Below are 243,564 nucleotides of genomic sequence, written 5' to 3'. Positions count from 1 at the left end.
ATTAATCAACAAGGCACAAGCCCTATTGAGGAGTGTGCCAATATCTTAAAACTTGTCTAGTTAGAAAAGTTAAAATGTTTTATAATTCACTCTTGCTCAGCGTGACCTCCTTTCTTCTGACACATTTATATGTCTTAGAAAAGTGGCCTAGGGGCCTCATATATATAGCATTCATAAATCATAAATCTCATCTAATGCTACACAAATGCTCAGGTCGGTATATTTTATACCATAATTAAAGTGGTTGTCTAGATGGATAAAATTGATGGCCTATCCTCAGGATAGGCCATTAATATCTAATCTGTGCGGACTCTCATCACCCCTGCCGGTTAGCTGTTTTAAAGTGCGAGCACTGCTACCCCTTCAGTGCTTAAGCTGCTAAATACTGTAAAATGCAGTCACACGTGTAGCGGCGGTTCACAGTATTGCAGCCTTCTCCCATTTACTTGCCAGGTCGGATCCACACAAATTAAATATTAATGGCCTATTTTGAGGATAGGCCATTTATTTTATCTTAACGGACAAGCCCTATAAGTTATGTGTTTTTGTGAAACAAAAAAGTTGTTATATTTGAGATTATGGATTCTTATTTATTGCATTTATTACCATTTATTTATCTTATTCTCATATATTTATCTTAAAATAGGTCACAACTTAAAGAATAATTTGTTGATATCTATTAACATAGATTTGTAACTTGTTGAACGAATAAGTGAATGAATGAATTAATTAATGAATGAGCAAATTAATTAATTAATTTCCTGATCTAGAGACTACAAAAGTGCATGACATTTTTGAAGAAAACAAAAAACAAAATTGTGTAAGTGACAATTTTCTATGAGACATTTAGTGAAGTATAATCTCATGGTACCAGCAATACTGAGAAAGAACTTCCTTACACTTGATTTTGATTTTGAGGGTGTAAATATTTATTACACAGAAGTTATAATTTTGGCATCTAAATATTCTTCCATTCTACATACAGTAATTAACAGAAAATAATACTTTTTTGCCACATGTTTTTGTAGTTGATGATGATTATAATCCTTCTTGATATATCTATTAGGCCCGTGAAAATTTATGGGGTAAGAGAAGCTGGCATATAGGCTAGAGCTTTGAGAAAAGGGAGAGGGGAGACAGAACATGTTTCATAGGGAATGCCCACTGAGGGCAAAGCTTGCAGCTTAAAATAGAGAAAACAGGTTGCTGAAACATATCCAACAATCCTTTTTTCCATTACAAGTTTCTTTAGGAAAAAAATACTGCATTAATATAAAATAAAAATCATATGTGGTGTCAATAATGGGAGGTCTATAATCAAAAAAAGTTGATAGACCTTAATAAGCATAGGGGTGCAGTGTGCCAATGAGACGCTTTGCGTAATCTCAAATAGGACCCCCGAAACATCGCACCAGGTTTAATCTAACGCCGACTGATCCTCCACATGGGTCTCTGCAGAACTCTCTCAGATTCCAAATCCAGATTAAATGATGTCTTACCAGCTCGTCTGAAACAAAGGACTTCAGCATATTGGGTGATACTTTTCTACACTTGCACACTATTGTCATAGTGTTTTGTATATCACAATATTTATAAAAATATTATATTTTTTCAACTTTAAAAGTATTTGTCTCTCATTTATATATGTGCCTGAAACTCTATACCCGTCAATAATGGGAAGGACATGACTATGCTTTGGGGTTTGATGTTTATTCATGGTTTTAATAAATATCTCAATGTGTGTAATACATGTTCTTGCTTTCCTACAGTTCATTTCAATTGCTTTTTTAATACTATAAAATATTGCCATATGATACAGTCATGGGATCTGTATATATGCCTTTAAATGTGTTTTTCTTTCTCGTGGTAGAAAATGTTATTTGTTATATGGCTTGTGTGCTTTATAAACAAAACATGTCATAATTCATAGATAAAATTGTAATTTATTTATAATTGTATAAGATTAGAATGATGTGCAGGAAGAATGGATGTTAATATTGATAGCTTAAACCAAATAAAAAGTAGCTAAAAGTTATTTATCATTAATAATTTAAAACAAGAATAAAAAGAAGGTTATATATATAAAATGGTGTAAATTTAGCTTTTCAATCATACTCATATCATAAATTTTTTTTGAATACCGTCCCCTTTTCTAAAAACCTTGAAAGCTTTGAAATCCATACTTAAAAGAAAGTTAACACATTTCCCTTCCTTAGTACAGGTTTATTATTTTTTAGAGAGGATTTTTCAATTTAAACTATTAACTGTACAAAAACACATATCCATACCATTCCATAATAGTGGCCAGGTTTAGGGGTATCCACCCTGTACAGTCACAAAGGTAGAATTAGCCTTTCCCTGCTGAAGGGGCACCATAGGTGGCATGGCATCAAAGGATTGTGGCCATCATATATTTTTAATAGCAGAATTATTTAGATTTTGTATAGCACTGACATTAGATTGTTTCATGTATGGAGCACTGTATGATAGCATTGTGTGCACTAATGCTTAGGCCCTTTACAGTATATAATATCTGCAGTATATGGTGATGTCAGGAGCTACAATGATGGATTCCCCAGCGCTAGAGCATGGGAAGCCCTCTGGCCTAGGACTAAGACCTTGGGGAAGCTCCTGGTATCACTATTCACATATGGACAGTGAAGTCGGGAGCTTACCGATGTATACATTTAACGTATACCTGTGATGGATGCCATACAGAGATACTCATGTTATTTAAAATTATACCGTGTAGTATACATTTTTTCAGGATCCCTCAGGATGGAATAATGTAGTTTACTACGCTATTCTATTCTTCAAAAAAAGGGTATACTGACATATACCAGCTCAAGAGATCAAAAAGGACGCTTTTGGTCTCCTTTGGGCTAAAGGAGCCCTATAGACATGTTTATTATGGGCATCAAGTGCATTCCCGATGTACACAGTAAACATAGGTTAAATATGCATGGTTAAATTCATAGACTGTATTTCATATAATAAATTCAAGTAAAAATAACAGAAGTGTATGAAATACTTTCTAATGAATTATATTGAAATATAAAAAATATTAAATAATAAAAAGATTCACTTACGTTTTCATTTAGTTAAAAGGTTGCAATATGGAAATCAGACACTTGATGACACTACACACCAAGTTATGCCATCAAGAAGAAGAATAAAGGCAATACTCCATTGCTATCATGTGGACGTCTTGCTGCAGAAATATCGGCCATCACAGAATTTTTTTTCCGTGTATCTGAGCCTCCTTCAGTTTATGTGCCTTATTCATTGGAGAAATTATTATCATCATCCTCAAAGTAATTAAGAAATGCTCAATCAAAATCAGCATCATCAAGGAACAAGCAGATTGGTCTATTTCTTGTTGCTACAAATGTCCTGGGATGTGGTCCTGAGTCAGCTGCATTACACTATGCCGGAGGAATCCAAGCATGGCACCTTTATTGGAAGAATTGCTCAGGATCTTGGACTGGATATAGGTGAGATTAATTCCAGAATGTTACATATTGTCTCTAGAGATGAGAAGGAATATTTCCAGGTTAATCTGCAGAATGGAATCTTGTTTGTTAAAGAGACAATAGACAGAGAGTCCTTATGTACAGATACACCCTTCTGTATCATTCCTCTGCAGGTTATTGTAGATAAACCTGTGCAGATGTATCGTGTAAATGTAGAAATAGAAGATATAAATGACAATAGTCCAGTATTCTCCTCCAGTATAACTAATCTTATTATATCAGAGCTCAGACCTGCAGGATCTCGTTTCCCACTATTGGGAGCCATAGATCCAGATCTTGGAACAAATTCTATTGTGAATTATGAGCTCAGTGCAAGTGATTATTTTGCATTAGATTTTCAAAAATATATGAATGAAATCAGATCATTGGAACTAGTGCTTAAGAAAACTCTAGATAGAGAGAAACAGTCTGTTCACAATCTGACACTTATAGCTTATGATGGAGGAAAACCAAGATTAAGTGGCACAACACAGATTGCCATCACTGTAGAAGATGTTAATGACAATGCTCCTTCTTTTGATCAACCATTCTACCAGTGCAGTGTGATTGAAAATGCTGGTGAAGGGACTTTAGTATTTAAATTAAATGCTACAGACTTGGATCTGGGGAAAAATGGAGAAATATCATATAAGTTTAGCAATATGGAAATGGAGAAAGTGAGCAGAATATTCATTTTAGATAAACAAACTGGAGAAATTAGAGTGAAAGGAGAAATTGATTTTGAAAAAACTAAAATGTATGAAATTCGCATTGATGCTACTGACAATGGAGATCACCCAATGGTTGGACACTGTAAAGTTCTAGTAACTGTTGTAGATGTCAATGACAATCCTCCTGAGATGACGGTGACATCATTATCAGTTCCTGTTCCAGAGAATTCTCCAAAGGGAACAACAGTCGCCATCATCAGTGTCCATGACAAGGATTCAGGGTCAAATGGTAAAGTGAATTGCTATATATCTGAGCAAATACCATTCAAGATAAACCCAGCATTTATGGATGATTTTTCATTGACCGTGAATGGGCCTCTAGATCGGGAAATAAAGGATAATTATGAAGTTGTCATAATTGCAAGAGATGAAGGTTTTCCATCACTGTCTGTTTCAAAAGCTCTAAAAATCAATATAAGTGATGTAAATGACAATGCTCCTCGATTTTTGCAGTTGGTTGATACAATCTTTATTAAGGAAAATAACCCACCAGGCTCTCATGTCTACACAGCCTCAGCTTCTGACCCAGACATTAGTCAGAATTCATTCATTACATACTCAATCAGTGACAGTTCTATTGATGGAATCCCTATATCTTCCTATATGTCAGTTAATCCAGAGAACGGAAAGGTATTTGCTTTAGTTTCCTTTGACCATGAACATGTAACCTTTTTCCAGTGTCATATAAGAGCCACAGATGCCGGTCTACCGCCACTCAGCTCTAACCTCACTCTAAATATCTTCATCAATGACATCAATGACAATGCTCCAACATTTTCCCCACTTTACTCAGCTCTAACCATAAAAACGTCAAAGCTGGCACAACCTGGACACCTTGTAACTAAAGTGAGTGCGACCGATTTGGATTCTGGATACAATGCTTTGATGTCTTATCATTTTAAGGATTTGACAGGAAAAGCACCATTTGTTATTTCTCAGCAAACTGGAGAGATCAGTTTAAAACGTCAAATTATAGAATCAGATAATGATGAGTACAGATTAGTGGTAGTGGCACGGGACCACGGAGAGCCAGTCATGACGGCAATAACACAAGTTTATGTTTCCTTGGTGGAAGCCGGAGAGGAGATCAATTTTGATCATCAGGATTACAAAAAGGATGCTGATGATTTTTCTGATGCAAATGTTTATCTGGTAGTAGCCATCTGTGTTATCTCAAGTATATTTCTCATTACCTTAATCGTCTTCACTGTTTTAAGATGGCAAAAATACAGAGATGAGGTGAATGAACTGAAGGAAAATTACAAGATCTGCTCCAACACTGGAGGTAGCTGGATGTATTCTCAACAAACGCAATATAGAGTATGTTCCAACTCAATGCAAGGCAGGAATGACTTAATAGTTTTCACTCCAAATAACTCTCAAACAGCAGGCAATGAAGAAAATGCAGCACAACATGGTCTTATACATAATTCTTCATACCAGGTAAGGTAACATGGAATAATGTTTAGAGCAATTCTTCATAGCATATGCATTTCTAAAGTACCAAATACACTTTTATTTCATCAATTTTATTTTACAATTTTATTTCACTTTTATTTCCCCCCTTGTAGATAGTGCCTTTTTAAATGCCCCCCCCTGTAGAGAACGCCATACAGCCCCCCTGTAGATAACGCCATACAGCCCCCTGTAGATAACGCCATACAGCGCCCTCTGTAGATAGCGCCATACATCCCCCTGTAGAGGACGCTATACAGCCCCCTGTAGATAACGCCATACAGCCCCCCTGTAGAGAACGCCATACAGACCCCCTGTAGATAACGCCATACAGAGTCCCCCCTGTAGATAACGCCATACAGCCCCCTTTGTAGATATCTACAGAGGGGGCTGTATGGCGCTAGCTACAGAGGGGGCTGTATGGGGTTATCTACAGAGGGGGCTGTATGGCGCTATCTACAGAGGGGGCAGTATGGAGTTATCTACAGAGGGGGCTGTATGGCGTTTTCTACAGTGGGGGCTGTATGGCGTTCCCTACAGTGGGGGCTGTATGGCGTTCTCTACAGTGGGGGCTGTATGGCGTTATCTACAGAGGGGGCTGTATGGCGCTATCTACAGAGGGGGCTGTATGGAGTTATCTACAGAGGGGGATGTATGGCGTTATCTACAGGGGGCCTGTATGGCGTTATCTACAGATGGGGCTGTATGACGTTCTCTACAGTGGGGGCTGTATGGCGTTTTCTACAGAGGGGGCTGTATGGCGCTAACGCCATATAGCCCCCACTGTAGAGAACGCCATACAGACCCCACTGTAGAGAACGCCATACAGCCCCCCCTGTAGAGAACGCCATACATCCCCCCTGTAGGTAATGCCATACAGCCCCCCTGTAGGTAACGCTATACAGCCCCCTGTAGGTAACGCTATGCAGCCCCCCTGTAGGTAACGCCATACAGCCCCAACCCCCCAAAAAAATGCAACCTACAGTGTGTCCTACAAAAGACATGTATCCCCTTTCCACAGGATAGGGGATACATGTGTGATCGTTGGCAGCGATAGGGAGAACGGGGGACCGAAAGTCCCTCGAAATTCTCCATGACTAACCTCTGACTTCCGGCATCTGCGCAGCTCAATTAAAATGAAAGGAGCGCTGGTCACGCACAAGCGCAACCGGCGCTCCATTCATTTCTATGAAGCTGCCGACACAGACCCCGGAAGTCCGAGGTTTGTGATGGAGAACTTAAGGGGACTTTCAGTCCCCCATTCTCCCTATCACTGCCAGCGATCACACATGTATCCCCTATCCTGTGGATAGGGGATACATGTCTTTTGTTTAATGGCAGAGCGGGGAGATACCTCCCTGCTCTGCCATAGTGTTCAGTGGCGTCGCGCTGTAGTAGCCATAGCGGCTGCTAGCAGAGCCTCCGGCCATGGTGGGGGCCCGTGCCGGCGGGCGACACGGGCCCCCTCATGCCGCGGGCCCAGTAGCAGCCGCGGGCCCAGTAGCAGCCGCCACTGCTTCCACTCCTCCCATTCTGGCCTGAGTGATTTTGATTAGTTTAATGCTTGTTCCTACCATCCCCAGATATATGTAGGCTTAGTCCCAGTTCTGCGTGTATGTGCAGAGTAGGCCCCCACCTATGGAGGACGCCTTGTCGTGGCAGGTGGACAAACACAATTTGATCAAAATGTGCACTAAGAACCTCCCTATTGTAAGTAGACTCAGCAGTAATGCATATTTATTTATATTTAGTGGCTTATGTGACATTGGTGTTCGCAGTGTGCGTTGCTATTTTTTATGTATGCTAGATAGATTGATATATAACTATCTATAGCTAAATATATATGAATGAATAGAGCTGTCATCATATATAACGCGCTACCATTCCCTATACATACATATACGCTACCATACATATACGCGCTGTGCTCAGCTATCTCTGGCAGTCCCAAAGACAATAGAGGGGGTTTTACACTGGGCGATTATCGAGCAGAGAAGTGTTCATAGAACGCTCAATGCCGATAATTGCCCTGTGTAAACAGGGCAGCGATAAGCAGATGGACGCTCATTCATCTGCTGATTGTATCGTTTTAAAAAAGTAAAATATTATCGTTGTCGGTGGAACATCTCCCTGTGTAAACAAGGAGACACGCTGCCGACATAGTAATAATGTATGGGGATGAGCGATTGGAGTAACGACCGCTCGTCCCCATACATAGATCCTTGTGACAGGAGCAAATGAGCGCTAATCAATGATGTCTCATTGATTGGTGCTCGCTGCATGTACCAAAATTGGCTGATGTAATAGGGCCTTAAATGTAGCCACAGTGGTGGGATAACCCCATGTCAGTTTTACCCTTTTTTATCTTATTTAGTAGTAATGCACCTTCTCTTCCAAAATGCATGACCTTACAGTGTTAAAACCTTATTTTCCACCTCTCTGCCCAAGCCTCCAACTTATCCAGATTCATTTGTAACACAATACTGTCCTCCTTTGTGTTAATATTTTTACACTCTTTATTATCATCTGCAAACATTCTAGTTTTTACTGGCAGGCACTTATTCAGAGGTATTTAAATACATTAGTTGTTAAAAGTAAAACTTCATAAGTAAAAGTCCTCTAGCAGAAAAATAAAAAAGTTAATTTGATAAAGTTAGTTTAATAAAGTTGTTTTAAAAAAAAGACAAGCAAAGAAAAAAAATAATAAATTATTTGTCTTTAATAAAAATAGCAAAAAGTGATCAAACATACAAAAAACCCTATACATATTTTGTATCCTCGTAACTGTAACAACCCGCAAGATAACGTTAACATAATATTAATGTTGCACTGGAAATTACATTTAAAAAACGAAATAAAGGGCGTAATTGATTTTTTTTTTTGCGTCACCCTCGAAAACATTGGTTTTGAAAGTTAAACACTATGGTATTTGTACCCCAAAATGGTGCTATTAAGTAACATAACTCAGACTACAAAAAACAAGCCCTTATATATGTATTTTAATAAAAAAATAAAATAGTAATGGCTGTCGGAACGCAGTGAGGCAAAACAAAACAAAATCCCTGCATTCTCAAGGCCAAACCTAGCTGCTTCCTTAAGGAGCTAATAATAAGTAAAGCAATATACAAATTGGTGTTCTAATATTTAACAAAAATTATTGACACCAGTAAATGTTCATTATTATTCCATATTATAATACACATTTTTTATAACAATAATTCATAAGTTATATTTGCTTATGAAAATCATCTAAAATGTAAACATACTCGAGTCACATTATTACGATCACCTCGAGAAAGGTCCTACTGGACTGAAACTTTGCATTGGGTGAATAAAGCTCCTATGTGTATTTTGGAAGTGCTGCCTTGCTCTTTTCTTTTTGCCTACTCCAAGGGACATTGGATCAAGTCCTATTGAGGCGTGCACCCATATATCCAGTGCTATGATATTTTGCCTTTTGGTACACCTCCTACTTTCAACGTCGGCAGCGCATAACCCATGAAGGAAGTGATGCATCGTGGGCTGGCTTGGTGGGTATATAAGGTGTGCGATAGGCTGTCTGAATACATATCATTCATTGTTGCCATGGGTAAAAGGGGTGATTTATCAGAGTTGCAAAAATGACTGATTATTGGCTTTCGGGTCAAGGGTGGCAGCATTTCTCAAACAGCGCAGTTTGTGAACTGTTCGGGTGCTGCTGTGGTGAAAGTGTATCGTGAGTGGACAAATGGCACCATTGGGAATAACCAATCTGGAAACTGCGGAGCACTATGTGCCATTGATGTGAGAGGTGAATGTCGGTTACGACGGTGCGTGAGGGTAAAACAACACGCTACAGTGGAACATCTCACCATGAAAATCAACCACGGGACTACCAGTCATGTGTCTAAAAACAACAGTTTAGCAAAGCCTACTGCGTATGGGGTTCCGAAGAAGACGTATAGTCACTGCTCTTATGCTAACAAAGGTGCATTGGAAAAACAAGGGTTCAATTTGCATAGTAGTATTGAAATTGGGCCACCGATGATTGGCAAAGGGTTGCCTTGTCCAATGAGTCACATTTCTGCTTAATCAAACAAATACCCTGCAACCACTGCTGGAAGAACACAAGCTGGAGCTGGCAGCGTTATGGTCTGGGGAATTTTTACATGGCATTCTCTAGGCCCACTCATCCATGTGAAAGGCACTCTGAACCGATTTGCATATGAATCCATCGTTGCACATCACGTCCACCCATACATTCTGTTTGTCTTCCCTAGGGCAGATGGAACTTTCCAGCAAGACAATGCGACATGTCACTAGGCTAGAAATGTCAGACAGTGGTTGGAAGTGCACAACCAAGACTTCCAAGTACTTCCCTGGCCCCCTAATTTGCCAGACTTGAAACTAATTGAACTTCTGTGGGACCACCTTGATCGCCTTGTTCACTCTATGTATACTCCCCCATGCACCCTCCAGCAAATGTGGGATGCACTGCAGTCAGCATGGCTCCAGATACCTGAGACAACCTACCAGCACCTTATTGAGTCACTCCCAGCCCGTCTAGCTGTTGTCCTTGCTGCACACGGTGGCTAATCTGGGTATTAGCTAGTGGTCATAATAATGTGACTCGACACTGTATAAAAAAATAATACATATTAGTGAAAGTTATCATGAGAAGTTGCCATGTTTTCAGTTATAAGTTAACCTGACAATTACCCACAGACTTTGGTCCAGATTTACTAAAATTGGCGTTTCATATGCCAGTCTTAAAGAGAAGCTTGCTGTAGTAAGATGCTCTAAATTAATGAATTCATTTGTTGCATTTTGGTGTGTCCGTGTGTAACTGAAATCTACGTCAGCATTTTTCCGCAAAAAAACTGTCAGAAATGGCATAATAAATCTTTCACTGTGCATTTTATTGGAAGTTTCCCTCTCATATTCTATTTCTATCTAATCTGCACTATTTATCAATTTCCTTTGTTATTTTTTAACCACAGCCTACGGCCCTGAGGTGCAGTCATTAAATTAGATCACTGGAGTTCAAGGGGAATTGATCCTATTGTAATGTGCTGGTTAGCCCTGCAGAACTTTATACAGATCATTGGAAGAAGAGGCTAAATAACTACTAACACGTAACTTTTTTGTTACCACCAGATAAGAAATGTGGTAAACAGGGCATATAATATAAGAACTAGAGGCTTGCATGCCTTAGATTGCAATCTAAGTGCACTTATCAGGCTGTCTCTCATAAAACAAGTGGACGTGTTGTCCTGAAAAGGACGTCCCCACAATGCAATCGTGCCTATCTCTTGATTGCATCCTATCAGACCCAGTCAGTTTTTGTAATTTAATTTTTAACAATAGTAATAAGGGTTACATTTTAGCGGTTATGTAGTTCCTTTTTTTCTGTGATCAACAATTAAATCATTAAACAGAAGAAGAGATATTGGGAGGAATTATGATACACATTCCTAAACTAATGTATTTAACTTACACAGACTCAAACAAACAAGTTAAAAACATATTTGAATACAAAAAAATTTAACAAGAATACACAGAAAAATAACTTAATACGTTATATACCTCTAGGACAAGCAGCCGACATGTGCCTAACATATAAATATATTAATGGATTAAATTACAGATTTGGGAATTTAGGGGATATTTGTAGCCACTTCGTAGACTCCTTTCTATATTTATTAGTCTTTTGTTAAGTATATTCTACAGTTATTTCTCTCCAATTACATTTGGGGTATCCAATCCATTAACTGTATGTGTGGTAGTAATGCACAAGTAGTTAATTTTTATTCATAGGATCCCTAGTATTCATCTTACAAAGATGAATAACTCTATTAGTTATATAAATTTTTTTAATAACTTGAAAGTAAAAATTCTTATACATTTATGTATTGTGATATGTTGGTTCTTATTTATTAAGGTCATTTGTTTTTAATCATATTGGTCATTAATTTATGTGATGTATATACATTTTGGTGTTATATAGCTAACATTTGCTTTAGTGAGTTGCCGCTAAGAGAAGTCATAAAATGTTCCAAATATATTATTGACGTGCCATTTTATGCCATAACATATTGGTGAACATGTATGCCAGCAGTGAGGTTTTATAAGTAAATATGTTGAACATGTTTAGCAAGTTGCACCAAGTATATTATGCCACCTGGGCCAATTTGTTAAATTTGACTCAGTTTGCGCCTTTTTATAGACTCTTACAAAATTATAAATTTTAAGACACTATTAATAAACCTCCATGATTATGTCTTAAAGGACATTTATACAGTTATAATTAATAGAGTTAGCACTGTATTTATTTATAACTTTAAGAAGTCAATTACATTTATTCCTAACTTTCATACAATTCAAAATAGTCATATGCACAAACTCCTTTAATTTATAATTTTAGGACCATTTTTTATTTCCTGTTTCTCTGCCTGTCAATTAGTCTACTCTCATATATTGCAGCGGTCTATATAAACAATTTGAAATCAACGCATAAAAATTCAGAATAAAGAAACCCATTTCCAACCTTACTTGAGATTTTTGAAAAATAATGCTTCACCTTGTCAGATTAATAATGTTATTAATATAACAATGCCAGAGCAAAAGCCTCATGTCTCGACAACTGGGGTTGATTACTAATACTGTCTTAAATTTAGACATCTTAGAAGTAGACTAGATTGTCCAAATTTATCACAATGGCTCATTCTGGATAATAAATGTGCGCATATTTATACATTTCTGTCTAACTTTATACCACCTCTTGGTTAGCTTACTCTAGACAACTTTTTTGCACCAAAATATTGCTGCAATTTGTTGCATCCTAATCCACGCCTCGCTTCTACTAAGCCACGCCCTATTGCTGAATAAGTCACATAAAGTGTCTACAACACGTTATAATTGTGGTGCACAGAATTTGCACCATAATTCTAGCTCAATTTAAGCTAGAATACTGTCACATTTAAATTAGTAAATCTGCCCCACTTTTCCCATTAGCCTATATATTTGCTTCAATAACTGGGAGCAAACCTTATGCCCATTGATGTGCCCTAAAAGGGAAAAAAAGGCAATGATCCAATAAAATATTATTTTTTCAAAATGTGTAGATCTTGAAATATAAAAATTAGGAAATGAAAGTAAAGGGAAACATTTATAATAGCCCATCTAAACATGTATTATCTTTCTTTAAACAGCTTTTATGTCATTTATATTTCTTTAAAAACAATCATCCAAAAAAAAAATGTCTACAGCTCTCAATAACTGAGAGCAAATCTTGTGCCCATTTCTATCTGCCAAAGCTTGAAATAAAAGGCATTGATCCAATAATTTAAACTTCCTATTTAATTAAACTTTTCTATTTAAACGTTTAAAAGAATTTAAATAAAAAATAAACTAAAGGAACAAATTAGGAAATGTTTTAATATAAATTAATAAGACAAAAGAATGTTACATTTACTATAGACATTTGATTAATTTCTTAGATTTTAGAAAGTTTTATAGAAGAGGGATGAATATTTGATAAGGAACAACTTGAAACTAAGAGAAAAACTTTACTGTATATTGTGGCTATCTCCCTTGGATAAATAATATATTTACGGGTCAATTTAAGAAGATAATAACATGTTAAAGTAAAGAGCCATGATTTTATAAAAAGAAAGTAGAATCGGCCCCTTAAAGATGTGCTAAATTAAGGGGTGTGAGGAATAAATAAAAACACACACACAGGCACAATCTGAGGATTGTAAAGCATATAGTGAAAATCGTGCATATCTTATTGGGAAGGTATCATCAGAAAATTACATATAATTTAAATCAGGTTTTTATATTTAATATATATATTTATATATAAAAATGTTTTTTTTTTCAATTATTTATTTAACCATCCACAAAAAATTATGAAATATTGTAATTATCATATTGGCCACTAGAGCAGTCACAATAAGCTCATATTTCCTGTTCTCTGATGTTCACTTCTAAGCTTTGCTGTGCTTACAGGCAAAACATGAGGAAAATCATCTCATTATCATTAAATTTCTATGAGATTTCTCTGTCAATTAAATCCCATTAATTTCAGCTGCCATAAAGCGCACACACCATGCTATACTTATTGTACAGGATGATCAGGAAGGATGAGTGTGTCTCCATTATGGTGCCTCATGACAGACAACTCTTATATGGGTTTTAATAACTGGGAACAAACCTTGTGCCTATTGCTGTGCCTCACAGATAGAATTAAAAGACATTGTTCCAATTATCTAAACTTTCTATTATTCCAAAACATATAGATCTTTAAATTAAAATAAGACTAGAGGAACACAATTATAACAATAATCGGGATTTGGAAACACACAACATGCTTGTGTACTTTAGAACCACTCATAATTGTTCACCTAGAGTTTGAGGTTATAGGGATAGACATTGTTAGAATCATGAAGGAATTCAAACTACATAAGCAGACTGAATGGATTTATAAATTAGGCACTTTGTCACTAGGTGGGCTCAGTGTATCTATATATAGAATTAAATGACTATGTACTTCTAAGACACCGTTCACATTTGCTTTGGAGGCTCATTTAGAAGCAGTCATTTTTGCAAGACAAAATAGAGTAGCATGCGATGCTATTTTGTCTGGCAAAATGGCATAAACCATGAAGTAAGCCCGACGGAGCCCATAAAAGTCAATGGATTTAGTTGGGTGCCGTTGGTTTCCATCATGTGACTGATTCGGTGCTTCAGGTATTCTCATTGTTTTGCTCCTTTGAAAGAGCAAAACAACAGGACCCGGAATTTTGATGTGTGGCCCAAATACCCCTGAGGACGCAAAACATGTCAGGGGGGTGCTTAGTAATACTAGATAGAGTTGTGATTCTTTATGCAACAGAGTTTCTGTTTATACTACAGTTTCGCAGTAATATTTTTACATATATGTGGTGTGTGTTAGTCTAAATTTAATTCAAATTGACATCTTAAATCAATTAAAGCAGCTGGGAAATCTAGGGTCTTTTTTTTTTCTTAGGCAAGCTGGTGGCAGTGCTAATTGTTCCTCATGTACACACATATAAGAGTTTATTATGAAAGTTTACCTGAAAAGTTAGGTACACTTTCATTTGAAACCTAAATTCTGCAACAGATTAGCACTAAGTGATTAAATTGTTGTGTCCCTGGTTGGTTAATAAGGTTATTGATCTTTTGGTAAACAAAAAAAAAAAATCACAATCCCAAGAGCCTTTGTTAACAGAAAGTCAAATTCCTTCCTGGTTATGAGACTTATTTCACTTGCTTCCAAAATTGAGTCATCTGTGTACACACAAAAAGGAATAATTGGTAAATAAGAACCATTGCTGCCTTCTCAACTAGGTGCTTGGCTGTATCTGACAGTCAGGCACCAAATCTGTGGCTCCACAATTCCCTGTGCAATCGCTCTTTTGCAGCGTCATGTTTTTATAACGCTGCAGAATAAAGACTTTTAACGACAGCCATAAAAAACAAATCGGCGGTTGTTAAAATTTCAAAAAGTGTTTTATATATATATATATATATATATATATATATATATATATATATATATATACTACCGTTCAAAAGTTTAGGGTCACTTGGAGATTTCCTTATTTTTGAAAGATAAGCACAGTTTTTTTCAATGAAGATAACATTAAATTAATCAGAAATACACTCTATACATTGTTAATGTGCTAAATGACTATTCTAGCTACAAACGTCTGGTTTTTAATGCAATATCTACATAGGTGTATAGAGGCCCATTTCCAGCAACCATCACTCCAGTGTTCTAATGGTACATTGTGTTTGCTAACTGTGTTAGAAGGCTAATGGATGATTAGAAAACACTTGAAAACCCTTGTGCAATTATGTAAGCACCGCTGTAAACAGTTTTGCTGTTTAGAGGAGCTATAAAACTGACCTTCCTTTGAGCTAGTTGAGAATCTGGAGCATTACATTTGTGGGTTCGATTAAACTCTCAAAATGGCTAGAAAAAGAGAGCTTTCATGTAAAACTCGACAGTCTATTCTTGTTCTTAGAAATGAAGGCTATTCCATGCGAGAAATTGCCAAGAAACTGAAGATTTCCTACAACGGTGTGTACTACTTCCTTCAGAGGAAAGCACAAACAGGCTCTAACCAGAGTAGAAAGAGAAGTGGGAGGCCCCGCTGCACAACTGAACAACAAGACAAGTACATTAGAGTCTCTAGTTTGAGAAATAGACGCCTCACAGGTCCTCAACTGGCAGCTTCATTAAATAGTACCCGCAAAAACGCCAGTATCAACGTCTACAGTGAAGAGGCGACTCGGGGATACTGGCCTTCAGGGCAGAGTGGCAAAGAAAAAGACATATATGAGACTGGCTAATAAAAGGAAAACATTAATATGGGCAAAAGCACACAGACATTGGACAGAGGAAGATTGGAAAAAAAGTGTTATGGACAGACGAATCGAAGTTTGAGGTGTTTGGATCACACAGAATAACATTTGTGAGACGAAGAACAACTGAAAAGATGCTGGAAGAGTGCCTGACGCCATCTGTCAAGCATGGTGGAGGTAATGTGATGGTCTGGGGTTGCTTTGGTGTTGGTAAAGTGGGAGATTTGTACAAGGTAAAAGGGATTTTGAATAAGGAAGGCTATCACTCCATTTTGCAACGCCATGCCATACCCTGTGGACAGCGCTTGATTGGAGCCAATTTCATCCTACAACAGGACAATGACCAAAAATACACCTCCAAATTATGCAAGAACTATATAGGGAAGAAGTAGGCAGCTTGTATTCTATTTGTAATGTAGTGGCCAGCGCAGTCACCAGATCTCAACCCCATAGAGCTGTTGTGGGAGCAGCTTGACCGTATGGTACGCAAGAAGTGCCCATCAAGCCAATCCAACTTGTGGGAGGGCCTTCTGGAAGCATGGGGTGAAATTTCTCCCGATTACCTCAGCAAATTAACAGCTAGAATGCCAAAGGTCTGCAATGCTGTAATTGCTGCAAATGGAGCATTCTTTAACGAAAGCAAAGTTTGAAGGAGAAAATTATTATTTAAAATAAAAATCATTATTTCTAACCTTGTCAATGTCTTGACTATATTTTCTAGTCATTTTGCAACTCATTTGATACATATAAGTGTGAGTTTTCATGGAAAACACGAAATTGTCTGGGTGACCCCAAACTTTTGAACGGTAGTGTATATATATATATATATATATATATATATATATATATATATATATATATATATATATATATATATTTACTTTTATTTTTATTTGAATTTTTATTTAATAAGCTATTAGTCATAAGATAACTGCTTAGGTCTTTCCTGATATTTTCTTTTTTGTTTTGTCATTACTGCCACCTTTAGTAATAAATTCTGTAGTTTAACCAGGCAAATCATTTTTTCCTATATTGTTGAAAATACTACCTTTCCCTAATGCACAACTGATATCTCTTGTTCCTTTATACCGTTAATGAAATGTAAAGTTTATAATTCAGTCTATAAATAGATCCTGAATATATTTATACATATTGATTAGAATATCTCTAAGAATATATACAGAATATTTTTTTAGATTGTCAATCATTCATTACTTTACTTGTCTACCTACAGTTTGAAGCCTCTCCAACAATTCTTTGTATAGTATGATGCCTAAAGCTATATTCCATAAGATTTGGCCTTACAAGTGATAAATATAGGCAATATGTTTTTCTATTATATTCTTTCATCACTTTTTTTTATACACCGAAGGATTTAGCTTGCCTTTAGCTGGCCATTAAGTTGCTTTCTAAACATGATGAACCCATCAAATTAAAATATAGTCTATGACAATAATATAAAACACTGAGCTAAGTATGTCCACCTTTGTAAGCAATATATGTTTGGTATTATAATGTATTAAAAAAATTAAATAAAGCATCATGACAGATAGTCTTGATTTAACAGGGTTATCCAAGAATTAAGAAAATAAATAAAACTAGCAACAGAAAATGTTATAAAATAAAAAAAAACAGTACTTACCTTCGACCGACAGTACTCTGGTGCTCCCCTGCTAGTATTTCTATAAAACTGTTTTATTTCACACAATCCGTTGTCACTGAATTTAGAAGAAAATAGAGTCTGAGAGTCTAAGGTTTACATTCAAAATATTAAGAAACAGATTGTCTCATAAGTCGTCAAACATCAGCACATATCATATATTGATAAATCAATGTTAAAAGATTTGCATGATTATATGTGCAAAGGTTAAAATGTGAAAAAAACAATGATATGTGTAAAAAAAACAAACAACAAAGCATAAAATGTAAATAATTCCTACTTGTTACAATAAATAATATTGTATATTTCCAATGTAGCAAATTGCAATATTGCTATCAGACACTAGATGGCACCACATACCAACATATAGCATACTATTTATATATTTTTCTATGATTACCTCCGACGGAAAATCTTACAGCAGAAATTTCGGCCATGATAGAATTTGTCCTCCTTGTGGATTTTTATTCTGAGGAAGTGCCTTATTTATTGGTGAAATTTATCCTTTGTTAATTCAAGAAATGCTTAGACAAAATAAGGATTATCAGCTAAAGAGCAGACTGGTCCATTTCTTATTGATTCAAATGTCCTGGGATGTGGTCCTGAGTCAGCTGCATTATATTATCCCGGAGGAATCCAAGCATGGCACCTTTATTGGAAGAATTGCTCAGGATCTTGGACTGGATATAGGTGAGATTAATTCCAGAATGTTACATATTGTCTCTAGAGATGAGAAGGAATATTTCCAGGTTAATCTGCAGAATGGAATCTTGTTTGTTAAAGAGACAATAGACAGAGAGTCCTTATGTACAGATACACCCTTCTGTATCATTCCTCTGCAGGTTATTGTAGATAAGCCTGTGCAGATGTATCGTGTAGATATAGAAATAGAGGATATAAATGACAATAGTCCAGTATTCTCCTCCAGTGTGACTAATCTTATTATATCAGAGCTCAGACCTGCAGGATCTCGTTTCCCACTGAAGGTAGCTGATGATACAGATCTTGGAACAAATTCTATTGTGAATTATGAGCTCAGTGCAAGTGATTTTTTTGCTTTGGATTTTCAAAAATATATGAATGAAATCAGATCTTTGGAACTTGTGCTTAAGAAATCTCTAGATAGAGAGAAACAGTCTGTTCACAATCTGACACTTATAGCTTATGATGGAGGAAAACCAAGATTAAGTGGCACAACACAGATTGCCATCACTGTAGAAGATCTTAATGACAATGCTCCTTTTTTTGATCAACCATTTTACCACTGCAGTGTGATTGAAAATGCTGGTAAAGGGACATTAGTATTTAAACTGAATGCTACAGACTTGGATCTTGGAAGAAATGGAGAAATATCATATGAATTAAGTAATACAATAAGGGAGGAAGTGAGCAGAGTTTTCAGTCTAGATCAACACTCTGGGGAAATTAGAGTGAAAGGCGAAATTGATTTTGAAAAAACTAAAATGTATGAAATTCATGTTGATGCTGCAGACAATGGAGATCACCCAATGGTTGGACACTGTAAAGTTCTAGTGACTGTTGTAGATGTCAACGACAATCCTCCTGAGATGACGGTGACATCATTATCAGTTCCTGTTTCAGAGAATTCTCCAAAGGGAACAACAGTCGCCATCATCAGTGTCCACGACAAGGATTCAGGGTCAAATGGAAAAGTAAGCTGCCACATTTCTGCCAATAATTTGCCATTTAATATAAACCCAGCATTTATGGGTGATTTTTCATTGACCATGAATGGGCCTCTAGATCGGGAAATAAAGGATAATTATGAAGTTGTCATAATTGCAAGAGATGAAGGTTTTCCATCACTGTCTGTTTCGAAAACTCTAAAAATCAATATAAGTGATGTAAATGACAATGCTCCTCATTTTTTGCAGTTGGTTGATACAATCTTAATTAAGGAAAATAACCCACCAGGTTCTCATGTCTACACAGCCTCAGCTTCTGACTCAGACATTAGTCAGAATTCATTCATTACATACTCAATTAGTGACAGTTCTATTGATGGAATCCCTATATCTTCCTATATGTCAGTTAATCCAGAGAACGGAAAGGTATTTGCTTTAGTTTCCTTTGACCATGAACAAGTAACCTTTTTCCAGTGTCATATAAGAGCCACAGATGCCGGTCTACCGCCACTTAGCTCTAACCTCACTCTAAATATCTTCATCAATGACATCAATGACAATGCTCCCACATTTTCCCCACATTACTCAGCTCTAACCATAAAAACGTCAAAGCTGGCACAACCTGGACACCTTGTAACTAAAGTGAGTGCGATAGATTTGGATTCTGGATACAATGCTTTGATGTCTTATCATTTTAAGGATTTGACAGGAAAAGTACCATTTGTTATTTCTCAGCAAACTGGAGAGATCAGTTTAAAACGTCAAATTATAGAATCAGATAATGATGAGTACAGATTAGTGGTAGTGGCACGGGACCACGGAGAGCCAGTCATGACGGCAATAACACAAGTTTATGTTTCCTTGGTGGAAGCCGGAGAGGAGATCAATTTCGATCATCAGGATTACAAAAAGGATGCTGATGAATTTTCTGATGCAAATGTTTATCTGGTAGTAGCCATCTGTGTTATCTCAAGTATATTTCTCATTACCTTAATCGTCTTCACTGTTTTAAAATGGCAAAAATACAGAGATGAGGTGAATGAACTGAAGGAAAATTACAAGATCTGCTCCAACACTGGAGGTAGCTGGATGTATTCTCAACAAACGCAATATAGAGTATGTTCCAACTCAATGCAAGGCAGGAATGACTTAATAGTACTCACTCCAAATAGTTCTCAATCTGTAAGCAACGAGGGTCATGGAGCTCAACAATGGTATCAGGTTAGTGATTTTCTACTTTTTTTAGGTATTCCATTCTTTCTGATACAAACTCTCCCATAAAATAAGGTAGAAAACGTTCTCATTGTTTTGCAGAAAGAGATTTTTTAGGATATTTCAATGTGACGTTTTCAGTTGTCAATTTTTTTTTAAAATGTTCCATAAGTAGCTTAATTTTTCGAGCATTATTATTAAACTTTTATTGTACTCATACCTGGTTTTCAAAAAACAATCAACATTCCAATGAGATGGCTGTACTTTTATATAAATGGGTATTCTTAAAGTATTTTAAAGTTGGCAATCTGGTTGCAATGGTCACCTTAACTGAATAAAAGAACCCTTTGACAGCACATATATGTGATGATAATAAAGTTAAATGGGGGAATCAGGCAACCGTGCCTAAGTAAATTCTATAAGCGTGGAGAGTAAATACCATATGGGGGATAGTATAACCATATTCCATATCTTATTGAATTTAGAAAGACATCCCCTATTTTTACAGACAATACGTTCATATTGAGTGTTAATATTAACCATATTGCACCAATGTTCTACTGTAGGAAGTAACCTATCCATTAGTCTTACTGACGCCTATATAAGCTGGCAGCATAGACAAAAACACGGCAGATTAATTTTAATGTTGATAAATGTAGAGTAACGCACCTAGGCCGCAATAATAGTATTAATGCCTTATACATTAAATGGAATAAAGCTGTGGATAACAAGAAAAGGACTTGGATTTTTTTGTTACAATAAGCTAAGCAGCAAGTACTCCATGCCACATAGCAGCTGCAAAAGCAAATAGCATTTTAGGGTGTATAAAAAGAGAACTAAAACAATTCAAAAGTAATATTACCTCTCTATAAATCCCTTGTAAGGCCACGTCTTGAATTTGGAATTCTGTTTTGGGCTCCATATTTTAAAAAGGATATTGGAGAGCAGGAGAGGGTTCAAGACGGGCATCTAGATTATTAAATGGGATGGGAGGTGTCTCTTACAATGAAAGGCTAGAAAAATTGGGCTTATTCAGCTTTGAAACAAGATGCTTTACATAACATATCGTGTTACTGGAACGGCCCGTGGCAGCAGCATACTTTCTGAATTTCTAAATCCTTGCTTACATCAGTGTTGTGTCTGAACTAAGACAACTAATACAGGTGAGCACATTACTGTTGCTACCTTTGCACCCTTCTCTCTGGTTTATCTGCCCTATGTGGTGCCGTGCATTTCTCTTTTTTTTTTCCTTATAGATAGCGAGGTAGTAATGGCAGATGCAATCTCAGCATTTAAAAAATGGCTAGATGTTTATTTACTGATAAATGGCATTGAGGTTTATAACTCTTCTAGCAATTAAAGATGTGTAATTGATTGACAACGGTTGAACTGGATGGAACTGTGTATTTTTTATCCTATGTAACTATGTAACCATTTTAAGGCCTAAAAGTATGGTTTCTCAAAATAGAATCCTATCACAATGCAATCATTCTTCTTCATGCAGGAAAACTACTGCATATTAATTTATTATTGAGTTTAATGTAAAACTAGTATGCAGTAAGCTTCTACTCTCCCCCTAGTGGTGGCGGCAGACAGAATTTTATAATTTAACTCTATGCAGAGCAGTTAAAGTTCTGTATCAGGGTAAGCATTCATTTTTTTGTGCCTTTTTTAGAATTGGAGGTTTTATTGGACAAAATTATCATCTTGAAAGCATAGTAATTGTCTTTATTACTGAAATTTTTTCATGATTTTACCATGGCTAGCATATAACTCAGTGGTATAAATGTATATATAACAATATGCCAAATACATATACGTGAAATTATTTTATAGTGTTATACAGAATACATCTGATGGTATTGCTATAAAAATGATGCTGAATCCAACACTCAATGCTTAAAAACTCAAAGACCACAACTGCACTTCTGCTTTAAAGAGTACCTATTGTTACAAAAATATAATCACTATCACTCCTTTCCAGCTGTAGATGTATACAACATATATTGCCGACAGAAATGTTGCATGTAACCTGTATGTTTTGGGTTTTTCTTTCCCTCTGCCCCGCTACTTTGTTATAAATGTATATTTTCTCTGTCCATGCTTGCTGAGTGCGTGGGCTCTTCCTGGTATGATGTCATAGCTGTGCTTTATGGTTTTAGCCAATCAGATATCTCTCCCCGATCCACCTCTTTTTCTCACACAACACCCTACCCAACACTGAGAGGGGAGATACTTCAGCTTCATCCCTGTTTAAAATGTACTGTTTATCTCTTGAAATCCTTTTTTTGGGAATAAGGAGGAATTAAAATATTTAGCCTGCTGGCAGGTAAAAGTGATCTTTTGACTGATGGAAGTTAATAATAAAGATAAATGCAAGAAAAAGTTATAAAGATAGGTACGCTTTACTTTTTTTTTAAAGATAATTTAATAAAATGCTTCCAATTTATTGATTGGTTATTTTACTTAATTAGGTTCATTTTAATTTGTTGCATGTCTTAATCTAATAACCTTAAATCTAATTTAAATGGATTAGTAAAATGGTAATAATGTGGTGCATTGAGATTATACATAGAAGAACATCTTATAAAAAGGAAAAAGTTTGCGACACCAATAAAATGGGCTATTTACTATTTCTGATATACACTGAATACTAAATGTTATTTGTTATATTGTGATTTATAAAATACTCTGATTGGTCTCTTTAGCATATTTACATAAAAAAACAACTCCACGAAAAACTGGTACAATTTTTATACCTAGTGCATCATTTAGGAATTCAAATAACACCCAAAAGAAAAGTAATGTACTTTACCCTCAGGCCTTCTTACTAGGCATATCAAAGTGTGCCAGTTTTTTCAGGAGTGTTACTTTAAGTGGCATAAACTTTTCATTGATTTCAAGCTTTTCTAGCGCTTACTATACTAAAAGAAAATCTGTGGTAAGCAATCATTTTCTTTTGACTACCTATGTTAAGATCTTTCATTTCTGTTGATACATTGCAGGGTCAGGGGAAGGGCTAAGTGGTTAAGGTTGCCGTTAATAGGGGAGAAGGGTGTTTGACAATTTTTGGATTTAAAAAACAACAAAACAATGCTCTACCCTTGAGATTATTTGAACAACCAATTGAAAACTGTGGCCAAGGTGCTGATAATACTGAAATTGTTGAGGTATGATGTGTACTTTCCTTTACTATGACAAGGTGCAGGTTAATGACTGTCAATCTAACCGCCATCATGCTGAGCTACAGTGATCAATCTGGGGGGGGGGGGGAAACTATATCCTAAAACTCTGCCTTAGGTACCAATAGTACTTGTTTTGCCTCTGGTGCAAATGTAAAGCAAAAATAAAATAAAACTGTTAGTCTAGAAATTGTTCTTTATTGAAAATATTTAAGAAAATATAACATTAAAAAGGAGCCTATAAAATATACTATAACTGTATGGTTGTTTCATGAAACTAACCAAAATAGGTTGCATATAAATAAAGTATGATAGGGAATTTTTATATAGTTTCTGAACAAAAAATAAATGTTAAACTTAATTAAATAATCTTTTTAGTATATTTATACTAATATTTTAATTTGCTGAATTAACAGTAGTGCTAAAAATAAGAAACAATACAATTTCTACATTAGCAAGATTGTAATGAAATAACTTCCAGCTCCTTTATAAAACACCCAAAAATTGCAGAATTAAAAAATTGTAAGAGATTAAAATAAATAAATTTACTTACACAGTACAACAGATGCAGTATTGAAACAAAGCACTAGATGTCACTCCATACCAATTTATAGAAGAACGTTGCAGAAGGAGCCTTGTTTATCCATTCTTCCCAGCCCAATGTTTTACCGTACGGAACATCGGCCATTATAGAATTTTCTTTCGCAGCCTGGATCTCCATTTAATGTGGATGCCTTATTTATTAGAAACAAATATCTTTATCTGCTGGGATTTTAAACAATGATCAATCTAAGTAAATATTTTCAAAGGAAGAGCAGGTTGGTCCATTTCTTAATGATACAAATGTCACTGGATGTGGTCCTGAGTCAGCTACATTATATCATCCCTGAGGAATCAAAGCATGGCACCTTTATTGGAAGAATTGCTCAGGATCTTGGACTGGATATAGGTGAGATTAATTCCAGAATGTTACATATTGTCTCTAAAGATGAGAAGGAATATTTCCAGGTTAATCTGCAGAATGGAATCTTGTTTGTTAAAGAGACAATAGACAGAGAAGGGTTGTGTCCAAATATACCATATTGTATTATTCCTCTTCAGGTTATTGTAGATAAACCTGTAAAAATATATCACATAGATGTAGAAATAGAAGATATAAATGACAATAGCCCAGTATTCTCTTCTAGAGAATTTAGTCTTGTGATATCAGAGCTCAGACCTGCAGGATCTCATTTTCCACTAAAAGGAGCTGTTGATCCAGATATTGGTGCGAATTCTATTGTGAATTATGAGCTCAGTGCAAGTGATTATTTTACATTGGACTTTCAGAAATATATGAATCAAGTCAGATCATTGGAACTTGTGCTTAAGAAAACTCTAGATAGAGAGAACCAGTCTGTTCATAATCTGACACTTACAGTTTATGATGGAGGAAAACCAAGATTAAGTGGAACAACTCAAATATCAATTAATGTTGAAGATGCAAATGATAATGCTCCAACTTTTGATCAACCATTTTACCATTGCAGTGTTATTGAAAATGCTCCTCAAAGAACTTTAATTTTCAAGTTAAATGCTACAGATATAGATCAAGGGAAGAATGGTGAAATAGTTTATAAATTTAACAACATGAGTATGGATGGAGCAAATAACATTTTCAGCCTTGACAAATGGACAGGTGAAATTAGAGTGAAAGGGAAAGTGGATTTTGAACAAACAAATATGTATGAAATTCAGGTTGATGCTATTGACAATGGAGATAATCCAATGGTTGGACATTGTAAAGTCCTAGTGACTGTGATAGATGTCAATGACAACCCTCCTGCGATGATAGTGACATCAGTATCAGTTCCTGTTTCAGAAGATTCACCACAAGGAACAACAGTTGCAATAATTAGGGTGCATGACAAAGATTCCGGATTAAATGGAAAAGTAAGTTGTTATGTATCTGAACAAATCCCATTTAAAATAGTCCCAGCTTTTATGGGTGTTTTTGCTTTGACTGTCGTTGCGCCCCTGGATAGAGAAATGAAAGATGAATATGAAGTTGTTATAACTGCAAGAGATGAAGGTTCTCCTACTCTGTTAGCTTCAAAAAATCTTAAAGTCGATGTAAGTGATGTAAATGACAATGCTCCAAAATTCTCACATCCAGTTGACACAATTTTTATCAAGGAAAACAATCCACCAGGATCTCATATATATACAACCTCAGCTTCTGATCCAGATATCGGTCAAAATTCATTCATTACATACTCAATAAGTGACAGTTCTATTGATGGAATCCCTATATCTTCCTATATCTCAATAAATCCAGAAAACGGGAAGGTATTTGCTTTAGTTTCCTTTGACCATGAACAGGTGACCTTTTTCCAGTGTCATATAAAAGCCACAGATGCCGGTCTACCACCGCTCAGCTCTAACCTCACTCTAAATATCTTCATCAATGACATCAATGACAATGCCCCAGTATTTTCACCACTATATTCAGAACTGACCATTAAAACTCCAAAGTTGGCCCAACCAGGACATCTGGTAACCAAAGTAAGTGCTGTAGATCTGGATTCTGGATATAATGCTTTAATGTCTTATCATTTTAAGGATCTTGGAGGATCTGTAAAATCACCCTTTATAATTTCTCGACAAACTGGTAAAATCAATCTGAAACGTTCATTTACAGATACAGATAATGAGGAGTATGCATTGAAAGTAGTGGCTCAGGATCATGGAGAACCAGTCATGAGTGCAGTAACACAAATTATCATCTTAATTGTGGAATTAGGAGAAGAGATTGCTTTTGAACATAATGAATTAAAAAGGGATACTAATATTTTTTCTGACACAAATGTGTATCTGGTAGTGGCTATCTGCATTATATCAAGTATATTTCTCATTACTATAATTGTATTCACTGTTTTGAGATGGCAAAAATACAGGGATGAGGTCAATGAACTAAAAGAAAATTACAAGATCTGCTCCAACACTGGAGGGAGCTGGATGTATTCTCAACAAATGCAATATAGAGTATGTTCCAATTCAATGCAAGCCAAGAATGACTTAATCGTCTTCACCCCAAATAGTTTTCAAACTGCAGGCAATGAAGACCAGGCAATCCAACAAATAATGCAACCAAATTCTTCCTATCAGGTAAGTCTAAAATAATTAGAAGTCTTCTATTAAGTATGGACAAAACTTTTAAAGAGTTTATATATAAACAAAGATAACAATATTATTACTAATTATATACTTTTAACTCATTTATATTGCATTAAAATAAATAATAAAATAAATATGAACAAATGTACCGGACATATAATTTTTACAGTATGTCAGAAGTCCTTTTTATGAATAAGATGTGCTTTTTTTTCTGATGCCATATTAAAAATACAGGTTTTGACAATTTTTATCTGATAGATTCTGAGCATTTAGCCTGCGGTAAGTGTACCCTAGAGGATAGATGCCATGTCTTGGGGGTACTCAATATGTTCTCATGCATTGTTTTTAATAGGCAGCACAGTGTATAATCATTGCCTTGGAGGTATATTGGTGCAGTTTGTAAGAGTAAGAGGTATTGTACTTGACTTTGAATGAGTTGGGCTTTCCATAATTTCATAGTGATAGTAATTCTTTCTGGTGATTAGAACTGTGAAAAAATACTGTAGGCTTGATCTGGTCAAAAGTTCACTCTGGGTCGGACTGGCCCACCAGAGTAAAAGGAGCCTCCAGAGGGCTGTGACAACATAATGGTCTCCAAGTATCCAGCAGAAGACAACCCTATTGGAGCTTGCTTTGGAGTTAATCACTTGCCACTAGGTGGTGTTTCTTAAGGGTTAATTCACAAATAACCTATATCACCTTATTGATCATATATAATGATAACCACAAAGATTATAAGGCAACTAAAACCGTACATGAAAACGTTCTGTATGAATGGAGGGTGGACCTTCTTAATTAAATTATTCCAGTTTGACACTGGATCCACTTAAATGTTTTCCTTCTCATAAAAGGTATTCTCACAATATTTACAGGTGTAGTTTAGAGATATCAAAAGTTTTGAGTGCGATTTCTTTATTGTTTAATTTTCATATCCATACCGAGCCAAAGAAAATATTATTGCTCTGCCAATCTTGATCTTTCTTTTTATAGAAACATCATTTCATCTTAAAAGCTTTTCTAGATATTTCTCCTTGCTAAACCAAGTGCTAATTTCCTAGTTCTTGACTTCTAGATCCTCTGTTAAACACTATCCTCTGTAAACACTACAAGGCATACATCTTTCCTGATAAACCTCTGCTGTCTTTTGTGTTATAATATTTTTTATTTCTTTATACTGTATTTAAAGGAAGTCCTTGATTTGTTAACCTTTCTTATAAGGGTCTTCAAGTCTTCTTGGCTTTCTCTGCTTCAAACATATATATTTATGGTAAATATAATTGGTGATAGTATGCATAAGAGCTACTTCTTTTTTGGAGTTTTTTTTAATAGGTATTGAAATTATAAATTGTGCTTATTACTCTGTTGTAAAGCTAGTAACACATATTTGAGTCATTTTTGTTCACAGCCTGAAAGTTTATGGAATTAAAAAATTGTATAATAGTTTAGAAAAGAGCATCAAATATGTAAACAAGATGTAATTAAAGAAAAACACTTTATGTCATAATTAAAAGGATTATGGGATATTTTCATACTTTAGGTTGCAACTTTAAATTAATTACAGCATAAGTATTTATAGCAAAATTTATAGATATTCAATAATTATGGGCTACCTATCATATTCACATAACATTACTCTTTAACTAATAATAAGTAGAAATTTTCAGAGCTCAAACACTCAATAAAAAAAATTATAAGCATTGATTAAAGTATGAAAATAAAATAGGTAAAATATGCCACAATGGCAATGGTTAGTACGGATCAAACTTCCATTTAATTAATAAGAGATAAAGAGGGTAACTCCTAATACAAATGCCAAAAACATAAACACTATAATATATAGATTATATAAAGACCTCTACAAGAATGATAAAAGGGATAAAATGAAGAAAATTTTCAAAAAAAATTATTTACCTCCATTATATAACGAGCAGTTGGATACTATAAATGTAACTCCAACAATTGGAGAAATTAAAGAAGTAATAAGGTCTCTCAAAGTTGGGAAAGCACCAGGCCCAGATGTCTAATCATTTTAAAATTGAAAATCTAAAATTTTACAAGAAGAAGTGACAACAATATTGGCTCGGTAAATGCAGGTATATTAAAAATGAGAACATTGATACCACCTTGGAATACATGGTATATAAAGATTCTCCCAAAACCGGGGAAAGATGCCTCTCTGTCCAGCTCCTACACTGATAATTAGAGATCTTACAATTTTGTTTAGGATATTACCAGAGAGACTATCTGTATATCTTCCCAAAATTGTAGGGAACCACTAGGCAGGCTTTATCAGATGTCTAATATTTGGAAAATTCTGATGGTGATTGATATGGTCAAAAAATACTCTGCTCACAAAGGCATTTGATAATGTCAGTTGGCCATAGTTAAATATGATATTGGATAAACTTGGTATAAAGAGCCCACCTCATAATTATGTACGATCAATTTGTGCTAATCCAAAAGCTAAGATATATACTCCTGTGCTCCTATCCCAAGAATTAAATATAGAAAAAGGGACAAGGCAGGGGTATCGCCTCTTTTCTTCAGTTTAGCGCTGGAGCCAATAATATGAAGGTATCCAAATAATATGAAGGTATCAAAATAAAAGAAAAAATAAATTAAATTAACATCTTTTGCTTGTGATATGTTAATATTTATTACATACATTAACAAATATTAATTTCTGATCCTATATGAATTCCAAAAGATAGGAGATATCTCATGATTTAAAATAAATGCTCAAAAAAGCCAACATCTTGTTTTTAAGAATAGAGGATAAATACATATATATATATATATATATATATATATATATATATATATATATATATATATATATATATAGATATATATATTTATATATATATATATATATATATATATATAGATATATATATAGATATATATATCTATATGAAGGATGTCAGATATTATTTATAAAGACGGATGTCAGATATTATTTGAAGGATGTCAGATATTATTTATAAAGAAGATGGCAGACGATCTAAAGAGATAGGCAAATTTGCTGTTATTCTTAATTGGCAAATGGCATCTGATAAAAATGTGTGGCTTTACAAATATATGATATCCACTTTAAACTATTCATATGATTTTGAATCATAAAGATATTAACATCATAAATAATGTTTATAAGGAATTTTTATGGGCCAAATAGAAAAGGAAATCAAGTAGCTCCCTGGAGAGATTGATGTTCCCAAAATAGTTGGTATTCATTTTCCTCTAATAACATTGTAAAACATAGTTAGTCTATGCGTATCCGTGACTAGACCAATGAAACTTCTTTCTTATCAAATTTAGATCTAGAGACGGCATATTCTAAACCATGGGACCTTAAAAATCTTTTGCATATTCCCCTTAGACAACTGCCTCTTGTAAGAAAGGTATTGTTTTGAGCGATACAATTCCAGCCTGGTAAATAATCTGGAAAGTTCTGTCTAAGGATATAATTAACTTTGAAAAATGGACTGTCTTAACTATTGAGAAATATTTCAGGTATATAATCTTTCAACAACACATTTTTTAATATTATAAGCAAAGTGAACAATTTCTTTTTTCAATTGGATCATTCACCCGGACCGGTAAAAACAGTTGTTATACTTAACGATAATTATTTTTATATATTTTTTTTATTTTTCACGTTAATTTATTGTGCTGTTAACTGTATTTTCAATTTTAGGGTATGAACTCTAAAATTTAGGAAAGAAAATAAATAAAATGTATTAAAAAAAAAGTCTCTTCTAAAAAAACTCAATAAATTAATAATTTTAATATTTTCTCACAACTAAAATTCTCTAAGTCCCTTATTAGTTTTATTGTTTTACTTCTTACTTTTTCAATCTCCTTAGCATTCTTCCTATGTACAGATGTAGCCATCATTATGTTTAGACGAAAACGTATGAATTCACACTATGATGCTCAGAGTTGCGAATTTATCATATCCTTACTTGATCTTATTTTGACATCCAACTACTTCACCTTCGATGATAAATATTATATTCATCTTAAAGGCACAGCGATGGGGTCTAATAGGGCCTCTACCTATGCCAATATTTTTATGGACATGATTGAAGAGATGTTCATCTATGTGTCCCACCACTTCACTCATGTTTTGGGGTGGTGGCGATACATAGACGACATCTTCATCATCTGGACAGATACAGAGGATTCTTTGAAGTGCTTTTATCGGTTCCCTAATACAATTGATGAGAATATACAGTTCACTATGTCCTTTTCAAAACACAATATCCAATTTCTTGACGTTAGTGTGAAGTTGGTTGGTAATTCTTTGACTACAGGGTTGTACACTAAAGATACTGACCGGAATACACTCTTAAGATTTGAGAGTAGCCATCCTAAGAATATGCTACGATCGCTACCATCCAGTCAGATGGTAAGAATCAAGGGTATAGTTGATGATCCTATTGAACTTGATTCATCCCTGGATATGATGATTACTATTTTTTTACAGAGAGGCTACCCTAAACAGTTGTTGCTAACACATAGGAATAAGATTGATAGCACGCCTAGAGAAAAATTAGTGAAAACTTGTAAACGCGCAGGTAAAAAACGGATTCCTTTTATCTCTATCTTTAACTATCTTAGTGGAGGTATTTCAAAAATTCTAAATAAGCATTGGCCAATCATCAGTAATAGTTATGATCAGATTGGTGAACTTAAGAGTCCGCCACTGATGTCCTATAGACGACCACATAGTTTACGTGATAAACTGGTCAAGTCAAGGATGGAGCAAGCCATCATCCAGTGGTAAACAAACTTTACTCAGATTACTGAAGCCAGGTAATTTTCCTTGCTATAAATGTATAAATTGTCCACTTATGCACAGGGGTAATACATTTAATCATCCTTTTACACACAGACAATACAATATTAGGCAACATTTTACCTGTGTCTCAGATTGGGTAATTTATGTCCTCTGGTGTTCTTGTCACCTATTATATGTGGGTGAAACTACTTTTAAAACCAGATTAAATAACCATCGATATTCCATTAGAAAGAAGAAACGGGATTTGCCTGTAGCGAAACATTTTTTGGAACAAGGTCATACTGAGAAAGATTTAAAATTTATGATTTTGGAACATATTCCACCACCTCATAGTGGTGGCAACAGACATATATTTTGCTACACAAATGCGAATTGAAGTTGATTTTTCTACTTGATGCATTGAGACCTAAGGGTCTCAATGTTGAGTTTAATGTGGCTAGAGCTACTCTTTGACTTTGTCCTTTTAAACTTTATTCATTCTTCTAGCAATGTCCTTCTCTCCTTATATCTATGTGTCATGTGATACGTCCATATTTGCATAAATTATATGATATATTTATTTTTTCTTCAGATCATAATGTGAGTGCAAGACCACCACAGACAATTTACGATCAATTCGACCCTTATGAAGTAGAAGATGGAAGCTATACTTATTTCATTCACTATGTCCTGTGACGAGTATTTTTGCATTTATCTTTGAGATTGTATTGTTTATTGAATGCGATTGAGCTGCAGTAAAATTCCAATACCGTTGTGTAGCCCTTATGTCTATATACTGCTGTGGAATTACCCATTGGGGTTCGATACACAATTGCTAGTTGCAGTGGGCGACGGTACACACGGGAGTGCGATATGGTCGTTCCACCAACCTTGGTGTTGGGTGTCATTGGTCATATAACAGTGACCTTGAATCCTCCCACTCATGTGAACTCCTATTTTTATGTCCACCTATATATCATTATGATACTAACTTTAAAATAAAAATAAACTTTCTGTCCCTTGTTGAAAGACTGACAAGGATATAACGAACCTGATTGTACTTAGATAGTAGTTCTGACCGGTCTTTTACTGCTTCTCTCTTGTATATGCATTCATATCCATAGGTTTATTTACCTTTCTCTGATACTGATCCAGGACATTCTCGAATATACATATATATATTATACATACCCAAATTTGGGTTTCCTTATTTCGTCCTTCTATCTAACATGGGCTTAATTAGATTGTTTTAGTTCATATTTGTACTTATGTAAAAATCTTGTATAGTTACTTGTTACCTGTAACCTGGCAGCGGCCTGTGAACGCTGCTTCTGGTCCTCGTCTGCTCAACGCATTCGCGTCGAATGTCGGCGAAAATTTTGTACCAGCAATATGTATCCCAGCAACTAGTTACATGCGTCACTTCCGGTCTCCACCAGTCGGATGCATGCATGTTTGAAGTTGATGGATGCCGTGAGCGGTGATCATTAATTAAATATTTAATATATGAACTTTACATCATGGACTTGAATGGTGAGTGGTCATACATCCCTAATTTGCAACACAGCTTCTTGAATATTCAGTAATCATATAATTATGTCTGTATTACGTCTCTTTTGTCACATTTATTATTCTTTTATTTTTTTTTGTATGTCACTTTTCACTTTTGTATCAATGTTTTAATGTTTTGATACCTTAAACATGATTTTACACTTAGCTGTATGCTTTATACCTTTTTAATTATTTAAATTATTCTAATGAGATTGATTGCTTTGCTTTTGAAACATGCTTTATAAACCTTGACTTGTGTATGTATCACTATGCTTGAAAAAATTCCTAATGTTGGACTGAAACATCGCACCTTTGCTATGTTGGCTTGAATAACACCACACAATTTTTTCACCTCATTGGAGTGCTGCAAGATTTATTTTTTTATATATATATATATATATATATATATATATATATATATATATATACATATATATATAGATATATATTTATATATATATATATATATATATATATATATATATATATATATATATATATATATATACAGTGAAGGAAATAAGTATTTGATCCCTTGCTGATTTTGTAGGTTTGCCCACTGTCAAAGTCATGAACAGTCTAGAATTTTTAGGCTAGGTTAATTTTACCAGTGAGATATAGATTTTATATATATATATATAAAAAAAAAGAAAATCACATAGTCAAAATTATATATATATATTTGCATTGTGCATAGAGAAATAAGTATTTGATCCCCTACCAACCATTAAGATTTCAGCCTCCTCCAGGCCAGTTACACGCTCCAAATCAATTTGGTGCCTGCATTAAAGACAGCTGTCTTAAATGGTCACCTGTATAAAAGACTCCTGTCCACAGACTCAATTAATCAGTCTGACTCTAACTTCTACAACATGGGCAAGACCAAAGAGCTTTCTAAGGATGTCAGGGACAAGATCATAGACCTGCACAAGGCTGGAATGGGCTACAAAACCATAAGTAAGACGCTGGGTGAGAAGGAGACAACTGTTGGTGCAATAGTAAGAAAATGGAAGACATACAAAATGACTGTCAATCGACATCGATCTGGGGCTCCATGCAAAATCTCACCTCGTGGGGTATCCTTGATCCTGAGGAAGGTGAGAGCTCAGCCGAAAACTACACGGGGGGAACTTGTTAATGATCTCAAGGCAGCTGGGACCACAGTCACCAATCAAAACAATTGGTAACACATTACGCCGTAATGGATAAAAATCCTGCAGTGCCCGCAAGGTCCCCCTGCTCAAGAAGGCACATGTACAGGCCCGTCTGAAGTTTGCAAATGAACATCTGGATGATTCTGAGAGTGATTGGGAGAAGGTGCTGTGATCAGATGAGACTAAAATTGAGCTCTTTGGCATTAACTCAACTCGCCGTGTTTGGAGGAAGAGAAATGCTGCCTATGACCCAAAGAACACCGTCCCCACTGTCAAGCATGGAGGTGGAAACATTATGTTTTGGGAGTGTTTCTCTGCTAAGGGCACAGGACTACTTCACCGCATCAATGGGAGAATGGATGGAGCCATGTACTGTCAAATCCTGAGTGACAACCTCCTTCCCTCCACCAGGACATTAAAAATGGCTCGTGGCTGGGTCTTCCAGCACGACAATGACCCAAAACATACAGCCAAGGCAACAAAGGAGTGTCTCAAAAAGAAGCACATTAAGGTCATGGAGTGGCCTAGCCAGTCTCCAGACCTTAATCCCATCGAAAACTTATGGAGGGAGCTGAAGATCCGGGTTGCCAAGTGACAGCCTCGAAATCTTAATGATTTACAGATGATCTGCAAAGAGGAGTGTGCCAAAATTCCATGTAACATGTGTGCAAACCTCATCATCAACTACAAAAAACGTCTGACTGCTGTGCTTGCCAACAAGGGTTTTGCCACCAAGTATTAAGTCTTGTTTGCCAAAGGGATCAAATACTTATTTCTCTGTGCACAATGCAAATAAATATATAGAATTTTGACAATGTGATTTTTTTTTTTTATATATATATAAAATCTATCTCTCACTGGTAAAATTAACCTAGCCTAAAAATTCTAGACTGTTCATGTCTTTGACAGTGGGCAAACTTACAAAATCAGCAAGGGATCAAATACTTATTTCCTTCACTGTATATATATATATATATATATATATATATATAGATATTTATCTATATATAGCTATATACATATATATATATATATATATATATATATATATAAGATGTATTTATATAACTGGCAGAGATGTCAAAAGATCAGCTGGGGTAAAAATTTGTAGGATGTCAGATATTATTTTTAAAGAAGATGGCAGACGATCTAAAGAGATTGGCAAATTTGCTTGTATTTTTAATTGGCAAATGCCATTTGATAAAAATATGTAGCTTTACAAATATATGATATCCACTTTAAACTATTCATGTGATTTTGAATCATAAAGAGATTAACATAAATAATATTTATAAGGAATTTTTATGGGGCAAATAGAAAAGGAAATTAAGCAGCTCCCTTTAGAGATTGATGTTCCCAAAAGAGTTAGTGGTATTCATTTTCCTCTAATAACATTGTAAAACATAGCTAGTCTATTCGTATCCGTGACTAGACCAATGAAACTTCTTTCTTATCAAATTTAGATCTAGAGACGGCATATTCTAAGCCATGGGACCTTAAAAATCTTTTGCATATTCCCCTTAGACAACTGCCTCTTATAAGAAAGGTATTGTTTTCAATTCCAGCCTGGTAAATAATCTGGAAAGTTCTGTCTAAGGATATAATTGATATAATTAAATTTGAAAAATGGACTGTCTTAAGAAATATTTCAGGTATATAATATTTCAACAACACATTTTTTAAATATTATAAGCAAAGTGAACAATTTCTTTATTCAATTGGATCATTCACTTGAATCGGTAAAACCAGTTGTTATACCAAACGATAATTATTTTTATATTTTTCACATTAATTTATTGTCCTGTTAACTGTATCTTCATTTTTAGGGTATGAACTCTAGAATTTAGGAAAGAAAATAAATAAAATGTATTAAAAAATAAGTCTCTTCTCAAAACTAAATAAATTAAAAATTTTAATACTTTCTTACAACTAAAATTGTCTAAGTCCCTTATTAGTTTTATTGTTTTACTTCTTACTTTTTCAAACTCCTTAGCATCCTTCCTATGTACAGATGTAGCCATCTTTATTTTGACTTTTAAAACATTAAATACACAGTGACAAGAAACTTTATCTTGACTTTTTTTATGGGTTTTTTTGTGTGATATCACGCTGCAGCAGTGGAAAAGTATGGAATATATACTGGAAAGCTGCACTTATATACAAATGAGTTTGCACAGTGAAACGTCTTTGAGATGATCACCAATACTTGAAGTGAAAAATGTTCTTCTTGAGTAGTGGTCATCTCAAAGAAAAGGACAATATATATAGGATATGAAATATGTAAAATATGGTCTAGATCAAAGAACGTCTTCTTAATGAGGTGGCCTCCTGGGGAGGTTTAACTGTATCTTAAAATTGTACAACTGTAAATTTATTTGGCTAAATTGGGCCTCTTGTTAATAATATTTGGTGTACACAGAATTATTCAGTTGCATGGACAAATGTTACCATTGAAATTACTTTTGTTTTAACCATATTACTTAGTGTTACTGTATTACTTAACACCTTAAATAAACCTTCCATGGTAATAACCACAAACTAACCTGAAATGAAGCTCTAATGAAATTAATACTACTCCTACTACTACTACTACTACTACTACTACTACTACTACTACTACTACTACTACTTCTACTACTACTACTACTACTACTACTACTACTACTACTACTACTACTACTACTTCTACTACTACTGCTACTACTACTACTACTACTACTACTACTACTACTACTTCTACTACTACTACTACTACTACTACTACTACTACTACTACTACTACTACTACTACTACTTCTACTACTACTACTACTACTACTACTACTACTACTACTTCTACTACTACTACTACTACTACTACTACTTCTACTACTACTGCTACTACTACTACTACTACTACTACTACTGCTATTAGCATTAAATAAGGTACACAAAGTAAAATTATTTATGTATTTAAGACTATTATTAACTTTGATAGATCATTGTGTATTTAATCTCTAATAAAAAAGCAATTACAACAAGGCTGGAAGGTATAATAGAATGCTTCACTTTGGTTTTAGTATGAAAATTACAATGTTACAAAATATTTTTTAATACAATATGTAATATGATAAAACTAATCTTTTAACTTTAAATAATAAAATAGAATGCATAAATAAGAAAAATACACAGATAGATACCTGACATGCAAACTAGAAATTCATCACTAGATGGCACTCCACACCAACTAATAGCAGCATCTTGAAAATAAATTCTTGCTGTGGGAAGCCATGATAGATTTTTTTCCCCATTTTCCTCGTTCTTCCATCAGCGTGAGTGCCTTTACTACAGGACAAATCGTCACCTTTACCTTCAGTGATTTTAAGAAATGCAAAATCTGAGACAGGATTATCAAGCAAGGAGCAGGCTGGTCCATTTATTTTTGTTACAAATGTCCTGGGATGTGGTCCTGAGTCAGCTGCATTATATAATCCCGGAGGAATCCAAGCATGGCACCTTTATTGGAAGAATTGCTCAGGATCTTGGACTGGATATAGGTGAGATTAATTCCAGAATGTTACATATTGTCTCTAGAGATGAGAAGGAATATTTCCAGGTTAATCTGCAGAATGGAATCTTGTTTGTTAAAGAGACAATAGACAGAGAGTCCTTATGTACAGATACACCCTTCTGTATCATTCCTCTGCAGGTTATTGTAGATAAGCCTGTGCAGATGTATCGTGTAGATGTAGAAATAGAAGATATAAATGACAATAGTCCGGTATTTTCCTCCACTGTGACTAATCTTATTATATCAGAAATGAAACCTGCAGGATCTCGGTTCCCACTAAAGGTAGCTATAGATCCAGATCTTGGAACAAATTCTATAACAAACTATGAGCTCAGTGCAAGTGATTATTTTGCATTAGATTTCCAAAAATATATAAATCAAATCAAGTCATTAGAACTTGTGCTGAAAAAAAATTTAGACAGAGAAAAGCAATCTCTTCACAATCTCTCCCTAACTGCTTATGATGGAGGCAAACCAAGACGAAGTGGCACCACACATATTATTGTTAACGTTGAAGATTTTAATGACAATGCTCCTGTGTTTGATCAGCCATTCTACCAGTGCAGTGTGACTGAAAATGCTCTGAAAGGGACTTTGGTGTTCAAGCTAAATGCCACTGATCTTGATGAAGGAAAAAATGGAGAAATTCTATATCAATTTAGCAATATGGTATCAGGGGAGGCGAAGGAAGCTTTTATCTTAGACAAATATACTGGAGAAATAAGATTAATAGGCAAATTGGATTTTGAAACTGTTAAAATGTATGAAATTCAGGTTGAAGCTATTGATCATGGAGATCTTCAGCTTGTTGGACATTGTAAAGTTCTAGTGACTGTTGTAGATATCAATGACAATCCTCCTGAGATGACGGTGACATCATTGTCAGTTCCTGTTCCAGAAAATTCCCCACAAGGAACAACAGTCGCAATTATCAGTGTTGATGACAAAGATTCAGGATCAAATGGAAAAGTCAATTGCTACATTTCTGAGCCTTCTCCATTTAAAGTAAATCCAGCCTTCATGAGTGATTTTTCTCTGACTGTAAATGGACCTTTGGATCGAGAAGTGAAAGATCAATATGAAGTTACAATTACTGCGAGAGATGAAGGTTCCCCATCCCTGTCTACTTCAAAAACTCTGAAGATTGATATAAGTGACATCAATGACAACGCTCCAAGATTTCTCCAGCCCGTAGACACAATATTCATTAAAGAGAACAACCCACCGGGGACTCATATATATACAGCATCGGCCTTTGACCCAGATATCGGGCAGAATTCTTTCATTACTTACTCAATTAGGGACCGTACAATTGATGGGATTCCTATATCTTCTTACATTTCCATTAATCCAGAGAATGGGAAGGTCTTTGCTTTAGTTTCATTTGACCATGAACAAATTGCCTATTTCCAATGTCACATAAAAGCCAGTGATGCCGGTCTACAAGCACTCAGCTCGAACCTTACTCTAAACATATTCATTGAGGATATTAACGATAATGCTCCTACATTCACCCCACTTCATTCTGCAATAACAATAAAAACGTCAAAGTCAGCACAACCTGGACACCTAATAACTAAAGTGAAGGCCGTAGATCTAGATTCTGGATACAATGCATGGACGTTTTATAAATTAAAGGACTTTGGAGGATCTGCAAAGTCACCCTTTGCTATTGCACATCAAACTGGAGAAATTACTTTAAAACGGTCATTTACAGATTCAGATAGTGATGAGTACAGATTGCACATAGTAGTTCAAGATCATGGAGAACCAGTCATGACGGCAGAGACACAAATTGTTATATTTGTTGTGGAGTCTGGAGAAGAATTAAAGTTTGATAATCAGGAGACCAAGGGGAATGGTGATGAATTTTCTGATGGAAACGTTTACTTGGTAATTGCTATCTGTGTCATATCAAGTATTTTTCTCATTACTTTAATTGTGTTCACAGTTTTAAGATGGCAAAAATATAGGGATGAGGTCAACGAATTGAAAGAAAATTACAAAATCTGCTCCAACACTGGAGGGAGCTGGATGTATTCCCAACAGACACAGTATAGAATAAGTTCCAATTCATTTAGACCTAAAAGTGACTTAATTGTCTTCACTCCAAATAACGCTCAGACACCAGGAACTGAAGAGCAAGTCTATCAACAAGGGGTCATATTAAACTCTGCATATAAGGTAAGAATAATGTATAAAGTATATATTTTTGTGATTTAAAACCAAAAATAAATTATGTAAAAAAACAAACAAACCAAAATACTAAATATAGAAAAAAATAAGTAAAGGCATACAAATCAGCACCTTTTTTTACTATAGTGCATTGGCTTCTGTTTTTTTAACTGAAGTCATGACCCTATGACGGTTTAGTTTTTTTACTGATCCAAATAGACACCGAAGAACCATATTAGAAGTTTGGTTCTGTCTAGAATTTTGAAGGCAAGGATGCTTATGCAGACCGGGCTAATTTTGTAGTAAAAATACCAGAAAGGTTAATGGAAACCCCGTAACCCCTGAAAAGAAATGGAAGGAAAGCTTAAAGCCACCCATATTTGCAGTATGGCTATTATCTAGTAAAACCGATGTAGATTCAGCCCTTATGCATAACGTATGTTAAAGTCGCTATCGTTCTTTACTGAGGAGCCATAGGCATCCAATGTGCTGCTGTATTGTGCCTCGGCAAATCTCAATACTATTGAGGCATTCTTTCACAGAATATAGAGAATGGGTAAACTCCCTGCCTGAATGCACAAGGGAGGCAAAGAAGACATCTTTTTTGATAGTAAAATTGCTATTTCCCAGGAGGAAGAGAGCCTTAGCTGCAAAATTTATTAGAACCCTCAAAAACCTAAAAAATTATTTGCTGAAGGCCTTGGTTTGATTTACCAATCAAATGAACAAGATATAAAAGCTGCTACTCATTCCATTACCATCTTGATAAACATCATAACTACAGTAGAAAAGCCATTGGGAAGTTCTCCAAACAAAAGGAGAGAAGACAGAGGCTTTTTTTGCACAAAAATAAGCCAAACAGGTTATCTAAAGGATAGTTTAAAATTTTGGGGTATTTATTTCACCTTTATATAGACTGCCAACAAGTTTTACTAGTATGGCATTTCCTAAATCTACTGCAAGATTTTCTGGGACAATTTGTGGAAGATCCAGCTACAAATGGTACTCTTTTATATCATATGGTAAAAAAATATTACGCATCTTATTTCAAATGTGGCAGTCAATAAAAGTCAGAATGTAATATATTTTTTTTTACTTTTTTAATTAAAAAAAGAGGAGCATGTAAGATAAAAACATTATAATTTAAATGTGTAACCATTTAGAAAAAAAATCATGCATAGATAGACTAAAAAGTTTATTCCTGTGTGCAAAAATATGTATATCTGAGCATAAAATAAAGGTAAAAAGAGAAGTTAATATATATAAAGCATATACAAATATAAAACTACTTTCATGGTTTACATTATATTTTGCCCCTGTGGCAATTTCTACCTTGGCAAAACTATACATTGTGTCTATGTGAGATTTAGATAGCATCGCCGATCGTTATAGGAGAGGGCTCCCCACAACTTATTGAACATGTCAGAAAAAGCCATGTGGCGAATGCAGATGTTTTATTTTTTGCATAGATTGAGAGAGTTGAGAGGCTATGAGTAGGTGGTGATCGCCATAAGATACTTTTGAGGAAAGGGGAGTGATGGGTAATCAAAACGAATGCTCTGGGTAATGATTTAATGATCGTAATGATCTAAGTGTGTTTTTCACTGTTTTTTGACACTTTGTTAGTATAATTGTTTGTGTATTGTTGTCTTGACAATAATGCTAGACATGCTTTAAAAAGTGCGTTCTGATGTCATGACATTGTTGAAAGCTGGAGAAAGCATGTAGCAACGCAAAACTGCTGTTGCCGGTGTAACTCATTGTCCATACCCACTATTATGTTTCCTATTTGAAAAATAAAAAGGAACAAAATGTTTGTGCCATAAACTATACAAAAGATAATTTGGTTACAGATGAGATTGAGAAAGCAGGGTTATTGAATAATTTTTTTCTGATACTGTTAAAAGCCTTAATAATTATATATCATTTGTCTTGGCAGAATTAAAAAATGATACAAAAAAGGGTTAGAAGTGACCATGCGAAGAAAGCTCCTAGATCTTATGTTTTTCATCCTTGTGTTGTTAGAGTACTTAGCTTAGTAGTTACCAAACCATTATTTTTTATGTTTAAGGACTACCTACAGATTTCGTACCAATGGCCTGGTAAAATGATTGTCCTTCCTATTTTTAAAAAAGGTTCACTGGCTGTGCTTGATAACTATAGGCTATTAAGTTTAACATTTATAGTTGTAAAGTTACTTGGTAGTTTGATATGAAAGAATTTAACAACAAGTTTTAGAAAATGTTATAATTACCAGCAGACACCATGGCTTCATGAAAAGGAAATCTTGGAAAATAAATTTACTTGCTTTTACTGAAGTAGCGAGCACTATTGCTGGCAGCAGATTTAGCATTTTGGGACTTTTCTAAAGCATTTCACACAGTTTTTGATATACAGTTATTGCACACGCTCAGATCCATTTGTCTGAATAGCACTATTTGTTATAAATTACAATGTTGGCTAAGAAATTGTCTAAAAAGCTGAATTGCTGATATTCAGACAAGAAACATATAATGCGTTCTGTACACCATAAATATGTACTGGGTTCATAATTGTTTAACCTAATTATAAATGATGCAGAAATTAATACTTTATCTGTATAGACACAAAGCTCTGTAGTGTTATATATACTGTATACAATGTTTTATGCTCATAGGAGAGTCTGGTTATACTGGCTCAATGGGTAGCTGAATGGTAGATGAAATTCAATGTTGATATATGTAAGCTTATACATTTTGGGACAAAGAATATTCAGAGCATTGATACCCCGAATGTACGTTCAAAAGTTTAGGGTCACTCAGCAATTTCCTGATTTTTGAAAGAAAAGCATAGTTTTTTTCAATGAAGATAACATTAAATTACTCAGAAATACACTCTATACATTGTTAATGTGCTAAATGACTATTCTAGCTGCAAACATCTGGTTTTTAATGCAATATCTACATAGGTGTATAGAGGCCGATTTTTCAGCAACCATCACTCCAGTGTTGTAATGGTACATTGTGTTTGCTAGCTGTGTTAGAAGGCTAATGGATGATTAGAAAACACTTGAAAACCCTTGTGCAATTATGTTAGCACTTCTGTAAACAGTTTTGCTGTTTAGAGGAGATATAAAACTGACCTTCCTTTGAGCTAGTTGAGAATCTGGAGCATTACATTTATGGGTTCGATTAAACTCTCCAAATGGCTAGAAAAGAGAGCTTTCATGTGAAACTCGACAGTCTTTTCTTGTTCTTAGAAATGAAGGCTATTCCATGCGAGAAATTGCCAAGAAACTGAAGATTTCCTACAACGGTGTGTACTACTCCCTTCAGAGGACAGCACACATAGACTCTAACCAGAGTAGAAAGAGAAGTGGGAGGCCCCGCTGCACAACTGAGCAACAAGACAAGTACATTAGAGTCTCTAGTTTGAGAAATAGATGCCTCACAGGTTCTCAGCTGGCAGCTTCATTAAATAGTACCCGCAAAACGCCAGTGTCAACATCTACAGTGAAGAGGCGACTCCGGGATGCTGGCCTTCAGGGCAGAGTGGCAAAGAAAAAGCCATATCTGAGACTGGCTAATAAAAGGAAAAGATTAATATGGGCAAAAGCACACAGACATTGGACAGAGGAAGATTGGAAAAAAGTGTTATGGACAGACGAATCGAAGTTTGAGGTGTTTGCATCACACAGAAGAACATTTGTGATACGCAGAACAACTGAAAAGATGCTGGAAGAGTGCCTGACGCCATCTGTCAAGCATGGTGGAGGTAATGTGATGGTCTGGGGTTGCTTTGGTGCTGGTAAAGTGGGAGATTTGTACAAGGTGAAAGGGATTTTGAATAAGGAAGACTATTTTGCAACGCCATGCCATACCCTGTGGACAGCGCTTGATTGGAGCCAATTTCATCCTACAACAGGACAATGACCCAAAGCACACCTCCAAATTATGCAAGAACTATTATGCAAGAACTGTATGTCTGTATCTGAGAAATGATATGAAGGCGAGTGTGAAAGAGACAATAGTGGGTGAATACTGTGAGGAGGTTGAAACCTTGTGGGTGGAACTAGAAAGGGAGGTAAACACTGAAAAAATTACTTTTGGTGTAATCTATAGACCCCCCAATATAACTGAGGAGATGGAAGTTCAGCTATATAAACAGACGGAGCGGGCTGCACAGGCGGGTACTGTAGTGATAATGGGAGATTTTAATTTCCGGGATATTAATTGGTGTCATGGTTCGGCTTCAACTGCAAAGGGGAGACATTTCCTCAACCTATTGCAGGAAAATGTTATGGGCCAGTTTGTGGAAGACCCGACTAGAGGTGAAGCTCTGTTGGATCTGGTCATTTCTAATAATGCAGATCTTGTTGGGAATGTCAATGTTCGTGAAAACCTCGGTAACAGTGATCATAATATAGTTACATTTTACCTATACTGTAAAAAACAAACGCAGGCTGGGAGGGCAAAAACATTTAATTTTAAGAAAGCCAATTTCCCCAGGATGAGGGCTGCTATTCTGGATATAGACTGGGAAGAACTAATGTCAAATAATGGAACAAATGATAAATGGGAGATTTTCAAATCTACTTTGAGTTATTATAGTGCAAAATTTATTCCTATAGGTAACAAGTATAAACGACTCAAATTAAACCCCACATGGCTTACACCTTCTGTGAAAGGGGCAATACACGACAAAAAAAGGGCATTTAAAAAATACAAATCTGAGGGTACATCTGCAGCCTTTGTAAAATATAAAGAGCTTAATAAAATCTGTAAAAAGGTAATAAAATTAGCAAAAATACAAAATGAAAGGCAGGTGGCCAAGGATTGTAAAACAAATCCCAAAAAATTCTTCAAGTATATAAATGCTAAAAAGCCAAGGTCTGAACATGTAGGAGCCCTAGATAATGGTAATGGGGAGTGGATCACAGGGGATCAAGAGAAGGCAGTGTTACTAAATGGGTTCTTTAGCTCTGTATATACAACAGAAGAAAGAGCAGCTGATGTAGCCGGTGCCAGTGCTGTTAATATATCAGTTGATATACTGAATTGGATGAATGTAGATATGGTCCAAGCTAAATTAAATAAAATAAATGTGCACAAGGCCCCGGGACCAGATGGGTTACACCCTAGAATTCTTAAAGAGCTTAGTTCAGTTATTTCTGTCCCCCTTTTCATAATATTCAGAGAATCTCTAGTGACTGGTATAGTGCCAAGGGACTGGCGCAGCGCAAATGTGGTGCCTATTTTCAAAAAGGGCTCTAGGTCTTCCCCGGGTAATTATAGACCAGTAAGCTTAACATCCATCGTGGGGAAAATGTTTGAGGGGCTATTGAGGGACTATATACAGGATTATGTGACAATAAATAGCATTATAAGTGACAGCCAGCACGGTTTTACTAAGGACAGAAGTTGTCAAACTAACCTAATCTGTTTTTATGAAGAGGTGAGCAGAAGTCTAGACAGAGGGGCCGCTGTGGATTTAGTGTTTTTGGACTTTGCAAAGGCATTTGACACTGTCCCCCATAGACGCCTAATGGGTAAATTAATGACTATAGGTTTAGAAAATATAGTTTGTAATTGGATTGAGAATTGGCTCAAGGACCGTATCCAGAGGGTTGTGGTCAATGATTCCTACTCTGAATGGTCCCCAGTTATAAGTGGTGTACCCCAGGGTTCAGTGCTGGGACCACTATTATTCAACTTATTTATTAATGATATAGAGGATGGGATTAATAGCACTATTTCTATTTTTGCAGATGACACCAAGCTATGTAATATAGTTCAGTCTATGGAAGATGTTCATGAATTGCAGGCAGATTTAAACAAACTAAGTATTTGGGCGTCCACTTGGCAGATGAAGTTTAATGTAGATAAATGTAAAGTTATGCATCTGGGTACCAACAACTTGCATGCTTCATATGTCCTAGGGGGAGCTACACTGGCGGATTCACTTGTTGAGAAGGATCTGGGTGTACTTGTAAATCATAAACTCAATAACAGCATGCAGTGTCAATCATCTGCTTCAAAGGCCAGCAGGATATTGTCGTGTATTAAAAGATGCATGGACTCACGGGACAGGGATGTAATATTACCACTTTACAAAGCATTAGTGAGGCCTCATCTAGAATATGCAGTTCAGTTCTGAGGCTCCAGTTCATAGAAAGGATGCCCAGGAGTTGGAAAAAATACAAAGAAGAGCAACGAAGCTAATTAGGGGCATGGAGAATTTAAGTTATGAGGAAAGATTGAAAGAATTAAACCTATTTAGCCTTGAAAAAAGACGACTAAGGGGGGACATGATTAACTTATATAAATATATTAATGGCACATACAAAAAATATGGTGAAATCCTGTTCCTTGTAAAACCCCCTCAAAAAAACAAGGGGGCACTCCCTCCGTCTGGAGAAAAAAAGGTTCAAGCTGCAGAGGCAGGCCTTCTTTACCGTGAGAACTGTGAATCTATGGAATAGCCTACCGCAGGAGCTGGTCACAGCAGGGACAGTAGATGGCTTTAAAAAAGGGTTAGATAATTTCCTAGAACAAAAAAATATTAGCTCCTTCCCTTTTCCCGTCCCTTGGTTGAACTTGATGGACATGTGTCTTTTTTCAACCGTACTAACTATGTAACTATGTAACTATGTAACTATTTAGGGAAGAAGCAGGCAGCTGGTATTCTATCTGTAATGGAGTGGCCAGCGCAGTCACCAGATCTCAACCCCATAGAGCTGTTGGGGGAGCAGCTTGACCGTATGGTACGCAAGAAGTGCCCATCAAGCCAATCTAACGTGTGGGAGGGGCTTCTGGAAGCATGGGGTGACATTTTTCTAGATTACCTCAGCAAATTAACAGCTAGAATGCCAAAGGTCTGCAATGCTGTAATTTCTGCAAATGGAGCATTCTTTGACGAAAGCAAAGTTTGAAGGAGAAAATTATTATTTCAAATAAAAATCATTATTTCTAACCTTGTCAATGTCTTGACTATATTTTCTAGTCATTTTGCAACTCATCTGATAAATATAAGTGTGAGTTTTCATGGAAAACACAAAATTGTCTGGGTGACCACAAACTTTTGAACGGTAGTGTATCTTTATTGAATGAGTCTACAATGGAGTAGGATTTAGGTATAACCATTGATAAAAATAAAAGCACATTTTTCATTATAATGTACTATGCTGCCCTATTAAAGCACTCTCCTCATGTATACAGTGGACTAAGAACCATGAGTCCACTGTATTCTTTGCTGGCTACTTTTAGCCAATACTATGCTGCTTTGTCTAAATCTAACAAGATATTGTCAGACATTAGAAGGGGCTTTTTCAAGAAGGCTTTATTTTATAACTTTATAAAGCAGTGGTGAGGCCAAATGTTTAATATGTAATTTTGTTTTGTCAATAAAAATTATATTATAGAGAGGGAGAAAAAAGCAGAACAGTTATATTAATAAGAGGTATGGTAGATTTCAAATATGACAAAAGGTTGTCAAAATTAAACATATTCACTTTAGAGGAGAAAGGGATAAGAGGGTATAATATTTCTGCTAATACATATGTAGAACATTTTTGTGATAAAATGTTTACTAGCATTACCAATGTAGAAAATGGGGGCTTTTGCCTTCCTCTTGGGTTTATAAGAGTAAAAGATGTCAATGTATGTATGTATGTATGTATGTATGTATGTGTGTGTGTGTATGTATGTATGTATGTATGTATGTATGTAGAACTATGATGGTTAAGCAGCTAGGCACTTGGGAGCACAAACGTAGTATTGTTTTAATGACTATTATGTAGGATTTTGAATGTTGTATATCTTCTATATTATTGTTGTTTACAGCCCAATATAAGATAAAATAAGAAAGACTTTATTGATCTCAAAAGGGAAATTAATAATAGTCAAATGGTTTGCCACATAGAAAGACATTAACAATACATACAAGTAGATTTATACTAAAATGAATACCTAAAATCACATTAATTAAGTAGTTTCAATAAAGAATTAAAAAAATGTAAAAAACAACAACAATAACAGTCAATAAATACAATCAATTTAGATCTCTCTATTAACCCCTTCCCCCTGCTGGCATTCTGGGCCCTAATGTCCAAGCCATTTTTTAGATTTTTCCATTGTCACATTCGAAGAGCTGTAACTTTTTTATTTTTGCGTCGGCATAGCTGTATAAGGTCTTGTTTTTTGCGGGACGACTTGCAGTTTTTATTGGTACCATTTGAGAGTAGATGCGACTTTTTGATCACTTTCTATCACATTTTTTTTAAGTCAGGATTAACAGAAAACAGCAATTTTTCCATTGTTTTTTATTTTATTTTTTACGGCGTTCACAGTGCGGGTTAAATAATGTAACAGCTTTATAGTCGGGGTCGTTATGGACGCGGCGATACCAAATATGTGTAACTTTTTTGCTTTATTGTAGTTTTTTTAATAGTAAAGCATTTTGTAAGGGGAAAAGCTGGGTTTTTCATTTTTTTTTTTTCACTTTTTTTTTAAATTAACTTTATTAAACTTTTTTAACTTTTTTACTAGTCCCACTAGGGGACTTCCCTATCATCCGATCGCTATTATAATACACTGCAATACTTTTGTATTGCAGTGTATTACTGCCTGTCCGTTTAAAACGGACAGGCATCTGCTAGGTCATGCCTGCGGCATGATCTAGCAGGCACTCGCTGCAGGCAGACCCGGGGGTCTTTATTAGACCCCCGGCTGCCATAGAAGACACAGACACTCGGCGATTTTATCGCCGGGTGTCAGTGAGATGAGAGGGAGCTCCCTCCCTCTCTCCAAAACCATTCAGATGCGGTGCTCGCTATTGTGCACCGCATCTGAAGGGTTAAACAGGTGAGATCGATACTAATATCGATCTCACCCGGCAGAGCAGGGACGCTCCCAGCCCTCAGCTGCTTCTGGCAGCTGAGAGCAGGGAGATTTCACGGCTCCCTGCTCTGTTTACTTTATTCTAATGCAGCGACGTAGTTTGGCGGCGCTCTAGAATAAAGCCCACTAATGACCGCCGTAAAAAGACGTATCGGCGGTCATTAAGGGGTTAAATAAAGAAATAGCAGTAGGTAAAAATTACCTCATATGTCTGTCTTTAGTGCACTTTAATTGCAGATAGCTTTGACTAAATGAATTCCTTTGAAATATAACATAGATATATAGCGGATGTTGCGGGAAAGCAACAATCGTCTCAAATTTCCGCAGGACCCTTTTTGTTTGTCACCGCCCTAAACGGCTCAATTGCACCTCCAATAATACTGCTCGCCTTCTTGATAATCTTATTTAGTCTATTAATGTCTATGACCCTTGCATTACCATACCAACAAATCACAGAAAAGAAAATTGCACTCCATACCACCGAATTATAAAACATCTGTAACATTTCCGAGCACACATTAAAAGACCTCAGTTGGCGTAGAAAGTACAAATGAATCGTGCCCTTCCTATAAAACATATCGCAATTTCGCTTCCAGTCCAATTTATTGTCAATAAATACTCCAAAATTCTTATAGTTCTCCACAATTGACACCTTCTGTCCATTGATACTCAACTATTTGTTTAGTCTGACAAAGGCAGTTGCGCCGAAACGCGCGTTGGGGCAGACATCTCGCTGTGCACTTACCTGGACCCTCAATGGGTATGTTTAACTGCTATCATCTTTTGATAATATTTCTTATATATTAGCATTGCTCATTTTTTTGCGGCACTGTCTTTATGCTTCTGAGTACTCTTTCTTAGACCATTCTATTTGGCTTATACTTCTATTTACTAGTACTCACTAAGACAATACACAGTTTGCCGATGAATTTAGTACCAGGTCACGCCATTTGGCTTTTATTATCCTTGTCTATTCAGACGTTATCTACCTTGTATACTGCATGGCTTGTATGTCTTTTTTAACCTGTTGGTTTATGGATTCTTTTTTATTCATTGTGTATTAATGTGTCATTTTCAATAAAGTATTTTTCTATATTTTCTAGTCTTGTGGCATCTTTTTCTTTAGGTTATATATATTCATGCTTTGGATGCTTTATGGGTATACACACTAGGATCTGGTTCACACTTGAACACATGCTTGCTGACAGCTACATTTTACTCCATCTGAGCCATTCTAGATCCATGCTGTGTTTTTCGGTCATATTAAATCCTTTGTCATTGTTGTCATTTAACTCCCATAACTATATCCCCAATATTTGTACATTCTTGATAATTTTACATTAAATTTTAGCTTAATTTTACCAGATGCCAGACCATTTTAAATTCCTTACTACCATTTTACAGTTTATAGATTTGCTATTTGTAGGAAATAGTTCAGTAAATGTGTATGAAACCTTATAAAACAATTTGAATGAACCTGGTAGGGGAAGGAACACATGAAGATTGTTTAGCAATATAATGAGTTGATCAGGACATGGTGAGTTTATTTTGCTTTGTTGGAAGACTGGAGAGTTATGAAATAATTTATGCATGTGGTTTAATCTTGACGGAAATACTGGAAGATTCCACTTTGATGTAACATATAACACTAGGACACATTTGGCACTATCTCTATGTCTTGAAATTGTTAAAAGATAAGCCTAATTTTGGCAGACATTGGAGCATTTTGACGCATTTAATTTCAGACTAGTTAGGAAATAAATGTTTGCACATCGCTAGACAATTTAAATGGTGCCTAGAAAGGGTGTGTGGCTAAGAGGGAAGAGGCTTAAATTGCACCAAAATATGTGAATGTGCGACAAATAAAACTAAGCCAAGAGGTAGTATAAAAAAAAAGCGTCTAGCATGTCTAGCAAGATGCAACAACTGTATCATACAGTCTGCACCACTGTGATAAACTCATGCTGTCTAAACCTTAGTCAGCTTAGTAAATCTGCTCCAATGAGTATCATTAAAGGGCAGTGAAACCTCTCTGAGAGGAAATTGCAGTGCAAAATTACTCCTAGAGGGTGGTCCTCTCAAAGACTTCTTCTAATATCAATAAAATATGTCATATAATCCTCAATAGATCAGTGGTGGTCTTTTCAATGAGGTTAACTGTTGGAGAGGTTTCATAGTTAATAAGGTTTAAAAAAAAGACACAAGTTCATCAAGTCCGACCTAAAATCCTACCAGGTTGATCCAGAGGAAGGTAAAAACTTGCATAAGACGGAGGCCAATTGCCTCCTTAGAGGAAAAAATCAGACAACTCCAAATATGACAAACATAATAAATCCCTGGATCAACTTTCCATCTCCAGAATCTAATACTCATAACCTCTAATATTATATTTTTCAAGAAAGGCACCAAGGCTGTCCTTAAACTTGCTCAATAAACCATCAAAAAATCTTGTGGCAGAGAGTTACAAAGTCTCATTGCCCTTACAGTTAAGAATCCAGAGCTTACATAATCCCATCTATGATTATGGTGTAATCTTGGATGCCCCCTTGTCTTAGTTACATTTTATATTAGAGATATCTAATAAAATTTTTGAGCTCTTCTTAATTCAATTATGATGTACACAGAATTAGTCAACTGTATGGACAGAGTTAATATTGACTTGTTCTAAAAGCTATCTTTTTTTGTGTGACAATGTTTTGCCTAAATCTTCCAATAAACCTCCCCTGTTAGATTCACAAACTAATCTGAAAAGAAGTTCAAATAAAATGAATGTCAAAAATGAGAAACTGTTAAACTTTTTTAAACCTCTTTTTAGCTATAACTACTATTATTATAAACAAGTTAAACAAAGTAAAATTACTAATTCTTCAAAACATAATATTAATTTTGATTGTTCGTTATACATATTCTATATAAGGAAAATCATTAAAACAAGTCAGAGAGGTTGATTAATATACTTAATTTTTTTGTGTGTTTCTTTTACTTATAAACCAGCAACAATAATACTGTATAATATTATTATTATATTATTATTATTATTATTATTATTATTATTATTAATATCACGTTACACAAAATATAATGACTCTCTAATGAGTCTCTAAATCGTAATATTAGTTTTGATAGATCAATATGCATATGACACGACAATAGGAATATATTTAAAACAAAGCTAATGCCAGGTATAATAAAATGCTCCTTTAATATAAAGAATAAAATATTACAAACCATTTTTATTTGCAATATGTTAATTGATAAACCTAGATTGTGAATTTTACATTTTAAACATTCAAGTTACTCTTAAAATAATAAAAAAACAAAGATACATACCTGACATGCATCCTAGAATTTGAGCACTAGATGGCAATCCAGACCAACTAATAGCAACAAGGCAAGAGGAAATGCATATCTTCATCGTTAAATGAAATTCTTGCTGTAAGGATTCCGGCCATGATAGATTTTTTTTCCATTTTCTTCGTTCTTCCATCAGCGTGAGTGCCTTTATTAGTGGACAAATCATCACCTCTGCCTTTTTTGGTTTTAAGAAATGGTCAGAGATCGGAGACAGGATCAAGCAAGGAGCAGGTTGGTCCATTTATTTTTGTTACAAATGTCCTGGGATGTGGTCCTGAGTCAGCTGCATTATATTATCCCGGAGGAATCCAAGCATGGCACCTTTATTGGAAGAATTGCTCAGGACCTTGGACTGGATATAGGTGAGATTAATTCCAGAATGTTACATATTGTCTCTAGAGATGAGAAGGAATATTTCCAGGTTAATCTGCAGAATGGAATCTTGTTTGTTAAAGAGACAATAGATAGAGAAGTGCTGTGTCCAAATACACCCTTCTGTATCATTCCTCTGCAGGTTATTGTAGATGAGCCTGTGCAGATGTATCGTGTAGATGTAGAAATGGAAGATATAAATGACAATAGTCCAGTATTTTCCTCCACTGTGACTAATCTTATTATATCAGAAATAAAACCTGCAGGATCTCGGTTCCCACTAAAGGTAGCTATAGATCCAGATCTTGGAACAAATTCTATAACAAACTATGAGCTCAGTGCAAGTGATTATTTTGCATTAGATTTCCAAAAATATATAAATCAAATCAAGTCATTAGAACTTGTGCTAAAAAAAAATTTAGACAGAGAAAAGCAATCTCTTCACAATCTCTCCCTAACTGCTTATGATGGAGGCAAACCAAGACGAAGTGGCACCACACATATTATTGTTAACGTTGAAGATTTTAATGACAATGCTCCTGTATTTGATCAGCCATTCTACCAGTGCAGTGTGACTGAAAATGCTCTTAAAGGGACTTTGGTGTTCAAGCTAAATGCCACTGATCTTGATGAAGGAAAAAATGGAGAAATTCTATATCAATTTAGCAATATGGTGTCAGGGGAGGCGAAGGAAGCTTTTATCTTAGACAAATATACTGGAGAAATAAGAGTAATAGGCAAATTGGATTTTGAAACTGTTAAAATGTATGAAATTCAGGTTGAAGCTATTGATCATGGAGATCTTCAGCTTGTTGGACATTGTAAAGTTCTAGTGACTGTTGTAGATATCAATGACAATCCTCCTGAGATGACGGTGACATCATTGTCAGTTCCTGTTCCAGAAAATTCCCCACAAGGAACAACAGTCGCCATCATCAGTGTCGATGACAAAGATTCAGGATCAAATGGAAAAGTCAATTGCTACATTTCTGAGCCTTCACCATTTAAAGTAAATCCAGCTTTCATGAGTGATTTTTCTCTGACTGTAAATGGACCTTTGGATCGAGAAGTGAAAGATCAATATGAAGTTACAATTACTGCGAGAGATGAAGGTTCTCCATCCCTGTCTACTTCAAAAACTCTGAAGATTGATATAAGGGATGTCAATGACAACGCTCCAAGATTTCTCCAGCCCGTAGATACAATATTCATTAAAGAGAACAACCCACCGGGGACTCATATATATACAGCATCGGCCTTTGACCCAGATATCGGGCAGAATTCATTCATTACTTACTCAATTAGGGACCGTACAATTGAAGGGATTCCTATATCTTCTTACATTTCCATTAATCCAGAGAATGGGAAGGTCTTTGCTTTAGTATCATTTGACCATGAACAAATTGCCTATTTCCAATGTCACATAAAAGCCAGTGATGCCGGTCTACAAGCACTCAGCTCGAACCTTACTTTAAACATATTCATTGAGGATATTAATGATAATGCTCCTACGTTCACCCCACTTCATTCTGCAATAACAATAAAAACGTCAAAGTCAGCACAACCTGGACACCTGATAACTAAAGTGAAGGCCGTAGATCTAGATTCTGGATACAATGCATGGACGTTTTATAAACTAAAGGACTATGGAGGATCTGCAAAGTCACCATTTGCTATTGCACATCAAACTGGAGAAATTACTTTAAAACGGTCATTTACAGATTCAGATAGTGATGAGTACAGATTGCACGTAGTAGTTCAGGATCATGGAGAACCAGTCATGACGGCAGAGACACAAATTGTCATATCTGTGGTGGAGTCTGGAGAAGAATTAAAGTTTGATAATCAGGAGACCAAGGGGAATGGTGATGAATTTTCTGATGGAAACGTTTACTTGGTAATTGCTATCTGCGTCATATCAAGCATTTTTCTCATTACTTTAATTGTGTTCACTGTTTTAAGATGGCAAAAATATAGGGATGAGGTCAATGAACTGAAAGAAAATTACAAAATCTGCTCCAACACTGGAGGGAGCTGGATGTATTCCCAACAGACTCAGTATAGAATAAGTTCCAATTCATTTCGACCTAAAAGTGACTTAATTGTCTTCACTCCAAATAATGCTCAGACACCAGGAACTGAAGAGCAAGTCTATCAACAAGGGGTCATATTAAACTCCTCATATAAGGTAAGACTAAAGTATAAAATATTTTATGACTTTAAAAAAAACCAAGATGTATCTTTGTATTTTAGTACCCAAAATGAATTATGTAAAAAAACTAATAAAAAAACCCCAACAAATTATAGAAAATAAATTGTAAAACCTATATCTCTGAATGCATACAAATGACTACTCTTTTTACTTTAGTGTCATGGCTTCTATTTTTTAATTTAAATCATTACTCTGTGACGGATTTGTTTTTTGACAAAATACCAGAAAGGTTGATGAAAAACGTCACAGAACCCCTGAATACAATGGAAGGAGATCCTAATGCAACCTAAAGAGGCAAGTAACTACCTAATGGCACTATGGCTTTCATCTACTAAAACCAATGTAGACTCAGCCCTCATGCATACAGTTTGTTAAAGTTACTATGGTTCTTTACTGAGGAGCCATAGGCACTCAATGTGCTACTGCATTGTGCCTCTGCAAAACACAATACTATTCAAGTATTCTCTCACAGAAAATAGAGAATAGGCAAACTCCCTGCCTGGAAGCACCGTGGAGGGAAAGAAGACATGTTTTTTTTTCTAATGATGGAAAATTCAAGTAGAATTTTGTTTCTAAAATTGTAACTTCACAACTAGAAAGTCTGGATCTTCTAGGGAGGAAGAGAGCTTTAGCTGCAAACTTTATTAGAACCTTTAAAAATGTGTCTTTGCTTAAGGCCTTTTGTCTGATTTACCAATGACCATGATATAAAAGCTGCTACTCATTCCATTACCACCTTGATTAAAAGCCCAACTACAGTAGAAAAGCCATTGGGAAGTTCTCTGAACAAAAAGTGAGAAGACAGAGGCTTTTTTGCTCAAGGAGACATCAAACAGGTTACCCAAGGCATATTATAACATTTTGGGGGATTTAACTCACCTTTATATAAACTGGAAAACATATTTACTATAAAAATATTACACATCTTATTTTGAATGTGGCTGTCAATAAAAGCCATAATGGTTTGTTTTTTTACTTTTTTGATTCAGGAAAGAGGAGCTTGTAAAACAAAAACATTTTAATTTAACTGTTTAACTATTTTTAAAAAATCAAACATAAATACACTAAAAAGTTTATTCCTGTGTGCAAAAATTTGTAAATCTGAGCATACAATAAAGGTAAAAAGAGAATTTAATATATATAAAGCATATATAAATATAAAACTACTTTTATGGTTTACGTTATATTTTGCCCCTGTGGCAATTTCAGCCTTAGCAAAACTATACATTGTGTCCATGTGAGATTTAGATAGCATCGCTGATCTATCGTTATGGAGAGGGATCCCCACGACTTATTGCACATGTCAGAATTCATGGGGAGAATGCAGATGTTTTAATTTTTGCAGAAAATACGAGAGTTGAGAAGCCCCCAGTATGTGGTTATCGCCATAAGATACTTTGAGAAAAAAGTCACAATGGATAATCAAAACTAATGCTCTTGGTAATGATTTAATAATCGTAATGACCTAAGTATGTTTTTCACTGTTTTTCGATACTTTTTAATTGTTTGTGTATTGTTGTCATGACAATAATGCCAGACATGCTTTAATAAGAGCGTTCTTAGATGCTATGACATTGTTGAAAGCTGGAGAATGAAAATGTTTGTGCCATAAACTATGCGAAAGTTAATTTGGTCACAGATGAGATTAAAAAAGAAGAGTTATTAAATACAATTTTTTTCTTACACTGTCAATAGCATCAATAAATATATTTAATTTGTCTTGGCTGAACTAAAAGTTTATACAAAAAGGGTTAGAAGTGACCCATGCGAAGAAAGCTCCTAGATCTTATGTTTTTCATCCTTGTGTTGTTAGAGTACTTAGCTTAGTAGTTACCAAACCATTATTTTTTATGTTCAAGGACTCCCTACAGATTTGGTACCAATGGCCTGGTAATATGATTCTCCTTCCTATTTTTAAAAAAGGTTCACTGACTGTGCTTGACAACTATAGTCTTTTAAGTTTAACAGTTATAGTTGGAAAGTTACCTGAACATTTGATATGAAAGAATTGAAAAACAAGTTTTAGAAAATGTTATAATTACCAGCAGACACCATGGCTTCATGAAAAGGAAATCTTGGAAAATAAATTGACTTGCTTTTTCTGAAGTAGCGAGCACAATTGCTGGCAGCAGATTTAACATTTTTGGACTTTTCTAAAGCGTTTCACACAGTTTTTGATATACAGTTATTGCACACCCATAGATCCATTTGTCTGGATCACACTGTTTGTTATAAGTTACAATGTTGGCTAAGAAATTGCCTAAAAAGATGAATTGCTGATATTCAGACAAGAAACATATAATGCGTTCTGTACACCATAAATATGTACTGGGTCCATAATTGTATAACCTAATTATAAATTATGCAGAAATAAATACTTTATCTGTAGCTCTGTAGTGTTATATATACTGTATACAAAGTTTTATCCCCATAGGAGAAGTCTGGTTTTACTGGCTCAATGGGTAGCTGAATGGTAGATGAAATTCAATGTTTTATATATGTAAGCTTATACATTTTGGGACAAAGAATATACAGAGCATTTATATCCTGAATGTATCTTTATTGAATGAGTCTACAATGGAGTAGGATTTAGGTATAACTATTTATAATAAAACCAAAGCGAATTTGTCATTATAATGTACTATGCTGCCCTATTAAAGCACTCTCCTCATGTATACAGCGGGCTGAGAACCATGAGTCCACTGTATTCTTTACTGGCTGCTTTTAGCCAATACTATGCTGCTTTGTCTAAATCTAACAAGATATTGTCAGACATTAGAAGGGGCTTTTTTCAAGAAGGCTTTATTTTATAACTTTATAAAGCAGTGGTGAGGCCAAATCTTTAATGTGCAATTTTAATTTAGGCACCCGTTAATAAAAATTATATCATAGAGATGGAGGAAAAAAACAGAACAATTATATTAATAAGAGGTATAGTAGATCTTAAATATGAGAAAAGGTTGTCAAAATTAAATGTATTCACTTTAGAGGAGAACAGGTTAAGGGGGTATGATATTTTTTGTTGCATATATGTAGAACATTTTTGTGATAACATGTTTTTTAGTAATACCAATGCAGAAAATAGTTTTTGTTTTCCTTCCTCTTGGGTTTATAAGAATAAAAGTTGGAAATGTATGTATGTATGTATGTATGTATGTATGTATGTATGTAGAACCATGATGGTTATGCTGCTGGGCACTTGGGAGCACAAACGTATATATATTTTTTAAATGACTATTATGTAGGATTTTGAATGTTGTATACAATCTTGTGTATTTACAGCCCAATATCGATGCTTTTAAAAAAGTTTATACAAATTTAGAAAGTACCATTAGATATGAAAATAGGGGTAGAAGTCTTCAAAATTCCCATTTTAAAATGTAAATATCATTTGATGCTTAACCGGTTCCTGACCGCTCACTGTAAATTCACGTTGGCGTGATTTCATGGTGAGAGTTAACAGAGTGATAGGGTGTCTCAGAGTAGTTAAAACAAAAATCCTGGGACCACGCTATGACTAAGGACCCTAGTGGTCTGAAACGCGTAAGCGTGGTCGCGGGATTTTTGTTTTAATCTTTAAAATGACAAAATAAACGCAATTTTTTATATAGAGTGCTGGATACACCTTTAATTTTTCACTTCCATTGCTTTGTATACCTGCTGTCGACACAGGACTTCGTTGGGGGTATTTTCGAGCACCTGCAGCATTTGGATAAAATCAGCTTGTACAAATTAACACAGTGGAAACATGATGAGCGAACTTTTGTAAAATATTTTTTCTATTTTGGTCTCACAGTAGTGCTGACACTCGGATCGCACTGTTAACACCCGCCCCAGGTTCAGGTCCCAATCATGTGACATCGCAGAGAAAGTTTGTTGTAGCAAGAAACTTACCCGGGGACCAATTGCGGGTGTTAGCGCTGGTTGTCATGGCATGTCTGGGTTTGCCATGCACGGAAGCCTATGAGGTGCAGCCAGTCAGTAACACTGACAGTTTATAATACATTACACTACCTAGGAAGTGTAATGTATTCTAGCAGAGATCAATGCTGCAGGTCTTCAAGTCCCCTAGTGGGACAAAAAAAAAATCCTAAGAAGAAATAATAAAAATGTTTAATAAAAGTTATAAATTACAAAAACAAAAATTTTTTTTTTTTCATATAATAAGTCTTTTATTATAGAAAAAAATTAACACGTTAAAAAAAGTACACATATTTGGTATTACCGCGTTTGTAATGACCCAAACTATAAAACGATAATATTATTTTTTCCACACGGTGAAAACCGCAAAAAAACATAAGTAACAAACAATGCCAGAATCACAATTTTTTTGGTCACAATCCCTCCCAAAATATACAATAAAAAGTGATTAAAAAGTCACATTTACCCCAAAATAGTACCAATAAAAACTACAACCTGTCCCACAAAAACAAGCCTTTACACAGCTTTTTTAACTAAAAAATAAAAACTTTATGGCTCTCAGAATATAGTGACACAAAAAAATTTGTTATTTTATTAAAAAAAGTGATTTTATTGCGCTAACGCTTCAAAACATAAAAAAACATATACATATGGTATCACCGTAATTGTATCGACCCGCAGAATAAAGTAAAATGTCATTAATAGCGCATGGTGAACACTGTAAAAAAGAAAGAAAAAAAAACATTGTCAGAATTGATGGTTTTTGGTCACCTTGCTTGCCAAAAAATTGAATAAAAAGTGATCAAAAATTCACATGTACCCCAAAATTGTACCAGTGAAAACTACAGATTGTCCAGCAACAAATAAGCCCTCATTTTTTCCTCTGTTGGGGAAAAAATAAAAAAGTTCTGGCTCTCAGAATATAGTGATGCAAAATGTGCAGAGTGTTCTAAAAGCGGATAAGATTGGGCACCATTTATTAGTGTGACACCAGCCACACATCTGAAGATTATTATTTACTGCATTAATATACCCTCTTATGCCCTGATGTTCTCCGCACAGATTACATATGCACCCGTATTATAAAATGAAATACCATTAAAACACCAAACAGAACAACTACCAAGCAAAATCTGCGCTCCATAAGCTAAATGGCGCTTTCTCCTTTCTGCGCCCTACAGCGTGCCCAAACAGCAATTTACTTCCACATATATGGCATCGCCATACCCAGGAGAACCCGCTTAACATTTTATGAGGTATTTGTCTTCGGTGGCACAAACTGGGCACAATATATTGTGCACTAAAATGGAATATCAGTGGAAAATTTTAATTTTCACTGCACCATACGCTGCGCATTAACCCTTTCGCGCACCACAACTTAATAGCATGTCATAGTGCGGGAGGTTATGTATAAAGCGGGCATGGGCCATACCCTGCGGGTGTCAGTTGTGTATTACAGCTGACACCAGAACCTGTAAAAATGTAGAACCTGTAAAAATGAGACTATACTCCAATACATTAGTATTGTAGTGTATTGTACCAGCGATCTAATGATCACTGGTTTAAGCCCCCTAGGGGGACTAATAAAATGTGTAAAAAAAAAAGTTAATAAAGTTAATATTAGTGAAAAATAATTAAAGTCCAAAAAAAAACTTTTCCCAGTTTTCCCCTAAAGTAATGTGAAATATTGAAAAATAAACAATTGGTATCCCTGCGTCCGCAAAAGTCTGAACTATTACAATTTACCATTATTTAACTCGCACAGTGAATGCCGTAAAAAAGAAAGAAATGAAAATACCAAAATCAAGTTTTTTTTGGTCACATTAGCTTTTTAAAATTTTGGTATAAAAAGTGATCAAAAGGTTGTATGTATCAAAACATGGTACCAATAAAAACTAAAGCTCCTCCCGCAAAAAATAAGCTCTCACACCGCTCAATCAACCAAAAAATGAAAAAGTTATGCCTCTCGGAATGTGGTGAAACAAAAGAAGTTTTTATTTAACAAATAGTTTTTACTTTGTAAAAGTAGTAAAATATAAAATAAAACTGTTTAAATTTGGTTTTCAACATAATCGTATGAAGTCACAGAAAAAAATTTAAGTTGTCGTTTTTACCGCATGGTGAAAGCCGTAAAAATTAAACACAAAAAACAATGGAGGAATCACAGCTTTTTCCAATTTCAGCCTGCAGGGAAGTTTATTTTCAGTTTTCCAGTACATTATATACTTTAAATGGTGTAATTAGAAACTACAACTCGTCCCACGAGAAATGAGTCCTCACACCACTCTATTGACGGAAAAATAAAAAAAGTTATGGCTCTTGGAACGCGGGGAGGGAAAAACTAAAATGAAAAAGCTAAATGGTTCAGTCCTGAAAGGGTTAATTAATTTCTAATGGAAAATCATTTAGAATCACATGTGAGGTATTGTCATACTCAGGAGAAATTGCTTTATTAAAGCGTTTTGGTGCTTTTTCTACTTTATCCTTTGTTAAAATGAAAAAACAAAGCTCTAATAAATTCTGGGGTCTAATAAATGTGGGGTCTAAATGCTCATTATACACCAATGGAAAGATTCTTTAAGTGGTGTAGTTCCCCAAATTGGTCACTTTTGGGATGTTTCCACTGTTTAGGTCCCTCAGGGGCTTTGCAAATCTGACATGACACCCGAAAACCATTCCAGCTAAATTTGAGCTCCAAAAGTCAAATAGCACTGCTTCCCTTCTAAGCCCGGACGTGGGTCCAAACAACAGTGTATTACCACATATGGGGTGTTGCTTTAATCAGGAAGAATTGCTTTACAAATGTTGGGGGTCTTTTCCTCCTTTATTCCTTGTAAAAATTAAACATTTCAGTTTTTTTTTTCAAAAAGTAGATTTTCATTTTCTCGGTCTGATTCCATTAAGTTCAGCAAAAAACCTGTGGGGTCAAAATGCTAACTATACCCCTAGAAAAATTTCTTGAAGGGCTAAAACTTTCTGTATTACAGAAAAAAATGTGTTACAAATGAATGTCAGCAAAAAAACTTTAATTTGTTAATTTCCCCTCTACTTTGCTTTAATTTCTGTGAAAGCCTAAAGGGTTAAGAAACCTTCTGAATGCTATTTTGAATACTTTGAGAGGGGCAGTTTTTCCAAATAGGGTGATTTATGGGGACTTTCCAATATATAAGGCCCTCAAAGCCACTTCAGAACTGAAGTGATCCTTAAAATATTGCCTTTTGACATTTTCTTGAAAATTTGAGAAATTGCTGCTAAAGTTCTAAGCAGTGTAACATTCTGGAAAAATAAAAGAATGTCCAAAAAAATGATGCAAACATAAAGTAGACATATGGGAAGTATTAACCAGTAACTATTTTGTGTGATATTACTATCTGTTTTACAAGCAGATACATTTAAATTTCCAAAAATGCACATTTTTGCTAATTTTCTCAAATTTTAGTGTTTTTCACAAATAAATACTGAATTTATCGAAAAATAATTCACAAACATAAACTACGATATGTCACGAAAAAACAGTCTCAGATTCGCTAGGATAGGTAAAAGCATTTCAAAGATTGCCAGTAATAATAATAATAATAATTAAATAGTAATTATAATCTATCTATCTATCTATCTATCTATCTATCTATCTATCTATCTATCTATCTATCTATCTATCTATCTATCTATCTATCTATCTATCTATCATTTATCTATATATCTTATTCATATACCACTACTTTTTGACTAAAAAGGGCAAACATCTTCATTTACCTAACTTTTCATTTAATCAAATCTTTTTCATTGTTGTCATTTAACTCCCATAACTATATCTCCAACATTTGTACCTTCTTGATAATTTTACATTCAATTTAAGCATCCAGGCCCTCCTTAAACTTGCACTTTCTGGTTTTTTTGTGACAATGTTTTACCTAACCTCCCCTATTATATCCACAAACTGATCTGAAAATTTGTTAAAATAAAAATAATGTAAAAAATGAGGAACTGTTAAAAATAATTTTTAACCGGTTTTTACCTATAACTACTATTATTATAAACAAGGTAAACAAAGTACCTAATTCCTCAAAACTTAATATTAATGTTGATTGTTCACTGTAAATATTCTCTAATAGGAAAATCATTAAATCAAGTCAGAAAGGTTGATTTATATACTGTATTTTTATTATTATGTATATTTATTAAGTTACACAAATTAAAATTACTCTCTAAATTGTAATATTAGCTTTGATAGATCAATATGCATACAATATTACACTCTAAAAGGAAAATATTTAAAACAAAGTTAATGGCAAGTATAATAAAATGCTCCTTTAATATAAAAATTAAAATATTACAAAACATTTTTATTTGCAATATGTTAATTAATAAACCTGAAGTGTGATTTTTTACATTTGAAACATTTATACAAGTAACTTTTTAAATAAAAAAAATACAAATATACATACCTGACATGCAACCTAGAATTTGAGCACTAGATGGCAATCCAGACCAACTAATAGCAACAAGGCAAGAGGAAATGCATATCTCCATCGTTAAATGAAATTCTTGCTGTAAGGATTCCGGCCATGATAGATTTTTTTCCATTTTCTTCGTTCTTCCATCAGCGTGAGTGCCTTTATTAGTGCACAAGTCATCACCTCTGCCTTTTTTGGTTTTAAGAAATGGTCAGAGATCGGAGACAGGATCAAGCAAGGAGCAGGTTGGTCCATTTATTTTTGTTACAAATGTCCTGGGATGTGGTCCTGAGTCAGCTGCATTATATCATCCCAGAGGAATCCAAGCATGGCACCTTTATTGGAAGAATTGCTCAGGATCTTGGACTGGATATAGGTGAGATTAATTCCAGAATGTTACATATTGTCTCTAGAGATGAGAAGGAATATTTCCAAGTTAATCTACAGAATGGAATCTTGTTTGTTAAAGAGACAATAGACAGAGAGTCCTTATGTACAGATACACCCTTCTGTATCATTCCTCTGCAGGTTATTGTAGATAAGCCTGTGCAGATGTATCGTGTAGATGTAGAAATAGAAGATATAAATGACAATAGTCCAGTATTCTCCCCCAATGTTAATAATCTTGTCATATCAGAAGTCAGACCTGCAGGATCTCGTTTTAGAATTAAAGGTGCTGTGGATCCAGATCTTGGAACAAATTCTATTATAAATTATGAGCTTAGCGCAAGTGATTATTTTGCATTGGATTTCCAAAAATATTTGAATCAAATCCGGTCATTAGAACTTGTGCTTAAGAAATCCTTGGACAGAGAAAAGCAATCTCTTCACAATCTGACACTTACAGCTTATGATGGAGGAAAACCAAGACTAAGTGGTATAGCACAGATTGTCATCACTGTGGAAGATTTTAATGACAATTCTCCTGTGTTTGATCAGCCATTCTACCAGTGCAGTGTAAAGGAAAATGCTCTTAAAGGGACTTTGGTGTTCAAGCTAAATGCCACTGATTTGGATGAAGGGAAAAATGGGGAAGTACTTTATGAATTTAGTAATATGGTGTCAGGGGAGGCGAGTAACATTTTTAGTTTGAACCAGTATACAGGAGAAATTAGAGTAAACGGAGATCTGGATTTTGAATCAAAAAATATGTATGAAATTCAAGTGGATGCTATTGATAATGGAGATCTCAAGCTTGTTGGTCATTGTAAAGTTCTAGTGACTGTTGTAGATGTCAATGACAATCCTCCTGAGATGACGGTGACATCATTGTCAGTTCCTGTTCCAGAAAATTCCCCACAAGGAACAACAGTCGCCATTATCAGTGTTGATGACAAAGATTCAGGATCAAATGGAAAAGTCAATTGCTACATTTCTGAGCCTTCACCATTTAAAGTAAATCCAGCTTTCATGAGTGATTTTTCTTTGACTGTAAATGGACCTTTGGATCGAGAAGTGAAAGATCAATATGAAGTTACAATTACTGCGAGAGATGAAGGTTCTCCATCCCTGTCTACTTCAAAAACTCTGAAGATTGATATAAGTGACGTCAATGACAACGCTCCAAGATTTCTCCAGCCCGTAGACACAATATTCATTAAAGAGAACAACCCACCGGGGACTCATATATATACAGCATCGGCCTTTGACCCAGATATCGGGCAGAATTCTTTCATTACTTACTCAATTAGGGACCGTACAATTGATGGGATTCCTATATCTTCTTACATTTCCATTAATCCAGAGAATGGGAAAGTCTTTGCTTTAGTTTCATTTGACCATGAACAAATTGCCTATTTCCAATGTCACATAAAAGCCAGTGATGCCGGTCTACAAGCACTCAGCTCGAACCTTACTCTAAACATATTCATTGAGGATATTAATGATAATGCTCCTACGTTCACCCCACTTCATTCTGCAATAACAATAAAAACGTCAAAGTCAGCACAACCTGGACACCTAATAACTAAAGTGAAGGCCGTAGATCTAGATTCTGGATACAATGCATGGACGTTTTATAAACTAAAGGACTTTGGAGGATCTGCAAAGTCACCCTTTGCTATTGCACATCAAACTGGAGAAATTACTTTAAAACGGTCATTTACAGATTCAGATAGTGATGAGTACAGATTGCACGTAGTAGTTCAGGATCATGGAGAACCAGTCATGACGGCAGAGACACAAATTGTCATATCTGTGGTGGAGTCTGGAGAAGAATTAAAGTTTGATAATCAAGAGACCAAGTGGAATGGTGATGAGTTTTCTAATGCAAATGTTTACTTGGTAATTGCTATCTGCGTCATATCAAGTATTTTTCTCATTACTTTAATTGTGTTCACTGTTTTAAGATGGCAAAAATATAGGGATGAGGTCAATGAACTGAAAGAAAATTACAAAATATGCTCCAACACTGGGGGTAGTTGGATGTATTCCCAACAGACTCAGTATAGAATAAGTTCCAATTCATTTAGACCTAAAAGTGACTTAATTGTCTTCACTCCAAATAACGCTCAGACACCAGGACCTGAAGAGCAAGTCAATCAACAAGGGGTCATATTAAACTCTGCATATAAGGTAAGAATAAATAAATAAATTATTATTATTATAAGTCTTGTATGAAGATACCAAATATATTTGTTAGTTTTTTTCTATAGGAAATATTAATATTGTTCTGAATTAAAAACTCCAGTTAATAAAAGTGATGGTCTTTGCATATACTGTACAAAGTTGACCAACCTAAAGAAATAGCTAAAAAGGAAAGAAGCTATATAAAAACAAAGTAGAATAAAACCAATATAGGTTATGGCCCCTGAGCCATGCGCACAGAGCTCATAAGGCAGCATAAATAGTTTCTATTGTACAGTACTATGGAGCCATAGACACACCATGCGCCACTGTATGGTGCCTCCAAAGAAGCATTGCTTTTAGGCGAGAATACCTAAATAATATGGCATCTGACAGAACAGGGCACCATCTTTTCTTAAAGATTCAGGGTAAAATTATAAATGTATTGAGGACAGTTGATCTCAGAGTACATGCACAAACACGGTTTGATAAACAGGTGCAACTCTTTATTTTATTACTGCCTGTGCCATAGGCAGAAAACAGGCTGCTGTAAATAGAGGCCTGTATTCTGCTGATACATTTTCAAAACACCATTTGGGCATTTGATGTCCACTTTGCTATCCTGGTATTTAACAGAGTCACTCATAAAAGGAGACATTCTGACAATGACAGTGTATTCAAAAATTCTTATATATGTAATGACCTATATGTGTATTTTTAAAATTGGCTTTATCTCAAATATTTGATAAAAAGGGATTTTTGTTCCACCACATATGTGATATACCTACTTGAATGTAATTGTAACCTAAAATATAGGATAAACGGTCCAGACAACACGAGTCAGGATGTATAAACACCACCATAATATTAAGCATGTGGTGTTTAATCACAGTATCTGCAACCATTTTTATTTAAAACATATTAAAACCCTACTGATGTCAAACTAACCATCTTGGAACACATTTGAGACAAAACTCCAAATAGTTTCCAGAGATTGATTAATAGGAGTCTTTTTTTTTAAAGTTATTTACATTGTTCCCTGAGGGTCTCAATAAGACTATTGAGAACAAAGGATGACACCCCTTCCTCTTCGATTGAGCTGTCCACCCTGAGATACTGGTATATGTTTTACTATTCAGTATTTATGTGTAAAAACACCAGCAAGCGTAGTAACGTTATTTTGGATTTGTACAGTAAAGTTATTTCCTAGTGTGCTTTGTTCATTTTTAGTGCTATCTATTTAGATTTATGCACTTTATATTTGATACATAGTTGTTTTTGTATTTATATCTATAATTTTATTTGTATTGTATAAACACAGTGTCTGTTAGCCCATAGAATATTTTTGGCTATTTGGGATTGGTGTTTGTGAGGCCAGGTTACATCTGGTTTGTAGCTGGACAGCTGGTTTAAGGTTTTGTTCTGTTTAAATACTTTTATTTACCTGAGGAAGAGCTCAGATTGACCTTGAAATGCGTTGTGCGTTTTAATTAACCTTTTTCTACTTTGACATAAATGATGATGGCAGCGCCCACTTATTCCTGCGTTTTCCTACGCTTCTGATATTTTAACAGCAAGACCTGGCCTTTTTGCCCATGGCAACCGATCAGAGTTCAGCTTTAATTTCTTAAACTGCTGTCGTAAAAAAAAAAAAAGCTTTACTGTTAGTAGTTGCAATGAGTAACAAGATTTTTTTTCTCTAAATAATGGCACCAAATTATTTACATATTTCATGTGTTCACATAAGGGGAAATAGAAAAAATTAAAACCCAACAAGAATTAGTAATACAAGGCTGTGTTCACACTGGCATCATAGATTTTTACAGGCCCTGATGAATAAGAAAAATTCATTATTAGCTTTTTTGTAATGTATCCTATCCTAACAACTTAGAATAGAAGGATTTTTAGCTTTTCTTTTCTCTTACAGGTAACAGTTATAGATAGTATATGATAGGTTCTAAAAATATGTTTCATGATAGTTTCTTCAGACTTAAAGAGGCTCTGTCACCAGATTTTGCAACCCCTATCTCCTATTGCAGCAGATCGGCGCTGCAATGGAGATAAGAGTAACGTTTTTGTTTTTTTAAAACCAGCATTTTGGCCAAGTTATGACCATTTTTATATTTATGTAAATGAGGCTTTCTAAAGTACAACTGGGCGTGTTAAAGTAAAAGTACAACTGAGCGTGTATTGTGTGCGTACATCTGAGCGTTTTTACTTCTTTTACTAGCTGGGCGTTGTGTATAGAAGTATCATCGACTTCTTTTCACAACGCCCATCTTCTGGCAGTGCAGACACACAGCGTGTTCTCGAGAGATCACGCTGTGACGTCACTCACTTCCTGCCCCAGGTCCTGCATCGTGTCGGACGAGCGAGGACACATCGGCACCAGAGGCTACAGTTGATTCTGCAGCAGCATCGGCGTTTGCAGGTAAGTCGATGTAGCTACTTACCTGCAAACGCTGATGCTGCTGCAGAATCAACTTGTGCCGATGTGTCCCATTTTTTCTGTGAATTTCTTTAGATCTTAATGGAAAAAACTTTCTGAGCATTGCCTATCCTTATGAGCAATTTCCAGAAGCAACCATTAAAATGTTCTAAAAGCTGCTATGAATTCCATTACCACCTTGATAAGCAGCCTTACATCAGTAGAAGTGCCAATGGGAACTTTTCTGAACAGAAGGTGAGAAAACAGAGGCTGAACTGCACACGATGAAATTGAATAGACTTCCCAAAGGGGTTGTATAACATTTTAGGGGTATTTATCTACCTTGATATAGACAGGCAAAAATGTTTTACTAGAATGGTCTTTCCTAAATCTACTGCAGGATAGTTTCCTGGGAGAGTTGGTAGAATAACCAACAATAAAAGTTACTCTCTGATATCTTATTGTAAAAAAAATACTGTATATCTTATTCCAAATGTGGCAGTCAAAGAAAGCTTGGGGAATAAAAAAAAAAGACCATAATGTGATAATTTTTCACCTTGATGAAAGTATATAATAGAAATATATAAATCTTTGCATCTATAGCTTAAAGCAAAGGTCAAAATATAAGTAAATACATGTAAATATTTAAAAAAATAGAAATCTCATGGTACAGAATGGGGATTCTTTATCTACAAAGTTTGCAATAACAGCTGCACAAATGCAATGATTGGCTAAAATATAAAATTAAAGGATATTGCTGAAAAGACTAAAGTGGATCCCTATTTTTTGAGTATATGAGTGACTTTACTCTAACTATGCAAAAAGTAATTTTGTCAAAGGTGACATTAAGAAAGCAGAGTTATTAAATACATTTTTCTAACACTGTTAATAGCATAAAAAAATAAATGATTTTTCCAGGTTGAATTAAAAAAATTTGTCCCAAAATGTTTAGAAATGATCCATATTTAGAAAGTGAATACATCTCCTGAGTCTGATGTTTTCCATCCTTGTGTTCTTAGAGAGCTTAAAGAGGCTCTGTCACCACATTATAAGTGCCCTATCTCCTACATAATGTGATCGGCGCTGTAATGTAGATTACAGCAGTGTTTTTTATTCTATTTTCACCAAGTTATGACCTATTTTAGCTTTATGCTAATGACTTTCTTAATAGACAACTAGGCGTGTTTTTACTTTTGACCAAGTGGGCGTTGTGGAGAGAAGTGTGTGACGCTGACCAATAAGTGACCAATCAGCATCATACTTTTCTCTCCATTCATTTACTCTGCACATAGTGATCCTGCTTGTTCACTATGTGTAGTCACATACTCACACATTAACGTTACTGAAGTGTCTTGACAGTAAATAGACATCGCGTCCAACCGGGATGTGACACTTTGTAACGTTTGAATGTGACTTACTCACACAGCACATCGAGATCACGCTGGGCTGTCATTTACAGCGTGATCTCGCGAGATGACGCTTGCTGTGCTGTCCCACACAAACGTTAGTGAAGTTTCGGGATTGTGACTAGACATCCCGTCCTGGTTGGACGCGATGTCTATTTACTGTCAAGACACTTCAGTAACGCTAATGTGTGTGTATGTGGCAGCACATAGTGAACAACACAGGACCACTATGTGCAGCGTAAATGAATGGAGAGAAGTGTATGATTCTGATTGGTCAGCGTCATACACTTTTCTCCACAATGCCCACTTGGTCAAAAGTAAAAATACGCCCAGTTGTCTATTAAGAAAGTCATTAGCATAAAGCTAAAATAGGTCATAACTTGGTGAAAATAGATTGTTTTTCTAAATGAAAACCACTGCTGTAATCTACATTACGGTGCCGATCACATTATGTACAAGATAGGCCACTTATAATGTGGTGACAGAGCCTCTTTAAATAAGTTGTTATTACAGCATTATTTTTGGTATTTATGGCACCAATGGCCTGTCAAAAAAGCCAATGTCTCTCTTTTTAAAAAGTTTTAAGGATAAAGCTTGACAACTAAAGATCAGTAAGTTTAACAGCTATAGTTGGAAAATTCATTGTAAGTTTGACATTACATTGAACAGCATGTTATAGAAAATTATATACGGTACTGTAGTAACTAGCAACCTGCATGGCTTTATGTATTTTGCAGGTTGCTAGTTACTACAGTACCGTACCTGCATGTATTTTTAATGAATTCTATATAAAGATCATTATACTGTATATGATACACTGATATTATGATAGCTCTACTCTAGTCAGATATCTAAAATGTTCACGTCAATATTTATAAAACCTGTTTTGGTAAAGATGTGTAATATTTAAGTTGAGTGGGTTATGTGTGATAGCACTATTAAAATAACTGTCTCTTCATTTTTAGTACTCTTTATAAAGGTTATGAAAATCATTAGTATAGTTTATTTTATTGGTACATATAACTTTCCTAGAAAGGCTAAGAAGCAGAGTGACATGTACAGTAAAGGATAAAAAGATCAATGAAGAAACAATATTGCATGAAATTGTGGTAAACCTCTCCAGCACAACTTTCAGAGTAATAATTCACCGATATAATGTTGCCATCACTGGCTAGTTCTTGTGACTCTACTGTGCTGGAAGATTCCAAACATGCTTTTAGAAAGATAAAGTCAAGGAAACAAAATGGAATTAGATATTAATACCACTAATAATAATCTAAGCAATAACATGTGTTACTTCTGGCTTATGTATTTGTTAAATCAGTGCTTATATCACAGTAAAAAAAAATTAGGTCTTGAATCTTAATTTGTTTTACTATGATTCCTACATTCTTAGAAAGCAGGATACTTAAGTGTTACAATTACTCAATAAATATCCAATATAATACAAAATAAAATTGTAAAATTGTCACAGATTGTAATTTGAAATGTAGAAATGTGTACAATAAATAATTTATAATGTTATTAATGATGATGATGATGCAATTGATGATGTTGTTGATGATGATGATGATTTCAACTATAATAATTTTTTTCTGTAAGTTTTTTTAGGGTAATCTTTCAGCTCATTAAAATAACTTAACTTAGTTAACTTTGGTTTTTTATATTTATGAAAAATTAACATATAATGCTTACAAAGGAGTTTTAAAACAATATAATTATATAAATATTATTTATATCTACTGTTTAAAAATGCAAAAAAAGTCAAAAAATAAAACAAAGCAAAATTATCTAACAAAACAAATATAATAATGTATTTTTGACATTTGCAAAAAAAATTTAACAACCACTAAGTGCAGACTTTCACTTGTGGCCTGCACTGTCATCTTTGATGAAGTGACCGACACTATCTCTTTGTTAAACTATTGTATGTGTTTAAAAAAGATCTTCAAGATTCCTCTCACTAAGGGCCTATTTGCCTAAACAAGTAGTTTAGCTGTTTATATTTCTTATTCTATAGTTATTTCTTTAATATAAATTACATACTTGTCGTCTTAGGTGTGTATACATAATCCCTATATAAAGACGTAGAACTGTTGTGTAAAGTATGGTGGGACAGGGCAATAGCCTGAGCCACTTATGAGGCTGGAACAGGATTTCAGATGACATGAGACTTCCTCTGCCTAAACTTCAGTTGCAGATTATGATTCTTAATAGAGCTAAACAACATCCAACACTAAAGAATAAATAATAGGACATATTTATCTAAAGTTCTGGGACTTAAAGTAATCTATAATTCTAAGGTCACAACTGAACTTCTCCTTCAAAAAAGTAAGTCAATGCACATTATCAGGTGACTTTCTCCTTTGTTTTTTAGGGATATTTTGAAGGAAAATAATAATAAATAAAGAATAGCAAGAATTTTGTAATATGTGCAGATATCGACATATTATAACATTTATTTTATGGTGTTACATTATAACATAGGGATTATAGGCTAATGTTATATAATAAATGATTTAAGATATATCGTGCCTCTTCTAAACACATTTAAAGTACAGAGTCTATACTACAATAAATTACAGGTAAATTTGCAAATTAAGAAAAAAAAGAGGTTACAATTTTAAAACATAAATTTCTTTACAAGATAATATATATATATTTTTTAAAAATTATCTTAGTTTAAATAGCTACTTACATTACATACTGTACAAGTTGCAAAATATAATTCAGGCACTAGATGTCATTGTGTCCAGGTTTGCAGATTTGCATTATTCCACTTCAGGTCATTGTGGATAAGCCTGTGCAGATGTATCGTGTAGATATAGAAATAGAAGATATAAATGACAATAGACCAGGATTCTCCTCAATAGCAAGTACTCTGATTATATCAGAAGCAATAACTGCAGGATCTCATTTTCATGTAGAGGGAGCTGTGGAACCAGACCTTGGAACAAATTCTATAATAAATTATGAGCTCAGTGCAAGTGATTATTTTGCATTGGATTTCCAGAAATATATGAATCAGATCAGATCTGTGGAACTTGTGTTAAAGAAATCTTTAGATAGAGAGAAGCAGTCTGTTCATAATCTGACACTTACAGTTTATGATGGAGGCAAACCAAGACAAAGTGGTACAACCCATATTATCATCAATGTAGAAGATTTTAATGATAATGCTCCTTTGTTTGATCAACCATTTTATCAAAGCACTGTGATTGAAAAGGCTGTAAAAGGCACATTAATAATACAGCTGAATGCAACGAATTTAGACCAAGGGAAGAATGGTGAAATATTATATGCATTTAGTAAAACTGTAATGGAAGATATACGTAATGTTTTCCGTTTAGACAAACATACAGGAGAAATAAGAGTCAGTGGTGAAGTGGACTTTGAAATAACAAAAATGTATGAAATTCAGGTTGATGTTGTTGATAATGGAGACCCTCAGCTTGTTGGTCGTTGTAAAGTTCTAGTGACTGTTGTAGATGTCAATGATAATCCTCCTGAGATGATAGTGACATCTTTATCAGTTCCTGTACCTGAAAACTCACCCCAGGGAACAACAGTCGCCATCATCAGTGTTCATGACCAGGATTCTGGATTGAATGGAAAAGTTAACTGTCGTATCACTGGAAGTGTACCCTTCAAAATCAACCCAGCCTTCATGGGTGATTTCTCATTGATTGTGACTGGGCCTTTGGATAGAGAGATGAAAGATGAATATGACATTTCAATTATAGCTACTGATGAAGGTTCTCCATCTCTGTCTGCTTCAAAAAATCTTAAAGTTGGCATTAGTGATTTAAATGACAATGCCCCTTAATTTCATCAGCCAGTGGACACAATCTTTATCAAGGAAAATAACCCACCTGGATTACATATCTACACAGCATCCACCTTTGACCCAGATATTGGTCTGAATTCCTTTATCACATATTCTATCAATGATGGAACAATAGATGGAATCCCTATATCTTCCTACCTCTTCATCAATCCAGAAAATGGAAACGTTTTTGCTTTAATTTCATTTGACCATGAACGAATTGAACATTTTGGTTGTCACATAAAGGCCATTTATGCCGGGCTACCTCCACTCAGTTCTAATCTGACACTAAATATCTTCATAGAAGACATTAATGATAATGCTCCTACATTTGTCCCAATTCATTCAATGACTTTTAAAACTCCAAAGTCTGCACAGCCTGGACATCTAGTAACCAAAGTAAGAGCAGTAGATCAAGATTCTGGTTACAATGCTTGGATGTTGTATCAGTTTAAAGATCTGGCAGGGAGAACACCATTCACCATTGCTCAGCAAACTGGGGAAATATATTTAAAGCGCTCCTTGACAGAGGTAGACAATGATGAATACAGACTAGAAGTGGTGGCTCAAGACCATGGCGAACCAGTCATGACCTCAGTTACACAAATCATTATTTCCTTCGTCGAATCTGGAGAGGAAGTGAAGTTTGATAACTATGATTCAAAAGGGATTACTGATGAATTTTCTGAGGCAAATGTCTATTTGGTTATTGCCATTTGCATAATTTCACATATATTTCTTATTACATTAATTGCTTCCACCGTGTTGAGATGACAAAAATACAGAGATGAAGTCAATGAATTGAAGGAAAGTTACAAGATTTGTTCAAACACTGGAGGCAGTTGGATGTATTCTCAACAAACCCAATATCGAGTATGTTCTAGTTTAGTACAAGGAAAAAATGACTTAATTGTGCTCGCACCAAACTCTCAAACACCGGGCAATGAAGGGAACTCCAATCAGCAACAGGTCATGTTAAATTCTACTAACAAGGTAAGAAAACTCATAATTATATCCTTATGTCCTAAATCAGATTATTACTTTTTTCAAAAGTAAAACATTATTAAACAAACACACACACACACACGCACGCACGCACGCACGCACGCACGCACGCACGCACGCACGCACGCACACACACACACACACACACACACACACACACACACACACACACCAATCTATCCATCCATCTATCCATCCATCCATCCATCTATCTATCTAGTTGGCACAATCAATTTGAAATGGAAAGATATGATTTCAGCTTTAATTTAAGGGTTTTACAAAAAATATAGCACAAACAGTTCAGGAATTACAGCCATTTTTTTACATAGTCCCTCCATTTTCATAGATTAAAAAGTAACTAGACAATTTGACTTATAAAAGGTTTTACGGCCAGGTATGCCATATTCGCTCATTAGTTCATGACAAATTAAGGAGATAAAAGGTTTGGAGTTGATTTTAAGTATTGAATTTGTATTAGAAATTCTAAATATCCAAAGAGCTTTTAATTCAAGTAAATTATGTCATCATGAGATTAAAAAAATCCCAAACAAACCAATCAGAAAGATAGCAGAGACTTGGAAAGTGACCAAATCAACAATTTGGAGCATCATTAAAAAGACGGAATGTATTAGTGAGCTCATCAACACCAAAGGTCTAGAAGATCATGGAACACAACGAAATTGGATGTTTGCAGAATTCTTCCCTTGGTAAAGAAAAACTATTTCCAACATCTAGCCAAGTCAAGAACACTCTTGAGGAGGTAGATGAATCATTGTAAATGTCTATAATCAGGAGACACCTTCATAAATGTAAACACAGAGGGTTTATCTCAAGATGCTAACCACTGGTAATACTCAAGATCTGAAAGGCCAGATTAGACTTTGCTAGAGAAAACTAAAATAGCCGCTTAGACTTGAAACAAGATTCTTTGGACAGAAGAAACTGAGATAAACATGTACCAGAATGATGGCAAGAGAACAGTATGGAGAAGGAAAGTAAGGACTCATGAACCAAAAGTATGTAAGTAAAAAAAACTACTGGGTTCAAGTCCAACCAAGAGCATCTTCTGCATGGAACTGCAGAGACCCCCAGCAATCAGCTATAATCTGTCAGGAAACCCAGGAGCAAGTGTTACATTTCTCTAAGGCACCACCACAGGGGAAATAAATCATTACACAGGTTTCATTAAAATCAATGGCCTGTCTGTGTAATCATGGACTTGCCAGGTCCTATAACCACTCCCAGCTCTAACTGATAGATAAGAATAATGAATGGGAAACCATTCTCTCTCTATTCTCATCTATTTCCAAATCAGATATTTCAAAATGTATTTTCTAAATCTAACAACTTTGTTAAAGTATCTTGGTGTTGATTATGGACATTGTTATTACCTTTACTAGAAATGTTGAACATAATTTACTAAAAAGGAATACTTTTATAAAGACTGGTGAATGGGGAATGTGAAAGGCAAATGTGTTGTCCTTAATATAAGTCATTTTTACTTAATTTAGGACCTAACTTAATCTAATATCTTAAAACCAGATCTATCAATTATTACAATTTTAGACAAGATTTGAACAGCTGATAATGAGCCAATAGTTTTTATTTAAGCTCATTATATTGTAATGAATTATGTCCAGTTAAGTTATTGTGTTTGCCAATATAGTAACAAAGAAAAAAAGAAAAATACTTATAATGGTGTATAGTCAAAGATTCCTTCATCTATATTAAGTGCATTTTCACTTTTGATCGAATCATAATCCTTGCAGTTAACATTGCACCTGCAGAACATATCATCAATAAAGTCTAATAGTTCTAAAGTCTTATTTGTGAGTCATTCCAAGTGCCTGGCACCAAATTCAACTTCAATTGGGGTTGTCTTCTCCAGAACCTTCCGGGCCCATTTTTTTCTCAGAGGCTAGGTCTGTACCTCTGGTACTCTGGTGGGCCTGCCTAGCCCTAATAACTTTGTTTTTACCATAAAAAATTTTATTATTATACACAACACTCAGTACAAAAATCTGTGATAATACACATAAGTTCACAAACACATAACAGAACGCAAAAAACAAAAACAAAAAACACAAAGTGCACATCGTATTCAGCAAAATATATTTAACACTACATCATAGAGCTATACATCGGATCGCATATCTTAACTAAAGAAAAGCGGTAAGTAAGTAATATTTCATATTATTTTAGATAAGGAAGTAGAAGACCATGGCTCCCAATATTTTTCAAGAGAGCATTTGTGTTTGTAACTGGAAGAGAGAAGTAATTCACACTGCATATGGTTATTAACATTAGCACACACTTCTGTAATAGAGGGAATGTGTGTAGATTTCCAGTTCAGGGCTATAAGTTGTCTAGTTGCTGTGAGAACATAAGATGTTATCCATCTGAAATATAAGGGAATCTTTACTAAATTAATATGGAGCAAGGCTAATTCTGGGGAAGGGGATAAAGGAACAGAGGTAATAATTGATAATAACGGAAAAACCAAAATCCAGCATACTTGGATTTGCGGGCAAAACCACCATACATGTGATAGTGTGCCCCTTTTACCGCAACCTCTCCAACACATAGGGGAGTAATCAGAATACGGCAGGTACAGGTACGAGTTGACCACGTTGATGTTTTGTGCCATTGATCAACAGAGAACTTCTTATTTAAATCAGATTTCCATCTAAGTATATAAGCTAGTTTGTCTGTGGATGAAGCAGAATTAAGTTGTCGGTATGTTATAACTAAACCTTTTTCAAACCCTTTTTTATACAGTATGAAATTCTGAATTTGAGAAAAAGGTAGACTACAATGAGGCATAGGACAGGAATTTAAAAATTGTCTCATTTGGAGGTATTGGTAAAACACTTGTTTAGGTAGCTGAGTGTTACAGATAAGGTCATCAAAGGGTAGTAGTGTACCATTTTTATATAAAGCTCCCAAATGTCTAATATAAGCAGATTCCCATTGTTTAAGATTTAATCCAGGAATATGGTATTCCAGGGCCCTTATCAAAATATAGTGAAGCGGAAGATCTATAATTTTTTCTTAATAGAAGTAAGCAAAGTCCATATTGACAAAGTGGCTGTCATGGAAGATAAGGGATATTGACTGTTCGTAGGATTAATATATTCAGCTTCTAAAAGTCGTCTAAGGGAGTGTTTAACAAAAGTTTTTTCTATTTGGATCCATCTATGTGTAGAGTCTAAAGACCACCAGTCCCTCAAGGAGTCCGCAATTGCTGCTTTATGATATACAGAGATATTAGGAACTCCCAATCCTCCCTCTGAAGGAGCTAAGAACATTGTTGATTGCGCTACTCTAGGACGTTTTCTGGCCCAAATAAAATTGTATACCATAAGTTGTAATTTCCGCATTAAGGTTCTTGGGAATTTCATCAGAATGCATCTAAATAGATACAATATTTTTGGTAAAGGTATCATCTTAAATGTGTGAATGCGAGCTATCCAAAAAAGTTCTAGCTTACTAGTTCTGTCCAAATCTGATTTAAGAGATGTTAAGAGAGTCGTAATTTTTTTTGTAGGAATAGAAAAAGAGCGAGTGGAAAGGGAAATACTTAAATAAGAAATTCCAGTTCTATCCCCTATAAAAGAACAGATATCTGATATCTGTCCTACCAATGTAGATGGTACATGTATTGGGAGTAATATTGATTTTGTAGAGTTCAATTTATAATAAGAGATTCGAGAAAACTGAGCGAGAAGACACATGACCGCCAGTAAAGATTGCAAAGGCTTTATACACGTAATTATAACGTCATCGGCGTATAAACCGATACAATGAGAATGTGAACCCACTGTAATACCCTGTATATAGGTTGAGCAATGAACGGGCTCTGCCAGGGGTTCCATAACGAATGCAAAAACAATAGGTGAAAGTAGACACCCCAGATGGGTGCCGTTCAAAATAAAAAAATTGGAAGAACAAAATCCAGACGTCAAAACCTTAGCCTTTGGGGTAGAATATAAAGACATTATAGCCTGAGTTATTGAGCCCTCAATGCCAAATTTAACAAGCACTGCCTTCAGGTATCACCAGTGTACTCTGTCAGACGCTTTCTCAGCATCGAGAGAGGAATACACTGAAAGTCCTGGAAAGTTCAGCCACCTGGATAAAATCAATTAGCCAACGAGTGCCATCTTTAGCCTGTCATCCAGTCACAAATCCGACTCGATCTGGAAAAATCAAGGAAGGAAGTATAGAATGTAAACGTATTGCCAATAGCTTAGCGTATAATTTAAGATCACAATTTAATAAGAAAATAGGCCTAAAGTTTTGTGGTTTAGTAGGGCTTTTTCCAGGTTTGGGCAGAGTTGTTATAATAGCAGCCAAATTTTGTTCGGAGACATGACCTGTAAATGTCAAATAAAAAACGCGGAGTAGATATGGAGATAATATTTTAGAGAAAACTTGGAAATATTCTTTAGGAAGGCCGTCTGGTCTGGGTGTTTTATAAGATTTACTAGCTAAGATTACTTTTTGTATTTATGATAATGTAAATGGGGTATTTAGAAGCTGTAATTGTTCTTCATAGACCCGTGGAAGATTGATAGAAAATAAAAATTTCAGAATCTCTTCCGGGGAGGGTTGTACTATATGAGGATCATCCTGTAGATCATACAATTTAGTATAGTAGGATGCAAAAGCTTCCGCAATTTTCATGGGGTCCTTAATTTGTTCAGAGTTCGAGCCATCTAAATATTCAATTTTAGTTCTAATATCAGCTTGTTTAACCATTTGGCCAACAATGCACCAGCTCTATCTCCCATAGTATAGTATTTTGCTTTACACTTTTTCATATTTTGTTCATATTTATAAAGTAAATGAGAACGTAAATCAAATATCAAACTAACTAATTTTGAGGAGATATCAGTGGAAGAAACAGATTTGTTTTGCTCTTCTAGTAAGGCTATCTCAGATATAAGGGAACATAATTCTACCTCTTCACGTTTTTTTGACACTGAAGCTAATTTTAACAGGATCCCCCTATTATATGCTTTGTGAGAAGCCAACAATGTCTCTGCTGAGACCTCCTTATTATCATTAATTAAGAAAAATTCTACTAAGTGTTGTGATATCAAATCCACATTTTTTGAGAAGTGAGAAGGGAGGAGTTCAGACGCCACATAAAGGGGCTGATGGAGACTGATGTTCCGCTAGGGACAATAGAAGGAGAGCGTGGTCAGCCCATGTAATATTACCAATAGAGGAGGACTAATATAATGGAATGCTGTAACGGTCAACTGAAAACAGATCTATACGTGAATAAGAATTGTGTCTCGTGGAGAAGAAAGTGTAGTCTCAGTGGCATGATGATAACGCCAAATATTGTGTAAGTCAAATTCTAGAAGTAAGCGTCCAAGCTCCTCCCTAGTTCCAGCTGTCAAGGTGGAACAGTCAAGGATTCTAGAGACTGGTGCGTTAAAGACTCCACATGTAATTAATTGGCCTCTATATAAGTTGGCGACTTTTTTTAAATATAAATTTTGCAAATCTTAATTGGGCCTTATTTGGGGCATAGACGGAAACAATCGTGTACTGTCTGCCGGTAATACTACAAATTAGTATAACATATCGACCTCAACTATTAGAAATTATCTCCGAGACAGTAAATGCCACAGTATTTTTAACCCCTTAGTGACCAGCCCATTTTAGGCCTTAATGACAAAGCTATTTTATTTGTTTTTCTATAGTCGCATTCAAAGAGCTATAACGTTTTTATTTTTTCGTCTACATAGCTGTATAAGGACTTGTTTTTTGCGGGATTAGTTTTGCTTTTTAATAGCACCATTTTTGGGTACATATAATTTTTATATTAACTTTTATTAACCTTTTTGGGGGGGGGATTGTAAAAAAAAACTGAAATTCCGCCATTGTTCTATGCGTTTTTAAATTGACGCCGTTCACTATGCGACGTAAATAACATGTTACCTTTATTCTATGGGTCGGTACGATTACGGCGATACCACATATGTGGAGGTTTTTTTATGTTTTACGACTTTTGCACAATAAAAACACTTTTGAACTAAAATTATTTGTTTTTGCATCGTCGCTTTCCAAGAGCCGTAATTTTTTTATTTTTCCATCAATGTAGTGATTTTTTGGGCTTGTTTTCTGCGGGACAAGACGTAGTTTTGAATGGTACTGTTTTGGGGTGCATGGGACTTATTGATTCATTTTTATTATGACTTTTTTTGGGGGCAATGGAAAAAAATTGTATACCAGAGCATTATTGCCTGTCAGTGTAAATCTGACAGGCAATCTGTTAGGACGTGCCTCCGGCGCGTCCTAACAGGCATATGTCCAGGGCAGACCTGGGGGCTTTTATCAGTCCCCCGGCTGCCATGACACCCCATCGGAGACCCGTGATTTCATTCGCGGGCCGCCGATGGGTGACAGAGGGAGCGCACTCCCTCTGTAAACAAAGTAAAATGCCGCGGTCGCTATTGACGGCGGCATTTAACGGGTTAAACGGCCGCGATCGACGTAAACTTCGATCGCGGGCGTTGGAGCAGGAGCTCAGCTGTCATCAGACAGCAGAGCCCCGGCTCCTGCCTGCACGGGAGACCCGTGCAGGACTTAGACTAGGCGGACGTGAAAAGGCGTCAGCCTAGCCTAAAGCCCATTAGTGAATCACGTAAAAAGACGTATTAGTGGTCACTAAGGGGTTAATGGCGATACAAACTCCAGCCACTTTAGCGGTGACATTTGAGTGAAAGAGTTTCGTAAAGTCTTTATGAACCAAACGGAAATTATCCTGCGCTAACAAATGAGTCTCTTGAATACAAAGTATATCATATTTTGATCCAATAGCCTCCTTCCAAATCAAAGACCTTTTAAAGTGGGAATTTAGTCCCCTAAAATTCAAAGATAGAAGTTGCAAAACCATGTCTTATCGTCAAAATTTTGCTTCTGACACGTGTATAAATAGAAAACAACATATCTTATACACTACCGTTCAAAAGTTTGGGGTCACCCAGACAATTTTGTGTTTTCCATGAAAACTCACACTTATATTTATCAAATGAGTTGCAAAATGACTAGAAAATATAGTCAAGACATTGACAAGGTTAGAAATAATGATTTTTATTTCAAATAATAATTTTCTCCTTCACTTTGCTTTCGTCAAATAATTCTCCATTTGCAGCAATTACAGCATTGCAGACCTTTGGCATTCTAGCTGTTAATTTGCTGAGGTAATCGGGAGAAATTTCACCCCATGCTTCCAGAAGACCCTCCCACAATTTGGATTGGCTTGATGGGCACTTCTTGCGTACCATACAGTCAAGCTGCTCCCACAACAGCTCTATGGGGTTGAGATCTGGTGACTGCGCTGGCCACTACATTACAGATAGAATACCAGCTGCCTGCTTCTTCCCTAAATAGTTCTTGCATAATTTGGAGGTGTGCTTTGGGTCATTGTCCTGTTGTAGGATGAAATTGGCTCCAATCAAGCGCTGTCCACAGGGTATGGCATGGCGTTGCAAAATGGAGTGATAGCCTTCCTTATTCAAAATCCCTTTTACCTTGTACAAATCTCCCACTTTACCAGCACCAAAGCAACCCCAGACCATCACATTACCTCCACCATGCTTGACAGATGGCGTCAGGCACTCTTCCAGCATCTTTTCAGTTGTTCTGCGTCTCACAAATGTTCTTCTGTGTGATCCAAACACCTCAAACTTAGATTCGTCTGTCCATAACACTTTTTTCCAATCTTCCTCTGTCCAATGTCTGTGTGCTTTTGCCCATATTAATCTTTTTCTTCTATTAGCCAGTCTCAGATATGGCTTTTTCTTTGCCACTCTGCCCTGAAGGACAGCATCCCGGAGTCGCCTCTTCACTGTAGACGTTGACACTGGCGTTTTGTGGGTACTATTTAATGAAGTTGAGGAGCTGTGAGGCGTCTATTTCTCAAACAAGAGACTCTAATGTACTTGTCTTGTTGCTCAGTTGTGCAGCGGGGCCTCCCACTTCTCTTTCTACTCTGGTTAGAGCCTGTTTGTGCTGTCCTCTGAAGGGAGTAGTACACACCGTTGTAGGAAATCTTCAGTTTCTTGGCAATTTCTCGCATGGAATAGCCTTCATTTCTAAGAACAAGAATAGACTGGCGAGTTTCACATGAAAGCTCTCTTTTTCTAGCCATTTTGAGAGTTTAATCGAACCCACAAATGTAATGCTCCAGATTCTCAACTAGCACAAAGGAAGGTCAGTTTTATAGCTCCTCTAAACAGCAAAACTGTTTACAGCGGTGCTAACATAATTGCACAAGGGTTTTCAAGTGTTTTCTAATCATCCATTAGCCTTCTAACGCAGTTAGCAAACACAATGTACCATTAGAACACTGGAGTGATGGTTGCTGGAAATGGGCCTCTATACACCTATGTAGATATTGCATTAAAAACCAGACATTTGCAGCTAGAATTGTCATTTAGCACATTAACAATGTATAGAGTGTATTTCTGATTAATTTAATGTTATCTTCATTGAAAAAAAATGTGCTTTTCTTGCAAAAATAAGGAAATTTCTAAGTGACCCTAAACTTTTGAACGGTAGTGTACATGTGAAAAAAACTAACAAAAAATCAACAACATTTAATTAGTATACTCGAGATGGTAAACGGTATATAACCCGCAAAAATTGCAGGAAGAAGGTACAAAAATGTAATCAGAAAAAAGAAAGAAACAATTTGAAAAGAGAAAACCCTAGCCCTTTTAATGACATTGTCATATATCAGAGAGTTTATTTATTAAGTTATTTTGGAGTATGTTGTTTTGTGCTGTTTGTTTTGTGCTCTTTCTGCATACTTCTTGGCCATAACATACAATAGTAATTAAACTATATTATAAGTGTAAAACTAACTGAGATTAGCAGGAAACTGCATTAAGGTATATAGTTAACCACATCTAATAATTGCAACTTCAGTTAGTAAATGTACACAGTATTATCTATTAATAAATTATGGTTTGGGTTAGGTTTTTCTTAATGTAATTATTTTTCTTGTATTTACCCAATATTGCGATATTTGTTTCATGAATAATTTTATTTGCATATATTAGATATTTTTTATTTTTATATTTATATTCTTTATTACAAATTAACACCATTAAGTAACATTGCCGTTTCTAATATCCCCCTTACCCCCTAAACCTTCACGGCATACGAGAGAAAAAATAAGATGATTTTTAGTTTTTGGGATCTTATAAGTGAAGTTTTCTATATTTTGCAACATTTTATAGAATACATTTCAATAAGCTATATTAACTGGGTATTACAGTAGGTAAGTAAAATAAAAAGACAAAGACTCAATTATTCCAACTATAAATTAAATAAAATTATTATACTAATTTTTGATCGAATAAAAACAAGTTCAATGGATTAATGCCATTAATATAATCTTAGTGTCTGTAGAAGTCATTAATACCATCCTCTGTAAAAAAAAAAAGAACTAATTTCAAGGAATTATACCCCACCCACATTCTTTAACAGAGAATTCCACTTCCATTTCCATAAAAGTTAGCTATTAAGGGTGTAGCTATTGGGGTACCAAAGATAACAGTGGAACTTGGGCCCTGATGCCTGTAGGGGCACAAAGCCCCTCTGCAACATATGAAGACACCAGTATTATAAATGGCACATGGGTCGTAGGGGGGACTGTTACATATTGGGCATTGTGGCCTAGGAGCTTTAATTTACTCTTCCTTTAACTATACTTCCATTTTAATATAATTTCCTTCATTATTCCTCTGGTAACTTGATAGATCTTTATTCTGACATGCAGTAGATACATTTGTTACTTCCTTTTAGGTTTAGATTTTAAGAAACAAAATAATAGAAAAATTCTATTAGCTATTGATATTGTAAACTAAAATATTAATTTCCTATTTATTATTAATTTGCATCATTGACATATGTTAATAAGAAACCTGGTTATCTATAGAAAATCCAAGAGCTGCAGTATTAATATCAGTTACTAGATGACAGTTCACACCAACTTATGTAATCAAGGTCCTTAGTTTCACCATTATAGAGAACTAAACAATATGCTGTAGGGAAATCAGCCAGCTAGAAATTTTTCCCCGGTTTAAGAATATTCATAACGAGTGAATGTGTTATTTACCAGATCATTTATCCTAATCACTATCACATTATTTCAAGAGATGGCCAAGGAAAAAAAAATCTAAATTTAGTAGATTAAAAAATGATGGGAACCAGTACAGCTTTTGGCAAAGGAAACTTAAATCCGTTCAAAGGGAATGATATGTGTGTAGAGAACAAAATTGTTTTAGTATGTACTGTAGTTAAAACACGTGAAAAAACAATATACAGGGTAACTGTTCATGAATATACAATATATATGTTTACAATAGTTCACAATGTAACTGTTCATCAATATAGGGGTTCAAAATAGACAATATATATTGTTTTACAGTATACAGGGTAGGAATTTTCCACTCTATGCCAAATTGATCTATGCCAGGTAGTTTTTGTCTTCCGTTTGTATAAAAGGTTGATAATGATGGACTTTTTTGTACCCAATATATAAAATAATTATACAATTTAACCCCTTCAGGACTGAGCCTGTTTTGGCCTTCAGGACGAAGCAGATTTTTCAAATCTGACATGTGTCACTTTATGTGGTAATAACTAAATGCTTTTACCTATCCAAGTGATTCTGAGATTGTTTTCTCGTGACATATTGTAGTTTATGTTAGGGAAAAAATTTGGTCGATAAATTCAATATTTATTTGTAAAAAACACCAAGATTTAGAGAAAATTAGCAAAAATTTTAATTTTTCTAAATTTAAATGTATATACTTGTAAAACAGATAGTAATACCACAGAAAATACTTACTAGTTTATATTTTCCATATGTCTACTTTATGTTTGCATCGTTTTTTGAACATTCTTTTATTTTTCTAGGACGTTACAAGGCTTAGAACTTTAGCAGCAATTTCTCATATTTCCAAGAAAATCTCAAAAGCCTATTTTTTTCAGGGACCAGTTCAGTTCTGAAGTGGCTTTGAGGGCCTTATATATTAGAAAGTCCCGATAAATCATCCCAACTGCACCACTCAAATTATTCAAAACAGTATTCAGAAAGTGTTTTAACCCTTTAGGCATTTCACAGGAATTAAAGCAAGTAGAGGTGGAATTTACAAATTTTTGATTGGTACCATTTTGGGGTACATGCGATTTTTTTGATCACTTTTTATTCCATTTTTCGGCAAGCAAGGTGACCAAAAACCATCAATTCTGACAATGATTTTTATTTGTTTTTTACGGCGTTCACCCTGGGCTATAAATGACCATTATATTTTATTCTGCGGGTCGATAACATTACGGCAATACCATATGTATATAGTTTTTATTAAATTTTGCAGTGTTTGCGCAATAAAATAACTTATTTATAATTTAATTTATTTTCTGTGTGACCATATTCTGAGAGCCATAACTTTTTTATTTTTCAGTCAAAAAAGCTGTGTAAGGGCTTGTTTTTTGCGGGACTGGTTGTCGTTTGTATTGGTACTATTTTGGCGTACATGCGACTTTGATTACTTTTTATTGTATATTTTGGGAGGAGTGGTGACAAAAAAATAGTGATTTTGGCATTGTTTGTCGTTTATTTTAATGTGGTATTCATCGTGCGGGAAAAAGAATATTGTATAGTTGGGGTCGTTACGAACGCGGTGATACCAAATATGTGTAAATTTTTATGTGTTCATTTTTTTCCTATGATAAAAGACTTATTATAGGAAAAAAAGCAGTGTTTGTTTATGTAACTTATAACTTTTATTTTTACACTTTTTTAAAAACATTTTTATTCTTTTTTTTACTTTTTTTTACTTGTCCCACTAGGGGACACTTAGACTTGCAGCTCTGATCGCTGCTGGAATACATTACACTACCTACATAGTGTAATGCATTCCAACTGTCATTGTGACGTGATAGTCACTCTGACAGGAAGCCTACGACGACCAGCCTCAGGCTGGTCCTCATAGGCTTCTGTACATTGCGGGAAGGGGTTAAAAACTGGTCATGTATAGTAAATATTAATAAAATAACTATATGAAATTACAAGACATTACAGGACATTATTTTGATGAAGATGGAGTTTTTAACAATATTATGTAAAGATCAAAATGGCAGGTTTTTTTTTAAAAAGCAATTTGCTTACAATATTGATAATTCAAATGGTAATCTGAGACATTAATGATATAAATGAAACATATATGTGGAAAAAAAAATAAAATACACCGAGCCGACTAAAGATGTCAATGGCATAGTAAAGGTTTCAGGATAATTTTCCGACCGATAGTTCACGAAGAGATGACATTTGATAATATAAAAAAAATTGCGGAGGAGATAACGTAAAGTATGGTACTTACTGAGCAATGATTTAACTTATTGTATGAAAACTTGTTCTAGAGCAATAAGGTAAAATTTCCATTTACTGTGCTTGTGAAAATAGTCAAAACTTTGTGGAATTGAGATCTGACAACGCCCATGTTGAATCAGGAAGGCATAATGGTCTTACTATATTACTACACTGAAAGGGAAAACTTTATATATACATATTTTTCTTATTTTGCTATTTAGCTGTTAAAAGAGAAGTATTGTTTAATCCTGAAGATTTGGGACGTGTGTTTGCATTTTGGCTCGTAATAAGATGTACAATTTGGAACCGCATTGTGCACTGTATTATGGGCCACTTCCATGTAAGGTTCCATTTTACAGATTAAGTTTTTCACTGCTTTTCACTGCTTTTCGCTGCTTCCTCGGGTAGAATTTAATTTGGTATCTGAAGGTTTTTCTCTGACACTACATAATAAAAATGTGCTTATGCCACTGAATTTTCATGTGATGGTATGCATAGTTTTAATGACAACATATTTCAAATACGCTGGCGTGCATGATTTCCTAACGAGACAGTATATACACATTGTTTAAACATTTCCACGCCACAAAAATAATTTATGGAAATAAAGGAAAGATGGAAGTTTTGTCAAACTACTATGAGGATGAAGATTTAACTGTTCCCATTAAGGGTCTGAAAAGAGAAAAACACTATACCCTAAATGGTGACAGAAAATATTACTTAATTTTACACTAAAAGGGTATGCATAACCCTCTTTTTTATTTTCTTAATCGTTTTTTATTTTTAAATGTTTTATTTTTTTACATCTTTATGTGGGCAGCCATCTTGCTTTAGCTGTTTGAACAGCAGCTCCAGTGATTTGTTTTATAGCAACCACCTGGATATAAGAAAGATCAAGAATTTTTTTTATTGCTCGATGACTTTTATTGGAGTGTGCTGTGGGTATGCTCTGTGGAATGTGCAGTAGTCACTGTGTGGGGAAGGGGAGTAGGGAGAAGGCGCTGAATTTTCTCTATCACCTTGTATTGACAATGGTGTGACCCTGTGTTATCTGCCTCTGCTTAATAATAGAGGCATTACCTTTTATCGTAATCCTGTCTCCTGATTGTAATAAGTGTTAATAATTTCTTTTTTTTTAAATGCCATCTCATAGTGTAGCTATACTGGTAGAGGGGGGTAGACGCAGGTAGGCAGAAGAAAATGTGCTCACCTTGTGGTGTTGTGCTGAAGCAGGCACAACATTGTTTTTAGCGTTTGTAAGTTGTCGCTGCTGATTTCCAATGGCGGATGGTTGGGTTGCAACTCCGCAGGGAGTAAAGCAAAAACATTTTGATATATGGAGTATGAGCGCTACTGACATCAATGATCCAAAAAAACAATACATTGGTGAAACTTATTTTATATTAATAATAAATGGCTATGCATTTAAATACTGTATCAGTATCTTCCTCAGGCCAGAGATAACAATATAATATCCACAAGTACAACAAATAGGTGTTTATTGTACCTGTTAATACACCAGTTTTATGTATCAGCTGTACACTGACTTGCTTGAATGTCTAATGTACCTCTGTGTTTAATGTTATTATACACTTTTATTAATGTTTATTCCAAACTGCCAATGTCCGGCATTGCAAAGGTGGGGCCTTCAGTGAGAATATATACAGAAATAACTGAGGCTCTGTTCACACTAGCATCATCCATGCTAGTCACAACTATGATGGATCCATTCCCTAATGAATTCCAATATATTCTGACCAATCCCATTGACTTACAATAAGGTCTGTCTTTTTCCTGTTGGGGTTTTGCAAGTTTTTGGGGGCAAGAATAGCGCAGCAGACTATGGTTCTCTTGCCGCTAAATATACCTAAACTACTGACAGAATGGGAAAAAAATACTAATGTTAGCAGAGCAGTATAAATGATTCAGATAAACTAAATGTCTGCTGATTGGCAAAAGTCTAACTCTGAGATCTTTAATGTTTATGTAACACCATACTTCAGAGCACAGTAAAGAAAAGGTGAAAATACAATTAAAGAGCCTAGTCCTTAAATCATTTTACTCTCAAGACAGAGCAACATGCTCTGACTGAACGACTACTAGAGACATTCTCTAACTTTTTTGTAATTATTCAATTTCTGAAAGATTTTACCATAAAACAAAATTGATGTTCTATGATGCAGTTTCACAGATAAGCAAAGTTTAAATCTGTGTCTTTATTTTCTAAACATGATTTTTTATTCCAACTTTTAAATCTCTGTCACTTTTTAGAGTAATTAAAAAAATTTTTTTTTTCCGATCATGAGGTTGATGCTTGATTTGGTGACATTTTCAACACATGCCGGACTCAACGCTAGCTGAACATATTTAATATTTAGTTTATATGTCCTTAATATGTTTTCTGCCTATTCGAACCAGCATGGTGAATATCTACTTTCTATACATTCATTACTACCCACACTGTTTAATAGATCTCAGTTTTCATTTACAATCATTTGTAATTATGTATGGGTATAGTCAGCTCCAAAATTATTGACGACCTTTAAGAAACCGGCCAAAATAATTATAAAAAATAAACAATATGTGTAATGATTCAAATACTCCTCAAAAATCTTAAGAGAAATTGATTACAATTTTTATAACAGACATCATTCCTAAAACAGTGTTATTTTAAATTAGGGATACAATATTCTTTCAAAAACATATGGCTTAAAATTATTTGCAACCCTAAAAATATTTAAAATAAACAAATAAATTAGCATTTTTATGTAAAAAATATGTTTTTGTAGCGGTTTTGTCTGCAGGAGCTCTTAGAATTTAATTAATAAAATACAATATATCCAGACTGTAATCCCAGGTAAATTTTTCTACTAGTACTAATAATGCATTTTTACTTTTTCAAAATTACAAAGGGGTAAATAGATCACTAAAAAGTAGCAATAGTTAGGTTACAAAGAAAGTCATATGTGAGTAGGCCAATTCCTATGCCTAAAAGGTAAGAGTCATACATACAGTTTAACATACAGTTTGACTGCAATAAAACAACTATAGAAGGCACATCAATAAGTCAAACGAAAAGGCTAAATTGTGGTTGGCCATATACTAAAGTAATTAGCATCTAAGCATAGCCATGACATAAATGTTCGTCATCTATAGGGAAAGGGTGAAGTGGAGAAACATGAAAGAACACAATGGATCTATATGTTCAAAAAGGTAGGAAAATAAATAAAAAATCAATTTACGGTAATGAACACCATAAGGGGTAAAGAAAAGAAAGGAGAGAGAAGGGTAATAAAAAAGAGAAGGAGAGGTAGGACCGAGAAAACACGAGAACACATAGCAGACCTATATCAGAAAACAATGGGAAGGGAAATTTTATCATAAACGAAGGGGTTGAATAGGTCAAGTAAATGGAGTGTTGCCGACGTCGTCAACCCAAGCCTAATAGTTTGAAATTTGTCTACATTATCTAGGAGTATAGCTGTAAATTTTTTGTTAATCATAGACCAGGACAACTATCTCTTGACCTCACCAAAATCAAGAGAGGACTGTTCCAGGATATTGCTGTGGTTTATTTCACAGCTAAAAAAAGAAAACAGATAAGAGGGTTAGAGGATAGAGGGGTACATTAGGAACTCTTTTATTGAGGAGGGCTTATGCATTTATAATTTTGAATTTCGAAACATGGTCACTAACAATAGGCTGCAAAATTGTATACAATGCTCAGATCTTTTTCTTCCATAAATTGGATATATGAGAGATAAAGATCTTGAGCATTGTATGCAATTTTGTAGCCTAATGTTCTGGCTCAAATCTTATGGTAGTATTTTCCTACTTTAAACTTTGTGACCACTGTATACTGTATAAAGATACAGGGGCAGATTTACTAAGTTATCTATGATTTAGACAGCACAAACTTAAACCAGGCAGTCTGAAGATGCACCAAGTTTATCACAGTGGTGCACACTGTATGCTAAATTCAGCGCATCTTGCTAAATATGATAGACACTTTTCTCTTCCTTATACCAGCACTTAGTTGGCATAGTTTACGTTTCCCCGCTAAGTTATGCCCCATTCTTTTAGACACTAGTGAGGCTCAAATACCTGTTCTTATATTATTCTAAATTTAAATATGCCAAATTGCGCCCAAAAATGTGTATGCATTTTTCGACACATTCTATATGCAGACAAAGTAGTATATCTGCCCCATTATATACAGAGTGTTTTTGAATATACAGAATACTCAAGGGTCACCTAAATAAGATATTTGCCTATCTATAAAAACGTGCAGCTGTGTTCACAACCCAGTAGAAACCATCAAAATTCTAAATCAAACTAAAATATAGGTACAAGGTAACACAAAGAAACCAGTTGAAGATATGCATATGGTATAACTGTGGCATACAATCATTAAAACAGCAATGAGAAGAATATTTACTAATTTATTATCTGAAAATAAAAATTCAACTGTTTTGAATATGTAGTACATTTATTCAGGATTACAAACAGAGATAATCATAAAATGCAATCTAGCTTTGTTAATAATCCAGAATATACAGTAACGGATAATCCATGAATAAAATAATAGATTTGTTTAAAGGAGGACATGGTGTAAAGGATATTAGATCTTATAACAGTCTTAGATTAGGATGCTTAAAGGCTATGTAAAACTTTGCGCACGTTTTTTTTAAAGCAGGGTATTAAGGGATTTTAAACAACTTTTTAATTGTTTTTTATAAAATTATTTTTAACTTTTTTGAGATACAGCTTCTATGTATCTTGGATACATAGAAGCTGTATCTTGCGCTCAAAGCCGAATCCTTCAGGTCAGCAGGACTAACGGCTTCGGTGACAGCGTGTCCTGCGTGCCTCTGACATGCAGGATCCACCTATCATCGATCACAGCTATGTTCATAAACTTAGATATGAGGAGAAACAAATTAGGAAGCAGGGCTTACTGTACATTCAATGTTCTATTATATAAGTATACCGTTGTGTCCATCCTTACCTGTGCTTGAATTTGGTTAAGGACTTCAATCTATCATGAAACAAATTCGATACATCACGACATGCTAGCAAAACCCCAGACAGGCTGCAATTCACATTACAACCACAGGGTAGCCACACATAGACACATACAAATGTGTCCTGCATTGACTTATCTCTAAACCAGACATATCCCGAGATCTTTGGCAAGAAATGTTAAACAAACATGTAAAAAAAACTATACCTCTGCCTGATGCTTCCGATGAATTCCACCTGCCAGTGATCCATCACCCAATACACTACCATGTTATACGTTTAACTTATGCTATTTTAACTGGACAGCTGTAACGGATGCCTTTGATGAATTCCATCCGTCGGCGATTTATCGCCCATAAACTCCCATGTTAAAAAAAGTATGTTAACTTATAAATTTTTTTACTAGATGGTACGAGATTGTATTGAATTGATATAATGACAAATTGATTAACTTAACTGGTTACCAACCGCTGGCTGTGTATTTACAGCCGGCGGTCAGGGTCCTTAAAACCTGCGCCATAGACTATTTATGGCGCGGGTTTTAACTTGCTGCCCGAGCGATCGGGCAGCTGAATGTCAGGTCGCCGGCATTCAGTGACTGCCAGGGACCCTGAGGAGAAGATAGAAGCAGCTTTCACTGCTTCTGTCTTCTCCAATCTCTTTTACACAGCGCTGTGTATAGGAATAGAGGCAGCAGCCGCGCCGCTGTCTCTATTGGTCCAGGTGATCATATGACTGGTCACATGATCGCTAGGTGCCGTTAGTAGCAGACTGATGCTGGATCTTACTAGACCCAGCACAGCTCTATTAGTGACAATAGTCACTATAAGACGGCTGATTTCCCGGCTGCTGGAAAAAGATGGTGTAAGAGAAAGAAAAAAAATATATAAAGTCCCCCAAAGGTTTTTTCTGACCTTTGAGGGACAGACCATAGTAATAAAAAAATAAAAGTAAAGCAAAGTGCAAATTTTTTTTATAATAAATACACATAAAATACCCACCCCCAAAAAAACGTCATTGTCGTAACGCTAGCCCTGAGACAATTACCCTAATATAGACATGTAACATATTAAAATTTCCGGTAGACAATGACGATCACAAATAAAAGGTCTATATTAGGGTAAAACTATGTTATTACCAAAAAAAAAAATAGCTGAAAAGTAAAAAAGCTTATATTTTTACTATTATTTTCAAACTTTATGCCTAAAAAGTCTAAAATAGCAAAAAGGATGTGTATAAAAATGATAAAAAAAGGAAACCTGTATTGTCTATGGAAAAAACATCGCAAAAATCACGTTGCTAGCGCAACAAATAAAACAGTTATAGCCATTTAACTAATGCGTGCTAAAAATGGCTAAACGGTGCCTGGTCCTGAAGGCTCAAAATAGCCCGGTCCTGAACTGGTTAATATAATTTTTGAAAAATGAAGGGTGGACACATCTCTATAGCATAGACATCTCATGACAGACTATTGCGAAATCATAGTGGGTTGTTTTTTTAAAGCTGGTCATCTTGTACCACACATCTCAGGACTTGTTGAAATAAGATGAAAAATAAGAAAGAACACATTTGTAGAAATAGGTATCAACTTGAATATATCAATACAGTATAAGCTTAGTTTATGTAATTGCTTATGGGTTTGCCTTAAGCATTAGATATTTTTGGAAAGAGCTCAAACTATTCAGATCATTGTGTAGAATATTTAATTTAGATGCCTGGATAGACCTACTTCATTTTCTTTCAAGAAGAAAATGAACAGACAGCTAAAGCAATGGGTTCATCTGATTCCCTTAGCAGTAAAAACAAATAATAATTATATTACAAAATTGACTTTATTCTGAAAAACGATTTTATTTCATTGAAAAAGAAAAATTACAATTTCTTATAAATCTCCTTAAGTGTGAGATAAAATATCCACAGACACTGGAGAAGAAACTATCACACAAAAAATAAGAGAACTTTTATGAGGAAGGGGACTATAAAATTCTTGGATGTTAATTACATTTGTTTCTGAAATTGTGGTTGGGGAAGGTAATTGGGGAGTTATGTTTTACTATATTATTTTATGTGTATTTAAACATATTTTTTAAGAAGACGTTATATAAAATTGTCAAAAATCAAATAAAGTCTAAAGTATTGAAAACAAAAACAATGTTTTAAGGTATTAATTAAATTTAAAAAAAAATTATATACACTGTATATATTAAAGGAAAAAGAAAAGCATCTGAAACCCACTGTCAAATATGTTGGTTGGTCATTGATGTTTCGGGACTGTTTAGCTGCTAGTTGTGCAGGGATGTTAAAATATGTGACATAATTAAACACCAGGTGATTTTAGAGCAAAATCTCACTGCCATAAAGCTGAAACTTATGTGTGGTTAGGCCTTTCAGCAAGATAATGACCCCAAACACACATATTAAAACCACATAGAAAAGGATCTGGAAACACAAAATCAAAATCAATTTTTTGCAAAGGCTGTCTCAGTCTCCAGATTTGTGGTGTGTATTAAAGGGGCCAGTCCACAAGCAACAACTAAAAAATGTCAAGTACTGTAACTGGAAATGTTCTGTATGGAGAAGTGGTCCAAGATCTGTCAGCAAGTATTATTCACACATTACTGGAAACAGCTCAGTGCAGTTATTCTTACTAGCTGGGACTTCACCAAAAACTATCAATGGCGGAATCAGTCATTTTGAAAGTTTTAAATAAGTTTAAAAAACAATTGTGTTACTTAAGAAAATATTAATTTTTTTGTTGAAAAATACAGTGTGGAAAAAAACCCGATGCTGCTCATCTCATTATTTATTCCCAAAATAGAACTCATTGCCTGTATGGTGTATTTAATTTATTGACTGTACTCTAGATCATATCCATGAAGGGTGGCAACAAGGTATATATAGAAAAGTGTAAGCATTTGGCACTTTCTTGTATATTGCAATAAATATTGTTTTATATGGCTACACAGGTTTTCACTGTTAATCCAATAAACAAAACAGCATCACAAACAAGAAATAAAAATCTTTTTCAGAGAAATTGCAATTTAAAATACATTTTAGTTATTAGTTCTATTATAAAATGTTATCTTTATTTAACATACATACAAGTTAAATTGTAACTATTTTTGGAAAGATGATACTTACGTGTCTGATAATTGAAGCTTGTTGAATTATCAAGATTCAGCACTAGATGTCACTCCGCACCAACTTATGGCAATGAAGCACAAATTCCTTTCTCCATTATTACCTCTGAATGCCTGACTTGGAGGATTTCGGCCATGATTGGTTTCCTTCATACTGTGGATCCCTATTCAATGTGAATGCCTTATTGACTGAGAAGCTGCTTAATTTATCATTAGCAAATTTAAAAAATGCTCAACCAAATACAGGATTATCAAGCAAGGAGCAGATTGGTTTATTTCTTATTGCTGCACATGTCCTGGGATGTGGTCCTGAGTCAGCTGCATTATATCATCCCAGAGGAATCCAAGCATGGCACCTTTATTGGAAGGATTGCTCAGGACCTTGGACTGGATATAGGTGAGATTAATTCCAGAATGTTACATATTGTCTCTAGAGATGAGAAGGAATATTTCCAGGTTAATCTGCAGAATGGAATCTTATTTGTTAAAGAGACAATAGACAGAGAAGTGCTGTGTCCATTTAAACCCTTCTGTATTATTCCTCTGCAGGTTATTGTAGATAAGCCTGTGCAGATGTATCGTGTAGATGTAGAAATAGAGGATATAAATGACAATAGTCCAGTATTCCCCTCAGGAGTGTTCAGTCTTGTTATATCAGAGCTCAGACCTGCAGGATCTCGATTTCTTCTAGAGGGAGCTGTGGATCCAGATATAGGTACAAATTCTATAACAAACTATGAGCTCAGTGCAAGTGATTACTTTGCATTAGATTTCCAAAAATATATGAATCAGATCAGATCTGTGGAACTTGTGCTAAAGAAACCCTTAGACAGAGAAAAGCATTCTTTTCATAATCTCACACTTACAGCTTATGATGGAGGCAAACCAAGACTAAGTGGCACCACTAATATTGTCATCACTGTGGAAGATGTAAATGATAATGCTCCTTCTTTTTATCAGCCATTTTACCAATGTAGTGTCACTGAGAATGCAATGGTAGGGAGTTTAGTCATTAGGTTAAATGCCACAGATCTAGACCAGGGGAAGAATGGGGAAATATTATATGAGTTTGGAAAGCAGGTCACAGAAGAAATTAGCAACATTTTTACCTTAGATAAGCACACTGGGGAAATAAGAGTAAAAGGAGAAGTGAACTATGAAACTGTCACAATGTATGAAATTCAGGTTGATGCTATTGATAATGGAGATCAACCAATGGTTGGACATTGCAAAGTTCTAGTGACTGTTGTTGATGTCAATGACAATCCTCCTGAGATGACGATAACATCCCTTTCCGTTCCTGTTCCTGAGAACTCTCCACCCGGTACGACTGTTGCAATAATCAGCGTCCATGACAAAGATTCAGGATTAAATGGAAAAGTAAATTGTCACATTTCAGAGACAACACCCTTCAAAATTAACCCTGCATTTATGGCGGATTTTTCCCTTACTGTGAATGGTCAACTGGACAGGGAAACAAAATCTCAATATAAAGTTGTTATCACTGCAAGGGATGAAGGGCTGCCCCCTCTGTCAGTATCAACAACCCTTATAATCGATATAAGTGATGTAAACGACAATGCTCCTCAGTTTCCACAAACTTATGATACAATATTTATTAAAGAAAACAATCCTCCGGGTTCTCTAGTCTATACAGCATCAGCTGTAGACCCAGACATTGGCCAAAATGCCTTCATCACATATTCAATCAGTGATAGCACCGTCGATGGGATTCCTATATCGTCCTACATCTCTATTAATCCTGAAAATGGGAAGGTATTTGCTTTAGTGTCATTTGACCATGAACAGATTACATATTTCCAGTGTCACATAAAAGTCACTGATGCCGGCCTACCTCCACTTAGTTCTAATCTGACACTAAATATTTTCATTGACGATATCAATGATAATGCACCTACCTTTGCTCCACTTTATGCAACAGCTACAATTAAAACGCCAAGGTCAGCACAACCTGGATACCTGGTAACAAAAGTGAGGGCGATCGATCCTGATTCTGGGTACAATGCTTTGATGTCATATCATTTTCGGGATTTATTAGGCAAAATACCATTTGCCATCTCTCAGCAAACAGGGGAAATCAGTTTAAAACGTCAATTCATGGATTCAGACAATGATGAATATAGATTATTAGTGATGGCTCAGGACCATGGAGAACCTGTTATGACAGCAATAGCACATGTTATCATCTCCTTGGTGGATTCTGAAGACGAGATGCATCTACACAAGCATGAATCAAAAAGCAATATTGAAGAATTTTCTGATGCAAATGTTTATTTGGTTATCGCCATCTGCATAATTTCAAGTATATTTCTTATTACATTAATCGTATTCACTGTTTTAAGATGGCAAAAATACAGAGATGAAATCAATGACCTGAAAGAAAATTACAAAATCTGCTCTAACACTGGAGGTAGCTGGATGTATTCTCAACAAACACAATATAGGATATGCTCAAACTCTCAACAAGTAAAGAATGACTTGATCATGTTCACTCCAAATTCCTTTCAAGGAAATGAAAATCTTGTGAATCAGCAAGGAATCATCCTCAACCAGGTGAGGCAACTATTCAAAATCATTTAAATTTCTTCAATTTGTATATGACATTTTTAACAAGTTGTCCCACTATTACAAAAGTAGTTATAATTTTAATAAATATTTTTTTCCATAGACTCCTGCAGAAATATCATGTCTTACATTTATTTTAGGTCAGCATTAGCAGGAAGGCCCAAAGTCCCCATCGGCAGCGTTACTGGGCCTTTTTGGGCCAACTGAAGAAATTATTGTGAGGGCCATCCTACTTCTTTACAGAGTCGGTGAACGTTCACCTTTAATGTCATCATAAACATTGTTGTTATCAGGGCACATGCAGGACATATCATCATTAAGTTATAATAGGTTATTTATGAATCAACCCATAAAAAATACAGATGTGTCCTTTCTTACCTTTCCTCTTATCTCAACATATCCTGAGATGTATGGTGCGAGATGAAAAAAAAATATATTTAGTGATACTCTGTCACGAGATGTCTATACTGTATGTGTCTATGTGTGGCCACCCAGTGGTTGTGATGTTAATTGCAACCTGTCAATGGTTCTACTAGCATGTTGCAATATTGGATTAAATTGTTTCATGAAAGTCCCTAACTTAATTCAAGCAAAGCAAATGGTGGACACATCTGGTAGACCCTAATGGAAAGTGATTGGCTTCAAAGCTAAGTCCAATTACGGTTGTCTTTTGCTGGACCTTTGGGAATACCTATGTATTAGAAGCCCAATGTTGTGTCAGAGCCTTGGTCCACTGGAGGATTCTGTGGTACTCTGGTGGATCAGTCAGAGCCTGCTTGCTAATCCTCCCTTTAATAATATATCAGTAGATTTACTGATAGTTACTAAGTAAATGATAAACCAGCTCTGGATTCCAGCCATCTTTTTTCCTTTGGGAACAACCCTCTGGAATATGCAATAATAGCCATGCCACCCAATATCAGTGACAACAGAGGATGTTCTCAAGATCACATGATCTAACACTGTCACCTGCTGCCTATGTATTCTGGTGCTAAGAAGTACCCTAATTATACTTAGGTAGCTGTTTAGTAAACTGTTTAATAAATATCCAAAATATAAAATAACTCCCTGTGAAGACTAATTACTTAGTCTTAGTTCACATCTATGCGTGTATTTCCGTTATTTTGCTCCATCATCAGAACAGAATAACGGAAATAATGGAAGTGTGGAACCTTGAAAAGAACTTCCTTTTCCATCATGGTTTCCGTCATTTTGGCAGATATAATAGCACTGCATTTTTCCAATGCAGATGTGAACACAGCCTTAATGAGCATTTTATAATAGGCTCTGGTTTGTTCGGTATGTCATTTCACTGTGAGTCTTTCATTTCCAAACTTAAATGTAACATATTAAATATAGGGCAGTAAGAAATAAATAGATGTTTTATTTATTTTTTTCATTTCTTTTATCATTGCCACATTGACCTTAAGCAAAGGAACTAGGAAATCTGGTTCTAGGGACACCCTGTCTGACAAATATATTTTAAAGAATGTCCGGTACAAGTGCTTCCATAGCAACCAGTTTGTTTAAAATGACTCAAGTCTTAAAGCCAGATTTAGATTGGGAATAAAAAAGGTATCTTGACAGCAAACTATATCACTGCTCATTTCAGAATGTAGCATTAATTTGATAAAAAAAAAAAAATAGCTGATAAACTGCTTTAAGGAAGGCCTGGTAATTTATTTTACACATTAAAAGTAACCATTGCATTGATATTTAATTATAATGTATGGCAGCTGTGGTATTGGATGACCATATAATACATGTCTATTCCAAATCTGCCATAACGGGAGGTGCTTTTTCTTAGGGCTCTGAAAGGGGAACCCCCTTTTTTACTGAAGTTAATGTGAGCTGCATCAATTTTTATGCAATAATTTGATCCCAGTGACAGCTGCATGATGGACTTGATTTTCCATTCTTTAGTCAGCATCATTTCTATTTTTGTGCACAGTTTAAAAGTATAATATGGTGGTTAAATTTGCCTAACGCCGTTATGCTTCAGCATAGCTTGTTTTTCACTGTATTAAATAGTGTGGTAGACTAGGTTATTCAATGCAGAGGTGTACAATTAAAAAACGTATACCGCACTGTATATGGTTTTTTTTAATATGGAGACCTTTGGGTCCCCCTATATGGTGTAGGCGTCTCAGCCTTCTGTCATAAAAATACATCAGAAAATTGTCCATTTGTATACCTCCGACAAAAGATTAAAATGCAATATGAACCCTAATTTGTAAGTTCAGAATGTTGGTAGGATGAGTTTTGATGCTTTAGTTTTCAGAAATTTTGCAATTAAAACATTTACATTTGCATTAATGAATAATCATAGCTCATAGCATCGGAGATTAAACTGCTTAAAGCCTATTTCTACTGTGTGCTAAATACATTGAAAGTGAATGTTATTCTATTTAATATGTGTAATAACTCATGGCTATGTGCTTGCAAAAACTGTAAATGAAAACAAATTGTCCTTGTTCACTAAAATTTGATTTTTTTTTGTAAATGCGATACTAAAAAATATGGGATTGAGATAAGTCTTTATATAGAAGCTAAACTTTAACAAACTTCTAGACTCTACACTTGTATTCTGATGTCTTGTAAATGGAGCTTATAAACAAAGGAAATAAAAACGATATAATACAGAAACTGATAACCTGAAAATCTCACTGGAAATGTGTCTGAAATGTTTCAAACTTCAATTCTCAACCTCAAAAAATGTAAGCATTCATTAAAGGGGTTATCCAGGGACCAAAAATTGCTTTGCATTCATATTTTTATGTAGAAAGAAGTCACTTACTAATGTACTTTAATTAAAAATCCGGTACTAAATGGTGTCGTTCTAACCCAGTGAACTGTTCCTGGAAATCCTGGAGCTTTTTTAATATTGATGACGTGCCGACACGGCCCCACGTGACTGAATACTTGCTTCCTGTGCTGTTCGTGTTTTCATGTTATCAATGGCATGACCGCAAGGGGCTGTCACACTGCCTATTGCTGGAGTCCCCAAGCAGAATCAGCTAGCGCTTTGCTTGGGACTCCAGTACTGCTCCCAACATTTGGTCCGTGACTTCAGGGGTTTCCGATCACTGGACTTCCCGAGCAGAGCACCAGCTGATGCTCTACTTGGGGACTCCAGCATTGCTGCTAACGTCACTGTCACAGGAGTCCCCAGGCAGAGCATCAGCTGATGCTCTGCTCGGGGACTGCACTACTGTTTCCAACGTCACTGTCCATATATGGACAGCGACTTCAGGGGTTTCCTATCGCTGGAGTCCCCGAGCAGAGCATCAGCTGATGCTCTACCTGGGGACTCCAGCACTGCTGCCAACCTTACTGTCCATATACGGACAGTGATGTCGGCAGCAGTATGGGAGTCCCCAGGCAGAGCATCAGCTGATGATCTGCCCAGGGACTCCAGTACTGCTGCCGACGTCACTGCCCATATATGTGCATAAGTGACTCTTTCCCTAGCCAATGTTTCATCTATGTGATCAATGTGCTCCCCTGGATGACAGCTTGGATTATAGACAGGAGTATAACTAAGGCAAAGATGGCTAGCTTGCTCACCACTTGCAGGCCAAGGATACACCTCCCTGATGCGTGGGAGTCTGGGACCTCCTCTTAGATTCCATCCTGAACTATGCCTCAACAGGCAGCTTCTGCTGCTTTGCTCCACTTTGCGGGAAAACTTCTGCCCGTCACCCACAACTGGCTCTCGGGCAACACACGAAGAAGTTCCTGCCTATCACTCATCAATGCTCCGAGACCTGCGACAATCTCAGGGCCTGCACACGTATTGATTGACACCAACAGCAGCTTCTCTCTCACATACTTCTGGCATAAATACAAGGCACAAACAAAGCTTCCTTTAAGAAATGGGGGTTACCCCATATTCTTACAAAGGGAAAGGTTCCATTTGTTTGTTTCCTTTACTCTCCACGGCACTCCTAACAGTCTTTAGGTCTTCTCCATTAATTCTATAATTAGCTGTGTTGCCTGTTAACATAACCTTTGTTTTACTCATATTTAGCTACAAAGCCCAACTTTTCACTCTATTTTTTAATTTTCCATATTAGGCTCTTTAGGTCTTCTTTATTTTCAGCTATGAGTATGCTGTCATTTGGATATTGAAGGTTGTTGATAATTCTTCTGCCAATCTTAAATTATTGATTGTCTTCCTTTAGTCCTGGTTCTGTTATTATGTGTTCGGCATACAGGTTGAATAAGTATGGTGATAGTATGCCGCCTTATCTAACTATTTTGCCAATCTGAAACCAGTCATGATTCTGGCTTCTTGGCCAATGTAGAGGTTCCTCATAAGAACTATTAGATTTTCAGGTAAACCTATTTTCCAGAGAGCATTCCACTATTTAACAAGATTAACGGGTTTACTGTAGTCAATGAAGCACACGTTACCTCTTGTATTTTTGGGCTTTTTCAATTATCCATTGTACATCTGCAATGATTTATCTTGTTCCTCTGCCTTTTCTGAATCCAGCTTGTATATTAGGCAATTCCGTGTCAATATCTGGTTTCAGTCTATACTGAATGATCGTAAGCATAATTTTAGTAGCATGTAATATGAGTAAGATTGTACAGTAGTTTACACATTCTTTCAATTATCTTTTTCTGGAATAGGGATATAAATGCTGTACCTTACTTTGTTGTAATAGTTCCAGTGGGTGCTAGGGAGAGTAGCATTTTTTCAGTCCTTCTTTCATATATATTAAAGGTTATGAAAGGTACAATGTAAGAAACATACTAGTACAAGAACAAACATAGGTACATCCATAGGGAATGCATAAATAGAGTAATAGCATATAATAAAACTGGAGATTGATATACAGAATATTCTGCAGAAGTATGGTGAAAGTTTACCAATTCAAAGCTAAACATTTCAAATTGTGCTAATACTGTATACAGGGTGGGCCATTTATATGGATACACCTAAATAAAATGGGAATGGTTGGTGATATTAACTTCCTGTTTGTGGCACATTAGTATATGGGAGGAGGGAAACTTTTCAAGCTGGGTGTTGACCATTTTTAAGTCGGCCATTTTGTATCCAACTTTAGTTTTTTCAATGGGAAGAGGGTCATGTGACACATCAAACTTATCGAGAATTTCACAAGAAAAACAATGGTGTGCTTGGTTTTAACGTTACTTTATTCTTTCATGAGTTATTTACAAGCTTCTCTTTGTTTACAGCCATTGACATGTCGCAGAGGTTAACACGTGAGGAGCGGATAGAAATTGTGTTGATGTCTGGTGAACGCAGTACCCGGGTCATTGCAGCAGATTACAATGCAAGACACCTTACGAGACCACCCATCTCCCATGCTACAGTTTGCAAACTGCTTGCCAAGTTTCGTGAAACTGGTTCAGTGTTGGATTTGACCAAATGTGGACGCATGAAAACTGTCACTAATGAAGAAACATCAGTGGCTGTCCCAGCTTCATTCAGCAAGAGCCCACAGCGTAGCACTCGCCGCATGTCACTGGAGAGTGGCATCAGTCGAACATCCCTTCGGCGGATATTAGCGGACATTATGGGTGTCAGGTCCGAGCATTCCTAGATGAACAGTATCCTGGAAAGTGGATTGGTCATTGTGGGCCAGTTGAATGGCCCCCTAGATCTCCCGATCTGACCCCCTTAGACTTTTATCTTTGGGGTCATTTGAAGGCAATTGTCTATGCTGTGAAGATACGAGATGTGCAGCAACTGAAACTACGGATACTGGAAGCCTGTGCTAGCATTTCTTCTGCGGTGTTGCTATCAGTGTGTGAAGAGTGGGAGAAGAGGGTTGCATTGACAATCCAACACAATGGGCAGCACTTTGAACACATTTTATAAGTGGTCAGAAACTTGTAAATAACTCATGACAGAATAAAGTAACGTTAAAACTAAGCACACCATTGTTTTTCTTGTGAAATTCTCGATAAGTTTGATGTGTCGCATGACCCTCTTCCCATTGAAAAAACTAAAGTTGGATACAAAATGGCCGACTTCAAAATGGCCACCATGGTCAACACCCAGCTTGAAAAGTTTCCCCCTTCCCATATACTAATGTGCCACAAACAGGAAGTTAATATCACCAACCATTCCCATTTTATTTAGGTGTATCCATATAAATGACCCACCCTGTACATAGAAAAGGGGGAAGGATGGATAGTTCTGAGGGGTAGTGGTCAGGTTTGCAGTTAGTTATGAACACAGAGAAACAGATACTATTAGACCAGTATTATTACTAGTCTAGAATTCTACATCAAAATTCTGAAGAATAAAAAAAGTTTACCCAAGGTTTCAATATCTTTTAGAAGCAATGGTGCGTTCTCGTTTTACAAGTCAACATTTCTTCCATGGGATCAATGTGGTTGACATTTTGAAGCCACTGCCACAAGTAGCTAATATTAAGCAGAAAATGTAAAGCCTATATTCAGTGACAAAAGAACCAATGATTTAGAAATTATTCAACATGCCATATGACATAATTGCATTCTGTATGTAAAAATGACATCACTTCTGGTCACATTGACCACAGGGTCTAGTCTCCTAATTATATTGTAGATCATCCCTGAAAATGATCTTGAAAAAGCAACTAAGGGCTATCCTAAATAATAATTTTAGATTTGATTGACTTTGGCGCTGCACAATGTCCATCCCAGAATAGTATGTTTTTCTATAAGCCTTGTGAATTGTTTTATTTAAGTTTAATATTAGAAGTATTGGAAACATTAGGATTTTCCTTTAAGTCAACTAAAATAGAAAAGGAAATGTGTAATTTTAAATAAACATTGTTTTCATGTGAACCTCATTATTTATTTTTCTTCTACTATTGAAGAAAGTTATGGAGTGTGGATGAAGAGTCATTTAGAAAGGGCACAATAAAAATTAAGTGCAATGAGGCTGGAATTTGATTTTACTTTACTCTTGAAAATGACTGTTATGAGAGCAGAGTTTTGTGGATACTTTGTTTATCATAAGCATATTTTCATTACAATAGTGCTAAAATATTGTTTAAAGGGAATAATATTGTATTACATTAAATTAAAAAAAGTTAAAGTTTATAACACTCTTGAAATGACCTTGACATCATTATAAAATCCTATTATCCTGAATCGATTCATCACAAGGTACAACAGTTGCGATCATCAGTGTCCATGGCAGGAATGCAGGATAAATTGAAAAGTAAATTGCAAAATTTGCCGAAATATACCATTCCAAATAAATCCAGCAGTAGATACACCATTGGACAGAGAATTGAAGTCCAAATATGAAGTTCTAATTACAGCAACAGATCAAGGTACACTACTATTGTCTGTTTCAACCTATGCAGTCTACTGTCTCTCTTGGTGTTAAAGAGAACAAACTCCCATGCTTCCATATCTATACCGCATCAGCCTTTAACCAAGATGTTGTCTAGAATTAATTTCCCTCATACTCAGTTATTAAAAGCACTAATGATGGGATTCCTATTTCCTCCTACATCTCCATCAATCGTGAAAACAAAAAATGATTTGCTTTAGTTTCGATTTATTATGAACAAGTCACATATTCCCAACATCGTATAGAAGCCACTGATGCTGGCCTACCTCTACTTAGCTTCAGTCTAGTACTAAATATCTTCATTGAAGACATCAATGACAATGCTCCTATGTGTCATCTAGAGTCTTCAGTCACTATCAAAACTCCTAAATCAGCTTAACCTGGACAACTCATGACTAAAGTGAGAGCTATGAATCTAGACACTGGATATAATGCTTGATTATCTTATAGTTTTATGGATTTATCACCAAAAATACCATTTCCTCTTTTGCCAACAAACTGGAGTAATCAATGTAAAATGTTTTTTGTATTTTTTAAATAATCAAATAATGAAGAGTGCAAACGATATGTGATGGTTAAATACCATTTAGATACAAATGTATATTTGTGTAATATCAACTATATTTCTCATTATCTTAAATGTTTTCACTATTTTAAAATAGCAAAAATACAGAGAAGAGGTCAATGAATTGAAGGAAAATTACAAGATCCGCTCCAACACTGGAGGTAGCTGGATGTACACCCAAGAAAGTCAATAGAAATTATACATAATCTCAGTAACACCCAAAAACGACTTAATGGCTTTCACAACTAATGGTTCTCAAACAACAGGAAATGAAGAAAAAATGGCGTTCACAACTAATGGTTCTCAAACAACAGGAAATGAAGAAAATGTTGTTGCTGGTGTTTTATATATATATATATATATATATATATATATATATATATATATATATATATATATATATATGTATGTATATATATATATGTATGTATGTATGTATGTATATATATATATATGTATGTATATATATATATATATATATATATATATATATATGTACATATATATATAAAAGTTCTTCTAATCGGAGTATTTAAATTAATTAATCTAATTTTTTGATTCCCAATTCTCTATTCATGTTAGATTCATTATGAAACGTATTGAAGTTAGGTACCAAATGTAATCCACAGAACATATAATATAATGTGTTTTTATTTTTTAATTGAACTTGGGCAATTTTGCTTTACTTGCTTTCTGTAATGACATATATGGTAGATGTGTAGTCATGTTTGTATATTAGCTCATAGTTACAACTGCAATTAAATAGTACATATTTATCTGTACTTTTTCAATGTCCAATATGAAGATTTAGATCAGGAGAGACAAAATGTTTTCAGTATGCAATCGACTGGATTTTGTGGAGCCTAAGTTATAGGATCTACTAGCGAAACAGGTGGACACTGCAGCAATTTTTTTAATGTCCCATTTTTCATGCCCTAGTAGCCCCCAAACAAACAGCCACTTATTTCACTTGCTCCATAGTCATTTCCTATTAATTTATAACCATACTGCTCCTCACCTCTGCTCTGTTCTTACTAGAATGTATATTAGCCCTTATATGATTTACCATTTCACTGCAAAAGTGGAGTGGCAGGCGTATGAACTTATGAGGAGTTAGTTTTCCCACTTCTGTGTTAAAAAAAGCAGGAAAGCATCCTGGTGGTCTAGTGTTGATATCTACTAGTCCCAACTCCGAGGTCTATTAGTAGATCATGCTCCACTGTTTGACCAGCACTGACTTAGATACTGCTGCAATGTCTACACTAGAGTATGCTTTGTGCAGATGTCTACAGCGATGTATACAGCTGCAATGCCTATAGCTCTTCTGCTAAAGGAGCTTTATTTTATGCAAAGTTTGGCTGCTTAGCTCAGTCTAGACATAAAGGCTATTTGAACATTTGAGGTCATTTTTTTTATTAGATGTATGTATTAATGTGAAAAAAAAACATATTTCTAATATATTTTTATTAAAAATATGCTTACTGTTAGAGATGCAGCTTCTATGCATGAACTTTAAAAAAAAATGTTTACATAGTCTTTAAGTTTACATGGCAAAGTATGTTCTGAACAGACCATAACAGGCATTATTTATTTAATTTGTGACTTCAACTCTAGTAAAAAAAAACATTTATTTATTTTAAGGAAATATGTCCATAATTTGTCAGACTCTGATCCTATAGGTGCCTATTATTTGTGTCTCTGTGGAAATTGTTATATTTTCTATCCAATAAGCTCCAAACTATAAACCAATGTGCCAAGGAACACAGAAGTTCCTTAACATTTACATTAAATATTTGTAGTTTATTACTGATAAAATTTCTATAGTATTTCTGGGATGGTGCAGAATAACACAATAACACCATGATTGGCACAGGTATATATTTTTTTTCCTTTCATCATTAGTTAATACTATTTAAGTGTTTAAAACTGGAAGAAATGTACTAGTTGTTTGTAAATTAAAATGTGTGCAAACATTTATAAAGGTATGGCATACGTACGTATACATTGCCCCACTGACAAGCCTTACACTAAAAATAAAATTTACCCTGGGCGCATTGCACAAAAATAAATGTCCAAATCACATGCTTTTGCATTTCCACTGTATGGACAAATATATTAGGTCACACCTAACCTTGTTAAACCTGCTCTGGGATTAATATCTGCACAAAAACTGTGCCCTGGTGCGTCATGGCATGGGGTTCCATGGCCGAGCAGCTGCATGCAAGCTTTACATCACCAAGCACAATGCCAAGCGTCACATGGAGTGGTGTAAAGCATGCCATCACTGAACTCTGGAGCAGTGGAAACGTATTCCTTGGAGTGACAAATCACCCTTCGCTATCTGTCAGTCTGATGGATTAGTCTGGGTTTGGTGAATGCCAGAAGAACCATACCTGCCTGACTCCATTGTGCCAACTGTTAGTTTAGTGGTGGAGGGATAATGCTATGGGGTTTGCAAGCCAGGCCCTTTCATCCAACATCAGTGACTCACAAAAATTCCCATAGACACACTAAAAAAAGCTTCTAGAAAGCCTTTCCAGAAGAGTGAAAGCTGTTTTAGCTACAAAGGGGAGACCAACTCCATATTTATGCCTATGGATTTAGAATGGGATGTCATACAAGCTCCTGTAAGTGCTGTCCCAATACATTTGTCCATATAGTGTATTTGGCTCATAGAATCAAAGGCACACTTTACTTATATGTTTAAATATTTTTTTCCATAAAGTCTATATACACTTATTTAAGGCTAAAAAAAAAGCTCTAATTATAATGAACAATAAAATTGATGACTTAGAATGGGTCTGACGTGCAGTACCAGCCACAGCCGCGTGGAGAGATTTACTGCTGTGCCTGAAGGGACCCCACTAATCACACAATGACTGCTTAACCTAAGGATAAGCTAACAATAGATATATCCTGGAAAATCTTTTTAGCTTGTTAAAAAATACAGGTGAACTGCATTCAACTCAACTCTGTGATGATTTTCACTGCACTGTGTATAGGAAATCTCCCTGGAACAGAAAACAAGTGTCAGGAAAAGATTTTCTCTGACAAAAAATTGTCTGCAGAAAACACATTTATTATGAGAGCCTTTAAAAATCTGTAAACATTTTATAAAATCAGCAAAAAGACAAAATAAAAGGCAGGTAGCAAAAGATAGCAAAGCAAATACCCAATAATTCTTCAAGTATATAAATGCAAAAGCCAAGGTCTGAAGATGTAGGACCCCTAAATAGTAGTAACGGAGGGTTGATCATGAGGGATCAAGAGAAGGCAGAGTTAGGGGCTGTTCACATATGTCCGGCGCCCGCTTCAGTTTACCTCCGGCGTGTTGAAGAAAAGCCGGAGGCAAACTGATACTAGAACGGATCCCATCGTTTTCTATGGGATCTGTTCTGGCACCGAGGACATCAGTTGTGGCGCCGTACGGCGCCAGACCTCCCTGGGAGCCGGATCTAAAAACGTTACCTGCAGCGTTTTTGGTTCCGGCTCCCAGGGAGGTCCGGCGTCATAACCTATCTATTTTAATGGTGGCGAGATGAACGCCGGGTGCTGCCACATCCACCTTCCGGATGGCCCTCTTCCCCTGCTTGTTTCAGAAGTGCCCGGGCCCGGCGACTCAGCAGTTGCCTTTCCGCCCGGCCCCTTCCTCACTCAGTGGCGTCGCTGCCGCTGTAGCAGCCATAGCGGCTGCTAGTGGTGAATCCGGGCATGAGGGTGCCCATTTGGGACCGGGGGAGGGACCCCCCCATGGCTGGAAGCACCGCTAGCAACCGCTGCGGCTGTTACAGCGGTAGCAATGCCACTATAGCAGAGCAGGGAGTTATCTCCCTGCTTTGCTATCTACTAGCGCCGCTGTAGCTCCCAGAAGGAGCAGAATCCCAGTGTGGCCAGGGATTCCGCTTCTAGAGCGCTCCGCTTGATATCTCTGTCCATATATGGACAGTGACATCAGTGGAAACTCCTGAAGTGGAATCCCCGTTCACAGCGTTGCTGACTCTGTGATCGGGGCTTCCACTCCAAGATAAGCCAGTGATGTCACTGTCCATAAATGGACACAGATGACTTCCCCTGGAGTGGAATCCACGATCACAGCGTCTGCAACGCTGTGTACGGGGATTCCGCTTCAGGAGTTGGCCCTGATGTCACTGTCCATATATGGACAGATACATGAAGTGGAGTGCTCCAGGAGCGGAATCCCCGGCCAAAGGGAGATTTCGCTCCTTCAGGGAGCTACAGTGGCGCTATCTACAGGAAGGGGGAGGGGGGGCTATCTACATGGGGCTGTGTGACACTACCTTCAAAGGGACTGTGGGCTGTGTTGCACTACCTTCAAGGGGACTGTGTGGCACTACCTACAAGGTGGCTGTTTGGCACTATTTACAAGGGGGCTGTGGGCTGTGTGGTGCTACCTACAAGGGGGCTGTTTGGTGCTACCTACAAGGGGGCTGTGAGCTGTGTGGCGCTACCTACAAGGGGGCTGTGGGCTGTGTGGTGTTACCTACAAGGGGGCTGTGGGCTGTTTGGTGCTACCTACAAGGGGGCTGTGGGCTGTGTGGTGCTACCTACAAGGGGGCTGTGTTGTGTGGCGCTAACTACAAGGGGGCTGTGTGGTGCTACCTACAAAAGGGCTGTGTGGCACTACCTACAAGAGGACTGTGGGCTGTGTGGCACTGCCTACAAAGGGGCCTGTGTGGCGCTACCTACAAGGGGGCTGTGTGGTGCTACCTACAAGTGGGCTATGTGGCGCTACCTACAAGGGGGCTGTGTGGCGCTATCTACAGGAGGGCTGTGTGACATTATCTACAGGCGGTATTGTGGCACTATATACAGAGGGCACTGCGGCATTAGCTACAGGGGGTGTGTGGCAGTATATACAGAGGGCACTGCGGTATTATCTACAGGTGGTGTGCGGCACTATATACAAGGGCACATTTTCAGAGTCTAGACTACCATTTTGTGGACCATTGCGGTAAAAATTATATTAAAAACGGATGGTAAAAACTGATGCCAACTGATGGTTTTGTAGTAAAAATTGTGAAAAAGCCTGATGGCAACTGATACATTTTTGCGTCAGTTTTTGCATCAGTTGTAATTACTTGAGAGACAAAAAACTGATGCTGATATATGTGAACGCACCCTTAGGGCCTATTCACATCACTGTTCATTTCCGTTCCGGGGTTCTGTCGGAGGTTTCTGTCGGGTGAACCCCGCAACGGAAAGTGAAAGTGAAAGCACAGCTTCCGTTTCAGTCACCATTGATCTCAATGGTGACGGAAACATCGCTAATGGTTTCCGTTCGTCACCATTCCGGCAGGTTTCCGGTTTTCCGACGGAATCAATAGCGGAGTCGACTCCGCTATTGATGCCGTCGGAAAACCGGAAACCTGCCGGAATGGTGACAAACGGAAACCATTAGCGATGTTTCCGTCACCTTTGCTAATGGTGACTGAAACGGAAGCTGTGGTTTCAGTTTCACTTTCCATTGCAGGGTTCACCCGACGGATATCTCCGACGGAACCCCGGAACGGAAAGCGAACGGTGATCTGAACAGGCCCTAACTAAATGTTATTTTTTAGCTCTGTATATACAACACAAGAACGAGCAGTTGATGTAGGCGGTGCCAGTGCTGTTAATATATCAATTAATATACTAAATTGGCTGAATGTAGATATGGTCCAAGCTTAGTTAAATAAAATAAATGTGAACAAGGCCCCAGCACAAGATGGGTTACACCCTACAGTTCATAAAGAGATTAGTTTAGTTATTTATGTTCCCCTTTTCATAATATTTAGATTCTCTGGTGACTGGTATAGTGCCAAGCACTGGAACAGGGAAAATGTTGTGCCAATTTTCAAAAAGGGCACTAGGTCTACCCCGGGTAATTATAGGGCAATACACTTAGCATTCATCGTAAGAAAAATGTTTGAGGGGCTCTTAAGGGATTTTATACAGGAGTATTTGACAGTAGATAGTATTACAAGTGACAGCCAGAATGGTTTTATGAAGGACAGAAGCTGTCAAACTAACCTGATTTGTTTTTATGAAGAGGTGAGTAGAAGCCTAGACAGAGGGGCCATTGTGGATATAGCGTCTTTGGACTTTGCAAATCATTTGACACTGTCCATCATAGACGCCTAATGGGTAAATTAAGGTCTATAGGTTTATAAATTATAATTTGTAATGGGATTGAAAATTGGCTCAAGGACCATATCCAGAGAGTTGTGGTCAATGATTCCTACTCTGAATTGTCCCCGGTTATAAGTGGTGTACACCAGGGTTCAGTGCTGAGACCACTATTATTCAACTTATTTATTAATGGTATAGTGGATGGGATTAAAGGGGTTGTCCGAGATAAAAATGACTTTGTGTTAATTCTTGTAATTTATTAATATAAATAGATTTGTAATATAATTACATTTTCCAAAGTGGGCCCGCTTCCAGATCCTGCCATGGGATACTTGATGTATGACGTCACTCTCTAGCCGCTGTGTTGATCTTCAATTCCTTTCCGGGTATATGACACGTCACTTGTGACAAGCCGTGTATGGGCTGTTATCTCGAGAACAGCAGGGACTGCGAGAACAGCAGGGACCGCACATTTTCATAATTGAAAATCAACACAGGGGCCAGAGAGTGACGTCACTCGTCAAGTACCCAACGGCAGGATCTGGAAACGGGGCCACTTTCGAAAATGTAAGTATATTACAAATATATTTACTTTAATAAATTACAAGCATTAACACATAATCATTTTATCTCGGACAACCCCTTTAAGAGTACTGTTTCTATTTTTGCAGATGACACCAAGCTATGCAGTAAAGTTCAGTCTATGGAAGATGTTCATAAATTACAAGCCGATTTGGACACACTGAGTGTTTAGGCATCCACTTGGCAAATGAGGTTTAATGTAAATAAATGTAAAGTTATGTATCTGGGTACCAACAATCTGCATGCATCATATGACCTAGGTGGAGCTACACTGGGGGAGTCACTTGTTGAGAAGGATCTGTGTGTACTTGTAGATCATGGACTAAATAACAGATGCAATTCAATCAGCTGCTTCTAAGGCCAGCAGGATAGTGTCGTGTATTAAAAGAGGCATTGACTCATCTAGAATATGCAGTTCAGTTCTGGGCACCAGTTCTTTAGAAAGGATGCCCTGGAGTTGAAAAAAATACAAACAAGAGCCACTAAACTATTAATAGGCTTAAAAGAATTAAACTTTTTTAGCTTTGATTAAGGGGGGACATGATTAACTTGTATAAGTATATAAATGTCCCGTAGAAAACATTTGGGGAAAACCGGTTTTATTTAAAATCCCCTCAAAAGACAAGGGAGCACTCCCTTCGTCTGGTGGGGGGAAAAAAAGGTTCAATCTTCAGAGGTGACAATCTTTTATTACTGTGAGAAGTGTGAATCTATGGAATAGAGTACAGTAGATTACTTTAAAAAATGCTTAGATAATTTCTTAGCTAAAAAAAATATAAGCCGCTTTGTCAATGTATAGAATTATTGTTTAATGTTGATCCAGGCTGTCTACCACTCAGGATCAGGAGGGAAAGTTTTAGGGCACATCAGTTAATGGCGTATAGGGTATGTTCTTTTTTTTTTTTATAAACCTTCCCAGATCAATAGGTCCCTTCCTCTCTCCCATACCTCGGTTGAACTTGATAGACATATGTTTTTTTCAACCATACCAAGTAACCAAGGTACTGTATGTTGTACATTATATACTATATTTTACTGCACAAAATGTACTATTATTGGTCAAGCGTCATTCCATATTTATCACGTACGTGTAGAAATATGAATCGTTCTAATACATTGAATTGTCTATCATTCCCTTCTTTGCATTGACCTGCATTTTTCATATTAAGTACAGGGTTGCCATCAGGGCAGTACAGGTGGTACAGCTGTCAGAGTTCCATGTAAATAAGAGACCGAAACTAACTTTTGGGTTATCACCTACCCGTTATCCATGAGTTATTACATGCAATCTACCCATTTTCATTTATGAAATGAAAGAGCCCTATTTAATAGGTAACAATGGGTAAACCTGGTTCCCAACATGGTACACTTAATTTTACATAAAAATAAAAGTATGGAACTTAGTTATTGTTCTGTTTCCCCTCCTCATGGACTGACTAAATATAGAGTGTGGGTTTAAGATACTGCATTAGGATCACATTATTTTCCGTTATTTCAAAATCAGTGAGTCACTATACTTGAAAAGAAGTATAACATCTTTTGCTTTATGTACATTATGGAGCATAAAAAAGGACATTGATGCACATAATACAGAGTTTAGGGACCCTTACCATTAGCCTATATGGGGTTCAGATATTTTGGACAGTTACCCTGTTTCAGTATGTTGAAAATACAAAATCTATGGAGCCTGAGGTAAAAAGTAAACGGTGGTTTTCGATGTGTGCTCCTGAGAAATAGTTAAAGCACAGACAGTAAATTCAGCAAGTACTGGAAGGTCAACATTGATAGGTCATTTAACATTGTAAGCAAGGGTGTAACAATGGAATGTGCAGAGGTTGAATTCACACTCATAGGTGTTGACGGCTGAGGGGACCTTGCTATCAAGTGATGTGATAGGTGGGGGACCTTGCTTCAGATTATGTATAAAAACTAATGAGCTGTACAGTAGCATACGCTTCTACCTGTATGTGCAAAAGTATACAGCAGGGCTACATAATAACTTAGGCAGTAAGTGCTATACTGAGCAGCACTGAAATACCATAATTTTAAACTTTAATAATTTGAAACAATTTCTATTACTTAAAATAATTTTAAAATTATTTCCGACTAAAAAAGCATCTACAGACTACCTCTTTGTCGGTATAGCATTACAGACAATTTTCCTCTTTAATAAATACATTTCCCCTTAATGTACTTATATGTATAGGTGCAGCACGGAATAATGATATTAATAGAGAATTTTCAATGCCTAATCTCATGGTTATAATACTGCATTATTTGGTTGCCATGGATATTTGCTCAAAGAAATGCCCAAAACCAACTCCATTCTGTAACATTGTTTTATTCCAGTTATGCAGCATTAAAGGGAATTTCCTACCGCAAAATTATTTTTCAAATAAGCTGAATGTTATAAAATAACAAAAGGCATTTCCCTGGTCCCCACTGAACTTTGTGTACCTGGCCCTAGTGATGACACATTGTCTTGACACATGATGATTGCACTTAATTCCTGCTGCTGTCATTGGTTTGTCACATGTGAAGACGGCATATCATCGCTGGAGTTAGGTAAACAAAGACCGGCAGGGACAAGGGAAATATCGGCACAAAGAACAGGTGATTGTAAAAGAGAGTACATCTCATTTTATTATTTTATAATATAGTCAGCTGATTTAAGAGAATAATTAATACAGCTGGAAAACTCATAATGAATCCTATTATGAACTTACTATAGCTGTAATAAAGAGGAGTGCTATAATGTTTCTTTCCATCTATCTGTAGATAGATATAGCATAAAAGTTTTAATTCCTGTTTTGAGATATTTCCAATACACAAAGTGCTGGTGTAACTTTTAAAGGCATATACCCCACGGTATCACAATTAAATTTTCAGAAAAAAATGTAAGTACAAGATAGAGTAAGTAGTACTCTATATAAAACAATATTTATTTCCAGTTCTTATCACCATAATCTCAATCATTATATTCATCATCATTATCATCACTATCTTGGTTTTAGCATATTTAATATTTTAAAAGCATCTTAAAGTGTATCTATATGCTTGACAAACTTCTGACATGTCATAGTGACATGTCAGGAGTTTGGATTGGTGGGTGTCTGAGCGCTGAGACCCCCACCAATTGCTAGAACGAAGCAGCTGAAGCGCTCGTGTGAGCGATCAGCCACTTCGCGTCTGTTCGGCTTTTTCTGGAAAGCCGATGTATCGGAGTACAGGCTCATAGACTTTCTATTGAGTTCATACACAATACATTTATTTCCGGAAAAAGCTGAACAGACACGAAGCGGCTGAGCGCTCACACGAGCGCTTCAGCGACTTCGTTCTAGCGATTGGTGGGGGTCTCAGTGCTCAGACTCCCACCAATCCAAACTTTTGACATGGCACTATGACATTTCAGAAGTTTGTCAAAAGTTTAGCTACACTTTAAAGTATACCTAACCTTTAATGTGACTTTTCAGAATAAGCCGTCATTTGTGCATACATAACCCTATTTAGGGCCATTATATGACTTGTATCCTTCATTTTTTTTAGCAGTTTTCACCTCTGCACACTCTATGTCTAATTTTCACCTTTCTCTAAGCTAGTGGGTGGAGCCTAATGGCTATCATGTCTTCTTTACACTGCACACACAGAGAGGATAATCCTGCACTCCTATCACATATAGAGTATAAAAACAGAAGCAACATGGAGAACATTACAAAAGCAGTAATGACCAGTGTAGCTGTGAATCCAGCACTGGGGTGAGATATCACACTTACTAGAAGCTGCTGCATGGAGAACATTATACAGCAATAATGAGCAGTGTAGCTGTAAATCCAGCAGTGGGGTGAGATATACTGTAGCACTTATTAGGAAGCTGCTGCTTCAGCATCTGTGTCTCTCAGCCTCTCTCTCCCTCTGCTCTTGCTCGCCCCCTCTCCCCTCTCCGTAGACTTTTATAGGCAGCAATAACTTGAACCCTTAGTGAGCTGATGAGAAGACGGTAAAAGCAGCATATTCAGAGTGAGTGAACAGTTGGGGGGGGGGGGGATAGGAGACTGATAAGTGGACAAAGAGACATTTTTCTCTCATAAGAAAAATTACAAAGTTTCTTATATTCTTATATTTTCTTGCACTAATAATTTATGCAAAGTCGTTGAAAAGGTAGTAACCATTTAAGATTACACAGAAACGTATTATTTTAATCAAGCATAAAATAACTAATATAGAAGCCACATAATGTAACGGGGAACATTTTAACCTTAAGTGGTGTTACGGTTTCAGCAAACAAAGGTTATTCATTGTGTGACCATCACGTGACCAGTATAGATTTTTATCAACTGAAAATGGATATTGAGAGTTCCTATTGAATGATTGCAAGCAGAGATCTTGAACACCATTATAAATCGAAACATACGTAGTTTATATTGTAAAAATGCATAATCTTTCATTAGCTTTCATTCAGCTTTATCTGCTGAAACTGTACTACCCCTTTAAACACAATGAGCTTAATAATACTCAAGGAGACCACAAGATGTCACTATGTATTAGCCTGTCATAGTGTGAGGCTCAAGTGAATAAATGATGTACATATATTCTCTGTCATGTCCTTTTTTCATAAATCAAGAATAATTTTTACCTGATATTGTATTATATACTGCCGCACACCTTGTCTTCACACATTTGTTGCTTTGAGTCGTCCCTCCTGCAGCATGGGATTAGCACTGAGGCGCTGGATCGTGCATTGGTGGATATGGATACACCTGTTCAGGGGTTTGATTGATGTTGCAAATGGGCAAATCAGTTATGCAATTATGGAAGAACTAGAAAAAGGAACCATAATTGGGAATTTAGCCCAAGACTTACAAATGGACCCAAAACTTCTCTTCAATCGTAAGTTCCAGATAACTTATGATACTAAGATTCAATATTTTGATATTAACTCCAAAACTGGCACTCTGCACATTACAAATACGATTGATCGTGAAGAGCTGTGTGGCAGCAGTGTGCGTTGTGTGATAAGACTGGGAATTGTAATGGATATGCCATTAGTACTGTATCACATAGAATTAAACATCCTAGATATTAATGACAATGCACCATGTTTCAAAGAAAATGAGACTGTTTTGGCAATTGCGGAGTCAACTGATCCTGGCAGCCATTTCCCATTAGAAGGAGCTTTTGATCCAGATGCCAGCTCTAATTCAGTTTGCTTCTATTTTGTGAGTCCAAATGACTTGTTTGATATCGACGCCTATGTAAGTGATTACAAAATTAAATCATTAGCACTGGTATTAAAAAATGCATTAGATCGAGAGCTACAAGCGATCCATGTATTAACTCTTACAGCAACTGACTGTGGAAGGCCAAAAATGACTGGAACAACTCAGATTAAGATTCTTGTGCAAGATGCTAATGATAATCCTCCAGTTTTTTCAAGCTCACTATACAGATTAACCATACCTGAAAATTACCCAGTAGGAACTGTACTCATAACCCTCAATGCAACTGATAATGATGATGGCAGGAATAGTGACATTGAATACTCGTTTAGCAGCATTGTGCCGATAAATGTGCAGCAAATGTTTGATATTGACAGGGAAAAGGGTGAGATTTGTCTCAGAGGTAATATTGATTATGAAGAAATACAATTTTATGAAATGCAAATAAAAGCTAAAGATCGTGGTCAACTACCGCTGACTGGACACTGTAAAGTCATTGTGGAGATAACCGATGTCAATGACAATTCTCCAGAAATTAAGGTGACGTCAATGTCAAGTATAATCAAAGAAGATGCAAGACCTGGCTTTGTTATAGCGCTTTTAACTGTCACTGATAGGGATTCTGGAAACAATAGCAAAGTGTCTTGTCAAATACCTGACCACCTTCCATTTATATTAGAATTAAAATTCTCAAATTATTACTCACTAGTCCTCAAGCATAGCCTTGATAGGGAATCTATAGAAGAATATAATGTTCTTATTACAGCTACAGACTCTGGGCTCCCTCCTTTAACCTCAGCTACTTCTATAACTTTTACTGTGTTGGATGTCAATGACAATCCCCCGGTCTTTATACAGACATCATATAGGATTTCAGTGCCTGAGAATATCCTTCCGAAAACTTTGATTTTACAAGTTTTGGCTCTCGACAAGGACAGTAATGTAAATGCTTGGCTTTCTTATTCTCTTTTGCCAAGCAGTGTTGAAGGAGTTAAGTCTTCTAGTTTTATCACAATTAATTCTGATTCGGGGGAAGTATTTTTGGTGAAGTCACTTGATTATGAAAAAATACAAATGTTCTGCGTAGTAATTGAAGCAAAAGATCATGGATCACCATCTTTAAGCAGCACGGCTAGCCTCACTGTGTTCATCCTGGACCAAAATGATAACTCACCCCAAATACTACCTTCACTTTTCACAGGACAAGTCTGGAGATCAACCCAAGTAGGACACGTAGTGACCAAAGTCAAAGCATTCGATCCTGATTCTGGCTATAATGCATGGCTCAGGTTTGAAATGCTTTCCTTCACCAACACTTCACTCTTTAGGGTAGAGCCTTATACTGGGGATATCATTGTAGCAAGAAACTCCGAAGAAACTGATGAAGACTTGCAAAATATATTCATTATGATTAAAGATCATGGAGAACCCCCAAAATCTGCAATGACAGTGGTAACTATTACCCTCCTGCAATCTAAAGAAGAACTGGACGATAATGTAGTATTACATACACGTAAAATGGTCATTGCGGACTTCAACGGCCATTTAATCATTGCTATTTCTTTTATCTCAAGTATTTTTTTGCTAGCTGTTGTATCTTACATTGGGGTCAAATATGTGAAAGCTTTCAGAAGCATAAATAATATGACTAAAAATGAGGATTATATGAGGAATGATTGGTCCTTGACAGAGAATAAGAAAAGAGATTATAATTTTACTCCACTGTACTTTAATGCCCAGTCAGACTATAATACAACTCGAAACCAGCCATGGAATTATTACTCAGCAGATGAAGTACTTTTTGCAGGGCAGGTGCCACAGGACGATTGTACATTAAGGGCAGAGAGTGAGGTAAGAGATTGTACTATTGATATGTTTGTATATTTACCAAGTCAACCTCCTTCATTCTGTGCTAAATGGATATCTATACTCTGGTCCAGCCTAAGGGTATGTTCACACGCTTAGCAAAAAACTTCTGAAAATACGGAGCTGTTTTCAAGGGAAAACAGCTCCTGATTTTCAGCCGTTTTTTAATCAAACTCACGTTTTTCACTGCGTTTTTTACATCTGTTTTTGGAGCACTTCGCGGCCGTTTCTTAACGCGGACGTTTTTTTAAAACCACCGCATTAAAAAACATCCTGTCGGAACAGAACACTGTTTTTCCCATTGAAATCAATGGGCAGATGTTTGGAGGAGTAATGCTTCAGATTTTTCGGAAGTTTCTCGGCCGTTTACGGCCCGAGAAACGTCCGAAAATAAGCCGTGTGAACATACCCTAAGAGGTTGGTAAAGGTGGCAACTTCACAAAATGATACACACACATTTTTATGATTGCTGTTTCTGCTGAAGCAAGACGAAAATATAAATATACAATAAGCCATCAGTGGGGATTATAGTTTGTTTGCCACCATAGCATGCAATAATTGATATACAATTTGCAACCTGTTATTATACTAAGATTTGGGAACTAGAATGAGGGAAGTGTTTGTCTAGCTTTTAAGTATTATTTCCTGCCATGGTATACATACAGCTATGCTTATCTGTGAGAAAACCTATAGATCCCAAAAGAGTTGGACCATCTTTGGAAACTAGAAATTGAGTTAAAAGAAGTGGACGAACTTTAATTAAAACAAAACATTATTAGCCTCAAAGCTGAAAAGTTAACTTTTTTCCCCATACATTTTTATTTACTTTTTAAAAATAGTAAACCATAAAAAAAATCGTTTTCATAGTATTGCCACAATCATAACAACCCATAAACTTTATAAATGATATTATTTATATGTGGATATGTGATAAGTCATTGTGGTGGGATAGCCCCTTTAATAAGAGTTACATACTAAGGGCTTATTTACACGAACGTGTTAAATGTCCGTGGGATAGCCGTTGAAACAGCGACCGTCCCACGGACCTATGTTATTTAATGTGGCCGTTCACACAGCCGTTGTTTCAACGGACCGTGTGAAGGGTCCATGGGAAAATAGGACGTGCTATCTTTTCACTCATCACGCATCCCTCCATAGACTCTCAACTATGGGAGATGCGTGACATCGCGTCCCGCAGCCCTGAGAACGGATGCACCTCGGACGTGAAAAACGACAGTTATTCAAAATACATCATGTGAATCTCTGTTTGCAGACATTTCTTAAAGGAACACACTTGGCAAAGATCACATAGTTGGGCAGATTTACAAAGCTGTGTATATTTTAGACAGTGTACAAAGCAGACAAAGCAGTCAGAAGATGCATTAACCCCTTAGTGACCAGCCTATTTTAGGCCCTAATGACCAAGCTATTTTATTCGGTTTTTCTATAGTCGCATTCAAAGAGCTATAACTTTTTTATTTTTTCGTCTACATAGCTGTATGAGGACTTGTTTTTTGCGGGATTAGTTGTACTTTTTAATAGCACCATTTTAGGGTACATATATTTTTTTTATTAACTTGTTTTGGGGGGATTATAAAAAAAACCTGAAATTCCACCATTGTTCTATGCGTTTTTAAATGGACGCCGTTCACTGTGCGACGTAAATAACATGTTACCTTTATTCTATGGGTCGGTACGATTACGGCGATACCACATATGTAGAGGTTTTTTCTGTTTTACAACTTTTGCACAATAAAAACACTTTTGAACTAAAATTATTTGTTTTTGCATCGTTGCTTTCCAAGAGCCGTAACTTTTTTATTTTTCCATCAATGTAGTGATTTTTGGGCTTGTTTTCTGCGGGACGAGACGTAGTTTTGATTGGTACTGTTTTGGGGTGCATGGGACTTATTGATTCATTTTTATTCTGACTTTTTTGGGGGGCAATGGAAAAAAAATTCAATTTTGCCATTGTTTTTTGCGTTTTTTTTTTACAGTGTTCACCTTGCGGTTTAAATTACATATTAACTTTATTAATGGAGTCATTACGGTAACGGCGATACCATATATGTGTACTTTTATTTATTTTTTACACTTTTACTAAATAAAACCACTTTTTATGGAAAAAAATGGATTTATTTTTTTACTGTAATTTTTATTAATAATCTTTATTTCACATTTATTATTTATTTCATTAGTCCCACTAGGGGACTTTACTGTGTGATCTTCAGATTGCTGCTATAATGCTTTGGTATACTTCGTATACCAGAGCATTATTGCCTGTCAGTGTAAATCTGACAGGCAATCTGTTAGGTCGTGCCTCCGGCGCGTCCTAAAAGGCATATGTCCAGGGCAGACCTGGGGGCTTTGATCAAGCCCCCGGCTGCCATGACAACCCATCGGAGACCCGCGATTGCATTTGCGGGCCGCCGATGGGTGACAGAGGGAGCTCACTCCCTCTGTAAACAAGTTAAATGCCGCGGTCGCTATTGACGGCGGCATTTAACGGGTTAAACGGCCGCGTTTGAAGTAATCTTCAATCGCGGGCGTTGGAGCAGGAGCTCAGCTTTCATCAGACAGCTGAGCCCCGGCTCCAACCTGCACGGGAAACCCGTGCAGGATTTAGACTAGGCTCACGTGAAAAGGCGTCAGCCTAGCCTAAGGCCCCTTAGTGACGTACGTGAAAAGGCGTATTGTTGGTCACTAAGGGGTTAAATGTATCGCAGTGGTGCACGCTGTATGATAAATTTGGTGTATCCAGCTATACATGCTAGACACTTTCTCCAACTAATACCACCTTGGTATGACTTGGGTTATTTTGGGACAGAATTTTACGCCAGATCTTTGGCACATTTTGGCACATTGAAGCCAGAGCCCTTTTACAATAAGCCCAATCCCTTTTTTGGAAGCTTTTTGTGTCTAGAGATCTACAAACATCTGTTCTAAAATGAAATTGCACCATTTTTCAACATATTCTAGGCGCAGACATATTAGTAAATGTTCCCCACTATGTTATGCCCAGTGTAAGGCTTGAGAAGGGGGCATTACACTGGGAATCTAAAAATATGTGTTTTTTCATACATATATCTCAGACACTACACTAGGCATAACATATCAATTTTGCCCAGAGGGTTACTTTAATTTACAGAAAATACATTTATTTGGGTGTCAGAGTACATAGGACAGTCATTGAGTAGAGTATATTATATTACATTAGGGATTTGAATTAAAATGAATATTTTTTGCGAGTATACCCCTTTAATTAAAACGCTGTTGTAACAGGTTATGGACTGGCTTCTCTGCTAACTTCAGTTTTCTCAAAGTCTCTGAACTTTACTCACACCCATGATAATGCTCCTCAGTAATACGCACTTCCGTTTCTGTTTCTTTTACAACCTTCCTCTACTCTCCCTCTTGTAATTTGTGTGTTCTGAATTGCTAAGATTACAAAAGTATATTAGGACGTCAGATACAACATTATACACATTTTGTTTTTTGTTTTTTTCCTTTTTTTTTTATGTAGCAATGGTACATTAATATGGAACAAAAAAATAAAATTTTACAACAACTGTACTGCCATTTTATACTTTGTAGCACAACTTTATTTTTATACCTCATTTTAAGGGACAAAATGAATTTTTTTTTCTTCCACAAGGTGGAAAGTATTAATAAATAAATAATAATTTGACTTGTTTTCTTTTGTTGGCCACTAGAGGGAGCACTTCCCAGAATTACAGCAAGGTGAATCAGGCAAAGAAACCTGACGTACAGTTGCTGCTGCAGGCCAGGTAAAGGTATCTTCAAATTGCTAAGCAGTGTCCAGCTCCATTTTGGGTGTGTTTTTGGCAGAAGCTACAGGACACACCAAAAGGCTAAGAATGATGAAAGTCAAGAGGGAAGACCCTGTGGTGAATGACATTTCAGTTTACAGGTTCACATGGCGTGTATTTGACTCGATTTTTGACGCATTTTACGCCCCCAAAAAACGTGTCAAATGCTTGATTAAGCTTCCCATTTACATCAATGGGAAAGCGCGCAGTTAGTGTATACCCCACAATTTTTTATGCAAGCGTTTTTAAAAAAGAAGCAACTTGTGAATTCTTATGCGGTACTTGAAGCTAATGCAAGAACCATGGGCAAAAACGCCACGAAAAACGCCTCCGAAAAGATTTCAATAGGAGGTCAGTAGTGGAAGCCGCAAGAAAGGAAAGGTCGCTTTTTTTTCCCCGTAAGCGGTCAACAGTCACCTGGGGAAAAAAAACACCTCTGCCAGCCATTAAAATCAATGCGGGGATAATTCGGGGGTTTTATTTTGGGGGTTTTATGGCGCTGATTCCGACGCGATTTCCGCATCAAAATCAGCGGCAGAAAACTCTGTGTGAACAGGGAGTTATATCTCTGTTTTTTAATACTTTCGTATCAACTTAGCAATGGCAATTGTCTGTCTAACAACGTCCACTACGGCGGTGCTTAGTGTTATCCAGTAAGAAAGCTGCAACTATCCTGCATTATTACCCTGGTACCCACTGCCACCAGGGGTATCAAGAAGAACCGGGTACGATCCAGTACCTGAACATCTGTAGTGATGGTCGGGCACTGGGACAGCAGCAAGCTGGTATTATTAGGCTGGGAAGGGCCAAAAACAGTGACCGTCCCACCCTTGTAATTCTAGGCTGCTGCTGTTGTATTGTATCTGACTAGTTATGAAAAGGGTCGTTTTCGTCAATTTATTATTTTTTTTTTTTTTTAACCATCCAGATACAATAAAACAGCCGCAGCCTAGCATTACAAGGGAGGGAAGGGCCACTGTTTTTGGCCCTACCCAGCCTCATAATACCAGCCTGTGGCCGCCCCAGTGCCTGACCATCACTACAGATGGTCAGGTACTGGATCGTACCCGGCTCGTCCTTATACCCCTGGTGGCGGAGGGTACCGGGGTAATAATGAGGGGTTAGTGCTAGTCTTTTTACTGGCTAACACTAAGCCCCGCCTTAGTAATGGACGTTGTCAAACAGACAACTGCCATTACTAAGGTGCTAATAAAGTATGAAAAAAAACACAGAGACATAAGAAAATAATTTTTATTGAAATAAAAACTCCCCCACACAACCCTCTTTGACCCTTTTATTAATAAAAAAAAAAGTAGATCATCGAAGTAGTCCAACGAATCTACGACGTAGTCCAAACGGTCCAGTGGAAGCTGCAAAACCAAAAAAATAAAGTTAGTGATATTTCGCTGCGTCTTCATTCCTTGCTCCTACTGTGAATCGCCATGTAGTTACACAGCGGTTCACAGTAGAAGCAAAGAACGATAGAGCAGCGGTGCTCACCGCTGATCCATCAAAACAGCCGCCAATCAAATGTTTTGGATGTAAAGCGGCGAGCACCGCTGAACGCCCCCCCACACACGCTAACCCCCCCAAACATGTAACCGCGCCATGCACAGACCCCCACATGGGGGCACTCGATGGCTGATAAGCGTCTGTAAAGGATCAGCGGCGCTTCTATGCAGCTGATCCTTCATAGCCGTCATTCAACGGTTTGGAAGGATAGCGGCGAGCACCGTTGATCCGTCGAGCAGCGGTGAGCACCGCTGCTCCTGCAAGCACCGCTGCTTCGGCAAGCAGCAGCGAGCACTGCTATTCTGGTGAGCACCACTGCTCTGGCAAGCGCCTCCCATCCCGCGCAAACCTCCTCAAACATGAAACCGTGCCACACACAGACCCCCATACAAATAACCCCCCCCACACATACACACACCTTACCTGCATGTTTGGGGGGGTTTGCGTGTGTGTGTGTGAGGGGGGGCACTCGACGGAGCAGCGGTGCTCGCCGCTGATCCTTCAAAACAGCTAATAAGCGGCTGTGGACAATCAGCGGTGCTCTTGTGCCGCAGATCCTTCATAGCCGCCAATCAGCTATTTTGAAGGAACAGCGGCGAGCACTGCTACTCTGGCAAGCACCCCCACACACAAACCCCTCAAACATGCAACCGCGCCACAAACAAACACACAAATATACACAAACGCCCCCCGCACGCATCCTACCTGCAGCCGGTCTTCTCCAAAATGGTGCTGGCTTTCCCCCTATGAACCAGCTTCTATACTGGGTCTCTCTGAACAGCGCATGCGCAGTAGAGAACAAGACGGCAGAGGCAGAGGATGTAACGAACGGAGTACCGTTCATTATGTCCTATGCCCTGTAGCTGCCATATTTCATCTGTGTATGTGTCAATAAGAGACACATACACAGATGAAAGAAAACATGGCATTAAAAAAGTGTTAATAAAAAGAAAAATGTATATGAAAAAATAAAGTTCATATAAAATTGTATTAAATAAAAACACATAAATTAATTTAAAAAAAAATTCATGACACCTTTCCTTTAAAGAGGCTCTGTCACCACATTATAAGTGCCCTATCTCCTATATAAGGAGATCAGCGCTATAATGTAGGTGACATTAATGCTTTTTATTTAGAAAAACGATCTATTTGAAACCACTTTATGATAGATTTTTAGCTTTATGCTAATGAGTTTCTTAATGCCCAAGTGGGCGTGTTTTACTTTAGAGCAAGTGGGCGTTGTACAGAGGAGTGTATGACGCTGACCAATGAGTGACCAATCAGCGTCATGCACTACTCTCCATTCATTTACACTGCACTAGCGATATAGTTATATCGTTATGTGCAGCCACATACAGCCACATACACAAATACTGACTTATACTGCAGTGTCCTCCTGATAATGAATATACATTACCTCCAGCCAGGACGTGATGTGTATTCAGAATCCTGACCAATTCTGAATCTTTTCTGTGAGATTCCAGCAAGGCAAGCGTAATCTCACGAGATTACGATGTAACCTGTCATTTCAAACGAGATTATGCTTGCCTTGCTGGAATCTCACAGAAAAGATTCAGAAGTGGTCAGGATTCTGAATAAACATCATGTCCAGGCTGGTAGTGATGTATATTCATTATCAGGACACTGCAGTAATGTTAGTGTTTGTGGCTGCACATAACTATATAACTATATCGCTAGTGCAGTGTAAATGAATGGAGAGAAGTGCATGACGCTGATTGGTTTAAAATAGATTGTTTTTAGAAATAAAAAGCATTACTGTCAACTACATTATAGCGCCCATCTCCTTATGTAGGAGATAGGGCACTTATAATGTGGTGACAGAGCCTCTTTAACAAAACGAGTCCCTCACTTTACCACTGAACTCAGCACAGACATGTCATTGTTCTGTCCTACATTACCCTTCTATAGATCAGTTTAGAACCAGAGGCTTAATGCCGCCATCTTGTTTTGGTAGTGTTGTTATTAGGTGAGTAAGTGTGGGTAAGTGAGCGAGTGAGTTTGAGTAAGGCTCTGTTCACATCACAGCTGGACTTATGTTTAAATATTACATGGCTGTAGAGTTAAAAAAGCACTCCGGTGTATTTTTTTCCGCCCACCTGTGTTAATATGTGGTGACATGTAGTGTAATGTTGTGCATCAACTTACCTGGTACTATATTTCACAGGCAGCCGATCCATTCCGGGCCCCACGTGGGGCAAATAACATGTTTGTTCAGTTTAATATATGAAACTTACATCTTTATCTGCTTCTCCTGCACTCATGACTCACAGAAACAGTGGAAACACACTGTAAAATATCTGCAGTTATAGAAGAGGCATGGGGGAGGGGGATTGACATGGACAAATTAGCAGTTTTGCTTTAGGTGCCAAAACACCTTGTTCGGGAAGTCTAGTGTAGACTTTGTTATTCATGTGCATAAGAAAAGTCATTCACTCATGCAAAATAGAATATCATATCATATTCTGGTCAGGAGCAGGCAGCACAGCTTTACTGTAGCACACCTAATACACTGCATATTAAAAGCTTCATCACTGTAGATATTTCCCTTGTCTGAATACCTGAAAGTCGGCCTGCTGACATTTCCATCCATGACTAGGGAAGCAATTTCCCCATGTCGCAGCCACCACACGCAGAAAGGGAGAATGGATGACACTTCATAAACACCAAATGAGATTGATCATTGATATGAGCCAAGCAGTGTCTACAGCAGCGCTAATGAAAAACAAGATGAGATACCGTTTATAATGGCAAACTTGTAGAAGTATATAAAAAAACTGAACTATGTCTATGTAAATAACAGTGTATAATATAATTTTTCTACTGAAATTTGCATAAATATCACATTCTGATGTCATAACCTGATGAATATACAGAGCGGCAGGCACTACAGAAGACCTACCTCTATAGCACCTAAAAACATAGTTCTGGTGTCGTTTTAAAGACAAAAAACATGCCAGGATTGCAGTTCTAGGTGCTACATAATCGGTAATACAGGTAGTTAATGGCTATATACATTTTTTAAATAGTTTTTATTTTTATATATATATATATATATATATATATACATACACACAGGGCTTGTTTTTTGCAGGACGAGTTGTAGTTTTTCTTGACACCATGTATCATACCATATAATGTATTTGGAACCTGGAAAAAAAATCTTTGTGGGGTGGAATAGAAAAAAAACTGTGATTCCTCAATCTTTTGAGGGGTTTAGTTTTTTCTGGCTTTCACTGTACAGTAAAAATGGCATGTTAACTTTATTCTACCGGTCAATACGATTACGGCAATACAAAATTTGTATAGTTCTTTATATGTTTTACTAGTTTTACAGGGAAGAAACTTATTGTTAAAAATAAAATTTGTGTTTTGTTGCCACATTCAGAGAGCCAAGCAAGCTATAGTTTCTATTGGTACTACATGAGACTTGTTGAACGCTTTTGATTTAATTTTTAGTGGGATATAAAGTGAACAAAAAACAGCAATTCTGGCGTTTCAATTTTTGTAATTTTTACGGCATTCACTCTGCGGGTTAAATAATGATATATTGTAATAGTTCAGACTTTTATGATGCAAATTTGGCATGTTTTTTACATTACTTAAAAATTGGAACAGTTTTTTTTTTTTAATATTACTAAATACTTTATTAAACTTTTTTTTACACATTTTATAAGTCCCCCTAGGGGACTTGAACCAGCGAGTATATTGTCATTTTTGCAGGCTCCTGTTAAGCCCTCCAAGAGGCTGGACTTAAACTGTAGCTAAATGTTTAGCAAACTTCTGACATGTCATAGTGACATGTCAGAAGTTTTGATTGGTGGGGGTCCGAGCACTGAGACCCCCACCAATCGCTAAAACGAAGCAGCTGAAGTACTCGTCTGAGCGCTCAGCCGCATCGTGTCTGTTCGGCTTTTTCAGGAAAGGAATGTATCAGAGTGCGGACTCAGTAGAAAGTTTATGAGCCGTTACACTGATACATTTATTTCTGGAAAAAGCCGAACAGACACAAAGTGGCTGAGCGCTTCAGCTGCTTCATTTTAGCGATTGGTGGTGGTCTCAGTGCTCGGACCCCCATCAATCAAAACCTCTGACATGTCACTATGACATGTCAGATGTATGCTAAACATTTAGCTACACTTTAACAAGAGATGAAGAAAGGCAGCCCTGGGGGCCTTCATTAGGCCCTTGGGCTGCTATGACAACCATTGGCACCCCCAATCACGTTGCAGGGGGGAGATGAGCTGTCAGAGGGGGCGGCCCCCTATTTTTAATGTCTTAGATGCTGCGATCATGATTGATCGCAGCATCCAGGGGTTATATGACCAGGAACAGCACAATCGCTGTTCCTGGCCTTTAGTCCCGGGTGCCAGCTATAATACACAGCTGACACCCACTTCGTATAGAGCGGGTTCAAAAACATCTCCCCCACCATTTGCGTTGTATATTACGTCGTGGTGTGGATAGGGGTTAAAATAAATTTTTACTTTTCAAGATACAGCTGCTTTGTATTCTGTATATAGAACAGCTGTATCATGCGCTGAGACCTGAATCCATCAGTTCCACGGGACTGATGAGTTCAGTGTCAGCAGATCCTGTGTCACTACTGCCTATCTTCAGCAGCAGTACACAATACTCACTATTAGAGATGAGTAAATCAATTCTAAACTAATCAAATTCAGTCCATATTTGTGGATTTTGCCAAATGCAAAACTTTTGGGGTCCTCGGCATATAAATTGGCAAAATTGTGGCCGCAGTGCCAGCCACCATTTTACAGATTTAAAAATGAAAGAGGAGAGAAGAGGACATAAAAAAACTACCATATTCAACTCCCCTGGTGTTGTCCCGTAGCGACGCGACCCTGCTGGCCTCCTGAGATTACTTTTTATGTCCCATGTGACCAGCTACTGCCTATCACAGGCTACAGCGGTGACATGGGAAAAAACAATGTCATCACAGGACGCTGGCAGGGATGCGTCACTACAGAACACCAGGGGAGGTGAGAATGGTATTTTATTCATTGTAGGGGTGGAATCACAAGTGCCCCGATTGCCCTGAAAACTTGTGTCTGACTCTATGATGTCTTCTAGTACTGCATCCAAGTTGGACACAGTTCTAGAAAACATTAGATAGTTAGATAGGGCAATCGGGTCACATGCCATTCCCTGCAAATTTGTTCGGTCTGAATTGAATCGGACCCAAAATTAATTTTAGGAAATTTGCTCTCACCACTATGCCCTTAAGTGTCCTCCATGTTTCCATTCTTGTCTTCATTGATTATTAAGCCTTTTCCTTCAGGCAGCATAGCTCGAGAGTTAACTGTACGTTCTCATTGTCAAACTTTTTTCTCAATAAAAAGAAATCAACTAATATTACATTTGTTTGAGAGAAAATTAATTATTTAATTAATATGATAGTGGTGAGGCCCCATCCATTGAAGTCTATGGGAGTTAGGGAAAAAGTTGCACAAACGGTGCTATGGGGACAGCAGTCACAGAGAATTGGCAAACATGGGGTCTCACAACCCCGTTCCCCTTTATGTAAGGGCACAAAAGGTAGGACTATCATGTTGTATACCCCTTTAAGTCCTATGCTTGTATTTCTTAATGGACACACCTTGGAATGATAGTGTGTATATGTTATGTCGCATTTTACTGGAGGTGAGATTCTCAAGGGCATGTCCTGCTTACATCAGACAAGGTACTGTGCTATGTTTGTTGTCACATTGAAAACAGACTGAGATGATCAATCTTCCCTCCATCTTACGTTATACTGACATATTGCATGACATTGGTTTTATGAATAAATGTAGGGAATAAACCAAAGTGAAGAGCCTGACCTTTTCATCCTTTCACCTGTCATGTACAGTAAAACTTTGTACTTCTTTATTCCTAATTACTCATTTTAAATGTTATAAATCTCGGCTCTGCCCGAGGTTTTCTTTTGAATATAAAACACTTCTTGTATACTGAGTATTCTTGTATAATAGTATTTGACTTGCCCTGTGCCCTGTACGACAAACATGGGTTTCCCTTTTTTTTTTAATGCTAAAATACATATATATTGGGCTGTGTATTTATGATGCTCTTGTTACGGGTTACAAAGTAAAGGATGTAGCTATGTCAGCTCTCACATTAGAGCAACACAATAGAATTCAACAACAAAGCATTAAAAAATATTTCTCAAAAAAGTTTTTGCAATAATATAAACATCCTAAGCACGTATGCACATAAAAAGAGTAATGATATGACACCCATAATTGTATAGGGGCACATCTGTATAACCCCACATGTTTTTTGCTGAATTTTGTGGAATTAGTCCGTAAAAATGAAAATCTAAATTTTTTTCAATAAGACTTCTTTACAAGCAATAAAGAAGAAAAAGCACCCCAAGATTTGTAAAGCAATTTCTCCTGATTACGGCAATACCCCATATGTGGTAATAAACAGCTGTTTGGACGCACAGCAGGGCTCAGAAGCGAAGGAGCGCTATTTGGCTGTTGGAGATCAAGTTTACTCAATTGGTTTTCGGGTGTCATGTCGCATTTGCAAAGCCCCTGAGGGACCAAAACAGTGGACATCCCCCAGCAGTGACCCTATTTGGGAAACTACAGCCCTAAAAAGAATTTGTCTAGGGGTATAGTGAGCATTTTGATTCCATAGGTTTTTTGCTGAATTTAGTTGAATTAGGCCGTCAAAACTTCTATTGTTTTTTATTCTTTTTTTTACCGCGTTCACTGTGCGCCATAAATCACATATTTAATTTATTCTGTGGGTTGATGCGATTACGGCGATAGCATATGTATATAGGTTTTTTATGTTTTATGGTGTTTGCACGATAAAATCTCGGTTTTAAAAAAATTATTTTGTTTTGGTGTCGCCATATTCTAAGAGCCACAACTTTTTTATTTTTCTATCAGGAAAGCTGTATGAGGGCTTTTTGTTTGCGGAACAAACTGTAGGTTGTATCGGTACAATTTTTGGGTGCATGCAACTTTTTGATCCCTATTTATGAAAATTATTTGGGAGCTGAAGTGACTAAAACTAGCGATTCCGGTATAGTTTTTTAATTCTTTTTTTTATGGCGGTCACCGTGCGGGATAAATTACATTATATGTTTATAGTTCAGGCCGTTACGGACGCAGCGATACCAATTATGAATAGTTTATTTATTTTTAAAAAAAAATTCTAATAAAGGACTTTATAAGGGGAAAAAGTCAATTTTTACCTTTTATTATTTTGACATTTTACTTTTGTAAATTTTCTGTAACTTTTTTGACTTTTTTTTTTTTTAGTTCTTCTATGAAGATTCAATTGTTGGATCGTTTTTATAATACCCTGCAATTCTTATGTATTGCAGGGTATTATACCTGGCAGTTTCACATTGATAGGAGGCATATTAGGTCCTGCCTCATGACGTAATCGCCTTCAATAGATCGCAGACCGGAAGCCTTTCTTAGGCTTCCGGTTGCCATAGCAATCGCCCCCCCACAAGAATCGGCCCCCACACTCGCGTAGCGGGGTGCCGATGTTGCTATATCAACTTAAATGCGGCGGTCACTATTGACTGCTGCAATTAAGGGGTTAATCCGTTCGGATTACCGCTGTGATCCGACCCGATGTTTTCCCCCAGTACGAAGGCTGCTAGTAGCAGCCCGTACTGGGAGATGCCGGGCTGCGGGGAGCGTCTGTGTGCTCTGTAAGGGCATGACCACACATGGCGGAATTCCTCCGCAACTGTCCGCATCAATGCCGCACAGAATCTGCGTTGCAGATTCTGCAGCGGATCTGCACAAAATGTGCAGAAAATTGATGCGGACTGGCCGCTGCGGACTGCAGGAAAAGTGCTTCTCTTCTCCCTATTCAGTGCAGGATAGAGAGAAGGGACAGCACTTTCCCTAGTGAAAGTCAAAGAAATTCATACTTACCGCCCGTTGTCTTGGTGACGCGTCCCTCTTTCGGCATCCGGCCCGACCTCCCTGGATGAAGCTCCAGTCCATGTGACCGCTGCAGCCTGTGCTTGGCCTGTGATTGGCTGCAGCCGTCACTTACACTGAAACGTCATCCTGGGAGGCCGGACTGGAGACAGACGCAGGGAGTTCTCGGTAAGTATGAACTTATATTTTTTTTTACAGATACATGTATATTGAGATCGGTAGTCACTGTCCCGGGTGCAGAAACAGTTACTGCCGATCGCGTAACTCTTTCAGCACCCTGGACAGTGACTATTTACAGACGTCTCCTAGCAACGCTCCCGTCATTACGGGAGCCCCATTGACTTCCTCAGTCTGGCTGTAGACCTAGAAATACATAGGTCCAGCCAGAATGAAGAAATGTCATGGTAGTAAAAACAATACGCTCCGCAGCACACATAAGATCTGCGGACTTCATTGCGGAATTTTGACTCTCCATTGAAGTCAATGGAGAAATTCCGCCATGAGTCCGCAACCAGTCCGCCACTGCTCCGCAACAGACAGAGCATGCTGCGGACACCAAATTCCGCTCCGCAGCCTATGCTCCGCAGCGGAATTGTACGCATCGTGTAAACGAACACTGCTAAATTAAAGTGAAAGTCAATGGAGAAACGGCTCCGCTGCGGATTAACGCTGCGGAGTGTCCGCAGCGGAATTTAAGTGAAATTCCGCCATGTGTGAACCCGCCCTTAGGAGCACACGTAGATTAACAGGCTGCAGGCACAAGGACCAGCTCTGCAGCCCGTTAATCTACGTAAGGTGGTCGAGAAGGGGTTAATAAATGCCTTGAGGGGTGTAGTTTGCAAAATGGGGTGACTTCCCAGGGGTTTCTTTTATTATTTCACATCAGAGCCTCTGCAATTGTGAACCAATACTTTGTAAAACGCCAAATTAGGCCTCAACTTCGCATGGTACTCTTTCAATCCTGAGCCTGTTCGAATGTCCAGGCAAAAGATTAGGGCCACATGTAAGGTGCTTCTAAAACTGGGAAACACAGCATAATAATTAGAGAGCTGTCTTGTTATGGTGGCACAAGCTGGGCACCACATATTGGCATATCTATGCAAAAAATCCCATTTTCACTCTGGAACATCGACACCAGTCAGAACGCCACTGCAAGACCTCCTGCCTTCTCCTAACGGTGAGTGATGTAAAGGCAGAGTGGAGAGTGGTAGCAGTAGGCTACCTCTACCGCTCTCCACTCTGGTGGCATTCTGGCACAAAGTATAAGGGAGAGGGGGGTTGTGTGGCACAAAGTATAAGGGGGAGGGGGGTTTTGTGGCACTATGTACAAGGGGGAGGGGGGTTGTGTGGCACTATGTACAAGGGGGGAGGGGGGTTGTGTGGCACTATGTACAAGGGGGAGGGCGTTGTGTGGTGTTATGTACAAGAGGGGGGCTATGTGTGGCGCTATGTACAAGAGGGGGCTGTGCGTGGCGCTATCTACAGGGGATTGTTGCGTGGAGCTATCTACTGGGGTTCTGTGTGTGGAGCGATCTACAGAGGGATGTGTGTGGCGCTATCTACAGGGGGGCTGTGTGTGGCGCTATCTACAGGGGGCTGTGTGTGGCGCTATCTACAGGTGCTGTATGTGGCGCTATCGACAGGGGGCTGTGTGTGGCGCTATCAACAGGGGGCTGTATGTGGCGCTATCTGCAGGGGGCTGTGTGTGGCGCTATCTGCAGGGGGCTGTGTGTGGCGCTATCTACAGGGGGCTGTGTGTGGCGCTATTTACAGGGGGCTATGTGTGGCGCTAGCTGCAGGGGGCTGTGTGTGGCGCTATCTACAGGGGGCTGTGTGTGGCGCTATCTACAGGGGGGCTGTGTCTGGCGCTATCTACAGGGGCTGTATGTGGCGCTATCGACATGGGGCTGTGTGTGGCGCTATCAACAGGGGGCTGTATGTGGCGCTATCTGCAGGGGGCTGTGTGTGGCGCTATCTGCAGGGGGCTGTGTGTGGCGCTATCTACAGGGGGCTGTGTGTGGCGCTATTTACAGGGGGCTATGTGTGGCGCTATCTACACACAGCCCCCCTCTTGTAATTATTACTAACTTTATTTTTTTGTTTTGCAGTTTCCGCTGGACCGTTTGGACTACATCGTAGATTCATTGGACTACAGCGATGATCTACTTTTTTTTATTTAAATAAAATGGATAAAGAGGGTTGTGTGGGGGGAGTTCTTATTTCAATAAAAAAATATTTTTTATTTATCTGTGTTTTTTTTAATACTTTTGTAGAGCCTTGGTAATGACAGTTGTCTTACCACGTTCATTACTAAGGTGGGGCTTAGTGTTAGCTGGTAAAAAGGCTGCAACTAACCCCCCATTATTACCCCGGTACCCACCGCCACCAGGGCTGCTGGGAAGAGCCAGGTAAGATCCAGTACCTGACCATCTGTATTGATGGAGTAGCAGCGGGGCGGCCGCAGGCTTTTACTATTAAAAGCAGAAAATTACCACAGCACTGGACCACAAGTGGGTGCACGCCTCAATAGGACCGGATCCGTGGTCCCCAATATCAGATAGACAAAATAGACGAGGAGACAGCACTTCCAAAATATGTCAGGAACTAATTAGCATAGTCTCGCGAGAGTATGCACATTTTGAATACAGGAAGTATAGAATGTTATTCAACCTATACACGTGGATATCTGGACTTCCAGGACGCCGTTATCCATTAGAAGTAGTTCCATCTGGCATCTTGATACAATATCCTGTAATCGTTTTTGATTATACACACACTTGGTGAGTTTGTTATTCATTATTATTTTTTGTTTATTCGGACTGCTTATTGATGTACCAGTCCCTTAAAACTTATATAGTTCTATGCATAAGCACCTAGGTGGTCTGATTGTGATTTAAAATTACACTGCTTTATTATACACAGATCCTTTTAAACTGTTTTTGTATTAATCACATTTTTTATTACTGTTGACTCTGTGAGTCCTTAAATACTCCTGTACTGCTGTGTTCACTATGCTTGAGAAAAGTCCTGCTGGACTGAAACGTCGCACGGGTGATTAAAAAGCTGACATATTTTGGAAGTGCTGTCTCCTCGTCTATTTTGGCTTTTACTATTAGGCTGGGAGAGGTCAGAAACAATGGCCCTTCTCACCTTAGTAATGGACGCTGTCAGACAACTGCCATTACCAAGGCGCTAATAAAGTATTACAAAAAACACAGAGACATAAGAAAATATTTTTTATTGAAATAAGAACTCCCCCACACAACCCTCTTTCACAATTTTTTTTTTTTTTAAAACTTGTAGATCATCGCAGTAGTCCAATGAATCTACAACATAGTCCAAACTGTCCAGTGGAACCTGCAAAACCAAAAAATAAAGTTAGAAATATGAAGAATAAAGAGACTTCTCACCTTCAGCGACTTCTGTCTTCCCTGCGCTGCAATAGAAACTAGACGTCAATGAAAAATAATTCCCCTTCATGTAACTCTGCTAACTGTCAGCGGAAAAGTCATCCACCACAGGGAAAAATTTTTCCCCATCATGTCTGATTCCCAGGTGTTTCTTTGTGGTACTCCACCATGGGGAAACATTTTTCCCTCTGGTGGATGATTTTTACATTGACCGGTAGCAGAGTTACACAACTGGAAAAAAAATCCCCATCCTGTAACTCTGCTACCTGTCAATTGAAAAGTAATCCACCACAGGGTCTCCCTGTTGACTTTCATCCACTAAGCGGACATTATACTGTGTAGGGGTACTACAGGGGGCATAATACTTTGGGCACAATTAGAGGACAAATTACTGTGTCCTTGAAGGGGATGTAATATATTATATTATTATTATACTGTATGGAGGCACTAATGGGGCATTATAATTTTTGATTCAGCATTTTTTTTAATGATGGGGGTGGGGCGCTAAAAGATCATTTCGCACGGGACGCCATCTATCCTAAGGCCGGCCCTGTTTAGCGTTCTGCTTTATGAAAGATCATACTATCTCTCAAAAGGGAGGTAAGAATATTTTTGCAATAGATGGAGAAGTTGGATTGACCAATTGGATATTAGGGACACAGTTATTGCCCTAAGGCCCCATATTTGATAGTTGATCTTTTTTTTTTGTGTGTTCCTCATCTTCCTTGTCGTCAGGAAAGGGACGTGTGGGGATTGTATTCCTTCTTGATTTTTTTCTGTTTACGATTGAACCATGATAAAGGAAAATATTGCAGAATGGAATAATCAAATAAAAATGATTATTAAAAAAAGATGTTACATGGAGTTCTAAAAAAAAATCTTATTGTGGGATAATCCCTTTAATCAATATTATACCGATATTACTTACTATTAATGTATTACTCATAATTGCAATTGTTCTGATAATGCTTTGTCTATTCAGCCAGTTCTTGTTGTAGAGTGTAACTTGATAGTTAATAGTTCTGTATTTTAACAAACATTGCAATAACGTTGAGCAGACTGATCAATATCAGTAAGAATTATTAAAGATTAATATCTTGCCTCCTGCTTCCTATGCCCTAGCCAGACTGCGATAACCAGCAAAGGCCGAATTAAAACATTCTTTTTAGCTGTTTATAGCAAACAGTACAGACTAAGCTTTATACTATTAAGCCACAGGTCCATACACAATATATACTGTGTATATATATATATATATATATATATATATATATATATAGGTAAAAAAAAGCAGAGTAGCACACACAACAGGATAATGTCAGGGTGCCCAGCAAGTAGTCCTGATCCTTGGACTATATAAAGTATTCAAAAGTTTTCAATCAGAATTTGGTGAATTACTTTGCTTTGAACACAGTTGAAAGACACAATATAAAACGTTGACATGCAGAAATATTGGGGCAAATTGAATATCTTGATCTGAATCCAAGAACAGTTCTCTTCAGGGTGGATTTCATAAAAGAAGTTCAACCAAAAACCCATTTCTCTAAATATCAAGGAAAAATAAAAGCCAACCATGCACTGGGCCGTTAAATGACGGCACAAAGTGTTTTTGCATAGAAGAGTGAAACATCATTGAATGTCTGTTGTCATAATAGAGCTCCTATTAAGATGCATGAGGCCTGTACTTTACCTCCTTATGCCTCCAATTTTATAAAGAGGATTGCAGAGTTTTTCTGTTGTATTCTGTGTGAATAGAAAAATAATTGTTGCATTGTCCATGGGATGCTGTATTGTACAGAGGTATTCTCAGCATTGCATCTAGGAGAGAATATCTCTGTACGTTCAGCACACGATGGAGGCTGTACGGCAGCACATAGAGGCTGTGCAGCTTCTTGTTAGGGCGACATACTGCCTCCATTCTCTTCTGTACAGTATGCACACAGCTTGCCATGTCTTTGAGCTCTAATGCTGAGCAGTACAAACTGGTTCTGATCCATTACCCAATAACACCAGGGTGGCACCTGTACATCATTTTGCAGCAAGACAAAACACACATCCAAGGTCATAAAGAGCTCCGACCTTTTACAAAATCATGAAAAAAAGTTGACACAATACATATTTCACTGTCAACAATCATCTAATTATAAAAAAAAAAAAACAGGAATAACTTTTACTGCAAACGAAATCAGACGTTTGAAATATTGTTAACAAAATGTTAGGTTAAGTTTATCCCCAGGTTAACATCTATCTATTATCTATCTATCTATCTATCTATCTATCTATCTATCTATCTATCTATCTATCTATCTATCTATCTATCTATCTATCTATCTATCTATCTATCTATCTATCTATCTATCTATCTATCTATCTATCTATCTATCTATCATCATCTATCCATCCATCCATCCATTTGCATATGGTCTAAAAATGTAAAGACCAACAATCTGTGACAGACCATTATTGCTCATATTTAAGAATTCTATTATGACAGAGTCTGTACCAAACGAATAGTGCATAGCAATTGTGGTGCCAAGCTACAAAAAGGTGTCAAAATGAAACTAGGAAACTAAAGGCCCGACCTCTACTGTTAGCTTGTTTTAAAAAAATGAAAACATTTTACTATCTCAATGAAAATAAACTTCTAACTGAATATTAGCCTGGTTTTATGAGAGATCGGTCCTGTCAAACTAATCTGCTCAACTTCTATAAGGAGTTCAGTTCGAAACTGGACCTGGATGAGTCGTTGGATGTCATATATCTGTTCCCCATAAAAATTTCATATATATATATATATAAAATGAAAATGCTAGGACTATGAGAAAATGTGTATAAAATGTGTGTATATATATATATATATATATATATATATATACACTACCGTTCAAAACTTTGGGGTCACACAGGCAATTTTGTGTTTTCCATGAAACCTCACACTTATATTTATTAAATGAGTTGCAAAATGACTAGAAAATATAGTCAAGACATTGACAAAGTTAGAAATAATGATTTTTATTTTAAATAATAATTTTCTCCTTCAAACTTTGCTTTCGTCAAAGAATGCTCCATTTGCAGCAATTACAGCATTGCCGGCCTTTGGCATTCTAGCTGTTAATTTGCTGAGGTAATCGGGAGAAATTTCACCCCATGCTTCCAGAAGTCCCTCCCACAAGTTGGATTGGCTTGATGGGCACTTCTTGCGTACCATACGGTCAGGGGCGTAGCTAAAGGCTCATGGGCCCGGGTGCAAGAATTCAGCTTGGGCCCCCCTACCCCTCCCCAGCACCACCATCATCATTAGACCCCTGCGCGCTCCTATGCCCAGACGCCTTGCCCAACAGCCCCCATAGTATAATGCCCCCACACAGTTAATGCTCCCATAGCTGCCCCCAGACAGTTAATGCTCCCATAGCTGCCCCCACACAGTATAATGCCCCATAACGTATACTGTCCCCCCATAATAGCCCCATACCGTATACTGCCCCCCCATAATAGCCCCATACCATATAATGCTCCCCATATCAGCCCCCCATATAGTATAATGCCCCCCCCCGCAATATCAGCCCCCCATACAGTATAATGCCCCCATATGTGCATAATTACTTACCTATCCCCGTTCCCACGTCGAGTGGAGGATCCTTCGCCTCCTCCGGTGTGTACTATGAGTGACTCAGCGCAGGAAGGCGCGATGATGTCGCTACATCCCGCCTGCCTGCGTCGAGCCGCTCACGGCACAGGGAATGCTGGATCAAGGAGATGTCAGCTCCTTGCTCCAGCATTGATTGGAACCGGGACCTCGGTGAGTGGCTCACGAACCCCCAGGGGGACGCGACCCACAGTGTAGGGATGTCACGATACCAAAATTTGGACTTTGATACCGATACTTCGTTTACTTTGCCAACAGTAATAAAATAAAATAAAAAGTTCTTCCCTTTTTTGATGTGAGGCGCGAGGTGTGATGAATTTTTAATGTGCCTCACATTAATAGTAATTAACCTCATCATGTTTCTCAGTCATAATGGGTTAATGTGTAAGGTACATGATGGGGTTAATTACTATTAATGTGAGGCACATGGAGGTTAAATTCATCATCGCACCTCGTGCCTCACAATTAGGCCCCATGCACACGACCGTAAATAACCTCCACTCACTTTCATTGAGCGCGGACACATTTCCATAGCGCTACGGATGGGTGCCCGTGCCGTAGAAATGTTCCGAAAATTATGGAACATGTCCGTCCTTTTGCATTTTGCGGGCCGTTCTCCCATACTTTGTATGGGAGCACGGCCCGAAAATGCGGGTGGCAGTCGGCAGCCGGCCGTGCCCGCAATCGCAGGCCCTGATTGCGGGCACGGTCGTGTGAATGGGGCCTAAGTGATAGAAAGCAATTTTTATTTTATTTTTTTAGAGTACACATCATAAATGATGCAAAAAAATTGTTGTGCAGGTTATTACGGGCGCGCCAATACCGATTATGTGTATGTTTTATGTATTGAGACTTATTTTAAAGTTTATTATAAAAAAGGTGTATGAGTATTTTTTTTATTTAACATTACTTTGCTTTTATTTTATTTTTAAACTTCAATGTACTGGCCTATAGCTATATGCCAGTACATTAGCCTGTGTACGGATAGTACACAGGCAGTTGTTAGGACATACCTCAGTATGCCCTAACAACAGGAAATATGGTAGGACAGCCCTGGGGTCCTTCAACAGACCCTGGGCTGTCTGCCCATATATGGTATGTCCCTTAATCGCGTCACAGGAATTCCCTGTGACGCGATCCAGGGGCATCCCCCCTTCTCATTTTCCCCTGAATGCTGCAGTCAGCTTTGATCGCAGCATTCAGGAGAATAGCGGCGGAGATGAGCGGTTTCTCTGATCTCCGCCGTTATAGAGCGGGGCTGCAGCTGTGTAATACAGCCATTGCCCCGCTCCTGATATAAGTGCGCGCGCGGTCAGCATGAGGAGATGCGGCCGGCGCTGCACTAATGAGCGGCAGTTCAGGCATTGAGGACAGAACATGGGGGTGTTTTGTAGCGCGCCCACCATGTTCTGTCTTCAGTGCCGACGCTCATTAGTGCAGCGCCGGCTGCATCACATCATCCTGACAGCGCGCACTTGTTATCAGGACTCAGGAGCGGGGCAGTGACTGTATTACACAGCCGCAGCCCCGCTCTCATACACTCATGTGTATTATACTGTATTGTGCAGTTTGCGGTGGAGGAGAGGGGGGCTGTGATTTAACGCTCCCCCCCCTCTCCACCGCATACAACACAATACATTACAAGGCATCACATACATTACATTACAATACATAACGTTACAACACAATACATTACATTACACTGCAGCTTACCTGGAGTCCTCCGTACCGACTCTTCTGCTCTGTCTGGAAGCCGTGTCACGTGACAACACGGTCACATGGTACACTAAGTGTACCATGTGACCGTAACCCGGAAGTGCCGGCTTCACGGCACAGAAGATTTAGTTAGAAAACATGCTGTATGGCAACGGGGGCCCGTGGGCCCCCCAGGCTTAGGGGCCCGGTCGCAACTGCGACCGCTGCGACCCCTATAGCTACGCCACTGCATACGGTCAAGCTGCTCCCACAACAGCTCTATGGGGTTGAGATCTGGTGACTGCGCTGGCCACTCCATTACAGATAGAATACCTGCTGCCTGCTTCTTCCCTAAATAGTTCTTGCATAATTTGGAGGTGTGCTTTGGGCCATTGTCCTGTTGTAGGATGAAATTGGCTCCAATCAAACGCTGTCCACAGGGTATGGCATGGCGTTGCAAAATGGAGTGATAGCCTTCCTTATTCAAAATCCCTTTTACCTTGTACAAATCTCCCACTTTACCAGCACCAAAGCAACCCCAGACCATCACATTACCTCCACCATGCTTGACAGATGGCGTAAGGCACTCTTCCAGCATCTTTTCAGTTCTGCATCTCACAAATGTTCTTCTGTGTGATCCAAACACCTCAAACTTAGATTCGTCTGTCCATAACACTTTTTTCCAATCTTCCTCTGTCCAATGTCTGTGTGCTTTTGCCCATATTAATCTTTTCCCTTTTATTAGCCAGTCTCAGATATGGCTTTTTCTTTGCCACTCTGCTCTGAAGGCCAGCATCCCGAAGTCGCCTCTTCACTGTAGACGTTGACACTGGCGTTTGCGGGTACTATTTAATGAAGCTGCCAGTTGAGGACCTGTGAGGCGTCTATTTATCAAACTACAGACTCTAATGTACTTGTCTTGTTGCTCAGTTGTGCAGCGGGGCCACCCACTACTCTTTCTACTCTGGTTAGAGCCTGTGTGTGCTGTCCTCTGAAGGGAGTAGTACACACCGTTGTAGGAAATCTTCAGTTTCTTGGCAATTTCTCGCATAGAATAGCCTTCATTTCTAAGAACAAGAATAGACTGGCGAGTTTCACATGAAAGCTCTCTTTTTCTAGCCATTTTGAGAGTTTAATCGAACCCACAAATGTAATGCTCCAGATTCTCAACTAGCTCAAAGGAAGGTCAGTTTTATAGCTCCTCTAAACAGCAAAACTGTTTACAGCGGTGCTAACATAATTGCACAAGGGTTTTCAAGTGTTTTCTAATCATCCATTAGCCTTCTAACACAGTTAGCAAACACAATGTACCATTAGAACACTGGAGTGATGGTTGCTGGAAATGGGCCTCTATACACCTATGTAGATATTGCATTAAAAACCAGACGTTTGCAACTAGAATAGCCATTTAGCACATTAACAATGCATACAGTGTATTTCTGATTAATATAATGTTATCTTCATTTTAAAAAACTGTGCTTTTCTTTCAAAAATAAGGAAACTTCTAAGTGACCCTAAACTTTTGAACGGTAGTGCATATATATATATATATATATATATATATATATATATATTGTAAGGGAATTAGGTAGCGGGACAGTCATTTCCTGGGGTAGACGGGCACTCGGTATCAAACACACCAGTAAATTTCAGTCCACACAGCAAAGATGTGGTACTACTGGCTTCAGCCAGTTTTATTTAGAGGTTGTACATGAAATAAAAAAGAAACAAATAAAAGAAAACTCTATGCCTGTCCGGCACTAACTATACAGTAGGTATCCTAACTAACACAGTGCAGGCCTAATGCGTGGCACCATAAACCATGCAGACCATACAACCTGTTATGAATGCAGTCGGTTTTGCTCTCACAAGCTCCTCTCCCAAGGCTGAGAGAGAGTGTGACCGAACTGCAGCCTTTTTAAAGGGCTATCACACCTGACCCCTGATTAATAGCTAGACAGCCCAAGACCAGGACTGTGTATATACATACACAGTCCGGAAGCATATAAACACAGCACTCCAACATACCATAAATTAGGCCATGTTCTCGTTTTCAGGGTATGAATCAGTTCCCAAAATTCAATATAAAATAACCGTAGAACAATAGTAACAGCCCCAGGACCTCAGAATAGATGAAACAGGGTGGATTTATTCACCTCAAAGCTCACTTTATATATATATATATATATATATATATATATACATGTATATATATATATATATATATATATATGTAAATATATATATATATATATATATATATATATATATATTAATGTAGAGTCATTCTTCAATAAACTATAAATAAACTGTAAATTGTGGAAAGTAATTAACACAAAGGATTAAAGTATTATGTTGCAAATTGATTTCTATAAGTTGGAGGCTTGGGAATAGGGATGGCAAAAGAGGTTTATCATTGATAAATAAAAAGATATGCACTTGGGAAGGGAAATGCATGCTAATATTACTTACTAAATGGAAAAACTTCATTTAGGAATATTATTTAACAGTAAACTTAATTGTAGCAACCAGTGTCAGGCAGCTGCAGTCAAGCCAAATAGGAGCAAGATTCAATTTATCATAATTTCTAAAGGACATAAAAATAACAATGCCCAAATAATTAAAGGAGGTGACACATTGCAATTAAGTAAATTCCCTATATCCATATCCGCAGATTGGAGATCTACTTGGACCAACTTATAGTCAGACCAGAATAGCTACCAAATTGCTCAATCACCCACATGGCCACAGGAAGAGAGGTTTGGTCATTGTCTAAAAACCAGAGCATGTCAGCTGCATATAATGCAACTTTTTTCTCCAAGCTGCCATATTTAAAACTCACTACATCTACTAACGATCAGAGCGCCCCTGCCAGTGGCTTTATTCGCCCGGATAAAAAGCAGGGATGATAGAGGGCACCCTTGACTAGTTCCCCTATGCAGAGCAAAGAAGTCAGTCACATATCCATTAACTCATATAGAAGGGTTCCCCCTTCTATCAGCTCTAGCCAAAATGGATGTAGTTCAGGAAATACGACGAATTACTCCCAAACATGTCCACAAAATTTGCAATAATAACAGTGAATGCTCAGACAATGAACGCACCAAGGACTGTATGTGGTTGACAACTGAGGCAGAGCATTCATTGCCCAGTGCAAGATCAATTCTTGATAATAACTAATGTACACCATATTGACATGAAAATTGTCTTTCAATGGGGTGTTTAAGGCACCATGAAGCAAGTACCAACTTCTGAATCAGCGCACCATACTGGGCGATCGGAGAGTCAAGAATTTCCATGTAAACTCTGGTCTTCTCCGATAGGGATGTGCAAAATTATTAAAAAACAGGAGAGGCACATCAGGTGCACAAGTCGTGTATTCTAATATGACACAGAGTACCATACTAGTAAAGGGTGGTGGAATATACATGACAATTATAATACAGAAGAAATTGTATATCTTGCGATTACAAACCAACATGTCTCCCTTCAGGATCTATACTTTTATCAAGACATTCGAAAGGAAGTGCTTCATGACAAGAATGCTTACTCCCCTTCAGTAGCCCATATGTGGAGTGGAAACAATGCCCCATCCATCCTCTATGTACAGTTTGTAATTTATTACTAGTAAGTTAAAGGGATCCTGTCATCAACATCTTACCTGTTAAACTCGCCTGACCCCTCAATGGCCGCAGCTGTCCAGAGTTCGTTCCTGTTCTCTTCTTTCCTGAAGTCCTCCTCTGTCTGTAAATATCGTCGTTTAAACTCTTCCCGCCTTTTATGGTAATTATTTTTCCCTCTGGGATGCAGCTTCTTAACCCCGCCCACCGTTGCCACCTGTCTGGCCCTGACTGGCTAAGAAGCTGTCAATCAAAAAGAAGGAGGTGGAGTCCACTCTGAGACGCTGGAGGAATGAAAATCTGACTCTTTTCAGATGAAGATTTGACTCTTTTCTGCTCATTTGCATACGGCGTGGGACCACTGAAAAACGGAATACTAAAGCTACAGAGCTTACTTAGAACATATTTATAGCTTAGATGACAATGATTTTTCACCCGCTTTCACCAGGTATTGCTGGCTTTATAGCTAAAATGCTGGTGACAGGTTCCCTTTAAGTCTCTTGGAGACAGGTAATACCAGTCAAAAATGGTTTAAAGTAATTAAATACAGCGCTTCGTTTGGTCGAGTCTCATAAGCCTCTTACATTCCATGTCATATTCATGAAATGATAAATCATAGTCTTGTGGAACTACAGAAATCAACATCCATTTAATAATAAAATAATATTGATACCCACATAGCATAGATAAGTTGACTAACCATCCCAATACTGCATCTTAGTGCAAAATTTGGAGGACCAGTCGTTCATGAAGCTTAACATGAGAAGATAACATATCATCCAACATACTGTACAGAATTATATCGCTCCTCCACATGGTCCACATGTGTGGACAGCAAGGTTCAAATTCCTGGAAAACAAAATTAGTTTCTTACCCTTAACTCAGCCGCGATGTTCCATAAAAAGCAAACATACTTTTGGACTTCCAAGGCGACGCTCGTTCTAAACCAGTCAATAGTCAACATGTTTAGGAGAATCAAAAATTGCATCCAACGCACCTATTCTGAATATCTGTTATAGTATATTGGATATAGTATGCCATATGAAATATGTAAATTTTTAAGTTGCCACTTGACGTTTTGGAATTGAGCCGTCTTTTGTTGTACCTATGCTGAGTAGTCAGTAGAGAACGCACTTTAGAGCCATCCACCAGAAGTCCTTCATATCCCGTGCTTTACGAAGGATACTATCCCAACTAGGACTGACCTAGGGGGAATTCCAGGAAGAAGGGGCCACTTAGGGACACAGTGTGCCCTCACCACCGCAAACAGAGGGGTGAGGGAGTCCTTACCAAAGGTATTCAGGAGCCAGGCTTCAAAGTAGTCAGATGGGTTAGCCTCAATCTTTTCAGGCAGACTGATAATGCAGACATTATCTCTGCGCAGGCGGTTCTTTTAATCATCTGTTTTGACTAGTAATGCATTTACAGATTGACTATGTCGATGAACATCATGCTGCAGGAGCACTAACTGATCCTCCACAGTACTGACTCTACACACAACTGCAGTCATGCATTTAAACACTTTTAGCCCCCATTTGTAAGGCCTCATGCACACGGCCGTAAAAACTCCCGTTATTACGGATCGTAATTACGACCCGTAATAACGGGCTCATAGACTTCTATTGGCCATGGGTACCTTCCCGTTTTCTTATGGGAAGTTGCCCGTGCCGTTGAAAAAGATAGAACATGTCCTATTTGAGGCCGTAATAATGGCACGGGCAGCCCATAGAAGTCTATGGAGCTCCCGTAATGACGTGTGGCTACGTGTGTGCACCCGTAATTATGGCAGCGTTGCTAGGTGACGTCAGTAAATAGTCACTGTCCAGGGTGCTGAAAGAGTTAACTGATCGGCAGTAACTCTTTCAGCACCCTAGACAGTGAATTCCGATCACAATATAGAGCAACCTGTAAAAAAAAAGAAAAGACGTTCATACTTACCGAGAACTTCCTTCTTCTTCCTCCAGTCCGGCCTCCCGGCCGTTGCCTTGGTGACGCGTCCCTCTCGACATCCGGCCCGACATCCCTGGATGACGTTTCAGCCCATGTGACCGCTGCAGCCAATCACATGCTGCAGCGGTCACATGGACTGTCGCGTCATCCAGGGATGTCGGGCTGGATGTCAAGAGAGGGACGCGTCACCAAGGCAACGGCCGGGTAAGTATGAATTTCTTTTACTTTTACCTCGGAAAGACCTGCCCCTTCTGTCTATCCTGCACTGATAGAGAGAAGGGGCTGCCGAATAGTGCAGTGCATATTTGCAGAGAATACGAGCCCGTAAATACGGGTGGAATACGGGTGACACCGGGCCCGTATTTACAGGCACGGGTCCGTAAATACTGGTGCAAAACGGGTCAAATACGTGTGACACCGGACCCGTATATACGCCAGTATTTACGGGAGGGAAAAAATAAGGTTGTGTGCATGAGGCCTTAAGTAAGTGAAGTGAGAGCAGAGCCATACTAGTTCACTGCTATTTAAACAACTTTAATACTGATAAAAACAAGGGGACATATACAAAAACACCGAAAAAGGCCATACTTACAAATGGACACAGCCAGGTCAGAAACGCTGATGAAGGAGAGTGAGCAGGTGCTTTGAATAATAATAGCCACTCCCACTAGTCTTGAGGGGAGGGGTGTGTGGTGCATGGGATGTGTAGTAAAAAATAATAAATGAATAGTGTATGTGCAAGTGTAATACTATAAGTGAAATATAGGGGGCAGTAATGAGTGAAGCGCCTCAATAGAAATAAATGAATAATGGGGTGCAAGTGTGTGAAACATGGAGGGATAGTGTGTACGTCATGAGGCACAACGTGTATAGCCAGGTAGAAGCTTATTTGTGACGCCTTGATAGTTCATAGAGCGGGCTACCCTGCTTGCTACACCAAACAACAATACACCATGCTCAGCCAGCATCAAAGACCCGGCTGTGTCCAAGAGAAGCGAATATACGTAATAATGAAAAGTACCTGGGGTATTAGTGATCATTTTGGCCAAAAGGACGCAAGCTCGCAATCCACGACAAGGATCCCCAGACTTGCGAGTCCCTAACTCCTTAACTGGAACTGAATGTTCCTGATGCACAGACAAAACAGATAAAAACAAGTGGACATATATAAAAACACAGAAAAAGGCCATACTTACAAATGGACACAGCCAGGTCAGAAACGCTGATGAAGGAGAGTGAGCAGGTGCTTTAAATAATAATAGCCACTCCCACTAGTATTGTGGGGAGGGGTGTGTGGTGCATAGGATGTGTAGTAATAAATAATAAATGAATAGTGTATGTGCAAGTGTAATACTATAAGTGAAATATAGGGGGCAGTAATGAGTGAAGTGCCTCAATAGAAATAAATGAATAATGGGGTGCAAGTGTGTGAAACATGGAGGGATAGTGTGTACGTCATGAGGTACAACGTGTATAGCCAGGTAGAAGCCTATCTGTGACGCCTTGATAGTTCATAGAGCGGGCTACCCTGCTTGCTACGCCAAACAACAACACACCATGCTCAATACTGGGTTCACCTGAGGAAGTTTGTGGAGCTGTAGCTCCTCTATGAAAGTGTGCTGTTCATCATTAGGCCACATCACCGTCGCCTCTTCTCCATCTTCCCCATCACTGACATCTGCTTGTGCATCCCCTCTAGCGGTCTCCTGCACATTAGTAGTTGGCTCCACACCGGTAAAACCGTCTTCTACAGCCCTCAAGCAAAGCTCTCCAGCTTAGCCACAGCATTTTTCCTGGCGGTCAATTGTTTTAGAGGCCCATGCTGCCACATTACGGATAGTGGTGCCATCTTGAGAGTCTCGCTCTTCTGCTCTTCTTTATTGCATCAGGTCATCACAGGCAGGCTGCAGGAGTTGTCAGTTGGTGTGGCAGGGGATCGGGAAACAAAGAGCAAGACTATAGGTTTGAGTAATGTCCAAAAGTGGATCCCAGGATAGGATAATAATAGGAGGTTCTGCAGGAGGTCATAGCATTAGCATCCTCTTACATTGCTCACCAGGCCACTCCTCGATGTATAATTATTTAAAGGGGTTTTCCGCGACTGGAAAACTGATGACCTATGCACAGGATAGATATAGCACTTGTCTATTTTTCCCCTATGTTTTTCTATTCTTTTCAAATCTGAAATGCTCTTTGTTAACCCCTTAGTGACCACCAATATGCCTTTTCACGGCGGTCACTAAGGGGCCTTAGGCTAGGCCGTCGCCTTTTCACAGTGGCCCAGACTAAGTCCTGCACGGGTGTCCCATGCAGGCTGGAGCCGTGGCTCGGCTATCTGATGACAGCTGGGCTCCTGCTCCAATGGCCGCGATCAAAGTTTCCTTCGATCACGGCCGTTTAACCCGTTAAATGCTGCGGTCAATAGCGACCACGGCATTTAACTGGTTTACAAATGGAGGGAGCTCTCTTTGTCACCCATCAGCGGCCCGCAAATGCAATCGCGGGCCTCCGATGGGGTGCCATGGCAGACGGGGGCCTGATAAAAGCCCACAGGTCTGCCCTGGGCATATGCCTATTAGATTTACACTTACAGGCAATAATGCTTTGGTATACTAATTATACCAAAGCATTATAGCAGCGATCTAAAGATCGCATAGTAAAGTCCCATAGTGGGACTAAAAAAATAAGTAAGTAATATGAAATTAAAATTATTAATGAAAATGACAGTAAAGAAATAAATAAAACCATTTTTTCCCATAAAATGTGGTTTTATTTAGTAAAAGTGTAAAAAATAAATAAAAGTACACATATATGGTATTGCTGCGACCGTAATGACCCAAACAATAAAGTTAATATCTAATTTAAACAACAAGGTGAACACCATAAAAAAAAACGCAAAAAAAACATGGCAAAAAAGTCATAATAAAATTTAGTCAATAAGTTCCATGTACCCCAAAACAGTACCAATCAAAATAACGTCTTCTCCTGCAATAAACAAGCCCTCATATCACTACATTGACGGAAAAATAAAAAAGTTACGGCCCTTGGAAAGTGTTGCAAAAACAAATTATTTTAATTCAAATGGGTTTTTATTGTGCAAAAGTGAAAAACCAATACATAAGTGGTATCGTCATAATCGTACTGACCCATAGAATAAAGGTAATGTGTTATTTACACCGCACAATTTAAAACGCATAGAACCATGTTGGAATTTCAGAGGTTTTTTCTATTCCCCGCTAAAAAAGTTAAAAGTTAATCAAAAAATGATATGTATCCCAAAATGGTTCCGTTAAAAAGTACAACTAATCCTGCAAAAAACAAGTCCTCATACAGCTATGTCGACGAAAAAATAAAAAAGTTATAGCTCTTTGAATGCGACTATAGAAAAACGAAAAAAAATTGCTTGGTCATTAGTGCCTAAAATAGGCTGGTCACTAAGGGGTTAAGCTATAGAAAAAACAACTTAGGTATGTATTATATCCTTATGGCACAAAATGCAACATGAGGGTAAATTCTTCCCCTGTCATATACTTTTTAATACTGTCAACTTAATAGAACGTGTGATTTGCTATTTCACAACTCTCCTCTTATTTTGGTATTATGAACATGATTTAGTTTTGTGTATATTCATGTTTATTATTAAGCAAAATCAGAGGTCCAATAATTTTGTATTGTCATATCTGTGTTTGTTTTGTCAACTGTAACATTAAACTATAATAATATAAAAAAATCATAAAATGAGGATATTATCCCTGAGGCAGGGCCGATTCTAGCTTTTCTGCTACCTGAGGCAAAAATTAAAATGGCACCCCCCAGATCTTGATTGACATCCCCCTGACTGTTCTTCATCACTACCAGCCTCCACTATTGCCTTGTACTCTCCTGGGATGCGCGGTGCAGCGATGAGGCCGGGCAGAGTACACCTCTCTGACTTCTCTGCACGGTGCGTGCCCATAGAGTACAAGGCAATGACGCATCCGAGAAAGTTGAAGAAGGCTGCTAGTGATGTATAACATCCAAGGGGATGTCAATCAAGCATGGAAAGGTGGGTTTGAAGGCAGGATTATGTGACTCTTCGGGATAGCGGCACCGCCCCATGACCCTTTATACAGTAATTAGAATACAGCGTGCAACGTTTTAGAAGTTGATTTTATAGATTTTGCTGTATCTGAAAAAAACATACAAGGAAATGTTTGGAGATATTGTCTGGTCATGTATTACTGCATGGTGGCAACTCAATGTATTAAAACTACCTGACAGCGTAAAGGATCTGCCAGGTACTACGTCTGTGTATACTCCCGGGATTAATCAGTCGACACCTTAGGCCAGACCTCTTAGACTGACACCGGCTCCCACCAACCAGGGTGGCAGGCTCAGGAGTGGGAGAGCCTATCGCAGCCTGGTCAGTCGGAGTTAGCTCCGCCCCCTGTCCATTTATACCTGCCGTGTTCTCTTCCTCAGTGCTTGTTATTCTTCTTGGATTCCTGACCCCACTGCTGCCTTGCTCCAGCCTGCTTCTGCCGGGCTTCTGCCTTGCTTCAGTTCCGCTTATCCTGCTTCGCTTTGCCCCTGGCTTGCTTCCTGCTCGGTGCTCTCGTTGGTATACTCCACTACATCCTGATCCTGACTGACTCATTCACCGCTCCGTTTCCTCGCGGCGTTCCGTGGGCTACTGCCCCTTCCCTTGCGTGTTCCCTGTTTGTACTCCCTTGCACTTAGACAGCGCAGGGACCGCCGCCAAGTTGTACCCCGTCGCCTAGGGCGGGTCGTTGCAAGTAGGCAGGGACAGGGCGGTGGGTAGATTAGGGCTCACTTGTTCCCTTCACCCCCTTCCTGCCATTACATAATAACAAGCCCATACCTAGTCTACCATTTCTCCTACGCTGACGCTATCATGGACCCCCTTGAGACCCTGACCCAGCAGATGCAGGGCCTCTCCCTACAGGTCCAGGCCCTGGCTCAGAGGGTCAACCAGGGTGACGCTGCCTTAGTAGTACCCCTCACCTCACCTCTAGAACCCGACCTCAAGTTACCTGACCGGTTCTCAGGGGACCGTAAGACTTTTCTCTCCTTCCGGGAGAGTTGCAGACTTTATTTCCGCCTAAAACCTCACTCCTCAGGTTCCGAGAACCAGCGGGTGGGTATCATTATATCCCGACTCCAGGAAGGGCCCCAAGAGTGGGCCTTCTCCTTGGCTCCTGACGCCCCTGAACTTTCCTCCGTTGATCGTTTTTTCTCTGCCCTCGGACTCATTTACGACGAGACTGACAGGACTGCCTTAGCCGAGAGTCAGCTGGTGACCTTACGTCAGGGTAGGAGACCTGTTGAGGAATACTGTTCTGATTTTAGAAAGTAGTGCGTAGCTTCTCGGTGGAACGACCCGGCCCTAAGGTGCCAGTTTAGGTTAGGGTTATCTGACGCCCTGAAGGATCTGCTGGTTAGCTACCCCTCTTCTGACTCCCTTGACCAGGTTATGGCCCTAGCAGTACGACTTGACCGACGTCTCAGGTAACGTCAGCTTGAACATTTCAATGTGTTCCCCTCTGACTTCCTGCGATTCCCCCCGAGGTCCCGTCTCCTCGCTCTTCCACGGAGAGTTTCGCAGGAAGAATGGTCTCTGCTTCTATTGTGGGGACGACAAGCATCTACTGAACACCTGTCCCAGGCGCAAGAATAAACAGCCGGAAAACTTCCGCGCCTAAGTGATCATCGGGGAGGTCACTTGGGCGCACAGGTATTTCCCGTTAATATGAAACGCAATAAAATTTTGCTTCCCTTTCAGGTCTCGTTTGCTGGCCGGTCTGCCACTGGCAGTGCCTTCGTGGATTCTGGCTCATCTGCTAATATCATGTCTGTGGAATTTGCTATGTCTCTAAAAATGCCTTTTATTGATTTGCCTTATCCTATCCCGGTAGTGGGTATCGACTCCACCCCTCTTGCTAATGGTTATTTTACTCAGCATACTCCCGTTTTTGAACTCCTTGTTGGCTCCATGCATTTGGAGCAGTGCTCTGTACTGGTGATGCAGGGACTATCGTCCGATCTGGTATTAGGTCTTCCCTGGTTGCAGCTGCATAATCCCACGTTTGATTGGAATACTGGGGATCTCACCAAATGGGGTAGTGAATGCCTGATGTCATTTCTTTCGGTTAACTCTACTTCTCCCCGGGAGGAGGTAAACATGCTTCCTGAGTTTGTTCAGGACTTCGCTGATGTGTTTTCTAAGGAGGCCTCCGAGGTGTTGCCCCCTCATAGAGATTACGATTGCGCCATCAATTTGGTGCCTGGTGCTAAGCTTCCTAAGGGTAGGATATTTAATCTTTCATGTCCTGAACGTGAAGCTATGAGGGAGTATATCCAAGAATGCCTGGCCAAGGGTTTCATTCGCCCCTCGACTTCTCCTGTAGGTGCTGGCTTCTTCTTCGTGGGGAAGAAGGATGGTGGTCTTAGGCCGTGCATTGATTATCGGAACCTGAATAAGGTCACCGTAAGGAACCAGTATCCCCTTCCTTTGATTCCGGATCTTTTTAATCAGGTTCAGGGGGCCCAATAGTTTTCTAAGTTCGATCTACGGGGGGCATATAACCTTATCCGCATCAAAGAGGGGGATGAGTGGAAAACTGCGTTCAACACACCCGAAGGTCATTTCGAATACCTGGTCATGCCCTTTGGGTTGTGTAATGCCCCTGCCGTCTTCCAGAATTTTATTAATGAAATTCTGAGAGATTACCTGGGTAATTTTCTTGTAGTGTACCTTGATGACATACTGGTGTTTTCCAAGGACTGGTCCTCCCACGTGGAGCATGTCAGGAAGGTCCTCCAGGTCCTCCGGGAAAATAATCTGTTTGCGAAGACCGAAAAATGTGTGTTTGGGGTACAGGAGATACCATTTTTAGGTCAAATCCTCACTCCTCATGAATTCCGCATGGACCCTGCCAAGGTTCAGGCTGTGGCGGAATGGGTCCAACCTGCCTCCCTGAAGGCGCTACAGTGTTTTTTGGGGTTCGCTAACTATTACAGGAGATTTATTGCCAACTTCTCGGTCGTCGCTAAGCCTCTTACGGACCTTACTGATGTCCTTATTGGCCCCCTGAGGCCGTCCAGGCTTTTGAGACCCTCAAGAAGTGCTTTATCTCGGCCCCCGTGCTGGTTCAGCCCAACCAAAGGGAGCCATTTATTGTGGAGGTTGACGCATCCGAGGTGGGAGTGGGGGCCGTCTTGTCCCAGGGTACCAGCTCCCTCACCCATCTCCGCCCCTGTGCTTACTTCTCTAGGAAGTTTTCTCCCACGGAGAGTAACTATGATATTGGCAACCGCAAACTTTTAGCCATTAAATGGGCTTTTGAAGAGTGGCGTCACTTCCTGGAGGGGGCCAGACACCAGGTAACGGTCCTTACTGACCACAAGAATCTGGTTTTCCTAGAATCTGCCCGGAGGCTTAATCCTAGACAAGCTCGTTGGGCACTATTCTTTACCAGATTTAATTTCTTGGTTACCTATAGGGCTGGGTCCAAAAATATTAAGGCTGATGCACTGTCACGTAGTTTCATGGCCAATCCTCCTTCCGAGAAGGATCCTGCTTGTATTTTACCCCCTGGTATAATCGTTTCTGCCACTGATTCTGATTTAGCTTCTGACATCGCGGCTGATCAAGGTTCAGCTCCCGGGAACCTCCCTGGGGACAAACTGTTTGTCCCCCTGCAATACCGGCTGAGGGTACTCAGGGAAAACCATGACTCTGCACTATCTGGTCATCCTGGCATCTTGGGTACCAAACACCTCATTACCAGAAACTATTGGTGGCCTGGGTTGCCTAAAGACGTTAGGGCTTACTTCGCCGCTTGTGAGGTTTGTGCTAGGTCCAAGACCCCTAGGTCCCGACCTGCGGGCTTACTACGTTCCTTGCCCATTCCCCAGAGACCTTGGACCCATATCTCCATGGATTTTATCACCGATTTGCCTCCATCTCAGGGCAAGTCGGTGGTGTGGGTGGTTGTAGACCGCTTCAGCAAGATGTGCCACTTTGTGCCCCTTAAGAAACTACCTAACGCCAAGACGTTAGCTTCTTTGTTTGTTAAACACATTCTGCGTCTCCATGGGGCACCAGTCAATATAGTTTCTGACAGAGGGGTACAATTTGTTTCCTTATTTTGGAGAGCTTTTTGTAAAAAGTTGGAGATTGATCTGTCCTTCTCCTCCGCCTTCCATTCCGAAACTAATGGCCAAACGGAAAGGACTAACCAATCCCTGGAACAATATTTAAGGTGTTTCATCTCTGACTGTCAATTTGATTGGGTCTCATTCCTTCCCCTCGCCGAATTTTCCCTGAATAACCGGGTCAGTAACTCGTCAGGGGTCTCCCCGTTTTTCTGTAATTTCGGGTTTAACCCAAGGTTCTCCTCCGTTTCTCCTGGTTGTTCCAATAATCCCGAGGTAGAGGACGTTCATCGGGAACTGTGCACAGTCTGGGCCCAGGTTCAGAAGAACCTAGAGTCGTCCCAGAGCGTACAAAAGATTCAGGCTGATAGTAGACGTTCTGCTAACCCCCGGTTTGTCGTCGGGGATCTGGTCTGGTTGTCGTCCAGGAACTTGCGCCTTAAGGTCACGTCCAGGAAGTTTGCTCCCCGATTTATTGGACCTTATAAGATCATTGAAGTCCTCAACCCTGTATCCTTCCGTCTGGAGCTGCCCCCATCCTTTCGCATACATGACGTCTTCCATGCCTCCCTTCTTAAACGCTGCTCCCCGTCCTGGTCCCCCTCGAGGAAACCTCCTGTTCCCGTTCTCACCCCTGAGGGGGTGGAATTCGAGGTGGCCAAGATTATGGACAGTAGGATGATCCAGGGCTCCCTCCAGTACCTGGTCCATTGGAGAGGATACGGGCCGGAGGAGAGGACTTGGGTACCTGCTCGTGATGTTCACGCTGGGGTATTGATCAGGAGGTTCCACCTTCTCTTCCCCACTAAACCGGGTCCTCTTAGTAAGGTTCCGGTGGCCCCTCATAATAGGGGGAGTACTGTAAAGGATCTTCAAGGTACTACGTCTGTGTATACTCCCGGGATTAATCAGTCGACACCTGAGGCCAGACCTCTTAGACTGACACCGGCTCCCACCAACCAGGGTGGCAGGCTCAGGAGTGGGAGAGCCTATCGCGGCCTGGTCAGTCGGAGTTAGCTCTGCCCCCTGTCCATTTATACCTGCCGTGTTCTCTTCCTCAGTGCTTGTTATTCTTCTTGGATTCCTGACCCCACTGCTGCCTTGCTCCAGCCTGCTTCTGCCGGGCTTCTGCCTTGCTTCAGTTCCGCTTATCCTGCTTCGCTTTGCCCCTGGCTTGCTTCCTGCTCGGTGCTCTCGTTGGTATACTCCACTACATCCTGATCCTGACTGACTCATTCACCGCTCCGTTTCCTCGCGGCGTTCCGTGGGCTACTGCCCCTTCCCTTGCGTGTTCCCTGTTTGTACTCCCTTGCACTTAGACAGCGCAGGGACCGCCGCCAAGTTGTACCCCGTCGCCTAGGGCGGGTCGTTGCAAGTAGGCAGGGACAGGGCGGTGGGTAGATTAGGGCTCACTTGTTCCCTTCACCCCCTTCCTGCCATTACATAATAACAAGCCCATACCTAGTCTACCATTTCTCCTACGCTGACGCTATCATGGACCCCCTTGAGACCCTGACCCAGCAGATGCAGGGCCTCTCCCTACAGGTCCAGGCCCTGGCTCAGAGGGTCAACCAGGGTGACGCTGCCTTAGTAGTACCCCTCACCTCACCTCTAGAACCCGACCTCAAGTTACCTGACCGGTTCTCAGGGGACCGTAAGACTTTTCTCTCCTTCCGGGAGAGTTGCAGACTTTATTTCCGCCTAAAACCTCACTCCTCAGGTTCCGAGAACCAGCGGGTGGGTATCATTATATCCCGACTCCAGGAAGGGCCCCAAGAGTGGGCCTTCTCCTTGGCTCCTGACGCCCCTGAACTTTCCTCCGTTGATCGTTTTTTCTCTGCCCTCGGACTCATTTACGACGAGACTGACAGGACTGCCTTAGCCGAGAGTCAGCTGGTGACCTTACGTCAGGGTAGGAGACCTGTTGAGGAATACTGTTCTGATTTTAGAAAGTAGTGCGTAGCTTCTCGGTGGAACGACCCGGCCCTAAGGTGCCAGTTTAGGTTAGGGTTATCTGACGCCCTGAAGGATCTGCTGGTTAGCTACCCCTCTTCTGACTCCCTTGACCAGGTTATGGCCCTAGCAGTACGACTTGACCGACGTCTCAGGTAACGTCAGCTTGAACGTTTCAATGTGTTCCCCTCTGACTTCCTGCGATTCCCCCCGAGGTCCCGTCTCCTCGCTCTTCCACGGAGAGTTTCGCAGGAAGAATGGTCTCTGCTTCTATTGTGGGGACGACAAGCATCTACTGAACACCTGTCCCAGGCGCAAGAATAAACAGCCGGAAAACTTCCGCGCCTAAGTGATCATCGGGGAGGTCACTTGGGCGCACAGGTATTTCCCGTTAATATGAAACGCAATAAAATTTTGCTTCCCTTTCAGGTCTCGTTTGCTGGCCGGTCTGCCACTGGCAGTGCCTTCGTGGATTCTGGCTCATCTGCTAATATCATGTCTGTGGAATTTGCTATGTCTCTAAAAATGCCTTTTATTGATTTGCCTTATCCTATCCCGGTAGTGGGTATCGACTCCACCCCTCTTGCTAATGGTTATTTTACTCAGCATACTCCCGTTTTTGAACTCCTTGTTGGCTCCATGCATTTGGAGCAGTGCTCTGTACTGGTGATGCAGGGACTATCGTTCGATCTGGTATTAGGTCTTCCCTGGTTGCAGCTGCATAATCCCACGTTTGATTGGAATACTGGGGATCTCACCAAATGGGGTAGTGAATGCCTGATGTCATTTCTTTCGGTTAACTCTACTTCTCCCCGGGAGGAGGTAAACACGCTTCCTGAGTTTGTTCAGGACTTCGCTGATGTGTTTTCTAAGGAGGCCTCCGAGGTGTTGCCCCCTCATAGAGATTACGATTGCGCCATCAATTTGGTGCCTGGTGCTAAGCTTCCTAAGGGTAGGATATTTAATCTTTCATGTCCTGAACGTGAAGCTATGAGGGAGTATATCCAAGAATGCCTGGCCAAGGGTTTCATTCGCCCCTCGACTTCTCCTGTAGGTGCTGGCTTCTTCTTCGTGGGGAAGAAGGATGGTGGTCTTAGGCCGTGCATTGATTATCGGAACCTGAATAAGGTCACCGTAAGGAACCAGTATCCCCTTCCTTTGATTCCGGATCTTTTTAATCAGGTTCAGGGGGCCCAATGGTTTTCTAAGTTCGATCTACGGGGGGCATATAACCTTATCCGCATCAAAGAGGGGGATGAGTGGAAAACTGCGTTCAACACACCCGAAGGTCATTTCGAATACCTGGTCATGCCCTTTGGGTTGTGTAATGCCCCTGCCGTCTTCCAGAATTTTATTAATGAAATTCTGAGAGATTACCTGGGTAATTTTCTTGTAGTGTACCTTGATGACATACTGGTGTTTTCCAAGGACTGGTCCTCCCACGTGGAGCATGTCAGGAAGGTCCTCCAGGTCCTCCGGGAAAATAATCTGTTTGCGAAGACCGAAAAATGTGTGTTTGGGGTACAGGAGATACCATTTTTAGGTCAAATCCTCACTCCTCATGAATTCCGCATGGACCCTGCCAAGGTTCAGGCTGTGGCGGAATGGGTCCAACCTGCCTCCCTGAAGGCGCTACAGTGTTTTTTGGGGTTCGCTAACTATTACAGGAGATTTATTGCCAACTTCTCGGTCGTCGCTAAGCCTCTTACGGACCTTACTGATGTCCTTATTGGCCCCCTGAGGCCGTCCAGGCTTTTGAGACCCTCAAGAAGTGCTTTATCTCGGCCCCCGTGCTGGTTCAGCCCAACCAAAGGGAGCCATTTATTGTGGAGGTTGACGCATCCGAGGTGGGAGTGGGGGCCGTCTTGTCCCAGGGTACCAGCTCCCTCACCCATCTCCGCCCCTGTGCTTACTTCTCTAGGAAGTTTTCGCCCACGGAGAGTAACTATGATATTGGCAACCGCGAACTTTTAGCCATTAAATGGGCTTTTGAAGAGTGGCGTCACTTCCTGGAGGGGGCCAGATACCAGGTAACGGTCCTTACTGACCACAAGAATCTGGTTTTCCTAGAATCTGCCCGGAGGCTTAATCCTAGACAAGCTCGTTGGGCACTATTCTTTACCAGATTTAATTTCTTGGTTACCTATAGGGCTGGGTCCAAAAATATTAAGGCTGATGCACTGTCACGTAGTTTCATGGCCAATCCTCCTTCTGAGAAGGATCCTGCTTGTATTTTACCCCCTGGTATAATCGTTTCTGCCACTGATTCTGATTTAGCTTCTGACATCGCGGCTGATCAAGGTTCAGCTCCCGGGAACCTCCCTGGGGACAAACTGTTTGTCCCCCTGCAATACCGGCTGAGGGTACTCAGGGAAAACCATGACTCCGCACTATCTGGTCATCCTGGCATCTTGGGTACCAAACACCTCATTACCAGAAACTATTGGTGGCCTGGGTTGCCTAAAGACGTTAGGGCTTACTTTGCCGCTTGTGAGGTTTGTGCTAGGTCCAAGACCCCTAGGTCCCGACCTGCGTGCTTACTACGTTCCTTGCCCATTCCCCAGAGACCTTGGACCCATATCTCCATGGATTTTATCACCGATTTGCCTCCATCTCAGGGCAAGTCGGTGGTGTGGGTGGTTGTAGACCGCTTCAGCAAGATGTGCCACTTTGTGCCCCTTAAGAAACTACCTAACGCCAAGACGTTAGCTTCTTTGTTTGTTAAACACATTCTGCGTCTCCATGGGGCCCCAGTCAATATAGTTTCTGACAGAGTGGTACAATTTGTTTCCTTATTTTGGAGAGCTTTTTGTAAAAAGTTGGAGATTGATCTGTCCTTCTCCTCCGCCTTCCATCCCGAAACTAATGGCCAAACGGAAAGGACTAACCAATCCCTGGAACAATATTTAAGGTGTTTCATCTCTGACTGTCAATTTGATTGGGTCTCATTCCTTCCCCTCGCCGAATTTTCCCTGAATAACCGGGTCAGTAACTCGTCAGGGGTCTCCCCGTTTTTCTGTAATTTCGGGTTTAACCCAAGGTTCTCCTCCGTTTCTCCTGGTTGTTCCAATAATCCTGAGGTAGAGGATGTTCATCGGGAACTGTGCACAGTCTGGGCCCAGGTTCAGAAGAACCTAGAGTCGTCCCAGAGCGTACAAAAGATTCAGGCTGATAGTAGACGTTCTGCTAACCCCCGGTTTGTCGTCGGGGATCTGATCTGGTTGTCGTCCAGGAACTTGCGCCTTAAGGTCACGTCCAGGAAGTTTGCTCCCCGATTTGTTGGACCTTATAAGATCATTGAAGTCCTCAACCCTGTATCCTTCCGTCTGGAGCTGCCCCCATCCTTTCGCATACATGACGTCTTCCATGCCTCCCTTCTTAAACGCTGCTCCCCGTCCTGGTCCCCCTCGAGGAAACCTCCTGTTCCCGTTCTCACCCCTGAGGGGGTGGAATTCGAGGTGGCCAAGATTATGGACAGTAGGATGATCCAGGGCTCCCTCCAGTACCTGGTCCATTGGAGAGGATACGGGCCGGAGGAGAGGACTTGGGTACCTGCTCGTGATGTTCACGCTGGGGTATTGATCAGGAGGTTCCACCTTCTCTTCCCCACTAAACCGGGTCCTCTTAGTAAGGTTCCGGTGGCCCCTCATAATAGGGGGAGTACTGTAAAGGATCTTCCAGGTACTACGTCTGTGTATACTCCCGGGATTAATCAGTCGACACCTGAGGCCAGACCTCTTAGACTGACACCGGCTCCCACCAACCAGGGTGGCAGGCTCAGGAGTGGGAGAGCCTATCGCGGCCTGGTCAGTCGGAGTTAGCTCCGCCCCCTGTCCATTTATACTTGCCGTGTTCTCTTCCTCAGTGCTTGTTATTCTTCTTGGATTCCTGGCCCCACTGCTGCCTTGCTCCAGCCTGCTTCTGCCGTGCTTCTGCCTTGCTTCAGTTCCGCTTATCCTGCTTCGCTTTGCCCCTGGCTTGCTTCCTGCTCCGTGCTCTCGTTGGTATACTCCACTACATCCTGATCCTGACTGACTCATTCACCGCTCCGTTTCCTCGCGGCGTTCCGTGGGCTACTGCCCCTTCCCTTGCGTGTTCCCTGTTTGTACTTCCTTGCACTTAGACAGCGTAGGGACCGCCGCCAAGTTGTACCCCGTCACCTAGGGCGGGTCATTGCAAGTAGGCAGGGACAGGGCGGTGGGTAGATTAGGGCTCACTTGTTCCCTTCACCCCCTTCCTGCCATTACAGACAGGTTGCCATTAAATATACAATGAATTGCAACAACTCCATCTGCAATTTTGTATTTTAAATATATCCTATATAATTACAGCTCCAGAACCAAGCACTGACATATATACAGCACCAGAACCAAGCTCAGTACATAGATACATCACTAGAACCAAGCTCAGTACATAAATACAGTACCAGAACCGAGCTTAGTACATTAGTACAAAACCAAAACCAAGCTCAGTACATAAATACAGCACTAGAATGAAGCTCAGTTCATAAATACAATACCAGAACCAAGCTTGGTACATAAATATGCTACCAGAACCAAGCTCAGTACATATATACAGCTCCAGAACCAAGCTCAGTACATAAATACAGCACCAGAACAAAGCTCAGTACATGAATACAACACCAGAACCAAGGTAAATACATAAATACAGCACAAGAACCAAGCTCGATACATAAATAAAGTACCAGAACCAAACTCAGTACATAAATACACAACACCAGAACCAAGCTCAGTACATAAATACAATACCAGAGCCAAGCTCAGTGCATATATATACTGCACCAGAACCAAGCTCAGTACATATATACAGCACCAGAACAAAGCTCAGTACATATCTACAGCACCAGAACACAGATCAGTACATATATACAGCACCAGAACAAAGCTCAGTACATTAATACAATACCAGAGCAAAGCTCAGTACATATATACAGCACAAGAACAAAGCTCTGTACATAAATTCAACACCAGAACCAAGCTCAGTACATATATACAGCACCAGAACAAAGCTCAGTACATAAATACAGCACCAGAACAAAGCTCAGTACATATATACAGTACCAGAACAAAGCTCAGTAAATATATACAGCATCAGTTCCAAGCTTAGCACAAATACATTTCAGTACAGAGAACATTTGCAAAGTGAGGTTAGCAGCTTTCAGTATGACCTGAACAATGGTAATGATATACTGGGAGTTGCTTACACCCCAAAAAGTGATACCCTCCATCATCTGTACAGATCATGCAGTGAATACAGCAAGAAATAGAATAAATGATCCAGCGCTGAGTCGTGCTTTGAGTTTTAAAAAGGAAACGATATTCCCACCTTTATTGGGGTATAGGCCAAGGCAATATCGCCTACTACTCATACTTGTCTCGGGACTGCGTCTCCCTACAATTTTAATCTTCTACACCCCAATAAAGGTGGGAATATCGTTTCCTTTTTAAAACTCAAAGCACGACTCAGCGCTGGATCATTTATTCTATTTCTTCCATTATATACCACCAGCCATAGCGGGGATCCGAGCGGAGAGTCTGGAGACGCATCAAACTGGTGAGCTGGAGGTTCCCTCCCTTCTTTACTGTAGTGAATACAGCAATAAGTAGTAAGATGCAGAATAAACATTTATTATTCAGAGATTCACAGGTGATTAGAGTCGTTCTCTTTCCTTTTCTTCTCCATCCAGTCCAGACCACCATGATGACTTCTCTAGCTCAGATGTCTTCAGTTATCCAACATATCCACACCCCCTATACTAACACAAAGTCTTGGTGCCACACACTGCTCCCCTGAATATAACAACACCCTATACTGTGGCCATAAATATACTGCCACACACTGTGCTCCTGAATACAACCGTATCACACACTGTGCTCCTGAAAATAGTACATTACATGCTGTGACCTGGAATCCAGGGAGGACCCTCAGAGACATTGTAGGCGGCCTGAGACCCTGTTTATGAACTTTTTGCTTAGGGTACTTTCACATTTGCCAAATGCCGGCATTTTGATGTTTGGTCAATTACTGCACAGCAAAACCACACACGTTATTACCACGAACTGCTGTGATTATTCTATACATTTTTTTGGACCGCATGGCTTCTACACAGAAAACAAAACATTTTTTCCCCTGTGGAACCATGTGTCAAGAACCATAACTTATGGAAAAATAGTGCACAGTTATACTGTGCGGTAATTGGCCATACTGCAAAAAGATGGTGCCATTCTGCACATGTAAATGTATCCTCAGTGCAGGAACACACACATACAGCATAAATACTGCAGATTTTCTACAACTGATTTAATTGCGGAAATCTTCAACGTTTTACAGGAGCAGCAGAGTGGATAAGATTTAAAGAAATATCCTCCTTACAAAACGGGAAAAAATCCACCAAGAAACCGTTCATACATTGACCTCCGGTGCTGTTTTTTAATCTGCAGCATGTCAATTTATGCTGCACAATCGTGGCTCTTCGGTTGCAGGTTTTCCTCATTGAAATTAAAGGGGAGGTTTGACCCATAACAAAAAGCAAATGTTGTGATTTTTTTTTTTTGCGGAAAAGCTGTGATTCCAATCAGAAAAAAATGGGTTGAAAAAATAATAAGAAGGTTCATACTTACCCTCAGCCATTGTCATAGCAACGCGATCCTCTGTTCTGAGTGCAGCTCAGCCTCCTGGGATGACGTTTCATCCCATGTGATTGCTGCAGCCAATCAAATGCTGCAGTGGTCAAATGGGCTGCAACATCATCCCAGGAGGCCAGGCTGTATTCAGAGCAGAGGGAAGCTTCGCCATGACAACGCCCGGGTGGTAAGTATAATTTTTTCTTTTCTCTGCAGTATTTCTGCAGTAAAGGTTCCACCTGAAAAACTGCACCACAATTTGGTACCGTTTTTCGGGCAGAATTCCCTGCAGTTTCCAGGATGGATGTGGTGTGTACTTTTACGCAGCTTATCCGCTACGTGTGTCCTTACCCTTACTCTGTAAGCATGTCTGCTCACACATCAATCATCTGCCAACCAATAAAAAATCAGTCTTGAACAGTAGGGCAACTTTTTTATTGTTTGTGCTAAACATGTACTGGCTGTGGGTACAGCACCTTGAGAAACCCTGGTTTAAAGGCTATGTAAACCTTTGAAACGTTTTTTTAATTAATCGTTCTTTCCAATATTTTTTAATTATTTTTTAAATGACTTGGGCCCCCCCCCCCCCCCCCCCCGTTTTTCATAACCAACCAGACACAACATAGGAGCAGAAGCCTAGCATTACCAGGGTGGGAAGGGTCACTGTTTCTGGCTGTTCCCAGCCTGATAATACCAGCCTGCGGCCGCCACGGTGCCCGACCATCACTACAGATGGTCGGGTACTGGATCGTACCCGGCTCTTCCCAGCACCCCTGGTGGGTAATAATGGGGGTTAGTGTTAGCCTCTGCACCGGCTAACAATAAGCCCCGCCTTAGTAATGGACGCTGTCAATCAGCCAGTGGCCATTACTAAGGTGGTAGTAATATAGTTTAAAAAAAAACACAAAGACATAGAAAAAATATTTTATTGAAATAAAAAAAAAACACACATCCCTCATTAACCATTTTATTGATAATAAAAAAAGCCGTCATCGAAGTAGTCCTCGAATCCAACATAGTCCAACAACCGAAACTGTAAGAAAACACAAACAAAAAAAAACTATTAGTAACACATGTGGTAGGCTTATATACAGGGCCCATGTGTGATACTGTCTGTCAAGGTAGGCTTAGATACAGGGTCTATCAGACAGTATCACACATGGGCCCTGTATCTAAGCTTACCATGTGGTTATGGTAAGATGATTAGATACGGGGCCCCAGCAGACAGTAATCTTATACAGTATAAGATTACTGTCTGCTGGGGCCCTGTATCTAAACCTACCGTGTGGTAGGCTTATATACAGGGCCCATTAGACAGGATCACACATGGGCCATGTATCTAAGCCTACCATGTGATTGGCTTAGATACAGGGTCCAACAGATAGCATCACACAATCTGTGATCCTGTCTCATGGACCCTCTAAGCCTGCTACATCGTGGGCTTAAAGGGGTTGTCCAGTCCCTAAACATTGATGGCCTATCCTATCACGTCAATCAGCTGTTTTGAAGGGGCCGCGGCGCTCGTACGACAGCTGCTTCCCCTTCATTTCCCTTACTCGCTCACACTGTGAATTGCTGACACGGATTTACAATGTGAGCAAGTGACCGGAATGAAGGGGAAGCAGCTGTCGTACGAGCGCTGCGGCCCCTTCAAAACAGCTGATTGGCCGGTCCCTGGAGTCGGATCCCGCCAATCAGCTTCAGCAGACAGAGCTATTAAACTTTCCCTCCTCTTCAGCCGCAGCGGAGCTCCTGACTCTATCCAATATTAGGATGCTGTACGCGGCGCATAGCGTTGTGACGTCATGCACTGTGCACAGCGCTGTGACGTCAGGACCTCCGCTGCGCTCCGGAAGCAGGAAGGTAAGTACTGTAGTTACTATAGTAACAGGGGCCCGCGGCCCCAGTTACTATAGTAACTTTTTTATTTGGGGGCCTGCGGGGGGCCGCGGGACCCCCTGGCTTCGGGGCCCGGTCGCAATTGCGACCGCTGCGACCCCTATAGCTACGCCACTGAGTCCCGTGGACTTGACGGATTCAGGTCTTAGCGCACAATACAGCTACTCTGTATACAGGATACAAAGAAGCTGAATCTCAGAAAGTGAAAAGATTTGTTAATAAAATCTAACTATAAAGTTGCACCAAATACACTGATAGACGTTTTTATTAAAAAAAAGAAAATATTCCCTTTCAAAGGTTACATATCACCCCCAGACAAAGGCAAATGCGCCAAAATTTGCGTCGGGGTGGACGTCTATCAATTGCTCCAGCACCTTATGGGTCAGTATGGTCAGTTTGTCTCTCTAATTATCTTCTAATACAGACTATTATTGAACATGTATTCATATACTATTTTGTAATTTTTTTGTCTGCATTTGTATGTTATATCCCATCTTCTGACCCATGCAGATATTGTTTATTACTCCATGTGCAGGATTTTGATGTGCGCCTTTCCTTTTGTGTGTCTGCGGACCTTTTTGTATGCTTTATTTTAGTATTTTTCAATAAAATGTATACATTTTATATTTGATACATTACAATTGAGTTTTGCATCTTCTTTTCGTTTGTAGTTTGGTTTACATAAGTGGCCTTTAATGCAAACAATCAGATCGTAACAACCATTGTCCAGTACAACACGTAGCACATGCAGTTTAACCAAAAGTTGGTGCGGTTTTCAAATGATTGTTAATGTCTGCAAACAAAACACTGCATGGACATTAACAATTATTGGGAAAACTGCGCTGACTTGTGGAATTACAGCATGCGGTTTGCAGCTGTATTGTTGTAAGACAGCAGCTACTATATGTTTCTGTACCCTAATGCCTCCATATACTGTACAGGTATGTTCACACAGGGTGGATACACTACGTAAAAGCACACAGCCCCTGTAAATTGCAGGGAATTCCGGCCAAAAAAACGCACCAAATTGTGGCTCAGTTTTTCGGCCAGAATGTCCGCTGCGGAAAACTGCACTGAAAACAAAATGGATACTTACCATGTCCCTCTGATGTCCTGACGTCATGACATTCTGCAGCCCTGGGATGACGATTTATCCCATGTGACTGCTGCAGCCTGTGATTGGACAGTAACATCAGGGGCAACTCATGAAGCGGAATCCCGGTCCACACCGTTGATGACTCTGTGACCGGGGATTCCACTCCAGGAGAAGCCAGTGGCGTCAATGTCCATAAATGGACACAGACAACAGGGGCTTTTGCATTAGCTTCAATGGCTTAAAAAAACACGCAGAAAAAAGGTCAAACAACGCTGTCAATACAAAATCTGCTTCAAAATTGCTGAAGTAATTTTGAGGCAGATTTTTTTTGGCTTACAAAACACGCTGTGTGAACATACCCTTAGGCCGGATTCAAACGAGCGTGTGTGTTTTGCGCACGCAAAAAACGCTGTGTTTTGTGTGCGCAAAAGGCACTTAACAGCTCCGTGTGTCATGATCATATGGTGCGCGGCTGCGTGATTTTTGCGCAGCCGCCATCATTATGACACTCTGTTTGTATGTTTGTAAACAGAAAAGCACGTGGTGCTTTTCTGTTTTCATTCATACTTTTTACTGCTGTTGCGCGAATCACGCGCGTCCCACGGAAGTGCTTCCGTGTGGTGCACGTGATTTTCACACACCCATCGACTTTAATGGTTGCGTGATGCGTGAAATACGCACAAAGAACGGACATGTCGTGAGTTTTACGCAGCGGACTCACGCTGCGCAAAAATCACAGACTGTCTGCACGGCCCCATACACTAACATAGGTCCGTGCGAGGCGCGTGAAAATCGCGTTGCACGGACGTATATCACATTCGTCTGAATAAGCCCTAAGAGTGTAGTGCTTGTTTTTAGCCGTTTTCTGTCTTTCTCAAAACAATTTTTGGTAGGGGTACCCTGAGGAAATTTTATTTTTCCAGTGGTGCCTCGAGTCCGAAAATGTTGGGAAACTCTGTGCTAGGCTACAGGATCACGCCGGCCTATGCAAGGATCCCATCGTGGAGCAGCTCAGTTCATCGTGGGAACGGAGGCTAGGTGAGTAAAAAAAAAAATCTGTTTGGGGGTACTGTCTACAAGGGGGAGGTGGGGGCTGTATGGCACGATCTACAAGGAGGAGGCGGGGGATTATGGCACTGTCTACAGAGAGGCTGTTTGGCACAATCCACAGGGGGGCACTATCTACAAGGGCACAATTAGAGGACAAAATACTGTGTCCTTGAATGGGTTATAATATATTATATTATTAAACATTATTATTATTATTCTAATACTGTATGGGGGCACAAAAGGGGCATTATACTATGTGGGGGCACTATATAGGGCATTATACTGTGGGGGGAATTATACTTTTTTATGGGGCATTTTTTTTAAAATGGAGTGGGGCACCAAAAGATAATTTTGCATGGGGCGCCATCTATCCTAAAGGCCGGCACTGCTTAGCAGAGAGAATGCTATCAGGGTAAAAATTCTGACCACACCAGTTAAAAAAATGAAGCATTGTAATGTATGTTCTCTTTAGTCCCCCTCTCAAATGTATTTTCATGCAAATTTATTTTAACTGATGTGAGTTGAGTATATACATTCTGTAAATACATTCTAGGGACTAGTCTGTTGAATATGGAGACAATATATGAATAACAGGAAATAAAACTAATGTGACCTGTGAACTAATAATGTAACATTCTTCTCAATGAAAATCAGATTGTAATATTGTATCACCTCATGAGTGGAATCTATGAAACTATCAATGATTACGATCCTACTAGCGGAGACAGTTACCATGGTAACTGAAGCAATTGTTTCCTAGCAACGTTTCCTGTTTGTGTTAGTGGTAATTCCTGCTTTGATTATAGTATAGTAATTCATTCAGGTCATTTTACCTTGCTCAATGCTGTTTTTTAGTAGTCAACATTTTTGTTGTTAGAAAAGCATAATGGGTGAAAGAATGATAATATTTTTACATATTTGCCTTTGATTTATTTATTTATATACACTATGTGGACAAAAGTATTGGGTATTTGGACACACCACTTAATCATTGTATTCAGGTGTTTCATTCAGTCCCATTGAGACCAGTGTATAAAATCCAGGACCTAGCCATGCAGTCTGCCGTTACAGATATCTGTGAAAGAATGGGCCGTTCTAAGGCCCTGTTCACACAGAATATTTTGCAGGCAGAAAAAATCTGCCTCAAAATTCCTTCAGTAACCACGGCAAGAAAGAATATGCTGCTTTTTTTCCCCCGTGAGCGACTAAATCCCGCCACGGACTGGGGATGGTAGGCAGAGGAAAAGTCCAACTTCACATCGAGGAGTACGCAGAGGGCTCTCCAGAACTTCGAAGTGAACTGAATCCCCCGATCCGACACAATATGCATAGGCAAGCCGTGCAGACGGAAGATGTGTTGGACGAAGAGATTGGTCAGTCAAGAAGCGGACGGTAGACCGGTCAGTGGAACAAAATGAGCCATCTTGGAGAATCGGTCCACCACCACCCAGACCGTACTGCAGCCAGCAGAGAGAGGCAGGTCCGTGACAAAGTCCATAGCAATATGCTGCCAGGGGGCATCGGGCACAGGCAGCGTCTGAAGCAGGCCCTGCTGGTTTGGAGTGGGCAACCTTATTTTCTGCACACACAGGAGGAGACAAAGTCTGTGATGTCTTTGGGCAGTGTGGGCCACCAGAACTGACGAGCGATCAAGTCTCGGGTCTTACGGACACCCGCGTGCCCTGTCGGTTTGGAACTGTGTCACCAGCGGCTGATTCTTTTTCTGTCTGCCAGACGCACAAAAGTCCTCCCCGGGGGAATGTCTCTAACTTGCAGAGGGTTGACAGGGATGAGGCAGGATGGATTAATGATATTCTGTGGAGACTCCATAGTGTCCTCTGTCTCTAACGACCTGTACAGGGCATCGGCCCTCACATTCTTGTTGGCCGGACGGTAGTGGAGCTCAAACTGAAACCGGGCAAAGAACAGCGACCACCTGGCCAGATGGGGATTCAGTCGTTGAGCCGTCTGGAGATAAGTGAGGTTCTTGTGGTATGTAAATATCTAGATGGGATGAACTGCATCCTCTAATAGATGTCTCCACTCCTCCAGAGCCAATTTGATGGCCAGTAACTCCCGATCCCCAATCGAGTAGTTGCGTTCTGCGGAAGAGAAGTGCTTGGAGTAATAGCCACATACCATTGACTTGCCCTTGGAACCTCTCTGGAACAGTAGTGCACAAACACCGACCGAGGAGGTGTCCACCTCCAACAAGAACTGTCGAGAAACATCTGGATGATGGAGGATAGAGGCTGACCTTAAGGCACTCTTCAGGCTATAAAATGTGTATTCCGCCTCTGGAGTCCACACCTTGGCATTCATGCCTTTCTTGGTGAGGTTAGAGATAGGAGATGTCAGTGAGGAAAAGTTTGGAATGAACTGTCTGTAGAAATTGGCGAATCCCAGGAAGCGCTGTATGGCCCTCAAGCCTTGAGGGCGTGGCCATTCCAGGACGGCCTTTACCTTTTTCAGGATCCATCTTGAGACTTTGATTCGAGATGATGTAGCCCAGGAAGGGTAGAGCTTCTCACATAAACATGACATTCTCCAACTTGGCGTACAGATGATTCTCCCTTAACCGTAGCAAAACTTGATCAACATGTCATCAAGATAGACCAAACACAAACATAGAAGAGGTCACGGAAGATATCATTAACAAACTCCTGGAAGACCGCGGGAGTATTACACAGACCGAAGGGTATTACCCAGACCGAAGGGCATTACTAGATATTCATAGTATCCGTCACGGGTGTTAAATGCCATCTTCCATTCATCACCCCGGCGAATACGGATTAGGTTGTAAGCCCCACGCAGGTCTAGTTTTGAAAAAATCTTGGCTCCACGTATACGATCAAACAGTTCAGAAATCGATGGCAATGGATACCTATTTTTTACTGTGATCTGGTTGAGACCCTGGTACTCAATGCAAGGACGCAGAGAACCATCCTTTTTCTTGACAAAGAAGAAACCAGCTCCTGCTGGGGTGGAAGACTTCCGTATGAAGCCCCTCTCCAAGTTCTCCTTAACATAGGCGGACATTGACAGAGTCTGTGGCACGGAGAGAGAATATACCCTACCACAGGGAAGGGATGCACCAGGAACTAGGTCGATAGGACAGTCATATACCCGATCTGGGGGAGGCGACTCCACCTCTTTCTTGCTGAAGACATCCGAGAATGCAGAATAATGACCAGGCAATCCTGCCAAGGACTGAGGCAGAGGAGGCTGAGCTAAACTAATCTGTACCAGGCAACGGTTGAGACATTCGGGACCCCACTGGAGAACCTCTCCAGAACTCCAGTCCAGGACTGGGGCATGAAGTCGGAGCCAAGGCAGACCCAGCAGAACAGGATTGACAGCTTTAGCCAGGACAAAGAATGAGAGGAACTCAGAATGGAGGGCTCCCACTTGGAGCCACAGCGGCTTGGTCACAGCTACAATTGGGTGTGGCAGAGGTAGTCCATTCACAGCTGCAACAATCAATGGCCTCTCCAGAGGGGTTGTGGACAATTGGAGTAGATCCACCAGGTCTCTACGAATGAAATTAGCAGCGGATCCAGAGTCCAGATACACAGAGACCCGATGCGTTTTCTTGCCGGACACTATGGTCACCGGAATAGACAATTTAGACGAAAGTCTTTCTTTACCCAGGATTGTCTCTCCCACCAACCCTAGGCTCTGTGGCTTTTGGGGACACAGACGCACAAGTTGGCCTCCGAGGCCGCAATATAGACTGAGTCCCGAGGTGCATCTGCGTTGTCTCTCCTGGGTAGACAGCTTAAACTGGTCCGTCCTCACAGACTCTTTAGGAGGATCAGCATCTGAGGACAGCAAGGGTTGCTGCAAAGTAGAAACCGGACTAGGGAGTCCTCCCTCCTGACGAGCTTCTTGGAACCGTTCTTGGATCCTTATATCAATGTGGGCGGCCAGAGGATGAGGACATCCAAGGTAGACGGTAGATCTCGGGCGGCAAGCTCGTCCTAAATCCTAGGAGACAGTCCCTGCCAGAATGTAGCCACCAGGGCCCCATTGTTCCACAACAGTTCTCCCGCCAGGGTGCGGAAGTGGATGGCGTACTCGCCCATGGATGTGTCTCCCTGGCGTAGGTTCAGCAAGGAGGCGGCTGCAGTCAAGACTCATCCAGGTTCCTCAAACACTGTGCGAAATGTCTGGAGGAAGCACTGGAAGTCAAGGGTTTCTGGTCCTTGTCTCTCCCAGATAGGGTACGCCCATGCAAGGGCCCTGCCAGTGAGGAGAGAGATGATGAACGCGACCCTTGCACCATCAGACGAGAATGTCCTTGCATACAGGCTAAAGTGGATCTGGCACTGGTTCAAAAATCCACGGCAGGTCCTCGCGTCTCCATCATAGCGGCCAGGAAGCGGCAAATAAAATCGGGGATCAGCATTGCCAGGAGGTGTAGTTGGAGTATCAGTACTGCCAGGAGGTGTAGTAGGAGGAACGGTAGCTTGCACCTCCAGCCGACGTGCAATAATGTTTAATGCCTGGAGGAGTTGGTCCTGTCGATACTGGAGCTCTAGTATGTCCGCCCGCAACTCCTGCGACATCGTCATGGTCTTGGATTGACCAGTGGGGTTCATGGCCTGAGTCTACTATCACGTTGGGTATGTGGACCCACTGGGCTATCCTGCCTTGGCGGTATGGCAGCTGGCCAACATGACACAGATCACAGTCTATAGTTCGTATAGTGTACCTGTCATAGCTCAGACAGTAGCAAGACAGGCTCGGCTGAGACTAGGCAGCAGGCAGGCGCCAGGCGTGGTCTAGCAGGACAGGTGTGGAATACAGCACAGCACGACTTCATCTCAACACAGCACTTGACCAGGATAGCACAGGTTACAGGTAGCAGGAACGGGGAACACTGGGAACTGGAAAACACTCAGGAGACCATTTGCATAGACATACTAGGATAACGACAACCAGGCTCAGGCAAGGCAGAAAGGGGCAGAGCCCTTTTTATAATCCAGGGTGCTCTGCGAGCAATCACACCTGTGTGCTCTATGGCTCCAAGGCTGGACTGAGCTCGCAAGCGCACCCTGGTGGTCACTGTGGAACAGGACAGCCGCATGTGCAGACATCTCTGGAAAGAAGGGCATCGACCAGATGGAAGGAGTTCGTGGTCAGCGACCACAGACGTTACATTGGGTGAGTTTGGTGTGGAAGAACTTGACAGAGCCCTGACCTCAACCCCATAGATTACCTTTGGGATGAACTAGAATCGAAATTGCAAGCCAAACCCTCTCCTCCAACATCGTTGTCTGACCTGACAAATGCTTTTCTGGATTAATCGGCAATAATTCCCAGCTGAGTGCTGCTAGTTCGGCTTATTCTGTAATTCCACTAGAATTTTGTGGAGAGAGCCTATCACTAGTGCCACAACCTCTCCATTGAAGACGATGCAACAGGTGGCCACTGGCGGCTGCTTTGCACTTATAAGCAGAGGTTAGGTGACCCCTGTTGTCCACATAGGGCCCAAATATATTAGGGCATGTTCACACACAAACTCATAACCGTCTCAAAATACGGAGCAGTTTTCAAGGGAAAACAGCTCCTGATTTTCAGACGTTTTTTAAGCCACTCGCGATTTTCGCTGCGTTTTTCCCAGCGTTTTTTACGGCCGTTTTTGGAGCTTTTTTCGATAAAGGCAATGAAAAACGGCTTTAAAAAGGTCCCAAGAAGTGAGCCTGCACTTCTTTTTCGCGGCCGTTTTTTTTACGTGGCCGTTTTGAAAAAAGGCCGTAAAAAACGCTGATTTTTCGGCCATTTTTCGGGTGTTTACGACCCTAAAAATGGCAGAAAATATGCTGTGTGAACATACCCTAAGGGGTTTTCTCACTATTACTTCTTATATGTCAATTAGGTGGTGGTCTAGGTTGGGATACTAGATGCAAAAAGTATCTGCTTAAGCAATTCATTTGATAAGTATTGTAAAATTCAGAGTCTAAAAGAGACCTACCCAAGAGCTAACCCCCAGGGATGTGTCTGTTTATCAGATCTGGCCATAACCATCAGGGTTCGGGGAATGGATAGCCTTAATTACACACAAGTGTATCCGCTTTCTGCAGAGAATGGGGATCCATGGTTTTTTACATCTATGTGGGAGGCTGACATTACAAAATATGTTTTCTCTTTGGCTGAGTCCAGTAGCAGACTACAGGCTATTTTGCAAGATCTTGTAGTTTCTGTTTTATTTACAGACTAAAGTCTTGGGTAAACATCAGCCTATAGTCTGCTGAAATATGTGGGACATTAAATTATCTGCAATTTTGCATCTTGGTTCACGTGCGGAGGACTCATCCATATGCCTCTGACAGAAGGCTGCAACGTATCCCACTGTATAAGCATAGAGTGGGATAGCTCACCCGAACTCCCAGGGGGGTGCGCTGCTGAAGTGCTGTGACAAGGGAAGCTCCTGACGTTACTGTCCATATATGGAATTACGGATCTGGTGAAACCCCTGACTTCATCCGTCACCCACGGGCTCTATGTTACAAAATGTATACTGCGCAGTATTTTATTTTTTTTGCGGCATCCGGCGAGATGGAAAATTATTACGCTATTCCATTCTTTAAAAAAAAGTATACCGATATATACCAGCATGATGGAGGCCAAAAGGACACTCTTTTAAACTCTGTCAGGCTAAAAGAGCCCTATAGAAACAATTAACGTGTACGCCAGGAGCTTTCTTGGCGTACACGTTAAACGTAGGGCTAGATCGCAGTGGGAAAAGGGCAGAGGCGCAGTTAAAGGTTCATGGGCCCTGGTGAAAAAGTTTAACTTGGGGCCCCCTTCCGCTCCCGCCCTTGCGCCCTTTGATAAAACCAAAATCTCGTATTAGACATAAATATGCACAGAAATATTTCCTAGCATGCTAACCGGGTTACAGGAACCCCATTCACATGTATGGGATGCGGATTGCCGCCGGATTCTATGCGTATTTCAACAAGGAATCCGGGCCGAAATCCGCGCCAATCTGAAATGTGTGAATAGGGCTTTAGGTTGAGTTCCTGCTCCTGCAGGTGTTTTGCAGTGGATTTTACCCTATGCATTGTAAATGGTGAAGTGCGTGGCAATTCTTCAACATGATACCCAGCACACCCATGCAGGTTTTTTCTGTTGCGTGTGTATTTGGTTTTGAAAACCCCATTCAAATGTATTGTAAGTTGTAGTGTATTTTTGGCGAGCAATCGGAACTAAAAATCTGAGACAAATCTGCCATGTCTGAATATATGATTATATAGTTATATAGTTGATAAGGTTGAAAATAGACACAGGTCCATAAAGTCTAATCTATAATCCTACCATGTTGATCCAGAGGAAGGCAAAACCCCCGTGAGGTTGATGCCAATTCCCTCATTTAGGGGAAAAATTCCTCCCTGAATCCAAATATGGATCCAAAAATCCGAATAAATCCCTGGATCAACGTCCCATTTCCAGAATCTGGTACTCTAATAACCTGGAACAAACAAAGTGTAGGAGCTGCACTGTAGCGTAAAAATGTGGGTGCTATCCTCAGGGGAAACTTGACATGAGACCCCAAACAAGTTCAACCACAATCCAAAAGAAGAGGCAGCACTCCAGTGGTATAAAAATCCAAAATGTATTCACCCAGCATACAGGCAATGTTTCACCTTCCGATTGTAGGCATTTTCAAGCTTATACCAGTGGAGTGCTGCCTCTTCTTTTAGATTGTAGTACTCTAATAACCTGTAATATTATATTTTTAAATTTATTATATTTTTAAATTATATTTTAAAGAAAGGCATCAAGGCTCTTCTTGAACTTGTTTAAAGAATATACCATTTATTCAAACTACAAAAGAGGAAAAAAACACGGCGATTCATAGTGTATAACTATGTAAGAAAAGCGTTGGACAGTGGGGAAGTCTATGCCCCAAATAATTATTTATATTATATTAATTATAAGAATTTTTAAAAATATTCTATGTAAGCTGTGTAAATCCATATGGTAATATCAGAAGTAGCAAGAAAACACAGGTATGATGAGCACCGCAGGATGAAACCAGTAGTCATTTAAATGATTTCTTTATTGATGAATACTAAGTGTTACGGCATCGGACCGTAATCATATACCTTGATGAAGGCACCAGTCTGTAATCATATACCTGATGAAGGAACTGGTCTGTAATCATATACCTGATGAAGGCACCGGTCTATAATCATATACCTGATGAAGGCACCGGTCTGTAATCATTTACCTGATGAAGGCACCGGACCGTAATCATATACCTGATGAAGGCACCGGTCTGTAATCATATACCTGATGAAGCCACCGGACCGTAATCATATACCTGATGAAGGCACTGGTCTGTAATCATATACCTGATGAAGGCAACTGTCTGTAATCATATACCTGATGAAGGCAACTGTCTGTAAACATTGCCTGATGAAGGCACCGGTCTGTAGTCATATACCTGATGAAGGCACCGGTCTGTAGTCATATACCTGATGAAGGCACCGGTCTGTAATCATATACCTGATGAAGGCACTGTTCTGTAATCATATACCTGATGAAGGCACCGGTCTGTAATCATACACCTGATGAAGGCACCGGTCTGTAATCATTTCCCTGATGAAGGCACCGGACCGTAATCATACACCTGATGAAGGCACCAGTCTGTAATCATATACCTGATGAAGCCACCGGTTTGTAATCATATACCTGATAAAGCCACCGGTCTGTAATCATTTACCTGATGAAGGCACCGGACCGTAATCATATACCTGATGAAGGCACCGGTCTGTAATCATATACCTGATGAAGCCACCGGTCTGTAATCATATATCTGATAATGCCACCGGTCTGTAATCATTTACTTGTTGAAGGCACCGGACCGTAATCATATACCTGATGAAGGCATCGGTCTGTAATCATATACCTGATGAAGCCACTGGTCTGTAATCATATACCTGATAAAGCCACCGGTCTGTAATCATTTACCTGATGAAGGCATCGGACCGTAGTCATACACCTGATGAAGGCACCGGTCTGTAATCATATACCTGATGAAGGCACCGCTCTGTAATCATATACCTGATGAAGGCACCGGTCTGTAATCATGTACCTGATGAAGGCACCGGTCTCTAATCATATACCTGATAAAGCCACCGGTCTGTAATCATATACCTGATGAAGGCACCGGACCGTAATCATATACCCAATGAAGGCACCAGTTTGTAATCATATACCTGATGAAGCCACCGGTCTGTAATCATATACCTGATAAAGCCACCGGTCTGTAATCATATACCTGATGAAGGCACCAGACCCTAATCATATACCCAATGAAGGCACCAGTTTGTAATCATATACCTGATGAAGCCACCGGTCTTTAATCATATACCCGATAAAGGCACTGGTCCGTAATCATATACCTGACGAAGGCACCGGTCTGTAATCATATACCTGATAAAGCCACCGGTCTGTAATCATTTACCTGATGAAGGCACCGGACCGTAGTCATACACCTGATGAAGGCACCGGTCTTTAATCATATACCTGATGAAGGCACCGCTCTGTAATCATGTACCTGATGAAGGCACCGGTCTGTAATCATGTACCTGATGAAGGCACCGGTCTGTAATCATATACCTGATGAGGCCACCGGTCTGTAATCATATACCCGATAAAGGCACTGGTCTGTAATCATATACCCAATGAAGGCACCAGTTTGTAATCATATACCTGATGAAGCCACCGGTCTGTAAACATATACCCGATAAAGGCACTGGCCCGTAATCATATACCTGACGAAGGCACCGGTCTGTAATTATATACTTGATGAAGGCATCGGTCTGTAATCATTTACCTGATGAAGGCACCGGACCATAATCATATACCTGATGAAGGCACCGGTCTGTAATAATTTACCTGATGAAGGCACCGGTCTGTAATCATATACCCTATAAAGGCACTGGTCTGTAATCATAAACCTGATGAAGGCACCGGTCTGTAATCATATACCCGATAAAGGCACTGGTCTGTAATCATAAACCTGATGAAGGCACACGTTTGGTGCTGCAACGCTTAGTCTTTATCAATAAACAAATCATTTAAAGAACAACTGGCTTCATCCTGCAGTGCTTATCATACCTGTGTATTCTGCCACGGTTTTTCCAAAATCTAAACAAATAACGTGATTTGTCCGCACTGTGTGAATTAAGCCTACTTAACGCACAAGTATAGGACATGAAGTGAGTTTCACGCAGCGGACACACGCTGCGTGAAAAACACTATGTCTGAATGCCCCCATTGAATTGCATAGGTCCGTGTGATGTTCGTTTTTTTAACCCGCGTAACACGGAATACGCTCGTGTGAATAAGCCCTTACACTGATAGGTCAGCATCAGAGGCTCTCGTGATGACGCTGGCCTCGGAATGTCTGAAGCAAACAGCCTCACGCTAATAGGTCAGCATCAGAGGCTCTCTGCTAGCTCCGCCCATTAAGAATCGCTGGCGGCCATAACACTTGGCTAGCCAGTGGCTCATTTACATATTGCTTAATAAATAAAGAGGGGGCAATATCTCATCAACGGGGGGGGCACAGAATTAAGCAACCACCACCGCTGGTGTCGCAGACACAGCTGAAACACGTGAGTCTAATAACTCACTTTATAGGAGCTAGTGACAGGTCCTCTTTAAATAATGTGGCTAGTGGTAAGTAACATGCTAATTTTTGTTTTTTATTTTTGTTTTTTTTATTTTTATTTTTCACTATGAATAGTGGCTGGAATATTGATTGGAAGCTCTGATATGGTCACATAATTCAAAAACATATGGATAGGTTAAATAGCTTAAATGAAATTGACTTCTATAGTATATCTGTATAATGCACACATTGTAATGTGTTTAGATGCAGAAGCAGGCATAGATGTTGGGGGTTGTGGCTGCAGGGATTGTGTGGTTAGATTGAATGATTTACATAGAGGTATATATATATATATATATTGTATCCACTGTATGCATCCTATCCACATACATTTCATCTGGACTTGTCTAAGTTAATAATAGATTGTCATTATTATTATTATTATTATTATTATTATTATTATTATTATTATTATTATTATTATTATTATTATTATTTTATATTCTAATGATAAACAAATGCCAAGATATTATATAACAATTATTTTTATACATTATTGTGTTTTTTATTGATATATTAATAGAACTATACATGACGGTGTAGAACAGCAGTTAATTTTTTTAGTCCAGCTCCTTTCTGTCATTTTCTGTTTCCTGAAAAGCAGAAATAATGAAGCTGCGTCCTCTTCCAGGGAGACTGTGTATGGCAGAGATCTTCTGCACCCTTCAGTTACCCTTTTATACCCGCATCGCTAGAATTAGGATCACATTATTCAGCAATCGCCATGACACATTATTTCTTGTCGAGCTTCTTGCTTCTTTAGGATGAAGGCGTTTCACTCAAATCTGATGCAACGATTAGTTAACATGTTATGATGCGTGTGGCTGATGGGTACGTAGTACCGGAAGGAGGCTGTCGGAAGCACCTGAGCTGCTGAGCCTTCGGCAGCCAGTGTATTGCTGACATGTTGCTTTATGCATTGCTACATCTGCATGTTACAGGAAGAAGACAGTGTGCCAGCTCTGAGGGGCAGGGTTTGGAGCTCACACGGCATTTCCACATTGTCTTTCTCGTGCAGTGATTCCTGGAGCAGTTCATAAGCAATGCTGGATATAGCGATCGTGCTGAGACCAAGCCCCTCTGCTGCTCCGTGCTGCATGCATGGCTGGCGCTGATCCCGATCTAAGTGCTGGATTCATTAATAGTGATGCCCATGAACCAGGTGCTGAAGCCAAGCCCTCTGCTGTGATGTGCTCCCTGGATGACTGGCACTGCCCTCGTGTTGATGATGTTTCCCCGCATAACGGGCGCTGGTGCTGACGGGCGCTGTCCACTCTCCAGGTGCTGAAGATCACCCGCTGCTGATCAGCGCTGGATGCGTCGATAGCTCTGTCCACGTCCCAGGTGCTGAACCCATGCCAGGCTAGTGCCCCGCCCCCAGCACAAGGGCGACGGGAGCACCTACAGCAAAAGAAGCAGCTGAGCTGAAACCCTGCGCTCTCCGAACAGGCCCAGCTTCATCTTCCTCCCACACAGCATCCAACACAACAAAGCAATGGATTTACTGGGAAAACAGCCGCCTGCAAAGACACCCGAATCCCACCCAGCACTGATCGCTGGCCACACATGGTAACCTCATGCGGTTTATAGCTTAGAGCATATAGGGAAGAGGATGTGTCAGGCTGGTTGGGGAGGGGTCAGATGAGCACTAAAATGTCTTGTAGCCAGAGGTGTATAGGGCTGTGGGCCCGGGGGCTTGTTATGTTAGTGGTCCTGAGCTTGGTTACAGGGCAGCTTAGATACTCGGTGAGGGAGGAGTTAAATCATGGGGCGTTTGTAGGGAATGTGGTCAATGACCTGGGTCTGGACCTCAAACAATTACCCTCTCGGGGCTTTCGTATCACATCTGGTAACAGTAAGCAGTATTTTGATGTGAACCTGGGAAATGGAGTGTTATTTGTAAATAGAACAATAGATCGTGAAAGTCTGTGTGAGCCCACTACCCCATGTGTGATAAACCTGGAGGTGGTCATAGGAAACCCAGTAGAGGTGCACAATATAGAGGTAGAGATCCTAGATATTAATGATCACGCTCCTACATTTCCTAGAAATGATTACTATCTAGAGATTAGTGAGTCAGCTGTCCCTGGTGCAAGGTTTCCTATTGAGAGTGCACAAGACCCTGATATAGGCACCAATTCAATACAGACCTACAAGTTAAGTGACAATGATTACTTTGCACTGGATTTAAAGACTTTCAATGGCAATAGTAAGCTTATTGAAATAGTGTTGAAGAAATCACTAGACAGGGAACAAAATACTCTTCATCAGCTGGTTCTCACAGCTATAGATGGAGGGAGCCCTGCGAAGTCTGGGACAGCCCAAATTTCTATACGGGTGATGGACACAAATGACAATACTCCATTCTTTGATAAGTCTACATACAAAGCCAGTCTGCTTGAGAATTCACCAGCTGGTTCCTTGGTGGTTAAGTTAAATGCAACAGATCCAGATGAAGGGTCTAATGGTGAAGTGACATATTCATTTAGTAGTTATACACCACAGAAAGTAGGACAGTTATTTAGTATTGAACCAAGGACTGGAGAAGTGAGGGTGAGTGGTGTTTTAGACTATGAAAAATCATCATCCTATGAGATTTATATCCAAGCCACTGACAAAGGCCCAGTTCCTATGACAGGGCATTGCAAAGTGCTGGTTGAGATCATTGATGCCAATGATAATGCCCCAGAGATAGTGGTGACTTCTAATTATTCTCCAATTGCTGAGAACTCACAAGTAGACACAGTTGTGGCTTTGATGAGTGTAACAGATAAGGATTCAGGGATCAATAAACAGGTTAGCCTAACCATACAGCCAAACCTGCCATTTAAACTCAACTCATTCAAAAATACCTACAAACTATTAACTGATGGTAAACTAGATCGTGAAAAGTGCCCTTCTTATAATATCACAATAACTGCGACAGATTCCGGAGTCCCACCTCTGTCATCTCAGAAAACACTATATGTGCAAATCTCAGATGTGAATGACAACCCTCCAGTATTTGAGGAGTCCGTCTACTCTGTGTATGTGCTGGAAAACAATGCTCCAGGAGTCACACTTTTCTCAGTAAAAGCCATAGATCCAGATGTCAATGAGAATGCATTTGTATCATATATACTTCTCCAAGGTGATGTTCAAGGCATTCCTGTTTCCTCCTATGTCTCCATTAAATCTGACAATGGCACTATATATGCTGTTCAGTCATTTGACTATGAAAAACTTAGAGAATTTCGCTTTGTCGTTCAGGCACAAGATGCTGGGAATCCTACACTTAGCAGTTCTGCTACTGTAAATATTTTTATTTTAGATCAAAATGATCATGCCCCAACAATTCTGTATCCAGCTCCTACTAATAGTACAAAATCCATTGAGATGATTCCTCGTGCAGCAGGTGTTGACTATCTTGTCACAAAAGTCATTGCAGTTGATGCTGATTCGGGACAAAATGCTTGGTTGTTTTACAATTTGGGCAAATCCACCGATCCAAAACTTTTTAAGGTGGCTTTACATACAGGGGAAATAAGGACTACAAGGAAAGTTGCAGATGACAGTATTAGCAGCTACAATGTGACTGTTATTGTAAAAGACAATGGGGAGCCACCTCTTTCTTCATCTACCACAATAAGCATAGCTGTGGTGGATAGGATTTCAAAACTTGTTCCTGACCCCCAACGGCATGTAAAAAACAACACCAACTATTCCGAAATTACTATTTATTTGATTATTGCTTTATGTTCTATTTCCTTTGTATTCCTTTTAACTCTAATAATAATTTTAATTCTAAAATGCTGCAAGTGTAATGGCAATGCTGATCCCTGTTGTGCATGTTGCTGTGCCGTTCCCAATCCAAACCCTGCAGAGATGTACAAACAAGCAAACAATAACGTTGAAACTAGGCTGCCACCCGGATTAAAAGTGCAACCTCATTTCATTGAAGTTAGAGGAAATGGATCACTTACTAAGACTTACTGCTACAAGGCCTGTATGACTGCGGGATCTGGAAGTGACACATTTATGTTTTATAACACTGGGATTCCAGTAGGGACAGGTCCACAGGCTGTGATCGCAGACAGACATCTCAAAAGACAGAGTGGACAAAGTTTTCAAAACTTAATCATCTTAAAAAGTGAAACAACTACTCCTGTCGAGGTGAGACTAATCCTTTTATGTTTCTTACTATATAGAAAGATGATCTGTGGTATTTTCTATTTTTGTTTTTCTATTAATTTTTACTATAAATAGTATATGTATAAATTATAATAACAACAAAAATAAAGTTATTAAATATGGTAATAGCAATCGATTTAAAACAGGTAATCATTTTAGATACAGTTAATTTGAATGTAAATTTTATATTGACACATCTGTAAATAAGTTTTGTATAAATATCGACTTCTTATGTCAGAGTCTGATGATTATACAGAGGCCGAGGGGCGTTACATAGACACTGCTCATCTATTCCTGCAGAAGTGAATGTCTGTAGACCTCGGAAATAGAATTGTGTCAAGGCACAGATGTGTGGAAGGGTTCAAAAAAAATTCTACAGCATTGAATGTTCTGCAAAATACAGTGGACTCCACGACTCTTAAATGGAAGAAGTTTGGAATCACCATGACTCTTCCTAAAGCTGCCTGGCTAAACTAAGTACATGGAGGAGAAGGGTCATAATCAGGGAGGTGACCAAAAACCTGATGGTCCCTCTGACAGAGCTCCAGAAATCCGCTATGAAGATGGGACACTCCTCTATGCACTAACAGGGCCCTTCTAGTTGCTATGAGGTCTGGATAAATGGGATACCTTAAAGCAGTTTTCTGGGCATGGGGTGGTTTTTTATTCTGATGACCTATCCACAGGATACGTCATCAGTATATGATTGGTGGGGCCGACACCGGGACTTCGCACTGTATAGCGGCTATGCTACAGTAATGCAGCTCTGCTCCTATTCACTTGAATAGGAGCAGAGCTGCAGTGTTGCAGTACGGCCACTATGCAGTGTACGGAGTAATCTTCTTCCGGCACCGACCACTGCAAAACTTATGGTACAGGAGGCAGCCGGAACAGCTGATTAGTGTGGGGTCCGGATGTCAGACCCCCACCGATCATATACGGATGATCTGTCCTATGGATAAGTCATCAGTATGAAAAACCACCCCGAGCCTGGACAACCCCTTGAAGGTATCGGTTTTATTCAGACCTCATAGCAACTAGAAGGGCTGCGTATAAAATACAGTACCTGCATCATTGTATACAATTTAAAAAAGTTTTTATTCTACTACAACATATAATAATGTATACATGTAATGTATATAGGGCCCGTAGCCTGAGCCTAGGAGGAGTTGCATCCGCTACTGGAGCTGCTTTCTTTTTTGTCTATATATATATATATATATATATATATATATATATAAATCTATATATATATATATATATATATATATATATATACATGTATATATATATATGTATATATATATATAGACAAAAAAGAAAGCAGCTCCAGTAGCGGATGCAACGCCTCCTAGTCTCAGGCTACGGGCCCTATAATGAACAGCAAGCTTGAGAAAGATCCCAGTAAGCAGGACCGAAACATTGCCTGTGGGGTGAATAAACATACTTCTTATTTTCACTTGCTACTTTGGTGTGCTGCCTCATCTCTTTCTGCTATATATATATATATATATATATATATATATATATATATATATATATATATATATATATATATATAGTGTGTCTGTGTGTTACCTGAAATGATAGAGTCAATTCACCAGATCTCAAACCTTATATTCCTTTCCAGAATTTCCTTGAATATACTTTCATTTGTTTGCTTTATAGAATGTTTACTGTACATGCAAATTACTTATAAAGGTTAATTGTAGGGTGAGGAAAGAGAATAAATACAAAAAATATGTAAATGACTTGTGGAACATGTGCAGCGAAATGTGTTATTCTTGGAGTTTGCCAGCCATCTTTGAGGTCTTGGCAGCAGACTATTAATGATCTTACATCTGTGCTTCCTATTCTAGAGGACAGCACTTTATAGCTTTGTCTTTAGTTAGTCGTCTGTGCACCAATTCGCTGTCAGTTTCTGTATAAATCATATGAAAGGACAAATCAATAGTTTATTTTGTATATGAGACAGTTTTTCAGCTCCTGTGTTTTATCCACTTAGTTTAGTGTAACACGCAGCCTGCTGGTTTATCGCTTAACCCTGTTTCTCTCCCGTGGCTTAGAACGGGAGAACATTTGCACATGTTATATTCACATTTATGATTTCCACATCACAAGACTTTGCTGTTCCCTGGTTTATTATTATTAATATTGCATTTAAAAAAAAAAGATAAAGTAAAAAAAAAGTAAAAGCTGTCCCTGTGACAGACCTGTATAATAAGGCTTATCAGTATGATAATCTAGAGCTACACTAGTGGGTGTAAAAAGGGGGTTGAAAATTAATTCTTGGTTCTGTGGAGTCAGATGATGGTGCCAATGAAACCTCTCAGCCAGTCAACTGCTCTGAAAAGGATCATTATCATTCCATCTATGCTGCATTCGATTATTTAAAGGGGTTTATTCGATTAGAAAAAATGAGTCTACTTCCAGAAAAATCAACACTCTTGTGCATGGGTTGTGCTTGCTATTGCAATACCAGGCACAGCCAATAGACATGAGTGGCACTGTTCTTGAAAAAAATATGCACTTTGTTTTCCAACCTCAGACAACCTCTCTTAAAGGTGTAGTCTCATAATATCAACCCCTGCTTGAAAAAAAACCGACCAGGTGATCAGTTGATTGCCACTGCTACCGCTTCTTTACTCCTGGCAATCAATTGGGGGAAGTAGCTGTCAGGCATTCATTTCCACCATATCACCCACAACAGGGGAAATGTAGCATTACATGGAGACCATTCAAATGAATGTCTATTTATGTAATACATGGATGGGCCAGGTACAGCACAGCATGAGCCACTAAGAGGTCCTCGCTCTATGATATCCATATGCTATAATACAGCATATGGATGGGTTATTTTAGTGAAGCAATCTTTTTAAGCACAGGTCTATAATTGAGCCCATAGGAAAATTAACAACTTTACTGTCAAGCCTAGATTTACTGAAAAATAGATGAGACATGAGAACTGATATAGCAAAAGAAAAATATAAGCATCATTGCTTTGAATGAATAAGTGGCCGACATTCACTAAGGCCTCCCACACATGGGTGTGGTTGGTCCGTGATATACGGTCCGTAAGTCGTCAGCATTTCCCGGACCGAACACACTGCAGGGAGCCGGGCTCCTTGCATCATAGTTATCTATGACACTAGGAGTCCCTGCCTCGCTGTGGGACAACTGTCCCGTACTGTAATCATGTTTTCAGTATGGGACAGCAGTTCCGCGGAGAGGCAGATAACTATGATGCTAGGAGCCCGGTTCCCTTCAGTGTGTATGGTCCGGGAAATAAGGCCGACATACGGACCGTATATCACGGACCTAACACGCTCGTGTGAATCCAGCCTAAGGCCTCATGCATACATCCTTCACCGTTTTCACGTCCGTTTAAAACAGATTTGTGTGTCCGTTGTGACATCCGTTGTTACTCTGCGTCCGTTCCGTTGTTCCATTTTGAACGGACGCTGTTCTTCCGTGTTTGTCTACCGTTTTAAACGGTCCATTAAATTCCATCTTGTGTGTTGAATGCAGGGAACGTTGGCATGCCCTGTTGTTGCTTAGGAACGGATCCGTGAAAAACGGACGGCACGTGGATGCCTTCTGTGTGCCGTCTGTTTTTTTGATGGACCCATAGACCTTAATGTGTCACTGAACGATGGTCAAAAGTAGGACAAGCACTACATTTGACGGAACGGATGAACGGAAACATCAAAACAACAGAAGTGTGCGTGGCCCCATAGAAATGAATGTGTCAGGGTGCTATCAGTTAAAAAAAACGGATAGCACCCTGGAGTGGGCATGAGGACTAAGATTCATGCATTCATTTGGTCAGAACTGTAGAATTGTAAATAAATTGGATGTAGAATGTATTGCACCCACTTAGCAGCAGACATAGAGGATACCACAAGAGGATCCATAGTGGAATTCTTATTGCTAATGGGGAAAAAAGGTATAAAATGTCAAGCTAATAATATTTTATGGTAAAAGCAAGAATGCTTTTAATGTTTGTTATAATTGCCCCTAGATTCTTATATACGTGCAAAATAGAAGACAAATGGGTAGTGTAAGTGTACCACTGGCAGTACTGGTATACTTTACTAATGTGTGGCCTTAATTCCTGGAACAGATCCACATGTTCCATCAGCAGTATATGGATTTCTTATTATACATGCAATATCAAGTAAATAACAGGTCTCAAGGATTCTTAGCTCACAGTGGCCTGTTTGCTAGATATATTGTTGTTGTGCTAATCTATGTATTGGTATTCAAAGTAAATAAGAGTTTAGGATTGACAAACACTGAGTAATAATAAACATATGCATCATAGCAATAAAATAGAGCAGGGTAACCAATGTACATATTAACATTCTGGGTCTAGGTAATAAAATAAAGACATTTCTACAAGGGACAAATTAATATTCCAGCGATACAGTGAGTACAGACAGAGTGACTCTAAGGGCATTCACGATTGTGCGTGGCATCTCTGAGCCAACAGACATATTTTTTACAAGATTTTGATTTTATTATTGCACCAGAGATGACATTGTAAGAATTATTTTAAATGTTCTGTTCTTCAAGTTTCCCAGATGCGTATGGCTCAAAGGAAAGTCACTTTTTATGACATTTTCATTTTCCCTGGCAGGATGTACTATATACAATTCCATTATGATGGTAAAACAAGGAAATAAGAGAAAGTTACAGTTAAAGAGTTGTCTGACAAATACATGCCCTGCCCGTATGCCCCATTAGGGCATATGGGTGTTATAGAGAAATCCATGAGCCAGTGTGGAGAACTGCTTACAGCGGTTCTCGCTATGTCAGGTTTTCCTTCATCATGTGTAACATATCACAATCTCTAATCTTCAGGTCTCATTCAGAACTCGCCGTAATTGAATTAAATGTCTCATTAGTCTAATGTCCGCTGGAAAAAGTTTAGGTCATTTAGTTTTTTATGATCTCTTATCATCTTAATGCATATTGGCAGATACATAAATTACAGTTTACATATAGATTGCATTCATATATGAAAACAGGAGTACCGTTGTTTCATTATTCTTTATTTTATTTTATTTTTTAACTTGCTAAATAATTCCAGAAAATGAAATTTTGAGTATGCTGTACCTTTCTTAAAAGCTTCAGCTATAACTAAGGCTTTGTTCACACTTGATAGTTTATGTCAGGTTTCCATTGCTTTTTGATTATTAGAATAAGTTGTATATTACACACAGAACATCTATAAAATAGGTTATAAATCTTAGATTGCTGGGAGTCCCACTACTAAAACCATCACAATCACTAGTATAGGGGACCCAAGTTACCAGTTTCTTCTCACTAGCACATCCGCAGTGAGGAAGTATTTGTATAAAGAGACGGTCGACATGCACACTGCAATTCCACACAACACGATAGTGAGAGCACTTGGCTGTTTCTGTAAGTCCCATAGAGTTGTATAGAGCAGGTCCATGCAGTTCCCGCAGGATCTAAAGGAGATTAGACCTATGATAGTATTAATCAAAGACAGATGGAAGTAAAGGTACAGGTGGCTAGGTCTGCCTTCTTTCTGCTCTTGTTAAGCCTTGCCTCTGGCAGGTCTTAACAGGAGCCGGTAGAAATGACAATACACTGCGATACATTAATATTGCAGTGTATTGTATCCGCAATCCGACAATTGCTGGATCAAATCCCCTAGGGGGACTAATAAAAAATAATGTTTTCAGTAGTGTACAAAAAAATTAAATATTAAAAGTTAAAAAAAACAATGTTTCCTCTTTTTCCCACTAAAGTAATGTAAACAATGAAAAATCAAACAAAATTGGTATCAACGCGTCCATAAAAGTCTAAACTATTACAATACAAAATTATTTAACTCGCACGGTGAACAGCATGAATTTTTTTTTAAAACAGAATTGCTGTTTTTTTGGGGCAGCAAACTTTGCCTTGAATATGCAGCTGAGCCTTGAACAGAATTTGAAGCCATTTCTCAGTACAACAGTGATGGTTTATAAGACAATATTGCAAAAATAAATGTTACAAAAAAGTAAATGTGAATAGAAAAATATTGTATATAATTACCAGCCTCCTCTTTCTGGTTCCGCACATGCCGAACTGTGCTTTCAAACGTTTTACCCATCAGAACGACCCTTCTCCAATGCTTTATTATGGCATATTGACATTATAAATGTGGGCCGGCCACTCAGCATCAACCTTTACGAGCCAGATCAAGCAGTGGCTCTCGTGGACTCATCCGAATGTCTTGCTATGTAATACTACATTAAAATCTATAGCCAGTAGTCTTTGGAGCTAGCTCTCATATTAGAGGAGTTGTCTGTCATGAGACAAACCCAATAAGGCTCTTAAGGATCTGAACCGCACCTTGGAAGGTATCTGCTCTATTTACTCCGCAATTGGAGTTTTAGTAAAAAAAAAAAAAAAGCGAACAAAAAACAAGTACAAATTGTCAATGGTGGGGAAAAATAATAATTAAAAAAACAGATCCAGCTGCACTGTCCATCATGTATGCTCTATGGCTGGAAATAATTCTACTCACTATTCAGTCAAATTATTAACATTTTCTTGTTTTTCTTTGTTTCCTGGAATAAGATGGTGCCAGAAAATAGGAATTCTGTGCTTTCACTCGGTCCACCGCTATGTGTGGCACGCCAAATTAAGATGCATGTGTTCTGCTGAAAGTTGCCGGTGTCTGTTTTCCAATCTGTCGTTTTTATTTTTATCTTCATTCTGATGTGGAGAATTACTTAACAGATGACAATGTCTCTGGCTCCAAATGTCATGTTTTATTACTCAAAACAGTTTGTGACTAAGCAGGGCCTCATGGTAGAAGGCTAGTTGTACAGCAAAACTAATGTGCGAATCTTGTGATGTATTTGCTATAAACCATTGTAGTGTTTTCTTTCATATTGTTTAAATTAGGAGGACATGACATATCAATAAGAAAGCCGCAGAGTCAAGGAGCAATCCTAACAGTAGACTGGATAAGAATATTTGCTATTATTATACTCCTGTATGACACTGATGCAAATAATACTTATATCCTTATGAAGCTTATTGGAATATTTGCATTGCTTAAGGTGTACCTGTAGTTTCAGGCGACTTTTAGAATAAGCTGTCCTGTGTATATTAGAAATAATGCTATTTCTGGCCATTATATGACTTATTTATGGCATTTTTCATGATGTTTCCCCTCTGTGTGCCCTATCTCTGAAGGTATGTTCACACAGCCTATTTTCGGCTGTTTTTCGGGCCGTAAACGGCCGAAAAACGGACGAAAAATCAAAAGCAGAACTCCTCCAAACATCTGCCTATTGATTTCAATGGGAAAAACGGCTTTCTGTTCCAACGGGCCGTTTTTTTCACGAAAAAGGAGTGCAGGCCACTTCTTGGGATGTTTTTGGAGCCGTTTTTCATAGACTCTATAGAAAACAGCTCCAAAAACGGCTGTAAAAAACGCTGCGAAAAACACAGCGAAAATCACGAGTGGCTCAAAAAATGTCTGAAAATCAGGAGATGTTTTCCCTTGAAAACAGCTCCGTATTTTCAGACGTTTTTTGCTAAGCGTGTGAACATACCCTAATAGTCAGTTTCCCTGAACTAGTGGCTGGAGTCTAACTGCTATGATGTCCTCTATACACAGCACACATAGAAGAGGAGAATCTTGCTCTTCTGTCTCTTTGTAGCACACGCTCAGAAGCAGCAGCATGGAGGACATTATACAGCAGTACTCAGCAATGTAGCTGTGAATCCAGCACTGGGGTGAGATAGAACACTTCTAGAAGCTGTAATAGCGTCTCTGTGGGTGTTTTCCTCTTTCGCCCTCAAGCAGCCCCCTCTTCCTCGCCTCTCAAGAATAATTCTATAGGCAGCATGTAAACTCATCTCTCAGTGAGCTGATAATCTTTCTCGTCTCAAGTCAATTTTAGCAGCGAATTGAAAATAAATGATCAGTGCAGGAGGCAGGGGGGAGGGGGCAAAAGTGGCTCATAAGTGGAGAAAAAGGCATTTTTCTCTAAGTTATATTACAAAGCTTCTTACATGCGCTTGTACTATTGACTTATGCAAAGTTTGTTGAAAGGTTAGTGACCATTTAAAGTATCAATTCCTTGAAACGTTCATGCCTGAAATTTACAATTTGGACTACGGGGGATATGCGTCAATGGAGATTAAATCTCATGGGCCTCTTACTAATTTCTGTAGCCATGATACACTTGGTTTGGGAACCCTTATCATTAGATTTTTCTTTTCAGGCCCATCATTGAATTTTAAAGGAGTGCTGTGCCTGACCATTGAGATGTGGGCCCCATTTTGCCCTGGTCCCTGTTCACTACAATAGTGGCCGAATGGTCAGTTTGTCTATAGCTCAAAATATTAATATGAACACATTCTCAACATACTGTAAACTGTAAAATCCTTGTTAAAATTACAGATGCATCTTATTTTCATTATGGACACTGGACAAAAGTATCCTATTTTGTAAAATGTCCATAAATTTATGGACCGTTTACAACCCTGGGATCCACAGTTTGACATAACTATATAAATTAACTTGAATAACTTATCCAATATTTTTCTTTTGTCAGACAGGTTATAGGGCTAAGCTATGGTTGGTTCTCAACAAAAGATTGGTTATCAACTCTCAAGACAATTTCCCATATTACTTGCTTTTTTGAAAGAAATACCCTAGACATACCATGACATGATGCACAATCCTCACACCTTCGGAGTCCATTATGGGGGTTGGATTATAATACAGATATATAAAGTCCATGATTTCACATAAAAATGTATCTATTGAAAACCATACTACTCAAATATACAGTTTATTTTACATGCTCTTTGTAGCAAACTAAAATGATTGTTTTCCAGACCATAAAACAGTTGAAGAGTTAAAATGATAATTCTATTAGCAGCCTTTCTGAGAATATCTGTTCTTTGGACTGTACATAAAGGCAAAAGAAAACTTAATTCGCTTTAGAAAACAGCAGACAGACAGTCTTAAGCAATGTTTCTGGATTATGCCCTTCTTCCAACTAGACATGTGACAGAAATGTTACAGTGCACAGACATGGCCTTAGGTGCATCTATATTTAGGAATACCAATGGAGTAGAAATACAGAAGAATATTTTTGTGAATGCACTTGGACTAAATGCAGCTGCCTAAGTGAATTCATTTATATTTATTTAATATAAATAATTTAAAGGCATTTATTTATGCCCTGGAGTTTGTTCATGAATTAACACGGCATGGAAAATGCAGTAGAAATCTCTTTTTAGTGATACGTATCTACAATTTGACAAGTTTGATTTGAATTTTGAGGAAGAGCAAAATAAAAAAAAACAGCATGACCTTATCTATGAAGGACATAGAGTGAGAGTTGTGCTAAGCATACTTGACAAACCCTCCAACAATAAAGACTTTTGTTAGTTGCGTTGGATTAAGATAATGAGCATCAATGGTCCAGTTATTTTCATACATGGCTCAGTCATTGCATTTGTTAACTTATCAATTTAAGGCAAAGATGTGATGATAAAACTCATAGGGGGGGGGGGGGTTCATAGCAAATCTTAAAATGGAACACCCTTCAAATGTCTTTCAATTTTACAGGAAAGACATTTAATTTGCTTTGTGTTAGAAATTACCGTGTGTTATTGACTCTTGTGACAGCGCATTGCGCAATGACTAAACACTGAACAAATACCAAAGTGAGTAAATATGACCCAGGAAAAACGAATATTACAGTCCATAAACATAGTTTACAGCATAACTTTTATTAAATACATTCAAATTTGGAACATCAAACATATACTGTAATGACGGGGTAGGGAGACAGACAGGTGAGCCCTAATCTACCCGCCACTCAGTCCCTGCCTACTTGCATGGCCCGTCCTAGGCGAAAGCGTACAACTGGGCGACGGTCCCTACGCTCAATATGTGTACGACAGACAAACAGACAAGGGTATACAGAAGCTAAGGGAAATGGGGCAGTTGCCCACGGCAACACCATGAGCAACAGGAGTAGTGAATGAGCCGAGTCAAGCCAGGAGTGTACGAGGTACCAAACACAGAGCAGGAGCGTAGTCAGTAAAGCCAGGGTCAAAATGAAGCAAGGTCAATAATAATAGCAGGAGCAGCAGAGCCAGGAAACAGGAAAGAATCACAGGCGAAGACAAGCATGAAATGAAGGTGTAAATAGGCCAAGGGCGGGAGCTAGAACCGTCTGGCCAAGCTGTGATAGGTTCTCCCACTCCTCAGCCTACCAGCCTGAGTGGTAGCAGATCGAGTCACTCTATCAGACCTAGGAGCAGGTGCAGCCTGATTAACCACGGGCGTCGACACCTTTCCTGACATGCTTAATGTAGGAGGACCAGTCCTTGGAAAACACAAGTAGGTCATCAAGGTACACTACAAGAAATACCTCCAAGTAAGTAGTCTCTTAAAATCTCATTTATGAAATTCTGGAAGACCGCAGGAGCATTACACAACCCAAAGGGCATGACGAGGTATTCGAAATGACCTTCGGGTGTGTTAAACGCAGTCTTCCACTCATCCCCCTCTCTGATGCGGATAAGGTTATAAGCCCCCCGAAGATCAAACTTAGAGAACCATTGGGCCCCTGGCCCTGAACCTGATTGAAGAGATCAGGAATCAAAGGAAGGGGATACTAGTTCCTTACAGTGACCTTATTCAAGTTTCGGTAATCAATGCACGGCCTAAGACCACCATCCTTCTTCCCTATAAAGAAGAAGCCAGCACCTACCGGAGAAGTAGAGGGGCGAGTGTAACCCTTGGCCAGGCATTCCTGGATATACTCTCTCATGGCTTCACGTTCGGGACAAGAGGGATTAAATATCCTACCCTTAAGGAGCTTAGCTCCTGGTACCAAATCGATAGCGCAATCGTATTCTCTATGAGGAAGTAACACTTCGGAGGCCTTTTTAGAAAAAACATCAGCGAAGTCCTGAATAAACTCAGGTAGAGTGTTCACCTCCTCAGGGAGAGAAATAAAATTAACAGAAAAACATGACGTCATGCATTCATTACCCCATTTTGTAAGATCCCCAGTATTCCAGTTAAACGTGGGATTATGCATCTGCAACCAGGGAAGGCCTAAAACCAAATCGGATGATAATCCCTGTATCACCAGTACAGAGCACTGCTCCAAATGCATGCAGCCAACAATGAGTTCAAAAACAGGGGTATGCTGCATAAAATAAACATTAGCAAGTGGAGTGGAGTCGATACCCACTACCGGGACAGGTTTAGGCAAATCAATCAATGGCATAGCTAGAGACATAGCAAATTCCACAGACATAATATTAGCAGAAGACCCTGAATCCACAAAGGCACTGCCGGTAGCAGACCTACCCTCAAAAGAGACCTGAATGGGAAGCAAGATGTGTTATTGACTCTTGTGACAGCGCATTGCACAATGACTAAACACTGAACAAATACCAAAGTGAGTAAATATGACCCAGGAAAAACGAATATTACAGTCCATAAACATAGTTTACAGCATAACTTTTATTAAATAGATTCAAATTTGGAACATCAAACATATACTGTAATGACGGGGTAGGGAGACAGACAGGTGAGCCCTAATCTACCCGCCACTCAGTCCCTGCCTACTTGCACGGCCCGTCCTAGGCGACGGCGTACAACTGGGCGACGGTCCCTACGCTCAATATGTGCATGACAGACAAGCAGACAAGGGTACACAGAAGCTAAGGGAAATGGGGCAGTTGCCCACGGCAACACCGTGAGCAACAAGAGTAGTCAAACCTGGGAGTGTACGAGGTACCAAACGCAGAGCAGGAGCGTAGTCAGTAAAGCCAGGTTCAAAATTAAGCAGAGGTCAATAGAACTAGCAGGAACAGCAGAGCCAGGAAACCAGACAGAATCACAGGCAAAGGAAGAGCAGGAAATGAAGGTATAAATAGACCGAGGGCGGGAGCTAGCTCCGTCTGGCCAGGCTGTGATAGGTTCTCCCACTCCTCAGCCTACCAGCCTGAGTGGTAGCAGATCGAGTCACTCTATTAGACCTAGGAGCAGGTGCAGACTGATTAACCACGGGCGTCGACACAGATGCTGTGTCTGGCAGATCCTTTACATATACCATGGGAGATGACAAAAAAAAATTAGTAAGCCATTCAATTATCTTTATCTTTCTTTGGGATAATTTAAAGCTCATTACTGGATTACATTGAGTATGCCTCAATCAGACAAGAAGAAAGATGGATCCAGTGTTATACAAGCATGTCTTTGGCCCTCAAGAGGAAATTATTCTGATGGTCTTCTATCAATCTATACAGAACTTGTGACTGTCCACTTTTTAATACATCCTAAACTATAAGGGCATTATTGTGCAAATGTCATATCCTTAACAAATTCTGATTAATTCTATGTAAATCACCCCATAAGTTATGTCCCTAGCACTAATTGTTAAGATGTAAGGGTCCTCTTGCATACCCCCACATGGGCCGTGTAAACAAACGCCGATCAACGAGACAGCTCGTTGATCGGCTCTCGTTTGTTCCTTTCACAAGGAGCTATGTGTGGGGATGAGCAATTCTTACTACGATCACTCATCCCCATGCATTACTATCATTTCGGCAGCAAATCTCCCTATTTACATATGTGCTGCTGACAATGATAATATTTCTTGCAGCATAAACTACACAATCAGGCAATGAACGGTGTCTGAATGAGAGAATGTACAGGACGTCGAGTGCACTGGCAAGAAAATTGGTATCCAAAAAATATAAAAAAAATAAAGGTTATTAATAAAGATTTTAAAATTGAATTCTATTATCATACAAGTTTCTTCTCCAAGTACAAGTTTCTTCTCCACAGCGGTCTGGACAATGGTTAAATCATGCACAAAGTAGGTTGAGAAGGTGATAAATGAGAGGGAGAGGGCAGAGAATAGTCTGGATTTTTTTTTTTTATGTATGTGGGTGATGCGGTGACCAAAAGACAATTCACCATAGCCTCCACAACTGTCTATGGTTGCAACTTTCTACCATTTACAGCAGGAAGTCCAGCTGTGGAGAAAAAAAAACTGCTGCTCTCTGCAGGCAATGAGAAGCAGAGCATTCATAAACATGTGTAAGTTTTGTTATTTGGTTGTAGAAGCAGTTTAAGCATTCTTACACCTGTTATACAGTTACTTTTATTGTTACACTATTATTATTGTACATATCTCACTTTTACATATTCATTTTTGAGCTTTCATGAAAAACATGTACAAATAATAAAGATAGGCACAGGCTCATGTACAAATCTTCCTCAACAGGCCCATTTAGTCGTGGGCATACCAATAAAAGAGTTTTCCCATATCAAATATCATAATAGAACCCCTTTCTTGTGCTTATTCAACAACTCCATCCTAGAAATCAAGATCTTGGCGCTTGGTCATCCGAGCCTTTCCACAGTTTTTCTCCTTTCTAGAAGTGAAAAGAGATCTTTCCCTGAAGCTGGTTCCCTTCTCCTTTTTTGGCTTACATTGCCATGCTTGTGGATAAGGAAAAACTCCACGGGTTTATACCAGCCTTTTGAATAATGGTATGGGACAAATCTTAGATGGGGCTCTTCTCTCATGAGCCCTGTATTTCAATTGTTTTTAGGTTCCTGCCGTTATTTAACAGTACAAAATAAGAATATAATTAAGATGAATTTCAAAAACCTGTAAATTTCGTTAGCAGAAATCTAATGCGCTCTTAGATTGTAGCGATATGAATTATTTGACACACAGAACATAATTGTTGGAAAAGTTTTTTTACACATTGGCAAGAGTGGTGCAGAAGAACTCCAGGTTTGTCATACAAGAAATCCATTGTAGTGTTATGCCTTTCAGATAACTCAAATTTTTTCAGATGACTCCCAAAACATATGGGGTCCTGTTTTCTCTAATTGCTTAAACTATCTTTCACTGGAAAAAAAACCCATCTAATCATGATTTATATTATGATTAGGGTCCAGTTCTCATTCAATTTATTTTTATATATTCAAATCGATTCATTGGATGATTGGAATTGTTGGTTATATATTCCAACATTTTTATTTTCTTAGTAATTATTTACAAATCTATTTTTATGAAATTTTTGAAAATTCAAAGTCTGCAGAATGGTAAATTAAGTATTGTCTTTAATTGTTAGATATTTTTTTTTTTTAACTGGCAAACAGTGCAAATGTTTGATCCTTTATGTTGACAATGATTGCATAAATTAAAGAATTTCTGACTGGAACTAAACATTTGTTCTTATTTGCTTCTTCAGCCAAAACATCCTAACCCAGACTGGCGTTACTCTGCATCACTAAAAGCTGCAATGCAGGGGTGAGTACATATTTCATTTTATACTTTAATACATATGACACAAAACAATGACAACACAACGATACAGTAAAAATATGGTGCTCTGTAATCGGCCTTCATAAATATTTTTTATTTTATTTTCAATCTTGAAAGACATTCTATAGTGTTCCATGTTCTTATGCTAATTTTAATAAATGTTATGATCTATAGACTTTCTGGCTATTAAATATAGTTTTTATTATTTAATAGAAATACATGAGCAATTTTAAATATGAATGATTTATCTTGGCATTATGAGTTAGGCCCCATGCACATGACCATAGATTTTATCCGTAATTATGGACTGTAATTACGAACCCATTCATTTCTATGGCTGACGGACACCTTCCCTTATATTTACGGGAAGGTGTCCGGGCCGTAGAAAGCTGTCCTATTTTTTTTATTTTATGAACCATGCTCCCATACTTTATAAGAGTGTCTAAGAGTATTTTAGAGTGTCCGCGGCCATCTGTGCCCATAATCATGGACCACGGTCATGTGCAAGGGGCCTCAGGGTCTATTTATATGCCAATGCCGCCATAGCTGAAACTCCCCGGTGGCTCAAGGAGCCCCTACGATTTCTTACTTTCAGACCTGTGAACGTTCCATGTGCCATCATCAGATGTATCTGTAAGGCACCATTTTCCACCCTAGAAGCATTCCTTCAAGCGTAGAATTCTGATGTATTACACCATGCTTTGGAACATGCAGCAATATTTTTCTCATGGATTCATATAGTACTTCTGTCTGCCTCCATATAACACCTGGAAGCACATAGAGGTATAGTTTGGATCTCTAACAAAACTGTGTTCATGAGTCCTTATAGTAAAAACATCTGCTACATCCACAGTTTAAATAGACAGTACCAGGTATGATGCATTTTTTTTAAATATACTTCTCGTAATGTTCATCAGAACATGCTGTTCTGTAGCTTGACTAGTTTTAGATGCAAAAGATAAAATGTTCCTTTATTTATTCATTCATTCATTAATTCATTCATTCAGAGGAATATTAATAGAGGAGCTCTTATTTATTTTCTGAAATCTATTCAATTTAATTTAGTAAAGTGAATGAAGAAAAAAAAATGATAAACCAATTATGAAATAGTAATTATTATTATTATTATTATTATTATTATTATTATTATTATTATTATTATTATTGTTATTATTATTATTTTCTAATAGCCCCCTTAAACATTATCCTTGATAAAATTAATGATGATGTATGGGGCAACTAATGAGTAACTAAGGTGTATTGAGTGGCAGACATTTATTGTTTAGTTTACGGCAGTTTTTGATGAAATTTCTCTTGTATGAGATGTAGTTCATGCCAGACTTATCAGTCAAAGAAAGCAAATTTTAGAAGAAATATACTGGCATAAAAAGAAGTTCAACCATGCAGACGTTTCCAAATTCCCTACTTTTATTAAGGGGTCTGCAACTATTATTACATTTTGGGAAATTCTCGCCATCTTCCCTCTCAAAATATACTGGCGCAAAATATGCCATTATGAATAAATGTGGATCAATGGGTCAATTTCCAAAAATATTAAAGCCAATCCATAATGAACATAGTGTTTAATTTTAGTTGTAATAATTAAGTGTACCTATTACTTCAGATACAATTTGAAGGTTCGGAGATCTTAATACTCACAGCTGCTTAACGCTGTAAATTTGTCATATACTTTATTAACCTTTTGCTCCCAGTTGTTTATGCAGAGCAGGCAGATCCTCTCGCATCATGTGGCAGTGTGTGTAAATCTTCAGAGACCGTCTGCTCTCTCTCCCTCTCTCTCCTAGGAATGCTTATTACCTGTTAGGCAAACTAATATACTGAATAGACTCGTATTAATAACCATTGATTTTTATTTTTTTTATCTAAAACCGGAGATGCACATAAAGTATGTGGTAGGATACTGCTCTATCTATTATTTTTTCTATGTTTTAACAATGTATTTGTATGCATAAACTAGAATGCACCAGAACGTGTATGCTTTATGGCAGGATGTGTATGCTTTATGGCAGGAAATGCACCTAAGGCTGGGTTCACATGACCTATTTTCAGGCGTAAACGAGGCGTATTATGCCTCGTTTTACGCCTGAAAATAGGGCTACAATACGTCGGCAAACATCTGCCCATTCATTTGAATGGGTTTGCCGACGTATTGTGCAGACGACCTGTAATTTACGCGTCGTCGTTTGACAGCTGTCAAACGACGACGCGTAAATGGACTGCCTCGGCAAAGAAGTGCAGGGCACTTCTTTGCCACGTAATTTGAGCTGTTCTTCATTGAACTCAATGAAGCACAGCTCAAGATTTACGAGCGTCTCAGAGCGTCTCAGACGCCTCGTAAATTACGAGGAGGAGCATTTACGTGTGAAACGAGGCAGCTGTTAACAGTCTGTCTTTTCACACGTAACTGCCTCTCATCGTGTGAACATACCCTTAGGAGGCTGCAAAGGTTCTAAACAGGCAAATCTAGGTAGATGATAGGACCCACTGCAATCGGTGTAAACATGCATTATTCTTGTCAAGCGAAATGGTGTGGTAGACTCAGGCACACTGTAACTCTTTTACCCAAGGGCCCACATACACCTAGAATATGCCATGGTCCTATAGGCTTAGTATAGTAGTACTGCTCTTCACCTTCTTCTGCCATCCTGTTTAACAGAGCAGAGCAAAGTTTGTGTATACGTTCTCACTTTAGTCATTATCAATGGTGTAATCATGGGTGTGATTTTTTTTCCTATAGACTAACACAATGCAAGTAGAAAGAAAAAAATCTTTAATGCTTGTAAAAAAGGTGGGGGGGGGAGACGAAGACCGTGTCAGGCAACAGCCGCTTTGCGTACAACGCTTTCTCAGGCACTCTCTATAGACTAATAGACTAATAGATCTAGTATTTCCATTATAAGCTACTACTGATAAATTCTATCTTTGTTAGCGCAGTTACTGTATACAACAGTCTGGAGACCATTGTTATTGCTATGCCATAGCTTTTACTGAGTCAGCTTAGTGCCACTTTATCTTCAAGTGGGCATCATTACCTGCACACTACAGTATACTTGGTACTGGTATATGCCACAACTTAGTGAATGTAGCCCTTATATTATTTTTCATAATGACACCAAATTGCAGAATATGGGCCATAATATTAGTATATTCAATTCTCTGCATTAACCCCTTAAGGCCTGGTTTTGGCCTTAAGGCTCAGAGCCCATTTTTCAAATCTGACATATTTCACTTTATGTGGTAATAACTTCAGAATGCTTATACCTATCCAAGCGATTCTAAGACTGTTTTCTCGTGAGCCATTGGGCTTTATGTTAGTGGTAAAATTTGGCCTATATATTCAGTGTTTATTTGTGAAAAATAGCAAAATGTAGAAAAAAATTGGTAAATACAATTTTTCTGAATTTAAATGTATCTGCTTGTAAGATACCACCCAAAATAGTTACTAGTTCACATTTCCAATATGTCTACTATATGTTGGCATAATTTTTTGAACATTCTTTTATTTTTCTAGGACGTTACAAGGCTTAGAACATAAGCAGCAATATCTCATGTTTTTAATAAAATTTCAAAAGCCTCTTTTTTTTAGGTACCAGTTCAGTTCTGAAGTGGCTTTGAGGGGCCTATGTATTAGAAACTCCCATAAAACACCCCATTTTAGAAACTAAACTTCTCAAAGTATTCAAAACAGCATTTAGAAAGTTTATTAATCCTTTAGGTGTTTCACAGGAATTTAAAGCAAAGTAGAGGTGAAATTTACAAATGTCTTTTTTTTTGTCAGAAAATCCTTTTTATTAATTTTCTTTCTGTAAAATAGAAGGTTTTACCAGGGAAATGCAACTCAATACTTATTGCCCAGATTCTGCAGTTTTTAGAAATATCCCTCATGTGGCCCTAGTGCGGTAATGGACTGAAGCACCGGCCTCAAAAGCAAAGGAGCACCTAGAGGATTTTGGGGCCTCCTTTTTATTAGGCACCATGTCCTGTTTGAAGAGGTCTTGTTGTGCCAAAACAGTGCAAACGCCCAAAAAGTGACCGTATTTGGCAAACTACACCCCTCAAGGAACTTATCTAGGGGTATAGTGAGCATTTAGACCCCACAGGTTTTTTGCTGCATTTTGTAGAATTAGGCTGTGCAATTGAAAAACAAATTTTTGCAATAAAAGGTACACATATTTCATTTTGACAAGGAATAAATGGGAAAAAGCACCCCAACATTTGTAAAGCAATTCTGCTGGAGAAGCCTCTGGCGTCACTATCCATATATGGACAGTGACGTCAGGGGCTTTTCTTCAAGCAGAATCCCCGGCCAGAGCATTGCTGATGCATTTGTGTTGGCTTTATACTGTATGGCTGCATCTATGGGGGAATTATACTGTTTGGGGGCAGCTATTTGGCATTATACTGTGTGGGAGGCACTATGGTGTATTATACTGTGTGGGGTTCTATGGGGGCATTATACTGTGGGGAGGCACTATGGGTGCATAATAATATGTGGGTAGAACCATGTGTGTATGGGCGGTGTTTGGGCGGGGTTAAAATAATAAAAATGTGTCCTTCTTTGAGATACTTGAAAGTTGGGAGGTATGCAGATAACACAGTGATAACTTAGTACAGATAATGTAGCAGATGTTACTTACAGTCCTATGTAACACCACAGATAACACAATGATAACTCTCTGAGTACAGATAATGTAGTAGATGCACACACAGAGAAACATTTACACATACACAAAGACATATATACAGACACATATATAGGCAGTTAGGCACACAAATACAGGCACAGAGACACAAATACCCACATTTTGGAACATATACACACACAGACATATACATATATACACAAATATACACACACAGAGACATTCAGAAACACAGAGACACAAAGAAACACACAAGTACATATGGAGGCACAAACAGCAGACAGATTTTCCTTTAGGTACTTACCTCCTCTCTTGGAGCACAAGCTCCCAGGCTTCATGCAGGGGCAGGCCGTGGGTGGAGCTTCCTTCTCTCCTCTCGCTGCCTCTGCTCCTGTCTCCTCTGTGATAGGCCAGCCCTGAGTCTGAGACATTCCTGCTGTTCTTGGATTGGCTACAGCTGCTCATGTGAGCAGTTCTGTACAATCCATGAACAGAGGGCGTGTCTTACACTCAGCATTAGAAGCGCTGCTGTAGCCACCCCCCTGTGAGTGACATGACCGCCGGTCGGTCACCTCACAAAATTGTGCAATTATGTTAGCACCGCTGTAAACAGTTTTGCTGTTTAGAGGAGCTATAAAACTGACCTTCCTTCCTGAGAATCTGGAGCATTACATTTGTGGGTTCGATTAAACTCTCAAAATGGCTAGAAAAAGAGAGCTTTCATGTGAAACTCGACAGTCTATTCTTGTTCTTAGAAATGAAGGCTATTCCGTGCGAGAAATTGCCAGGAAACTGAAGATTTCCTACAACGGTGTGTACTACTCCCTTCAGAGGACAGCATACACAGGCTCTAACCAGAGTAGAAAGAGAAGTGGGAGGCCCCGCTGCACAACTGAGCAACAAGACAAGTACATTAGAGTCTCTAGTTTGAGAAATAGACGCCTCACAGGTCCTCAACTGGCAGCTTCATTAAATAGTACCCGCAAAACGCCAGTGTCAACGTCTACAGTGAAGAGGCGACTCCGGGATGCTGGCCTTCAGGGCAGAGTGGCAAAGAAAAAAGCAATATCTGAGACTGGCTAATAAAAGGAAAAGATTAATATGGGCAAAAGCACACAGACATTGGACGCCATCTGTCAAGCATGGTAGAGCTAATGTGATGGTATGGGGTTGCTTTGGTGCTGGTAAAGTGGGAGATTTGTACAAGGTAAAAGGGATTTTGAATAAGGAAGGCTATCACTCCATTTTGCAACGCCATGCCATACCCTGTGGACAGCACTTGATTGGAGCCAATTTCATCCTACAACAGGACAATGACCCAAAGCACACCTCCAAATTATGCAAGAACTATTTAGGGAAGAAGCAGGCAGCTGGTATTCTATCTGTAATGGAGTGGCCAGCGCAGTCACCAGATCTCAACCCCATAGAGCTGTTGTGGGAGCAGCTTGACCGTATGGTACGCAAGAAGTGCCCATCAAGCCAATCTAACTTGTGGGAAGGGCTTCTGGAAGCATGGGGTGAAATTTCTCCCGATTACCTCAGCAAATTAACAGCTAGAATGCCAAAGGTCTGCAATGCTGTAATTGCTGCAAATGGAGCATTCTTTGACGAAAGCAAAGTTTGAAGGAGAAAATTATTATTTCAAATAAAAATCATTATTTCTAACCTTGTCAATGTCTTGACTATATTTTCTAGTCATTTTGCAACTCATTTGATGAATATAAGTGTGAGTTTTCATGAAAAACACAAAATTGTCTGGGTGACCCCAAACTTTTGTACGGTCGTGTATATTACAAGGATATGCAATCAAAGTCTGATCATGGAATATGATACCCATGACTCACACTAATTACAAAAATAAAAGGGACTGCAGCCCATTTGGCTGTCCTCTGACATATCACCAAACCAGTGAATGGTGCTGAGTTGCAGTTCCTGCGCAGCACAACTTCATCATAGGAATCAGTGTACAAACCTCTAAGTGACATTAATAGCTCATACTAGCGGTATACCATCAATGTCTTTTTTCGGGATGCCTCTTTATTATAGTTAGCAACTCCTCATAATATATAGAAAGAATCTACATGATGTGCGTTAGGCAGTAATACACCAAAATTTATATAAATAATAAGCAATAAATAGAAAGGTATAAAATGTATCAAACATGTCAAAGTATATATCAATACACAATATATAATTGTTTTATAACCAAAGGGCAAAGCAATAATACAAATAAAAACTAGGAGGATGGTACGGATGTATCCATCTTTAAAGAGACTCTGTCACCAGATTCTCAAACCCCTATCTCCTATTGCATGTGATCGGCGCTGCAATGTAGATAACAGTAACGTTTTTTGTTTTTTTTAAACTTTCATTTTTTGCCAAGTTATGAGCTATTTTATATATATGCAAATGAGCTTTGAAATGGACAACTGGGCGTTTTTATTTCAATATGTCCAACTGGGCGTGTATTGTGTTTTTAACTGGGCGTGTTTATGTGTATGATGCTGACCAATCAGTGACCAGTCAGCATCATACACTCATCTCCATTCATTTACAAGCAGCACAGCGTTCTTGCTAGAACGATGGGCAGCCATATACACAAGTGTCCTGATAATGAATAAACATGAAATCCAGCAAGCCACTCGTAATCGCTGGAAATCTCAGAGAAAAGAGTCAGAAGTGTCAGGATTCTCAATACACATGACGTCCAGGCTGGATGGTCATGTGTATTCATTATCAGGACACTTGATTAACGTTAATCTAGTGTCCTGATAATGAATACACATGACCATCCAGCCTGGACGTCATGTGTATTGAGAATCCTGACACTTCTGACTCGCAAGAGAAACGAAATCTCGTTTAGCTCCGTAATCTCGCGAGATTTCGTTTCTCTTGCTGCAATCTTAGAGAAAAGATTCAGAAGTGTCAGGATTCTGAGTACACATGACTTGTAAACAAGACCCGCCCATGCCATCCCAGTGTATTCTGCAGTAATGCCCAGGTCTCGTTATAAAACAATAATGAGGTTCCTCCACTTCAACGACAATGCACAGGCCCCAACAAATACCGATGCAAACCGTGATCGGTTATTCAAAAAGAGACCACTGATAAATTCCCTTAATAATTTATTTCTTCAACTCTACACCCCTGAGCAGTAAGTAAGCGTGGACAAATCCCTCCTCAACTTCCATGGAAGACTTAGCTTTCGCCAATATCTACCTTACAAAGGGCAAGATATGTCGTCAAGCTTTATAAATTGTGTGAAAGCGGGTCAGGATATACCACCGCCTTCAGAATTTATGAAGGGTGGGACCGCTCAATAAATGTTCCTGGATGCCCCCCTGATCTTTCCACCAGCAGTAAGATAGTGTGGGAGAAAATGCAGCCTCTGCTTCACCAGGGGTATCATCTGTACTGCGACAATTTCTGTGCTTATGCATCTGAAGAATTTCTGGCGGTCAAGTAAAGGGATCGCAAAGGCATATATGTGCTAAGCACGATTCATACCGCAGGAACAGTGGCAGTGAGGGAAAGGGGGGCAACATCTGACAAGCACATGGGGGGGGTGGATTTGAGCGACCAGGTTTTACAGCCCTACTTAGTGAAACGCAAAACAAAAGCCTAGTACAAAAAAGTGGCCATTTATCTTCTACAGGTGGCAATCCACAATTCATTTGTGCTCTATAAAAAAAACAGAGGCAGAGACACATACTTGGATTTCCACGAGAAAATTATTGTAGGCCTCATATTTGACGTTCAGGACACCAGAGAATGCCCCCAGTCTGAGGATGTCAAACAACTGACTGAAAGACATTTTATCACTCGCATTCCCCCAACACCAGCTAGAAGCAAAATGCTAGCATAAACTGACGCATTTGTAAAATTCTTGCATTATTTTTGCCCACTTTAGAGAAAAAATAAAAATGATGTATACTGACAAATGCCATTAAAACAAAGCCCTATCTGTCCTTTAAAAAATTTGTAAAATTCAAAGACGAACTTTATTCACCTGCAGAGTTATAATCTAAAGAAGCGCTTAACAAAATTGTGACATTTTCTCTGGTCTTTTAGCTGTAAAACCGCATAGTCCATAACCGGTTAATGGCCTTTTCCACCTACATATACTGTACTTACCAGAGATATTGATTTCCATGTGTAAAATAAGATAAACTTACTAATGTACAATACTAGCCTAAATGAATCATTCTTTGACTCATAAAAACATAGATGTTCCTGTTTATGGCCCTATCCACACTTTCTGCACCTCTGCTCCATCATGTTTGAAAAATGGGGACAACCTATTGACAGTCATAGATCTAAATGCAGAATGTATATCTGACTAATGTTAGCTTTACTTCTATGGCAGCATTGCCTGACTGCATGTTACATAGTTACATAGTTACATAGTACGGCTGAAAAAAGACACATGTCCATCAAGTTCAACCAAGGGAAGGGAAAAGGGAAGGAAAAATTTCTACACATAGGAGCTAATATTTTTTTGTTCTAGGAAATTATCTAACCCTTTTTTAAAGCCATCTACTGTCCCTGCTGTGACCAGCTCCTGCGGTAGGCTATTCCATAGATTCACAGTTCTCACTGTAAAGAAGGCTTGTCGCCCCTGAAGCTTGAACCTTTTTTTCTCCAGACGGAGGGAGTGCCCCCTTGTTTTTTGAGGGGGTTTTACAAGGAACAGGATTTCACCATATTTTTTGTATGTGCCATTAATATATTTATATAAGTTAATCATGTCCCCCCTTAGTCGTCTTTTTTCAAGGCTAAATAGGTTTAATTCTTTCAATCTTTCCTCATAACTTAAATTCTCCATGCCCCTAATTAGCTTTGTTGCTCTTCTTTGTATTTTTTCCAACTCCAGGGCATCCTTTCTATGAACTGGAGCCCAGAACTGAACTGCATATTCTAGATGAGGCCTCACTAATGCTTTGTAAAGTGGTAATATTACATCCCTGTCCCGCAAGTCCATGCCTCTTTTAATACACGACAATATCCTGCTGGCCTTTGAAGCAGCTGATTGACATTGCATGCTGTTATTGAGTTTATGATTTACAAGTACACCCAGATCCTTCTCAACAAGTGAATCCGCCAGTGTAGCTCCCCCTAGGACATATGATGCATGCAGGTTGTTGGTACCCAGATGCATAACTTTACATTTATCTACATTAAACTTCATCTGCCAAGTGGACGCCCAAACACTTAGTTTGTTTAAATCTGCCTGCAATTCATGAACATCTTCCATAGACTGAACTATATTACATAGCTTGGTGTCATCTGCAAAAATAGAAATAGTGCTATTAATCCCATCCTCTATATCATTAATAAATAAGTTGAATAATAGTGGTCCCAGCACTGAACCCTGGGGTACACCACTTATAACTGGGGACCATTCAGAGTAGGAATCATTGACCACAACTCTCTGGATACGGTCCTTGAGCCAATTCTCAATCCAATTACAAACTATATTTTCTAAACCTATAGTCCTTAATTTACCCATTAGGCGTCTATGGGGGACAGTGTCAAATGCCTTTGCAAAGTCCAAAAACACTAAATCCACAGTGGCCCCTCTGTCTAGACTTCTGCTCACCTCTTCATAAAAACAGATTAGGTTAGTTTGACAACTTCTGTCCTTAGTAAAACCGTGCTGTCTGTCACTTATAATGCTATTTATTGTCACATAATCCTGTATATAGTCCCTCAATAGCCCCTCAAACATTTTCCCCATGATGGATGTTAAGCTTACTGGTCTATAATTACCCGGGGAAGACCTAGAGCCCTTTTTGAAAATAGGCACCACATTTGCGCTGCGCCAGTCCCTTGGCACTATACCAGTCACTAGAGATTCTCTGAATATTATGAAAAGGGGGACAGAAATAACTGAACTAAGCTCTTTAAGAATTCTAGGGTGTAACCCATCTGGTCCCGGGGCCTTGTGCACATTTATTTTATTTAATTTAGCTTGGACCATCTCTACATTCATCCAATTCAGTATATCAACTGATATATTAACAGCACTGGCACCGCCTACATCAGCTGCTCTTTCTTCTGTTGTATATACAGAGCTAAAGAACCCATTTAGTAACTCTGCCTTCTCTTGATCCCCTGTGATCAACTCCCCATTACCATTATCTAGGGGTCCTACATGTTCAGACCTTGGCTTTTTAGCATTTATATACTTGAAGAATTTTTGGGGATTTGTTTTACTATCCTTGGCCACCTGCCTTTCATTTTGTATTTTTGCTAATTTTATTACATTTTTACAGATTTTATTAAGCTCTTTATATTTTACAAAGGCTACAGCTGTACCCTCGGATTTGTATTTTTTAAATGCCCTTTTTTTGTCATGTATTGCCCCTTTCACAGAAGGTGTAAGCCATGTGGGGTTTAATTTGAGTCGTTTATACTTGTTACCTATAGGAATAAATTTTGCACTATAATAACTCAAAGTAGATTTGAAAATCTCCCATTTATCATTTGTTCCATTATTTGACATTAGTTCTTCCCAGTCTATATCCTGAATTGCAGCCCTCATCCTGGGGAAATTGGCTTTCTTAAAATTAAATGTTTTTGCCCTCCCAGCCTGCGTTTGTTTTTTACAGTATAGGTAAAATGTAACTATATTATGATCACTGTTACCGAGGTTTTCACGAACATTGACATTCCCAACAAGATCTGCATTATTAGAAATGACCAGATCCAACAGAGCTTCACCTCTAGTCGGGTCTTCCACAAACTGGCCCATAAAATTTTCCTGCAACAGGTTGAGGAAATGTTTCCCCTTTGCAGTTGAAGCTGAACCATGACACCAATTAATATCCCGGAAATTAAAATCTCCCATTATCACTACAGTTCCCGCCTGTGCAGCCCGCTCCATCTGTTTATATAGCTGAACATCCATCTCCTCAGTTATATTGGGGGGTCTATAGATTACACCAAAAGTAATTTTTTCAGTGTTTACCTCCCTTTCTAGTTCCACCCACAAGGTTTCAACCTCCTCACAGTATTCACCCACTATTGTCTCTTTCACACTCGCCTTCATATCATATTGTCTTTCTCTACTATGAAAATGCAGAATAATGGAGGTGACAATGTCAAGTATACATAGAGTGTATGATAAAAACACAGTAGTAAATGTGTTAAATAACTTCCTCATAGCCTGTTTAAAGCAGACACTAGATAAAACCTGTACATATCCATATACAGCACATTACATGCTGATTAATTCAAAAATGCGACATTGGGATTCCATTTTTCCCACTTCCCAATCCCTATATTTCACAGCCATATTCCTGTCCACAATTACAACCAGCAAGAATGGGACATATAAAAGTGTGTTATGTTATGGAAGTGGTATTGCATACAAAGAGATATTATCAGTCAATGTATCATCAGTTTTATTTACATCTATTTCAATAACAGACATAGTAATCGAAGGAATACTGAGGTACATTATGGGACATAGAGGTCTATGGGGGTCGTATTATGGCTCTATATGACATAGACATAATACTGCAGTTTAGATAAGGCCTTATAGGATGTTCTCAGGAGGGTCGCCTGTCTGTTGAAGTTATCTATACATTTATAGGAGTGATTATAGTTTCTAAAGAAAATATTTAAAGCCCAATTTGCACAGTTTTGGTGCAATCTTTTTATGCATTTTGTATAGCCAAAAGCTGGAGTGGATGTCAAATGTGAGCATGGGGTGCAAGTATTATTCCAATTTTTATCTATCTATTATATTTGTTCCAAACAAGAAAAAAAGGACAGACAAAGACACTTTGAAAGAATTACTCGCTGCATTTATTTTATTTATTTTTTACAATTCTTAGAGAACAAAAATAAACGGAAAGATGAGTTATGCCACAGTACTATAAATTCTTTAAACAAAATAAAAATATTAATTAAAGTGTATGTTTTCATACTAGTCAATAAGCCATCACAATAGTCTGACACTTACTGTTTTGTAGGGGTCACTTTTAAGCAGATATTTCATTATTATCACATTATCATCCCAAGGAAGGATTCCAATGCATGGTAACCCCTTTAATATAAATCTGGTGGTAGATTACAGACAATCACATATTTCTCTTCCTGCACTATGATCTGCATATTATACAGTGCATGCCCACGAAGTTCTCCCAGAGAATTCAACAACAAAAAATTCAGGCAGAGGTGACTGTACAGCAAGCTCCTGGAACTGCTGTTGATGGCACAGAGCTGTAGCCAAGTATTGGTATGGCAGTGAGGTTTTTGTCACAAATGATGACAGTAGCCCACATACTCTATGATGCCAACAACAGTCCATTTATTGACAGTTGGTATACAGAAACGGTTACAAGGTGGTGTACACAACTTTTCACAAGTGAGTGGCACAGTCTCTGAAAACATTACAGAATATAATGGCGACAACGGGGGTAATGGTGGCTCACGACTTAACTTATAGATAGAGCTTTTAGCTCCTCCCTAATTCAAGGATAGTGTTCTCTTTATCTCCACCCTGATTCTAGGTAATAGTTGCCTTTTATAAGTTTAGTACCTCCCAATGTGAAACACTCAGAATCCCTACGCTGGTTGCATCCCCACAACAATGTGGGTGCAGAAAATATATTAGAAGATGGCATCCGGGCTGTTTCTCCCAGAGTCTCATTCAACCGGGCCACATACAAAAAAATATAGTGGACCACTAATGCCTGTAATAAAGAACACATCAAAATTTGATAGAACATTCATAAGTAGATACAATTATAATCTAGCAATAATCATTCTCCATTATCTGTACCTGTAGAGGAAAGCAGGTCAAATAACATAAATCTATGAACTTAAAGCAACAGTAGCATATTCACTGGAAAGGGACCATTTCACATCCTTACATCCCCTCCAGCTTTGATACCGTCCTCAGCACCAGGACACATAGCCTTAGGTAGAATGGGCAAAAGAAGAACAACGGAAAACATAACACATTCACATTATCAGAGAAGCTGGGCTCTCAGCCGTCAGTCTGTGAATGCTCAGTCTTGGTCCACTTCAAAGTTACTCGGGTCCCTTGTGAGCCCTAACCTTCCATGGCAGTTCCTCATGGATAGAAAGGGTTCTTGGCACACTTGCAGGTTGTGCCTCCACTCTGGTGGCTGCGCCATCTTTACTGACCTGTGTTGGACAGATTACTTCTCTCTTATACAGTTCTCTCGTACAAGACCAAACTCTTTTTGAGCATCTAAATGCAGGATTGTGTCCCGTTTCTTCTGTGGCTTTAGCATCTCTGCCACTGGTAAGCCTCTCATGTGGCACTACAGCTTTATTTTGTGCCCCTCAGACAGCTTCACAGGGTCCCACTCTGGTAACCGACTCAGTAATCAAATTAAGGCCTACTTCCACATGAGGCCTTCAGCCTTTCATCTCTCCATCATTCTGCTACAGGAAGAACACTCTTCAAGCACTCTACTGCCTTTCACAGCTTCTCCATCAACTGATTCAGCTCAGGCTCATCTCCAGTGAACCACCAATATGCCATTTTTGTTGGGCTGTGACTAAACTGATGACTATGCCAAGAAATTATATAAGTATCTTTAAAGCAGGGAGCTTTATGTCGCAAATGATAACGGTAGCCCAGATATGATGCAAACAGTCCATTTACTGATAGGGTGGTATAAAGAAACGGCCACAAGGGGGTGTAAACAACTTCTCACAAACTAGAGGAGGTCCCTTGGAATGTTACATGATTATAATGGCGGACAATGGTGACTCACCACTCAACTTCCAGACAGATCTTTTAACTCCTTCTGGATACAAGAGTAGCATTTTCTTTATCTCCAGTTATTTTCTCTCTCTGGCCCTTTTATCTTTCTCTTGCGTAGTGGCTCCCTGACAACTCCACAATGACAATGATGGAATAAAATAATTGTAAAGATAAAAGAGTAAAAAATATATACAATCAAAAAATAAAAATAGATTAGCGAAAAATAATATAATAATAATAATCTGTTTTTAATATGTCCAACAAAAATATAGGTGATATATTCTCTTTCATTTATTGTATTTGTGACATAGCTCTTTGTATGTAATATTTTTTCCTCTGGAATTTAGTTTAAAGCATACCTTACCTTAATCTGATATTATTCTCTTACAGTGCTGTACATATGGAAGGAGCAGCAGTCTTACGTGGCGCAGCGGTAGGACTCGAACAACAGTGGCCAACGGTTTCCAGTGCAACACCAGGTAAAGGAAACTTTCTATCTCTCCCTAAAGGTAAATAAATATGTAAAATATAATTTTGTTTGCTAAAATATGTAAGAACTAAAATACTAAAATCAGTTCATGGTGTAGCTGTATCTTGAAATGTTGCCTATCACCCCTACATATGATAATATTTCCAATAGAAAGTAAGATTTCTGACTTTTTTCGATGGGCTATGTCTAACATAACAGCTCAGCACCATTTAGTTTAATAGGACTGAGCTGCAATATCAGACACAGCCCAAAGACAAAAGGTAGCACTGTTTCTGGAAGAAAGAAAACCCATTTTTTCTAATTGAATAGAACTCTTTTAAATAATGTAATGGAGCACATATGGAATTATAAGGATTTTAATGATATTAAGAGACCAGCTTAAAGGAGTTATCCGGGGACCAAAAATTGCTTTGCATTAATATTTTTATGTAAAAAGAAGTCACTCACTAATGTACTTTAATAAAAATTCGGTACTAAATTGTGCTGTTCAAACCTGGTGAATTGTTCCCGAAAGTCCTGGAGCTTTTCTAATATTGATGACGCGCCAACACGGCCCCACGTGACTGAGGGCTTGCTTCCTGTGATTTTCGTGTCGGTGTGTCATCAATGGCATGGCCGCAAGGGGCTGTCACATTGTCTATTTCTGGAATCCCCGAGCAGAGCATCAGCTAGCGCTATTCTCGGGGTTCCAGCACTGCTCCTGACATTTGGTCAGTGACTTCAGGGGTTTCCTATAGCTGGAGTTCCCGAGCAGAGCATCAGCTGATGCTCTGCCTGCGGACTCCAGCACTGCTGCCAACGTCAATGTCCATATATGGGCAGTGACGTCGGCAGCACTACTGGAGTTCCCGAGCAGAGCATCAGCTGATGCTCTGCCCAGGGACTCCAGCATTGCTGCCAACGTATATGGACAGTGACGTCGGCAGCAGTACGGGAGTCCCCAGGTAGAGCATCAGCTGATGCTCTGCTTGGGGATTCCAGCGATAGGAAACCCCTGAAGTCACTGTCCATGCATGGACAGTGACATCGGCAGTAGTACAGGAGTCCCCAGGCAGAGCATCAGCTGATGCTCTGCTCGGGGACTCCACTACTTCTGCCGACGTGACTGCCCATATGTGGACATTGACAATGACGTTGGCAGCAATGCTGGAGTCCCCAGGCAGAGCATCAGCTGATGCTCTGCTCGGGAACTCCAGCTATAGGAATTCATGGTATGTTTCACTGGTAGAGAATAAACATTCTGACAAAACAGTTGGAACTTCATGACATACGCTACATTTTCATTTACCCCACTATACTTATGTAAAGAAAATAATAAGCACAGTAAATAAGTTACTATGCTTAGTGCAGTTTTTCCTTTTATATACAGTTTGCTTTTATACATCTCTAAAACGAATGATTCAGTCATGAGAATTTCCACTAGGTTTTTGATGTGTAACTGAAGTGTGAAATCCTAACAGAGAATCTCTCACATTTTTAATTAAACAGAATGGAATTAATCTTTGTTTTTTTGTGTATTTTATTTAATCCTTTGCTCACTGCCAAAAGTTTTAGTTCCATATACACTGAGCTTAATTACTAGGATCATAACTAGAATTCATAGAGCCCAATACCAATGTTTCGGATGGGCTCTCCGCCTTGTTGACTCTAAACTGAACTGCAGTAATGCACACAGTAGCATTATTACTTTTACTTTGGCACAACCAATGGATGGGGAGTAGTATCATACAGTATATTAGTTCTTCTTCACAAAGGAGAACCTACAGTATATAGTGCAGCTAAACAGCACAGTTACCTCTGTTTTTCCACAAAAATGAATGTTTCTTCTCCTGAGAAAGACACCTCAGCCTTGTAGCAGCTGCTATGGTTGTAGTTACGCCCATGCCAATGATACGTCTAGTGTCCCAAATGCCATGGAATGTCACTGATACTTCTCATTTGCAAGCCCATGGCCAATAACATGTCAAGAAGTGATACTTCAGAGGGTGCCTAATCTGCAAGATTTTGTTGCCTGCAGCAACGACACTCAGAGGTGGGGCAAGCTCTCTTGATGCCCATATCAATTTCAGAACCAAACCATTAGTCCCTGAAATTTAGCATAATTGCTATCAGATGGACAATCATTAATTGAATTGTCCACTTTTTCCCCTTTTTGTACAATCTCCCAGATTGATTTCACATGGCACCATCCATAAGCAGGTATTACCGCACAGTCCTGTTTCTAACATCAACCAGCTACAAAATATAGCAGATATAAAAAAGGGACTGTAACTTTCAAATCATGGTAGCAGAGGGTACAACCACTGAATACAGATGTAAAGAACTGTATTTTTGCATGAGTCATGTAATATTTATTTCTAGCCTCATTAAAGTTTTTGCTATTTTCTTCTAAGAATCCATGTGAGAGAAATACTTGGAGCCAAAGTTGAGAGCTGTCTCATTTACTGCTGACTTCAGTTGAAGTAACATGATTAAAAATACATGAAGTCAGTGTTAAACCTACAAGCAGAGCGTCTGCCTTACTGATGTCTTCATGCACTCATTTTTATCTTGTCTTGCTCTTCTCAATTCCCTACTGCACCTGATTTTAATTCACTGCTTCTGATTTTAATTCTGTTTTCTTTCTGCCTGTTTCCCCTTTTGGCTTTGTCTCTCATTTTTGAATTCCGCCTTTGTTCCTGACTTTTTTTTGGTCCATGCATTCTGCATTGCAATGTGCAGAGAGTCTTGTGTAGTAGTTCCTACATTATTATGCCACAGTATGATAAACAGCCACTGTACTATGCCCTAAAAACAATGCTTTTTAAAGTACACTTGCTATATAATATGACATGCATTTAGAACATGTATGCATACTATGGTACACTGAGGAACAGTGTGGGCCCACAGCAGGCTATGTGCACCATATTAGTGTTCCATGCAAGAAATACAGTATCTAATATTAAGGCAGTGTGTGTATAGGCCCTATTTTCCATTTTTTTTCCACCCCTATCCCATTGCTACATACACTGCATCATCTTCATATACCACCTATTCACCTATTGGAAACAATTTAGTCTTTTTACTTTGCCATCACTAAAATATAATATGTGGCATACCGCATATCCTAGCCTTTTATTTTATTTTTTAATTCACGCATAGTCGATTGGAAACTGTTCACCTATTCAACAAACAGTTGCCACTGTGTATTAATGGATATAACATATTCATTCAATTCATATTTATATACAATAAATGTAGTATGAGTATGCAATACAAAGAAGAATTTTAAGAAGTTTTCCAGAGATTGATACAAATGGCCTAGCCTTACGATAGGACATTGTCAATGCGGGTGTCACGATCCGTGGGTATGTGGACCCACTAGGCCGCACCGCCGAAGCGGAGTAGCAGCTGGCCAAACAACAGTCTATACAAAATCCTAGTACAAGAATACCTTTGATAGTCCAGACAGTAGTAGAGGCTAAGGCACAGATGGAACGTAAAGGCAGATGGTGCCACACGTGGTGGATGATATCGGGCGTGGCAGATGAAACCAGATGTGGTATATGACAGCAGGTGTGACAGGTGGCACAACACGACTCCAACACTCTAAGGCTCAGGAACAAATACAGCACAGGATACGGGTAGCAGGGCACGGGAACAACGGGAACAGGATAACACTAAGGGACCAATTGCTAAGACTAACATGGGAATACACAACAACACTCAGGCAAGGAGTGAAAGGCCACAGCACTTTTTATAGTCCAGGGTGATCATGGGCTACATTTTACATGTGCGCGCACACCCGACGGGACACAGAAGAGCGGAGTGGAAGTGAGTGCTGGCGTCTCCTAGGAAGGAGATGCCGGCCAGCAGTCACAATTCCATGGCTGCGGCCGTCGAGAGGTAAGTCGGAACGACTGTCTGTGGCCGTGGATGTTATACAGCGGGTGCAACCCCCAAAAATGGCGAAAAGCGAAACAGGACAGCTGTGCATGTCATAGTACCACAGTGGCATTACTACAGTTGGAAACCCGCACTACAGCTAAGTCCTGTTTAATTGGATGGGCTGATCTGCAATACTAGACATTGCCACACGTGCAAGGATATCCTAGTTTCGGGTACTACAGGAAAGGGGACGTTGCCCTTGTCTTCTGCTGATCAGTAGGGTTCCCCCAGGGTTGGATGCACACTTATCACACATTGATGGCTTATCCTGATCCCTGATCCATCTTGGGTGTATGGGAGGGCAATTTTAATTTGCTATATTAGGTTATGTATGTAAAGGATCTGCCAGGCACAGCTTCGGGGTTAACTCCCTTAATTAATCAGTCAGCACCTGAATCTACATCCCTGAGACTGACTCCAGCTTCCACCACTCAGGCTGGCAGGCTTAGGAGTGGGAGAGCCTATCGCAGCCTGGCCAGACTCAGCTAGCTCCCGCCCTCTGTCTATTTATACCTGCATTTCCTGTTCCTCCTTGCTTGGTATTCCTTTTCGTGTGGTTTCCTGGCCCAGCTACAGCTCCTTCTATTTTGTTCCTGCTCCATACAGACCCTGGCTTACTGACTACTCTTCTGCTCTTCGTTTGGTACCTCGCACACTCCTGGCTTGACTCGGCTCGTTCACCACTCTGGTTGCTCACGGTGTTGCCGTGGGCAACTGCCCCTTTCCCTTGCTTGTATTCCCTTGTATGTTTGTCGTGTTTGTCGTGCACTTACTGAGTGCAGGGACCGCCGCCCAGTTGTACCCCGTCGCCTAGGGCGGGTCGTTGCAAGTAGGCAGGGACAGAGTGGCGGGTAGATTAGGGCTCACTTGTCCGTTTCCCTACCCCCCGGTCATTACAATGTAGCAAATATTTTAAGTAATGACATTACACTATTCACACATACATTTATTGGTTAATATTTTTTTTTTTTTTTTTAATTTGGACATTTTTCTTATGGCTTTGTTAAAGTGTTTGGACACTCAAAATAGGCCTCAAAACTGAGACCTCAATATTGCTGACAGAGCAATATAGGGGGAGTGAGAGGGCATTGTAAACATACTTTTTGTCTCGGTCATGTTGATTCCCCCAGCACGGTGGTCACAAGTGCCACTTTCTGCTCTGATTGGCAGCTCTAGCAGGAAAATCAGGAGAATGAAAGGGCCATCAATCAAAGCAGAGGAGCGCAGTTGGCAGCGTGCCGTGCAGGAGCACTTGAACATCAAGTGCTGCCTTAGTGGCACATGTGATTGCGGCTCCGGGGGAATTAAACATTGTTTTCTCGGCCATGCCCTTGCATGACTGAGACAAAAGGTATGGTTACAATGCTCTCCATTTCCCCTATATCGTTCTGTCTGCAGTTTTAAGGCCTCAAAACTACAGACAGATTCCCTCTAATGTTTCAATCGATTGATATTCTATATAATTACATTATGCTCAAACACTGATATGTATGTCTTGCAAATTCTGATATTTTAGTCTGCTTTGGGAACTTATCTAGATCTAGGCTGAAAAATACATTGAGTCAGCATAAGATAATCCCTGATGTATACTAATGTATTGCAAGTGCACTCACTTGAAATTTTAAGCAAACAATTAAAGGTTTCATCCTTTAATTATTTATAACGTCAATAAGATAAAGTAATTTGAAATATTCAATTGCAAATGACTGAAAACTAAGAAAAAACAAAGATTATAACTTTCTATAACATTCTATTATATTACACATAAATTTGGATAAATTGGAAGCTTAGGTAAAAAAGTGGCAAATGAGGATTAACGCAGTAGAATCACCGTGGCTTGTGTCACCATGAAGACAGCCCAGGACCTGACAAAGGTCCCCAGGGTTGTGTCAGGTGTATGACTATTAGGGCATACTTGTAGCATGCCCTAATGGGCTCCTGTGCATATTTCTAGAATAGAAAGTATAACAAATTTTGCCAAAACAAAGGCCTTATGAAGCCATATGGTGCAAACATTCAAAACTTGTATGGTCCGGTATACCGAAACAAAAATATACTGGCTCGCCATAACAAATACATATTGGTACCACCATAATTGTGATGACTAAATAGAGATAACTGATTTTTCATGGAGTGAAATTTTTTTTTAAAACCATGTCTGATTTTTTTCATTTCTCCCTAAAAAAAAGGTTTCAAAATTAGTCAATGAAATATACAGTATGTACCCCAAAATGGTACCAATAAAAACTACAACTCATCCCGAAAAAAATAAACAAGTGTCATACAACAGACGGCTACAACGACAGAAAGATTTAAAAACTCATGGTTCATGGAATGCGGTGACATTCAAATTACTTTTGTAGCAAAAGTTCTAAAACTTAAAGGGAACCTGTCACCAGCATTTCACCTATTGAACTTTACTTATCCCTCACTGGCCGCTGCTATCAAAAGTTCATTAACCGTTATCCCCTCTCCTAAACTCCTCCTCCGACTGTAAATAACGGTCTGCAAACATTTTGCGCCTATTATCGTAATAGTCCTGTGTCCCTTTGTGCGCACACACCAGAATAGGACATCAATGCACAAGCACAGGATTTTGTGACCTGTGGGAAGGCGAGGAGCTGCCAATCAAAAGTAAGGAGGCGGGGTCAACTCGGAAAGACTTGAGGAATGAAGATGTGACTCTTTTCAAACGAAGATTTGACTTTTTTATGCTCATTTGCATACGGTGTGGGAACACTAAAAAACGGAATACTAAAGCTACAGAGCCGACTAAGAAGACAATTATAGGTTATATAGAAATGATTTTTCACCCACTAACACCCGGTATTGCTGGTTTAATAGGTGAAATGCTGGTGACAGGTTCCCTTTAAATTCATAAAGTTAACCAAATAAAGTTAACATCTTATTTTTACCACACAGTAAACAGTATGTAAAAAATGCACAAAACAAAGGCGGTATTGCTGTTTTTTTTGGGCATTTTCTTCCCAAAAAAATAAACAAAAGCTAATAGGAAAAAACTATGTACCCCAAAATGGAGCCATTAAAAAATACAACTCGTTCCCCAAAAACAAGCACTTGTACTGCTACATTGACAGAAAAATAAAAAAAAGTTATTTCTCTTGAAAAATTTTACCATTAAGGTGTTAAAAATGTCAGACTATGTACTTGTGGGAGGTTTTAGCCATTTGTGTTTTATATATAAATATGCTGCTTTACATACCTTCTGATCCTTACTAACTGTAGTCTTAATAAACAAAATGTAGGAATTCCCCCCATTCAGAAAACCATACTGATGACATGTCTGGTGGCCATGGGACTAAGCAGTGACTAATAGTCCTAGTAATTTACGTGTATGGCACTAGAGCTATTGGATGATGATTAGGTATCATGATGACAATTATTAGTCATGTGACTACAACATACATCGCTAGAGCTATTAGTCACTGCAGTTGTAAGACTAGACCACATGTTCACAAGACATTGATATGAGCGATATGTCACCTACAGCCACAGGTTTCCATAAAATGAAACAGCAAGGGACCTGTAAAGGATCTGCCAGGCACAGCTTCTTTATCAACGCCCATAGGTAATCAGTCTGCAACTGCTTCTAGGTCTGTGAGACTGACTCCATCTTCCACCACTCAGGATGGCAGGCTTAGGAGTGGGAGAGCCTATCGCAGTCTGGCCAGACGGAGCAAGCTCCCGCCCTCTGTCTATTTATACCTGCCTTTCCTGTTCCTCCTTGCTTGTGAATCTTCTCTGTTGGTTTCCTGGCCCTGCTGCAGCTTCTTGTACTATTTGTCCCTGCTTCGTATTGAGCCTCGCTTGCTGACTACTCTCCTGCTCTGCGTTTGGTACCTCATGCTCTCCTGGTTTGACTCGGCTTGTTCGCTACTCTCCTGCTCTGCGTTTGGCACCTCGTACTCTCCTGGTTTGACTCGGCTCGTTTACTACTCTCGTTGCTCACGGTGTTGCCGTGGGCAACTGCCCTGTTTCCCTTAGGTTCTGTGTTCCCTTGTCTGTTTGTCTGTCGTGCACTTATTGAGTGTAGGGACCGTCGCCCAGTTGTACCCCGTCGCCTAGGGCGGGTCGTTGCAAGTAGGCAGGGACTGAGTGGCGGGTAGATTAGGGCTCACTTGTCTGTTTCCCTACCCCCATCATTACAGGACCAATTTACATTTTTTAGAACATATTGACTTTGGTGTTCGAATGGGCCATTTTACAATTTTTTTCCTACATTTTATGAGTGAGACTATCAATGAAACATGAACATGCTGGATTTTTTTTTCCTTTGTCTAAACAAAGAGCCTCCTAATTGAGAGAAGCAGAACCAGGTCAACTGCCAAATGTATTTATGTTATTCTGTAGGTCCTCATTAGCCTCTGGGTATTACAGAAACAGAGGAACAACATAAAGTAATTGAACGGAGAGATTCAAAACCTTAAGGAAATGATTGGAAATCATATTCATGCAAATGTTAGGCCTACAAAAATAAAATGTTCAATCTCTGCTTTTCCATGAATTAGATGCATGAAAATACTTGTTAGCAAAGCATCCAGTATGATTTATAGTGTGAATGAAGAGCGGTGGCGAATAGCAGTTTACACATTTATTACTGCGGACAGAAAAGCTTCTGTTGTTGGAGGTGACAATAACACAAGCTGTATGGTGAACAGATACTGTAATGCTTCATTGGTTCATTATTTGGTAATATGAGTCTCATACAGATTATACAAAACAAATCGACATTTTAATATTTTACTCATTTATTTATAAATTCATTGGAAAATGAATGTATCCATGTATCAATTTACATGAATAGTAGATACGATAGTATTAGCTTTTTGTAATATGCCAAGTGTATACACTATACGTTTTGAAAGGAACAATATGTGCTCTTCTGGGGCACAACTTGGAGAGGGGCCTTGTTCCATCAGGGCATGAAAAGCTCATGATTTCTTTGGTCTCCACTTTGTGCCCTGTGTCTTTTGTTCCCTTTGCTTGGTCTCTTTGTAATCTGCAGCTGCAGTACCTGGTGCCCGGTAAATGCACCATGTTTGACACACCATATCATTTATTCAGGATTATCCCATTGTAGATCATGTATAAACATGGTTTAGAACAAATGTGTTGCTAATAGAAACCATTCAACCAATGACATTCTCTAACCTTTACAAAAGACAACTGAGATCCAAATGGGCAATACAAATTAATGGTTAGAAAATCTGTGGACTTCTCGTTGCTATTGATGATATTCAACTGTTTTGTCTAGTCTAGTTTAAAGAGAGCAGTGATCTCATTGGTTTTATTTAGGCTTCTTTTCATATATTACTACCAACTTGTTAACTTCACATAAGAAATAGACTGATTTAGTGCTGCCAAATATATGTCTGCCCTATCTAAGAGCAGCAAATGAAAGTACTGTTGTAAGCTTGGATGGCAAAAGTAAGGGTGCCAGTCCCCAAGAAAACATTCCACAATCATCTTTGGGCAATTACTCAACTTTTACTGGTAAACTTCTCTTGCTGATAGGTATAGCATCTTGAAACAACAACTCAAGAAACTATATCAATCCAAATATTTTTCGGCAGAGTGGCTTTCTCTCCGTACTTTTGAACAACCACTGTTTCTACTTCCTCACTGATACAGGGATGTACGGATGCTCAAGAGACTCGGTCTCTATCAGACTCTTTGGACACAGGAATCTATCTTTCTTCCACCTGATCCAGCACTACTACAGACACAGCTACCGCGAACACAGGGAGCTTCCCTTTTTATGCTCCAGCATTGCTGAGACTTTCTCTAGAACACTCTATCACAGCTGCTCAAATTTTGACTCTCACTACACCACACTCCTCGTGGCTGGGATTGCAGCACTTTTTATATCCTATTCTGTACCCATAATCATCACTCCTGTGCCTGACACGTAATCGTGCTTAAGAGCACAGTACAAAATTTGGTCACAACCATGGTGCCTAGAGCCATATTCCTCCTCACCGCCATTTTGGAATATTGGCCAATAGGAGGGAGTGCCATCTTGCTGGTGCAAAACCAGATTGCTCATAGGTAAACATAGTGAAACATACGTAGCATGACATTATAAACACATCTTGTAATACATGATTCATGAATATAAATAAGGTTATTAAACAGATATAGAAGGCACTAAATACAGCTTATTTCTTAGAGACCTCCTAAAGTGATATAAGGCACAACATAACTGAATATACAAGATTGGGAAGTGTCCCCCACACCCTGACTCCAGGATTGCAATGATCTAATAGTTGTTTCCCTACAATGATTAATTACAGCTTTATGAAACTCCTCTAACCTTACATTACCTTTCTCTGCTATCCATAAGTGATGTGTGCTGAGAGTCAAGTGCATTCTTCTGAGATACAGATTCAGACACTCTCCACTGTCTCCTGCTTGTAAGAGCTGACAATCACAAGGGGGGCAGAGGAGAGTGTCTGAAGCTTTAACTCATAGGAATACACTGAACTCCCAGCACACATCACTCACAGATAGCAAAGTAAGGCTCACATCATGTTAGGGCCCTAATTTCTAGCAAATCCATAGGCCTCCATTCACCATAATGTATGCGAGTAGTGTGTCCTTTTGGCATGTGCCAGGTTGGTATGTATTGGCATACATTGTTTTTTGCTGTATGTAATAACATAGTAGACCATGCTACTCCATGCAGAGGTATACAGTAGAAAAATGTATAGAGTCGGTAAAAAATTTTCTACTATGGGGTTCTATGAGTAACGAGATTTATATACAGAGAGACGTAAACCACCAATGGAAAGCACAAATGTGATGTGAACAGAGCATTAGGCACTGTGAGTCAGGGGCGTTTTATAATTTCCTTATCATACAAAGCTTCATGCTGCTCCTCCCTGCCTCCTGCTTGCGATTGATCTGTTTCTCCCTGACAGGTCTAAGATCCCCAGGATGGGGGTGAGCAGTGTGAAGCTACATCTCATAGAAATATGCAGGAGACTCTGCAGTGTGAGTTAGAGGAGTTTTATGACGAAAAAGAACAAAAGTTATATTTCACTAAGCCCTAAGATTGGGCAGAAGTCCAGTGTGATGAGACTCTGGACCGCTACCTCTAAATGGCCAGAGGCATAATGGAAAATGTAAGCTGCAGGGTGTAGCTATCATGTTAGCAGGCATAGCAGCTGATATGATGCCCAGCAAATAAGAGGTGCAGTTTATGATAACTGTGAATAATGAAATGTAAGAATAGAAATGCAGATAACTGGGAGACCATGGTGTGTAGATCAATGCACTGACTCCCTGGTGAGCCTGTGATAAACTCGTGTTCCTGTACAACAGCCAATCTGAAGAGACTGTGGCGAGGGAGAGAGCAGCCTGAACCAATAATAAATCAGGAGGTGGATTTTAGACTTCCTTAGACACTGGATCACAGCTCTGTTCTAATAGAGCAAGACTAAATAGCAGCCAAGTAGCAAGCACTGGGGAATAGAAAAGCAGGTAGGTATTATCTATAGGTACTAATACATCTTATTTTTAATCTCACAACTGAACAACATACTGTATAGCCAATATTGTTCTTTTTTGCTTGCTTGAAATTGAGCGCCAAAACCCTATATTGAAATAAATAAATCTAAAACTCTAATATCAATATTCATAAATAAAAAAAATATGTTCCATTTAATATAAGCTATAAACTTAAAGAGAATTTTCTGACATGTCAATTAGACATGTTACAACATCACATTGGTAGGTCTAAAAGCTGGAACCCCAATGAAGTCGTGAACAATTGAATACAGAAAGCTTGCAGTGATGAAACAGATACATTATAGTTAATTACATTATATGAACTAATATTGATTTTAAGTCTCATTCCATAACATTCAGTTTAATAATCAGTTTAGGCGATACACCTGCATTTTATCAGTTACTATACATTGAATAATTACAGGCTCTATTTTTTCTTTGTAAATGGAGTAAAGCTCTGGTATAAAGAAGTATAGCATTAGCTGATCTATTTCAGACCTATTCAAAAAAAGATTAATGTTAATAATAATGTTGGTTTATTCATTGACTTTGTAATTTCCTTATTTTATGGTAATATAATTATCCATCCCAATGCAAAGAGTCTAGCAGAAGCATAGATGGAAATATATTTGCAAATATTGTATTCATCTATTATTGTAATGTGTGGCACATAATAAGTATATTTTTTATAAGATTTGAAAGGATGTTACTGAAAGATAAGGCTGCCTTTTGTTAAAAATAATTATGAGAGCGTATTAAATATAACTTGTATTTTGTTCTATCACTGGAAACTGACAAATAATTAACAAAATTAGATTGCTAATATTTGTTTTATTAACTTTCCATATTTTAAGTCCACATGTGAACTTATTTTGTTTTCTTTCTCATTTGCCTCCTAAAATCTAAAATTAAGCAACTTTCTAAATAGTCTTTTTTTTTAAGATTTACTACCTATGCAACTCCTTTACATAGCTGACGTAATCTTTCTGCTTTACTAAGTGCCTGTTCTTTCGGCTCTTTCCCACACTCATCTTTAGAGTAGCACTGTGTATGGTAAGTGGAAGAAATCAGCAGGGAGGGGAGGAGGTTGTTCACAACAGAGCAGTTTGTACTAGAATGTAGAGAGGGGGAGAGGACAGACAGCATAGTATACAGGGTAGGAGTGATCACACAGGCTGTATCAGAGTGTATATATGGTCAGCTTCAGTGTCTGCATAGGGGACAGGAGATAGGAGATTATTGTCTGCAGAAGGGGAAAGCAGTAAAGGAATAAAGCTGTGCTAATTCATGAGAGCTAGTGAAGGCAGCAGCTTTCTGGATTCACAGGACACATGTTCAGCATGTTTTATTATGTGCAACATGGCCACATAAGAAAAGTCGGAAGTTAGAAGCAGGTTGCAAACTGCATATCAGGATTAAGTTTACAGACTGAAATAAATTTACCTCTAGCATATGTAAAAAATATGTATTCCCTTATCAAATATGTACAGAGCCTTCAAATAGAGATACCAATAAGGCAACCCCATGTCCTATATGGGGGAAATATACAGCTAAATAAACTAACTGTAAAAACCCCTGGCAGCAATAATAGTAACAGCCATTATTGGCAATGCAATATATAACCTACAAGAATTATGAGCACACAAGGCTATAATATACAAAATGAAACAACTTTATAGTATACAAAAATCACAAATCTTTTAAAATTGCTTGATTAAAAGGAAAGCCACAATGGACAGCAAGGACGCCAAGTCAAATCGGACAATAATACAGAATCCATAGAAGGGCAGATAGCAGACAATACTCACAAACCAAACCATAACATACCCTTTGAATGTACTGATGTTAAAACCAGTCTCCACCCAGACGTGTGTTTCGGCTGTTGGGCCTTAGTAATTCTTGTAGGTTTTATATAGCCTTAAACTAGTAAAACACATATAATGTGTGTCACGATCCGTGGGTATGTGGACTCACTAGGCCGCTCAGCCATAGCGGAGTAGCAGCTGGCCAAACAACAGCGTACCCGATCAATACAAAGTCCAGCACAAGGGTACCCGAAATATTCCAGACAGTCGCAATGGCTAGGCACAGATGGAACTTTGATGGCAGAAGATGCCACACGTGGCGGAGGATATCAAGCGTGGCAGATGACTCCAGATGTGGTGTACGACAGCAGGCATGACCGGTGGCACAACATGACTCCAACACTCGATAGGGCTCAGGAACCAACACAGCACAGGATACAGGAACAGGTGGTAGGACACAGGAACACTTGGGAACAGGATAACACTTAGGAACCATTTGCTAAGACTAACATGGGAAAACACAATAATGTTCAGGCAAGGAGTGAAGGGGCAGAGCCCTATTAATAGTCCAGGGTAATCCATGGGCTAATTATTGATAATTTACATGTGTGCGAGCTTGCCCTTTAAGGCCGAGCACGAGCGTGTGCGCCCGCACCCTATGGGACTCAGCGGAGCGGGAGTGAGTGCTGGCATCTCCTAGGAAGGAGATGCCGGCCAGCACTCACAGATCCACGGCCGCGGCCGCCGAGGGGTAGGTAGAAACGGCAGTCTGCGGCCCTGGACGCTACAGTATCCCCCTTCTTATGCCCCCTCTTCTTGGAATCAGAACACGAGAGAAATCTCTTAATGAGGGTAGGGGCTTTAAGGTACTCTTCTGGCTCCCAGGACCTCTCCTCAGGACCAAACCCTCTCCAGTCCACCAAATAGAAAGTCCTTCCTCCTACTGTCTTGCAATCTTGACTCGTGGCAAAGGTGGCATCCCATGAGAGTGTCCCGATTAAAGAAACTGAGCTCTTCAGTATGATTATTATTTGTACTGATTATATTTGTCTTTGGAGAGTGCAAGACTGTTTGCTTGATTTTATTCTTCTATTTGCAATGGGAGTGGCTTAAACACCTTTACCATTTAATAGGAGGGGTGCCCACATACTTTTGGCCATAAAGTGTATATTCCCTGAGGCATCTATGTCAGTTTGCCAGAAAAGACAAGTTGTTTTATGGCAGGCACTTCTGTTCCGTTTAAAGAATATATTATACCATAATTGATCTGAAGGTCTATGGTAGATTTTACTTCCCAGCATCCATGTAAATTTACAGTTGGAATGCTGTTTCATGATATCCATTAACAGATACACAAAAATTTACGGAAATCTTTGTAATTTATAGCAGAACAGGAACATTAATTCTTTAACTCTGGTCTCTGAAATGCAAGTTTCCAAGTGCTCTGCACACTATAGGTCCTTAACACCACTGGAAATAACAACTACTACTACATGTTACTGGGATGTACAGAAGTTGACAAAAGGATGTCCTTTTGACTGCTTTCTCCTCCATTTGGGCCAGAACGTAGGGAGAATAATGGGAAAGGGAGCAGAAAGCTCTCAGTATTAAAGAGAACCTTTCACCTCCCCATACATGTGCAGCTGAGTGCAGCATGTAATGGGGAGGACAGCAGAAACCCTGGGGCACTTTACATTTTTTTTCTACCTCCCTCCTTTATTTAGATATCGGTGCCGTTATATTTGGCACCCAATATTTAAATAACCCCCTGAACAGTCAACGGGGCGTGTACTGGCAAGGGGGCGTGTTACTATGGCTGTGACACTGTCCAATCAGATATGGACAGTGCTCGAGCAAGAACGAGGAGAGAGAGTGTGCGATTGCAGTCTTTTCAGCCGAACTGCCAAGGGGGCGTGTCACTGCTATGAACACTGTAAGAGCTGTGGAGAGGAGAGCGCGCTCTCATCTCTTCAGCTCTTGTAAGAGATCAGTCTTGTACTTTGTCTGCCGAACTGGCAAGGGGGGTGTCACTGCTACGGACAGTGCAAGAGCTGAGGAGCGCTTACACTGTCCGTAGCAGAGACACGGCCCCTTGTCAGTTTGGCAGGAGACTAATCTTGAAAGCCGAAGAGTGAGAGTGAGAGCATGTGCGTGCGCACGCACACTCTCTCTCCTCGTTTTGCTGTAACACTGTCCATATCTGATTGGACAGCATCACAGCCATAGTACACGCCCCGTTGACTGTTCAGGGGGTTATTTAAATATTGGGCGCCAAATATAACGGCACCAATATCTAAATAACGGAGGGAGGTAGAAAAAAAATGTAAAGTGCCCCAGGGTTGGTTCAGCCCTCCCCATTACATCTTGCACTCAGCTGCACATGTATGGGGAGGTGAAAGGTTCTCTTTAACATCTCATGGCCTCTTTTCTAATGGTGCTTAAACCCCTGTAAATATGTCAGCCTGTTCTAACTGTATTAAATGCAGCTATACTGTAGGTTAGTTTTATCCATCTTTATATAAGTCCGTATTGCCGATCCAACAATAATCTCTAAGGCTTTCACACTGTCGTATACAATATGTGTGTATTTTAAATACATCACGTGCGTTCTATGGAACTTGTTCAAAATACAGATGTATGTGTGTGTCATCGATATCACGGATCCAGAACAGGACATACTCTTAAAAATAAATTAATAAACTGGAATGACAATACAGGTGCTATTTGATCTGTGAAATCCACTTTATTTATATAGCAGATCACATGTCATTATGTATTGGATGGGTGGTTAATGAAATATACCAATGTGCTCACAAATGACCAGTAATAATATCCCTGTTCTACACTTCTACCTAGAGATATTTATAAAAAATGTCACCAGGTAGTTAATGAGGGCCCTAAGGATTATATGTCATCGGCACAAATATTCTTGATTTACCAAGAATTTCATGCAGCAGATGAAGCCATTCAGTCAAGTAGATAATCATCTTATTATACAGGTTTTTGTGGCTGTAATTTCTCTAATGGAGAATATGCCCTATGAGGATTATACTAAATATAATACTGTCCTGAACTTGTGAACTCGGCAGGCAGTGTTCAGATGCAGAGCTCTAGAGCTGCTTAGCAATTCAGGTTTGCTTCCAGATCAGTGCTTATCCACTGTGTCTATCTCTCTAGATTTAACTCTTGAATGTTCACATATCCAAACACCCTTATGAAAGCATCTACACTGCCTGTACCAAGTCCACAGAAATCAGGTTAGGGGCAAGGTCATGTTCTCTCGCCTCCTGCTTATAAATGATGTTGCTAAATGCGGCAGCATAACAATAACCCGAGGAAAGACCCACTGGATAACATTGCATTAGGTTGTTTGATGTTCACCAATCACCATGAATATTAATGTGTAGCTAGTATCATTTATCAACATGCACTTAGTGAAAAAGTCAGGTACTGTATTTTCTATGTCTATGTTATGAGCTTGTGATTTAAGCATCTTTACTGAATCTGCTGTGTTCATTGAGAAAAGCAGTGACCGGAATTGTATGCATTGAGGAAAGAATGGAGGGTGGGGCGGTTATGCTCTGTATGACAGTCTTTATGTACAATCCTGCAGAGGATGGCTGCATGAAAATATATGTATATACTGTCAGACAAGCATTTCCTCTTAAAACACGATAGTAATACAGTTTCCATAATACAGCTAGAAAAGTAGAGCTTTAATCCGCCCTAGATTGTGTTTTCCTACCATTAGTGTATAATCTGAATGAGAAGGATAGAAAAAGCAGACCGTACTTTTAGAATAAGCAGAATTCATAGGATCATAATAAAAATAGACATCACCACATACTGTATGTTCTTTATGTGAAGATCTAATAAGTGAATACATTAAGATTCGAAAACTTTCCAAATAATTACAATGAAATCTATTTAGTGAGTAATTGTGCCAGGAATACTAGGAAACAACTGTCTTCTTAACTTCAGGTTTATGTCAAATACATTTTTTGTAATTTCATTTGCAACTATTATGATAGTTAAGAAGAACCCAAATTAACTATACAGTATGTGCGTCTAGATATTGTAGGACTAAATAGAATATTCAAGGAATGGACGTATGTGAGATGTTGCCTTTGACAATTATATTCTTTTAAATTGATTTGTAATGCTTATCTGAACTGTGAGGATTTGCTAATCCATCTATACAATTAAGAGACACTAAGAATCAATGTTAAATGATAATAATGATATATTCCTAATTAAAGATCCTACAGACTCTAGCACGAACAGAGTTGTAGTGAAAAATCAGCTGTTAACCCTTGAAGTAAAATATGTCAGGTTTTTATTGCTCCAATTGCTCCAACGTATAAAATAAAAAATGAAGCAACTGTGCAAATAGAATTATTTCATATTGTACTTTTTTGTGTCTCCAGCTCCTATGCAGACCTATGCATCTCCACGGTAATAGACTTCAAATAAACTCTGTGTAGTCTGATTCTGCAGCCATACTTCTTTGTGTTTGTCCCCTACTTCTTGATAACATGCATTCCTTAAAGAGGCTCTGTCACCAGATTTTGCAACCCCTATCTGCTATTGCAGCAGATAGGCACTGCAATGTAAATTACAGTAACGTTTTTATTTTTAAAAAACGAGCATTTTTGGCCAAGTTATGACCATTTTTGTAGTTATGCAAATGAGGCTTGCAAAAGTCCAACTGGGCGTGTTTAAAGTAAAAGTCCAACTGGGCGTGTATTATGTGTGTTACATCTGGGCGTGTTTACTTCTTTTACTAGCTGGGCGTTCTGACGACAAGTATCATCCACTCCTCTACACAACGCCCAGCTTCTGGCAGTGCAGAATGGTCATAACTTGGCCAAAACCAAAAAACATACTGCAAAAACCTACTAGTGTTGGACATTCCCTAAGTGTTTGGTTTATGGCAGATTGCACAGTGTTCATGTTTCTAAATTTCTGTGGGTATTGTTTAGAATGGCACAAGGTTGTAAAGAGATTTTAAATTTGGGACAACAGAAAGGCCTAGTATGTGCTTGTGCATCTAGGTGGTAGCATAAGAAGCCTAAGCTACTATTGGATGCTTTGTTTAGTCACATTGAATATTGTCACTAGATTTTCTACATCTCTCTTGTACAAAACCAGTTGAAATACAAAAACACACTTAAAAGTACAGGACCTTTCACAACCTGTTTAGCCCTCAATGACCTAGTATCTTTGATGCTCTACAGCTGGTCTAGCAGTTCTCTTTTGTTAAAGGGAGATTGTGAAGAACTAAATTACTATCAATAGTAATGTCCACAGCCTAACTATTAAAGCTTAGTTAGTATGTGGACATAGATATTGATGCTGATTTGGATTTACATGTCACAAGGCTTCTAGGGGATAAAAGCCCTGTAATACGGCCTCTGATGGAGCATGGAGCATACCATGATTTTTTTTTCTGTTGGAAACATATAGAATACATTAGAATAATATATTTTATACTCCGTCAGAGGCATAGACAGGTATAGTAGAGCCCAATAGAAATCAAGAGCCCCATAGATATCATAAACCCTATCGACTTTAATGCGTGCAGTATTACGACGTCGTACAACTCAATGTTGAACTAAGATTTAGAAGGTTAGTGTGCATGAGCCCTAAAAACACTTTCCTCTCTGCTAAAGCATTGCAAATCTATACCATCCTCCATTTGCATTTTTTTTGCAATCTGTAGTCAGCTAATAGGCTCTATACTGCATACAACTATAAAATCATTGAGTAAATAATTAATACACCAGTGAAAAAGGTTGCCTCAAAATGAAATCACACGCTAATATCAAATTTCTGTCTTCTTATATTGTGTTTTAGTGAGATGGAGCCTTACCTTTTAAATGTTATTATTCTTGGTATGACCTCAATAAGTTTTGACAGAGATTTTATTAGACCTATGAGAATCAGATGCATGGAAGCTACCAACAATGCTTTACTTGACAGATAAGGATCTGTAATGTTCTGTGGTAAACCAGACAGAAGTTTAATTTCCTGAAAAGGCAGATAAAGCTGAGCTCATAAGCAAATCTGGTTAACTCTGTGTGTTTAGGATTAGGATTTGCAGTGTCCTCTTTTCTGTGCCTGAAAATATAACAGTTTACATGCTCTAATTTTCGGAATCATTACATAATAATATTAATTACAGAGCTTTGTGGTTGTAATGCTAGAACCATATGTTTGTGCTGAGAAGGAAACTAGTCTATTGTATCTAACATGCCCTCAAATAAAATATGATTTATATTAATTACACATTTAAAGATAAAGCTAAATACTTAAATATCTACAATTTTTTCCCATACATATACTTTTTATGATGTTTATGGAAAATAAATATGGTTAAAGGAGTATTCCCAAAATCATCACTGGGACCACTGCTGATCATGAGAGCAGCAGTCCCAAACCCCCAGATCCTCCTCACTGCTTAACTACAGTAAGGAGGACATTGAATGGAGCAGTGGTTAAATATGCACCCTGCCTCTCCATTCAATGTCTATGGGAATGACAAAAACAGGCTGTTTTTCCTCATTCTTGTAGACATTGAATTCGAGCAGCGGGCGCATGCTCGACTGCCGCTCCATTAAAGCTCCTCCTCACTCCGGGGGTGCAGTAAAAGAGGATCTGTGGATTCAAGCTCCTTGTTCTCACGATCAGTTAGGTCCCAGCAGTGGGGCCCCAAGCAATCTGAAAATTATCACCTATCCTGTGGATAGGTGATAATTTATAATTTTGGGAAAACCCCTTTAAAGAGATTATCCCATGTGGAGAACTAATTTCCCTATGACCTCTTAGGGCATATGGACATCTAGAGGACAATCTGCTTCTAGGGACCCCTTCTATGAAAGAGCAGCTTATATAACTTGGCCACAGCTCTAATTATATATTACATGGCCGCCCATTTATTTTAGTTGTACTATGTAACACCACCTTTCCCCTAGAGTGGAAATGAGTGACCACATAGAGTAATCAGCTGATTGTTGGAGGTTTGAGAACTAGGACATGTGGTGAACAACTGATCACAAGGGTAACTTCAGTCTAAGAAAACGTTGTTCAGTTGGGACTAGCCCTTTAAGGTAGTCATTGACATAAAGAATCCCTTAATAAGATTGATAATATGATATGTATTTAGTATCTATTTATCTATCTACACACATTCAGTAAACTTATGTCTTAATCATATGTGTCATTATACAGCTATGGTTTACAGCAGAAACACAGAAAATATCTCAAATCACAGTCATCAGTAATAAAAATATATTGCAACAATAGTGGATATTCTAATTGCTGTTTATACAGGCTGTATATGTCTATCTAAGGTGGAGTGTTATAATTAGGTATGGCAATATTTTATAAGATGTTTCAAATCATACTTCCAAAAACGAGTACAATGGCAGCAAGGAAAACTTAGCTACAATAAAAATAAACTCATCTAAGTTCAGTATAGGATTGTCTAAATATATATATTTTCTCTATACTGCATGAAGATATTTAATATTTACATACTTTTTTATTTTGCAGGTCCAGAAGGAGGAGAAGTGTCTCCCCCTGTAGGAGCTGGTGTGAATTGCAACAGCTGGACCTTCAAATATGGACCTGGCAATCAAAAACAACCAGTACCACAAATACCACCAGATTTTCCGGAGAATTTTATTATCCCAGGTTCCCCAGCCATAATTTCGATCCGCCAGGATCAACCATCAGCCCAAGGTCATAAAGGTAACTTCATAACCTTTGGTAAAAAAGAAGAAACAAAGAAGAAAAAGAAGAAGAAGAAGGGAAACAAAAATCAAGATAAAGGAAATAATCCAACTGACAACAATGATCAATGAAAGGAGATTGAAGCCAATTATTATCCCATTTTTGTAAGAAATAATGTAGCAACAAAGTAAAATTCTTCCTATTGTTAATGCACCTTCCTATAAGCAAAAAGACTGCAACATTCAAGCCTGAAATCTATACATATATGTCTATATTATTTACCAGATTATGTCTTAAAGCTTTATGTCAAATGTTTAACCATACGACACTCAACTGTTGTCTCTCACATCCAAAGAACACAGTGGCAGTTTGTGCATATATTATAGTAGGTGACTGTTAATGCCAATATCTCTGTAAATAGTTACTATGTATTGTACAGAAAATGCATTATATCCATTTAGCCATGAAAGATGATGTAAGTATAGATGTCAGCCACATAAAAGTGGTAAATCTGAGCAGAAATAAAGTAAAACAGAGGATGATCAGCAAGAAGGCCAATTAAAGACAAATCATTACAAATATTGCAAATGAATAAATGTATTACATTTTCATTATTGTATACTTTAGTATAATGTTGACCATACTATTTTACATTATACCTAAAAGACATTTAAAAATGAGAACACATAAAATGTAAAATTTAAGCAAATTCCTCAGGAATCAAGATAGTATGTGAACTACCATTTATATATATATATATATATATATATATATATATATATATATATATATATATGTGTGTGTGTGTGTGTGTATGTATATATATATACAGTGTATATATATATATATATATATATATATATATATATATATATATATATATATATATATATATATGCCCATATAAGTTATGTATAGAAAAAAATAAAAACTATGAAAAAATTGTCAAGATTAAAAAAAGATGAAAAAAAAAACAATATTTAGCTATTCAAACATACCAATTCCTTACTATTTACATTTCTAATAGCTCATTGATAAATACACTAGAAGGCTAGCACTCCACTCAATAATGTCATACATTGTCTTTTTCAAGAGTGTAATGGGATGGGATGAACATTACATGATGTTATTTTTGTGCAATTATTGTCACCTTTACAAGAAATGCTCTGTTCACACCTCATTTTTGTTTATGTTTGGTGTATAAATCGGTAAATGCCCTGAGCATAGACTTAAAATGTTTAGCCCTGATGTATACAACTGTATGCCATACTGTATACAGTTCCATATGTTGCCCATTGACTCCCATTGTAAAAAAAATTGTATATCAATATAAATTGGATTTTGTTGCAAGATTCCTCTGTATTGAGAAGCATAGTCAAATAAAATTTGCAATACAGTAAAAAAACAAAAACAAAGAGTATGCTGCCACTATTTTGCCAAACGTCAAGCCCATTATACCCAATGGACAAGCAGAATTTGCAGTCCCCTTTTAGATTTATTGAGTCACCACCATCATGCAAATCAATGCATTCCTATACTGTACAACACAACAGGGCAAAGTCCAGTGCTAGCCATGTAGTGTGCTTAACAGAAAGGAAATATATCTTAAAAATACATTGCACTATATATATTAATTAGAAAAAAATGGATTTGCTTTAATATATATAAAAAAATAATCAAGGTAAGGCACTGGAACTTATAGATATATATTATGTAAACATTTAATTTTAATTTAATTTTGCACGTCTGCTGCTAGTTTTATTTTATCTAAGGCATGAAATCATTGGATATGGGTATTTCCTACTAAGGATATACCAGGTGCATGGGTGGGATTATAATACAAATTTTGAATAAAACATTTGGTGGATTAAATGCATGTTTCCCCATACTGTACATATCAGTTATATGTAGCTATGCAACGGTCTGTGCCGGAAGCAGAAGGCTCCGGTCACTGTATAGTGGCCGTGGTAGGTTACTGCAGCTCTGCTCCTATTCACTTGAACAGGAGCAGAGCTGAGGTACTGCTATACAGTGACAGAGCTTTCTGCTTCTGGCACAGACCACTGCATAGCTTCTAGCACCCGGAGGCAGCCGTAACAGCTGATCAGAGGGAGAACCATGTATCAGATCCCCACCGATCATATACTGATGACCTATCCTACGGATAGGTCATACGTATGAAAGACAGCCCCGTGCACGCACAACCCCTTTAACATTTTGAACACCTTCATATACCTTCCTTCACTTTATGTAATGATGTTTTGTAACATGAGTAGACTTACAAAATTTCCATTAAATAATCGTTACCTCTGGTCTTTTTGGCCTTTGCAAGTGAACAAGTTTTACAAGTACTTTCCATCTTACTATACCCACTCATGTGACCAGTTTAGAGAAAATAAAGGTGCATATTTGTAAATGAAATTAAGATTTGCCCTATATTAACTGCATGTTTTCTAAAGACATTCCCTATCTTATTAAAGAGAGGGTGTCACGACCTTTGCTCCCCCCACACCACTAACACCACTAGATAGGGGTAAGGAAGACAAGTTCAGGCATACCTCATGTCAGTGTTCCGGCTGAAAGCAACACTCTGGAAATAAAGTTTTAATGCTCAAGCGTTGAATATGAAGTTTCCGGCTTCTTGCTGTAAATCCTCCCCAACTCTCCCCTCAGCTCTTGAGTTATTCCTCTACTGGTCCTCCGCCTCATACACTGTGCAATCCAGGAGTCGTCACTCAAGAGGAGAGGGGTTACAGCGGCAAGCCGGACAATTCTCATTCAGCACATGAGAATGAAGACGTAATTTCAGACACACGTATGCTTAAACTCTTCACCCCTACTCCTATCTAGTAGTTAGCAGTGTCTTGGAGAGAGAAAAAATTGTTGACAATCCCTTTAAGTGCAGAGCATTGATTACCATGTTGCATTGAAAAGGTATAAAAAAAAAATCTATGTTTTATATCACATTTTCTTTTCTTGCATTAGTTAACAAAAATTACATTTATACACTTCAAACCTTATATTGCAATGTATCTTGAGATTTATTCTCCTTAAGTTGACTCTCCAGTTTTATTGTTTGCTGACATTTCAAATTGACTTATAGGAAGATTATATAAAAAATATGGAACTCATTATATGCCAGTACTAAGTCGTTCATAGAATTTGGGGGTCCAAGTCCCTCTCTGACAAATTTAAAATAAATGTAAAACAATTGTAAATCTGGACTACCCCTTTAAGAATTGCGAACTTGTAAAACACAATAAATTCTTGAATACAATAGATATATATATTCAGCTTATCATGTGTAGTGCTAACTTGATTAGTGGAGGACATTTTTTATTAGATGCTTTTTCCAGTTTAGACACCAATTTTTAGACCCAGTGTAAAAAAATACACAAGTTTAAATTGATAATTGATAAAAAGGCATTTTGTAACATTCACATTAACTGTATATTATAGCCTCTCTCTTACCTTAGATGACTTAAGATAATAAATGTTTGTGGACTTGCTGTGTTGCTAGGAAAAAATTATTGATATTAATAATTAGATGTAAAGTTAGTACCGTACGTTAAAAAATAATAGTAAAAAATAAAATAAATATGAATTTTTTCGAGAGAGAGGACATTAAAAGAAAAAATTATTTCCTTTGATAAGGAGAATTGTTTTTCAAATAAATCTTTTGTACAATATACTGTATATTTGTGAATGATATAAATAAGTCTTTTATGAAGGCCGGCTTGTTTTTCAGTGACACTTTCACAATAATCACAATTGAAGATCATGTGTATTGTATCCTTCACTCAACACCACTTTACGTCTCTCAGATCACCATGTGGCCACCATTGCATGTGTTAATGATATTTAAAAAAGAAAAACTTACTGTAAATTTGCACACTAAATACACTAATATCTCTGGAAGCTTAATGTCATTGATGTCTCTGAAAATTGTCGAAAATATGAAGGTCTCACATATATACTTACAGATGACATCATCTGTATATAATGATATTACAACTTTTTGCGAGTTGCTGCATCTCACACATGGGTTTGGTTTCATTTTTACCTTTCTTTTAAAAATACATGAACTGCCAATTGTTTCACACTGCAAATAAAACATATGCCCTATGCTCCTATGAGAAGCCCAACATATATTTATTCTGTGCTTGTGTATGTGAATGCAAAATGCTACTATCAGTTATAGTTGACCTTAACTGTTGAATGTAAACCCATATATTTATTTCTTTTTGTACACTTGTGTAAAGGTGAAGTAGTGTTGATTTTTAATGAACTGATCATCTTTTTGATTTCAAATTACACAGTAAAATCTTTCTTAATTCAAAAACCATCCAAAGTTTCCTTCATTTGTCTTTTATTAGTAGACACAACAATGGTAAACATTGAAATTGTATATTTATCTATAACTATGTTTATATAGTTTTAATATACATTGGTCATATTCTGTTTAACGTTAGTGGTCCAAGGGATACCCAGATTAAGGAGATTAAGAGATTAGACAAATAATCTATTGGACCCCTTTTTACCAATTTTGGTTTAGGTCTTGGTGCTTTTCTGGCCCCAAAAGTGAAAAGCAGTACTTGAGTGGGTGGTCATCAATGGAAGTCAAGGTCATATCAGAATTAAAATTATAAAATTGTAGTCAGACAAGAAGGGGTCAGCAAAAATTAGGCAGCACAGTACAGAATCAGAGACAAGTCACAGCCAGGTTATAAAGTCAGGGTATAAAGTTTAGCAGCAGTTTGTCAAACATGGTATCAAAAGAGTAGGCAGGAGAGGGTTAAGCAATAAGCCTTACTAGAAGGTACAGGTTATGGGTTAAGTTTGAAACACGATTGCTACAGGGACTAACCACTATGACTGGCACTAGAACGGTCTTATGTGCAAATTTATATAAGGCTGGCTTAACTTTGATTAGCAATTCATCCCCGTTTTCTAGTGCATAAAGCCTGGAGAGGCGGCAACAACTATCTGCTTAATACACTCTCTTTTATTTATTTTCAATTCACTGAAAAGCTATTGTACAGGAGCGCAGGTATAATACAGAGAACACTCTAAGCACCAGTAGATGATCTAAAAGCAAGGTCTATGCTCATGCATGTGTTTGGTTTTCAAATAGCTTTCAAAGCTTATGGTCCGTTCACCTTGGCTCAGAGTAGGCATAAACCAGGACCGATGCCAGGGCCCACAGCATTTTGCATAAGAATGCTTTAATGTTTATAAAACCGAAGATTGAGTCAGATGGGGGCTAACTGTGACTCTTTCATCCAAAGGTCCACATTTACCTGAAGTTCTTCTATTTGTCTCACAATGCTGCAGAGATCAAGTAACGGTGTGATTAATTGGCTTGGCTAGCTGCACACAGCAATGCATCTACCTATGAAATGTAAGTGCCAATATGGCGCCACTGCAACATCCTTTTTTTTTTTTCATTACATTTTTAAATAGAACTACTCAGGAATTGCTCATGCCTTGCTTATTTTCTCTACGCTTTTTACATACTGTATTATAAACTTTCAGACAAATAATTTCCAGTCTAACTGTATGATTGAAAGGATAAAAAGTATGATGCTGCCAATCACAATCAAATACAGTAGGGCCTTGACTACCAATGTGGTCTGCATCAGGTTATTTGGAATATCTGTTTAAAAAGAACACGTCATTTGAACATATGAACAGATTGCTATATAGTTTTGGGGGAAAAGTTTCATTATAACTTGTAATTTATTAATTTCAATTCCTGTTCTTTTAAGGTTTTGGACGGTCTCACTTAAAGGGGTCATCCGACCTTTGATTAAAAAAACAACAATAGCAAATGTTGTGGAATAAACAAAAAAAACAATTCCCACCTCTCCAAACCCACGCCGATCTTACACATGCGGTCCTGTGGCTCCTGGTTTTACAAGTGGTCGTGTGCCGTACTACTGGCATCACCGCTTATCGATGGGGGCCATCATGCCAGTAGTACGACAGAGGCCACTGATGGCACTGATTGGCTGCAGCGGTCACATGTTAGATGCTTGTAAATAAAAACGGGGTACCACCGGACTGTCTGTGCTGGATCCGTGTGGGATCAGAGAGGAAAGTATTGTTTTCTTTTGTTGTTTTATAAATTTGCAGCTATTTTTTATTTTTTTTTCAAAAGTCATTTAACTCCGCTCCTTTGATGATTGACAGCCTTCCCTGTATGATTGTATATAGAAAGATATCAATCAGTTACTAAGTTGAATCGTTCAAAGGACTCATAAGCCGACAGTAAGCAGGGATTTCAAACAATAATTTATATTAAATATTTTCCCACAAAACTATATATCAATCTACTCAACTTCTCCTGCTCTTTGCGGTAGCTAATGGGTGAATGTAATCTATGTGGTATGTATAATTCTGCCATTAAATAGAACATTCAATTGTCCAATTATAGTGCCTTACTACTATTATTAAATATTATTTAAAAAATGGTGTCACATCTGAAGTGAATGGGACTGAGCTGCCATCCAAGGCACAGCCGCTATGGATGTGAGCAGCACTGTTCCTGGCAAACTATTAAAGGGGTTGTGCACTACCAGACCTATATACCAGATAGGTTTTCAGTACATTATCTGTGGGGTTCCAACACCTTGACCCTACACCGTTAAGCTGCTCTGGCTGCCTCCGGGCACCAGACGTCCATGCCGGAAGCAGTTTGCTTCGGTCATGGAATAGCGGCCGAGCTGCAGTACTGCAGCTCTGCTCCTATTCAAGTGAATAGGAGCAGAGCTGCAGTTCAGCAGCACGGCCGCTATGCAATGTACGTAACCAACTGCTTCCTGCTCCGTACATTGTATAATGTGCCATAACAGATGATCGGTGCGGGGTTCGGGTGTTGGACCCGCACCGATAACATATTAAAGACCTATCCGGTGGATATGTCATCAGTTGTCCAGTAGTAGACAACCCTTTAAGAGGCCGGCGCCCCTTCAGTCAGCTTATTGGGTAGGGAGGGATTTGTGGCGGTTAGCTGGCTGATTGGCCATCAATATGAAAGTACCAGATAACCCCTTTAAGTTTCTAAACCCCTTTAAAATCATAAATATTTAACTAGATGGCTGCTGCTGAACAGCTCAGAGGGAGGTTTCAAGGGAGTTGCACCAATGCAGTCTCTCAGATACAGACTTTTTTAGTTGATGTGAAGTCTGTACGGCATGTTAAGAAAACACACGTTCGTAAGGACATTGCTATTATTCCTTCCACAGGTAAGATATTTTATATTAAAGAAAATACAACTTATATTTGAACAATAATATCTATGGGAAATTTCACTTAAAGTGCCAATAAATTCCATGTAAAATTCCTCCCACCCACATATTCAAGATTTCTTCCATGCTGCCCTTGAGCTCTGGAATGTGGTAAATTAGACAAACATCTAATGTTTACCTTTTTAAATATCTCATCTTCAAATATATTTTTGTACTGTAATACATTTTTGTGTTTTCTTTAATTTCACACTTCTCTTAGTGTAGTTCATATTTGTGAATGTATAGATCAAAGTTGGTTAACTGATTCATTCATCTGGTCAAAAAAAAAATGAGCACTTCTATTGTACCTACCATTTGCCCACCCTTATTTGCTTAGATTATGTGATCTAGCAACCTGTGCCCTCTTTCCTTGTGTCTCATTTTGTTAAGAAATGTAGTTTTTATTCCCTCATTCTAATATGATATCTCTATATGAATAATAATGCTAAAAATAATACTAATAATAATAAGAATCATTATCATAAAAATCCTAATAATAACAAAAACATTAATTTACCATTTCCTCTCTTCATATTACCGTATCTATAAACCGTCTATAACTGACTCATTTTATAAGCATTACATTGCTATTGATTTAAAAAGTAACAGTTTAAATGTGAGCCGAAGGGTGAACTGGGAAATCCCAACGTAATTAATTATGCTTTTATTGGCGGTTAGCATTGCTAATTGAGAAGCCGTAGGGTAGATTCTCCATATAAAAATAAACATTGACTTTAAAAATGCATTGCTTAGCTGTTATGTAATCATTTATTAGACAAGCCACATGATCTTTTGGTGTTATAAATGCTATTGAACTTCAGCTATGCCCTTTACTAACATTCCACATTATAGTTTCAGTAAAGATTCTGTCCTAGTTGTACAAATAAAAGTAAAAAGATATTTCATCCAAACCTACTTTGTAAGTTTTAGATTTCAGTCCTCTAATCCCACATAGCCACATCTCATGTTTATTTTGTTTTTTTTTTTAACTTTTTTATTTTTTTAAATGTATGGTACAATGTGTTAAAGCACTGATGTTCGTGTAATACATTTATGTAGCAGTGCAAGAAAGGGTTAATTAAAGTAAAGGCCTCTAGGGCAATGTAGTGAAAATTTACAATTTTGCTGGATCCTTCGGCGTGATCAAGTATGACATAGTCAATCAATAATCGGAGTTAACGCCTTGTAATACTACATTTCCTGCAATCTTCCCCTGCCAATAACAGCTGATCGCCACAGGTCAGAAAAGTCAGACTGAATGGCCTAGTTTGCAATAAAAATTGTAATCTTATATCGCAATATTATTTTCAATTCTGTTTCTTTGATACAGAGATTATTCTCAATTTTGTTAAAGGCGTTTTCTCAGGAAGGCAACCCCTTCCCTAAAGACACTGGTTCCTGGAACCCCAACATTTGGATGTTATTACAAGGGCGTCATGACTCTTATTGTATGTGGACCCACTCGGCTACTCCACCGTAGCAGAGTAGCATCTGGACAAAACACTGTCAATGTAAGTCTTTAGAACTGGAGTACCTGTATTGAAGTTCTGACAGACATGTGTCGTAGCAGACACTATGGCGTAACAGACTCCTCGGGACAGATGACACTTGGGGTGGCAAATGACACTTGGCGTGGCAGATGACGCTTGGCGTTGCAGATAACACGTGGCACAGAGGATGAACTCGACTCCAACACTAGACTTCGCTCAGGAACAAACTCAATTACTTGATACGGGATACAGTAAACAGGAGATGGGAACACTGGGAACAGGATACAACTAAGGGGCCAATGCTAACAAACATGGGTAGACACAACAATGCTCAGGCAAGGAGAGGAAGGGTAGAGCCTTTTTTATAGTCCAGGGTGTAAAGGGATTGGCTGGGGAACTAAACACAGGGGCGTGCTGGCCCTTTAAGGCCGGGGGTGAGCGTGCGTGCGCACCCTGCAGGACACCGAAGGGAGCTGCATCCGCGTGTGCCGGCATCCCTGAGAAGGGAGAAGCCGGCATGAATAAAGTGTCCTGCGGTCGCAGCTGCCAGTAAGTAGGACGTGCGACCGTGGGCACAACACAGGGGAAGCCATAATATTATATGACAGACATTCAGATGGATAGGGAACCATGTAATACATGGATGCGCTGGGTTCACCAGAGCAGAAGCCACTCTTACTTAGTGGCTCTCTGCTCTGGCTCATAGAGGGGCGTCCCGAGTAGGGAACTCCAATCTATATGATATCCATATCACCTAAAAGAGTATATAGACAGGGTTTGTCTTAATGAGACAACCAATATAAACACATGTTTCTGCATGGTAAGGCTGCAATTAGGGGGAACAATTAGGGGGAACAATCTGAATACAAATTTATACAATTCACATTTAGTTAATAGAAGTATGTTAAAATACATTTCTACATTTGGCAAGCTGATATTTAGATAGGAAAATCTAGCATGTTTGTAATATACTGTCATTACATTATATACTGTTTTAATAGTTAAGTTTGTTTTTACTCAATCCAAAGATAAAACAAGTCTCCTAATGGTACTTGTAGGCTACCGTTGACAGATCTTATTTTATTCCATCGATGGCTGGTTTAAATATAAGGGTAAGTCTGGCTCACTAGTACATGAATGTTTGATGTTTATAAAAACAACATCCAAATTGTAAAAACATATTTTTGACAAAAAAAAGCAAACAGAAAAATTAATCAAAACAGCAATGGTGGTGAAATTTCAATTAAAAATATTTTTATTATAGCTTTACTTTCCAGCAAAATATAAAAAGTTTGACTAAAGTGTAACAACACTGTAACGTCCGCAGCCACAGATCGCAGACTCCTCTCATCCTGCCCAAGCCTCACTTCCAGGAGATGCCAGCACATGCGGCCTTCCTGGCCTGCAGTGACCATTAGGGTGCGCGCGTGAGCACAGTCCCGGCCTTAAAGGGCCAGCGCGCACACATGTTTAGAATTGTGTAATCACGCTGGACTATTAGAAGGGCCCTGCACCTTCACTCAGTGCCTGAGCATTGTTGTATTTACCCGTGTTAGTCTTGCAAATGGTCCCTTAGTGTTTTCCAGTTCCCAGTGTTGCCGTTCCTGCTACCTGTATCCTGTATCCCGTGCTACCGTTGTGTCTGTGCCTTAGAGAGCTGGAGTCGTGTTGTGCCACCGATCACGTCTGCTGTGTTACACCACGCCTGGTGTCTGCTGCCATGGTCCCATCCGAGCCTAACCATCGCTACTGTTTGAAATACCACAGGTACCCTTACTCGGACTATAGACTTTACCTGGTACACTGTGTGACCGGCTGCTATCCTGCTTTGGTGATACGGCCCAGTGGGTCCGC

The 243,564-nt window shown here is 38.7% G+C and overlaps 2 protein-coding genes across 13 annotated transcripts; both read left to right on the top strand.

The window, feature by feature from the left end:
* The first annotated feature begins 3,185 nt into the window (after positions 1-3,185).
* On the top strand, positions 3,186-5,695 carry LOC142750359 (protocadherin alpha-8-like). Its single transcript, XM_075859357.1, has one exon. The coding sequence runs from the start codon at positions 3,326-3,328 to the stop codon at positions 5,693-5,695; it is 2,370 nt and encodes a 789-aa protein (XP_075715472.1). The 5' UTR covers positions 3,186-3,325.
* Positions 5,696-18,168: 12,473 nt separating this feature from the next.
* On the top strand, positions 18,169-233,668 carry LOC142748891 (protocadherin alpha-C2-like). Of its 12 annotated transcripts, none has more exons than XM_075856260.1 (4): positions 18,169-20,599; positions 196,960-197,018; positions 211,836-211,954; positions 232,752-233,668. In XM_075856260.1, exons 1-4 carry the CDS (start codon positions 18,254-18,256, stop codon positions 233,060-233,062), a joined length of 2,835 nt encoding a protein of 944 aa, XP_075712375.1. In that variant the 5' UTR covers positions 18,169-18,253; the 3' UTR covers positions 233,063-233,668. The 12 variants fall into 12 exon arrangements, with proteins under 12 accessions (XP_075712375.1, XP_075712374.1, XP_075712373.1 ...); XM_075856259.1 differs by lacking the exon at positions 18,169-20,599 and adding an exon at positions 24,452-26,919; XM_075856258.1 differs by lacking the exon at positions 18,169-20,599 and adding an exon at positions 37,670-40,150.
* The last annotated feature ends 9,896 nt before the right edge of the window (positions 233,669-243,564 follow it).

Source organism: Rhinoderma darwinii, chromosome 3 (assembly GCF_050947455.1).
Source record: "Rhinoderma darwinii isolate aRhiDar2 chromosome 3, aRhiDar2.hap1, whole genome shotgun sequence".
NCBI classification, from domain to species: domain Eukaryota; kingdom Metazoa; phylum Chordata; class Amphibia; order Anura; family Rhinodermatidae; genus Rhinoderma; species Rhinoderma darwinii.
Note: the sequence above shows the minus strand (reverse complement) of the source record. Positions and strands in the feature narration are given on the sequence as shown.

Bases quoted from the DNA above. Each gene is read 5' to 3' on its own strand.
- LOC142748891 (XM_075856254.1), top strand. From the start codon at position 180,145: ATGAGCACTAAAATGTCTTGTAGCCAGAGGTGTATAGGGCTGTGGGCC. The intron at 182,656-196,959 runs GTGAGACTAATC...TTGCTTCTTCAG, and splicing joins AAACAACTACTCCTGTCGAG to CCAAAACATCCTAACCCAGA. The intron at 197,019-211,835 runs GTGAGTACATAT...ATTCTCTTACAG, and splicing joins CTAAAAGCTGCAATGCAGGG to TGCTGTACATATGGAAGGAG.
- LOC142750359 (XM_075859357.1), top strand. From the start codon at position 3,326: ATGCTCAATCAAAATCAGCATCATCAAGGAACAAGCAGATTGGTCTAT.